The 223,469-nt window shown below is 40.8% G+C and overlaps 6 protein-coding genes across 28 annotated transcripts; 3 read left to right on the forward strand and 3 right to left on the reverse strand.

Annotated features, from left to right (window-relative positions):
- Positions 1-360: 360 nt before the first annotated feature.
- On the forward strand, positions 361-26,709 carry POPDC2 (popeye domain containing 2). Of its 2 annotated transcripts, none has more exons than XM_047876399.1 (4): positions 361-7,935; positions 12,495-12,603; positions 18,863-19,394; positions 25,761-26,709. In XM_047876399.1, the coding sequence occupies exons 1-3, from the start codon at positions 7,445-7,447 to the stop codon at positions 19,349-19,351; spliced, it is 1,089 nt and encodes a 362-aa protein (XP_047732355.1). In that variant the 5' UTR covers positions 361-7,444; the 3' UTR covers positions 19,352-19,394; positions 25,761-26,709. The 2 variants fall into 2 exon arrangements, with proteins under 2 accessions (XP_047732355.1, XP_047732356.1); XM_047876400.1 differs by having other exon boundaries at positions 18,863-19,253.
- A 12,801-nt stretch (positions 26,710-39,510) lies between these two features.
- LOC125175425 (ADP-ribosylhydrolase ARH1) lies at positions 39,511-83,055 on the reverse strand. Of its 12 annotated transcripts, none has more exons than XM_047875975.1 (15): positions 82,930-83,055; positions 81,980-82,079; positions 80,499-80,824; positions 78,924-79,284; positions 69,182-69,294; positions 64,439-64,640; positions 62,240-62,417; positions 61,631-61,739; positions 60,525-60,626; positions 57,372-57,461; positions 49,053-49,220; positions 47,619-47,708; positions 43,949-44,057; positions 40,544-40,708; positions 39,511-39,944 (listed from the first exon to the last, which is right to left on the reverse strand). In XM_047875975.1, the coding sequence occupies exons 3-15, from the start codon at positions 80,809-80,811 to the stop codon at positions 39,860-39,862; spliced, it is 2,085 nt and encodes a 694-aa protein (XP_047731931.1). In that variant the 5' UTR covers positions 80,812-80,824; positions 81,980-82,079; positions 82,930-83,055; the 3' UTR covers positions 39,511-39,859. The 12 variants fall into 12 exon arrangements, 9 of the variants coding, with proteins under 9 accessions (XP_047731931.1, XP_047731933.1, XP_047731930.1 ...); XM_047875977.1 differs by having other exon boundaries at positions 78,924-79,044; positions 82,720-83,055; XM_047875974.1 differs by having other exon boundaries at positions 82,720-83,054.
- On the forward strand, positions 83,025-126,198 carry CD80 (CD80 molecule). 11 transcript variants are annotated; one of them, XR_007155795.1, is made up of 8 exons: positions 83,025-83,345; positions 89,011-89,126; positions 93,344-93,414; positions 101,316-101,423; positions 110,658-110,975; positions 115,738-116,019; positions 120,961-122,007; positions 124,538-126,197. XR_007155795.1 is itself a non-coding variant. In XM_047875984.1 (7 exons), the coding sequence occupies exons 2-6, from the start codon at positions 101,324-101,326 to the stop codon at positions 121,968-121,970; spliced, it is 879 nt and encodes a 292-aa protein (XP_047731940.1). In that variant the 5' UTR covers positions 98,939-99,836; positions 101,316-101,323; the 3' UTR covers positions 121,971-122,007; positions 124,538-126,186. The 11 variants fall into 11 exon arrangements, 1 of the variants encoding a protein (XP_047731940.1); XR_007155794.1 differs by having other exon boundaries at positions 93,347-93,414; XR_007155792.1 differs by having other exon boundaries at positions 83,029-83,345; positions 93,312-93,414.
- A 612-nt stretch (positions 126,199-126,810) lies between these two features.
- Positions 126,811-152,619, reverse strand: TIMMDC1 (translocase of inner mitochondrial membrane domain containing 1). Its single transcript, XM_047875987.1, has 7 exons — positions 152,208-152,619; positions 149,402-149,567; positions 145,070-145,158; positions 144,573-144,640; positions 133,618-133,696; positions 130,125-130,235; positions 126,811-127,477 (listed from the first exon to the last, which is right to left on the reverse strand). The coding sequence occupies exons 1-7, from the start codon at positions 152,387-152,389 to the stop codon at positions 127,327-127,329; spliced, it is 846 nt and encodes a 281-aa protein (XP_047731943.1). The 5' UTR covers positions 152,390-152,619; the 3' UTR covers positions 126,811-127,326.
- A 5,472-nt stretch (positions 152,620-158,091) lies between these two features.
- On the reverse strand, positions 158,092-183,751 carry POGLUT1 (protein O-glucosyltransferase 1). The gene is made up of 11 exons (XM_047875983.1): positions 183,621-183,751; positions 182,745-182,835; positions 181,491-181,634; positions 172,622-172,757; positions 170,364-170,485; positions 165,042-165,101; positions 163,517-163,616; positions 161,642-161,700; positions 160,439-160,606; positions 159,236-159,292; positions 158,092-158,543 (listed from the first exon to the last, which is right to left on the reverse strand). Exons 1-11 carry the CDS (start codon positions 183,703-183,705, stop codon positions 158,387-158,389), a joined length of 1,179 nt encoding a protein of 392 aa, XP_047731939.1. The 5' UTR covers positions 183,706-183,751; the 3' UTR covers positions 158,092-158,386.
- Positions 183,752-187,729: 3,978 nt separating this feature from the next.
- Positions 187,730-218,657, forward strand: TMEM39A (transmembrane protein 39A). The gene is made up of 9 exons (XM_047875152.1): positions 187,730-188,054; positions 189,239-189,425; positions 194,401-194,623; positions 200,567-200,650; positions 204,441-204,595; positions 211,641-211,989; positions 212,770-212,957; positions 214,880-215,000; positions 218,178-218,657. The coding sequence occupies exons 2-9, from the start codon at positions 189,313-189,315 to the stop codon at positions 218,409-218,411; spliced, it is 1,467 nt and encodes a 488-aa protein (XP_047731108.1). The 5' UTR covers positions 187,730-188,054; positions 189,239-189,312; the 3' UTR covers positions 218,412-218,657.
- Positions 218,658-223,469: the final 4,812 nt, after the last annotated feature.

A 223,469-nucleotide genomic window follows, 5' to 3' on the forward strand; every position in this document is an offset into this window, starting at 1 on the left:
CTCTTTGGATCTGTTTCTCTCATCTGAAAGGGGCGTCTGGGTGGCTCAGTCAGTTAAGCATCTTCTTGGTTTCAGCTCAGGTCACGATCTCATGGTTCGTGAGATTGAGCCTTGCGTCAGCCTCTGCACTGACATCGCAGAGCCTGCTTGGGATTCCCTCTCTCCTCTCTCTCTTCCCCTCCCCCACTCATGTGCTCTTGCTCTCAAAATAAATAAACTTAAAAAAGTGTAGTAATAGGGGAGCCTGGGTGGCTCAGTCGGTTAAGCTTCCGACTTCAACTCAGGTCACGATCTCACGGTCCGTGAGTTCGAGCCCCGCGTCAGGCTCTGGGCTGATGGCTCAGAGCCTGGAGCCTGCTTCCGATTCTGTGTCTCCCTCTCTCTCTGCCCCTCCCTCATTCATGCTCTTTCTCTCTCTGTCCCCAAAATAAATAAACATTAAAAAAAAAAAAAATTAAAAAAAAAAAAGTGTAGTAATAATGTGCAAGATTGTGAGCACTAATTAAAATGGTGTATATAAAGCATTTGGCACAGTAGCATTTAGTGTTATTAACATTCTCTAATTTTTTGATTCTCTACTCATGTTTTCACCTGAATATTTGAATATAATACTTTTAGTAAGTACTTCATAGCTTGCAGAGCATTCTGCTAGGTGAAAAATAGAATCTTGGACTCCTAAGATAAAAATCAGCTTCCATCCAACACCAGTCCTTGGCAGATGGTCATCCAGATTCTGCTTGAATATGTCCTGAACTACAAAAAGGGAGAAAATACAGACTTACCATCCAGTGTTAATTTTTGCTGTATGCTCTTCCAGGCTTTTCCTAGGCATTTACACATTTTTTAAAATACAAAATTAGGTCATTTTTCTATGCTATTTACTTTTAATAAAATCATAATATTAGTTTCTTTTTCTCCTTGATAATTTTACCAGCCTGTAATATAGTCCTAAAATATGATTTGTATTGGCTATGTACGAATCCATTCTGAGTTTAGAATAATTTAACCAATTCCTATTGTTTGTGCATTCATTTATTAAACAAATGTTTTGTAGAATGCTTGCTAAATGTCCAATAGCATTCACGAAATTGAGCATCAGTGTTGAACAGGACCTAAACCTGATGCCTAAATTATTTGTTTTGTTTGTTTTTTCTTTTGTATTTTGTTTCATTGGTTGGTTTTATGGAAACATGTAAGGAAGAAAAGAAGAAATCACCTGAAATCCCACTAGTCTACAATAGGACTGTTTTTTAGTGACCTTGCCTTTCATCTCTTTCTGCATGTATATACTTTTTTTTTTTTTTTTTTTTTTGGCTGCTCCATAATATCATGCATTGGAAGTTTCCATAGGGAATCCTTTACAAATCCTTAAGCAATCACTTAGCTAAGGATAGACCAGAGGCTACACGTGTTTTCGTTTTGGATGAGTACTGCCTGCCCGATCTCTAGAAAGGTTATACCCATTTGCACCTTTGTATCTGAGGGTGCCCATTTCCCTAAGTTCTTAGCAAGGCTAATTTTTCCAGCTTTTGCCAGTTTGATATGCTCACACGATATGTAAAGGAACTAAAGCACTTCTTGACATCTACCACAGTTAGAAATCCATCTCACAAGACCTTCTGCCCATCCTTCCCTAATGCTTAAGCCTTCCCAAAGATTATGCACAGCATTTTGGTACTAATAAAAGAGATGTTACCACAGTAATTTGAAAAATGAAGCACTTCACTTCCTAGTAGGTGACCACAACATTCTGACATACATCTTTGCTAAGCCCCTGCTATTCACAGTAATTCCCAAACTCTTAATACAGACACAGTCACACCATTCTTTCTAATCATTTCTTTTTTTCTAACCTTAACATTTGACTGGAAGGTTGATGAGAATGGGACTATGACCCTAAGCAGGGCTTACCTTAGGATAACTATACCTTTCATTGGTGTGATGTAAGGCTGTTGGAAAAACCATAATCCCAATTTTACAAGTGAGTGAGATACTCCGTTTAAGGAAATTGCTGTGGTCAAACAGCTGGCGACCTGGGATGTGAGTCTTGGTGAGTAGAGGTCAAGCCCAATGTTCTCTCCTGTACCAACTAATATAAACCTATTCATAGTTATAAATTCATTTATTCATTCAGTACATATTTAGTGAAATTGTATTATATATAGGGAACTGCCCTAGATATTGAATACTCATGTGTGAATCAGACATATATTTTGTCCTCAAGGAGATGAGAGGCTATTTGACTCGACATTTATTGAGGACATAATAATATGCTAACTATGTGCTAAATAATGAACAAAGGTTAGTAAGACATGGTCCCCACTGTCAAAGAGTTATAATCTAGTAGATACATGTATATAAACTACAAATATATAAAGTTAAATAGTACTATGATGACTATTCCAAGAAGCTTTCCTAAAAAGAGTGCATGTGTGACTACCCAGGGTTTCTTTAGGTATCAAAAACTAGCTAGCTGGTAGTTCCATCTGTGTGCATCATGGTGATTTTGAAATCAAGTAATAGAAAATCCTCATCAAGGGAAACTCATATGACTAGAAGTCCAGAGTTAGGGCAAGCTCTAGATGAAACAATATCATAGGTTCAATGATACCATCCAAGACTCAAGTATTTTCATCTCAGAGCTTCCAGGACTGACAAAATCATGTGCTTTCTTATTCAAGTCCAGCAGAAGAAAGAAGCCATTCCCAAGGCATGATTTTTTTTTTTTTAAGTCCGAGCCAAGTTAGGTTATGTGCATTTTTATAGACTAATAATAGTTGCCAACAGAATGCCTTATGCTGATCGACTTAAACAGGATCCCTGCCCCACTCCCGCCCATGGATTCATGTATAATAATTAGATATCAGCACAAAACTGGAATTCTGTAACAAGGAGGAAGTGGTAAGTGGATTTTGAGTAGGCAACCAATTTTCCACTAAACCATCTTGTTCACTTAACCGAGTCATTCTGAATGGTCAAATTGAGTTTGAAGGAGCATTTCCTCTCATAGTTTACTCAAATTTTTGACAGAAAAGTATTAGTAGAACACAATAAGTTGTGTAATGTTCAGTTTTCATAGAATAAAAGAATCAGCAGATGTTCAGAGAACTTTCCTGAAAAGTAGTCCTTATGGAGATCTTAAGGGAGATCTGAATCTAAAAGCATTCAACTGCAGGTACCAAAACACCTAACTAAGCGCTTAAGCAGTAAGTGCAGTTTACTTCCTGTCATGAAGTCTGGAGGTTGAAAGTTCCAGATTTGAGATAGTGGCTCAGTCATACTTTTGAGAACTGGTTTATTCTATCTTTCAGCTCTTTGTCCTCATCCTTAAGTATATCATATCTCATGGCTATCATATCTCATGGTAGCTCCAAGCATTACATCACTGCACAAGTATATTCAAGCCAGGATAAAAGGTAGCAGGACTTCTTACTGTCTGTCAGGAAGTATACTTTTCCCCCAGAAGCTCCTACATGCTCTTCCTTTTATATCCCATTTGTCACATGCCTACACGTAAACCAGTTGCCATCAAGGGGAATGGGATATCGTCCTTGGCTTTGACCAGTCTTATTTCAAGCCCTGGCAAGTGGGAGAGAAGCCCACCTTTCTTTAACATATTGCCCAAGCAAGAGCACAGTTCCATAAACTAAGGAAAAATGGGGAATGGCTATCGGATAGACAATCGGTGGTGTCTGCCCAAGGTCGCGTTGGCAGTGTGTGTCTAAAGCCTACACCATGCCTGTGTTCTGTTTTAATATATATTAGGAAAATGTTAATTTCAAGCTCAGTGTTTTTCAAACTGTATGTGGTTTAATATTTTCCAATTAACAACCACTACTAAGGAGATGGAGGTGGGTGGCAATACACTTAAAAAACCCATACATTATGCAAGCCCAAAGTTTTTATTGAATTTAATGGCCATTTTCTCTGTCAAATTGCTATAAAAATGTCTAAATTCTCTCTGTTTCTGCCCTTATGTCATCATGGGACAGTAACCGTTCACACACCAGCCATGGTTCACTGCCACACTGGGAGGGACAGTTTAGCCAGCTGACTTCATAATCTGGCCCCAGCCTGCCTCTCCCACCTCGTGTTCTGCTGTTCCTTTTGATTCACCTAAAGCAGGCTATACTCTGTTACCAGAATATGCCATGTATTTTTGTTTTACTTCTGGACTTGACTTCACATTCTGTTCTCCCTTCCCGGAATGCCCTCCCCTAGTTGGGGAACACCTAGTCATCTTTTTAGACCAGCTTAAATGTCACCTTCCCTGTGATGTTTTTTCTGAATCCTTTCTCCCCAATCCTTTGGGTTTCCTTTGAACCCCAAATACACTTATTTTATTGGATTGCAGTTATTTCTGGGTCACTCTTCCTCATCATACCAAAAGTTCCCTGAAGGTGACAATTGTCTTGCTCATCTTTATATCCCCTGTGCTTGGTGTACATACTTTGCCCTAAATAAATGCTTATGGGATTGAATCAATACCATAAATGATGTGACTTCTGTTTGTTTCCTTTTATTCTCCCCCAATATTTTCTTCTGTGCTTCTACCCGCATATTTATGGATTTCCTTATAAGAACATACCATTTTGACACAAAATGTTTTCCCTCTTCAGTCATATGGATTTAAAAACAAACAAGACACAACTTTGCATTGTCGTATTCCCATCATAGGTTCCGTCCTTCAGCCAACAATATCACTATCGTGACAGCCTCTGGGGCTTATGTACCAGTGAGGCCACACCACCAGCAGTATGCTCAAATCCCCCATAGCATATAAATTCCCAAACGTACTTGGCAAGGTGGGACAACACAGAGAACATACAACTCAAATGACCTGCCCTGTAGTTCACATGCTAGCTCTTTGACCTTCCTTAACCTCTCGGAGTTTGTTTCTTCCATTTAAAAAAGAAAGGTGTCATGGCATGACATGAGGAAACAATGACTGCTTGATAGATGGTAGCATCCTCTGCTCAGATGAGCACGTATGTGGACTGACAAGGCAGGCTGAGAATAACAGTCAGTGGGTCCTTCTGTCCCTTTAAAGGGTCAGGGCCAGCCCATCGGTCAGGCATGCCGAGAAAGACGACCTGCTTTGAAATGTTATCTTGGGCAGGGCCCTGGTTGCTTCTTCTTTCCTGCTTCTGATTTCCTGGCTCATAGCTGGCAGGGACGGCAGCCCTGGCAGCTCTGGGTGCGTGACTAAGGTGGAGGGATGAGCAGCTGCTGCTTGCCGAAGTCAGTGGTTGGTTGGGAGGCAGGCAGGTGACATAAAAGCAGCGTATGGAAATCCCCACACTCTGCTGCTCAAATGACATCCAAGTCATCGCTGAGAGGAGGACTGGGGCAGGGCCTTTCCTTCTCCAGGCACTCTCTAGCTCTTTTCCTTTACCACTGATTTCCCCCCTCAACTTTAGAAAGAAGGGAGTAAGGTACACATTTGTTGGTCAAGCGATTTTAATTAAAAAAAAAAAAAGAAAGAAAAGAAAAAACGGGCTTCCTTTAACATGCCATGCATTTTCACAACTCCACGGCTCTACCTCTGCTGTTCTAACCTCTAGAGATGCTCTTCTCCCTCTACCTACCTGGTTAACTCAATGCCTGTGCCTCAAACCCAGCATTAGCTCGTATGTATTCCTTCCTGTACCCAATGTTTCCTTCTAGGCAGCCACCTCTCTTTAAACTTAACTCAGTTATTGTGCCCAACACTGAATTGCTGTTGTTTTTTCAAGTGTCTTTCTCTTGATTGAGTGAAAGCTCTTAGGAATCTGATTCTCTGAGTGCTTGGCTCATAGCAGGCGCCCAGTAAATATTTGTTGAGCTAAAAAGTTCCACTCCTCAGCATATTTGACAATTTCTAATTTCTCACTAATTTTGGTTTGGTTATCAGCAGTATAATAAAAGTCCCTGGGGATTGAGCACTCAAGTAGTTTTGGAAAGTTACTGGGTACCACACCCCCCAAAGTGTCTCAAGGGCAATAGAATGATAATAAATACTAAGTAGCAGCAAGGGAAAAAATCAAGGAGTCATTTGGAAGCCAGAGGGACATGTCTTAATGTTTGCATACTCCAGATTTATTTTTTGGGGACCCCAAATAGACCCCAGGTTCATCCAGAAGTTCCTTGGATGTCATCAGACTTCTGGCGGGTGGGGGAGGGTGCATGTGGGATTGGGAGTCATGGATCTAGTCTATTTCTACTTGCTGTGCAAACTGCTTGGCGCACAGCGCTGAGTCTGACTTGGGATCAGATCCTGGCTGGACCACTTACTGCCTATGGAACTTGTTACTTAGGTGAGCCTCAGTTTTTTTTAGATCTAGAAGGAAGATAATATTTATTTGGAGGGGTTGTATGATGACTAAATAGTATCTATGTAAAGTAACTAATTGAGGTCCAGCACCGGGTAGCCTGTTTAATGGGTGGTAGTTATTATAATTTGCAAATAATGGGTAGGGTGATGATCTGAGCACTGTAGTACCATTGTATTAACTATGCCTAAATCCAGATATATGCAGGAGAAAGTCAGCTTAGAATTCAAAGAACTGCTTTTTCGTAGCCATTTTTGTTTAATGGGTGTCAAATAAATGCCTAGAGATGTTTATACTGTGACTTAATAAAGACTTCTGAGGGGTTTTCCAGTTCTCACTGTTAGGATTTTTTCTTATAATAGTCCCCTACTTTCCTACTTGGCTATGCCCTCCCAGCTCAGGAGAGCCCCTAGCCCTCCCCACCGGAGCTCTGAGCAGTACCCAGCCTGCCTGCCGGTACTGTGGTAAATTCTCTGCTCACTTTTCCTTTGTTCTCCCCAGCCTGCCTCACTTGCCCAGAGGTCTTGTCCTCTGGGGAGATATGTTAAGTGCTCTGCCAGCCTGCCTGTGTGCCTGGCCTGTTTTTTCTCACTGCCAGTACCTCTTGGATTCCAATTCCAAACATGGTATCCATCTGGGGTCACCCTTTCTTCCGGTGCCAAGACAGACGCATTCCAAATGGAACACAAGTGTGCCTCCCGTGCTGGGCTCTCCTCATTCTGACTAGGGACAACAGAGAGCAGGATGTGGCCACTTTATCCCTCACCGCTAAAGTTTTCGATCCCATAGTCCTATCTTTACCTCGGGACAATTTAGATTTTTCTGCTAAGAGCCAAATGTGAAGTCTGCTCTAAGAAACCTAGAGCCCAGGAATCTTGCCAGAGCTCTGCAAAGAAGGCCAGAACCTTGCTGAAGGAAAACGAGAGGGAAAAAAGTTTTAAAATTCTCCATGAAGTATACTATGTTCTGCCATTTATTCCCAAGGCTACTGGAAGCATTCCTCTCAGGAAAGGCAGAGTTGGCGGTGAGAAGCCGGACCTGAGAAGACTCTGGGAAGACAGATTAGTTCATTTTTTGAATTCCCTATGTGAGGACAGTCTTCAAGCCCAGCAAGGCTTTAAGACGCCCTGAAGATGAGCGCTAACAGCAGCACAATGCGCCAGCTTCTCTGGCAGGACCCAGTGTGCAGTGGCTGGAAGCAGGATCTGGAAGGGGCTGTCTACCATCTGGCCAACTGCTTCTTGCTCCTGGGCTTCATGGGGGGCAGTGGGGTGTATGGATGCTTCTACCTCTTTGGCTTCCTGGGCACAGGCTATGTGTGCTGCGTGATGTGGGGCTGGTTTGATGCCTGCGGCCTGGACATCATCCTCTGGAGCTTCCTGCTGGCAACGGCCTGCCTGTTCCAGCTGGCACACCTGGTCTACCGCCTGCGTAAAAACACCCTCCCCGAGGAGTTCGATCTCCTCTACAAGACGCTGTGCCTACCCTTGCAGGTGCCTCTGCAGGTGTACAAGGAGATTGTTCACTGCTGTGAGGAGCAGGTCTTCACTCTGGCCACTGAGCAGACTTACGCTGTGGAGGGTGAGACACCCATCAACCGCTTGTCCCTGCTACTCTCTGGCCGGTAAGCTACTGGGTCGCTGCTCAACATTTCCTCCCTCTGCCCATGCTTCTCATTTCCCAGTGTGCCCCTTTGCATTCTGAGGCCCCTTCCATTGAGGGAAGGATATGGCAAGTCAAACAGACCAAAACAGATGTTTCTAAGCATGGGTTTGGTTCCTCTTTCTTAGCATTTTCCAAGAGGAAACAAGATCATGAGGCATCTTCTTGGTTGGCAGGAAGGACTGTGGGTGCGCTTGGTGTTGGGAGGTGTGGGGTGAGTGTTTCTTGAGCCTGGGTCTGAAATGACCACACACACACACACACAGTATACACACACTGGTGGATCATGCTTAAGCTGTCACAACATCTCTATAAGCTCTGGAAAAGTGAACATTTCAATAAGGTAGATTTGTTCCTTTCGTATGTATTCAGTATTTCCTAAGTGCTGACTGTATATACAGGGAACAGTGCCTGTTCCTTGCCAAGGGATCAAGGAAACAGCCCCAATTGTGTTGAGGATATCATATATAGGCTCTGTGGTAAAGCCATTTGGTATACAACCAGATGAGGAGGGGGAATGTTCCCTGTCCACTTTTCCATTCCCATTTGTTCTGAGATTCTTTTACAGACCAGTGAAGTACTATAAATCTAAGGACCACACAGTGAGGGAAGAGTAGTGATGCCCACACATATCTCATTGAGGATTTGGTGGAGATACCTTGGACTCCTTTTAGGAAGGGTGACAGTCAAAAATTAGCAGAAATGATTTTTTTTTTAGAGTTTATTTATTTATTTTGAGAGAGAGAGGGAGAGAGCATGTGTGCAAGTGGGTGGGGGAGGGGCAGAGAGAGAGAGAGAGAGAGAGAGAGGGAGAGAGAGAGAAAATTCCAAGCAGGCTCTCTGCTGCCAGTGCAGAACCCAACGTGGAGCTCCATCTCATGAACAGTGAGATCGAGACCCGAGCTGGTATCAAGAGTCAGACAACCAACTGAGTCACCCAAGCACCCCAGCAAAAATGATCTTAGTCAGGATCAGTGTATGGCCAATCATACCCTGTACATGTGTATTGGCCAATGGCTGATATTTTCAGAAGAAATACCATGGGGCTCTATGCTGTACATTTGGTAGGCATTTGTGGAATCTTTGAAATATTGCCCTAGAGGGACTTACTTGTGGGACTGAGCATCAAACAGTTAACTACTTAACATAGTATATACTTGGGCTGCCTCAGTGGAAAGCAAGCAAAGTATTTCAAAAGCTTTGTCCTCAGTTTCCTCCCTTGCTTTTTTGAAACCAGGAGAATGTGGTAGAAAAGATAAAGATAGTAATCTTATCAGAAGGCTTTAATTCCAAGGTGGGGGTGGGGAAGAAACCAGATAAGACTGTCAACCACACAGTGAAAAAGAAAAAAGTTTGAGGATGATAATGATGGTACCACAACTACTACTGGTAGTGCTAATATGCATTTATCTACTAATGTGTAGAAACAAAAGTGTTATGTATACATGTGATTATTTTTGGACTCAAAGTCTTGGGTTGAATAAGCTATGAGGTTTCGTGGGGAGACATTTCATTTCATTCACGAGTAAAGTGAAGTGTAAGCAAGTGGCATTATTTATAAACAAATATATGTGTAAATACAAATACAATATGACTATTTGTCCCCTACAGTTCCATGCTTAAAATAAAGACAATTTAGGAAACATTCTCATTCATGATCCAGGATATTATTTGCTCCTCATGGCTCATCTGTTCAAAGGAGGGAATTGAGACAGTGGGGAGAAAGGCCCTCTCCACTAGTATGATGCATGTGTATGGAAGTATATTAAGCTTATTGTATGGTTCAGCTATCTTTTATGTGATGAATTTAATATGAACTTATATAAGACCACTTCCCCGTGACAGGGAGAGGGGGACTTGCCCCTCAGTGTGCCTTTTCCTAGTATACTTAGCATCAAAAATCCAAATCAAAAATTAAACAGTTTTGGAGGCACCTGGCTGGCTCAGATTGTAGAACATGCAACTCTTGATCTTGGGGGTGTGAGCTCGAGCCCCATGTTGGGTGTGGAAACTACTTTAAAAAAAATAAATAAATGAAATATTTTTTTAAAAAAAAAATTAACAATTTTCCCCTTTGCTTTTCAAAGTTTGGAGTAAGAGTTTTACTTTAAAAAAATTTTTTTTAGATATTTATTTTTGAGAGAGACAGACAGACAGAGCATGAGCAGGGGATGGGCAGAGAGAGAGAGAGAGAGGGAGAAACAGAGAATCCCAAGCAGACTCCAGGCTCTGAGCTGTCAGCACATAGTCCAATGCGGGGCTTGAACCCATGAACCGTGAGATCATGACCTGAACCAAAGTTGGATGTTTAACCAACTGGGCCACCCAGGTGCCCCAAGAGTCTTATTTGTTATCTTTCAATGTCCTCCTGTCTCAAATTTGCTAAGTTAGAGCTGGGAGCCAAGGCTTCTAGTCTATGACCAGGCTCCAGTTTTAAAGGAGAATCATTGTACCTTGGGCTGGTTACAGTTAGGTACTGAACACCTTGAAGCTGTGAACAAGAACTCTATGCCAGGAAGTGGGGGCTTCTTGTACAGACCTCCCCATCTCTCATGCAGACTCTCATCTGGAGCCCTTTGCTGAAACCTCAGATGTCCTTTTTTTTTTTAATTTTAATATTTATAACCAGTCCCTTTTAAGACTCAGAAAAGCCAAGGGAATTCCCCAAAGTTTATCACCCTGTTAAGCTGTGCTTACTGTTGGTGAGTTTCTCTCATACAAAATTCTCTCATATGCACAGTCTCCTGAGTAGGCAACTAAGCTATTCATGTAGGAAGAAAACCTGTTGTCCAGGAGATCAAGAAGGAAGAAGAGGCTTAAATGACAAAGAGCATAATAGACCAATTGAAATGGCTTCAGGGAGCCATGCAGGCTTATTAGATGTCATAGTCTAAATAATGGCACTCCTAGTAGCTGGCTTGAGTGGCCAGAGCCCTTGCCTGAGGAGCTGGTAAGGTGTGGTGTATGCAGCAACAGGCTCATTCTCTCCTGTTGTCTTTCTTCCTGTATTTGAGAAGCTTTTCCTTGAGATGTTGGTCTGCTTTTTATGGTGACACAAGTGAGTTCATCTGTTCAATTGTTCCTTCCTTCTTTTCTTTCTCCCCCATTCCTATCTTCCCTTCTTACTTTTTCCCTTCCAAAATTATTTATGAAGAGTGCTAGGGGCTAAGGATCCAGTGTTAAAATATGAAAAATACTGTTCTTATCTCATGGAGCTATCAAGAAAATCAATAATTAATGTTTGACATAGTGATGAATAACAGACATAATATTTCCAAAGAGAAATGCAAAGTGCACTGAGAGCAGGTACCTGGTGTATCTAACTTTTCTGGGGAGGTCAGATGAAACTTCCTAGAAGAAGAAATGTTTAAGCTGAGATCTACAGAGAAGGTAGAAATTAGGAAGAGATCCAGTTGGAGGGTACAGAATCCATGGAGACTCTGAAGTAGGAGAGCATGGCACTTCATTTTCTCTTGAATCTACTTATTATTCAGGGAAGTTCTGCCTGGCTATCTCTATATATTACCTGGTTTTGTAAGAGCAAATGTGTTTCTTCCATTGGAGACTATAGGCTAACACCACATCCTTGGCTTGGTGTGAGAGCTATATCCCCTCTGTCTTCCGTCTTTAAGATGTCAGATAAAAGGCAACAGCTTATTAATTGGTGACGGTCTTTGGTAATCTATATGTAGACATATATATCTAGGCGTTCATTAGGAGCAAGATTTGGAGTGCTAATAATCCCATTTGGCCAGAATTTAATCATATGGCTGTATCTAGCTGCGTGGGAGGTAGGGAAATGCAGTCTAGTTGAGTCTAGACTCAACTAGCTGCGTTGGAGGTAGGGAAATGCAGTCTAGCCACAAGCCCAGCTAAAATTCTAGCATTGTGGGGGAAGGGAAAAAACAGATATTGGAAAACATACAACACATTGGACCCCAGTTCTCCATCTATTCCCATCCTGATCTGCTTTTCAACATCCTATTCATGTTTCAAAACTGAGCTCCAATGTCACCTTTTAGAAATCTGCCTCTTGAAGAGAATTAATTTCTCTCCTTCCTCTATTCTCCTGTTCCACAATAACACAGGTTGACCTACAGTCAGTTATTTATGCATCTGTGATTTCCACTAAATTGTGAAATTCTTAAAGGCAAGGATCAGATCATACCCTTCTCTGCATTTCCAGACCTCCAGGAACACAGGAGGTACTCCATGAATATTTATTTAACCAATAAAGCTCCAGAAAAAAAAAAAATGAAACAGTAGCTCCTTTCCAATGGACAGAATATACCTCAAAGATCTTTTTATCTTCCCCCTTTGTTTAATAGAGACACCTCCTTTCCTGGTATAACTCATGTTAGAGAGAGGTTGAAGCTGAAACTCTGAGTTTTCAGGGGGAAAGAGGAAAAAGCCGATATTGGATTCTCAACATTTTCCATTTTTAAATATGTAATGTAGACTGAAGAAGATTTGGGTAGTCGCTTTCCTTTTCCCACATGGTCTCTTCTCTCCCTTTGCCAGGGTTCGTGTGAGCCAGGATGGGCAATTTCTGCACTACATCTTTCCTTACCAGTTCATGGACTCTCCTGAGTGGGAATCGCTGCAGCCCTCCGAGGAGGGGGTGTTCCAGGTAATAGGGAGCCTGTGGCAGCACCATCCCACCCCATCCCACTGTGATCCAGTGATATGTCCCCCTCCATCTTTCCCTGCTTACATCTGTTCTCTGAACTACCGCCAATGTGATGCTAGACGTGGGAGCACTCTCCTTCTGTGGAAAGAGTGCGTGGGCTGCTGGCAGAGGTGGGTGGGGTGGGACAGGGAGGTCCTAACCCCTGATACGTGGGCCATGTCACTCCTATGCCTAAAACCCAGTGATCACAAAATAAAAACCTACACTCCTTAAGACCTTTTGTGATATCCAGCCACATCTCCAGCCCCTCTCTCCTTCCCACTTTTTGCTTATACGGGTCACACTGAATGACTAGTACTTCCCTAAACACATCCAATTGTTTTGCAACAGCCATGCTTGCCCCCCTCTGTACCTTCTGCCTGAAATGCATTTCCCCCCTCTAAATGAGGCTACGGCATCTTACTTCCTCTGAAGCCTGCCCAGACTGACCTCATCAGCTTCTATCCCAAAGCTTATTGTTCCTGTCTGTGTGCCTTTCTATTCTTTTTACTTCTGCTGACTGGTGCATATATTGCTCCCTGTTCTCATGATCTGGTTTCCTTTCTGTCTTTCCTTTCCAAACTCTTTGAGTAGAAATCTGGGCTTCCCCTTCTCTCTATTCTCGGGCTCCAAAGGACAGTACCATGAACACAGGAAGTGTTCAAGAAAGCTTTTCTGAACTGGGGCAGTTGGTGTCTCAGAACTCTGTGAGGCATCCACAGACATGTTCCAAGGTGGGGGCTGCCAACCCTTCAGACTTTAGTTCCCTTCTTTGCAGCTCTCACTTATTGAATGGCTAGTACATGGGAGGCGCCATATGTTATATTGCCTTATTGATTCTCGCAACAACCTTCTGAGTTGGATATTATTATTACCCCACTTAACATGAGGAAATTGAGGTTCCAAAACATCAAGCAATTTGCCCAAAGTCTTCGTCTCAAAAGTGGCAAAGTCAAGTTGCCTGGCTCTACTATTTCTGTTCTTTTTTTTTCTTTCACACTTTTATTCCCCCCCAAATCTCAAACTACATGAAAACAACCTCAGGGGTAATTACAGCATAAGCAAACCATGGTTGTATTAGCAGAGCTAGGAGAAGAAAAATGAAGAGGAAATTTGCACCCTTATAAATGCTTCTTTTTTTTCTCATTTCACCCATCTCCCCACCCACATCTCCTCTGTAAACCATCAGTTTGTTCTCTATAGTTAAGAGTATGTTTCTTGTTTTCTCTCATGCACTCTCTCTCTTTTCTTGCTTTTGTTTGTTTTGTTTCTTAAATTCAGCATGAGTGAAATCCTATGATATTTGTCTTCCTCTGATTGGCTTATTTCACTTAGCCTAATACCCTCTAGATCCATCCATGTTGTTGCAAACAAGATTTCATTCTTCTTTGTGGCTGAATAATATTCCATTGTACCTATACACCACATCTTGTTTATCCATTCATCTGTCAGTCAATGGACACTTGGGCTGCTTCCATGTCTTGGCTATTGTAAATGATACTGCTATAACAACAGCGTATGTGTATCCTGTTGAATTAGTGTTTTTGTATTCTTTGGGTAAATACCTAGTAGTGTGATTACTGGATCTTATGGTAGTTCTATTTTTAACTTTTGGAGGAACCTCCAAACTGTCGTGCTCCACCAGTGCATTGGCTCCACCAGTTTGCATTCCCACCAATAGTGCACGAGGGTGCCTTTTTCTCCACATCCTCACCAACATATGATCATATAGACCTTTTTAAAAAAATTTTATTTAAATCCAAGTTAGTTAACATATAGTGTAATAATGATTTCAGGAGTAGAATTTAGTGATTCATCACATACACCTAACATCCAGTACTCATCCCAACAAGTGCCCTCCTTAATGCCCATCGCCCATTTAGCCCATTCTCCCACCCAATATTTCTTTTCTTTTTAAAAATGAGCAGGTCACTAGTACAGTGGAATGAACACACACACACACACACACACACACACACACACACCTTATAAGGACTCCCCTGTCCAAATAGTTTGCTAGTACTGCGTTCCATGTTACTTCTATCACTTCTATTGGGGAGTCCCCCAAGCTAGCATTTGAGCTAACTCCAGAATAGATACATGCCAGGCAGTGGCCACTTGGCTGGGCCTGCTTCTGCCCCACCCTGACTTCTGACTCTGTGAGGACAGATCCTGAGAGACAGACAATCCCCATCCCACTGCCAGGGCACCAGCCATAGACCCCCACTAATCATGTTCCTCTTCCACCACACACACCCCTACCGTCTCCAACCAGCCCAGCAGTCTCCTGTGAGAACTCCTTTAGGGCCCTAAGAACCGGTCCTGAGCCAGATAGACCAGGCTCTGTTTCTGACATTGACACTGATGAACAGGTGGTGGATAAGCTGGGTGTCCTCCCCTAAGCTATGCTTGAAAGGAGGGGCTGTAACCCCAGATGGCCTCTCAGCCTGGAATGTAGCTACCGTCATATTCCTCCCATTTATATTTTTAGTGTGCACCTCCTCTGGGAGCAATAAGATCCACACGTTTGCTATTGGCTGTGTAAAGTCTCATTTCCTCTTTGTAAATGTCAGGTGTTGTCCTGAGTTATAGTTCATTCTGTCCTTGCCTTCTGCAATTATAGTCTTTGTGGACTAATAGGGCAATCTGTAGTGACTGTCTGAATCATAATTCTCATTGTGTTTACCACAAATGAATCAATGTTCCATCACACCTCTCAGCAATCCAATTAAATAAGAATTTATTGACTGTTTAGCACTGTGATCCTCTCATTCGTCACCAAGAACATAGCATAGGAGGTATCACACAGAAATCATAATTATTTCTCCAATTTACATTGTGTCTTACTAAACCCAAGTCCTCTTTACATATGTTTTTTCATTTGATTCATTTAATCAGCCTCTGAAGTGAGAACTAAAGAAAAAGATTGTTGAAACTTTGTTACAGACATATGCACATGCATGGGGGAACGAGGCAATAAACAAGTTTCCTGAAGACCTCTGAGGAAGGATTTTATACAGGACGTGCAAAAGTCACATTCGGTTGTTTTGCAGCGTATAAGATTTGTAGTCTTTACCTGATTCATTCAATCACTTCAGTAATGTATATGGAGCATTTATTGTATACTAGGCTCTGTTAAAGGTGTTTGCGATGTATCAGTGAACAACTAAGGAAGTTCCCTGCTTTCATGCCATTTGTACTCTCGTAGGGGAGATAAAAATAAAAAAATAAGCCACAGAGATAATGAGTAACTATGTAAGATGTTAAAAGATAATGAAAAAAATAGTGAAAAAAAATAGAGTGGCTTAAGAGAGTTACAGATGCAATTTTATGTAGGGTGGTCATAGAAATCTTTGTTGAGAAGGTGACATTTAAACAAAGACCTGAGGGAGGTGACAGTGAGCTCTGGGAAGCTGAGGGCAGAGCAAAGTAGATAGAAGGAAGAGCCAGTGCAAAGGCCCTGTGGTGGGAGGGACTAGCATGTTTGAACTACAGAAATGAGGCAGTGGTGGCTGGAACGGAGAGAGGAAGGGGAGAGAATAGTAGGAGAGGATCAAAGAGGGGATAAGGAACCACATCATGTGGGGCCAGAGCATGCATTTTCTAAACAGAGCCAAAAGAATTTCCTAATGCATCGCAGGTAGTGTGTGTGTGAGAAGGAGGATCAAAGAAGACTCTAAGGCTTTTGGTCTGAGCAGCTGGAAAGATGGAGCTACTATCAACTGAAATAAGGCAGGCTACAAGTAGAATTGGTTTTGGAGGAAAAGAGGAAGTTCAGTTTTGGATATATTAGATTTGTGTCATCTACGAACATTTAAATGGAGATGCTGCACAGGCAGTTGAATATTTGAGTCTAGAATTAAAGAATGAGGTCTGAGCCTGAGACACAAGTTGGGGAGTTTTGGGGAACACAGATGATATTCCAAGCCATTCGATTAGATGAGATCACTAAGTGAGTGAGTTTAGACAGAGAAAAGTTTAAGAATGGACCGACTCTGGGATACCCTAGTGTTTAGAAGCCGGGGAGAAAAAGGAAGCCTCAAAGGAGCGACGAGGAGGTTGTCCCAGGAGAGCGTGGCACCCTGTGAGCCGAGTAGAGAAAGCTCATTAAAGAGAAGGGACCATCAGCAAGGTTGACCAGGAAAACTGATGTCACACTGCAGCTTAGAGGCCACTGGTGACCTTACCAGGAACAGTGTGTGTGTGGACTGTGAGGGGTAAAACCTTGCTGGTTTCAGACAGAGTGAGAGGAGAGGAGCTGGAGACAGCAAGCACAGACAACCATTTTCCTGGAGTTTTGCTGAGAAGGGGAGTAAACTAATGAGGCCGTAGCTAGCCAAAGAAGAGAGGCTAGGGGGAAGAAAAAGGATTTTATTTTGGTTTATTTTAAGATGGAAGAAGTAAAATCACATTCATAAGCATGCCCATTGTCTTTGTGTTTGGCATCAAGGACACCATTTATGTCCAGAGTGGCTTTTCTTCACACCTGCTTCAGGGTCAGTACTCTGATTTCTTGTTTGGGAATTATTGGTAAGTACACCTATAAAGTATGGGCCTTGGCAGATAGTGACGACTCCTTGCTGAACTGCTAGGAATGGGCAGATTGTGAGTACTTCTTTCAGAATTTTTTTCTCATGAGGCACCATGCTTGGAGAGATTAAGGAATTTGTCTGATGTCACACAGCTGGTCAAAGGGTAAAGCTGAACTTGAAGCCAGCTCCTGGCCTTGATGAAGCAATTTAGAGGCCTGACTTCAGGGTTGATGATGGGAGGGGAGGGCGGGGAGAAGCAGAGGTGAGGAAATGAGTGAAGAAAGTAGAAGAGGTCTACTGCAGGAGGAAGGAAGAAAGAAGGGTAGTGGGAGCTCTGGTCCACAATGCAGGAATTAAAATCACTATAGAAAATCTCTAATAAAGGGTGTTTGGAAGTCAACCCTACCTTTAATAAGAAAATCCACACGAAGACTTGAACAAAATGCCTGGCTCACAGCCACCTCTAGGTAAAAGTTCGCTGCTATCATCATCACCATTATCTCCATTGTCTCCACAATTCTTCAACATGAGCCTTCTGGCCGCCTCACTTTTAAAGTATCGTGGCCAATCCAATTATAAAGAATTGTGTGATTCTACACCCTATTCCTTTACTCTCCTACTTACGTTTCTAGTTTAACCCCAGTTTTAGCACTTATCATTGTTAAAACAAGGATTTATCAAGCACCTGCTATGTGCCAGGCACCTTACCTACCCTGCAGGTGTAAATTTAGCTTTGCATTATGGGCCCATAGTAAGTGCTCAGAACTTCCTCGATGGCTAAATAAATGGAGAGTGGGGTGCCCTTTGTCTCTGTGCTCTTAAGAGTTCCTCTTCCTCAGGGTGCCTGGGTGGCTCAGTCGGTTAAGTGTCCAACTTCAGCTCAGGTCATGATCTCATGGTTCATGAGTTCGAGACCCATGTCAGGCCCTGGGCTGACAGCTCAGAGCCTGGAGCCTGCTTCGGATTCTGTGACTCCCTCTCTCTCTGCCCTTCCCCCATTCACAAAAATGAATAAATGTTCTCTGTGTCTCTCAAAAATGAATAAACGTTAAAAAAAAAAAAAAAGTTCCTCTCCTCTGTGCCCTTTTTCTGACTTTAGTCATCAGATCTCTTTGGTTACTTGTCATAGCCATGTCAAGAGCCGCTTCCTGGGCCTGAATTCCAGGCCAATGTTCTCCCACTGATGCAACTTGGCAGGCCTAATGAGAAGCTCTTCTCTAACTGAAATGTGTTCCAACCCTTCCTTAATCCTTACTGCAATATATTATCCTTCTTTATTCTTAAAACAAACTGTCATCAGCATGCCAGCCTTTTTCAGAGCAATGAGAGGCCCCATCTCTATCTTGAGATCACAATAGAGTCAGAACCTTCCACAGCCATGGGACCACAGAATATGACAGCTGAGGAAACTGGGTGTGGAAACTGAGGTTCCTGGAGGGGAGGGCCCAGTGGGTGAATGGCTGAATCCAGGGCTCCTGACAAGTACACCCCTCCATGTCAATGCACACAAGTAAAAGTCATTCACTGGCCCTCCTCCAGGCAAGGCCATGGGGGGCACCCATGGTGGGGGCTCCCACAGTTTCTTCAACAAAAGTGCAGCCTTTTGCCACGTAATTGTATGTTTCTCTGAGCTAAGCATGGACACAGTCTAATTTAAATCTTCACTCTCTTCTCCCGACCCCTTTCAGGTCACTCTGACTGCTGAGACTGCATGTAGCTACATCTCCTGGCCCCGGAAAAGTCTCCACCTTCTTTTGTCCAAAGAGCGATACATTTCCCGCCTCTTCTCAGCCCTGCTGGGCTATGACATCTCTGAGAAGCTCTACGCTCTCAACGATAAGCTCTTTGCCAAGTTTGGGCTGCGTTTCGACATCCGTCTCCCCAGCCTGTACCATGTCCTGGGTCCTGCTGCTCCAGATATAGGGCCAGAGTCTGAGAAGGATGATGAGGAAGTCCGTGAGTCAGCCATGCCCACATCTGCCCAGCAAACACCCCCTCACTCTCCTCTTCCAGCTGCCAGTGGCCCTCCAGCACCTCCCTCCCGGGCCAGGATGTCCAGGCCGGACAGCGGCGTGCTGGGTGAGGACTCCGCCAGTCTGGTGCTGGAGGATTTTGAGGAGGTGTCGGGATCAGAATCGTTCATGGATTATAGGAGTGATGGGGAGTACATGAGGTGAGGGAGAGCTAACACGGGCACAACCACCCGGCTCAGGATCCTGTGTAAGTACTCAGAAGGCAGCTCTTTGCCTTCCCGCCAACAGTTGGCCTTAACTCAGCTTGTAAGGGCAAAAAACCATTTCACGGAGTCTGTCCTCTCACAGGACTCCCAGAAAGTGGCATTAACCCAGCCTTGCAGTAGCAACTCACTCCAGGTGCATGCAAGGCGTCGGGGGATTTTCTTTGAACTCATTTTTTATTAAGGGTGATTGCGTCTTAGAAAGTGGGCTGCTTGACGTTTTGAGCAAGCAAACAATTGCTAAATTGTTTGCAAGTTTGTGTGAATAGTTGTTTTTTTTTAACGTTTATTTATTTTTGAGACAGAGAGAGACAGAGCATGAACAGGGGAGGGTCAGAGAGAGGGAGACACAGAATCTGAAACAGGCTCCAGGCTCTGAGCTGTCAGCACAGAGCCCGACACGGGGCTCGAACTCGCGGACCGTGAAATCATGACCTGAGCCGAAGTGGGCCGCTTAACCGACTGAGCCACCCAGGAGCTCCTGTGTGAATAGTTAAGGCCACAGATAGGGCTACCGGGGATTTTATTTATGGCATGCATTTTATTTATTTTTTATTATTATTTTTTTTTTAAACAGTTTGGCTGCTTCTTTTTTTAAATTTTTTTTTAACGTTTATTTATTTTTGAGACAGAGAGAGAAAGAGCATGAACAGGAGAGGGGCAGAGAGAGAGGGAGACACAGAATCTGAAACAGGCTCCAGGCTCTGAGCTGTCAGCACAGAGCCCGACGCGGGGCTCGAACTCGCGGACCGTGAGATCATGACCTGAGCCAAAGTCGGACGCTCAACCGACCAAGCCACCCAGGCGCCCCTATGGCATGCATTTTAAAGGGGAAAAAAAGCTAATTCCTATCGGTTCTTATTCCTATCGGTTTTTCCTAGCATAGAGGCAGCTCTGGAAAGCAGTTGCTATTTAGCTTGGATTGGGCAGCTATGTCTGTTAAAATCACATATTTCTTTTTTTTTTTAATTTTTTTTTCAACGTTTATTTATTTTTGGGACAGAGAGAGACAGAGCATGAACGGGGGAGGGGCAGAGAGAGAGGGAGACACAGAATCGGAAACAGGCTCCAGGCTCTGAGCCATCAGCCCAGAGCCTGACACGGGGCTCGAACTCCCGGACCGCGAGATTGTGACCTGGCTGAAGTCGGACGCTTAGCCGACTGCGCCACCCAGGCGCCCCTAAAATCACATATTTCAAAGAGGCTTGTGATATACGCTGATGACCCTGGGAGGAAAGCATCCCACCTTGCTGTTCTCTTGCCCGGTGGAGAGTGCGTTGCTTGTTCGGGCAGAGGACTGAGTGCTGCCCTGTTACTATGATCCTATGGGTGTAACAGCAGCCTGGCTTTCCCCACAAACCATACCTGGGTGAGATGGATGGGCACAAATCTGGGAGGACCTAACAGTAAGGGCAGGATTTCCCTCACACCTCAGGAGAATGGACAAGAAAGGCTGCACTGAGTAGTTCCAGGAAATCGCTTGCATATTCCCCCTTGTTGCTCTCACAGTGCTGTGACATTTTCCTCTGGGACTCCACCCAGCAGTGGTGGAGGCCTGGATTCTCCTAAGGAAAATCCCACGGTTCCCAGTTGGGAAAGCATTTCCAAGTGTGTGTGACACAGGTGCCCGAGGGACCCACCATCCTTTGGGAAGCACTGACAAATTTTTCAAGGAGCTAGCTCAGTAAGGAAGGTTTCCAGGGTACACATGGTGAATGAGTGAATGTTTATATATTTTATAACACAAGTTATGTAAATGATGAAAGAGGTAGGAGAGGCAAATGATAAGAGGTTAGAGTGTTGGTGTTAGAGATAGAGAATGTATCATCTCCTGTAGTACCAGTGTCCCTAGAACCATAGTTGGGCTGATTCTGGAGAATTCCATGGATCTATCCAGGACCCAAGATTACTTGTTGACTTCCTCCATTTACAGTGACCACTCTCATCACCCCTTTCCCATTGTGCTGATACTCACCTTCCTGCTTGTCCACCCCCATCCATGCATATGGGTTATGTCCCGTGGATCCCTCTCTTTGTCCAGCATGCCCACCCACCTATACACACTCCTAACTCATAGCAGCTCTTGGTGTTCTCGTTTTCTTCCTGGTTTTGTCCTTTTTTTGTAGTTCTATTTGCTCTTCTTTCTTCCCTCTTTCTGACTTCTGTTCAGTCCTTGGTTCCCTTCAGTTTGCTGCTCATAAGAAGAAAAAACAGGCCTTCTCTTCTTAGTTAATTTCTTCTCTCCTTTACATTTCCCCCATTTAATTGTTGATATATTTCTCCTCTATTACCTTCTTTTCCTTTCTTCCCCACTTCCCTGTCTTGCTCTATCTACTCTTCCTCTTAACCTGCCCTGCACCCCCATCTTGGTCTTTAATCCATACTCTTCCAAGATCAGTACCTCTCCCTCTGCCTGTAGATAAAACCATTCAGGTGAAGGGATGAAAATTCCCAGCTTTAGGTAGCTACACATTTCACGTATTAGTTTTCCCAGACATTAGGAGGCAACGTGATAAACGAGAGATAGCCAGAACTGGGAGCCTGAAGTGTCCTGGCTTCTACGTCTGGGTCTGCTACGTTTTGCAAACCACACAACCTCACTGAGCCTCACTTTCTTCATTTGAGTGTGTTGGATAAGATGGACCCCAAAGGCCTTCTTGGGTTTATGTCAAGAAGGCAAAGGATGAGTTGTTCAGAAGCAAAAAAGAGAAACAGTCAGCAGTGAAATGGACACAAGCCCCAGGACATCACAGTGTCTTTCAGCATGTTTCACTACACTTACTCTTATGACTTGGGACTGTCCTCCTCCTTGCTGAATGGTGGGTTCTGCTTGATTAGAAGTCCCGCCACGAGGCGCTTGGGTGGCTCAGTCAGTTAAACGTCCAACTTCAGCTCAGGTCATGATTTCACGACTCATGAGTTCGAGCCCCCGTGTTGGGCTCTGTGCTGACAGCTCAGAGCCTGGAGCCTGCCTAGGATTCTGTGTCTCCCCCTCTCTCTGCCCCTCCCCTACTTTTGCTCTGTCTGTCTCTCTCAAAAATAAATAAACATTAAGAAAATTTTTTAAAAAGCCCCCCCCCCCATTCTGTACCTGTGAAGACTCTATCACCTACTATGTGATGATAGTGCAGATGTTCTGTGTGAAAGGTCACCACTCAATCTCGAAGCTCCTCTGCCCTTGAGACTATCATATGAAATAGTCCTTTTCAAATCATCCTTTGGGAAGCAGCCTTTTCAGAACCTCAAGATGAGAAAGCTGCTACTACAACTCCCTTTCTAAAGTATTAGTATTGGCAATATAAAGAGAGTACATTTTTCAATGTTTCTTTGTTCAAGTAATAGAAAGGAAAAAACGTATTATTTACTTCCAAACCACAGAGTTTTCAGAACAACTTGAAAACCTGATCAAGTTGTATAAATTTCAGATGGCTTTCAGTTCAGTCTGTGATAATGGGATAATTTAAACCGGAGATCCTTCTCTGGAATTGTGTTTCGGGGGCTTGGTTTGACTTATTGTCATCAAATCCCTTCTAGGGTTATTACTTTAAACAATAGTCCCTTGTGATAGGTAGCAATTTACTATTGCTTCCTTTATAATGAGGGGAACAACTCACCATCTATTCCCCGGCTCTTCAGTTACCAGAATTGTAAGCTCAGTGCTGTTCATCCTGGCACAGCACTTACATAAGAAGCATGAAGCTGGCTGAGTTCTACATCATTGAGAAAGACACAGCTTCATCACACTGACACCCATGCTTGTCCTTCCCACCACGACCAGCTAAGAATAGCCAGCGCTTCCACTAGAGGTCTTTTTGAAAAACAGTACATCTTTTAGTCTGGGGTTGCCTGGAATTGAATGCTACTTCTTTGAATGGGCAAAACAGCCCTCCTGCATAATGCATTCATGGGGGGGGTCTTAGATTCAGACCTCGCATTAACCCAGCCTTCACTAGGAGTTTGAATTCTGTGGAGGACACTCTCCACAATGTCCCATTTGGTGTCTTACTTATAGGAGCTGCTCCATGAATGCAACTCTGGAGTGAGCAGTTAAGTCAGAGAGCAAGTCTATTAGCACAAATTATCACTAATCGAAAGCTGTTTGAAATGTGGCCAATTTTGATTATGTTTTCAAGTTATTCTGTGGTTTGAAAGTAGAAACCATATGTTGTTGCCTTTCTCCCTATTATGTATTTATTTATAAATGTTTATTTATAAATGTTTATCAATGTTTATTTATTTTCAGAGAGAGAGAGAGCAGGGGAGGAGCAGAGAGAGAGAGGGAAAGAGAGAATCCCAAGCAGGCTCTGCACTGTCAGTGCAGAGCCCCATACAGGATTCTATCTCATGAACCGTGAGATCATGGCTGAGCTGAAATCAAGAGTCAGAGGCTTAACCGACTGAGCCACCCTGATGCTCCTCCCTATTGTTTAAATAAACAAGCAAATGAGAAACAGATGACAACATGGAGACTAACTGTGGTAGGGGAAGGAGCACAGGACCAGGATAATAGTACCCAGGGCCAGAGAGCCAATTCAACAACTATTTGAGTATCTACTGTATATTTTAGGCACTGTGCCAGATAACTACGTCATGGATCATCATGAGTAACAGTTGAAAGAATTGAAGGTGTTTAATCTGGAGAGATGAGCAAGAGTGCTATCCTCAGATTTTGAAAAGAAGGGGAATTAGAATTTGCCTTAATTTGGGGGGGCGCCTTGGTGGCTCAGTCAGTTAAGCATCTGATTTTTGGTTTTGGCTCAGGTCATGATCTCACAGTTAATGATTTCAAGTCCTGCATCAGGCTCCATGCTGACAGTGTGGAGCTTGCTCGGGATTCTCTCTCTCCCTCTCTCTCTTTGCCCTTCCCCCACTCATGTTCTTTGTCTCTCAGAATAAATAAATAAGCTTAAAAAAGAATTTGCCTTAATTTGGTATTCTTGAGGACAGAAATGAGTTAAGGACTGAATATGATAAGAAGGAAGGGTTTTACTCAGTATTAATAATGGGTTGCCTCATAGAGTTAGTGAGTTACTCATCATTGGAAGAGTTCAGGTAGGAACCAGAAGAAATCTCAGAGATTTTATAAGGTGATGCAGGCTCTGAGAGAAGGATGCCTTAGGCTATTGCTATTAAGGTGTCTTCTAACTCTGATACTATGATTCTGTGATTCTAAGATCTGACTCTGGTCCTGTCACTTAACAACCATAAGGTGTGGTTTCTCATCTCCAGAACAGGACTAATAGTCTAATGGATAATAAAGACGTACTAATAGGTAGATAGGTAGCCTGTCTATCTCACCAGGTTGATGTGAGGAGTAACCGAGATAATGTATAGAAAGGTAGTTTGTCATTTGTAAAGCCCTAGTTAAATGTGTAAAGTATTTCAGTATCCCATTGTATACAGAATTGTTTAGCAACCCCCCTCCCTCTCTGTCAGAGGTACATGATTTCACCTCTTATTTCCCCCAGTCTGGCTTTCCAGGGAAGGTGGCAACTGGCAGAGGCCCCTGAGGACAAAGGCCCAGCAAAAAGGTGGAGACTCACACGATGGGCTCCTCAGCCCCTGACTCACCAATCACTTGCCAGACCTTCATCTCTTTTCCTTTATTGGCTCATGGGGAGACAGATCACCATCACACTCTCTTCACCCTCTTTTCATCACACTATATTTTTCTCTGCAGTGGCTGTAAGGTCCTTTTGGAGCTGTCAGTTTTGCTAAACAGACCTGGGGCAAAAAAATTGCCCCTAATGGTGGCACAGCAGGAGCGGCCCCCGGGCCTCAGGTTCTGAGTCTCTGGGTGGTAGCACCACTCTCTCTGCCAAGACCTCATGTTGGGTCAGCTCAGTTAAAGAGGAAGCAGCTCCCTCCCAGCCCTCTGGATCACAGCAGCCTGCAACCCACAACAGCCTGAACCTATTGTTCTCCTACTTGTATTTTACAGGCCTCTCTTTGTTTAAAAAAAAAAAAGAAAAAAAAGACAAAAAAGACAGGGGTCTTATAAGACTCATCATTTTGCCATACAGGTTTTTTTTTTTTCCTGGAAACTCATTCAGTAGTGCTAGATAGGAAGTAGAATTCTATAGATTCTTCATAGGAAGCACCAGGAGTTGATTTCTTGGTCTCGTCTCCTATAAAAATGAGACTGGGCTAAATAACTTCAGAGCTGGTTCATCCTAATACTCCAGAATGAGATGATTCAAAGATACGACCGCCCCTATCACATCAGGTATTGGGGAGAGCTAAAGCGTTGTGAATTAGTAGAAGAAAAATAAACTGAAAAGAACCTTGCGGTGTTAGGCAAGCCACCTGGAGCCACAGTGCTGAAATCCTTCCTCTTTTTCTTTCCACAGCTTCTAGAACTCCTCTCCACAGCTACTCTCAAGTTATGTCCAGGGGACAGGCCCCCTTGGCTCCAACCCACACTCCTGAACTTTAAGGATCAACAAGCTATCTTTTTCTCTGGCCGCACTAATCTTCACAGGAAGGTCACTTGAGTGCACACCGCGTCTCACCCCCTGGAAGGCTCACAGGCAAGGTCAGAGCAGACACAGAAGACGTCGCCCCGCTGCTAACATCAAGGGCTCCAGGCGACTTGTGCAAATTTACCCTCACCAGCCTTCCTTCCAGGAAAAGGCACCCAAAAGTGTGAAAGCACCGATCCCATCCTTCACTAACTGCAGAATCTTGGGCAAGTTACATAGGCTCTCTGAGCCTCATCTGTAGAGTGGGGATTCACAAAACCCATCTCCCAGGGTTGTGGTGAGCACTGAATGAGCTGACTTAGGTAGAGCCCCTCAGACATGTACATGGCATGACACCTAGTAAGCACTCCATAAATCACTCAGTTTTTTTCCCTTGTTGTTTTTCTGAACTGTTAAAAGGGTCACTGAAGTCAGCTAGCCAAGAAGTTTTCATGGTTTACTTGTTTGTTTTTCCAGTTAGATTCAATTTATAGAAGTAGAAATTTTTAAAAACCTAGTTTTCCCTTAAGCTTTTAAGTTCAACTTACAAATCTCTTGTTCTGTTTAGGACCCTAGTATTAAACAATAGTTTTCAGAGGGACTTTAAAAAACTTAGTTAATTAAATTTCCTTTCATAGTTTTAAGTGGGTTTATAAATTTAATATATTCTATTTTACTTTTCCCTAAATACTTCAACATATATTCTGGTTATCTATTGTCCTGTAACATTCATACCTAAAACAGTGACTTTTTTTAATGAATATAATTTATTGTCAAATTGGCTTATGTACAACACCCAGTGCTGATCCCAAGTGCCCTCATCAATGCCCATCACCCATTTTTCCCTCTCTCTCACCCACCCCATCCACCCTCAGTTTGTTCTCTGTATTTAAGAGTCTCTTGTGGTGTGCCTCCCTCCCTCTCTGTTTGTAACTATTTTTCCCCCTTCCCTTCCCCCATGGTCTTCTGTTAAGTTTCTCAAGATCCACACATGAGTGAAAATTCTAGCATATAGAAATATAATTGATGTTTTGTATCTTTAACTTTAATTCAGTGATCTTGATAAATTCACTTATCACTTCTAATAATTAATTCAGGGAGTCTTCAGGATTTTCCACAGATTCACATATATCATCCGTAAATAATGATGGTTTTATTTCTTCCTTCCTAACCTATACCTTCCCCCTCACTCCTCCTCCTCTTTCTCCTCCTTATTTTTCTTTTGATTCCTTGTTTTTCTGGGTAGGACCTATAGTACAGGGATGAATGGAAGGGATAATGAAGACATCCTTCTCTCATATCTGACTTTAAGGAAAATATTTTTAATATTTCATTATTAAGTATAATGTGTGCTATTAGATTTTTATATTGCCCCTATCAGATTAAAGAAGTTCTTTTCCTAATTTGCTGGGTTTTTTTAAATCAGGGATGAGTATTGAATTTCATTAAATGATTTTCTGCATTTATGGAGATTATTTTTCTCCCTTATTCTGTTAATGAATTACATCAATAGATACATGAATATTAAAACAACCATGCATTCTGGAGGAAATCCAATTTTATTATGTTGTATTTTCCTCTTTGTCTATATCTGAACTTAGTTTGCAAATATATATATATATATATATATATATATATATATCAGGACTTTTACAAATATGTATCTTGTAATATCATTGTCAGGTTTGATATCAGGGTTATGCTGACTTTGTAAAAGTAGTTAGGAAGTACTCTATCTTTCTTCTTTCCTATTCTTGGAAGAGATCTTTAAACCCAGAAAGCTTTATAACTCTTGGTTCCCACTCCACCCATGTTACCTTCTACTCTGTCTTCTTTTTCAGTCAGTTGCCCATGCCCAAAACCTTGGAGTCTTTCCATTTATCTTAGTTCTATTTTCAAAACATATCCTGAATTCAATTCACCACCTTCACTGCTACCACTGATTTCAAGCTATTATTTCATACCTGGATTAACCTCAATGGACTTACAACTGGTTCCCTATTTCTCCTGTCTCTCTTCCCCATAATCTATTGTACACACAGCATAGTGGTCATTTAAACATGTATATGATCTCATCACTCTCTCGCTCAAAATTTCAAATGGCTTTTATTATACTTAGAGTAAAATCCAAACTTCTTACCATGCGACATTAGTCAAGATGAGCTTATTATGACTTCATAGCACAAATGTTTATTTCTCTCTTAAAGTCTACTGCCAGTCTGCATGACTCATGAGGGCAACCATCTTCATGTTGCAACTCAGTGATTCAATCTACTCTGACCATCTGGCTCTGTCACTTGAAGAAAGAAACAGCTTGACATTCCTGTGCTAGCTTTTTGATGCTTTGGCCCAGAAAGGATACAAATCACTTCTGCCCATAGTCCATTGACTAGCAATAATCTCACGGACCCACTTAATAATCCACTTTGTGCTTTGGGTAAAGGGATTGGGAAATGTGGGGAAGCAAAAGCATGTTTGGTGAATCCTATTCTTCTGGAAACTTATAAGCCACAATGCCCTACCTGCCTGTCCTTCAACTGTATTTTATTCTGATCTCATTCTTATTTATCATGTTTCAACCACACTATTCTTTTTGGTATCTGTCAGGCATACCTAGCTTCTTTCTATATTCGGGCCTTTACACTTGCTGGCTTCTGGCCATTCAGTTCTCAGCTCCAATGTCACCATCCCAGCTAAGATACCCACTCACCTTACCATCATCTTCTGTCCCTTTTCCCTGCTTGGACTTTGTCTTCAGAGTCTTTTCTCTTTCCTCTCCTTTTAGGATTCCAATTACGTGCTTGATAGAACTGTTTATTGTGTCCCATATAGCTCTTACATCCTTTTCTCATTTTTTTTTCTGAAATTACACTGTTTATTTCCTTTCCTGTTTGATTTCTGTCTCTTCCCTATATATTTCACAATATATTTCTCCCCTGTCCACTCTGAGAAATTCAGTAGCTCTTTTGTCAACACTTGAGGGTGGTTGTGGAGAATAAATAAAGCAAAAAACAAACAGCAACAAAGTATGTACATGCTAAGTTGAGACTCAGCATTACCTGGATGTGGTGCCACCCCTCGAGCTAGAGATCTCCCTAAGCAGGGCTACTGTTACACACATGCAGTACATAACAGAGGTTCTGTACAATGGGAACTTCATTTAATGTGTGTGCGTTTGTTTTTAAAAGGATCAGACCTTCTACATCATAGAAGTTGTGTGGGAAAAGATATCTGGATTCCTACAAGGTTTTTTTTTTTTTTTAGATATATTTGTAGATTTTTAGAATCAACCACAATGGTATCTTTATGCATTTGAAATATAGCATTACATGTAGGTACAAAGCATTTTATTTACTCAGTCTATGGAAAATTCTTGACATGACATGGATTTGTGAACCTCCTGCAGTAACCCCACACTAGAGATCCACACATGTGAAAAGAAAATCTTGGGTTTATATCAAAATTTTAGCAATAAACCTGGCAAATAGTTAGATTTGCTCTCAGGAGACAACAATAAATATTCTTTTATCTCATGAATACTTATTAAATATTCACTTGCTGTCAAACATTATGCTGGACATCACAGGCTTTAAGAAGTGAACCTTCATGGTATCTGCCCTGAAGGAACTTGAGCTCTAGCAAAGGAGAGATATGAAGCATAAGCACACTGCCCCTCTCCCCACCAAGGCCTTGCTAAGTCAAGCTCCTTGGGCCTGGCTCCTCTGAGGATTAATTAATTAACTCTCCTCTGAGAGTCCTCAGTCCACGTGTAAATAGGTTTCTTGTGAACCATAAATAAATATACGTCAGATCCCTGACGTATATACAAATAAGCACTGTGTCAGTCCACTGTGGAAAGCATTACAAGAGTGGTTTAAACCACTATATGACCTACAGAAGTCCAGCAGAAGAGATCACTTCCTATTTCTGGTATTCGGAGGGTTCATGGAGAAACTGAGCTGTGCCTTCAAAGACAGAGTTAGGCAAGGCAGAAGCAATCCAGGAAAAAGAAATATGTGACTCAAAGACCCTACGCTGGAAGGTACAAGAAAAGCATGGCTGGAGGAGAACCAATGGCTCTTAGTGACTAACTGTGGAACCTAAGTAAGCTCTCATCAAAAGGTGATGGAAAGTGAGCAGGAAAATGGTGCACTCAGAGCAGTGCTGAGGGAGACTGCATTCAGTGCATACCACAGAGTCTGGCAGAGTTTAGTTGTCTCATAAATGTTCACATTCTGAGAGACCTGAGAGAACAAAGCCAGGAGAACAGTGTCAGCCATTGAAACAGTCAGAGGGATTGTGAGGTACCAAGGGCCAGAATATATGATGGTGATGGGAACAGAGAGGCAGACACCTGAGAGATAGCCTGGGGGGAATTGCTTGGGAGAGGAGGCAAATCCAACTTAGAGGTTCTCCATCTTCTTCCGCATATATTCCTGACACCCTGGTTTCCTGTAGACTCCCCCACAAGTCTCGATGATGGAAAAAATATGAGCAATGCTCTCAGTGGTTTCACTTCTAATTGTCATGGAATTCATACGTTGACACATGTCTCCCACTCAGAAATTTCCCTAGAGATCATGGGATTTTATTTCACTTTTGATTCACTTCTCTGACGTGATCCTTACCAAGAGCCCTCTTCTGCATAGCACATGATTGCCAACTGCCGATTGCCAACTGACGGTTGCTCAATGGCCTGGAATTGCCCTCTATACCCCCAACCCTCTGCTCTGAGTCCTAGTCATCCCTCAAGACTAGTACAAATGTCCCCTCCCATCCCACACTGTCCCTGACATCTACCCCACCTCTGTCAGCATTAATCTGTCCCCTCCAGGACTCTCAGAGTCCTCTTGGACCACCACCCTCAGCTCTCACCTCCCCCTAGACTTCCTCTCCAGGTGCTTGAGGGCTGGGCAGATTCTTATTGCCATAGTCCCAGCACCCCACATGGTGTCATGTGCCTGGCATTTAGTTGGTAATTGTTAGATCTTTGTTAAACTCAGCTGTCTAACATTTCAACATGGCCTAGATTAGGATTTTAGAAACTTCTAGTTCCACTTTCCACTGTTCTTTTGCTTCTGCCTCCTGTTGAAGTTAGAACACTTTGTCCTTGACTCATGCGTGACTCAGGAAGGAGGTCCTTTCTTCTGGTTTCTCCAGGCCCTGCTGAGGAGCTCCGGCCTGCTGTCCCCATCTCCTGTCTGTGGACAGCTCAGACTTCTTGCCTGTTCCTCTCTGAAGTGTGTGAGATGAAAATGTGGGTCGCTCCTAATTTCTCCAATGTGATTTCTTCTCTTTTCCCTGAATTTTGTTTCTTGTAATCTGATTCCTCGTCATTCACCACATGTCTTCTATTTCTCTTGTCTTTTGCAACCTCCAGTAGCTCTCATTATTTTAACACCTGTCATTTGTTCATCACAAACATAAATACACATATTTTTAAAACCCTCCTATTTACACTGTAATACTTCATCTGACCTAGTAAAATCTACTTTAATGCAACATGGCCAGACACCTTGCCATTGCTGGCAAACTTGTATTAAATTAAGTTTAAAAAACAAGGATATGGGGATAACATAAGTAGACATTGGGTTAGGATGCCTTATGAACATAATTTAGGGTTAAGAAAACAGAGCTCTGGAGTTGACCACTTGGATTCGAATTTTAGCACTGCCACATTCACGGTCTAGTTACATAACTGCTCTGTACCTCAGCTTGCTCATATGTAAAATGGCAATAAAAAAAGAAGAACCTATCTCATGTTGCTGTGAGAATTCAATGAAACATAAAACCATGCCTGTCACACAGTAAGCATTCAATACATTGTAGTTATTATTAAGAGGATTGCCATCAGAATAGTGCCTGGACATAGCAGGCTTACAATAAAGGTTTGCTGAATGAGTGAATGAATGAATGAATGAATGAGTGAACATTCTGGTTTTGTGATAGCTTGTCTTTAGTTTTACCATTTCCCCGTGCTCTCCATAGAAGAAGTATAGCAAAGGGCAGCTTCTGAAGTGAACCATGGGTTGAGAGTGAAAAAGGAACGATCTTGACTTTGGGGTGGACTGAGTTTCAAGTCCAAACCAGGAGGGCTGGGTGAGCACTTGGAGTTGTGAAGTTGCAGGGGCTGGTAACTTCAGGAGAGAAGGGGCATTTTCACTTGAGTCAGTCTGACCCCAAGAAGAGGGATGTTCACATATTGGGCTCTCCTTCTCTGGATATTTGCCTAGATCTCTTTCCACTTCTCCACCCTCCAGTTCTGTCCAAACTAAGAATCTGTCTATACTGGTATGGGCCTGGGTAAATGTTAAAGACCCAGAGCTTCAAGGTAGCAGCAGGAATTTACTTCCAGATAAACACTGCCCCTTGATAGTCTTCAAAAGCTATTAAAGCTGACATTTGCATTTATTGAAGAGTCACTTAGAGTTATTAAAATCCAATAGAAGTGCAGTCTGGTTTGGAAGTGCAGTAAAAATGGGAGAGTGGCTGTGTTTTTTCTCCGGTGGCTGTTTGACTTCAGGCAATTCCCTTAATCTTTCTGGGCTCTTCTTTCTTCCTCTGACACTCTGTGGCTTGATGACTAATAAACAAGGGTTGCTTAAGGAACCCAACAACAATAATGATAATAGATCAACCTCAGAGAATCTAAGATTTCTTTTGGAAAAGAATAAGAGAAATCAAGGAAGACAGATAAGGATTGAGGCATAGAAGTTCCTGAATTCTAGGTTAAGAAGTTAAGAAGCTCTTATTCTAAGGCCTTTGGGAAAATCCAGTGAAAAATTGGCAGCAGGAGAATAAGTTTAAAAACTTTGTAGGAGTTATCTGGCACAGGTAAATAGAGGGACTAGAGGGGAAAGAAGCTGGAGGAAGATACCAGTTCAGAGACTGGTGCCAAATCTAACGCCTTACCCCACGTCTGAGAAAACAGAAAGGAAGGGACAGATACCAGACACATTTTGAAGAAATTGAGAGACATAGTGTCTAAGTGTAAATCAGGTATTGGGAGGGAGGAAGAGGGGGTAATTACTTTTTTCTTTTTGAGCATTATAATGTCTTGAGCCAAAGATAACTCAGGCTTCAAGCCTGCTGTTGCATGCCAGTGTGGTGGCTATTGTCATTGAGGAGAGAGAAACAACTTTGGGGGAGATGTTGATTTTATTTTGGATAGTTTGAATTGGGGCTATTGTCAGGACACTGAAGGGCCCCATAAAGCAAATAGTTAACGTTTCATAAGTGAGTGAATACTGAGGATAGGGAGGATTTTAGGGCCTGGGACATAGAAGAACTCAGGCACAGGGATGGCCACATCACCTCCAGGCTCCTCTCTTAGGAGAAGAAGCCAACCTCCTCTGGGGTAAATGTGGGCTGTGATGGTCACCCCAAGGCCTGAGCATGCCGAAGAGTGAGGTCAGAAGTGTGTTTAAGGCTGGGGGCAGCAGTGTATGTCTCTCTGAGAAGGTCACTCAGGACCACTGAACAAGGAGATCAAGGGCTGGGTGAGATTTTAGCAATATGAGAAGATTTATGTTTCAGTATGATTCCTTTATACACCCACAGCTTCCTCCTGGAGATATATTTTTTTAAAGACTTTATTTTTAAGTAATCTTTATACCCAAAGTGGGTCTTGAACTTACAACCTCAAGATCAAGAGTCATATCGTCTACCAATTGAACCAGCCAAGAGCCCTGCATGGATACTGACTGAAATGACATACTGAAGGCCAGTCTTCCTGGAAGAGATAGAACTGGAAGTTCTATCTGAATGGCTGGTAGAACCTGAAGGGGATGGTGGGGGCAGCAGGTGCAAAGGCATGGAAGTGACATAGTCCACAGTATGCTTTAGGGGGATACTGGCTTCAGCACAAGGGGGACATGGCAGGTAACTTCAGTTAGGCAGAGTGGGGCCAGACTGAGGATGTTGCAAGTGCTAAAATCCAACTTGAGGAGGCCAGCCCGTATCACACAGTGGACAGAGCCCAGGTTCTAGAGGCACATGGCTTAGTGTGAATCCTGATTTCACCCATTGCCAGCTGTATGACCATGGACAAGTTGCTTAATTCCCTCTCCCTCCATGTTCTCTGATATAAAATGAGGTAGTACATGGAACTGCTGGGAGGATTAATAAGAGAATTTATATAAAGGGATTAGAACACTACCTGACACATATTATATGCTCAGGAAGTTTTAGTTTTTCACTTTCTCTTTCATAACTTTCTGTATTGACTGAAATTTTTTAAAGAGTTGAGTTTTATAGTCATAAATAAATAAGAGTTTATTTTTTTTTCCAGGTCTTTATAGCTCATCCCTTCTAATGATTTCACTGCTCAGAGACTATGGTGTCTGAATGAATGCCATTTTTCAAAAGTAATGAAATCTCAGGCCCCTATAGTTCTGAAGGAAAATGTCATTCCACTTTCACACATGGGTATGGATTGGCCAACTTGGAGCCAGTTGAACACCACGTGGTAACTCCAGAGGAGAAATTTGGGGGTTTGAGTAACTTATCTTAGGAAGACAAATGCTTGAATAAGTAATTGCAAGAAACCAGTTTCTTTGAACCACTGTCAGAGCGTATGTGAACTGGTATGCCATGTTTAGGAAGTAATCCAGCATTACTAATCTTTTGATATATCTGTTGACCTAGCAATTCTCACTGCAAAAATTTATCATACAGAAATGCAGGAGTCACAATATGAGATAGATGCACACAAATATTTATTGCAGCATCATTTGTAGTTGAAACAACCTCAATCCATCACAAAGAAAAAAGCTGACAAAATTATGGCATATCCAGACTGTGGAATATTACACATCCAGTGAGTAGATTAGACCTGTGTCTAATTGGAGGGATAGTCATGACATATTGTTAAGTGACTACAGAAAATTGCAGAGTGATAGGTGTACTATGATTTCATTTTTGTTAAAAAAACAACTTTGTGTGTATATATTTGTATTTACACAGAGAAATGGGTAGAAGGACATACATACGGCTATTAACATGGATTACCTCAGGGCCATGGTAGTCTATATATCTACAGTTTGACTTGTTAAAATGAACATTTATTGATTCTGTAGTTTGAAAAATATATATATAATAATGTATGGGAGGTTTTTTGTTTGGTTTGGTTTGGAAATTAATCTGAAGACCAAGATTGAGAAGCGATCACCCAACTGCTTTAAGTGAATTCTGGTACCCAGACCCTGAGTTACAATCTTGCCTTAGAAATACCTTGTAGGGTAACTGAGGTCTTTGGTGATCACTGAATAATCCCAAAGAAAAGAAGTTAGAAGATGGTAGATACATTTGCCCCAGTAGCCAAAAAGAAGTAAAGCAGAAATTCCTGAAAGTAGAGACTAGGAAGTTTGGTGTGTTCTCAGCAAAGTCCAGGGACAAATCACTAAAAACATCTCTTGTATGTATTTACAAAATTAAGTAGAAATTATCAGGAGCTCTTGGGAATGAAGTCATGCTAAAACTCAATCATATTATCTCTCTTTTCTCTCTCTCTCTCTCTCTCTCAAAGCAGGGGATCATTATAAATATAAAGTATTGAAACTTTTCTCATAATATATAAGTAGTCAAGATAAACATGAATTAGAAATCTATGCAAATGTTCAGACCCAGAGTATTGATTAATCTTAAGGAAGCTTCTAGAAGTTGGGCTTTGCCCTTGACTTTCTCCTCTCAAGTTCTTGGATACAGATATAAAAAGAAATCTATTTAAAAATGACATACACATTGGGACACCTGGGTGGCTCAGTCGGTTAAGCATCCGACTTCAGCTCAGGTCATGATCTCATGGTTTGTGGGTTTGAGCCCCACATCGGGCTCCGTGCTGACAGCTCAGAGCCTGGAGCCTGCTTCGGATTCTGTGTCTCCCTTTCTCTCTTCTCTTTCCCCTACTCATGCTCTGTCTCTCTCTTTCAAAAATAAATAAACACTAAAAAAAATAAAAATAAAAATGACATATATATGTGTATATATATATATATAATAAATATATAAAAATTACATAAAACTTGGAGGGAAAGCTAAATGTTCCTAAGGATAAAATCGGGATATAAGTAATTCCTGACAAGTTGAAAGATTACAACACTAACATGTAAAGGAATTGGGTTATATGGAAAGTTCATTCAGGTTAAAAAAATCAATTCCACGAGAAAGAAAGAAAGCAGAATCAGTAAGAATAATAGACTCGAAAAATTGAAGAGTTGAGGGGCACCTGGGTGGCTCAGTCAGTTAAGCATCTGACTTTGGCTCAGGTCATGATCTCACGGTTTGTGAATTCAATCCCCACATCGGGCTCTCTGCTGTCAGCATAAAGCCTGGAGCCTGCTTTGGATCTTCTGTTCCCCTCTCTCTCTGCCCTTCCCCCATTGGTTCTCTCTCTCTCTCTCTCTCTCTCTCTCTCAGAATAAATAAATAAACTTTAAAAAAGTTGAAGAGTTGCAGTTGAACCCTAAAGTGACTCTTGGGCTGAATTAATGGAGGATTATAATGAGGAACATGTAAAACTGTATACTTGGTGTGTTCTGTGGGAGGAAGATTGAAAACATTGAGCCCAGTCCTGGGATTATGGCACAAACAGAACATATTCAGGGTATCACGACCAGAGGGAGGGAGGGTCTGGAAACCATGTTTGCAGTGCCACTTAAGGGAAGGGGTGTACTATCAAAGGGAATTACTTCTGTAATTGTCTCTGCTCATGGTAAGATCTCAAAAGAGGTTGTGAGCAGCAGGGGGTGTGGAATGGATGCTCTTGCCCTGCCATCAGGCAGATTTTCTTGTTACCTCTCTCTTTTTTCAAATCTCACACATGTCCCACCTACTTAAAGCCAGGTTTCCCAAAGTGTGGGCCACTGGGCAGGATGGTTTAAGGTAGCACATAGACCCAGCATTAAATAACATTAAGTCTCCTGGTGAGATTGCTGTTTATGTTTTCATTTTCTTTCAAGTCACTGATTACATAAAGAAGAAAGTCTCTGGTGTTAATAAGGTTTTGTCATCTCATATTTACTAATCTTCCCTTTTTAATAAGGAAAGGACAGGCCTGAAGTGGAGAGCCTTCAGCAAGCCACATCTAGTTGGACTTTTAAACATTATTATGTTATCATTGTATTAATTTACAAGAAGGGAAACTGGCTTTTCTTTTTTCTTTTTTTAAGTTTTTTCTTTTTTCTTTTTTCTTTATTTTGAGAGAGACAGAGACAGCACGAGTAGGGGAGTCAGGGAGAGAAAGGGAGAGAGAGGATCCCAAGCAGGCTGTGTACCATCAGCATGGAGCCCAATACGGGGCTCGAACCCACAAAGCCATTAGATCATGACCTGAGCCAAAACCAAGAGTCAGAAGCTCAACCAACTGAGCCACTCAGGTGCCCCTGGAAAACTGGATTTTCATTTAGGGTAATGATCTAAAATTTCTGATGGGGAGGAAAATGAAATGTGAGAGAGTCTAATCATGCTTTAAAGTAAGAAGCTATTAGCAAAGAAGCACAGGGGTGTACTCAAAGGCAAAACTGGAAGTATGAGGACAGGGAAAAACAGGTCAGTGAAACACCAATCAGCATCACGTAACATCATTTTGATCATAGAAGCATAATTTACACACGCTTGGAAGCGATAAGCAGTGGGGAAAACCAAGGAAGAACTATGTGCTGAGCAGTGTCTCCCAGGATGGCAAATGTGTGACAAGGACATTAAGGTCAAGGAACAGTAGGCACAGCCCTAATATAGCTCCTGGGTAACACTGTCTCTAGCGAGGTCCTTGCCTGGAACCTGGGTGGAGTAAGGGAGGGAGTAAAGGAAAGAGGGGGTTTGGGTTTTGAAAAATAAAAATGAACCCCAAGCCTGCCCAATACTGGGGGGAGTTTCTGCACTCATGTTACGCTCCCACTGACTGTGGGGGACAGTGCAGAAAGTAAAGACCTACGTTAGTATTCACAATGCATCACCTGTCTTTTCATTGCATTTCTACAGCCTAGACAAAGGCCCAAACCCTGACTTCTGGTCAGCTGGGTGACTTGGCCCAGACGGACCAATTGCAGGCTATTGCTTATATCATCTTCCTGCCTTTACTGTGGACAGTGAACCAGCAAGTCAGCAGTTTCTTTCAAAGCACATTTATTTGAACAGATCTTTGTACACACGTGTTCAGAGCATCATTATTCAAACAGCCAAAAGGTGGAGTAACACAAGTGTCCGTGGATGGCTGAAGTGGTAAACAAAATGTGACATACGTATACCATGGAATACTATTCATCCTTAAGAAGAAAGGAAATTCTGACACATGCTATTACATGGGGGACTTTGAAAATGTCATGCGAAGTGAAATATGCCAGATACAAAAGGACACATATTGCGTGATTGTATGAGGTATTCTAGAAGAGTAGAAATCATAGTGACAGAAAGTAGAATAGTGGTTACCAGGGGCGGGGGCCGGGGGCCGATGGGGAATTGCTTAATGGGTTCAAAGCTTCGATTGGGGAAGATGAAAAAGTTCTGGAGATGGAAAGAGGTAATGGCTGTACAACACTATGAATGTACTTAATACTACTGGATTGTACACTTAAAAATGACTTAAAGGATTTTTTAAAGAAGCTAAAATGAGGGGCGCCTGGGTGGCTCAGTTGGTTGTGTCTGACTTTGGCTCAGGTCATGATCTTGTGGTTCGTGAGTTCAAGCCCCTCATTGGGCTCTGTGCTGACAGCTCGGAGCCTAGAGTCTGCTTTGGATTCTTTGTCTCCCTCTCTCTCTGCCCCTCCCCCACTTGTGCTCAATCTCTCTCTCAAAAATAAATAAACATTAAAAAAAAAGTGTTAAAATGATTAAGTATGGAAGATTCCAGGGAGTACCTGCTTGTGGAGAAAGTGTGATGATGTGTGCCATATCTCTCTGGGGTTCCTCACCCACACCCCAGGCATTCTCCACCCTTCTCTGTCCTGCTTTATGCCCTGGGTCACATCAACATGCTTCTTGCCTTCTGGCTTCTGCTTGGAGTCATTCATTGGGGAGCACTAGCAGGAGATGAGGGCAGAAAGAAGAGTGAGATTGGAGAATCTATTTCCTCAGTTCCCTCCCTACAGGATTGCTGTCCGGGTGACCATGTCCCTTGACTGAAGGTCTGGCAGCTCCTGTCAGTCTTGGGATTCCAGTGCTCTCTCCTCTTGCCTCTTCAGACCTAGGGCAGGATGAGCTAACTCAGCCCCTAGCCCGAGGGAACAGCACCATCCCTTCTGGTTTTCCCACTTCCTACTAAGACCTTTGTAAATAGTCCTTTTATTACATTCTCCTCAAATTACCCTGTTAGAGCAAATCATCTGTTTCTTGCTGGACTATGGCTGTATACAAGGTAACTTACAACAAAGTTCGGGAAACACTGACCCAAAGAAAATTCATCGATATTCCCCAAAGATCTCTCTGATTCCCCAAACCTTCCAGATATCAAGAGAAGGCAATGGTAAGGAATGGTGAATGGTGCCATCTTTTTCCCAGCCCTCCATCCCCTCTCCTGTTCCAAGCACTTCTTCTCAATTGCTATTTTAATACAGAGAATTCAGCGCCTATTGTTTTCTCCATCCTATAGAAAATCACATTTCTATACATCACAGAATTCCATTCCAATAAAACAATGAAATCATTCAGATATTCCATGGTGTTTTATTATTATTTTTTTTAAAAAAAAACATTGTTCCTGTGAATGTTTCCATTGAATCCTAGGCACAGATGTTCAAGGATATGGGGCAATTGCAGTTAATATGCAGTTAAGTAGGAATAGAAAAGCTGAAGCAGTATTTTTGTAAGGCTGTTCAAATTGGTAACAGAGACAAAGCTCTGATAGAATGAGTTATCTCTCCCCTCTAAGGTGGCTATTATGGGGAAAATAACCATGAGTTTTGCCTTCTTTCTAGTAGTAATGGCCTAGAGTAAGTTGAACATAGCTCCCCGACCTCTGAAATCCAGGGAGATGCATCCTGCCCAGGCTTATACTATACACACTTTAGTTTCAGGTCATGAGAAACGGTCACACTCGCTTGTAAGTTCACTGGCTCAGGTAAGCAGACGGTCTGTTTGCTGCAAAAGAAGAGCAACAAGAAGGTATGCGCTCAGGGCAGGTCCCCGATTGCTCAGGGAAGAGGGCTAGGAGTTGTGTGCTCTTGTGTTACCATGATGTCAGATGAAAGAAGCCTATAGCTGTCTATTATAGGAGTCTACTACTCCTGTCCTCCAAGTGCCCAGGGGTGCTAAGACTAATATAAATTTGTGCTAGAGGCACAGGTGGATCCACAGCTGTGAATGTGACCAGTGGAGACTAAGGAGGAGGAACTAGGCAATGAGAAGTCTTTGTTTCAATAAATCGTATGTAGAAACTGAATAAGGCATATATAAAATAGATTTTATATGTATATATAAAATTATTCAGCTGTATATCAGATAAAATGAAGTTTCTTATATTGAAGTGGGAATGGGAAATTGAAGCCTACCCTCTTTGGCTTTTGAACACCTCCAACCCAAGATGGCCCCATAGGAAATTCAAGAAAACCCTAGGTCTTTGTCATTTCTGTTGAAGAAGCTAATCTCTGTGATGAGACTGTACCTCAACAAATGTCACATCTCAGGTCAGGATTGGTCCTTGTGGGTATGTATGGGGCAGGTGTGGATTCTGGGCTTACTTGTCATTGACAGGCAAAGGAGCAGTGCAGAACTTTCCAGCAATGGTAGTCCGGTCTTTTTTCCAAACTAGGTTGGAAGAATGAAACTTGAATTTCACTTGGTTTATCTGGCACTGTGCGTTGGTGTGAGCTATGATTCCTCTCCCCTGGAGTTGCTGTCTAGGTCTGCAAGGGAAAGGGAAATTAAGTTATTGAAGCACTTTTGGCCTTTGCTTCCCCTTGGCTCCTATGGGGTTCCGCTGGTAGCACTGGTTAGCTTTCATGCACAAAAGAACTCCTTGAAGGTGGGGACCGTGATCCCTTGTATCACACTAACCAGTCCCTTTGCACATATACTCACAGCTTTGAACATGGCTCAGAAAATAGTTGTTGATTTTTAAAAATATTTTTTAATGTTTATTTATTCATTTTGAGAGAGAGAAAGAGAGAGAGAGCATGAGCTGGGGAGGGGCAGAGAGAGGGAGAGAGAGAATTCCAGCAGGTTCCACACTGTCTGTGCAGAGCCTAACTCAGGGCTTGAACTCATGAACCATGAGAGCATGACCTGAGCTGAAATCAAGAGCCAGAGGCTTAACCAACTGAGCCACCCAAACGCCCCTAGTTTTTTTTTTTTCTTTTGAGGAAGATTCTGTACAACTTTAAAAGCTGTTCCTTTTTTTTTTTTTAATTTTAGAAGTGTTTTGAAATACTTCAGAGGAAAAAAAATAAGGTTTTTCCCTTTAAGAAGCTGCATGAATGGAGGAGCTTGCAAACTAACAGGGTATGAAGGACGCTATGAGTAAGTGGCCGAAAGACCTGGTTTGGGTAAATTTTCTAATTAGAAGGAAACCTTGGGATTTCACAAAGCTATAGAAAGTAGACTCACACATAAACTCCCCCCAGCCCTGCCTTTTTCAATTTCTATTCTGCAAGAGAGAAAAAAACCAACAAACAAGGAACTGAAGATAACCATGTTCTGATAGTCTTCTTCAAAAGAGTAATGCAAATTGTTTTGGGGAGAAGGAAGAATCTGTAGATATCTATTCCAATCACTCAGGGAGGATTTAAAAGTGTAGTGGTTGAGGGGCGCCTGTGTGGCTCAGTCAGTTAAGAGTCCGGCTTCAGCTCAGCTCATGATCTCATGCTCCGTGAGTTCGAGTCCCACATCGGGCTCTATGCTAACAGCTCAGAATCTGGAGCCTGCCTTGGATTCTGTGTCTCCTTCTCTCTCTGTCCCTTCCCCACTCGTGCTGTGTCTCTATCTCTCAAAAATAAGTAAACATTAAAAAAAAAGTGTAGTGGTTGAGGCTATGCCCAGAGATTCTGCTGCAATTGGCCTGGGGCAGGGTTTGGGGGTCAGTGGTGTTTAATGCTTTCCAGGTGATTCTAATGAGTGGCCACTTATGTGTCATTGTCAGGACTCTTGCCAATGTTGGCTCATTTACCCATGCAACCAAGAGGCAATGAAAACACCTTGTGGAAATAATGTGACCTTGAACTGATGTAGTGAAAATTATTCAGCTATAATCTGCAAGACTAACGTGGGCACCTGAAAATCTGTGTTGGGGTCCTGATTGCCTGCGGGACTTCTCTCTGGCCTGTGTGAGCTGGAGCCCTGGCTGGTGGCAGGGTGTTTGGGAATCCAGAAATGTGCTCCTCTCAGTGGAAACTTGTCTTCCCTGGTAGTGCAATTAACCTCCAATACTGCAGCCTGAGAAATATTTCCAAACTCCAATCTGATCCGGTCACTCTCCTGCTTCAAATTCCCAGTGGCTCCCCAAACTGCTCTCAGGATAAAAATAAAAATCCCTAACCTGTCCTTCAATGCCTGGCACAGTCTGGCCCTCAGCTGCAACCCCTGCTCCTTCCTTCTCCAATGCCTTACCCCCTGCTCTCCACTCCCTGTGCCATATTCTCACTAACCCCTGGCCTGGGTAACTCCTGTGAATCACTACTCAAATGTCAATTCAAACACTCCTCAAACATCACCTTCTCACACTTGGTCAGGCTCTGTCTCAGTTGTCCTCATGGCACCTGCCACTGTGGACAATTGTACATTTCTGTGCACACGCACTGGTCATTTCCGTGTTTGTGCTTCATGCGTTCCCCTGCCAACCACACTTCTCAGGCTCCCCTGCCAGTAGGTTCCAGTGAGGTCTAACTTGCAGGAGGCACGCACAGTGGGGAGACAGCTTTGGACTGTGATTCCAGAGGGGATATATTTCCTGCCTGCTTCCAGATCCTGCTGGTATTCTACAAACACCTCCGGGCTTTCTTCCTCCAACCCCACAGGCGGAGTGGCCTCTGTTGCTGATCTCTGCAGTGCCTCATGCTCCTTTTGGGTTTCCAGCCCTCCCAACACATTTGTAATTAGTTCCCTGGGTTGAAGTCCCTCTGTTGGACTCCCAGCTTGGACTCTGGTTTCTGGACTGTACCCTGACCAAGACAGTTACTTCTCTGATTAGACTGGCTCCTGCTGGCTTGGGAGTAACTAACCAATTGCTTTTTTTTTGTTTTTAATGTTTATTTATTTATTTTGAGAGAGAGAGCATGCATGCAAGCATGAGCAGGGGAGGGAGAGAGAGAGAGAGAGAGAGAGAGAGAGAGAGAGGTGGAAAGAATCCCAAGCAGGCTCTGCTTTGTCAGCGTAGAGCCCAATGCAAGGCTCAATCCCATGAACTAGTGAAATCATGACCTGAGCCAAAATCAAGACCCGGAAGCTTAACCAACTGAGCCACCCAGGCACCCCTAACCAATTGCTTTTTAAAGAAACATGCACCACTGCTGCTGAGTTCCTGTCCCCTGCCAGGCCTGAGCCTTCCTATAGGTGAAGTTCTCTGTCTTCCCACCTCAAGTGTGGTCCTGCCAGCCGCTATGCCCAGATGTGACCTTATAAGGGAAGGAAATGCTCAGCCCAGTTCCAGAGATTGGCACCACCTGGCATCAAGCCCTGCTGGCCTCACCTTGTACTCATTTGCTAACTGACCCTCTGCCTGTGATTCAGTTCTACTAACTCACCTAGTACCGCCCCTACTTTCCAAGAGTAGGTGCTTCGCAGTCTCTGGCCAGCCCTCCCTGGGCTAGCGGCTGAGGTCCTCCTACTTGCTGACATCCCTGATGTGGCCTTCCTGGAGTCCTGACTACTGTTTCCTATCAGGGACCGAATTACTTTGTTCTCACCACTTTTTGAGACATCCCATGACTGCTGTCTGCCTGCTTCAGCTGCTGTTGTCTGAATACACTATCCTTGGACCCGATACTGATCCTGAACCTGGGACAGTTGCCCACCATGTGTCTGTGGGGTGCATCTGTAGTAGGTGCTGCCCTCACCCCCACCTCCAGCCCAGCGGGCTCAGGTCACCCATCAGTGATCGCACAGGGCCTGTTGTGGGAGATGTGTGCATGTAACGCGGGACACTTACGTACATGGTGATCTCGACCGAGGAAGTAACATTGCTGCTAAGGAAGGTGATGGAGATACAGGTATCCTTCTTTCTTGGCTCCTGCAAGTAAAACTCCACGAGGCTGTGATGCACTGGGAAACCAAAGCAGAGCAGATGCCTGGGCCAGAGGTCAGTGGGTGCAACATGCAAAAAGCCCCGGAGAGCAGCAGTGCAGAGATCTGAGATCTACCTCTTAACAGCCGTGTGACTAGCAGCAGATTATCTGTCATCCCAGTTCCTTAGCTTCCTCATTGTAAATTGGGGATAATAAAAATGGGTCTGAATGAGAGTTAAATGAGTTAATACAAAAGTCCTTAGACAGTGTCTGTGCCTAGGAAGCATTCAATACATGTTAGTTTTTATTATTACCTATAATGCTAGAATGTCCCACTCCTCTCTGCTTGATGACATTATCTCGGTGGTGTGATTTTAAAAGAACTGAAAAGATCTTTCTTATACTAAATAATTAACTCCTAAAATAACCCTCCATATGCACAGTGTCAGGGAGCCCACTTGTGTGTAGGAGATGACTATTTCCCTCTCTGTGGCAGCTGGGTGCCTGTATGGCATCTCCACCCTCCCAGGCAGCATCGATCCTGGGGCTCTCAAACTTGCGTCACTGACATAAACCAGACGAGGAGCCTGGCTCATGGTGATGCCCCTGCTGTCTCTCTGGCAAGAGAAGTTAAGAATTACAGCTTCCCTAACCTCCTATCCTTTCCTTATTAAGGGGGAGACCCATCTGGTGGCATTTTGCAGTATCTTTAGTCTTGGGGCATTTCCACAGACTTCTTTGGTGATCGGGACATAGCTGGACAGGCAATTCTTCACTTCTGCCCTACTTGTACTTTTTCATTTGTCATGTTTTAAAGGCAAATATTGGGGGGACATCAAATGGATTTTGGTAGACTCACCACTAAGCTGGAGGAGAGCTATGATCCATCTGGGCTAATGGAGTTGGTAACAAGACTCACTGACAGGTGCTAAGATGCCAAGAACCCACATGGAAGAAAAGAGAGCACCGTATGCTTCCTCTCCACAGAGGAACACATCCAATGCCATGCCCCTTCTGTCTCTTTCTCAGTTGTTTGCTAGAGGATGCAGACTGTTAAGATAATGGGCAAGAGCTAAATTGTAGTGGGTAACTGAAATCTGGAAAAAAAGCTAAATTACGTAAGCTTTAGGAATTGAATTCTCAGGGCTTACTTTTACATATTATACCACTTCTTCCTTTGCCAGCAGATCTCACTCATTAAGAAAGTTTCCTAAAGTTCTGCTTCTCTCTTTATATTATCTGGAAGCCCCAAGAGGGTCAGGTCTACTAACACTGGATGGGTGGGAATCAGTAGCGGAATCCAATCTCCGGTGCAGGAGTCAGACATGGGAGGCAGCAGACAGAGCCCTGGATGGTTGATCAGGAGATCTGGATCCAAGGCCTGGCCCCGCTGCTTACTCGCTGTTTCCTTTCCCTAAGTCACTGAACCTCTCTGTGTCTTGGCTCCTTCATCTACAACCCTCGATGTCACCTCACAGAACATTGGCAAGGATTAAATGAGGTAATGGAGAGAAAGCACTTTGTGTGAAACACTGTTCTATAAAGGGAAAAGTAATACTGTTAGAAAAACTATTTGGAGAAGGTTCTCTGCCCTGCTGGTGCATGTCTGGCAGGGGTCAAGGGCGACCACTGTCCTATTGAACTCCGCTGAGACCCAGGCAGGCCAAGTGGGGCAATGGGCACCCAGTGCGTGGGGCCTGGGAGTGGGTGACAGCGGGAACTGCAGGCCGTTGGTACTACCCAAACTACCAAGTGGATGGCTTATCCCTCCAGGTAGAGGAGACTCCTAGCTTCAGAGCTCAGAACAAAAAGCTCAGAATTGCAAGGCGCAGAGCATGCAGAAAAGCAGGTACTCAGGCTGGTTTATTTCTTTCTGTAGCTCTGTGAGGTTTTTGAACAGACAGGGCCATGCTTCTGGGGCATGGAGAGGGAGTCTCACAACAAATACGAAACAGTCAGAAAAATTATAGCTATGTGAGTCTGCCTCAGCAGGGACTTTGAAATGCCTCTAGCCTCAAGCGTGCCCCAGGCTCCCTGCCATGTGTGTCCCCGGCTGCGCAGACAGGAAGGAGCCAGTTCAGGTTGCTGTGAAGCTGTCCCAGAACTGGAAGTAAAACTGGACATCTGGTCCTGGCATCGCTGCCTCCACCACTGGACAAAGCATCCTCCCCCAGGCTGACCTCTGGAGGGGGTGGTGAGGACAGAAGAGGATCCAAGAAATATGGTTGTAAAGAGCAGATTCTCAGAAGCAGAGGCAAAGAAGCCAGTGTGGAGGCAGGTGGTGACATGGAAAGAATATAGATTTTGGAGTCAGAAGACCTGAGTTGAATTCTGCCTTTTCCACACCACTGTGTACCCTTGGGCACAAGGCTTAATCTCTCAGAACCTCCCCGTCCTCACAGCTAACTAGAGTGGGGTTGTCAAATGAGCAGATATATGTGAGAAGCCCACAGTCGACTCTTATAATCCACTTGTTCCTAAGAGGTAGCCATGAATTCTCTCTAGAATGATAAACACCCGCATCTAGTCTCCCCCAGTTCTCTGAATGATAAAAGGAAGGGAATTATTACTTATCAAGCTCTAGTCACTGTGCTAGCAACTTCCTGTATACTATTTTATTTTACCCTCACAATTGATTCTTTAAAGTAGATACTGTTGTTGTTCCCATTTTCTACATAAGGATGGAGAGTTCAGCCAGGTTAAGTAACTTGCTTCTGATGACACATCTGGTAGGTGGAGAAGCTGACATTCAAGTCCAAGTCTGCATGACCACAATCTGAACTTTGGGCTCCATATCACATGGCAACAGGAGTTCTGGTCCAAGGAAGGAATGGCCATAAAGAAAGATCCCTCCACCAACCAGACACAAGCTGATCAGAATATCAGAGTTAATTTGGATGTACAATTTATCATCCTAACCAGCATACTTTTATCCTATACACACAATAAACCAGACAAGATCCTATGATAACAAGCACTAAGGAAGTATAATCACTCTACTTAAGACGCAAACAGCATAGGATAAAATGATGCTTTAACCTGTAATATTTCATAGAATCTAAGACACATTTTTCTCTCACATTTAACATCTTTTACTGGTATCTTAGCTTCAGTGAAGCATAGTGGTTAGAAGCAATAGTAAATAGTTGGAGTATGTGTATGTAGGGGAAGTAGAGAGCAAGGTTCAACATTCCTTAGAGACCCTGACCTAACAGGGCTGCCAGGGTAGGAGACACATAAGATGGGCATCGAGGAGGGGGTGAAAAAAAGTATGTGGGAAGGATGAAGCCAGAGGGTGCTCCCAAAAACCACATTATAGAGAACCCACACTGAAGCGAGGTGGGGAGGAACTAGGATAAGTATATAGACAGCAAGATACCTGATAATCTGCAGTAGAGCATGGATTGGACTAGCTCTGAAAGTTTAGGGTCTAAGACCAGTAGCTGCTGCCCCTCACCCTTCCTATGACATCTTTGCCCCTGTCTTTCACCTCACGCCTGAGCTCCCATGCCATGCTAGACACAGCCCACGCCAGAGCCCTGGACTCTGCAGAACAGCACAGTAGCATACCTGAGCTACACACAAACCCCCCACTCACCACAGTACGGAGCCATGGAAGTGGTCCGGAGGTACACTTTCACTTCCTTGGGAAGCGGCTGTATCTTAACACCACTTTGTTCCATCAGCCCTGGAAATACAGAAGCAAAGACAAAAAACAAGACCCCTGAGGAGGCCATTTCAGTGTCCCATGGCACGCAACCACATATTGATTAATTCGCACACCCATTCATTCTACAAACAGCTACACTGTATGCTCATTATATGTCATGCCCTAAGGTGGGTCCCAGGATACATACAGTTCAGTCCAGTCAGAGATAAACACGCAAATACACAGGAAGCACATTTTTTAAAGATCATCTGGCCCATTCTCAGGAGGTATGTATCAGAAATTTGAAATTAGATCTCCAATTTGTAAAATAATCTATTAGACAGTTGTTTTAACGGCATTTATATCCTTCACAGACAAAGCACGGAAAGCGTTTGACCTGAAGAATAGTGGTTGACAAGTTAAGGAAGGGCATAACAAGCAGGGAGTACAGTTTGGACAAAGGCATACAGGGTGAGGAAACATGAAACATGAACATCCCTTGGGTGTTCAGTGCCAGGGAAAGTGTAGTGAGAGCTGAGGCTGGGGAAAGTGTGAGGTGGCTGGTCCATCACATTTGGGGGAAATTGTGGCATATGCACAATGAGTAGGAAGTAATGTTGATTTGCTTTATTGTGGGAAGCTACATCTACTTTAACATTTTGTCAAGCTGCGGTTCTGAGTAGCAGCTAGGGGTGGGAAGTGGGAGAATGAGGGCGAGAAAGGAACCATTTATACTCCCCCAGAGTTCTTCCTGAAACGCTTCATCTTGGAGAACCCTAGGATGTTCTCAGCAATGACCTGCACAGGGTGAATTGAGGTCAGATCCCTCAGCCTTTCCCCAGCCCCTCTCCCCAGACTAGCCTGGGTCATCCAGCAATGTGCCCAAGCCAGCCAGCAATTAGGCAGCCCTCCAGCTGGCACATGGTCACCACAGCCTCAAACCCCTAAAGGGGGCCATATGTGCCACTCATGGGGATTCCCCACAACACCTTGATTTAGAATCTATCAGGAATTGGAGAATGGCTGGCCTAGCTAGAAAGACCTATGGCAAGCATCTGGTCTGGGAGTGGGGGCAGCAGTTCTGAATTCTACCAATGTTTATAAAGTGTCCTTTGCCTGGACTTGCAGACAAGGGGCTGTGTGTGAAGGGTGTGTGCAGAGCAAGTAGAGTATCAGGCAACAGCATGGATGGCAAGAGGTGGGATGTGTAAGGCCAAATGCCATCCTCCAGGTGGGGACAGGCTGAACATTTCATTGGTGAATTTCCTTACTGTAGTTGGATAGACTTATTGACCACAGAAGAACAGGACTTAAAGAGGTGACAACTAGCAAGACTTGAACTTTCCCCAAATTGTCAAAGGAAGTCAAAGGGGTGGCATTTACCAATCCTTGGGCAGGAAAGCAGAAAGGGGTTAAAACAATCCAGACATTTTCCAGCAAGAAAGGCCTTGTAGTTGGCACAGGGAAAGGCCATCAATGGACAGGAATTCTCCAGGGCACTGATGTAGAGGTACACGGCCCTCATGTGATCACAGATCAGGTAACTGTAACCTTAACAGGGTAAAAAACACAACCAAGGTTTTAGTTTAAGACAAATGAAAATCCCTCCATGCTACTTATTATAACTCTATTGAATTTTATATTCCAGCAGGCTACAAATACATGGGATGTCTCTTGAGCCACATTTTTTAATGTTAATGGACATGGCTACTGCTTTCTTCCTTTTCCTTTTCCAGAGATACCTAAGCTTAATCTATCAAAAAAAAATTGTTTAATTTGAGACCCATTCTTCCATGATCATCAAACTCTCTTTCAGAAAATGGGAGCTTTCAGACAATTGGTGATCTTTACCCACTTCTCACAATGAATATCTGTCTACACATTTTACTTTCTTCATCAACACCCAACAAAATTTTTTATAACTTCATGATACTCATCCCAGCAATGAGACAACCAAGGGAGTCAGCTCTAGCGTTCTGAGGTCTTCAGAGTCCCCCTTCACCTTGGGACCCCCACTCTGGGACCAGTAACCACATCTGAGCTGTGTGTCAACTCTCTTTTTCCCATGGCTGGCACACTCTCTATGGGCAAGCTCCTTCCAGCTGCAACAGGGAGGTGGGGGGTACAAACTAAACCCTTTTCAAATTGTGTTATGAAGAAAAATAAAAAGTGGCCGCTGAAATGTCACAGAAATATTCAAAAGCCATTAAAACCAAACTATCCCATCTGGTAAAAAAAAAAAAAGTTGGAAAATCTACAAATTGTGAAAGGAAACATGTTTTTGGATAATCAATGAATTTAGTAAATTAGATTAGGGATTATTCAATAAAATTGTCAAAAGAATCCTTAAAGTGTCAAAAATTTGGTAAGGCAAGAAAAGACTAAAAACATAGTAATCAGAAATCAGGATAAAATTCCTGTAAGAAATGCTGATAGGTTGGCTATGTTCATAAGAAGAATGTGAGAAGATTAAACAACCCTTGGTCCTTAGCTTTTGACAAATTTAATATTATTTAAAATAATGCTAAGAAGAATGAATTCAAAAAGAACATTCTAGGGGCACCTGGGTGGCTCAGTCGGTTAAACGTCTGACTTTGGCTCAGGTCATGATCTCACAGTTTGTGAGTTCGAACCCCACGTCGGGCTCTGTACTGACAGCTCAGAGCCTGGAGCCAGCTTTGGATTCTGTGTCTCCTTCTCTCTCTGCCCCTCCCCAACTTGTGCTCTGTCTATGTCTCTCAAAAGATAAATAAATGTAAAAAAAAAATTAAAAAAAAAAAGAACATTCTAGAAGAATACATTGACCCTTGAACTTAATTATTAATAGCCTATTGTTGACCAGAACAATAACATGAACTAATAACATGAACAGTTGAGTTGCGGCAAGATGGCGGCTTAGGAGGACGCTGGGCTCACCGCACGTCCTGCTGATCACTTAGATTCCATCTACACCTGCCTAAATAACCCAGAAAACCGCCAGAGAATTAGCAGAACAGAGTCGCCGAGCCAAACGCAGACGAGAGGCCCACGGAAGAGGGTAGGAAGGGCGGCGAGGCGGTGCGCGCTCCACGGACTGGCGGGAGGGAGCCGGGGCGGATGGGCGGCTCGCCGGCCAAGCAGAGCCCCCGAGTCTGGCTTGCAAAAGCGGAGGGGCCGGGCGGACTGTGTTCCGACAGCAAGCGCGACTTAGCATCTGGGAGGTCATAAATTAACAGCTCTGCTCGGAAAGCGGGAAGGCTGGAGGACAAAGGGAGGGAGAGCTGCTGAGCCCCCTGACAACAGAGCTCAGTTTGGTGGGGAACAAAGGCGCTCGCCAGCGCCATCTCCCTTGCCCATCCCCCAGCCAAAATCCCAAAGGGAACCGGTTCCTGCCAGGGAACTTGCTCGCTCCGCGCAAACACCCAACTCTGCGCTTCGGCGGAGCCAAACCTCCTGCAGCGGATCTGACTCCCTCCTGCTGCCACAGGGCCCCTCCTGAAGTGGATCACCTAAGGAGAAGCGATCTAAGCCTGCCCCTCCTGCCCCCGAGCACCTTGCCTACCCACCCCAGCTAATACGCCAGATCCCCAGCATCACAAGCCTGGCAGGGTGCAAGTAGCCCAGACGAGCCACACCACCCCACAGTGAATCCCGCCCCTAGGAGAAGGGAGGAGAAGGCACACACCAGTCTGACTGTGGCCCCAGCGGCGGGCTGGGGGCAGACATCAGGTCTGACTGCGGCCCCGCCCACCAACTCCAGGTATACACCACAGCACAGGGGAAGTGCCCTGCAGGTCCTCACCACGCCAGGGACTATCCAAAATGACCAAGCGGAAGAATTCCCCTCAGAAGAATCTCCAGGAAATAACAACAGCTAATGAGCTGATCAAAAAGGATTTAAATAATATAACAGAAAGTGAATTTAGAATAATAGTCATAAAATTAATCGCTGGGCTTGAAAACAGTATACAGGACAGCAGAGAATCTCTTGCTACAGAGATCAAGGGACTAAGGAACAGTCATGAGGAGCTGAAAAACGCTTTAAACGAAATGCATAACAAAATGGAAACCACCACAGCTCAGCTTGAAGAGGCAGAGGAGAGAATAGGTGAACTAGAAGATAAAGTTATGGAAAAAGAGGAAGCTGAGAAAAAGAGAGATAAAAAAATCCAGGAGTATGAGGGGAAAATTAGAGAATTAAGTGATACACTAAAAAGAAATAATATACGCATAATTGGTATCCCAGAGGAGGAAGAGAGAGGGAAAGGTGCTGAAGGGGTACTTGAAGAAATCATAGCTGAGAACTTCCCTGAACTGGGGAAGGAAAAAGGCATTGAAATCCAAGAGGCACAGAGAACTCCCTTCAGACGTAACTTGAATCGATCTTCTGCACGACATATCATAGTGAAACTGGCAAAATACAAGGATAAAGAGAAAATTCTGAAAGCAGCAAGGGGTAAACGTGCCCTCACATATAAAGGGAGACCTATAAGACTCGTGACTGATCTCTCTTTTGAAACTTGGCAGGCCAGAAAGAATTGGCACGAGATTTTCAGGGTGCTAGACAGAAAAAATATGCAGCCAAGAATCCTTTATCCAGCAAGTCTGTCATTTAGAATAGAAGGAGAGATAAAGGTCTTCCCGAACAAACAAAAACTGAAGGAATTTGTCACCACTAAACCAGCCCTACAAGAGATCCTAAGGGGGACCCTGTGAGACAAAGTCCCAGAGACATCACTATAAGCATAAAACATACAAACATCACAATGACTCTAAACCCGTATCTTTCTATAATAACACTGAATGTAAATGGATTAAATGCGCCAACCAAAAGACATAGGGTATCAGAATGGATAAAAAAACAAGACCCATCTATTTGCTGTCTACAAGAGACTCATTTTAGACCTGAGGACACCTTTAGATTGAGAGTGAGGGGATGGAGAACTATTTATCATGCGACTGGAAGCCAAAAGAAAGCTGGAGTAGCCATACTTATATCAGACAAACTAGACTTTAAATTAAAGGCTGTAACAAGAGATGAAGAAGGACATTATATAATAGTTACAGGGTCTATCCATCAGGAAGAGCTAACAATTATAAATGTCTATGCACCGAATACCGGAGCCGCCAAATATATAAAACAATTACTCATAAACATAAGCAACCTCATTGATAAGAATGTGGTAATTTCAGGGGACTTTAATACACCACTTACAGAAATGGATAGATCATCTAGACACACGGTCAATAAAGAAACAAGGGCCCTGAATGAGACATTGGATCAGATGGACTTGACAGATATATTTAGAACTCTGCATCCCAAAGCAACAGAATATACTTTCTTCTCGAGTGCACATGGAACATTCTCCAAGATAGATCATATACTGGGTCACAAAACAGCCCTTCATAAGTTTACAAGAATTGAAATTATACCATGCTTACTTTCAGACCACAATGCTATGAAGCTTGAAATCAACCACAGAAAAAAGTCTGGAAAACCTCCAAAAGCATGGAGGTTAAAGAACACCCTACTAACGAATGAGTGGGTCAACCAGGCAATTAGAGAAGAAATTAAAAAATATATGGAAACAAACGAAAATGAAAATACAACAATCCAAACACTTTGGGACGCAGCAAAGGCAGTCCTGAGAGGAAAATACATTGCCATCCAGGCCTATCTCAAGAAACAAGAAAAATCCCAAATACAAAATCTAACAGCACACCTAAAGGAACTAGAAGCAGAGCAGCAAAGGCAGCCTAAGCCCAGCAGAAGAAGAGAAATAATAAAGATCAGAGCAGAAATAAACAATATAGAAACTAAAAAAACTGTAGAGCAGATCAACGAAACCAAGAGTTGGTTTTTTGAAAAAATAAACAAAATTGACAAACCTCTAGCCAGGCTTCTCAAAAAGAAAAGAGAGATGACCCAAATAGATAAAATCATGAATGAAAATGGAATTATTACAACCAATCCCTCAGAGATACAAACAATTATCAGGGAATACTATGAAAAATTATATGCCAACAAATTGGACAACCTGGAAGAAATGGACAAATTCCTGAACACCCACACTCTTCCAAAACTCAATCAGGAGGAAATAGAAAGCTTGAACAGACCCATAACCAGCGAAGAAATTGAATCGGTTATCAAAAATCTCCCAACAAATAAGAGTCCAGGACCAGATGGCTTCCCAGGGGAGTTCTACCAGACGTTTAAAGCAGAGATAATACCTATCCTTCTCAAGCTATTCCAAGAAATAGAAAGGGAAGGAAAACTTCCAGACTCATTCTATGAAGCCAGTATTACTTTGATTCCTAAACCAGACAGAGACCCAGTAAAAAAAGAGAACTACAGGCCAATATCCCTGATGAATATGGATGCAAAAATTCTCAATAAGATACTAGCAAATCGAATTCAACGGCATATAAAAAGAATTATTCACCATGATCAAGTGGGATTCATTCCTGGGATGCAGGGCTGGTTCAACATTCGCAAATCAATCAACGTGATACATCACATTAACAAAAAAAGAGAGAAGAACCATATGATCCTGTCAATCGATGCAGAAAAGGCCTTCGACAAAATCCAGCACCCTTTCTTAATAAAAACCCTTGAAAAAGTCGGGATAGAAGGAACATACTTAAAGATCATAAAAGCCATTTATGAAAAGCCCACAGCTAACATCATCCTCAACGGGGAAAAACTGAAAGCTTTTTCCCTGAGATCAGGAACACGACAAGGATGCCCACTCTCACCGCTGCTGTTTAACATAGTGCTGGAAGTTCTAGCATCAGCAATCAGACAACAAAAGGAAATCAAAGGCATCAAAATTGGCAAAGATGAAGTCAAGCTTTCGCTTTTTGCAGATGACATGATATTATACATGGAAAATCCGATAGACTCCACCAAAAGTCTGCTCGAACTGATACAGGAATTCAGCAAAGTTGCAGGATACAAAATCAATGTACAGAAATCAGTTGCATTCTTATACACTAACAATGAAGCAACAGAAAGACAAATAAAGAAACTGATCCCATTCACAATTGCACCAAGAAGCATAAAATACCTAGGAATAAATCTAACCAAAGATGTAAAGGATCTGTATGCTGAAAACTATAGGAAGCTTATGAAGGAAATTGAAGAAGATTTAAAGAAATGGAAAGACATTCCCTGCTCATGGATTGGAAAAATAAATATTGTCAAAATGTCAATACTACCCAAAGCTATCTACACATTCAATGCAATCCCAATCAAAATTGCACCAGCATTCTTCTCAAAACTAGAACAAGCAATCCTAAAATTCATATGGAACCACAAAAGGCCCCGAATAGCCAAAGGAATTTTGAAGAAGAAGACCAAAGCAGGAGGCATCACAATCCCAGACTTTAGCCTCTACTACAAAGCTGTCATCATCAAGACAGCATGGTATTGGCACCAAAACAGACACATAGACCAATGGAATAGAATAGAAACCCCAGAACTAGACCCACAAACGTATGGCCAACTCATCTTTGACAAAGCAGGAAAGAACATCCAATGGAAAAAAGACAGCCTCTTTAACAAATGGTGCTGGGAGAACTGGACAGCAACATGCAGAAGGTTGAAACTAGACCACTTTCTCACACCATTCACAAAAATAAACTCAAAATGGATAAAGGACCTAAATGTGAGACAGGAAACCATCAAAACCTTAGAGGAGAAAGCAGGAAAAGACCTCTCTGACCTCAGCCGTAGCAATCTCTTACTCGACACATCCCCAAAGGCAAGGGAATTAAAAGCAAAAGTGAATTACTGGGACCTTATGAAGATAAAAAGCTTCTGCACAGCAAAGGAAACAACCAACAAAACTAAAAGGCAACCAACGGAATGGGAAAAGATATTCGCAAATGACATATCGGACAAAGGGCTAGTATCCAAAATCTATAAAGAGCTCACCAAACTCCACACCCAAAAAACAAATAACCCAGTGAAGAAATGGGCAGAAAACATGGGTAGACACTTCTCTAAAGAAGACATCCGGATGGCCAACAGGCACATGAAAAGATGTTCAGCGTCGCTCCTTATCAGGGAAATACAAATCAAAACCACACTCAGGTATCACCTCACGCCAGTCAGAGTGGCCAAAATGAACAAATCAGGAGACTATAGATGCTGGAGAGGATGTGGAGAAACGGGAACCCTCTTGCACTGTTGGTGGGAATGCAAATTGGTGCAGCCGCTCTGGAAAGCAGTGTGGAGGTTCCTCAGAAAATTAAAAATAGACCTACCCTATGACCCAGCAATAGCACTGCTAGGAATTTACCCAAGGGATACAGGAGCACTGATGCATAGGGCCACTTGTACCCCAATGTTTATAGCAGCACTCTCAACAATAGCCAAATTATGGAAAGAGCCTAAATGTCCATCAACTGATGAATGGATAAAGAAATTGTGGTTTATATACACAATGGAATATTACGTGGCAATGAGAAAAAATGAAATATGGCCTTTTGTAGCAACGTGGATGGAACTGGAGAGTGTGATGCTAAGTGAAATAAGCCATACAGAGAAAGACAGATACCATATGGTTTCACTCTTATGTGGATCCTGAGAAACTTCACAGGAACCCATGGGGGAGGGGAAGGAAAAAAAAAAAAAGAGGTTAGAATGGGAAAGAGCCAAAGCATAAGAGACTGTTAAAAACTGAGAACAAACTGAGGGTTGATGGGGGGTGGGAGGGAGGAGAGGGTGGGTGATGGGTATTGAGGAGGGCACCTTTTGGGATGAGCACTGGGTGTTGTATGGAAACCAATTTGTCAATAAATTTCAGAAAAAAAAAAAAAAAAAATAACATGAACAGTTGATTAACACATATTTGGTGGAAGTGTAATACTGTATTCTTACAGTAAAGTAAGCTAGAGAAAAGAAAATGTTGAAAAAAATCACAAGGAAGAGAAAATACATTTACAGTACTGTACTGTATCAAAAAATCCATGTATAAGTGGACTTGTACAGTTCAAATTCACATTGTGCAAGCATCAATTGTGTATTTAGAAAAGAAACTGTACATTTTTTTATTAAGTTCATTTATTTTGAGAGGAAGAGAGGGCAAGGGAGGAGAGAGGGAGAGAGAGAATCCCAAGCAGGCTCTGCACTGCCAACGCAGAGCCCGACACAGGGCCTGAACTCACAAACTGTGAGATCATGACCCAAATCGAAAACAAGAGTCAGATGCTTAACTAACTGAGCCACCTGGGCACCCAAGAAATGTATATTTATTGAATGCACTCAAGATTATCTTAAAAACAATTTTGAGGAACTGTCAAATTTAGCAAGTCATCAGTGAATTGAACCTTCAGCTAGCCAGCTTTGGGCGTGTCGTTCTCCTTCTACCACAACTAAGCTCTGCAGAGGATGCAGCTAGTGTGGACCTGCCACAAATCAGGGCCCAGGAAAAATAGGGTTTATTGGCTTGAGTGATGATATATCACTGCAGGGCTTAAAAAGTGGGTAGGCCAGGAGAAGTATGGTGTACGCTTTTAATTTCGGGCACTCCTCCCCCAGAATTCCTGGGCTCCAAAGACATCTATTCAATAAGTTCTGGGAAAGGCATTATGGGGCATAACAAAGGACATGAGAAGGAAGACCCCCCTGTGTTCCACACTGGCTGACTCAACATATAGGCTACTGGTGAATTCCAGCCTCTGGGGCAGCCAAACCCCAACTCTCTCTGGCTTTCTGACCTGCATGAATGAAGGTGGGACAGCCAGGTTGGTCTTGGCCTCCATTGACGAAGTAGTCCACGTGTCCAACAGGAATCCGAATACCCGCATCTGGAAGGAGGAAGAATCTCATTACTTCTGATTGCAGGGGCTTATTTTCCAGGCCCCACAGCAGGGTCCACTGGCAGCAGAGCCTGAGCTCTGCCTTTGGGAGCGCATCCACTCTGTGTGCTCCTTGGGTGCCCACCTCACTCCTAAGTGCTGTGAAACTGAAGAACCTGCCATCAGTTTTCTAAAGGTGTTTTTATACACTGGAAGGAAGCAAAGAAGAATAAAGCCATAAGATACTCATATTTGTCTAATAAATTCGAGAAAAATATCCCTTAACATAAGTTTTTATAAATTTTTTTAAATGTTTATTTATTTTTGAGACAGAGAGAGACAGAACGTGAACGGGGGAGGGTCAGAGAGAGAGGGAGACACAGAATCTGAAACAGGCTCCAGGCTCCGAGCTGTCAGCACAGAGCCCGACGCGGGCCTCGAACTCATGGACCGCGAGATCATGACCTGAGCCAAAGTCAGACGCTCAACTGACTGAGCCACCCAGGCGCCCCTCCCTTCACATAAGTTTTTGTAAATCACTAAATATTACAAGCTTGGTGAATTTCCTTGTCAAACACGGTTTACTTTGTTTTGAGCAAGAGTTCACATATGTATGTGTGGGGCCACATTTCCACAGTCTCCCTCATATTTTTGTGCTTATCTGACTGAGCAGAAATAAGATCTGGCTAATTTGAAACACTTTAGCCCTCATCTCATCATTGTGACCACAGCTGACTCCTCAGATGGGGTCAGTGGCAGCTGCCAAAGACCCCAGTTTTCCCCTTCAAAACATCTTTCCCCTTCCCACATCTATCACTACTGTAAGTGATCGGTTGGTTGTTATTTGTTTACTGGCATCTATCCAGGGGTTAAGCAATGACCTGGAAGTTATCCTTGCTTCCTTTCTTTCTGTCACTCCCTACACTTAGCCCATCACTTGTCTAGTCAACTCTACCTCCAAAATACCTCTCAAATCTTTCTTTTTTCAGTTTTTTAAAAGACTTTTTTATGTTTATTTATTTTTGAGAGAGACAAAGAGTGAGAGAGAGTGAGGGGCAGAGAGAGAGGGGGACAGAAATCCAAAGGGGGCTCTGGGATGACAGCAGAGAGCCCAATGTGGGGCTTGAACTCACAAACTGTGAAATCATGACGTGGGCCGAGATCGGATGCTTAACCGATTAAGCCACCCTGGTTCCCCTTGAGTCTTTTTTTTTTTTTTTTAATTTTTTTAACGTTTATTTATTTTTGAGACAGAGAGACACAGAGCATGAAGGGGGGAGGGGCAGAGAGAGAAGGAGACACAGAATCGGAAGCAGGCTCCAGGCTCCGAGCCATCAGCCCAGAGCCTGACGTGGGGCTCGAACTCACGGACCGCGAGATCGTGACCTGAGCTGAAGTCGGACGCTTAACCGACTGCGCCACCCAGGCGCCCCATCCCCTTGAGTCTTTATATTTCTCTCTGTCTCTACTGCCCCCACCTCTGCACAAGCCACCACCATCTCTTGGCCTCTACTGTAAACACCTTCTAATGAGCCTCCAGGCTCCCCTTAGTGTCCTCTGCAACTTATTCTGTGCACAGCATCCACAATAATCTTTACAGGAAATCCTAATTGCCTCCCTGTTCTCACTGCCTGTAGAATAAAATGTAAACTCCTCACCATGGCCAGCCTGGTCCTCCTCCCTCTTCTCTAGCCTCACTCCCTGCCCTCTAATCACATGGTTTTCTTTCCTGTCCCCCACCCATGTCCAGGCTTTTGTTTGGCTGTTCTCTCCAACTTGAATGTTCTCCCAGCTTTTCCCAGGACTTGCTCATTCTCATCCGCAAATCTCACCTCCTGGGACAGACTTTCCTCAATAATCCTTCCTGAAGTAATCCGCCTCCCCACTCCACAAGTCACCCTCTGCCCCACATCCTCCATTACCACACTTATAGTGTGTAATAATGTCTGTTTACTTGCCTGGAAGCTCTACAACTTATAGCAGGGACTTGGCCTTTTTTCTGCTATATCCCTAATACCAGCACCGTACCTGTCACATGTGAGTACCTAATGTTTATTGAAGGAAGTAATGAATGAATGCCCTCTCAATTAGTCTGTATTTCCATGTGGGCAGGGACCTTCTTCAATGCCTTGTGTGTTGCATTCTTGGTGCTAACTACATAATTCAATGAAAATCGGTTAAACAAATGGAATGATTTTTTTTCCTCTGGTCACATTAGGAAGAGGCTCCAACTTTGAAGGAGACTGAGAGGCCGCCCTCTGATAAATAGGGACCTAACAAGTCACCTATTTAGCAAACTTAGAAACAGAAGTAGTTGACCTTGATAATTAATATGGTTAACCCAACAGCTAGGCAGAAGCCTGTGGTCTTTGCTTTCCTAACTGTGAGATGACAAAGGTGGAAAAGAGGGTTGAATTACATGACTGCATGGGTTTCTTCCAGAATTATGAGTCTGTGAGTGTTGGGTGCTAAGAAGAAGGCTTCTGAACAAAGGGAATGAGACATGGACACCTCTCACTTGAATAGCAGACTCTTCTGGTGAGGGATAGGCATGAATTGATCTCATACCCACCATCCTGAGCACAGGATCTGGCTAACTCCTGGGCATTCCATATCAAAGTAGAAATGAGGAGGAATGCCCATCCCCTTTTCCAGCTAGTCAGAATAGCTTAATTTGGTCACAATGGATTCAGAGTGGGGGGGGGGGGTAGGATTTCTCATTTTTCACTGGACTGAAGGGCTGGCTCCTCCCTGGGGAGGAGGAAGTCCTGACAGGCCTGAGTATCTGCCCCAGAAGTGGAATGTCCCAATCCCATGGGGCCAGGCACATTCACCCTGAAAAAAAGTAGTATGACTTTCCCCTATGCCAGCCAGGCAGCAGTGTCCTCCCCCACCCAGCCTTGTCACAAGATTTAGTGTTAACCAGAGATCAAGATGATGCTGGTAAACTCCTCACTGCAACAGAAGCTCAGAAGGGAGGGAATCTGCCCAGAGCTACACAGGTAGATGCCAGCCTCCTAGCCCCTGCCATGCTCATCCCCCCCCCATCCCAGGAGGGTCACCCCCACTCACTGTCAGTGTCTGTGTGGATGGCCTCCACAAAGAGGGCATCTCCAGGGTCCAGGCGCTCCTCCAGGCTGGCTCTGGTGTACTCTGGTCCAGCGGGGTCCAGGCCTGCTGGGACAGACTGATGTCAGGGGCCCCTTTCATCTCAGCTTCCAGAACCCTCATGGACCCATCACACACCTCTCCAGGCAGTCCTTCCTGGTCAGATCCTAGAGTCCCCCAGCAAGGATCCGAGGACAAGAGGACCAGCTCAGGGCCATTGTACCCAGGAAAACGCATGCTGTGTCTCTAACTCTCAATGACACAGCTTCTCTGGCTCTGAAGTGAGCCAGTTGGTAAGGGCTAATGTGAGTAATATTAATCCTCATGTACTCATAACAACAGCTATAATTTTTTGAGCAGTTACTATGTTCAAGGCCTTGTGCTAGTCTTCACAAGTAAAAATCACTGTCCCCAGGTGTTAGTTTGGGTCTGTTTTCCTCTCCCTCCCCCAAAGCAAACCCTGAGACAAGGATTTAAAGCATAAGTAGCTTTTTGGGAGTAGATCACAGAAAGCATAATGAAGGAGTGGAAAAAATGAATCAGAGCATGGGGGAAAAAAAAAGTATTGAATGGATTATCACTTTGGGCAACTTGGTCTCATTCCACTGGGACCCTTCTGAGAGGCTCTGTAGAACATGACTCATGACTGTGGGACAAGTTGTCCCACAGAAGAGCCAGAAAGCAGAGTATTTACCACATAACTCTGGTCTTTTATTGATTGAGGGTAGCTTCTAAAGCATAAAATCCCTAGTGTTTTGCAAGTATTTAGCATAATTGACTAAAGGTGATTTCCACAGTGGGCCAAGGAGATATGACCTATTATAACTCATTTCGCAGAAGTAGTAACTGAGGCTCAGAAAGAAATACATGGGCTCTTATACTGACATTAGAGATCACACAATAACAACACAGTACTGTTTTATGTAAATGGCCACAATAAGTAAAATTTAGTGGAAATAAATGACTTGGTCATAAGAACAAAGATCCTTCTGCTTGCCTCAATAGAGGGATTTCAAGGGCATTCTCTCTTTATCTCCAAACTTGGGGTGATGGGCAGAGAATAATGTTACCTGTGATCCGTCCTAACTGGCCTTCGTAGAAATATCCCACCACGCCCCCAACGTGGGCTCCCAGGCTAACACCAATGATGTGGATTGAGGACTTCGACACACCCAATACCTAGAATGGGTCATTTACAAGTGAGTTGCATTTGGGCCATGGCAACCTGGGCCTCACAGTGTCACACTTTTCCTTGAAGCTTCAGAATCCGAGGACCCCGGGCATGATGTACCCACCACACACACTTTGGGGGAAAAAGGCAGAATTTTCATTCCATTCATCACTCAACTTCTTCCTAGAAACCCCACCTTGATGATTGCCTCACTTTCTTTTTGGTGCTCGACGTGTGTGAGTAATGCCCATGGCCACTCCCTCTCGAGTGACTCCCTATCTAACATGCAGTGGCACATTTTACAGAGGAGGAGCGGGAGGCTCAGAGAGGGCCAACTACTTGCCCAGAGTCAGCACTGTAAGTGGTAAAGTTGAGATTAGAATCGAAGACCCACAAGCCACTAGGTAGCTCTGCTTCCGCCCTAAAGCTCCTCCTCATATGTTGATTCTTTCTGTTTCCTCTCCCCTAATAAGCAGGCAAAACTCCCCCAAAGCTCTTGTGTACCTACCAGTAGTTTCTTGAGGAAACGGGAGATCTCTAGGCCCAGCTTAACCACATTCTGCACGGCTGAGAAGTAGATACCCGTAGAGCCATAAACCCAGTCCACAGCAATCACATTAGCATTTGCTGCTTGAAGAAGGGCACCGATGAATTTATCAATCCAAGAAGGCTTTGTACCTAAAGCCCTAGACATGGGGCCAAAAAAGGATGGGAAAATTATCTGCCAAGCCAATATCCATTGTCATGGGAATTACAGTGACATTCTCTATTAACAGAATAAACCCGGGGGCGGGGGCGGGGGGGGGGGGGGACGATCAAAATGAATCAGGGGGATATATGGGCAATAAACCCTCTACCACTTTGAGCATAGGGAGGACATAATCCTATAGTCACCAGGGCTTCTGCCTGCATATATGGAGCCTTTGTGTAAATTATAAAAGAGTGCCTTTTGTTTTAGGTAGATGCAGCCTCATGCCTGGGCTCAGAACTCAGGTTGAATTCCAGCCCCACCAGCCCTCAGTCAGGTACCTTTGGGCAATGGATACCACACAAACCATATGTACTGACATTGCTTGTGTTATTTATAGAAAAAAAGAAGGTAGCTTTGTACATTAGAGTTAAGATTTGCAATCTTAATTCTCATTCTATAATATATGCAATTCCCTTGGGACGCCTGGGTGGCTCAGTTGGTTAAGCGTCTGACCTCGGCTCAGGTCATGACCTCATAGTTCATGAGTTCAAGCCCAGTGTCAGGCTCTGTGCTGACAGTTCAGAGCCTGGAGCCTGCTTCAGATTCTGTGTCTCCCTCTCTCTCTGCCTCTCCCCTGCTCACACTCTGTCTCTCTCCCTCTTTCAAAAATAAACATTAAAAATATATTTTAAAAATATGCACTTCCCTTGAAGAATGTTTTTATGTACTTGTTCTTTTGATCATACTTTCATTAATTCAATGGGTCAGTATTCCAGGTGCTTTGTGAGAAATAAAGAAAAATAAGATATAGTCTCTATTCTTCTGGAACTCATAGTATAAAAGCGCTTTTCTAGGAAAAGGAGAATGATAGAAAAAATTTCATAGAACTTTACCAAGAGTTTGGGATCTGGAGAAGTTTTCTCAGTGGCCCACAGTGAAGGAATGGTAAGAGCATACTCACGTAGGCAGAGGAGCACAAATTGGGTGTGTGCCATAGAAAGTGGATTTCAGGGGATCTAGGAGCAGACAGAGTGACAGCTGCTGAGCTCTCCAGCTCTGTTAGCTATCTCTTGGTTGGGGATACACATACAGCCTTAGATAGTGGCTAAATAGAAGATTTTCTGGAGAAGAGACTTTGGCATAAGAGTAAGGAAGTATATACCTAAGGAGGTATAGAGCCGGGTGCTCAGGGTCCAGGGATTTGAGAAGCAGAGAGAACCCAGAGGCCATGAAATGGTGATCCTTTGTGCAGTGCCTTTGCATCCACCTCTTCATTGGACACTCCCATCTCTAGTTGCTCTATACTGCTACTATTTTCACTGCATTTTCTCCCTCTTTCCTCCCACCAACCTTCTTCTGTTTTAGGCCTTGTCAGTGGGCTCTGGAGAGAAGACGTTGGAAGGAAGGATAGTGGTCGAATTGAGACTCAGTGACTACATATTATAACAAAATTTGGACGATAGGGCATCAAAGAAATCAAACCTGAGAAAGGTTAGTCTCAGGAGATGATGGAAGTAGCACCCGTGAGTGGAAGTTTCTTAAATCATAAAGCCAGAGAAGAAATAAAGAAGAGGAAATAAAACCCTGGATAAAAACACCATGCCCTTACTCTGATTACACACAGCCCATGACCTCACTGGCTGAGATGAGTCACATACCCCATGCTTCAGGAAGGAAAGATCAACTGGGACCATTTCTACAACTTCCCTTTTATTCAGATGTGGAAACCAAGGCTTCGTGTGCTGGGACAACTTGTCCGGGGTCATACATATTTACTGTTTGAGAGCATGTAGATAAGACCAAGCAGAGGACTAATATACATGACCAACAGGAATAAACAACATAATGTGTATTCATGTTGATATGAGAAACCTTCAAAGACAGCAGGAGGTGAGAGATAAAACATGTGACTGTCAGTAAATCCATCTCTCCCCTTGGTCCCCATTAACTTCCTGTGGCCTTATGGTCACTCTCTAGTTCTTAGTGAAGATGATCCTATTGGTTGATTACTCCCACCTGAATCCATGGATGATTAGTTTAGTTCCCAGAGAGGCATTGAACCCAGACTTTTGGATGTCACTACTTTCCTGCACTAGCTGACCACAGCTAGGATCCAAAGGGGTGAAGAGGAGAAACTGGACTTTGAGATTGGTGCCTTGGAGAAGATTAGCATTCTGGAAGTCAGTGCACTTTGTCTGTGGGATAGGAGGTGCATCTCCTGGAGGAAAAAACAAAAAGAAAAACAAGAAAGATTCAAGGTGAGGTCATCTATTCTTAGAAGGAAGACAATTGTTCTTGAGAGGAAGAGACAAACAGGGGCTTACCAGCATTTATTATAAATCAGCTAGTACAATATTCAGACTCACTTATTAAAGACATCACTTCTGTAACCAAAATCTGTGAATAGTTTCCATGTCTAAAGATACATTGCCAGAAAAGGATATGAATATTACTCAACTAGAGAAGATTAAAAGCCATGGTGAAGTGGATATTGTCATGAGATAAATTGAGTACCCCCCCCCCAACCATAAATCCATATGTTGAAGTCCTAACTCCCAGGACCTCAGAATGTGACTGTATTTGGAGATAGAGTCTTTATGTTAAATAAATAGAGGTATTTATGCTAAAATGAAGCCAATAGGGTGGGTCCTAATCCCATATGGCTGGTGTCCTTATAAGAATAAATTTGGACACAGACACAGAGGAAAGACAATGTGAAGACACATGAAGTAGAAGGTCAACTGCAAGCCAAAAAATAAGTCAAATAATGTCACACCTTTGTGCAAAAGAGGGCATTTCCCTCAGAATGAAACCTGAAGTCCTAACATTGGACTAAAGCCCCAAATGGTCTAAACCATGAGCTCCGGGAAAGCTTTGCCTGTCTCATTCTGGCCACGTGTCTTCCCAACTCTTCCTCACTCTACACAGGCCTAGACCACCTGAGGGTCTTTGCACCAGCCATCCCTTCTGCCTGGAGTGTCTTTTCCACAGACATCCACATGGCTAACACCCTCTTCTCTTCCGAGGCTTTGCTTGTCAAGTGTAACTACTTTAAATTGCCATCTGCCTGTGCTCCTCACCCCTGTTCTCTCAATTTTTGTCATCTTAATCTACTTCCTTTTATAGCAATCATCACCTTCTAATCTCCTATGGAATTTACTAGTTTATTATTAAATTTATTGCTTACTTATTTCCCTGTATTAGGATATACTTTCAAAGAAGGCAGAGATTTTTATCCATTTTGTTCACTCTACTGCCCAGAATAGGGTATGCCACACATAATAAACATGAAAAGCTACTTCTTTGAAAATAATAATAAACTAGTTGTACTTTTGATTGATAAGACAGAGTAAGACAAAAAGAGGGAAGTCACAAGTAAACAATATAGAGAATAAAAAGGGATATATAGTAGACTTTTTAAAAAAAAACTATTAAAGAGCATGTTTATACCCACCCAAAATTAAAATTACAGGTATTTGCCTAGAAAATAGACAATTTCCTAGAAAATATAACTTACTGAAACTTAGTCAAAAAGAAAAAATAGAAAGTCAAGTGTAAAACAGTAGCATGAGGGAATTGAAACAGTAGTTTTTGATTTATTCATCAAAAAACCTCTACCAGGCCAGACAGTTTTCCAGAAAAATTCTATCATTCCTTCAATTCCTATCACTGTTCCAGACAATAGAAAAGGGGGATAATCTAAATTCATTCTACAAAAATAACCAAGATATCCAAATTGGACAAGGATAGAAGGAGAAAAGAAAACAAAAGGCCAATTTCACTATTAAACACAGACATAAAGACCCTGGGTAAATTACCAGCAAATCTAAGCCCATCAAAGATAATATGCATAAAAAATACATCATGGCCAAGCAGGGTTTAATCCAAGATATGAAAAGATGGCTTAACAGTAGAAGATATATTAATGTACTTCACATATGAAAAATTAAAGAGAAAAACCCATATGCTCATCTCAATAGATGGAGAAGAAAGAAGCACAATAAAATTTAATATCCAACATTTCTTAACCTAAGAAAAAGCATTATCCAAGAGCCTATCTGATGACCATACTTATAGGCGAAACATTAGAAGCATTCCATTTGGAACTGGAAACAAATGAGAATGTCTGCTATCAGTGCTTCTATGAAATATTGTACTGGAAGTTCTAGTCCAAGCCAGGGAAACAAGACAATAAAATGGAATCAAAGTTACAAAGTTTGAAAAGGAGGAGAGAAAATTGACAATATTTGCAGATACATAATAAAACTTTCTATCATTCGAGAGTATGGAAGGTGGCACAGTGAATCATACTCCGATATCCCCTCTCCCTAACCACCTTTCCAACCAAAGACTAATCATAGATGAATATCAAAAGAGAAGAAAGACATAGATGATCTCAAATATAAAGATTATATCTCTGTGGGCAAGAACAAGAACAGAACTGCAATATGGTGCTGGGTTCCTGTTCTGGGAGAAGACAGTGGTTGTGAGGATTCAGCTCTGTGAGGTAAGGGGGGTCCAGTAGTGCTTTGTGTCAGTGCTTTGTGGAAGGTCAGCACCAGGCGAAGCTCTCCAACTCCATAAAGGAAGCTAAAAACAAAAGCAATACAACAAAAAAGTAGCTATTGACTTTTTACCTGGGGCTATAGGTTTATTTAGGAAGGCAGGATGGAAAGACAGGGCCTCACTAAGAAGAACTGAGACAACCCCCCTCCCCCCGCCAAATGGAGGAGAGAGTCTAAAGATGGGAAGGAATGGGGGTGGGGGGTAGAGGTGGGGAAGGCCATAAAAACAAACTTCTCATTGACACTGAAATAAAACTAACCTATTGTGTTAGAAGTCAAGATAATAGTTATCTTTGGGGTGGTAGTGATTAAGAGGGGATATGTGGAATGGGTTTTAAGAACCTGGTAATGTTTTATTTCTTGATTTGGATGATGGTTACACAGGTGAGTGAATTCACTGTGAAAATTCATTAATCTGTGTATTAATAATCTGTGCGCTTGTCTGTATATATGTTGTACTTCAATAGCGAGTTTTCTTTAAAAAAAAAGCCTGCAAACAAAATATCTAAATTTATACAGAAATCAAATGTTTACAAAGATAGTCAATAAAGCCAATAAGTGGATCATGAATTCATTCCAGGTGAAATAAGTTTTTAAAAGCCTTTGACATAGACTTTTAAATAAATATGCTGAGAACCCACAAGGATAAAAATAAAGACAGAGCATATAAAATTATGAAATAAAAACACAAATAAATAATAAAATAAGATTTATAGAAAAAACCTGGTTAGGAAATTAGAAATGAAAAAGATAACAATTGAAATAAAAAGGGAATCAATACTGTAATGTTTAGGACAGAAGTAAAAGAAAATTTTAGAAAGAAAAAGAAAATTTAGAAAAAGTACAGACAATAGATGGAAAGATTCTATTTTTATCTCGTAGCTGTTCTCTAAAGGAAGTGAATGGGAGAAGAAGCACTAGTTTGAAAAGATAATTATTTAGAATTTTCCACAACTAAAGATATGATTTCTCCAATCAAAACTTGTACTCAGGGTAATGAGCGAGATAAAAAAATTAAATCTACACTAGGCACATTATAGTATAACACCAGAATGTCAAGGATAAAAAGATATTTTTTAAAATTCCCAAATGCATTGGACAACTTAGAAGAAATAGATAATTTTCTAGAAAAATCCAATTTAGTGAAACTGACTCAAGAATAGTAAGCCCAAATAAAACTAGCATCAAAACATTAAATTGGTAATCAAGAGTTTTTCTGACTCTAAAGTATACTAGAGCTAGATGGTTTTATCTGAGAACTGCACTGCTTCAAAGTACAAATAGTCTTTATCTTATATAAACTGTTTATAGAATAGACACTTATTTCATGAGGTTATAATAATCTTAGTATTAACTGGACAAGGGTAATGCAAGAAAAGAAAATGATAGGTAAATTTTCTATGGACATATAATCAAAATAATATATAAATATATACAAAAGTAAAAATAAATTTTGGCAAAATAAAATTCAGTATTATATTTAAAAATACACCACGATTAAAGGATTTGTCCCTAGTGATCTTAGTCTGATTGGGCTAGCCATTAGGGCTTAGAAGAAAATATGAAAAATTGCCTTTATAGTATGATTGCTTAAACAAGACACTGGAAGCACAAATCATAATAAGAAATAAGAATTAAGACAACAATGTAATACTATTTTTTCCATCAGGTTGACAATATGAAAAATGTTTGATACTGTGAAGTATTGGCAGAGAGGTGGGGAACCAGCCATGCTCACATATTAATAAATAGTTGTAACTTCTTTGCAGGCAACATTTCCCACATCTATCAAAAAAGTTGGGTAGTGGATTAGCAAGGACATCCACCATTCTCAGTGGCAAAATCTTGGTTAGTCTGGAAATTTTTAATTTAAAATTAAATATATCTTGGTACAGTGGATATTTATAGGGTGAATGTAAGTCATATTTTGGAACTGATGCAATATTATTTTCTTACAGTCTTGTGCCGGGTGAAAGGATTAATGCAGCTTTTAGGGGACTTGAGAAAGTATCCTGGTCGTTACCAGTCCCTTTATGATTGTAGGTTTTTTTCCCTCCCTCTTCTAAATTCATCTCAAGAGAAGAGAAGGCTTTTAGGGGACCCTCCAAATGTTAGCACTATATAAATAGTTGGTTTGAGAAATAGAAGCACTGACTGAAAGAAATTCCACCTAAGGCCCGAGCCCCCGAATTACCTGCACTTCCAATGCTGAGCCACAAAAGGAGTCCCCACGAACAGAAGCTTCTGTCCCCTAGGCCGGGGGGCATTGCTGAGCTGGAGGTCTCAGAGCTGGAGTGAAGCTGACCCCTAATGCCAAAAGAGATCACAGAAGCCCGTCTCTCAAAGTTTTGGATACCCAACACTCACTTGAGTCTCGCTGATTATTAACTGGCCTCATGACCTGTTAGAGAAAAATAAACTCTCCCTATTTGTCTAACCTCCACAGTTTTTTGGTTTCTTCTTCCCAATGAAAATAAATACACTTCGTTTTTTAGGCAGGGGACATTGAAACACATTGTCCTTCCTCTCTGAGCCAAACATCATCAGGAAATGATTTCCTGCCCCTCTCCCACTTCCTATTATAAAATGTTAGTAAAAACCCAGGCAGAAGTCTTTTATCTCTAGGTGATGACAAAACCCACAGAATCATCGTGGACATGTTTATCTCCCTAGGAAGACTCTGAGCAACTTGAGGTCAAAGACCTTCTCCTTTCATTTTGAATCCCCAGGGCCTAGAATAGAACTGGACCAATAATATGTGTTTAGTGTATATTTAACAGAAAGAGTGGAAAATATGAAGTTTGCCTCTGACAGTACCTTCCTTTCAAAGAGACGTTCATCTTTTTACAAATAAAGAATGAAGAAACTGAACAGTAGACAAAGAAAGTGACCCGTTGCAACCCTGTTGTTAGACGTGGCTGCGCTGGCCTGTAACCAGGGCGTTTCCAGCACACCACATGGCCTCTTCACCCAAAAGAGTGGCAGAAACCACAGAGAGCTAGTTCTGGGCAGGTCAGGGGAATGGGGAAGGCAAGGTACTTGCCCAGCACTCCTTAAACTGCAGCGTACCGCTACGAGGTGGAACCTGCCAGTAGGGCACTATCACACTTTCTGGACAATAGCTCTGTGAGGTGTGTACAGCCTTAGAGCATAGAGAGGCTAAGTAACTTGCACAAGGTCATGTAGAGTTGGGACGAACTAATCCCAGAGGCCATGCTCCGCACCTGTGCACCAGAAAGTAACAGTCCCCAAGGAAGCCTTGGCGCTGTGTCATCATGGCTGTGCCAGGTCTGCCCAAGATGAGGATAAAATGATTTTGGAGGGAAGCCCTTGCTTCCCCTGGTGCACATGATCCCACTACTCGAGCACTGCTGCCACCAGGAAGGAGAGGAGCGATAAATAGGGCACTACTGAAGGCTGCTCTGGTGTCACCGACCACGCCAGGTGTGGTAGTCTGGCTCCTCGGAGAAGAGACACCAAGATGGGGCTAGATGGGCAAGAGATTTACCGGAGATAACACCTGTGAGGAATAAGGGAAGCTGAAGAAGGCAGAGACAGTCTTTAGACCATGATGCAAGTTTGACACCTGTGAAGAGGGGAAAGGAAATGGATGACATAGGAAAAGTCTTGGACTGCCTCCCAGTTCCTGGAATGTTCTGGCAAGGGCAATGGGGAATGTTCAAGCCGAAGTTGTTGTTGTTGTTGTTGTTGTTTTTAAGGATTTTTTTTCTTAAGTTTATTCATTTATTTTGAGAGAGAGAAAGCATGAGCAGGGAGGGGCAGAGAAAGAGGGAGAGGGGAAGAACCCGAGGCAGGCTCTGCAACGTCAGCACAAAGCCGGAGGTGGGGCTTGAACCGCAAGATCATGACCTGAGCCAAACCCAGAGTCGGACACTTAACCGCTTAACCGACCCGAACCATCCTGGGGCCCCAAGCTGAAGTTTCTTATTAACGAAGCCCTGTCTTACAGTAATGAACCTGATTAGCATCTCCACCCTGCTCAGTCACTAGCTGGGGTCAGTCTCAGCACAAAGATGAGGATAGATCCAGAAAGGCCGCAACTGGGACCGTGAATCAATCAGGGTCCCTGGGGCCAGAGATTGAGGGCTGCATTTTCATAGCCGCTCACACCACAGCCAGAGCTGGCACACCAAGCTAGCTACTCCAGTCATTCTAGCACAGTATTCCTTGTGGGTGGCATTAATACAGCTGACACTTAGAGAGCACCTTCCCTTTCCCCTTCGTCATCTAGTACAGTACTCTTCAAGTAGTTCTGCTGGAGTTCTCCTGTGTGCAGGACCACCTGCCTCAGCATCATCCAGGGAAACTGGAGTCCATGGGCTCCAGGCCCAGAGACCCTGAGAGACAGCACTTGCCGGACAACACCCAGCTGCTATAGATGATGACACTGAGACCAAAAAAAAAAGGGAAGTAGGAACCTTAAATGGGACGGGTGCAACCAAGCACAATGTAGAGAGAGGAGTCCCAGTCACAGCCCAGGCATTGGATGGGGTCTCCTTGGTGTCAGAGGAAGAGGAGGCTCTCTGGGGAGGGCAGGGAAGCTTAGGGGAGAGTGAAGACTCTGTCCATTTCACAGTCTGACCTGAGCTCTGCTCTGCCCCTCCCTACCCCTGCACCCAAATGTGGATCAAGCCTCAACGAGCTTTCTCCCTGACTTCCCCTCATAGTTGTGAGAAGGTGAAGAGAGGGCACAGGCTTCTGACATCACCATGTAACTCTTGGGTTCCATTTTGGCCTTGTCTAAGGCAAACTTTCTAACTACAGCTAACAGTTGCAGTATGATAGGATTGGAGACACGTGGCTTGGGTTTAAACCCCGGCTCCTTCTCACCCTAGACATGTGACTTTGGACAGATGGAAGCTTCTCTGAGCCCAATTTCTTCATCTGCTAATGGGCTGTAATAAACTACTTGACACTTGGTAACTTTTTCTTCCTCCTTTTCTTTTTCCTTCTCCAAATGGATACCCTAGGTGTCACTTCTCCTAACCCCCAAACTCCCAAAATGGAAAATGATGGGAAGGCTCCCCACTATGCCCTATCTTGTTGACCCCTGGATCCCTAACCAGATACCAGCAGCCATCCCATGAGGAGCTGATCCAGTAGGCTGGTTAGTTGTGAAATCATCAGAATCTCTATTCCTTCCCCCTCACTCTCAGTAGCTCTGTGGCTGTTTAAAAAACAAAACAAAACAAAACAAAAAGCACATTTACTTGCCCTGGAGAGGTATAGAGGGGAGTAAATGGAGAATATGGTGGCTGAAGAAGCCTGGAGGAGGGTGGATGTGGCCAATGCTAATTTTGCAGCTCTTACAAAAAATACTGCCAAGACTTCTAGATAACATCTAGCAATCTTAGGTAACAAAGCAAATGAAGCACCATTATATAGCAGGTCAAAAATATATAATTAATCCCTGTAATGTTACACGTTTTTTTCTCTTTTTTAGTACACACATATTAATTTGATAAGCCTAATAAATTCATACTGTGTGCTAGATCATTTTTTTAGAGAGAGACAGAAAGAGCATGCAAGTGGGGAAGGGGTGGAGGGAGAGGGAGAGAGAATCCCAAGCAGGTTCCACACCCCACATGGGGCTCCAGCTCACGAACTGTGAGATCATGACCTGAGCCGAAATCAAGAGTCGGACGCTTAACTGACTGAGCCGCCCAGGCGCCCCTCAGATCATTTTTTTTAATTTACTGCAACATCATGCATATAATTACGTTATCTCTTTCCTCTATTCTCCTCCTCCCTTCTTCTACACACACACACACACACACACACACACACACACACACACACACACTGGCACCTGGCATTCACAGTAGGAGCAAAGATAGACACCCTGAGCCAGATGCAGGTGGTGGGCAGAGGTGGTGAGGGGAGTGTGTAATTGTTCTCTGGTTGCTTCTCTTTTCTCAGAGAAATAGCAAGCAAGGTTGCCAGTTGAGAGTAAAGTTTGAAGAGATTTTGAGGTTTGAGAAGAAAGTATGAAAGTCTGAACTCTTTTTGAAGTGCGCCTGTGATGAAGACAGATTGTCTCAAACAAACATAGCAGGATCTCTAAAGTCTTTCTCTGCTGTCTCCAGTTGTGGCTGAAGTCCTACCTGGGGAATAACAAATGCTAAGTCCTCGCCCTCCTACCCCTCTCCCCCAGCTCTTCCACTGTATCCTAAAGGGACTGGAAGGACTTGGAAAGACAAATCCCAGTAGGATATAGGAGAAGGTAACAGAACTGCTGTTATCAGACCTCTCTTCCCACCTCCCCTCCACTGGAAGCCAGTGATTTGAATGGAAAATAGAGAGTCAAGTTCTGTGGGGGTTCTCTCTTACCTTCTTGAAAGAGGAGGGGAGGTGGTGCTCTTTCTTACCCTCCACAACCAGTGAGAGCCTACCAGTTGAAATTGAAGGTGACCATATCAAGGGGGCATGGGTATCTATTTCCAAGTTGGATCTCTCAAGGCCTATTTAAGAGGGATGGGTGAAATGTAAGACAGCAACAGGTGGGAAGCCTGCACTCCCACTGCTGGACAGGAGCAGGAAGGACGAGTTTCCCTTGGGCTGAGGGGACTCCTCAGAAGACAGCTGTCTTGAGCCTTTCCTACCAGTGCTCCACCAATAAGAATGGTCTCAGGGCAACATCTAAGAGGAGCAAGGAGCCTCAGAAGAGACAGGGGAAGAATGTCCCCTTTTCTCCTCCAAGTCCCTTGGGCCCAGGGCTGATGGAGGTGGGGAGCATGGAGGGCATGACACGGAAGTTTTAGAATTGATTAAACTGGGCTGGGATTCCCACTTCTGGGTATAAATCTAAAGGAAATGAAAACAGGGTCCCAAAGGGTCTGCACTCCCGTGTCACTGCAGCATTATCCACGATAGCCAAGATATGAAAACAACCTAAGTGTCCATCAACAGAAGAATGGATAAAGAAGATGGAGTATATGCATACATACAATGGGATATCATTCAACCATGAGAAAGAAGGAAATCCAGCCATTTGTGATAACAGGGATGGGCTTCATTTACGGCATTATGCTAAGCCAAACAGAAAAGACAAATACTGCACGGTATCACTTATATGTGGAATCTTTAAAAAAGGTCATACTCCTAGAAACAGAGTAGGAAAGTGGTTGCCAGAGGCTGGGAGGTGGGGAAATAGAGAGAGGTTGGTAAAAAGGTACAAACTTTCAGCTGTAAGATGAAGCAGGTCTGAAGATATGAGGTGAAACATGGTGACTACGGTGGATAACACTGTATAGTATACTTGAAATTTGCTAAGAAAGTAGATCTTAAATGTTCTCACCACCCACTCCACCCCCAAATATAAATATGTGCAATGATAGGTGTGTTAATTAACTAGATGGGAGGAATCCTTTCACAATTTAAATGTGTATCAAATCACCACAATGTACACTTTAAATATCTTACAATCTTTTATGTCAATTATGCCTCAATAAAGTTGAAATTAAAAAAAAATACTGGACTGGTTTTGTTTTTTTTAAGTTTATTTATTTATTTTGAGAGAGAGAGCGAGCGAGCGAGCTGGGGAGGGGCAGAGAGAGGGAGAGAGAGACTCCCAAGCAGGCTCCACGCTGTCAGCTCACAAACTGTGAGATCATGAACTAAGCCAAAATCATGAGCTAGAAGCTTAACTGATTAAGCCACCCAGGCACCCCTGGACTGGGTTTTTAATACACTCCCCACCCCCACCCCCAACAAAGGACCAAAAACAATGTGATATTCTAAGGGACAGGAAAAGCAGCTTCCACACAGTACTGTAAAGGCAGTAGTTGGAGAAAAATAAAATCATGTTTGCTTCTTACTAAATTCAGGTGACTTACCAAACTAGCTACAGAGATAAAACAGGTCATGCCTCAGATTCCACTTGTTAAAATGCTCTTCTGCTCTTTTCTATACTGTAAGATTTAAGCAGGTCTACTGTTTGGCCAGTGCTAATAGAACTCTAGTGTTCTGTCTATTCTAGGCTCCTAACTACTGGAAAAAGACACTTCAGAACAACCAGAAATGTTTCCTCTTGTCTTACATCTGCAGAAAGGCACACACTATTCTGTGCTATAAAGTCAGTTCTTACCAACTGGGAAATTGAAAGCAGTCATGAGGGTCACCTTAATATTCTGCTCAGGAATCTTGTATAAATGTTGTATGTCTTGTATAAATCTTGTATGTGTTTTCTATTATTCTAAAACTGTGCTCAGAATATTTATACAAAGGAGTCTTTTAAGACATCTGAATTTAAGATGTATGACAGTGTTCTGTGAATTGTAGCCCAGCATGCTTGAACGTCTGCAACTCCAATTGCTTGTCTTACCAAAGAACCTGTTTTTGCTTTTGTAATATATAAAACGTGTTTGTTTTCTGAAATATATAAATGTGTGTGAGAGTTTTTTGAGACAGAAAATGAACTTAGGAATTTCCTTCTCCCTTTATGTATAAAAGAATAATAAATTCCATGTCCTTGCTTGAGTCCTGCTTCAAATACAGAGCTGTGTAGGTCAGCACATGTGCATGGTTAAAGCATCAGACTCTCCGTCTCTCACAGTGCATCACAGGTCACTCTGGGCAACCGTGAAGTAGCAGGTGTCTGAACAGATGTGTCTGAAACAGATGTGGAACCGCATGTTGAAAGCATTCACATCAACACAATTTGATGAACCTCCTATTTATTGAATGTCTCTCATGGGCCAGCAGACAGGCCACAAAGAGAATAAGATAATTCCTCACAAGGAACCTGAGTTTGTCCTCAGAAGACACCCAATCACCACTCAACAGGACCAGTGTGGTGATAAGCCTGGAGACAAGGCTGTGGGTATATGAGGAGAAAGTGGCCAAGTGCCCAAATAATCACAGCGAGTTTCACCCAGAAGGTTCTACCTGAGCTGGGGCTTGAAGGATGAGTAAGCATCTACCAGGTGGAAAAGGAGAGGGAAGAGCATTAAGAAATGGAGAAAGGGGGTGAGTATTCATTGGAACATGATTAGAAGTTCAGCATGACTGATTTGTAAAGATAACTCTGGAGGGCAAGGAGGAAGGCAAGACTGGAATTAAGGGACCAGACAGGAGGTGATTAACAACATTCATTTAATATATACTGATCAAGTACCTCCCATGTTCCCAGGCACTTTGCTAGGTTGTGTCTAGATGAAAATAAAGACAAGCCAAGAGAAAACAACAAAACTGGAAATTCGTTAAGTGTCATGGCCAGCAAAGTACAGAGTACAGCTTGGAGCAGCATCTCCCCAGACTTGAGTACCCTGGACTGCAGAAATCCAACTGAAAAATACTGGTGCAAGAAGGTAAAAGAGTAACAGATGTGAAGGACATTTAGGAGGCAGACCATCTGGCAGATGCTATTGGGACCCCACATACCTCCTTCACTCTTCCCATGCACTGTACAGCTTGCCACTGCAAGCACCTCTGAGTCTTTGCCTGAAGACATTTGTGTCTGGCTTGCACAAAAGACAGGCCAAGAAGTACCAGGGAGTTAGCGTCCCTAGGAGTGGTCCTCAACCAATGCCAAATGGAAGGTGACGGATGGACACCCCAGGTTTGCTTGCCCCTTGGGTGGGACAACTCTTGAGGAGTGCCTTACAGAGAACCCAGATGGACTAGTCCCAACTGGCCAGAGTGCTGACCTGCTCATCACACCTTGTGCTGGCTTCCCTCCCCTCTCCTCCCTGTCTCACTTCCCATTTTCCTACCAGGGCTTCCTGGAATCACCTCCCAAATAAACTACTTGTTATTGAATCTTTGTCTCCAAGTCCACTTTTGGAGAACTCAACCTGAAACACACAGAAAAAACTTAGTGAAAGATTAGATGATGAAAATGAAGACTCAAATATGGGGCCATGAGACTTCTAGCTTGGGGAGATACTGACTTCTATCAACTGAGATAAAGGACAGAAAGAGGGACAGAGTCAGGGGGGACAGGATGAATTTGGAAAGACAAGCTTCAGGTGCTCAAGGGACATGTTACCTCAAAATTCCTGGAGTACAAGGTTAAAACTCTTGACTTTGGAAAAAATGAAAAGAAACTGGACTACATAAGAGGAGAAACCATGAGAAATGATGTCACATCTCTCTAAAGGGTAACTACAGTATCTTCCTTTGACCCAAGAGAATACAAAGCCCTGGCTGTCTTTTCCAGCCGGTTTCTGTATTCTAGTTTCTCATAGTTGGAGGGACTCACTCCTTTAAAACCATACATAACTCCCCACCAGCAGCCAGCAATAGCAGCTGTAGAATCACTGTCTCCACCATGGAAAAAGGCTCGATGGGCAAGCTCCTTCCAGGAGTCTCCTGCAGCCAGGATGGCATCATAAGCAATCATGGGGGCATCGTGTCCACTGCTGCCACCCCAGCCAGAGTAGCTCACGGAGGTATAGAACTGATCCCTCTCCTTCACATCAAAGGGCTTGGGGAAGGTAGGGGCTGATTTGCCATCCAAAATCCCTCTAAGTTTTAGGTATTTTTCCCATTGGTCTTGGAAGTAGGACCTGTAGGAAGGAAAAATTCTACAGTCAATTGAAAAAATAAATTTGAAAACCATAAGGAAAGGTAGCAGATAAATGTATGAATAGAGAAAATTCCAAGATGACTTCAACTTCTTGTACTAATATCAAAATTGTATTAAATAATCAAAATGAGGGATGCCTGGGTGGCTCAGTCAGTTAAGGGTCCGACTCTTCGTTTTGGCTCAGGTCATGATCTCATGGTTCCGTGAGTTCAGGCTCCACACTGGGCTCTGCACTAATGGTGTAGAGCCTGCTTGGGATTCTCTCTTTCCCTCTCTCTCTCAAAAGAAATAAACTTTTAAAGAAATGCTTTAAAAAATCAAAGGAGGGGCACTTGGATGGCTCAGTCAGTTGAGCCTTGATTTTGGCTCAGGTCATAATCTCATGGTTTGTGAGACTGAGTCCCACATCAAGATTCTCTCTCCTCTCTCTCTCCCCTCCCCCAACTCTCTCTCTTTCTCTCTCAGTCTCAAAATACATAAATAAACATTTTTAAAAAATAAAAATGCGCTCTAAGTGGCATTCATTCAATAAATTTTTGCCAAGGATTAATATAAACAAGGCATTGATAGCTGTTGCTGAATAAAGAAGATATATAGCAAGGTAAAGGTGAGAAATAAAGGTCTATTTTTCCTGAATTGAGAATAATGTCAAGTGTCACCTTTCAAGGGTGGAACTTATTTATTTTACTTTATTTTCTTAAGAAATCTTGTATATATTTAAAGTATACAACATGATGATTTAATATACTGATACACAGTGAAAAGACTATAGTCAAGCTAATTAACACATCATTTCCTTACATACTTCTATTGTGTTTTTTTTTTTTTTAAGATAGAACTTTGGAACATCATGACCATTAAGTGATTTCAGCAGAAAGTTTCTGGATATTTTTATTCTAAGAAAGGTGATGTGACATGAACTCACAAAAAAGGGAAATTGTGGCTTACCCCTTATTAATTAGCTGGTGAAAAAAGCCTATCTCTTGGGCACTCTAACCAAAAATTTCAAAATATTGCGTGTCAAGACAACACTGAATAAACAAGTTCCAGGAAATAAGCAGGGAAGTTCATAGCAGTATAGGATAGCCAAAAAACTATAGAAAGGTGGAATACAAAATAGGATCCCTATACAACAGGGAAGCACCACAGGTGTTAACTACTCATTGAGGTCTTCACCTGGCTACTTGGTGGCAACCACTGCTGGCACTGAACTTGAAATCCTTAGCAGGTGGGCTGGAGTTGGGGGTGCTGAACCCAGCAGACAGCAAAACTAGATGGTGAGAACCACGATGGTGCTTTGATCTATGAATTCTAGGCACATGTGTGCATACCTGTGCACACACAGATGCAATCATTTTCTAGCAGGAGCGGGCGCCTACCAACTCACCAGTGTTGAAGATTCTTCTCCAAAAAGTAGCCTGATTGGATAATGTACTTTTTAGCTTCTGGTAGCACCTCCATCATTTCTTTTCCCCACTGCCTGGGAGGCTTGTTGTTCACAGCATAGGCTGTAAAAAGAGCAGAAACAAGAGCTCCCAGGTAGCCTGTAGGGTGGTGATGGGTCATCCTGCCACTCTCGATGCTCACCTGGATCAGCGTGTCCAGCTGTCCATGGTGGGGGAACCTGAGACCGATGCACATAGCACGCATGGCAGCCCCGCAGCCGCCCTCGTGCTTGTTAAAGGGAATCCTCCAGCCATTGGCCTTGTCTGGCTCCAGTAGCATGGCATTCTGCACTGAAGCACCCCCTGAGAAGAGTTAGGTAGAGCAGAGGGTCAGTGTAACCAAAGCAAAGGCCCTGGCAGGAAGACAGAACCAAGATCAGTCTCTAAGTTTCTTTGATGGAAAGGGAAAGCCAAAAAAGTATGATGATGAACGCTCCCAAACTCCAAACTCTTGGAGTCTTTATCAGTTATTACTGAGACATCACAATAACTCAAAAAGGTAGGTTTAACATATTATTCTCTTGTTTAAATTAATAAGCAAAGGGATCGCCTAGGTGGCTCAGTCGGTTAAGCATCTAATTCTTGATTTCAGCTCAGGCCATGATCTCACGGTTCGTTACATTGAGCCCTGTGTCGGGCTCTGCTCTGCCAGCATGGAGCCTACTTGGGATTCTCTCTCTCTCTCTCTCTCTCTCTCTCTGCTCCTCCCCAGCTTGCACATGTACATGTGCTCTCTTTCTCTCTCTCTCAAAATAAATTAATATTTTAAAAAAATGAATAAATAAGCTGAGGCTCAGAGCTTGATTAGGAACCTTGCTCAAAATCACATAACCAGCTAATCAGTGGCCCCATCAAAACCATCAGACTCCGGGGCGCCTGGGTGGCGCAGTCGGTTAAGCGTTCGACTTCAGCCAGGTCACGATCTCGCGGTCCGTGAGTTCGAGCCCCGCGTCAGGCTCTGGGCTGATGGCTCAGAGCCTGGAGCCTGTTTCCCATTCTGTGTCTCCCTCTCTCTCTGCCCCTCCCCCGCTCATGCTCTGTCTCTCTCTGTCCCAAAAATAAATAAAAATGTTGAAAAAAAAATTTAATAAAAAAAACCCATCAGACTCCAAGCCCAAGCCTTTAAAGAACCCAATGAGAACCTGAGGATTAGAGATCCTGAATGTCAGAAAGAGGCTGTGTATTCTAGAGTGAGGAGCACCAAGCCTCGGAAAAGGAGCAATGGGCCCAGAGCAACAATGAGCCTTTGGATGCCCTATGTGTTTTGTAATCCTTTTTTTCTTTTTAAACTTAATATATCTTTCCATATCAGTAAATATTTATCTGCATTATTTTAAAAGGCTGTGAATGTGTCACTACAGATAAATAAATTAAAGAACATCTGGGTTGTTTCTATCTTTGTCACAACTACAAAATATAACTGTCTCCTTGATGTTTACATCTCAATCAACATTTTAAATGACTGCCTTGGGGCTGCTTTATTCTCCACCGCCAGGACCTCCAGTGCCTGCACTCACCAGGTGCTCGGCCATCCATGTCTCCCATGCAGTCTTGGTAATGCTTAGCAAGTAGGGAATACAGGTGAGCCAAATCCAAGATTTTCCCAGCTTCCACAAGAGCTTCTGCCGTGGCCAGGTGCATTACTGTGTCATCGCTGACTCTCCACCTCTCCACATCTATGGTGTCCAACCCACCAAGCTGGGCCAGCTGCTGGTGAATCTTTTCTCCATCCCGAAGAAACTCCCACTTCCCATTGAAGTACCCTAAGGCATCTCCAGCTGCGCTCAGCACCATGGCAGCCACATACCTCTCCATCAGTCCCTCACACATGATGAGGCGGTGTCTGGGGGAATATTAAGATATACAGAGGATGAGGAAAAAGAATTGGAAAAAATAATGGGCCCCTCTACATTGTATTGAGCACTTACTAATTGTAGGCATTGTATTAAGTGCATCTCATGTAATACAACTGCTCTATGAGGAAAGTATTAGACCCATTTTATACGTGAGTAAACTGAGGATCATCAAGATAACACAGTATCAGAAATGTTATGTGCCTTGTCTTAGGTCACAAAGCTAATAGGTGGCAGGACTGGGATTCCAGCTTAGGTCCATCTGACTCCACAGCCAACAATTTTAACTGATTCCATCTTTGCCTCTCTTTGAGTGGCAAGCCCATTAAATTCTGCAAGTCGAACCAAGCTTGCCATTTTCTTTTTAGTTGGGATTTGGCCTTGGAAGTGCATCCCTCCTTTATTAAATAATGGTACTTTCCACTGGCATCACAATGCACAGTTTGCAAAGCACCTGCATATTCTCTACCTCAGTAGTAGGCAGGGATTAGTGTATATATTTCACAGATAAGAAAACTGAGGCTCAGAGATGGTAAATTGACACAACCAGTGAATGGAGGCACTGAGACCCAAATCTTCTGGTTCCAGGCCACTCTGCCTCAACACAGATCTACTTACCTTGGGCAACCTTTTTGTGCCTCAGCCTCCACATCTCTAAAATGGTGACAAAAATAGTAACAACCTCACCAGTTTATTGTGAGAAGTAAATAAATTTTTGTAAAGCACCTACAACAGTGTTTACCACCTACTAAGCACCATTTTTATTATTCGTATGCAACCAGGGGAAAAGATTTTTCTGTTATTCAACTAGAATACTTTCTCCCCACCACGTTCCTTTCAACAGCAATATTTTAATTTTGTCTTCCTGCTAAACAATTTGACTTAAACAGTCTTGGGATCTCAGATTCCCTCCATGGATCTAATCCCTGGTGAAGTGCTGGTTTCCCTGTAGCTGCATTTCCAATTTCTGGTTGTATCGTATCGCCTGCAGCATTCATTTTCAAAGCCCTTCACCATCTGCCCCTACTCTACTCGAATAGGCCAGGCACTTTTAAACGTGCCTAGCTGCAGTTGGGCTTGCTAACTTCCCCCTCAGTTCAAGCTCTTTCCTGGAACCCACCACGCCCTTCCTCCCCTCCACTTACCTAAAACCTTTTACTCAGGGTTATGTTCAAGTCCTAGTACTTCCAGGAGTCCCCTTTCAGTTGCACTGCTGTGGGCCAGGGAATGCAGGCTGGCAAGCACCTGGAGAAGAGTAAATAATGAAGATGGGTTGAGCATACCAAAACCGAGTTACGGATCTTGCTGAGTTTCTCAACTCACAAAGGGTATTTATAAAATGTTATTTACATATTTTATTATTTATAAACGATGCCTAGGAACTGGAGTTCAGGCTCCTGGATCTGGCTCTGCCAAGAATCAGGTGCATCACTCTGGACAAACCACCCACTCTGGACCTCAACTTTCCCATCAGTAAATAGGAGAGTGGAGGGTCCCATCTTGCGCTGAGACCTTCAGAGACTAAGCTTAGTTGGCTTTTGAGGACCAAATTTGAATGCCCGGTATGCTCTCAGCTTCTTTTCTGCAATTCCTTCTAGCTCCACCCGAATGTATGTTTTTTGTGAATGTGTGTTTTTGTGCGTTGCAAGCTGGGGGGCGGGGGGATCGATGACCATCTCTTTCCTTGGAAATGTTAACATGTACATGTACATGTTAACATTTACATGTCACACTCCTGCTTTCAGAACACAGTTATTCCTTAAACTCTTCTGCCATTTACATTCTTCACCCCCAAACTATAAATTCGAATAAATTCAAAACTACGGTCTGTGCACATCTTCTTCCTGGCAGTCTTCCCCTTTTTGATTTCGTTTTATTTACTTACTTTGGTGGGGAGGAGGGTGGGAAACGCCCAGGCAGGGGGGCGGGGTGGGCACCTGCTCACCGCCGGAAAGGCGAGCGCTCTTGGAACGCTGGGCTGGACTTGCGGGTCCTCGTCCCCGAGGACGAGTTGGAGGACCCAGGGCAGGCAGGCCCGGGCACTGCCAGGAGGAGGGCGCCGGCTGAGGTGCTGGAGGACGGCGGGGAGGAGTACCTGATCGCCGAGTACTGAAACGCGCGCGGGACCAGGGAGGGGCCGAGCGCCGAAAGTTCAGGGTGCGCGGAGGGCCTGGCTGCATCCGGTGTGTGGTGACTCACTGCCCACCCGGAGCGGAGCGCCCAGCTCAAGGGCGGAGCCGCGCAGCCGCGCTAGGGAACCGCGCGCAGGTTCAACAGACCGTGGACAACTGCTCCTCGCCTTCCCCGCAGCGCTGTGGTCTTCTGCGCCCGAACAGGGGCAACGGGACCTGCGTCACTGGCTACCTGGGCTGGGGACAGGGCTGGGTAGAGCCTGACATTTCGGAATGTCAGGGCTCAGGGAGCCAGACTCTCAATCCGAGTGTCCATAACTCACCTGTAGCCCATTAATGACGCTTCGGCCTTTCCTCTGACCAGCTCTTCTGGGTTCTGGTGAGCCAGTGTGTGACCAAGTACTGGGGAAAGGGTACGGAGTGCAAGGCTTTTGTCGGGGTTCTGAGCCCATCGCATAAAACAGGAAAATAATAGCATCTACTTCTTATGGTGGTTGTAAGGATTAATTTTATTTTTATATTTTTTATAATTTTTTAGATTTTTTTTTTTTTGAGAAAGCGCAACAGGGGGAAGGGCAGAGAGAAAGGGGACAGCGGATCCCAAGCAGTCTCTGAGCAGTGGGCTGTGGGGTTTGAACTCATGAACCCAACTGTGAGATCATGACCTGAGCCAAAGTCAGATAGATGCTCAAGGTACTGAGCGACGCAGGTGCCCCAGGATTAAGTTAATGTAAATTCATCATTTATTTGGTAGTTTAGAAGTTTTGAATCCTGATAGTAAATAAAAGCAAAGAAAAACTAACAGTATTTTTGTTTGAATAAATTAATGCCACTTTTGAAAAGAATTAGAATCACCATATGTATGAAGTCTATACACCAAAATTTTAATTTGCTATGTCTTTAATTTTCTATGCTATATCTTTCTGGCTATAACTACCCAGACTAAGTCTGAGAGTTTTTGTTTTTGTTTTCAACTGAGATACAATTTACATGTAGTGAAATGCACTTATTTGGTGTGCTGTTCAATGAGTTTATATTTATAATCATAATCAAGATACAAAATACTTTCATTACTCCAGAGAGTCCCCTTGTGCCCTTTTCCAGTCAAACCCCCACCTCTACCTCCACCGTTAGCCAAAGTGACTTTTTGATCCTTTACAAAAATCAACTCACTCAACCTCTGAAGATGTAGTCAGAGAAAGTTTCCTAGTGAGGGACATTTTTAATAAGCATCCCTATCAAACTCATAACTATTTCAGTTTAAGATGTCTGTTCATAAATATTCTGCATATTACACAGTGCTCTTTCTGTAAAAATCCATGAAAAAGTGTGTCTTTGGCTTGAATATAAATAACTGGTGGTGTTCTTAGCCATTAGTTTCCTTTTACTTTATGATGCCTGTGGACCTTGCTATCACTTAGATAGACTACTGACTCATTCATGCTACTGAATGGCTGCAGGTGGAGGTTTGTGCAGGACCTCTGAGGCATAGTGTTGTCATCCTTCACCACCCTGTTGTTACCAATCCCCATACTTTATTAGCTCCATCCCTGCTGAAATTGCATTTTTTTTTTTTTACTGTGGTTGATTTATGTAGTGCCTTCTTTAGCATCCCAGTGAATTAGGCCAGCTAGTATCTGTGCCTTACTTGGGAAGAACAACAATATTGAAACCTCTTCTTCCTTTTTTAAAAAACCTTTTATTTAAATCTAAGTTAGTTAGCATATAATGTAGTAATGGTTTCAGGAGGAGAATTTAGTGATTCATCACTGACGTATAACACCCAGAACTCATCCTAACAATTGCCCTTCTTAATACCTGTCACCCGTTTAGCCCACCACCCCACAAAACACCCCTCCAGCAATCCTCAGTTTGTTCTCTGTAAGAGTCTTTTAAGGTTTGCCTTCCTGTTTTTTATTTTATTTTTCCTTTCCTTATCCTACATTCATCTATTTTGTCTCTTAAATTCCACATATGAGTGAGATCATACGGTATTTATCTTTCTCTGATTGACTTATTTCGCTTAGCATAATACACTCTAGTTCCATTCACATTGTTGCAAATGGCAAGATTTCATTCTTTTTGATCACCAAGTAATATTCCACTGTGTGTGTATGTATATATATACATGTGTATAGACATGTGTAGGTATATATCTATCTATCTATAGATAGATAGATATATACCACATCTTCTTTATCCATTTGTCATTCAATGGACTTTTGGGCTCCTTCCATAATTTGGCTGTTGTTGATAGTGCTGCTATAAACATTGCCCCTTTGAATCAGCATTTTTATATCCTTTGGATAAATACCTACCAGTGCAATTGCTGGGTCTTAGGGTAGCTCTATTTTTAATTTTTTGAGGAGCCTCCATACTGTTTTCCAGAGTGGTTGTACTAGTTTGCATTCCCACCAGCAGTGCAAAAGGGTTCCCCTTTGTCCACATCCTTGCCAACATCTGTTGTGTCCTTGGTTGTTAATTTTAGCCATTCTGACAGGTGTGAGATTGTGCCCTGATGATGAGTGATGTTGAGCATATTTTCATGTGAAACGTCTTCCTTTTGACAAACCTTAAAGGCTGATCTAGATGACCTAAAATTTCCTGGAGGTTATGCCCTATTACAATAGGTAGATGACTTGCTTCTCTGATCCTTGCTCAAGCCTCTTCACAGGTGGACAGCATCCATTTGTTAAAGCTTTTGGCCTTAAAGGGACATAAAGTCTCCAAGAAGAAATTGTCGTTTGTTCAAACTCAGGTTTGATATATAGGGCACCTGATTTTGGAATAAGGACTACATTTAGATCCAAATAGGCTTCATGTCATCTTGAACTTAACCAAAAACCAAAAACCGAATACCAACAATGAGATTTTTGGAGATAGTTAGCGACTGACTGTAGAAATTGTCCAGACTTCTCTCTTGTGGCCCATCCCTGTAAGTTTTACTAAAATCTATAAACCTGACCGTATTATTTAAGAAGACTAAGATGACTTAAAGTCTTAGGAAAGCTTAATAAATCCCTCTTCCCTTGGACATCCCAATTATCAACTTCTCTTCTATGTTAAAAGGAAGGGAATGCTCTTATGGTACTCACCCAAAAACATGGGGCCCACCGTTGACCCAAACAGTATTATAGCCAACAGCTAGACCCTATGGTACAAGGGTACCTCTCCTTGTCTCAGCCATTTCTGCCACAGTCCTTTCAGTCAAGGCCACTGAAGAAATAATCATGAGATTCCTCCCCTACAACTATTCTTGTACTCCACGTGGTAGAAGCTTTCTAAATTCTCACCATACTCAACACCTTTCATCTAGTCACCTTACCTCCTGTAAAATCTTTTTGCTAACCACTTCTCCCAAGATTCTTCCTCACTGTAATAACCTTAACCCTGCTATTTCATCTCCCTTCTTCCACTGACGAAACCTGTCACGACTGCTTAATACCGACAAATCGCCTTCTGACCCCCACGGTGACCTACAAGAAACTGCTCTGAATAATGCTAACCTTTCACGGTTTACTGATGCTTCTTTTTAAAAGGTGAAAATGATACACATTGTGCTAGCTATACAACTGCAACTCCTTTTGAAGTTATTTGGGTAGCACCATTGCCTTTGGCTACCTCAGCCCAGCAGGCCGAATTGTACTCTAACTGAGGCCTACATTTAGCCAAGGGCAAACTGCAAATATTTATACTGACAGTAGATATGCCTTTGGGGTGGCTCATGAATTTGGACTGCTACAGAAACAGTGAGGCTTATTATGTGCCATACAATTATTAGATGCTATACTTTTAATAGCTGCTTTCACTGTCATTCAGGTCCCTGGGCATTCCAAACCACCTTGCTGATGTTTCCACCAAGAACACTGCTCTAGGGGCTCCTGAGTGTCAGTTGGTTAAGCGTCTGACTTTGGCTCAGGTCATGATCTTGCAGTTTGTGAGCTCAAGCCCCACATTACGTGCTCTGCTGTCAGCACAGAGCCTGCTTCAGATCCTCTGTCCCCCTCTCTGACTCTCTCCCACTCAAACACTCTCTGTCTCTCAAAAATAAACATTAAATACATACATACATACATACATACATACATACATACATACATACATAAAAGAACACTGCTCTCAAAAGAATCAACAACCAAGCCTCTGTCATGGTCCAAAAGGATGTTCCCCCAATGATAATCTAGAAAAAATGGCTAGAGAGGCTCAACAATTGTCCCCAGAAATGCAAAAACAAAATTAGAAATCTAATAACTTTTGGTTCAATAAAAAGAGAAGTTTGGTTTGGCCCAAATAGAAACCCAGTCCTACCAGAGGCCTTAAAATTCCCATTTCTGACTACTGTACATGCTTTGAATCATTGGTCCACTGATAAAATTATAACTTTTATGAACCCATACTGGTGGGAAAATACCTATAGAGCTGCAAAAAGTGCTTATTTTGCTTGCTCCACCTGCCCCAGATACAACCTAGAGAAATACAAAATACAGCTGCTGCTGGAAACTTTAAATTCCCCAATGGGCCATTCGAGGTTTGGCAAATGGATGCCATTCAGCTTTTTCCACCTCAGGGATAAAATTATGTTTTAGTCATGGTTTGTATGTTTTCTCACTGGACATATGTTTTCTCTCCTTTTAGGCAAGTTACTGCCCCTTCTGTGGCTAAAATCCTATTAGAAAAGATTATGTCTAGCTGGGGAACCCCCCTCGAACTGCATAGTGACTGGGTAACTCACTTCATTGGTCAAGTGCATCAGAAGGTCTGTGCTACTTGGACACTTGTACAACACTTTGTGCTTACCACCCTCAATCCTCACATCTAGTTAAATGTACCAATAGCATCATTAAGACTCAGTTGGCAAAAATTGTAGAGACTCCTCAAAACCCTGTGGCCAAAGGCAATGCCATCAGTCCTTCTAAGTCTTAGGTCCACACCTTCCGGAACTCATACACTTGCACCCTTTTTGATAATCACAGGGCACCCAATGCACCTGGCTCCTGTGTCCTTTGATATACAGCTGATTAAAGGAAGATCTACTTCAATAGTATAAAGACCTAATTGCTTTTGTTGAAAATAACCATGCTTTAGTAGAACCATCTTTCCATAGTACACTCCCAGGAGGTGAATACCTCAAGCATTACTCCTTATAACCCAGAGGTTTTTTCTCTTGGAAAAGACAGACTAGACTCTCTTCAACTTCATTGCAACAACCCCTAGCAGGGGCTGTTTACAAACCCCAATTCTGCCAATCTCTAGGGAATAACCCTTGGATCCATGTGTCACATCTAAAGAACACACCAAACCCCAACTGGGCCTGCACATCAACTGGTGACCTGAAAGTAAAGATTTCCAGGAGTTGAAGCAGATGGAAGCTGAAGGAGACAGCTTTCCTAAGATAACCAGCCAAGGCCTATAAACCTTCTTTCCCTTGCTCATTTTCACCCTTTCTTCAATCTCTCTTTCATTGTATGCATTTGCCAATCCCATGTAAAAGGGGGAAACTGCTCCAATTGTTAGATTTGCCATCAGAAAACACATTATAGCAGTGACTCCTTAGTTCAACCTGTAATGAATTTTGCTGAAATCCCAGATGCCACTGTATGCCCAATTGTTCCACAGGTCCTTTTTATAAAGTTAGAATACTAAATCCATATGCCTGTGTTCCTTACCTCAATTTAACCCAACCCTGCAGTGGGAGAATGAGATCCATTAAAAAATACATAAAAGATACTGCACAGCATTTAGCATAAATCAGACTATTTGTAGGCTTGCTTTCAAACCCATGTATTCGGGTGGTCTTTCAATATGTAATAATAACACTTTCAATATGTAATAATAATGGTAACACTCCATTACCAACCAAAGGGTCCATAAATACTAATACTTGTGAGAGAGCCCTATGTACTCCACTTGGCTACTCCTCATATGAGGAGGTTTTGGCAATGGCCCCTATACTTGGGCAGCTCACTGTCATGATGGCTGGAGGATCAAAGGACAATATGCTCTTCCTGTATTTACTGTTCTGTTTTCTCTTCATAACAAACCAGAAGCCTACCACTGGTCTACCCCACTAAGCCTCCACAGCCATCTTAAACAGGAATTTCCAGAAGGCATTCAGGACTTTGGGTTTGCTGGAGGAAAAGACTTTCTCCCTTGGACCAGAGTAAGTACCAATGAACACATGACCAGAAATCTGTCCCTGATATTGGGAGAGTTAACCAACCATAACAAAGACAATAGGGGCCCAAACACAGTCACGTGACTCGCTGCCTAAAGTAGTTTTGGATAGTTGAATGGCCCTCAATCATCTACGTGCTGAACAAGGAAGGGTTTGAATAGGCAAGACCACCTGTTGCACATGGATAAATTCTTCTAGGGAAGTAGATGCCCAACTGCATAAAACTAGGGAATAAGCACATTGGCTATAATAAATTTCATGTAATGATCCATGGTCTTTGGCTTCTGGTTACCTTCAGGTTGGGGTTCCCAGTTTAGAACCATCTCACAAACTGGATTTGTCACATTGCTTTTAATTCTGTTTTGTATAATAATTTTTAAGCTTTGTACCCGTTACCTGTCAAACCTTTGTAGAAGCAACATACCAAATAGGGTGATGCTACTCACCCTCAACTCAACATTTCAAGATGATCTCCAATGGTTATTTATGACCCTGATAAGATATAAACTTTAGATGGGAAATGCCTGAGAGTTCTTCCCCCTACCCTTCCTTGTTACTCAAATGTGACCTCAATGTTTTCTCCAACCTGTGCATTTTCCCTCTGACATGGGACATGACAACCAGGAAAGGCCCTTCCCGGTACCAAGGGACAAAATCACTACATGCAGAAAAACTGACTCTTGATCAGTGATGCTTTCAAGGAAATGTCTTGAACAAAAGGGGGAAATGTGAAGATGAATAAAAGAAAGCCTCATTCAAAATGGAGTCAGGCCACCCTGAAGAGGAAAGCTCGTATGCATATACCATGCATTACAGTTTATTTTATATACAGCTTCCTTTACTACCCCAACTAGAGGGATGAAGATTTTCTTCTTGCCCAGCAACAACCCAGCCAGTGAGAAACTGCCACATCTCAACCATTGCGAAGTAGCCACAACCCTGAACTCTGGCTCTCCTCTAATAAACTTTCATTCAAAACCACCCCTCCCAACTTTCTCCATTCCTCTATAAAAGCAAGGCCCTCTCATTTGTTCTCTGGATCTTGACTATGTTTTACCAGAGTTTGCATGTCCCAAATTGCAATTCCTCTATTCCTGCATAAACTCATTTTGCTGGTAAAATAACTGGCTATTTTATTTTTAAGGTTGACAACATCTACTGACCTTTTTTCTTCTTGGTCAAACATTGGAAAATGTTTCTCATCAAGGACATCAAGGACATGGTCAGGAAAACCAAAAGAACAATCTGTCAGTTGGCTCCAAATAACTGCAATAACCATTACACTCTTCTATACCCCCCCAACACTCCCCATACTCACCAGGCTTAAATAATAAAGACACTTATTATCTTATATAACAAAATGTCTACACATATCTAGATTATCTTAATACATATATATATCTCAGATATATATATATCTATATCTGATATATATATCAGAAATCCCCAGGGTTAATTATTTGTTATCAAGTATCCAGTTCCTTTCATCTCTCTGCCCCACTAGTCTCACTGTGTTAGCTTTGTCCCCAAGCTGACATCTCTGACAGATATAAAGTCCAATTACAATAACAGACAATGTCCAATGGGAAAAGACAGCATGTCTTCTTTTAAGGATGAAGAAACTGTTAAGAAAGCCTCCTCCTGTGCTCCCCTCCAAGACTAAACCAATCACTGTTAGATTATGAGGGTTTTTTTGATCAAGGATAAAACATCTTCCCTGAGAGATGGATACTTATACAAAAATCAAGATTTTGTTCATAAAGGAAAGAGTGAATGCTAATCTGCCAAGAACTAATATTTATCTGGCATTTTACTAGTGCTAGACATTAGTGTAGATACTGGAAAGACAGAGACATTGAAGATTTAGTTCCCCACCCCCAGTTTTATTGAGGAAGACATATTGCAAGTATCTTCATTAGTCACCAATTCAGTATTATTTGCCATTTTGAGGCTTTTGCTGAGAAACAAACTTGAGGGACTCAAATCTAATCTCTGAGATGTTTCATCTGTAAGGTGGAAATAATGGTAATTTTCTTAAAGAGTTGTTAACAATGTCCAGGAGTGATCTTTATATATCCTACAGACATTAAAGACCAACTGTTACCAGGTATATGCTCTGACATAGGACCCTCTCTCATGGAGTGAACCCAGCCATGTGATCTCATTTTAGGCTGCTGACTCATGATATTTAAAAAAAATTTTTTAATACAATGTTTACATTTTTTAATGATAAAAGTAATGCATACTTTCAGCAGAAATGTTGGGAAAGCTTCTAAAAATCTTTCCAAAAGAAGTACCCACACTTGTTCATGAAGATAAGTGTTCCTGAATGTTCTTTGCAGAATTGTTTCTAATAGCTGAAAGTTGGAAATAACCTCAATATCTGTTTACAGGGAAGTAAGTTTGTGTTACATTTTCCTAAATCATGGCATAATTATGGAACTGTTTAAAATCATGAGGCGGATATTTAAGTCAGTAGACTTTGGGTAAATAATCAAGCTCACATGGAAAGAACTTAGAGATATTTTGTTAAGTAAAAATATCAAATTTGAGAATGAAGAATATATATGGTCTTATGTAAAAAAAAAGTGTGTGTGTGTGTGTGTGTGTGTGTATAAAATGACTGAAAGGATACACATCAAGTTGTTAATAATGATTATGATTACCTCTCAAGAGGATAATGGGAGAGTTTGCCAGGAGAAGTTTAAGGGGAAACTTTTAATCTTTCACAATTAGAATTTTTACATATTATACGTGTAAAGAAATTTTGGAAAACACAGAAAAAACATAATCACTCACATTTCATCACTCATACTGTATATACTTAAAATCTTTATTTTTTTCACATGTGTTTGAAAAAAATGTGGATCCTTTTGTATATACAATTTTTTATCCTATTTTTAACCACTAAGCTTTACATTGTAAGCATTTCTGTCATTAGTGATAGTATTTTTAGCATAATTGATTCCAAATGCTCAGATAAGGTAATGCCTCTAGCATAAACTCCCTTTCATATTGATACAAAGAAAATGAGGCCCTGAAGTTCAGTTGCTCTCCAACCGCAGTATTGTCAAAACTGGTTCATTTGAAGGGAAACAGAAGGACAGATAACTGAAAAACAGGTTATTAAACAAGTCTTTGCCACTTCGTGTCTTCATTGTGTAATACCACACCTAGTTAAAGCATGAGAGCTAAAAAAAAAAAAAAAAAAAGAGATTGAGAGAGCGCTAACAGGAAATGGTTAATAGGCAGGGCCCCTTGAACTCTTGCAGACGCAAAATAACTAAAAGATTCAAAGGTAAACATACCACAGAATAGGATTTCAATATACATTTGTTAAAATGAATTAAAGTTGGGGGAAGGGGGATGAAGTAAAGGCTTTTTAGAAGAAACCAGAAAAAAGCTAGTACAGGAGACATTGGAAGCCCAAAGCAGCTGTCCACATATCAATTCAATTCAGAAGACTTGGTGAACATATTCACTTGGGCTAGGCAATAATACCCAGATATTCAGTCAAACATTTTTCTAGATGTTTCTGTGAAAGTATTTTTTAGATGAGACGAGCATTGAAATCAGTAGATACTGAGTAAAGCCGATGATATTCCATGACAGAATCGGGCCTGACCAATTCAGTATGGAGGCCTTAATAGAAAAAAGACTGACCTCCAGCAAGGAAGTAGGAAGTCTGACAGCAGACTGTCTTCTGACTTGATAAAGGAAGTTTTCAACTTTTAATGTTTGTGGGCCAGGCTCCCATGCTTCTAGGGAAGCTGTACTTTAACATTTACCAAGTCAAATTGATTCGGCAAAACCTCAAAGCATGGGCTCTATTTCTGCCCAGGGTACACATTGTACATCTGCTTCATTGAAGAAAATAACCAAAGAGGTGCATTCTGAGCATAAAAGATAAGAAAAAGTAAGAAATTTCCCTGCTCCCACATGATTAAAGTCAGATAGCCCCTTGCATATACTAGAAAATTAGGACAAGGCCTACAACTTACTGAAATGTTCTTCATCTAATTATTTGTAACTTTTTGTGTGAATAAATGTATATAACCCTACACCAAATGTTCCCTTACTGGAGCACTCTCTTCTTTGTGAAGACTGTGTATCTCAGGCAGCTGTCCTAACTTGAGCTTGAATAAAACTCTCTTCCTTTTTCTTTTTTAGAAATTCTAAAAGGTTCATTCATTTTGTGTCAGTAGACTCGAGCTGCAGCATCTGCTCTTTCCTGGGTCCCCAGAGATTTGGACTTGCCAGCCTTCACAATCAGGTGGGTCACTTCCTCAGAATAAATCTCTTTCTCTCCATACATATACATATTGACTCTGTGTCTTTGGAGAACCCTTACTTATACAGCACATAAAATGTGTCAGGTGCTTTGCCAGGTGCTCCCCAAAGTTACAGAGGTAAGGCAAAAATCATGCTACTAGAGGAGACTTGGTAAAGTATAATGACATTAGGCCATGAGGACTGTGACAAGGGGGAATGTTCAAGATACAAGGTCAGCAGATATGAGAGAGACATTACCGTCTTAGAGTGTTCAGAGAAGGCGTCCAGAAAAAATAACACCTGGGCTGATTTTTGAAGCATAATTAAGAAGACAATTTAAAATTGCCAGAAGCCCAGTGATAACCCAAACAGCCAGCACGCGGGAGAAGCAAAAAAAAAAAAAAAAAAAAAAAAAAAAAAAAAAAAAAGGAGGAGAAGGAGAAGAAAGAGGAGAAGGAGAAGTAGTAGTAGTGAAAGTGAAGATGCAGGTTTAGGTTGGCATATTCTCCCGAGCTGAGGCACAGTTGCTCATCCCCAGAGCAACTAGCTAAATATGCATCTGCAGTATGATGAAAATGCCAACAAAATATTTGTGGAAATATGTGGAAATTGTGGCAATAATGAGTGGAAGTATGACATACCACGGCCAGGAATCACCTCTGTGGATTCTTTCTAAATGAGCCCAGTTAACTACATGTAGAAAATGGATCCAGAGAAAAGTAACAGGCAACAACAGAAAGGATGCTAAACTGGGTAACTCAGAAAGAAAGCAATGGAAAGCCGAGGTTTTGTTTCACACAGGCTGAGTGGTTTTGAGGAGCTTGGTAATGATGCTCTATTGCCCTGAAGTGTTTCTGTTTATTTGTTTCGGGCTTATAATGGACACAAATGCTCCCCACTTCTGTGGATGACTGAATGAGAGAAAATCATCTTAAATTAAAGCAGGAGATAGTTTGGTTGTGTTTAGGGAAGTTTTTTTTTTTTTTTTTTTTCCTGACTAAACTGGTAAGGGCTTCCTTCAAAGGACATTGCAGCATGTTACTGCGTGATCCTTTGAGAAAAGAAGAGACAAGTACTGTGTCCAGGAGAATCGAGGCTTCTGTGCCTGAGGGTAGGGACCTGCTCTGGAATCTTGGCCAGTCCAGGATTTGGGGGAATTAAGAGTCACTACAGCCGTTGGCTGCCCCTCCCCCTACCCACACTGTCCACCAGAGCTGTTAACAAATTTACAAAAGCCACTCTTTTCAGTTTTCTATTTTATTTTCCTTGTCTCCTGAGAAACATAGAAAGGAGCCAATCACCAGGCAGGAGAAAGAGAAACTAGAAATGATCTTGGTGCTTTCACAACGGGACTGTATAGTGCCGTGAAAGCAAACTTCAATGAATTAAAGGTCATGTGAATTAAAGATTTTAACAGTAGGGTGTTATTTACTGTTTAAGCCCTCTATGCTACTTATGCACCCCTAAAATGGAGTAATCAACCTCCTTTACTTTCCTCCTTCTTCCCCCTTCTTCTTCCTCTTCCTCCTTCTCCTCTCCTTCCCTTCCTCCCCCTTCTCCCCTTTCTTCCTTGAATATTTTTCTGAAAAGTGAAGTAATAGTTGCCATTTGTTTCTTATTGACAATGTAATATAAACTGAAGGGGAAAACCAAAAGGCCAAAACAAAAGGTCACAGTGTCCAGACTTCAAAAAGGCAGATGGGGAGTAGTAGTTGAACTCTATTCATAAAATTAAAGAGAAATCGCATGGCTTGATTAGAAAGGGGAATTTATCTCTCAGCAGGTCTTCCCAGAAACAGCACCATTTAAAGCACACCTTGCATAGATATTTAGCTGTTGTTTGAATATGAGAAGGAATTTGAGGAATTGAAGCCTCTGCAGAAGAGCAAGTACCCACCATAAAGGCAGAATTTGATGAAGAGCTTTTAAAACATTTTTTTAAATGTTTGTTCATTTTTGAGAGAGAGACAGAGTGACAGAGATAGGGCACAAGCAGAGGAGGGGCAGAGAGAGGAAGACACAGAATCCGAAGCAGGCTCCAGGCTCTGAGCTGTCAGCACAGAGCCCAACAGGGGGCTCAAACCCACAAACTGTGAGATCATGACCTGAGCCGAAGTCAGACACTTAACCGACTGAGTCACCCAGACACTTAACTGACTGAGCCACCAAGGTGCCCCCAGTGAAGAGCTTTAACAGTGCTCTCAGACTAAATCCCTTCAGCTTTGGACTGATTTCTCTGGTGGCCACGGGAGGAGGTTGAGGGACTCTCTAGGGCCTGACACCACTAGGAAACCTGCCTAAACCGGCTGCCATTGTGAAGTCATTGGTTTCACTCTTTAGATTCTCTACCCCAGGCTTCACCATAGGAGTGGCTACTTTCCATTTCCTGGAGGCTGTATTTTTACTCACTGAGAGCCAGCCCAGTGAGCAGTCAAGTCTGTTAGGAGTACCAGAGGCCCATTGCAAACCCTAGGAGGGGATCGTGGGGATCCAGCTGGCCAGCTGAGCTTCTGTCCCTGTGGGAGGGAAATCCCAATAGGATTGGGAGAAGCAGAGAGGCTGATGACCATCTGGTAGAAAGTGAACCAAAGGTTTCAAAATCTACTGGTGGATGGATCTCCCAATCCAAGGGTGGGAAATCATGACTTACAGAAGTGAACTACTGCCCTGGAGGAGGTATGGGACTCCTATTCTGCAGGCCCCTATTCAGCTGATTGCTCTGGTCCTTTTCTCTGCTATCTCTTGCTTCTTTTGCTTAGGGCCCCTCTACCTTGTTCTTATTTCTCCCATTCTGTTCCCTTTTGCATCTCTATTGCTTGACACAGTTCCAGGTTCACAGTACAAACTCCATACATTTGAGGGGAATTGGCTTGACATGCCAAAGGAGTGGTACATACATTAGAAGCAAAGAGAAAGGGAAGAGCAGATGGGGATTAGAAGAATCAATGACAACTTCTTGAGGAAAAGGCATTTGGTCTGGTCCTTTCAGGAAGGAAGATGTTTGGATGGGCAGAGAGACAGGGAAAGGCACCTAGAAAGTTAAGGAACAGTCAAGGTTTTCAGGCAGAGAGAATGTAATGCCAAATGCAGGCAGAAGAGGAGCAGTGGGCATTGGGGATAGAGCTCTTAATTTAGACAAGGTTTAACTCTGAATTTCCACTGTTCTTTTCATTTTAAGAATTCCAGTGCTGGGGCGCCTGGGTGGCGCAGTCGGTTAAGCGTCCGACTTCAGCCAGGTCACGATCTCGCGGTCCGTGAGTTCGAGCCCCGCGTCAGGCTCTGGGCTGATGGCTCGGAGTCTGGAGCCTGTTTCCGATTCTGTGTCTCCCTCTCTCTCTGCCCCTCCCCCGTTCATGCTCTGTCTCTCTCTGTCCCAAAAATAAATAAACGTTGAAAAAAAAAAAATTAAAAAAAAAAAAAAGAATTCCAGTGATTTCCATTTCAGAGAACCAGAAGGAGTGTGACAGCATTCAGAGAGGAAGAGATGACCACTCTTACATTGATAACATTTCTACCAGCTTTAGCAGACTATGGCACCACTTGGGAGGACCATGGTCTTAAAGCCTAGATCTTGCCACCCCATGCTGGTTATAAATAGGGTGCAGGTTATAAACAACTTTGAATGAAGCAGGGGAAGGAGCCAGAGGAGCATTTCAGCCCCTCCACTGAGAGGCTGAAGGTCACTGCAACTGTAAAGTGGAAGTTGTTCACATCCTTCCTCATCATTATTCGAAATATGCAGCTGAGGCTCAGACCAAGACACAGATGAATGAAAATGCTCACCAAGCTTTTTTTTTTTTTTTTTTTTTTTTTTAACAGAGAAGATGAAAATGCAGTGGGCCCCTGTCATATAAAGTCTTACCGGCATGCTTTGTAGAACTTGAATATTCTAAGAGCAGTCAGCCACTGAACCCTGGCACAAACTTATCACTGGTGTGGAGCAAGGTGCCTCTGCCTCCCCCATTTCTTACCCACACTCTCTTTGCTCTTTCTGGCTGCTTTCAGAGAGATGGTGCCTTTGCCAATTGACAAGAAGTAGAAGAGGCAATGTTTATTAAATAGAAGCTGCTGCCTCTCCTGCCACGCCAACTCTACAATACATCTGTTTCTACTGCCACGTTTCTACCTCTACAGAAACATGGCCAAGATGGGAGGGACATGAAACCCCCCTACCTTGGGCTGATATTGTCTTGATGTAAGAAGGCAATATTGATTAAAACACCAGTATTTCAAATTGTCTCTTTATTTGGCACCCTGAAGTTTTTTCACCTTCTAGAACACTGTATCATAGTGACATTAAAGTTGAGTCAGAGGTGACCTTTTCTTCTCTAACAGGGAGAAAGACAAGGTCCTTCTCACCGCAGGTAAGTTTTATGAAAGAGTCCATAAAGAAACTGAAAACCTGGAAATGGATTGTCTTAAAATTACCAGTGCCTGCATACCCTTTGAAAACCTGCAGGCAACTTTGGGGGTAGAGGTATCTCAGTTTGAAGACCCTCCCTTCAACCCAAACAGCTCCATCTCCCGGCAGAGAGGCACTAACGCTGTGGATGCTACCAGGAGAGATACTATACAAGTGGACCTATCACATCACATTGTATTAGCTGCTACTCACTCGTGTGCATAAGACTTGTCTCAAAGGCAGTCAGCAATTATCTGAGGCTAGGGCATTAGCTGAGCATTGGGACACATTCCCCCAGGTGAGGTCCAGGCCTGGGGAGAGCCTGAGCACAGTCATGAAGTGGCAGAGACTTTATTCTTTCCTTCTCTTCCCTCATGATGATTGTCACTCCTCCCCACCCTGCGGACACCCAAAGGGTGTCATCCTTCCATATCAGCTTTTAGTATGAAGGGATTTCAGTGCCTTCCTTAACACTGAAAAATATTAGGATAGATGGCAGCTTAAACTGTGATTTTTTTTCCAGGGAAGTTTACTTTCTAATAGCCTGAAGTCAATATTTCAGACATTTCTATACCATATTCACAAGGTTTACCATATTCATGTATCATATTTACTGTCTTTTTTTTTTCCTCTAAATTGACTCACATTTCTACAAATTTAGATAGAAAACTATTGTATCTCTACCATATCCCTGCACTGGCAGTGCAGAGCCTGCTTGGAATTCTCTCTCTCTGCTTTTCCCCTGCTCGCTCCCCCCCCCGCCAAAGAAAGAAAGAAAGAAAGAAAGAAAGAAAGAAAGAAAGAAAAGAAAAGAAAGAGTATCCCTCCTGCCTTACCCTAGATTCTGCAGAAAGCAAAGCTGGAAAAAAAAGGCCTAGTTTATTGGGAATGTAGTCCAGTGGTATAGGACAGGGGGATTGAGACAGGAAAGAAAGAAAAGCCAGTACAAGGGTGCTTTACCAGGTTGGCTTTTGCTGCAGGCAACTGGTACTCAACCCCACTGGGACCTTCTGGAGAACCTCGTGAAATGTCTCCTAGAACTCTCCACCTGGAAACTGTCAGCTTCCAACCCCCTCTGGTCAAGAAGTAGCCCCACGGGCACTAACTACCCCCAAATTCCCAGGCTGCACATGTTCAAGCACAAAACTCCCCATGCCAAAGCAACAGAGAAGCTCCAGGGGCAGAAGCAAACTGTGAAATGTGCAAAACAGGTCAGCTGCACCAGCATGAGTCAGCTGTTTACCTACAGAATGCTCCAGAATTCTATACAGGGGTAGAAGGCTGATTGAAACAGAAGGGGTGGGTGAGTACTAAAACCTTCTTCATCCTATGCCTTGGTTCTATCACTGTGCTCACCTGAGGTGCCCTCAACCATGGCTACAGTAACTGCAATCCTGTCCAGCATGGCTGCCGGAAGTCTCTTCTGTGAAGGTAGCTGAGGTGGAGGGGTGGGAGTGCTGTTAAGGGTGGCCTGTTGAGCCCAGCACTCTCCAAAAAGTGGCCACTATATATGAGGTAGATGGCCCACTCCTGCAGTGGCAGGGCCATGAGTAGAGAGGGGTAACTCTGGGTGCTAAAACAAAACTTGAGACCGACACAGAAACAACTGGCCCACAAAGCTCACAGTCTGTCTACCGCCAAAGCCAATGGCTCCCCCAGGCTGCCCAATGCAGTCTTCTCTCCCCTTGAGACTACTGGTTTGTGTGAGGTAGTGAGGGAGGGGCTGTGTGGTTGGTCTAGGCCACACCCTCTGAGGAGATGCTGATAAAAAGGGAAAGCTGAGCAAGCTTCCTCAAATCATACGTAACACCCTACCCATCCCTTGCTTTGACTTAAACATTTCTGGTGAAGAACATCAGATCTTCTAGGGAGTAAAAGGAAGTTGGAAGATATATCACCCAAAGAAAAACTGAGAAACTTGCCATTATTTTGGAGACAGCAAGAAAAGAACATCTCAGAACTGGGGCCTCATCCTTTGATTTTTTTAACACAAGAGAAAAAGAACAATTGTTCTTCAGCAGGTAAGTACATTTAATATTATCTTAATGTGGGATAGCTTGGTAGGAATAGTTACCAATAACATGACTGCTTTTTTTTTTTTCTTAAGTTTACTTATTTATTTTGAGAGAGGGAGCAGGAAAGAGAGAATCCCAAGCAGGTTCCGCACTGCCAGTGCAGAGCCTGATGCAGGATTTGAACTCACAAACTGTGAGGTCATGACCTGAGCCCAAACCAAGAGTCAGACCGTTAACCAGCTGAACCACCCAGGCACCCCAATCTGACTGCTTTTTAAACAAACATACCATCACTCCTATCTCCAAGATGCATACCTATTTCCAAAGGAGCCTACCGGGGTCTCATTCCCATAGGAGGCTGAGGCTTCCCAGCATAGTTGGAGAATCATCACCAGAATTATGGCTTATAAAATTCTGATGAATAAATGAATCCAAGCTAATCCTGTTTAAAATGGAGCGTGGCTAATAAAACAAACAATTAAGGGTGGCTGGAAAATGACCTCTGGGGTGGTTCCCAAAGAGGAGGCTCAAATGTCCTCTGGGTAGCATTGGACTATGTCTGTGGTGGCAACCTCAGAAGATCACATTGAAGCACAGCATTCTATTTCAGTTCTAAGTTTTGATACATTTACTGAAAAAACTCAGCTTACTCACATTATAGTACATAATATAACTAAGTAATATTTGCAATATGTCTTTTCCCTTTCTACTGATAGATTTTTCTATCTGAATCTGTTTTCTATCTGAATCTGTTGATTCAGATCCTCTACCCCTTTAAGACATGTCTTTGTTTTTATATATACATATATATATATATATATACACAGATATATATATATATATATATATATGTATATCTGTGTATATATATGTATATGTATATGTTAATGTATTGAGAAGGAAGTACTTTCGTAACTTAAGTACTGCCTTGGACAAACTATGCCCTCACCAATATTTTGTGTTTCTTGGTATGTTTTGAAGAACACCAGAACTTTGGCTAACCGATATTGACTGCCCTTGTAGTTCTCTGTGCTTTTACCCAAAGTCTTAATCATCTCCATAAACAGAGCCATTCTATGGGAGAGCTGTGATTAGTTTGGGGAACATGTACAAGGCAGGGTTACCTCCTTGGAGTTCCCCCAACCTTTGCTTTTCCCACAAGATTGTCTGCTTTAGAAGTTTCTCAGATTAAGATCGCCGACTCATTTCAGGCAGGCAACTAGGGAGTTTTACAACCCATACTAGGCCGACCTTCCTTCCTGGGTGACTCTTTTTCCTTTCCAGGTTGTGAAAATAAACCCACAACCTTTTATATTCAGGAGTTTGGAGACCCAGGTACACCATTCATGGTGTGTTTTTGCAAATGTCACAGGAGAACCCTCTGTATGAGATGATTGAATTGTCTTCTGTTCCTGCCTTGTGCTTGCTGGGAATTACCCATGTCTAACTTGGTTTGAAATTGTTTTCATTCTCTGCCCTACGCAGCAAAAGCCATGGATCACGCAGCTAAGTGGAAAACACCACTACTGAAGCACCCATATCCCAAGCTCTTTCCGCTCTTGATGCTAGCTAGTCTTTTTTACTTCTGTTCAGGTAAGGAACTTTCAGGAACTTGACTGAGTTTGCTGCTTCAAAGTTTAGGTGGTGGTGTTTTCTGTGCTGCCCCCTTCTGTCACCCTGCAAGCTAACCTTCGGGGGCTGGATTTGGGAGGCTGTTGAGAAGAGCAGGGCTCATCCTGCTGAAGGATGGTTCTGACTTTATTTTTAAAATCCAAACAAAATATCTTCTTTCTGCTGAACAGCATACTACCTGGTTTCCCCAAAGTAAAGAGAAGAATCTGGCTTCAGCATGGTTTGCCGGTTTGCAAAGAGCCTGACATCAAAGGTCCTTAAAAGGTCTTAAAAGCTGCTAACTTAAAGCATGTCTGCACTGCAGGCATCACCCAGAATATCTAAGTGTGAGGGAAGGAGGCAGGTGGATGGGGAGAGGAGTTTGGGCACATGGATTACTGGCCCACAGTGGTGGTCGTCATATATTTTCTGTCCTGGGCTGGAAATTTTGCTATTTCACATGGTTGCTGAATCCAGAGAACTGTGACTTAAGTTTCACAATTTATGCATCAGATATTATATATATTTGGCAGTTATATGACCTTTCCAACAGTTACAGTTTTCTTCTGGTAAGTTAGGGGAGCACCTTCAAGTCTCCTGGGGAGTCTAAAGAGTTTAAAAATACTTAGAAGGAAACTTATACAGGCTTCCTGGAAATATGTGTGTGTGTGGGAACCAATGAAAAGGAGAATATAAAATTAAAACCAGAGTTTTAGCAATTATAACAGGAAAATTAGAGGCAAGTGGAAGGAGATGATCTTTGAGCTAAAGAAAAATATTTAGGAAAGCACTTTGTCCTATAGCTACAGCCAGATTTCTTTGTTGCTGTACTGAGTCAACAAACAAATCCATGAACTTCTCATGCTTGAACACCTACTATGTACTTAAAAACTGTGCCTGGGAATCCTGTCCTCTAAGAGATTTGAGTGTGTTAGTTGGAGAAGGCAAAAGTAACCCACAGGCAAGTAAAGAGCAGTGAAGGGCCTGGTTCTGACTGTAAGAGCCTAAGACCGGGGCGGGCTGGGGCAGCTGGGCAGGCTTCTGGTGGAGGATGGGCGATGATGAGAGAATTCTGAGTAGGACAACAGCACAGACAAAGGCACAAAGGTAAGGATGAGTCTGGCACAAGCGGTCTTCCTTTTGTTTACTCATTTATTAATTCAACAAATGTTGAGCATCTCCTATGTACAGGAGACTTTTCTTGGTCCCGGGGACAAGTTGCGAGCAAAATTGGTGTGGCTGTTGTCTTCATGGAAGTTATAGTCATTAGGAAGAACGTGAAAATCAATCAAAGAATCACTCAAATGAATGTATGAGCAACAAGCAATGTCTTCCTCTGCCAGGAGAGAGTGGTGAGGGAGATCTGGGTGAAGGTGGGAGAGCAGCATGTGGAGGAAACAAAGGAGCAGGAAAGTGAAAGCGGCTGGTGTTGGGGCAGGCGGAGGCAGGGACCAGATTCCATGGGGCTTGAAGGCCATGGTCAGGAATCTGAATGTTATTTAGAGCGTACTGGGAAGCCATGGAAGTGTTTTAAGGAGTTGTGACATGGTCTATACTAGTGCTGCTCACACCTCGATGATACATATCAATCACCCGGGGGCCTTGTCAAAAGCAGGAGATTTTTAGGGCAGTGAAAAGACTCAGTATGATACTGTAATGGTGGATACATGTCGTTTTACGTTTGTCAAAACCCATAGGATGTATAGTGTCAAGAATGATCCCTAAAGTAAAGTGCAGACTTTGGTGATAATGTGTTAATGTGGGTTCATCGATTGTCACAAATGTACCCTCTGGCATAGGATGTTGATGGTAGGGGAAGCTGTGTGCATGGACAAGATGGAGTATATAGGAACTCTCTGTACTTTCTATTCATTTTGCTATGAACCTAAAACTGCTCTAAAATAAAGCCTGTATATTTTTTGAAAAATACAGTTTCTGCCTAGGTGGGTCAGGGAGGGGCCTGAGATTCTGCATTCTTTAACAAGCAGTCGGGTGATGCCGACACTGTTGGGCCACAGCCCTTCAGTTTGAGTAGTAAAGTTCTGAAATGACGTTACAAAAAAAAAAAAAAAAAGGTGTCGCTAGAGCAGAAAGAATGGCTTGTAGGGCTGACAGAGCGATTGTGTGAAACCTGTCAGGAGGCTGTTATAGACAGCTTTGATGAAGAGACTGGAGTCAGAGGGAGATGGGGGAATCAGAGGGTGTGTGTGATGTAGAATCGGGGAGAGTTTGCCAGACTGGGTACAGCTAGGAGCTGAGCATGTCCTGTGGGAGGCAAGACTGGGTGAGATTATGGAGGCCTTTGCTTCAGGGAAAGGGATTTGGCACACACCTTCCTCTCCTGGTCTCCACTTCTGGTTTGGTCTGTGGAGGCAAAACTAAAAACTCATGTACTCCAGAAACTGGTATGTATGTATGTATTTATTTATTTTTAAATTTTTTAAATGTTTGTTTTATTTCTGAGAGAGAGACAGAGTGCAAGCAGGGGAGGGACAGAGAGAGAGGCAGACACAGAATCCAAAGCAGGCTCCAGACTCTGAGTTGTCAGCACAGAGCCTGACGCAGGACTCAAACCCACAAACCGTGAGATCATGACCTGAGCCGAAGTCAAATGCTTAACTAACTGAGAAGTTGGCACCCCCAGTTTCTGGCACCCCCAGAAACTGGTATTTATAAGGCAGAGGATCTAACACGGTCGCTTTCAGAGGGGCTGACCTTGTCAGGTAGCTTTCTCTGAGGTGGGATATCTTCAGGTAAGCACAGCTCTAAGGGGAGTGGAGAGGCCTTTGGTAGGAGTGGGCCAGGGACATAAGAAAGGTGTTGCCCGTAAGTTTATGGCATGAGGAAAACTGAGCCACAGGGAAAAGAAGGCCCTCAATGAACCACAGACACTCTTCCTGTCATGTATTGTCTGAGCGCTGCTGGCCAAGGGTCCTAGAAGTCACAGTTCTTGCTGTGAGAACTCTGATATTCAATGTCCCTGAGCTTTTTAAAGATTTAAGTACTGTTTAGAGACACAAAAGGGTCAGACTTTATACAGAGTGCATAGGCTGGGTCTCAAGAGAAGAGAAAGTCAGGAGCAATGGAAAAAATCAGGTAACAAGTCTGAAATCTGTTAGCTGCTGGAGAGCAGATACTTCTCCCCCTTGTGTTCCCAGCACCAAGCCCAAGGCCAACAGGAGCCCCAGGTGTGCTGGTTCCCTTCATGAAAAGTACTTACAAGTGTCCCCAAAGGTCACTTCCATTGGAAAGATATACACAGACCATTAGCAGTAAATCTCTAGATGGTGGGGTTATATCTATAACTTTTAGGTGTTTCTATATTTTCCATTCTTTCTAAATTTAGTGTGTTTCCTTTAGAATTAGGGAACATCTTTACTTAAAAAGCACTCTCAAGTCCCAGTGAGCTAACATAGAGCCCAACACATGGGGATTTAATCTGTTCTGCCCAACTGTGGGCACTTGGCTCAGTCCGGATGTCAGCCAGTTACCACAGTGATTCTGGCCTGTCCTGGGTGTGATTCAATAAATCACATGCTGCACATGACAGGAAAGTTAATTAAGGAAATGAGAGAAAATTAAGTTTAAAATTTCTGTATAGTGTGTTACAATTAACTTAGCACTTTTACATCTGGGTATTATATGATTTACATCATATAATCCCCGTGATAATTATGTAAAGTTTTAGTAGAGAATGTATTATGCCCCTTTTGTAGAGATTCCCAAGGAACCAATTTGTCCGAGGTTATGATTCTAATGTGCAAAAACCGATGGAGGCAGATCTCATCTCCTGATGCCTAGTCATGCATTCAGTAAATATTTATTGAGTGCCTACTTTGGGCCAGTCCCTGTTCTAGATTCTGTGGATATAATGATAAACTAAACAGATATAGCCCCCCCGCCCCCCTCGTTCCCATAGCCTCAGAAGTAACTGCTGCTGAAGATAAACTTGAAGAGAAGTAAATCAGGGCAAGGGACTAATGAGGAGCAGCATGGATGAGGTCTGGGAGGAGGGCACTGGTTAAAGAGAGTCAAAGAAGGGCTCCCTGACAAAGGGAAATGAGGAACTGGGCTGTGTGGATGTCTGGGGAAGGCAATGGTACACCTGTCATATGCCCACAACTGCAGAGGTATCTTCTGTGTGTTACCTCACAGAATCCTCATGCCCGCTTTGTTAGGTAAGTGTTGTTGTGCCCATCTGTAAAATAGTGAAGCAAGGTCAAAATTCAACTAGGTTTTAGGTAGTAATACTCAGATTTCAGGGACCTGACTCTCCCCTCCAGAGCCACTGAAGCACACAAAACACTTCAGAGACCTTTTAATTGTCTGCGTGTAGCAGCCCTGAGTATGGAAGCTGGGTCCCGGTGGAATTTCCAAATTGCCCAGAAGATTTTTGGTTCCTCTTTTCAGTCTGGTTCTTCTTCAGCATGAGTGTGTGGTGAGAGGAGTTCACATAGGAACATTAAGGATCCCATTGATGGTTACTGACCTTTAGAGAGACACCCACACTTCTCCTCAGATGGCTGGACAAAAACTCCTTAAGAGTCATCATTGAAGGGGTGCTTGCCTGGCTCAGTCAATAGAGCACATGACTCTTGATCTCAGGGTTGTGAGTTCAAGCCCCACATTGGGCGTGGAGCCTACTTAATTAACAACCAAAAAAAACCTTTTTTTAATTAAAAAAAAAGTCATTAGTCAAAGTATCTCATTTTCAGTTAAGATTCCTCTTTTTTTCATTTTTGTTATTTTTATTTTTTTATTTTAGAGAGAGGAAGAGTGAGCAAGGGAAAGGGGTAGAGGGAGAGAAAGAGAGAATCTTAAGCAGGCTCCACACTGAAGGGCTCAATCCCACGACCCTGGGATTGAACTGGGACCTGAACTGAAATCAAGAGTCAGACACTCAACTGACTGAGCCATCTATGTGCCCCTGAGATTCCTCTTTTGCTAATGTCACCACATGTAAAAATTACTTAGAAATCCTGGATTCTTTTCGGGTGGGAACAAACAGATCATAGGGAAAGACCCTATTTAGAATCTCAGATGAATGAGCTGCTTTCTGTCGTGGTATCTGTAATGGCCAATAGCAAGACCAGAATCCTGTGTATCTGATGTAACCCCTGAGTGAAATGAAAGGACCACAGGGTAGAAGTTGGGAGCAAGAGTTGGGGAAGGAAAGGAAAAGTCTTATAGAAGACCTGCCATGTACTAGGGACTTTTCCATTTATATCATTTAATTGAATTTAATTTTACAGTGATTCTGAGAGGTAGGTATTACATACTTTTTACTGATGAGGAATTGGATTAATCAGCAAGTGGCTGAGCTGGGACTAGAATCCAAGTCAGTAGGAATCCGTAGTTGATGCTCCTACATATCAGTTTGCTTCTGCTGTATTTTTTTAATATAAAGTTTATTTATTTATTTTGAGAGACAGAAAGAGAGAGAGTGTGCGTGCATGCATGCGGGGGAGGGGCAGAGGGAGAGAGACAGAATCCCAAGCAGTCTCTGCACTGTCAGCACAGAGCCCAAAGCGGACCTTGAACTCACAAAGCATTGTCATGACCTGAGCCCAAACCAAAAGCCAACAGACCCTTAACTGACTGAGCCACCCAGGTGCCCTCTGCTGTATCTTTCTCAAAAGAGCTCAGGTTGGGGCACCCGGGTGGCTCAGTCGGTTGACCGTCCAGCTTTTGATCTCCACTCAGGTCATGATCTCACGATTTTGGGGGTTAGAGCCCTACATCGGGCTCTGTGCTGACAGCCTGAAGCTTGCCTGGGATTTTCTCTCTCTGCCCCACCCCCACTCATGCTGCGCACCCCCTCCCCCAAATAAATAAACATTAGACAATAAACATTAGACAAAAAAAGAACTCAGGTTATTTATCTATTATGTGCTCCTCTGAAGTATATCTTTTCATTTCTTCACTTTCTCAGTTATGCTCCCTAAAGCTGGGGGTGGCAGTGTTCTGTGCAATTGCCAAAAGGGGTGCCTGAGATCATTGGGAGTTTCCTCACACTGCTCTGAAGATACCCGCCATTAAAAAACTTACTTCCTAATGCTGTGGGGGGCCCATGTCCAATCTGATGAAGGCCTAAAGAACAGCTGTTGAGGTAGAGAGGTGCTCGTGCTCCATGATCATGCTATCTAAGAAGAGAGAGGGACTGGAGACTGGATCCTTTGATAGGGGATGCCATGTGGCTCTGGGGGATATGGGACATGATAGCATTGGTGGGGGAGGGAGTGGCTAGTGAAAGAGCTTGGGCTTGGGGGACTCTGCTTGTAGGTCAAGCAGAGCATAGGAAGAACGGCCACGCCTTCTGAACCAAAAAAATCAGAAAATATAGTCTGCCAGGGGAGTTTGGTGCTACTGATAAACGCTTAGGAGCTAACAAAAAGGTGGAGTTTGGATACTGAAATGTTGGTATTTCTGGAATATACTGATGGGAAAATGGGCAGAATGTTTTAAATGGGACCCTCTAATAGGGTAACTGTCACATGGATTGCAGATAGCTGAAAAGATAAGGACCGGATATAGATCCATTTAGCATTGCTGAAAAGGATAAAAATAGTCTGGGGGGGAGGGGGGAGGTGCACACTAAACCTTGTCTGGTGGAGATGAGGGGAGTAAATTCAGCCTGAAGTCATGAGTTCATTCCAGGCCTGGAACAAAAACGACCGTGCTTCTCAAAGCAAAAATGTTCAATGGTGGGGTCTGGCTGGGGGTGTGGGCAGTGCTGGCCTACTTAATCCTGGAACCGGGGCCTAAAGTTGGGGAAAACAATAAACAAGGAGAGTGGCCTGAAAGGTCTGGGCCAGAAAGTGTAAAACAGGGGCAGCTTCCTCTTCTGGGCTTAGTTTTCTCACCTATAAATAAGACAACCAAAATGAACTGACATGGAAGTCCTTTTAAGATCTCACAGTCCAATGATTTCCATATTCCTCATCGGGCTGAGTACATTGTGTACCCATACTTAGCATTCATATGCTAGGTTGCCTAAAGTCCTCCTTTTCCTGGGACTAGTGGACCTTCTCCCTCACTGTCCATCGACAGATGAATGGAAAAGAAAATGGAGTATATACATATGATGGAATATTATCATTACCTTATTATTCCTTAAAAAGGGAAGAGATTCTGGTACATGCTAAAACATGTATGAAACTTGAGGACACTATGCTAAGTGAAATATGCCAGTTACAAAAAGAAAATACTATATGATTCCAGTTATATGCAGTATCTAAAGTAGTCAAATTCATAGAAACAGAACATTAAGTGGTGGTTACCAAGAGGTAAAAAAAAAAAAAAAAAGAAATGCATACAGAGTTCCAGATTTGCAAGATGAAAAGTTCTGGAGATCTGTTTCACAACAATGTGAATATACATAATACTACTAAACTGTACACTTAAAAATGGTTAAGATGGTATAGTTTACATTATTTTATTTTTTTAGAATGTATTTATTTTTTAATTTACATCCAAGTTAGTTAGCATATGGTACAACAATAATTTCAGGAGTAGATTCCTTAAACCCCTTACCCATTTAGCCCATGCCCCCTCCGACAACCCCTCCAGTAACCCTCTGTTTGTTCTCTATATTTAAAAGTCTCTTATGTTTTGCCCCCCTCCCTGTTTTTATATTATTTTTGCTTTCCTTCCTTTATGTTCATCTGTTTTGTATCTTAAATTCCTCATATGAGTGAAGTCATATGATATTTGTCTTTATCTGACTGGCTAATTTCACTTAGCATAATACCTTCTAGTTCCATCCACAAAGTTGCAAATGGCAAGATTTCATTCTTTTTGATTGCTAAGTAATACTCCATTGTATATATAAACCACATCTTCTTTATCCATTCATCCCTCGATGGACATTTGGGCTCTTTCCATACTTTGGCTATTGTCGATAGTGCTGCTATAAACATTGGGGTGCTTGTGCCCCTTCAAAGCAGCACACCTGTATTCCTTGGTAAATACCTAGAAGTGCAGTTGCTGGGTCATAGGGTAGTTCTAGTTTTAATTTTTTGAGGAACCTCCATACTGTTTTCCAGAGTGGCTGCATCAGTTTGCGTTCCCACCAGCAGTGCAAAAGAGATCCTTTTTCTCCGCATCCTCACCAACATCTGTTGTTGCCTGAGTTGTTAATGTTAGCCATTCTGACAGGTGTGAGGTGGTATCTCATTGTGGTTTTGATTTGTATTTCCCTGATGATGAGTGATGTTGAGCATTTTTTCATGTGTCGGTTGGCCATCTGGATGTCTTCTTTGGAGAAGTGTCTATTCATGTCTTTTGCCCATTTCTTCACTGGATTGTTTTTTGGGTGTTGAGTTTGAGAAGTTCTTTGTAGATTTTGGATACTAACCCTTTATCTGATATGTCATTTGCAAATATCTTCTCCCATTCTGTCGGTCACCTTTTAGTTTTGCTGATTGTTTCCTTCACTGTGCAGAAGCTTTTTATTTTGATGAGGTCCCAGTAGTTAATTTTTGCTTTTGTTTCCCTTGCCTCCGGAGACATGTTGAGTAAGAAGTTGCTGAGGCCAAGGTCAGAGAGGTTTTTGCCTGCTTTCTCCTTGAGGATTTTGATGGCTTCCTGTCTTATGTTTAGGTCTCTTATCCATTTTGAGTTTATTTTTGTGTATGGTGTAAGAATGTGGTCCAGGTTCATTTTTCTGCATGTTGCTGTCCAGTTTTCCCAGCACCACTTGCTGAAGAGACTGTCTTTATTCCATTGGATATTCTTTCCTGCTTTGTCAGAGATTAATTGGCCATATGTTTGTGGGTCCATTTCTGGGTTCTCTATTCTATTCCATTGATCTAAGTGTCTGTTTTTGTGTCAGTACCATACTGTCTTGATGATTACAGCTTTGTAGTAGAGGCTAAAGTCTGGGATTGTGATGCCTCCAGCTTTAGTCTTCTTCTTCAATATTACTTTGGCTATTCAGGGTCTTTTGTGGTTCCATACACATTTTAGAATTCTTTATTCTAGCTCTGTGAAGAATACTGGTGTTATTTTGATGGGGATTGCTATTTTACATTTTTAAACCACAATAAAAAAAATAGCTCTGGGGACCAAAATGATCAAAATCAAACTGAGTTCTCTGATCATGCTTAGTCACTAGGTACAACACCTTGAGTTTTGTTATTGACAACTCTGAATTCCTGCTTGTGTAGGAGTCCAAATTTAATAAATACAAAATCTTTTCTTTCTGCCTCTCCTTAGGTATCATCCAGGTGAACAAGACAGTGGAAGAAGTAGCAGTACTATCCTGTGATTACAACATTTCCACCAAAGAACTGACGGAAATTCGAATCTATTGGCAAAAGGATGATGAAATGGTGTTGGCTGTCATGTCTGGCAAAGTACAAGTGTGGCCCAAGTACAAGAACCGCACATTCACTGACGTCACCGATAACCACTCCATTGTGATCATGGCTCTGCGCCTGTCAGACAATGGCAAATACACCTGTATCATTCAAAAGATTGAAAAAGGGTCTTACAAAGTGAAACACCTGACTTCAGTGATGTTATTGGTCAGAGGTCAGTGGGATTTTTCTGATTTACTATAAACTGGCAGACTGCTGATGCCCTTAAAGACATACTCCTATTGATTTAGGAGTATTGAAACATTGAAAATGTTACCAGGGAGGGATGTATCTGCATTTAGGGTTAAGTAAGTCTGTAATGTTACAATAAACCCTAAGTGATCTCTCAAGACATTCTAGAAATATTGATTAGTGTGTATTTCTTGCATTTTGACAGTCCAAATTCATGGCAGTCATCCTGAAGTGCCTTCTGAATCATAAGGGGACACATTTGATTTGATGTAGCTGTACTATTAACTGCTCTTGCTCCAGTAATATATTCTTGTGAAAGTATATTGAAAGGCATAAGAACAATGCAGGCATAAATATTTTTCAAATAGTATTTGAATGCCTATTACTATGGCTACTATATTATTTATATTTATTATTATATTTGAGGCTCACATCTAATGGTTATTCCTACAAAGTTAGACATTAGAGGATTGGATACATAATTTATGTAGCCGGGAAGAAAATTCATAAATCAAAGTCCTACTTATACGTCTATCGTGAAGGCAAGCATTTCTTGGATAGGAAGGAATCTTGCGTTTATCACAGGTGGTAGTTCTAGAGGATACTAACATAGCCTGAGCCCCTTGCTGAGAAATTACAGCCCTTGACCATTCCCTCATACTTGAAATTCAAACACATTTCTTTTTCTTCCTGGACACTTGGGCCTTTAGTGGAAACTAAACCTATTACTTAATGAAAGATAATCATTAACCTTGATAACAGATCATGTAAGTGGATCCTTGGCAAATTCTTCACTATTCTTCTCTGCAGTCTGCAGCTATTTTGAATCTTTCACTTTAGCATCCAAATCACAGTTAAAGCTTAGGAAGTGAGCCAGTTGTATAGAATTATCTTAAACCTCACTCTGTACTCCCTACTCATGAAGACAGCAATAATTATATAGGGGTGTGATTTTAGGTGTTCTTCAAAGCCCACCTTCTCCAAAATTCTAACCTGCATTGATTCTGAGAATCCCCACCATTATTGCTGCTCCTGCTTAGTTTCAGCACTTTTCCCCCTATGAGATCTCTGTTAAAAATGAAAATGTTTTACCTGGGGAGGAGGTAGCACCACAAACATATTAACCTGTATTAGTTAACGCATTGGCTATAGTCCTTCCTCTAATGGAATACCTAATGGGAAGTTGACTTAGGACTATGTACATTTAAAAAATTTTTTTTTCAATATATGAAATTTATTGTCAAATTGGTTTCCATACAACACCCAGTGCTCATCCCAAAAGGTGCATTTTGATAGAAGGATGAAGAATAAAACCCAAGAGGGAAAAGAGTCGGAGTCTCAGGGAGTGCAAGACTACAGCAGGAGACCAAGGTCAGCCAAGAAGGCAACACGAGAGTGCTAGGGGCCTCAAAAGGGCCGGGAGGGGGTGCCGTGGTAGGCACAAAAGTCAGAAAGGGGAAGACAAAAAGGGAAGCTTCACTTGCTTCATTTGACTCAGAACCAATCAATTCTGATTTTTCCATCTCAGTCAGTTAGAGCAGTGCTTCTCAAATGTTAAGGTTCCTATGAATCACTTGGAGATCTTATTAAAACGCAGAGTCAAATTCAGTAGGTCTGGGGTTGGATCTTCAATTCTGTGCCAACAGACTACCAAGTGATGCCTATATGGCTACTGTATGGTACGGTATGGCACAGTGATGCCTGTATGGTATGGACCACAGTTTGAGAAACAAGAAATTAAATAATCACTTGTTTGACAAGGGTGATCACTGTCCCACTTTGCCTAAGACTGAGAATTTTCCTCAAGTGAGAGGTTTTCAGTGCCAAACCTGGGAAAATCTCAGGCTAACCAGGACAAGTTGGTTTTTCTACATTTGCCTAAGATTACAAAATGATATTATATCAGCATAGCAGTATATAAAAGCCTCCATTAACCAGCATTTGGAGGAAATAGCTATACTAGTTAACAGATTAACTAGGATAACAGATTTTTAGCTTTCTAACATATGTGCACCTCTTCTTCCAGTAAGATATTTTTACCCTACCCATTAAGATTGGTGAAAACATGGGTTAATTCATTAAAATGAGATACAAAGGAGTAATTCTTTGATAGTTCACAGTCTTGCAAGGCCTTAAGTACTATTACTTGATATGGATCACCTCCCTGAAGCGATAGGAGATAGCTGAGGCTGTTCTAAGCCTAGCGAGACCTTGCAAAGATGGTTTTTAATAGGTAGAATACTTTTAATATTCTTGTGGTTAAGTATCTCTCAGAAAAGCAGCATGCAGAAATGAACATGAATCATAATTTAGGATATGAGTTACTTGGATTTGTTATTCCAGGTTAAAACACATAACAATGATGTTATAAGAAATAAAGGGAATATTCTTTTTTTTTTTTTTAAGATTTTAAGTAACCTCTACACCCAACTTGGGCCTTGAACTTACAACCTCAAGATCAAGAGTTGCATGCTCCACAGACTGAGCCACCCATGTGCCCTACAAAGGGAATATTCTTGATGTCAGCTACCATTGTAATGATCTCATCTTATAAGATAAATTTAAGAAGTAGAAATGTCAAACTAAAAATGGTTCAGGAAAATGTCAAACTTAATTTAGAGACAGAGTTGATTCAAAAAAGGTGACTTCACCTCCAACCAAATGCAAGCTTTTCTTTTTCCTGGCAATTCTAATCACTTGACATAACTTCCCCTTTCTCTTATTATTCACAGTTCTGCCAGGCGGTTTGGGAAGTTTTCCCCTGAGCAACTTGATATAAACAAGGGAGCTCATCTAAGAGGGCGAATTTGAGACCCACCTAAGTCAGTCTATTAACTGATTTCCTGTGTGTCAGGCTCTGTGCTTTATGATTTATATTAATGATGTCATTTAATGCTTACAACCCTGGAAGGCAAGTGTTATTATCCCCATCTTACAGATGAGCAAAGTAAAACCGAAAGTGGTTAAGCGATTGGCCCAGTGTTAAAGGGCAAAACTGGTTTTAAAGCTTGCTGTTGGATCTTGGCCAGTCTGTGCCTTAAAGGAATCTTTAGTAATCATGTATGGTTCACAGATGGTCTTTTCAAAAACCCCAACTTTCTGGAAAAGCACAGTCCTCATGAGTGGCTTCAGTTTTGCATTGTTTGTCTTGTATTAAAAGAAAATCCAAGTGGCACAATTTGTTTACATTGTGATACTTTTTTTTTTTTTTTAAGTAGGCGTCACACCCAGCACAGAGCCCAATGCCCATGCGGAGCTTGAAATCATGACCCTGAGATCAAGACCTGAGCTGAGATCAAGAGTCGGACGCTTAATCGACTGAGCCACCCAGGCATCCCAATGATACTTTCTAAATAAACTCTTAAAAAAAAAAAACAAAAAACCTGCTGTTGATTACTATTATGCTATACTACACCTCTTTGTGGAACTCCAAATTGTGAAAAGAAAACTAACTGTATGGATGGGATGAAGTATCTGGGGCTTGGTTCCCCACATTCAGGCTGAGAAGTATAAATTTCTTTAGGCCTAAGAATAAGGAAGAAAACGGGTAAAGGAGCTTTCTCCCATGTTCTCTGCAGTCATTTCACCATGCTTTGTTTTGTATATGCTTTCGTATCTCATTGGGAGTCAAATATACAAATGAAAGAGTGCCTCAAGTATCTCAGAGGAATGCTAGGAAGTCTCTTCTGTCCTTGTAACACATATCAGAACAGCAAGGGAGTCAGCAAAGTATAGTGGTTGAGATCACAGGCTCAGTGTTGTACAATTTGGACAGAGGTTTATCTTATTAAAGACTACTTTTGAAAAAGTAAGAGCATGCTAAAGAAAATTTAGAGTAGTGGTTATCTCAAGTGTGGGAAATAGGGAGACAACAAAGGCGTGACCATACAACTAGATTTGCATAAGTTACAGTCAATGTGCTGGCTTTCAAGTTGGATGTGCTGGCTTTCGTGGGTGTTTTTTACAGTACTAATTAATAAATAGATCAATAAAAGCCATTTTATCTACCTCAAATATTAGGAAGAAAGGGAAGAAAAGAAAGGCAGGAAAGGAAAAGAGAAGAAAAAGCAGGCAAGAGAAGAGAAGAGGAAGAAAAGGAAGGTTCTGGTATCAGAAAAATTTGAATTGATACCCCAGTTTTGCCACTTACTCATGATTTCTCTCAACCTCAATCTGATTATAAAATGTAAATTAGGTTAAATCATATGAAATTGCTGATACTTGGTCTTTCTTGATGTATACCTGCCTCCTAGGGTTGTTGTAGAGATGAAATGAAATAGTGTCCAGACCTAAAAAACATTAAGAGTTCAATAAATGTTGTCTATTATTTTTCTCTTCACTGCTTACAAACGCAAATACTATGTCTATATCTATTCATATAAATCTACTTCTTTCTATAAGTGGTCTCCTACCTCCATCAAAAGTGATGAAGAATTGGGGTGCCTGGCTGGTTCAGTCGGAAGAGCATGTGGCTCTTGATCTCAGGGTCATGAGTTCGAGTACCACATGGGGTGTAGAGATCTTTAAAAAAAAAGTGATGAAGAATTGTTATACCCAATTCAAACCAAAGTTAATCTTTGGATCATACAGAAGTATTAATGATTTGTGGGAAGTTGTAAATTATATCTCATTTTATTATTCTTATTAAACCCAGATAATTTATTTAAAAAAAAAAACAACCTCACTTCTCCCACCCCACCCCCAATACATAACAATATGTACTTACATCCTTGTTCTTTCTTTAGCTGACTTCCCTGTCCCTAGTATAACTGATCTTGGAAATCCATCTCATAACATCAAAAGGATAATGTGCTTAACTTCTGGAGGTTTTCCAAAGCCTCACCTCTCCTGGTTGGAAAATGAAGAAGAATTAAATGCCATCAACACAACAGTTTCCCAAGATCCTGAAACTGAGCTCTACACTATTAGCAGTGAACTGGATTTCAATATGACAAACAACCATAGCTTCCTGTGTCTTATCAAGTATGGAAACTTAATAGTATCACAGATCTTCAACTGGCAAAAATGTAAGTAACATTGTTCTGGGGAGTTTCTACTATGTAAAATCTAAAAAGAAAATAACTCAGCCAGATACATTGTAGAATTATGCATACTGACTTTGATAGCATTTCCTGTAGTATTTTTAGACCCACAAATGTTATGGTGACTTAAGGTCACTGTATAACGTGTGACCATAATGTTACTAGACTAATTGTTTTTAAAATAAACTTTCTAAAATTGAGACATCCAAATATCAAGTGGCCAGCTTAGGAAGTCATTGTAACAATAGTGTTGATATCGAAAGCACTAAAATTTGTCCTTCTTTGGACTTGCCATTAGGGCTTTGGTGCTTTCTTTTTGGGTACCTCCTTCCCATTGTCCCATGGTGTCAAATAATTGTCTTTTGTGGGTGAATGTGCCTTTTAAGAACTACTGGTTCATTCAGAACCAAGTCTGGTAAAGAAGGTAAATGACAAGGTACTTGAGGACAATGCCTGAAAAGAAGGTCATTTTTGCCGAAACACCATGACCAAATACTTTACCCTTCAGGTAGTAAACATACAGAATTTTCTGTCCCCAAGAGGTGAAATCATTTGAAAATGTAAAATGGGAAAAGCTGGGCTTGTATCAATTTATGCATGTTAAACCCTTAGTAGGTTATTACAGAACTCAGATACTTGAAATAAGTGTCTAACTTCTATGGCTGATTATATGGAAGACCAGCAGGCCTCTCCCTCACCCCCTGAGCCCACTCCTAATGACATGTTTTGTGGATGCATAGTAATAAACAATATACTGAATCTGATATACACTGAGTGGCACATGGATACATAGTATAATATATAATGTATAGCGTGTCTTCCTCTTATCTTGTAATAGAGGAGATATTTTAGATGGTCTAGTAGCTCATTCTAGCTAATGAGCTAGATTTACTGTAGATCTTTCCTTCTTGAGGTGAACTCATTCATTATTTTTCCTCAATAGGTAATGAGATAAAATTTCCTGGGAAAATTAGTTCAAATGCAAACACAGTTTTGACATGTTTTTATTAATAGTCCAAGCTCATTTCTTTCAATCATCTTTTATGTGTTCTAAAAAATTTATATGGGGCGCCTGGGTGGCGCAGTCGGCTGAGCGTCCGACTTCAGCCAGGTCACGATCTCGCGGTCTGTGAGTTCAAGCCCCGCGTCGGGCTCTGGGCTGATGGCTCAGAGCCTGGAGCCTGTTTCCGATTCTGTGTCTCCCTCTCTCTCTGCCCCTCCCCTGTTCATGCTCTGTCTCTCTCTGTCCCAAAAATAAATAAACGTTGAAAAAAAAAATTAAAAAAAAAAATTTATAAAAATGAGGTTTGAATCATATAGCTTATTAATTCAGCATTACTTTTCACTTTATTAATATATCATTATTTAATCAATTTTAGATTATTGTGATTAAGGCAGGGAGTAAGTAGTCCACAGAAGGGTAATAGCTTCAGTTATCTTATTTTGGACATTATATTTGGACTTTGAATGTATATGATATTTTAGGACAGTAATTGGCAAATATTTTCAGAAAAGTAATATTTCAGTAAATATTTTAGTCTTTGTAGGTCATATGGTCTCTGGCTGGCACCAACTCAATTTTGCTCAATTTTACAGCATGGAAGCTGCCATAGACAAGACATAAATGAAGGCTATGGCTGTGTTCAAACAAAGTTTATTCTAAAAAAGAGGGAGTAGGCCAGGTTTGGCCTGTAATTTGCTAACTTACAGGAAACAGAATGTAGCCCATTCAAATAAAAGGATGGAGCTGCTATTTAAAGATGATTTAGACCACCCAGCTTTATCATCTTTTCCCTAATATGCCTTCTCTCAATTCTTCCCTCAAGCTAAGGATGAACAGTATCCCTTTTCTGTCTAATGAAAAATACTAGCTCTTTACCCACTTTGGTCTACAGTTACAACAATTAATGGAAAGATGATTAAGTACATGTGTTTGTTCATTTCTTTGTTCATTCAATCTTTATTAAGTAGTTATCAGCTATTAAGCATCTTGATAGATACTAGCCTTGATGGTCAGAGAGCTTTAGTATATCAATACTTTAAATCTCATTTATTGAACTATAGTCATCATTAAGAGTCAAAAGCAAATAATGCATTTGTGGCTGGTCAAGGGCTGACTGCATAAACAAACAAAAATTAGGCATCCAGTTCATAGAAATATTATAAGTCAATGTAAGTGAAGCTTTACTATGTAAGTACCCACTCAAAAAAAATACACCCAGGGGCACCTGGGTAGCTTAGTCAGTTGAGTGTCTAACTCTTGACTTTGGCTTAGGTCATGATCCCAGGGTCATAGGTTTGAGGACGCATGTCATGCTTAACACTTAGCATGGAGCCTGCTTAAGATTCTCTCTTTCTCCCTCTGCCCCTCTCCCCTGCTCGCAAGCTCGCTCTCTCTCTAAAATAAAAAAATAAAATAAAAGTTAGTTAATTTATTAGTTAAAATTTATTTATTAAATAAATTAAAATTTATTTAATAAATAAATTAAAATTTATTTATTAAATAAAAATTTATTTATTAAATAAATTAAAATTTATTTATTACATAAATTAAAATTTATTTATTAAATAAATTAAAATTTATTTATTAAATAAATTAATTTATTAATGAAAAACACATTTTTTTTTTTAAATTTTTTTTCAACGTTTATTTATTTTTTTTGGGACAGAGAGAGACAGAGCATGAACGGGGGAGGGGCAGAGAGAGAGGGAGACACAGAATCGGAAACAGGCTCCAGTCTCTGAGCCATCAGCCCAGAGCCTGACGCGGGGCTCGAACTCACGGACCGCGAGATCGTGACCTGGCTGAAGTCGGACGCTCAACCGACTGCGCCACCCAGGCGCCCCATACACACATATTTATTAATGAAACAGATTGGGTCCATGATTCTTTGAGTCTGGATCTGCCAAATTGGTTAACCCTTGATACAGTGGAAGGCACATAGGTTTGTGGAAGGGGGTAAATCAGGGCATCCCACTCATGGTGTGTCTGATAAGCACAGGTGGATGTCTCACATAACTCTGCAGTTAGGGTTCTGAGTCTGCTCTGTGGCACATGTACTAGGTTCCTAACTGGCATCATGACAGAGCCAGTTTGCTGCGACTAGTTCCTCCTTTTTTCTCTCAAACATCCTCTTTCTAGGCTGCCTGAGGCTTGAGGATGGATGGGAAGTGGCCTTCCTTCTGAGTGGAAGCCAGGAGTGAGTCGGAATCTGAAACTTTTAGACTCCCAGGATAATAACCAGAGCCCCCTTGTCATTCTGGTCGTTTGAGGCCAATCCTGGTAATCACGCACCTTCATGCAATCTAAAGAAAACCAAAGTTCCCTAGTGTCTAAGTGGCAGGAGCACTATAATCAAATGTGCATTTTAGAATGATTACTGAGGCAGAATGTGTAGTTATTATTAGAGCCTAGGAAACCAGAGGCAAAGAGACCAAATGTAGACTACTAAGGTGGGCAAGAAGAAAAACCTGAACTAAAGCAGTTGCTGCATGAGATTTTGGGGAAAGGAACCAATTGCAGAGGTACCCTGAATACAGAATAGAAAGTCCATGGGGACCTGCTGGGAAGTGAGCACAAAAAGAAGCCTTTACTCTTATTTAGGTAACTAATGGTGTTGCTGTTCACTGAGATGGGTGAATATAGGTGGAAGATACTCTTTGGAAAGAATATATTGAGTTCAGTTTAAATCAGGTGGAACTGCTAGCATCCAGCCACCTAGTTGGCAGCTGGAAATTCAAATCTGGAGTTCAGAAATGAGATCAGAAATATGATATGCAGATTTACAAATCAGATAATATTTTAAATCTTGGGTGTGGATGAGATCACCCAGGAAGACTGGGGCCAGAGAATGGGACCACAGATGGAACCATGAGAGCAACGGTATTTGAAGAACAAGAGGAGGAAGAGCCTACGAAGGAAACGGAGTCGGAACAAACAGAAGGAGAAGAAGGTGGTGTCATAGAAGTCCAAGGAGGAGGAGGCTTCAACTGGGCCACATGCTGATGAGAATAAGCTAAAGACCAACATTTACCCTCTCATTTTCATCAGAAAAATGAAAAAGCAAAAAGTTAGCAAATGTTCAATATTGATTAGTAAACTATTCCAGAGAAGTCAGAAGATGAGCTGCTAATATTTCTTTTGTGTCCCTGTCCTTTCTCTAGATGCCATTCTAACTACTAAAGAATAAACAATGTAGCTACTGCTCCTGATCAGCAGGGACAGACAGCAGTCCCACATCCCTGTCTCCTCTCCACCCACATTGTTCCCTGTGTCCCTCTGTTCTCTCTGTTCTGTGTTCTACAGCTGCTAGGTGGTTTGCAGAGCTCCCCTCCAGGATGACCCCACCTAATACCAAACCACAGCTACTCTTAGTTCTTTGCTATGCCTCTTCTATCCTTCCAGAAGCTCTAGGCTGGACGGTGAAAATTAAATGTGTATCTGAAAACAAATGCAAAAGAACTCCTGTAGCTTTAGGCAGCCACTGTGAGGTGTGTGTGTGTGTGTGTTAAGAGAATGTGCTAAGAGAAAGGGAAAAGGCATGACAGATCTAGAAAAAGAAAAATAAGGCATATCTAGAACATAATGTCAAATAATTATTAATAACACAGTTATATCAGCTATAAAAATGAGATATAAAGACAAGAATGCTGTTAAAGTATCTCCTTAGAATCTTTTTCATGTCAATTTAACTCAGTAAATGCAACTTCCAAAATGTCTTTTTCACATTTAATATCTGACATCTGGATATTAGTTGCCCACAAATATGTGTCTGATCGAAGAGTTACGCAAGAAAAATGCTAGCAGCTGCACAGTGGATGAGCAGAGAAAGCAGTGAAATACTCTATAGTTGTGTCAACATAACAGGCATAGAATATGGCAGGTGGAAACACATGAGAGCTGACACTCTTCTTTTCCCTCCACAGCAGAGCCACAGCCTTCTAATAATCAGCTCTGGATCATTATCCTGAGCTCAGTAGTAAGTGGGATTGTTGTGATCACTGCACTTACCTTAAGATGCCTAGTCCACAGTAAGTACTATCGTACTATCATTCTGACCTTGATTCCTGGAAGCCCAAACTCCATCAGTATGGGTCAGCGTCTCTCTGAGGTTTTAGCCTCGGTTATAGCCTCCTCCCGTTTTATGGAAACTTTAGTGTCTCATTTATGTGTCTCACCAAGTTCTGTTCATCCACTGGACAGACGTTTCTCGGACACCTACTATGTGCCCCGTTCTCTACTAGGCACTGGAGTTACAAGTATGAGCAATCACTCCCCTCAAGACACATTCTAGTTTAGTCCTTTTATTTCCCCCCCTAACTTTATATTTTCTTGGAGATGCTGAGGCCTGCTAACTAATTTGAAGACATTTCTGATGCAAAGTGATATTCTAATCTTTGATTTTCAATTGGAGAAAGTCAGAATGCCAAGGTTTGGGGCTAAGACTCATCCCACAGGTAGGATAAAAAGGTCTGGTGGGCTCAAGGATGATTTTGATACAGACTGCCCAGCCTTACCCCTCTAGTTCAGGATTTCCCATTCTTAATACTACTGACATTTGGGGCCAGATAATTCTTTGTTTTAGGGTTCTGTTCTGTGCATTGTAGCATATTTAGCAGCATCTCTAGGCTCTACTCACTATATGCCAGTAGCATCCCTGCCCCAGTTGTGACAACCAAAAATGTCCCTATTACATTACAAATGTTCCAGGGAAGGTGTGGGGGGAGGGGGTGGTTAGAAATCTCCCTGGTTTAAGAACCACTGACCTAGTTCTAACCCAGCAAAGGCTTGCTGAGATATATGGGCACCATTTAAGGGAAACTAACCTATCTAAATCTTTATTGTTTGTGCTTGTTTTCAAGGACCTGCTGCAAGGTGGAGACAAAGAGAAATGGGGAGAGTGTGGAAATGGAAAAGATCTCACCTGTCTACATAGATTCTGCAGAACCACTGTATGAGCAGAGCATCTAGAGGTAGCCTCTTTAGCTCTTCTCTACTAGGGTGGAATATATGAGATACATGGATTATGAGGCACAGCGCCTTCTTCCTCTCAGCACCAAATTTAAGCTCTTTCACCTACTACTACTAACCTGAATTAAAAACCTAATTCAGGTTACTCTAAACAGGTGATTGGCATCTCTTCTCCCCACATACGACTTGCTTATTGTATAACTTCTTTCTCTGCTGTTCTTTCTCTGCCATGTTGAAATGTCTCCCTCTTGTCAGTCAACTCAGTGTCTTTCATTACCTATAAAACACTACTTTAAATGTATCTTGAATATTCCTGGCCCAACTCCTTGTGCTGATCATTCCTTTTCCCCTGTATCCTTCACTGATGGACACTGATTGGGGTTACTTACTGGTCACTCTGTACCACCTCAGTAACATCCTCTTTGGTCTCCCTGCCTCTTATAGAGCCATCCTACTAACCCAGTAACAGAGCTAAATTTCATAATCACTTCTCCATGTCATTTTTCCCACTTAAAAACTCAGAAGAGACCCCCCCCCCCATGCCTTGAAAAGTTTGAAGACTTTGAACTTTCCACATTTCAGTTGATCTCTTTAGTATAAACATTCTCAGTTCTTTCAACTGTTCTCCATGTAGTAGTTCCAGAAGCTTCATGTGAATACACTAAATGTCAACAAATGGAGTCCAGGACTTTAGATATGGTCTAATTCTACATATAATGAGAAAATTACTATCTGGGATCTGAAATGTTCTTTATGTTAAGGAAGCCTAACACAACATCAGCTTTTTTTGAGTCACAGTATTAACTTACATCAATTTTGTATTATCCTAAACTACCCAGTTCTTTTCAGTAAGAGAAACATTAGAATCCAAGAGACTGATACCAGATCCAGGGTGGTTGATAGCCTCCATAAACAGTTCCGTTTTGACTTACGAAGTTAGGGTGAAAAAGTATAAGAAATGCGAGTCTCTCTGCTGAATCATTAACTGTGAACTCGCAGGAAATATGGCAGATAAAAAAAACATGTTGAAGACACCATGAAGATAGAGTCAGCCAAATCCAGGATGTGAGAAATTATAAGACAAATGACCCAATTTCTTCAACAAGTAAATGGCATAGAAAGGGGTGTTATAGATCAAAAGAAACCTGAGACATATGAATGAAAAGTAACATTTGTTTCTTGTTTACTCTGTGATTCAAACAAGCCAATTGTCAAAATACATTTTTTAGGTAATTGGAGAAAATTGAACACCATCTGTATGTTAGATGTTAATGAATTGTTTATTAATCTTGTTAGATATGATAATGCTGTAATTATGCTAACATAAGCATCACCTATGAGAAATACATACATACTCAAGCATCTGCACATAAAATGATGTGCTACCTAGGATTTAAAATTATCTGAAGAAATTAAAATTTGGGTAGGCATAGGGAAAGATGAAACAAGAATAGCAGAAAATGCATAGTTGTAAGCTAGTGAGGAGGCCCATGAATTCACTGAATCTAGTCTTCTATGCAATGTATGAACCTCTCTGAAATAGGCTGGTGCCTTTGGGCTATTAGTATGAATGTAACTTTCTATAGTGTTACTATCATTGAAGAAATAAAGATGTTTTCACAGGGGGAAAAAAAAAGAAACGAGTCTATGGAGTTACCTTTACAAAACAAAAGGAAATTAAACACAACACCTGAGATTTATGTAATAGATTTTGTTTTACAAAAGCATTATTTCATTTTAGTCTTATAAAAATCTCTATGAGCAAGTTCTTTACATCCATTTTATAGGAAAGAAACCTGAGGCACCCTCCCACAGGCTGAGTGATTTTCCCAAGGTCGGGCAGGCAAGGAGCAAAGCCAGAACTCAAACTGGGCATTAAGCTCCGGTTCCTTTCACACCATAGCAGCCTATACACATTTCCCCACAATAGTCTCTCAGTTTCCTATCCTGTTTTCTTTACAACTTCCTTCGGATGCTCTGTCCAGGATGTCCCCCTCAGTTCTGTGATTACCTAGAGCTTCCCTGACTTCCCTTATTAACAGTCTTCTGCTCAGTTGGCTGATACCTCATATTGAAGCCATGGGTCCAGTCTTCTACATGGCCATCTTGTCCAGTTCAAGCAACAATGCCTTTGAACTGCTGTAGCAGTGCTATCTTGAGCACATCACATTCCATCCCGGGTTTATTTTCACATGCTGTGTCTTATATTCTTTACTAAATTGTAGGCTTATTGAGAACAACCATGCCTGATATGTCTGTTTGCCTCATAGGTAGAAGAGTATTGCCTTGATCAATAGTTTGGTTGATAACTGGTGCTTAATATTTGTCTGACATTTCATGTATCAGAAATTGTCAGACTTGTCCTAAATTCTCCCATAATTCAGACTTCCCTTTATATTCTTTAGCCATCAAGATTAATATCTACAATGCCCCCTCAATTTGGGAGCACCTATGTGATACAAAATATAAAATTTTAAAATGTTTTCTTCCTTTGGGGATTTAGGGTTTAAAGTATTTTGTTTGTTTCCTCAGGTCCCACCTCCATCTTAGATTGACCTCTTTGAATTTCCTCAGATGGCCAGGATTATCCCACCTTGTACTTCATGTATCTGTTTCCTAGGAGCCTCTTCATTTCAGTGGCTCTGCAGAAAGTGACTAGTGGAATACAGTGGGAACATTAGTAGCTCTGGTAGGCTTGGTCAAAGAATTTAGAAACACAGAATTGGTTGAGCCTGGAAGAGACATTTGAAAATACTTGTTAATGACAAGGACATCAAGGCCCAGGAGGTGACCTGAATGATCAAGGCCAGAGCCAGAACCCAGATTTCCTGTGTCTGGTGCTCTTTTCCATCATCAGTCTGGGTCTGTGGTATTAACTGGTGTATATATACATACACACCAGTCACAACGTTTCTGGAAAAAGAATTTGTCCAATGTCAGGCCAACTTTATGGACTTGATCTGATGCAACACTGAAGGACTTTATGTTGTAAAAAGCAATCTGATGCTAATGTGTGGGTAGTATGCTGGTATGTATACCAATATGAGGATGATGGAACATTGTCTATGTGTAGCCAGTATTTCATTTTTCTTTGTGCTCTCCTCTGTTGCTCTCCCACTTCTCTATCAGGTTCTGGAGAAAGACCTATCCAAAACTAATATCCTCTAACATGTAAGATGAATGACTTATACACTTCAAAACAATAGCCAGGTTGGAGAGGGATAGTCACATCCTACTGGTTCATATTGGACTGATAATCTCCTTAAATGGCTTCATGTTGTTTAACCTCATTTATAAAATATTTATGAGAAAGTTCTCATTTAAAATGAGATAGGTTTTTATTGTGTATTACTAAACAGTAAGCTATCTTTAGAAATTGAGGTAATGAAAGTAGCATTCCATAGGGCTTCCTCAGATCACTGAAGTGGCTTTTCCTCCTTGGCATTTCTGATCCTTCTGAGATCAGCAGAGAATTGAAAAGTGGCAAACTGCTACTCCTGTGTTACTTACTCATGACTCCCCTTTCTCTGACGTTGCCTTCCACAACTCAGTGGACCAGGAAGTGGTCCTTGGTCCTAACTTAAGCTGGAGGAATCAGATATTCTCATTTGAAAATTTGAAGTTGGATAGCAAGTTGACCAAGTATCTCAAATATGGCTAGATTTAAAACATTTAATTTTGGTAGCTATAAGAGGACTGAATTATGCTATATAGTCTAAGAAACAGAAGTACACTTTTAAATGGTTGCTCTCAGAACAAAATCATGGAAGAAATAAAAGTAGGAGACTGACAAAAACTTTAAGAAACAAAAAAAAGGGAGTTGCTGCATTTGGTTAAGATTAGTAATCTTTAGACATGATCAAAAGGAGACCTCAAGAAGTAGTCACAAAACAGAAGACACCTAAAAGAGCTTATTTATATTTAAAATAAGTTATATTGTTACTTATTACATTTGATAAATGTGTCAGTACTATTTTTTTCAAAAAGTGGTATTTTACCTTCATTCTGGTATTTTTGTGATATTAAAAAAATATTTTAAAAACCAACCACTAGTTTTATAATTTCTAGTTGGGAGAATTTAATCTATATGTGTATATGAATAAAGCAATAAAGAGATTAACTGCCAATTTGTCAGCAATTTATGAATAGGATAATTAAGAAAAACAGGTTTTACGGAATGTGGTGAGAACATGTAAATCGTGGTAAAAATATACTTGTGCACAGGTTCTTCTAGCCTTATAACTACTACTATTTGTTTTTCTATCATCCCCTGTGGGCCAGGGCATTGTGTTACGCTCTACATGCATCATTTCATTTAATACCCATTGTGATATGGATACTGTTTCATTTGATACAGGGGAAAACTGAGACTTAAAGTAGAATGGCTTTGCTTTGGTCACATGGCTACAAAGCCATAGGTGCCAAGCCAGCGATTTGCCTCCAGAGCCCATGGTTTCAGCCATTACACCACGTGGCTACACAAACCTGGCTCCTGAAAATGGTTATTTTCAGGGCAGGAACTAAAAACAAAGAGGCCCAACATGAAAACAAAGCACTAGATGTACACTTAGTGCATTGCTCCCCCCTCATTTAGTAAAAGTTTCAGTCTGCATGAGAGCTTCCTTCTAAAGAAGCTCCTGCAATGTACAGACTGAATATCTATGCTAAGTATCTTCTGCATATTATAGCATAGACATTTTGTCAGCAACACTAAGAAGAAAAAAAGATGGGCTCCTTTTTTTTTTTTTTGTAATAATGCTTATCTACTTCATTTTTGTTAAATTTATATCTTATTTCAAATGACATAGGAATTATCTTTTTTATTAAAACAAAACCAAACCCCACTACACACTTAGGCCCACAATGTTTCTAGAATCCAAAGGCACAAGGATTTCATCACAGACCCATTTGCCTTACCTAGTGATACCTCCTCCTTCTAGTGACTAAGTATCTTTTTAAAAGGCTGCAAGAATAAACATACAACCCACAGATTTCAACTCCAATTTTGGGAAATTTTTAATTTACTATTGTAAAATTCAGGGCAAAGAAATATGTATTGATTGACCAGTACAGATACAATGCCAAATATATAGATCAATCAGGAAAGACTATGTATTTAAATTTAAGGATAAGTAAAGTGAGTGTACAACTGCCCAATTCTTGGTGAAAACAAAAGATAAGAGCAAGTCACTGCCACTAGAGGTGCCAGCACTTATATCTGTCAGCAGGCTGGCCAAGGAGAAGACTAGCCTTTGGCATTCAATGGACAGGGCAACATAGATCCCTTCAATTTGCCAATGAATTTTAAGTCCAGAACATTTTCAGTCTTTGTCTTGTTTAGTTGTTGATGAAGGGTTTCTAGGAAGATTTAGTAGTGCTTCAATTTTCTTAACATCATCTTTGGATCGATTTTTCTGTAAGCTACTTTCAATTTCTTCAGGGAGGAGTTCAGTAAATTGCAGTCTGGCTTTACTGTAATAAAAGAATGAAAAGGATATATCAAGTACTGCTCCATTTCTTTAGTTCTTAGATTTTTATTTTAGCTTATTTTTCTCTTAGAGAGCGAGTGTGTGCGCAAGTGGGGGAGCAGGGCAGAGGAAGACAGAGAGAATCTCAAGCAGGCTCCATGCTCAGCATGGAGTCAAACACAGGGCTCAATCCCACAACCCTGGGATATGCATGACCTAAGCCAAAATCAAGAGTTGGACGCTCAACCGACTAAGCCACCCAGGCGTCCTGATTTTTTTAAAAGATAGTATTTGTCGTCTTCTCCCTGTGACTTATGAGCAAACATTGCTCCCTGCACTTTAAATATAATGGACCTTCTTCGCTCTACTAACCTGTTCCACTCACATGCTGACTACGATTCTCATATCACCAAAATGGACACTGCTGTGGCGGCAGCTCTGATCCTTACGATATTCCAGAGTTCATACAGAGGTATCGTGCAGGAGCTGAAACACCCTGAGCTGAAGTGTGAGCCTTGCAACCTGGCTGTCCTGTTGCCCTCAGGGCTGGGGGGCATGTGACTGCCCTGCCACTTCATTAACTCTCTATTGCCAGACCTTGTGGGAACTGCACAATGGTAAACTCAAGATGGAAACGTCAGATGGGACAACACTATAGATGTGTATTTACAAGGAATTAAAATCTAATTTCCAAATAACAGATCAGTTCTTTTTCTAAATCTAGTATTAGTGTCTTCCTTGAAGTGATTATCAAGGTCATCTATGACTTTCTTCTCAACTCTTCACAACCAGGTTTGACCATTTCTTCTTCCATATCTCTATAGCCAGTTTTCTATATTTTCTTTTTTTTTTCTAAAATTTTATATGTTTTTTTAAATTTATTTTTGAGAGAGAGACACAGCATGAGCAGGGAAGGGGCACAGAGAGAGAGAGAGAGAGAGAGAGAGAGAGAGAGAGAGAGAGAAGAGACATAGACTCTGAAGCAAGCTCCAGGCTCCAAGCTGACAGCAAAGAGCCCAACACAGGGTTCAAATTCATAAACTGTGAGATCATGACCTGAGCTGAAATCAGATACTTAATCGACTGAACCACCTAGGTGCCCTGACCAGGCTTCTACATTTTCAGCTCACTAAGGCAATGTTTTATGTTCTCCCTTTAACTTCTCTATGATTATTTTCAAGCAAAGAAGCAGGCATATAAGTTCTTAACTATTATTACTCTTCTCAGGAATATCATATATATACATATATATATATATATATATATATACATATATGTACATCTACACACACACACATAAATTTTTGACACTATTTCCTTTTGCCAAAGTATTTTTGCATTACTGTAATTCAATTCAAGTTATTGCTTTTAGCCATTCTTGAGGTTTTCTATCTCTGGTTTCCCTTTTTTATTGAAATACAATTAATATCTGTTCATATTTTTCCAAATGTTAATTCTTCTGCAACTTTCTATATCAAATTCAAATACCAATATACTTTCCCTACCTTTCCAATTTCTTAAAGTTTCATTTAAAAAAAAAAAACAAAAAAAAAAGAAAAAGAAAAAGCTTCTGGGGCGCTGTGGCTCAGTTAAGTGTCCAACTTCGGCTCAAGTCATGATCTCACAGTTCATGGGTTTGAGCCCTGCATCAGGCTCTGTGCTGACAGCTCAGAGCCTGGAGCCTGCTTCAGATTCTGTGTGTTCTGCTTTCTCTGTCCCTCCCCAACACATACTCTGTTCCTCTCTCTCTCTCTCAAAAGTAAATAAACATTAAAAAAAAAAAAAAGCCTCTTATGACATCTAAAGAACTAGAAATAAGCTAACAACACTTTCATGCTTTTAATTCTCCACACCAGATTTTATACTGGCATTATAATTTTAAATGCTTTATCCCAGAACTTAGAAAACTACATATCTCACATACCCTCTTACAATGGAGAAGAGGAGTGAATGAAACAAATATGTATTGGGCATTGTGGTGTGATTCTGCCTATAGAATGGCTGAGAAAACTGAGGGCTTGAAATTAAGGAAACTAGGGTCACAGAACTAATTAATAGCCTAGCTGGGATTTAAGCTCTGTTTTCAAGGTTTAATTGGCTACAAAATCAATGCTTTTTCTCATATAGAACCTAAGTCCTTGGACAACTGATCTACAGATATTAAGAATTTCCATGTGTGGGGGCGCCTAGGTGGCTCAGTCGGTTGAGCGTCCAACTTCAGCTCAGGTCATGATCTCAAAGCTCGTGAGTTCGAGCCCTGCGTCGGGCTCTGTGCTGAGAGCTCAGAGCCTGAAGCCTGCTTTGGATTCTGTGTCTCCCTCTCTCTCTGCCCCTAACCCACTCACATTCTGTCTCTGTCTCTCTCAAAAATAAATAAACATTAAAAAAAACAAAAAATTTCCATGTGTGTATGTGTTTTTAGCACAAATCAAAGTTTTAAGTAAAAACATGGAAAAAACCAGACTGCTTATCTATTCAACATGGGGCCTGAACTCACAACCCTGAGATCAAGAGTCGCATGCGCCACCAACTGAGCCAGCCGGGTGCCCCAGAAACTCTTTGAATTGAGTGGTGGTTTAGAGTACCTGGGTTAAGGAGAACACCACAATGGCTAGGAAAGTCAGGTACCTTTATCTTCACCTGCTCCTTACCTCTCTTCCAATTTCAGCTCATGGAGTGCTTTGCGATCCTTCTGTGTTCTCTCTTGGACAGTCTCCCCGTAGAACTTCTGAAATGCCATCAACAGACTTCCTACAGGAGTGCTGAGGGGGAAGCAGAGAGAAAGCTTAGGAAAAAGCAGCCATTAGACCACACACCATGTGAGTGTCTGCTAAGGCAGGAGCAACACCGACTGAGCCACTTATTCCGTGACAGGTACAGGAACTCTGACAAAGTGTCCTTGTCAAATGAAGAAAAAATTATTAAGGCAATTTCCTTCCTGGTCTTCTAAACAGTAGAGAAAAACAATCACTGCAACTTCCCAAAATTAACTGGTATAAAAACAACAGGCCTATAAATTGGCTGTTTTATCATGAATGATAAACTGGGAAAATATATACTTGTGACAAGTTCTAGTAAGTAGCTTTATACTGAAGATTTCTCAGAAATGAAATTGTAACAGGAATGGTACCAAAACCTGCAGAAGGCAGGAACTGTGGAGGGCGTATTTGGTTGGAGGAAGGATACCACTGGCTTCTGGGGATGGAAGCACCAAAACATCCTAAAGTTCAAAAGTCTGGCACAACAGTCTCACCCACACTGTCAATAGTTACCCATTCAGAAACTGATTTAGATAACAATTATTACAGTAAGTTAAGGGTTTGGTTCTTATGTTCTCAAAGAAAAGGAGTTTTTGACTCTGAGATAAGTTCCCTCTGGCTACAACATAAGTAAGCTCATTTGAAAAATTACTGTAGCTAAGTGGCAAAGTCCATTGACAGACGGATAAAGAAAATGTGGTATCTACAGCCTTTAAAAAGATCCTGTCACATGCTACAACATAGATTAACCTTGAGGATGTTATGCTAAGTAAAATTAAGCCAGTTACAAAAGGACAAATAATATATGATTCCATTCATATGAAGTATCTAAAGTAGTCAAAATCAGGGCGCCAGGGTGGCACAGTTGGTTGAGCATCCCACTCTTGATTTCAGCTCAGGTCATGATCTCATGGTTCATGAGTTTGAGCCCTGTGTCGAGCTCCATGCTGACATGTGGAGCCTGCTTGGGATTCTCTCTCTCTCTCTCTCTGCCCTTATCCCACTTACACACTCTCTCTCTTTAAATAAACAAACTTAAAAAATAGTAAAGTAGTCAAAATCATAGAAACAAAGTAAAAATGTGGTTGCCAAAGGCTGGGGGACAAGGGGAAGGGAGAATTAATGTTTAATGGGTACAGAGTTTTCAATTTTGCAAGATGACAAAGTTCTAGAGATCTTTTGTACAATAATGTGAATATAAAAACACTACTAAACTACACACTTAAAAATGGTCAGGCTGATAAATTTTATGTTATGTGTTTTTAATGACAATGAAAAAGAAATTATTTTTGCTGCTAATTTCAACAATTTTTCCCTTCAAGCCAAGATGGTATATTAACAATATAACAAGTGGTGCCTGGCTGGGTCAGTCAGTAGAGCATGTGACCCTTGCTCTTGGGGTCCTGAGTTCAAGCCCCACGTTGAGGGTAGAATTTACTAAAAAACAAACAAAACACAATATAACAAAAATCATGTCAGCGATAGATTATGACATGCTGAATTTTTTAAAAATAATTTAAAAAAGGAATCCATAAGTCTAGTGTAACTTCCTCCTAAAAAGGGCGTAGAAAAAGGGAGAGGGTAGGTGGAGGCGAAGGGAGAACTCAGGTGAATGCCAACTAATAAAAACAGAAGAAAAGATAGAACTAACAAATCATTTTACAACCATCAGTAATAACTGATTATGGCAACAATTATAATAGATCATTAAAACCACTAGAAAAAAGATAGCTGGAGAACATGCTATTCACATAGTCTTACCCAAGATTATTTACTAATCACAATGAGAATAACAGAAGCCTTTCAGTGGAGAAATTTAAGTCAATACTAAATATGGTAGGCAGAATTCTACAATAGCCCCCCAAATTGTCCTGCCCTAATTCCTCAACTATAAATTATACCCATGATTCTGTTACATAGCAAAATTTTACAGATGTAATTAAGGTTAGTAATCCGTTGAATTTGAGTCAATCAAAAAGGAAATTATCTGGATGAACCCTTTAAAAGCAGAGAGTTTTCTCTGGTGGCAGAGAGAAGTCAGAGAGATTCAAAGTATGAGAAGGATTCAACATACCAGTTGCTGGTCTGAACACAGAGGGGGCACTGTGGCAAGGAATATGTATGCCTCTAGGAACACTGGTGTCTGGCTGACAACCATGCAGGGAACAATAACTTCAGCCCTACAGCCACAAGGATTCTGTAAACAACCTAAATGGTGTAGGAGCAGATTCTTCCCTAGTCCAATAAGAGCCTGCCTCATCCATACTTTGATTTTGGCCTTGTAAAACTCTGAACAAAGAGAGCCCATCAGCCTCCTCAGCCTTCTGACCTACAGAATTGTGATATAATAACGGGTGGTTTCCAGCCACAAGTTTGTGGTAGTTTGTTACACAGCAATAGAAAAGTACTGCACCAAGTAATTAACATCACTTACAATAGGTGAAGACAATATGTATCTTGATGTGATACACTGAGAAGGACTAACTTCACCTACACTGTATTCCTGACGAAAACATTTAACCTAAATCTACTCATGAAGGGATAATGAAAAGAAATTGGGAAATTTTCTGGGGGAAAAAGAGCAGTGGATCTATTCTAGCTTAAAGGAATCAAAACTGTAAATGCAATATGCAATTGGATCCTGAATTAAATATATATATGTATGGCATTATTGTAATAATTGAAAATTTTTGAATATGGACCATATCTTAGATAGCTATATTGAATCAATGCTAAATTATTTACTGTGATGATTATACTGTGGTATCATTGGTGAATGTTCTTCATTTCATCCTGGGAGATATCAGCTAATGTATTCAGAGGTGAAGAATTATGAGGTCTCTAACAGTTTAGCCAAAAGAAAAAAGGAGAAAGAAAAAGAAATTTACACACATTCCACACATATACAGAGACATACAACAAATATGACAAAATGTTAACTGGTGAACATAAGTGAAAAGAGTATATGGGTGTTTGATGTACTAATTCATTCAACTTTTCTGTAGGTTCAAATTTTTTCAAATTAACAAGCTGGAGAAGAAAAATTTTTTAATTTATTAAACAAACAAAATCAAACAAAAAAAATTTTTAACAGAATGTGCTTGTTAATTGTTTCTTATTATTTTCCTGCTCCTTGTAAAATACCATTGTTCAAATTACAAATAGGTTCAGGTGTTAGTGATATCTAAGCAGTGATAATTGGAAGTAAAATCAACAACTGGGGTAAGATTAGAATTTGACAGTCAAAGCAACAGCCAATACAAAACTGAAGGCCTTTTATAGGCTGTAAGATTTAAATTTATTCTTTAGAAATGCATGAGATTTTTAACAGTAAGGCATTAATGAAAGTTGTGTTAATTTAGTATCAAACCATATTAACACTTACCCTAGCAAGGCTCCAATTATGCCACCAGCCACCAGACCACGCAGGCCTAAGTTTATTCTAAAAAGGCTTCCTGTGACAGCTATTTTAAAACAAACAAACAAACAAACAAACAAAAAACCCAATATTAAATTATCTTTAAGTACTAGAATCCATTTAAAAAATTTTTCTTCTATAAAAAGAACATAAACCGCTAAGTAAGTTTTCAGAACCCAGTATCAATAATACATCACCACAACCTAGATTTCCTGAATCTACAATGCCAAGGGCGCCCGGGTGGCTCAGTCGGTTGAACGGCCGACTTCAGCTCAGGTCATATCTTGTGGTCCGTGAGTTTGAGCCCCGCATCAGGCTCTGTGCTGACAGCTCAGAGCCTGGAGCCTGTTTCAGATTCTGTGTCTCTTTCTCTCTGACCCTCCCCCATTCATGCTCTGTCTCTCTCTGTCTCAAAAATAAATAAATAAACGTTAAAAAAAAAATAATAATAAATAAATAAATAAAATGCCAACACAGCTAGTTTCTCTTCCACACTGCAGGTTCAAAGGAAGAAACATCCCTTTTACAAACCTAATTTTTGTATATCTGTTCTACGGGTCCAACCTCTTCTCATTCTGCTTCATTTTTGCCCACCTCCCCTTAAAAATCTGTAATTTCTTGGGGCGCCTGGGTGGCGCAGTTGGTTAAGCGTCCGACTTCAGCCAGGTCACGATCTCGCGGTCCGTGAGTTCGAGCCCCGCGTCAGGCTCTGGGCTGATGGCTCAGAGACTGGAGCCTGTTTCCGATTCTGTGTCTCCCTCTCTCTCTGCCCCTCCCCCGTTCATGCTCTGTCTCTCTCTGTCCCAAAAAAATAAATAAACGTTGAAAAAAAAAAAAATTAAAAAAAAAAAATCTGTAATTTCTTCACTCCCATCTCTTGTTTCATCCTTCTTCAAGAAAAGCTTTCCCCAAAGAACAAAAACCCCTGCAGTTTGTACCTTGCTCCAGTCTCACCCTTTCTGTCCTGCTACACACCCCTCAGGCAGGCCTGCAAGTGGGCATTTGGTCCACAGTGCCACCAGGTGGTCAGTGCACAGGCTCCCTTTCCTTCCCACTGGTCTGGTATATCCAGGACGTCATTCATTTTCCTCCCTCACTATGCACAACACAACTAATGCATCTCATGTAGTAACATTTTTAAAAAAACAATTGAGACTTATGTGTCTTAAGTACTATTTGTTTTTTTTAATTTTCTAAATTTTAAAATTAACAAGAAAAAAAATCACCTTTAATTAACATTACCCAGAGATGGTAATAAATTTGGTCTTTTTTTCAAGTCTTCTTTTCCAAAGAAAGCATTTTTTAAAAAATAAAATATTGGGGAGGAGGGGTGCCTAGGTAGTTCAGTTGGCTAAGCAACTGATTCTTGGTTTTGGATCAGCTCATGATTTCAGGGTTCATGATTTCGAGCCCCTTGTAGGGCTCCATGCTGTTGAGCTTGCTTGGGATTCTCTCTCTCACCCTCTCTCTCTGCCCCTCCCCTGCTCACTCTGTCTCTCTCAAAATAAATAAACTTAAACATGTGTGTGTGTGTGTGTGTGTGTGTGTGTGTGTGTGTGTGTGTATTTTTTTTCTTTCTTTTTTTGTAGGGGTGCCTGGGTGGCTCAGTTAAGCAGCTGACTCTTGATTTCGGCTCAGGTCATGATCTCACAGTAGTGAGATGGAGCCCCGCATAGGACTCGGCGCTGGGTGTGGACCCTGCTTAAGATTCTTCTCCCCCTCTTCCTCTGCCCCTCCCTCACTCATTCTCTCCCTCTCTCTCTCTCCCCCCCCCCCCAAAAAAAAAAAAAAAAAGAATAAAAAATAAAAATAAATATTTTTTAAAAAGCTCTCAGAATAGCCAAAATCTAGAAGACTGACAACATTAAATGGTGGCAAGGATGTAGAGCAAAAGAAACTCTCATTCATTGCTGGTTGGAACACAAAATAGTACAGTCACTTTAAAGACAGTCTGGCAGTTTCTTACAAAAATGAACATATTCTTACCATATGATCCAGCAATCATGCTCCCTGGTATTTACCCAAAGGAGCTAAAAACTTGTGTCCACACCAAAACCTGCACACATTTATAGCAGCTTTGTTTGTAACTGCCAATACTCGGAAGCAACCAAGATGTCCTTCAGTAGGCAATGGATAAATAAACTGGTATATTCAGACAATGAAATATTATTTAGCACTAAAAAGAAATGAGCTATCAACTCATGAAGAGACTGGAGGAAACTTAAATGCATATTGTTAAGTGAAAGATGTAAATCTGAAAATGTTATATAATATATAACTTTCTAGAAAAAGGCAAAACTATTGAAACAGTAAAAAAAGATCACCGTTTATCAGGGGTTGGTGGGCAGGACACATAGGTGGAACAGACTTTTAGGGCAATGAAAATGCTCTTTATGATACCACAACGATGGATACATGTCATCATACATTTGTCCAAACCCACAGAATGTACACTAAGAGTGATACCTAAGGGAAGCTATGGACTTTGGGGGATAATGATGCATCAGTATAGGTTCTTCAACTGTAACTAGTATCCCACCCTGGGGTAAAATGTTAATAGTGGGGAGGCTATGTTTAAGTGTGTATGTTGGGGCGGGGGGAGGAATACAGTAAAACTTTGGATTGCAATTTACTTGTTCTGCGAATGTTTCACAAGATAAGCAATTATTTCTAGTAAATTTCAACTTGATAAACGAGCAAAGACTTGCAATATAAGTAGCACCTGACACTGAATGTCACATGATCACAACTGAGCCAATAGTTCTCTCTCTTTCTCCCTCTCTGGGAGATTGTGGGTGATCATCTCCCATGCTCGTATGCTCAGTTTCAGGCTTTTCAGAGCATGGGAAATCAGTGATTTTTCAGAACATTGGAAGGTGCCCACAACTGGCACTAGTGTATTTTTTGTCACTTCAAAGCACCTGTGGACAGTCCTTTGCTTTTCCATACAAGAGTAAGCTTAGGAATGCTTTGCTTCATTCTAGGTCAGGCTGCCTGCAGATATAGACCCTTCCCTCTGTTGTCTTATGCTGAATACATTAAATACAGTATATGACAAGAGTTTATTAATACTGTACTGTAATCAACATCCGTTAGTAATAGTTAGTTGTCCTACACAATAATCCTCCTCTCTCGTCTCCCTCAAACCAGCCACAAAGATTTTCAAAGGTAAGTGCAGGTTAATCTATTTTTCTTTATATTTTGTACTTTCCTTATTCATTTGTATTATATTACAGTATTGTAATCATTTTTATATGAATATTTGTGAGTTGTGAAACAAATCATCTGAGTTTCCATCATTTCTTATGAGGAAATTTGTTTTGATATACAAGTGCTTTGGATTACAAGCATGTTTCCGGAATGAATTATGCTCCCAAACCAAAGTTTTATTGTATATGCAAAATCTTTGTATCTTCTGCCCAATTTTACTGTGAATTTAAAACTATTCTAAAAAACAAAGTCAGGGGGCGCCTGGGTGGCGCAGTCGGTTAAGCGTCCGACTTCAGCCAGGTCACGATCTCGCGGTCTGTGAGTTCGAGCCCCGCGTCGGGCTCTGGGCTGATGGCTCAGAGCCTGGAGCCTGTTTCCGATTCTTGTCTCCCTCTCTCTCTGCCCCTCCCCTGTTCATGCTCTGTCTCTCTCTGTCCCAAAAATAAATAAACGTTGAAAAAAAAAATTAAAAAAATAAATAAATAAATAAAGTCAGTTAAAAAGGGGGGAGGGAGTAGTGAGGCTTATAAGCTATCAGCAGCCAAACATCAGTCAGACTCTTTATTACACAAACTCTTTATTACCATGTGTTCTGTAAATAGTTTACTTTTTTTTTTCGACCTTAGTGTTTATTTCTTTTTCTTGCCTGAATGCACTGGTTAAAGTCTCCAGTATAATGCTGAATACAACTGTATTCATCTCAAGTATACACCTTAATTACAAGTGTATACAGCTTTCCCATGTTCTCAGTCTTAGGGGAAAATCATTGTCTTTCACCATTAAATACGATGTTTGCTGTAGATTTTTTAATGGATGATAGATGACCTTCACTGGGTTAAAGAAGCTCCCTTCTATTCCTAGTTTGTTGAGAGTTTTTATCATGAATGTTGGATTTTTGTCAAATACTTTTCTAAGCTAACCTTAAATTCCTTGGATAAATTCTACTTGGTTATAGAATATAATCCTTGGTTGTTGCTGGATTTGGTTTACTAATATTTTGTAAAGGATTTTTGTGTACATACTTTTCTTTTTAAAGTAATCTCTGTACCACCTCACACTGGTCAGAGTGGCTAAAATAAAATGAACAAATCAGGAGACTGCAGATACTGGAGAGGATGTGGAGAAACTGGAACCCTCTTGCACTGTTGGTGGGAATGTAAACTGGTGCAGCCACTCTGAAAAACAGTGTGGAGGTTCCTCAAAAAATTAAAAATAGATCTACCCTATGACCCAGCAATAGCACTACGAGGAATTTACCCAAGGGATAGAGGAGTGCTGATGCATAGGGGCACTTGTACCCCAATGTTTATAGCAGCACTTTCAACAACAGCCAAATTATGGAAAGAGCCTAAATGTCCATCAACTGACAAATGGATAAAGAAGATGTGATTTATATATACAACGGAATACTACTTGGCAATGAGAAAGAATGAAATCTGGCCATTTGTAGCAATGTGGATAGAACTGGAGAGTATTATGCTAAGTGAATAAGTCAGGGAGAGAAAGACAAATATCATGTTTTCAATCATATGTGGATCCGGAGAAACTTAATAGAAGACCAGAGGGGAGGGGAAGGGGGAAAAAAAAAGTTACAGAGAGGGAAGGAGGCAAACCATAAGAGACTCTTAAATACTGAGAACAAACTGAGGGTTGATGGGGATGGGGGAGAGGGGAAACTGGGTGATGGGCACTGAGGAGGGCACCTGTTGGGATGAGCACTGGGTGTTGTATGGAAACTAATTTGACTATATATATATATATATATATATATATATATATATATAAAATATTATATATATATAGTATTATATATATAATAAAAAATATTTTTAAAAAAACAACAAAAAAAATAAATAAATAAAATAATCTCTGTACCCAACATGGGGCTCAAACCCACAACCCTGAAATCAAGACTCACATGCTCCACTGACTGAGCCACCCAGGTGCCCCTGTGTATATACTCTTGAGTGATAGTGATCTGTAGTTCTCTGTGCTATCTTCATCTTCTTCATTTGGCTTTGGTATCAAGGATAATACTAGTCCAAAGGAATAAGTTTGAAAGTGTTCCTTCTTCCTCTATTTTATGGAAGAGTTTGTGAAAGAAACTTCCCAAATAGCCACTGAAGCCATCTGGTCTTGGGCTTTCTTTGTGAAAAGATTTTTAACTAACAACTTAGTTTATTAACTTGTTGTAGGGCTATCCAAATTTTCTATTTCTTCTTGAGTAGATTTTGGTAATTTGTGTCTATTTTCTTTTTCTTGGTCAGTCTTCCTAAAGTTGTCTGTTATCTTGTCATTTTAAAAAAATTTTTTAATGCTTATTTATTTTTTGAGAGAGAGAGAGAGCATGAGTGGGGGAAGAGTCAGAGAGAAAGACAAAGAATCCAAAGCAGGCTCCAGGCTCTGAGCCATCAGCACTGAGCCCGACGTGGGGCTTGAACTCCTGATATGTTATTGTCTATTTCACAATCTGTTATTGTCTATTCTCCTCTCAATTCAGTGTTTCTTTTTATGTATTTATGAGCTCTGTTGTTAGTTTATATGTTTATATGTTTATAAATGTTATATCTTCTTGATGGATTGGTCCTTTAAATATTATAAAATGAGGGTGCCTAGATGGCTCAGCTGGTTAAGCATCCGACTTTGGCTCAGGTCATGCTCTCAGTTTGTGAGTTCGAGTCCTGCATCAGCCTCTCCATTGACAGTGCAGAGCCCACTTTGGACCTTCTGTCCCCTTCTCTCTCTGCCCATCCACTGTTCACTTTCTCTCTCAAAAATAAACATAAAAAAAAATTATAAAATGTCCTTTGTCTCTAGCATTTTTTAAAAAGTTTATTGATTGATTGATGAGAATGTGTGTGCACGAGCAAGGGAGAAGCAGAAAGAGGGAGAGAGAGAATCCCAGGCAGGCTCTGCACTGTCAGCACAAAGCCAGATGTGGGGCTTCAACTCACAAACCGTGAGATCATGACCTGAGCCAAGATCAAGAGTCAGCTGCTTAACCAACTTAGCCACTTAGTTGGATACTGTTATTTTTTTTAATTAAAAAAAAAAGTTTATTTTTGAAAGAAAGAGCATGCAAGAATGTGAGCACATGCAAGTGAGGGAAGGACAGAGGGAGTGACAGAGGATATGAAATGGGCTCCCTGCTGACGGCAGAAAGCCTGATGTGAAGCTCTAACTCACAAACCGGGAGATCATGACCTTAGCCACAGTCGGATACTTAACTGACTGAAACACCCAGGCACTCCCTCAAATACTAGTTTTATTTTTTTTAATTTTTTAATGTTTATTTATTTTTGAAGGAGAAACAGAGCATGAGTGGGGGAGGGGCAGAGAGAGAGGGAGGCACAGAATCTGAAGCAGGCTCCAGGCCCTGAGCTGTCAGCACAGAGCCTGACGTGGGGCTCGAACTCACAAACTGTGAGATCATGACATGACTGAAGTCAGACGCCCAACCGACTGAGCCACCCAGGAGTCCTTCAAATACTATTTTTAAATTAAGGAAAAACAGTTAAAAGAAAGGAAAACAATAGGTTTATAGAGCATTTTATATTAACTTACATATTAACCATTTCTAGTACTTTTCATTTCTTCCTGTCAAGTTACTGTTTGGTGTCATCTCCTTGCTCCAACATACCTCCATTCCTTCCCTCTCATTTGTGCTATTAATGCCATATACAACTTTAAATATGCTGTATGTCTAACACTGCAATTTTGTTATTATTTTACATAATTGTCTTTTAGATTAGTTATGAGAAAAAATATTTATACAGCCTTTAATAATAACTTTTATAATTATCTTTATCAACGCTCTTTAATACTTCTCATAGATTCAAGTTACCATCTGGTTTATTACATCCTTTTAGCGTGAAGAATTTCCTATAGTATTTTTGTTAAGGCAGATCTGCTAGTAACAATTTTTCTTTGTTTGTTTATCTGCCAATGTCTTTATTTTTGCCTTCAATTTTGAAGAGTGGTTTGTTAGAAACAGAATTCCTGGTTGACAACTTATGCTTTTCAGGCCTTTGAATGCATTCTACTGCCTTCTGGTTTCCATCATTCTGATGAGCAATAAGCTGTTAATCCTCTTTGGTGTTCCTCATGGGAGTTATTTTTTTCTTGCTGCTTTTAAGATTTTTCTTTCAACAGTGTAACTATTATGTGCTTAGGTGTGAATCTCCTCATGTTTGTTCTTCTTGGAGTTTGTTGAACCTTTTGGATGTGTGGATTAATGTTTTTCATCAAATTTGGGAAGTTAAGGACCATTATTTCTTAAAATACTTTTTTCTAACCCTTTCTCTCTTTTCTACCTAACATTCCCTTCACATATCTATTGGTATTTTTGATGGTGTCCTATAGGTTGCTCAGGCTCAGTTCATTTCTCTTCATTTTAAAAATTCTGTTCTTCACAAAAAATCATCTATATTGATCCCTCTTCAAATTCACGAATTCTCTTTTGCTATCTCAAGACTGGTGTTGAGCTTCTCCTCTCCAGTGAAATTTTAATTTCTATTGCTGTATCAACTTTCAACTTTTCATTTGATTTTTTTTTTTTATAATTTCTGTCTTTATTGATATTCTCTATTTGGTAAGTCACTATCATCATACTTTTATATTTCTTTAAAATGGTTTGAAGCCTTGTCTTCTATGTTCAATGGATGGATCCAGTCAGAGACATTCCCAGTGAGTGCTTTTTTAATCCCCTGGTTTTACATGTCATATGATTTTTTTGTTGTTGAAAACTGGACATTTTAGGTAATAAATTACAGCAACTCTGGAGTTAACACCCCCCACACAGGGGGGATGACTGTAATTCTTTGTCTATGTAGTGACTTGCCCGGACTAGTTCTGTGGAGTCTTTTTCCTGCAGAGTACAGCCACTAATGTCGTTGCTCAGTTTTTATTTGTATGCGTGGTTTCCTAGGCATCACACTGGCTTAAGTAGTCAGCCAATGATTTGTCAGAAATTATGCTTAAGCATCCCAAGCTAGTAACGCTCCTATCCTTTACCAACGTATCTGTGGTTGAAGAATGCATTCAAAGTTTAGACATTTTAAAATCTCTTCTGGCTTTTTCTTTTGGTGTTCACAATTAACCCTCACAACTAACCAAAGATAAGTAGGGGCCTTGCCAGTCTCTCCATAGTGTGCATGAATACACACTTACACATGTGTGCAACTTTCCAGAATTCTAGGGATACATAGAATCTTATTAAAACCCCCTGTGGCTGTCTTGTTCCCTAGATATTCCTGTTAAGATTCTGCCTCATCTGCCAGTCTATTCCTTACCCCAAATAGTATCAAAACCTCAGATTAGCTGTGTGATATTATCCTTCCCTGTTGCAATTGTTTTCAGCAACACCCCTTGGCTTGGAATTTTCTGTTTTCTGCTCCAAATAAAGTCAGCACCCTCAAGCAGCAGAAAGCCAGTCCTCCAGCCTGTCCTTATGAAACTTCTGCATCACAGAGCTGTGGGCTAGGGGGGCAGGAGGAGCCCTAGGCTGAAACACCACAGACTCCCAATGTTCTTACTGAAACTCAGTAGAAATTCTTGGATAAGTGCTTACTGATTTGTTGTGTGCCTGTGGTCAATTTCCAGCATCTTTAAATGGTTGTTTTTGATAATTATGTCCAATTCTATTGTTGCTTTTTGTGAAAGGATTTGCCAAGCTCCTCACTCAGTCATTCCAGATGTCAAATATACATTTATAAATGTCCAGATGAATGCCATATAATAATGAGGGGAGACATTCTTGACGTGATTTTGACTTCAGGGGAAATTACTTCAGTGTTATACCATTAAATTCAATGGTGGTTGCTGGTTTGAGATAAAAACTTATCTTGTATCATGTTTATTTTTTTACTAATTTTTACACTCAATTTACATTCAAGGAACATTTATTCTACTCTACTATGTGTCAAATAGTTGTGATATAAAAGGCGAAGACTTTCTCTGATATCAAGTAAGTCATCTAGTGGAGAAGCAAAACAAGTTAACAGGTACAACATAGAGTCGTAAGTGCTTTGATTAAAATATTTATGGTTAATTATGGGAATATTGGGGAAAGACACCTGAAGACTCAAAAATAAGAAAATAGGGACTAGGAAACTAAAGCTGACAGATAAGCTGAACCTTGAAAGACAGGTTCAATAAAAGCTGAATAAAATTATTTGCAGGAGTGGGAAGGCATGCTCAAGATAAGGGACCAATACATGTAAAGCAAAATTATGATGGGTTTGGGAAATCAAGAGTAGAGTCATAGGGTGGAGCAAGAGTGGTACATGAGGACCAGATCAAGAATCAACATTAGAATGATGGGAAACTATGAAAGAAGCTCAAGCAGAAGAGTGTTATACTCACATTCATATTTCCAAAAAGTAACTAAGGTAACAGTGGAAGTGGAGGAAACCAAGACTAGAAACAGGGAAGACCAGATAGCAGCAGTGGGAAGAAAGAGGAGGTGAGAGTCCCTACATATTAAAGGAATCTAATTAAAGGACTAGAACTTTGCAAAGAGGGGGATAAAAGGCAGAACCATATCATTATCTGGTTTCTAGGTTTTTTGTTTATTTGTTTAACATGGTAAATTATAAAGAACCTAACAACAGGAGCAAGTATGGAAGTTGGGGGAGGAAAACAGAGTTTGGTTTGGACATAGGCATTTGAGCCTACAGAATACCCATGGAAAAATGGTGGCAAGTTAAAAAAGGGCAAGTTCCAGCTGCTCCAGTGCTATTAATGCCTATTTCTAGTTTTATATTTTAAAATGTTTCCATTAAATTGTTAAGTTCAAATTATGTGTACATGTGTTTGCCTGTGTGTATATATACATATACACAGAGAAAGAGAGCATGCACTCAGAAGAGAGAACAAGTCAAGAAGCAAATGGGCTAAAATGTAAACAACTGAATCTCTGTATATAAAGGTTATATGGTGTTCCTTGTATTACTTTTATTTTTAAAACTTTTTGTAAGCTTGAAATTATTTCCAAATTAAAAAAATTTTTAAATGTTTTATGAATTATATGTACCTTTTTGCATGTGAGAGAATTACATGAGGTAGTGAGTGTTTGAGTATATGTGGCACTTCACATTTACATTTCTGGAAATAATACTTCAATACTTATTTTTTAATGTTCATTTTAAAGAGGTCACATTTACCAGAGGCATAAAGCTTTAAAATAAAATCCAAACTTAGTATGAAAAATCTGGTCCCTTTCTACGTAATTTCACCAAACTTATCTCAAGCCACTCTTCCCCTTACTGACTATGTTCCAGCCTTATTATCCTGCTTTTGAGGAACTTTCTTGCCTTGGAGACTTCACCCTCAATGTTCCTTCTGCATAAGCTACTCTTCTTCACACTTTTCAGGTATCAGCTTAAATGTCACCTCCCCATAAAGGCCTTCTCTACTCACCCTGATCATCCCATTGCTTCACCTGTTTGCTATTTTCTATCACAGCAGCCTTTTTCTCCCCCAACCACATTAGACTATAAAACTCCATGAAAGCAAAGACCTTTTCTGTTTTGTTCACCAAGTATACCAAGGGCCAAGCATAATGCTCTCCATACATTTTGCATGAATGTTGAATGAGATGTGATGAGAAGTCAACCAAAGAATTCAGTAGTTCTGATTTATAAGTCCTTAAATATTTCCCAAACCATATTTGAGAAGACTGAAAAACATAAACAAGAACAAAAATGTCTTACCTCCCGCAATGACAAAATGGCTTAGGGCATTTTTATTTCGGTACACATTTAGACCAGTATTCACTGTGCTGGGAAGAAAGAAAACATAAAATTTAAAGCATATCCCCCTTACTTTCTCGACCACAATTTTCACTAAAGTGATAGGTATTAGAAATGCCTACTAAGTCAATTCCTGGTCTTAGTCTAGGTCCCGTCAATGTGTTCCTGACTACCAATATTCCCTAGGTTTTCTAGGTGGACCTTCTGTTGAAGAATGAACCAAAGAATTTCTCTTACTTAGAAACCTTGTCTCTACTTTGATAATAGGTGGAAGATCTCCATCCATGGATGCAAACCTATATCTGGACCAATCTTTTACATAGATAAAAGTTCTTGGGGAAAAAGGTATTATGAATCACTTTCATGTGGGTGTTTAGTTTTTAAAAATCTCACTTGCTCAAAAGATGTGCTCCCAAAATAATACTAAGACCTTTTGTCACAACTCAGAGAGAACTTACTTGAATATAGTCACAAACACTGTAGTTCTCCAACTCCAGCGCCAGCCATACCGGATGAAGCCTCGTGTGGCAGCACGATGTGCAGATTGCTAAAGTTAATGAAAAGGCTGTGAGGTTCCAAGACCCCTTAATACCTTCTTTATTCTAAAACTGTGGTAGAAGGATGGCTATGGATTAGGCAGGGACACCTAAACAGAAACATTATTAAGATCTCTAGAAATACCGTTTACTGAAACTTAAGCAAAGGTCCCATGTGCATCCTATTCTATCGGGAGATAGAAAAGGAACTAAGAATTGCCAGTGTCAACCAAGCAATCTATCAATGAGGCATAAACAGAGAATCTATGTGGCAAATGCCATGGCAAATATAAAGTCAGTATTAGACATGCTTTTTATATCCAAGAAATCTTGGAAAAAAGAAACCATAAAATAAAAAAGAAACAAAGAAATGGTAAATAAAAGGGTAAGGATGATAGTAATACAGAGAAAAGAGCAAAGAAAAGAGAACTGATATTTACTGCCCACGTTCTATGTAAAAGTTGTGTTAACATATTACCTCATTTAATCTTTACAACTTTTCTTTTAGGCAGGTGTTTCAGATTTAACTAAAGCACAGAGAGGAAGTTTCTAACCAAGATCACTCAGCCAAGAAGGAGTAAGTCAGAATTGGAAGACAGGTTGTCTGTCTCCACATCACCATGGAGCAAGTCTGGTACAATATCCTGAGGATATAGTCTAGATTTTGAGAGAATCCCTAAGTGGATCCTTAACTACTACAAGATACTGGGCAAGTCAAAACCTCTCTGAAGAGTATCAGTATGGACTCGTGGCTTTTAACAAATAGGCAGATAAATAAATAGATACAGATGTGTGTATGAATATGTGTACATAAGTATATATGAGCACACACACATTTCCTAGGGCTTATAGAAGCCATGATATCCCTGTAAGTGAGCATATGTAGCATCAAATCTTTGTTTTTTTAATGTTTTTATTTCATTTTTGAGAGACAGAGTGCAAGCGGAGAGACAGGGAGAGAGATACACACAGAACCCGAAGTAGGCTCCAGACTCTGAGCTGTCAGCACAGAGCCCGACGCAGGGCTCGAACTCATGAACTGTGAGGTCATGACCTGAGCTGAAGTCGGACGCTTAACCAACTCAGCCACCCAGGTGCCCCTCAAATCTTAGTTTTATATATAATTTTTCCACTAAAAGAAACTAGAACTCCTTGGTGATGACTAACTCTGGGGCTGGTACTGGAAAAGTAAAAGATGAGCCAGGAACATCTTGCTATGCCAAAAAATAAAGATATGCTCAAAGAACGATGGGGACATATAAAAAGAACAAAGGAGCTAGTTTAAAGGGCTCCAACTGTCCAAATCTAGGCCAATTTCAGCATCAAGATAAATAATGATAAGAATGGATTATAAACTACAGAGTAAAACAAGAATCCACGAGTCCACATTGATCGAAATAAATTATAAAAAGACAAATACAGGAGAAGGGAAAGCTCTTCCTTAAAGCTGAATATGAAGCAATAAATGTAGGAAAGATGGGATTAGAAAATAACCATTTCGCAACCACCACAGTATTAACTCTTTCAGGTAAGAGTCATCATCGAATACTAAAACTAAAGCATGGAAATTTGATGAAAAATAGGATATTTACATAGTCTCAAAGTATCTCCTAAGTATCCATAAGATATTCACTAATTACATTTACTAATTATCTTGATTTCAGCTCAGGTCATAATCTCAGTCCTGAGATCAAGTCCCACCTGGGCTTGCACTGGGTGTGGAGCCTGCTTGAGATTCTCTCTCGCTTTCCCTCTGTCCTTCCCCTGCTTGCACGTGTGCTCTTTCAAAAAAAAAATTTTTAATAAAAAATAAAAAAATTACAAAGGGAGAAAAATAGTAATTTTACAGTTGATAAACCTGGCAGAGACCATCTTAACCAAGTGCCAAAGTAAACATCATCAGTAAAGGGACAATAGATATCATGTGTTCCTGATATAATGTACTAAGTAAGAAGTACATTAAGTACATCTAAGTAAGAAGTAAGGAGTACTAATACCCCAATCTAGGGTATTCCTGCTAAAACACATAGCTGGAATCTAATCATGAGAAAACATTAAACAAATCCAAATTGAAGAACATTCTACAAAATAAATAGCCCACATGGGAATGCAAGCTGGTGCAGCCACTCTGGAAAATAGTATGGAGGTTCCTCAAAAAACTAAAAATAGAACTACCCTACGACCCAGCAATTGCACTACTAGGCATTTATCCAAGGGATACAGGTGTGCTGTTTCGAAGGGACACATGCACCCCCATGTTTCTAGCAGCACTATCAATAATAGCCAAGGTATGGAAAGAGACTATATGTCCATAGATGGATGAATATATAAAGAAGATGTGATGTGCATATATATGTGCATATATATATGTATATATATATATATACATATACATATATACATATACATACACACAATGGAGTATTACTTGGGAATCAAAAAGAATGAAATCTTGCCATTTGCAACTACGTGGATAGAACTGGAGGGTATTATGTTAATCGAAATTAGTCAGAGAAAGACAAATATCATATGACTTCATTCATATGAGGACTTTAAGAGACAAAACAGATGAACATAAGAGAAGGGAAACAAAAATAATATAAAAACAGGGAGGGGGACAAAACAGAAGAGACTTATAAATATGGAGAACTGAGGGTTACTGGAGGGGTTGTGGGAGGGCAGATGGGCTAAATGGGTAAGGGGCACTAAGGAGTCTACTCCTGAAATTATTATTGCACCATATGCTAACTAATTTGGATGTAAATTAAAAAAAATAAAAAATAAAAATAAAATAAAATAATAAATAAATAGCCCCAATCTTCAAAAATGTCACAATCAAGAAAGTTAAAGAAAGAGAAACTGTTCTATATTAAAAGAGACTAAAGAGGGGCCCCTGGGTGGCTCAGTAGGTTGGGCGTTCGACTTTGGCTCAGGTCATGATCTCACAGTTCGTGGGTTCGAGCCCTGCATCGGGCTCTGTGCTGACAGCTCAGAGCCTGGAGCCTGCTTTGAATTCTGTGTCTCCCTCTTTCTCTGCCCCTTCCATACTCCTACTCTGTCCCTTAAAAATAAACATTGAAAAAAAAAATTAAAAAAAAAAAAGAGAGACTAAAGAGGCATGAAAGGCAAATTCAACATCTGATCCAGTATTAGATGCTGGACCTGGAAAAAAAATTATTTTTATTTACTTTTAAAATAGGGGTGCCTGGGTGGCTCAGTCGGTTGAGTGTCTGACTCTTGGTTTTGGCTCTGGTCATGATCTCATGCTTCATGAGACTGAGCCCTACACTGGGCTCTGCACTGACAGCGTGGAGCCTGGCACAGAACCTGACTGGGATTCTCTCTTTCTCCCTCTCTCTCTGCTCCTCCCCCACTTCAGCTCCCTCTGAACACTCTCTGTCAAAATAAATGAATAAACTTAAATAAATAAATAATATTGGAGAGACGACTAGCAAAATTTACATAAAGTCTGAAAATAAGACAACAGTACTATATCAGTGATAATTTCCTGATCTGGATAATTATATAGTGGTTATATAAAAGAATGTCCTTGTTTTCAGGGAAATACATGCTGAAGTATTTATCATGACTATAACTTACTCTTTAGCAGTCACAAAAAATAATAATATGCATTATACAGAGAGAGAATGCTATAGTAAATGTGATAAAAAGTTAACATTTGGAGAATTTGGGTGATAGGTATATAGGAATTCTTTGTACTACTTTTACAACTTTTAAGGCTGACAGAATTTAAAAAAACAAAACAAAACCCAAACAACTAACTCTCTGAGCTGTAACTTCCTCACTTATACAACAGAGTTGATGTACAGATCTAACAAAAGAGTTAGCACTCTATAAACTGTAGAGTTATAAATGCTAATTGTTGTTTTAGTGTCCTCCAAGGAGACCCTGTGAATGGGGTTAATATGCTCTACAGCTAAGCCTTGATGATTTAGCTAGGGATTAGAAATATATTTCAGATACTATACTTGATCTTAGCCAAAAGACTGAGAAGTGATAGAAATATATTTCAGAAAGTAGAGCCATGGTAGTAATCCCTCTGAAGATAAGAAAAGTGGTCTGACAAACCATGTGTATGCTCTTTAGCATTAATACGTCTACTGTTAAGTGCAGGTTTTGTTTCTTTACTCTGACATGTTAACCCTTCCAACCCTACCACCTAACTGAATAGCTAAGTGTAAAGTGAATTACTAAACTAATATGCCCTCAAATACTTTGAGTGTCAGTACTTACCACAGCATCAAACCGGCTATGATAAACTTCTGCTTGGCTCTGCTCAACATAGTGCTGTTTAGCATGGATAAAAGCTGGTATTCCTCCATATGCCCAGCCAATGATGCCTGCTGAAATAGCCGCCTTATAAATATTCTCAAGTTCCTTTGAAGTTCTCTGCTGTTCACTAAGACATCAAAAAGACAATGTTGTTTGGGATTAGTTTATGGATACTGCTCTCCAAAAGACAGTACATTCAAAATGACCCCAATACTAACACTACCACATTTTTCATCATGGGCAGAATCTCCGGATTAATAAAATCTCCTGATGAATTAAATACCACAGTTATATCACAAGTAGCTCAAATCTCAGCCAAAATTAACCTATGCTGTTAGAAATCAAGCTATTGGTTGATTACCCTTAGGAAGATAGTGACTAGAAGGGGCACAAAGGGGAGCTTCTGAAATGCTGCTAACAGTTTCTCGGTGTTGGTTACACAGCTATGTTTAGCTTGTGAAAATTTGTTGATCAATATACTTATGTGTAAATAGATGCATATTATACTCCAATGTTTTTTTTTCTTTTTTTTTTTTTTTTAATTTTTTTTTCAACGTTTATTTATTTTTGGGACAGAGAGAGACAGAGCATGAACGGGGGAGGGGCAGAGAGAGGGAGACACAGAATCGGAAACAGGCTCCAGGCTCTGAGCCATCGGCCCAGAGCCCGACGCGGGGCTCGAACTCACGGACCGCGAGATCGTGACCTGGCTGAAGTCGGACGCTTAACCGACTGCGCCACCCAGGCGCCCCTCCAATGTTTTTTTTTCGAAGGTGGTTTTATTTGATGACTATTACAAGTCCACTACATCTCTGGAATCAGGAAGAATCTGTAAAAGCTGGATGCAAGGATCAAGATTTCCCTTTTTGAATTTTAAGCTAACTTTTGGAAATGACACAAACTTACGGATTTTAGGACAATGTATTCAAGAACAAAATCCTAGATTAAAAAAAAAAAATCAAAACCTGTCTTTCTGAATTCACTTTTATGCCATGCTCAGATTGGGCCTGTATGATAAAAAGCAACAAATGAGAAATCTCACTGTGCAATGGACACCACAGACCAACCTAACATAAGGAAAAACCACTGTTTACTTCAATTTGTTACTCTCAAAAGAAGAAATTAGAACTGATGATAAAGCTTTGAAGATGTTTCTAGAAGCTCTAATGAATAGCTAAGTTTTTAAGTATTATGTTACTATAAATGGCCCTCTAAATACTAAATGTTATTTACATTACTAAATCACTTTCTTCGGAGACTATAAGGTGTTTATCTAATTCTAATTATCAATAACCACATCTCTGAAATCAGAATCAGTGAGTCTTTACAGCTCCTGCATCTACAAGAGAAATCTAAATAAAATTTCTCAGAAAACTGTAATTCTTATACTTACTTAGGCCAATAGGAAAAAACTGCTATAATTTGAACCCTGTACTTTTCTTGTATAGTGAATAAGATCAAAAACATTTACCTAAAAGTTGGCCTATGACAGAACTCAGAAAAGAGAAAATGTAAAAGCTTAAAATTTAACAAGCCAGATGAATATGCTTTGCCTCCTTTTCACTCTGAAAAATTCCATGCCATAGGTGATATTTATCTCCATTTCATTTATTTGGCTCTAAGAAGTCCTATGGTTGGCCCAAACAGCTAATAAATGGTGAAGAAATAGCACAGTGGTGGAAAAGACCTAAACTACAAGTGACAACAGGGTTGTGGTTCTGGTTCTGTCACCCACTGTTAAGTGACCTGCAGCCAGATCACAATCTATGAACTTTAGTTTCCTCATCTATGATGGAGGGGAACATAGAAGTTAACCTAGATTACCTTCAAGTTTCTTTCAGCTCCAACATTCTGTGGTTTCCAAAGCTGATCAAAATAACACCCTTCTGTTATATACTATATAGGATCTTTCACAAGTATCTCAAGTAAATATTGACTGGAAGGATTGATTGGAAGGACCAATGCTGCCTCATTATCTTTAAAATAAAGATGATATTTCAATAAAGCAATTAAACACGATTCTGCCAACTCCTTGTCCCAACAATCTCAGCAACATAATAAAGCTTCAAAGTTAATTTAACCACCTGGTAACAGTGTAGTATTGTAAAGTATTTCATGAAAGGGCCATTTTTCCACCAATAATTGATAAATGATGAAATAAATGAATAAATGAAATGAGTTTTCCATTAAAGTGAATTCAGTTTGAAGTTAATTTTGTATTCTGAAATAACCTTATTTGTTGATCTAGCTCTTTTATAAAAATAAGACAATACTTGCTATTATTTTTTATATATTCATTATCTGACAGAATAAACATTTTACAGCTCTCTCTGCCGTTTCTCCAATCTCCATTTTTTTGGAGAGAAGGGGGAGCTATGGTCATGAAATACCAAAGTTTGGAATAAAGTGAAATGCGAAAAAAAATACTGGAGCGTAATCTCGCTGATGTGGATTCCAGGGTCAATTCTGACACTAATTAGCTCGGTCCAATTCTTCTAATGTGTAAAATCGGGGGATTACACTAAGACTATATTCTCTAAAAATGCTCCGACTTATGAGTTTCACCCCTACCATTTGTAAACTGTCCTGTCAATCAACAGAACTACTAAATGGCAATGTGAGGACACAAACTTGGGATACAAACATTACAACACCAAATCTTATTCAAAAACAAACCACGTCACTCAGGGGTCCTTCACCCCAGGATGACCCAGGTTGCAGGACAGCTCTTTGCAGTCCCCTCCCCACAGACTCTAGGCACTTTTACTCTTTGACAAACAGGTCCCGGAGGCGGTCCCATCCGGATTCCAGGTAATCAGGCTCTGGGACGTAGGAAGACAGCTTCTGGTTCTCCGAATCGGCAGCCACAGCTCTCGCAGCAAAAACCCGAGGGAAAGGACACAGCGCCCGGCAGAAGTAGCTCTGTGGCGCTGGCGGCCGCACCTCCATGGCCCTCACGGAACCTGCGGGCACACGCTTGGGTTCTCAGGGCTCCAAGGCCTCTGGGAGACGCCGTGGGAGGACAGTAAGGATAACGGCAGTAATAAATAGGTGAGTACCCTTCTACCAGGCCCAGCTAATTTGCTGCCAGGCTCGCCACCACATTCTAGACACCCTCCTCCCCAAGGCCGGCACTGACTTATGAAGACCTTGGATACACGAGACAGGAAGTCCCACCTTCAACGGGGCAAAGGCCAATAGGCGGGGCGACGGCGTAGCCGTAGCCAAGCACTTCCGCCTAGAGGCGGGACGAACCCAGTGTGCCTGGCCCGCCCCCCGGAAGTGAGTTGGCTCGGAGTAGCGTGGCCCCGTCGCCGGCCGGTTTCTTTGCCTGTCTTTGGGCTTTCTGGGCCACGTAAACCGGGTCTTCGTCAGTTTCCGGGAGGCAAGATGTTGTCACAGGCTGAAGTAGTTTAGCGTGTTTAAAACGCCAGAAATTCCACATAGATGAAAAAGAAAGTGGAGTGGGGAAAGGGGAAGACAATTCGCACAAATAGAAGCCCTACCTACTTTCACTTACGTAGTGAAGCCTCCGAGCTGGGCCGGGATTCAGTTTTGGTTTCAGAAAAAAACAGATGTCTTGGTGCCTGATAGACCGAGATTTCCAGAAAGCTCATTTGAAGAATCAGCTTTGGATAGTTCTTAACAAGGTGGGTTTTACCCTCCCCCTCTTTTCATATGCTTACTCTTCCTCAAAAGGCAAGACAACTGGAATTTCTTTGATATTCCAGCAATAATTTCCCTTCAGTACAGCCTGCGCTAACATATGCTTTGAGGTATTGTTTTTATTTTATTATTTTATTTTTTTAAAGGTTGCTTTATTTTTTTTTAAATCTTTTTTAATGTTTATTTCTTTTTGAGACAGAGACAGAGCATGAACGGGGGAGGGCCAGAGAGAGAGGGAGACACAGAATCCTAAGCAGGCTCCAGGCTCTGAGCTGTCAGCACAGAGCCCGACGCAGGGCCCGAACTCATGAACAGTGAGATCATGACCCGAGCCAAAGTCGGAGGCTCAACCATCTGAGCCACCCAGGCGCCCCAGGTATTGTTTTTATTGAAACACACGCATTTGAAGGTTGCGTGGGTGGCTCAGTCAGGTAAGCGAGGGACTTCAGCTGAGGTCATGATCTCATGGTTTGAGTTCCAGCCCCACATTGGGTTTGCTGCGGCCAGCACGGAGCCTGCTTGGGATCCTCTGCCCCCCCTCCCCCCCCCCCCCCCCGCTATTCCCACGACTTGTGTTCTCTCTCTCCCCCAACCCCCACCCCCCGCCAAATAAATAAACTTTAAAAACACGCATTTGAAATATTCCCAAATGGTTTGTGGAATTTCATTTTACTGGCAACCAAATATAGTCCCTTATTTTTTGCCAATCCTTACCCCTCCTTTATTCCCTTCTAGATGTAATTCAAAACTGCTACACTCTTTTAGTAGAATACAGTGAATAGAATTTCGGAATTTGATAGCTGGAATTCTAAAGAAAAGGCCCAGAGTAATTGACTACAGTCACCACCTGAATTAGTGACAGTCATCTGGGAGACAGGATTAGGTTAGCTCCCATCATAGCACTTACTATACTGCATCACAACTTCCTATTTGCTGATGTGTCTCAACAGACTAACTCTGAGGTCAGAGACCAGGTATATACATCTCTATATCCAGGACCTAGCATGGTGTCTAGCATATAGGTTGTTGAATGAAGAATTCAGATTCCCTGACTCCTGGCTTTGACTCCAGGTTGTTGTTTATCCCATATGGATAGGAGTGGGGACCAGGACAAAGTCTCAAGTCCTGAAAGCCCAAGAAAATGGCTGTGAAGTCTGTCATCTACATGTAGGAAAAGTTAAATGCTTGTGATGATTCCAGAATCATTCTGGGGTGCGGGAGGACTTTCAATAGTGGAGCAGGGATGTTGGGAAGTTACTAATGAAGTCATTTATGTACAACTCAAATGTCCCCAGAACTCACTAACCTGTAGGTACAAATGATGTCTTTAATGGGCAAATTTCACTAACTCCATAGCTACTTTCTTTGGGTAACTTTGTAAGGTTCCCTTTGCCACTTCAAGAAGTCCCCAGACCTTTGGTGACTGCTCACACTGTTCCTGCTATTCCATCTTAGCTTCTCAGATTCTACCTTCTGTCACACTCCCACACTCCTGTTTCTCCAAGCCCCGAGATCTTACTTTTTTTTTTATCACTGCAGAAATATTCCCCTTCCTCTGTTGTGTGCCCTTTTTGAGGGGTCTCAGAGCAATGCTAAGCCAAAAGGTGTTATGAGGTTTATTTGGACTACTCTGTTTCAGTACAGCTTTCTCCTCCCTAGCATGTGCCCTTGCCACTAGAGTAAAGGCATCAAGGAAGGATTTCAGTAGTCACCACACTACCCGGAACCACCATTTGCCTATCCTCAGCCCTTGTTGCTGAGTTCTACTCCTAGAACTCAATAGCTTCTTCTCCCATTGTGAGTTTCTCTTAGGGGTCAGAAGTTTTCCCTTTCCCTGCTAGGTTCTCACCAGATACTGCCCTTGCTACATATATTACAGTTTATTGTATTACATATGACAAACTGTTTTCACGGATAGAAAGAATGAATTTTGAGAATTCCCAAGGATTCCATTTACTTCATTTATTTGCCCCTCAAAGCATAACCCAATTTTTACCTCCATGAAGATTCCCCGTTATACTAGATGGAAATTTCTTCCTCCTCTGAACTCCAAATTCACATTGTATGAAAAATTGGCCTTATGATTAAGGCCTATGTCACCTTAGTCACCTTCTGCCTGTGATATCTCTCATATTGTTATTTACTTTATCATCTCAACCACAGAGCCCCTTGAGGATAGGAAGCCTGTTGTAAACATTTTCTTATTTCCCACTGTTTATGCACAGTAGATGCCAAGCAGTATTTGATAAATATTAATTTGTAGTTGTAGCCCTCTGCCTTACCCATAGCACCTTACATCTGGATGCAGTAGGATTATCTTAAGTGATGGCATAAATGGATGCATGGGAAGATGGATATTTATATACTTGTGTGTGTCCTTGTTTGTAGTCAGTGTAGGGGTCAAGGGTAGGGAAGTATCTTCTTTGGAGCTGAACCAAAGGAGCCCATTAAATTTTTTTCTCTTGGGAATTTCAGGCTGCAAGACAGAGCCTGGCAGTCTCTTGAACTGCATACAGTAGCACTCTAGAACAGTCCAAAACTCTTGCTGATGTTCCTGGAGTTTCCCTGCTTTCTTTCTTTCTAACTGCTATGAAATTTGTTTAGATTCTTTGAGATGCCCTCATAGTCTTCCAAATAAGTTCTTTTGCTTAAAGTAGCTAGAAGTTTCTGTTCTTGGCAATGAGGAGAACCTGACCTGCCACAGTAGAATAAGGCGTGACACTGACAACATCACACAGAGGATGCTCTCCAGATAAAGAAGAGCATGACTGTGTTATCCATGTATGCCACTTCATTCAAAAAAACTATTCTCTCTCTCTCTTTTTTTTTTTTCTAAGAAAAGTATGGCCTTTAGCCCTCTGAGGAGGAAAGGGTAAGTTTGGGTCCTACGTAATGTTAACAACAAACAACACAACCTTTACAAATTATGGGGATAAAAATTATTTTCAAAAACATACATTTTTCATATTGTTACACACCATCCTCATATCACCTATACTGAGGTAAACAGATAAGTATAAAATCTGAATAACATTTGCTGAATTTAAATACAAAGATTCCCTTATTGACTATTCAAAGGGCAGGTGAGAATCTGCATTGATCCAACTCTTACAGTCTTATCCAGTTCCCCTTAGGAGCAAATGGCTAGTCAATCTGTAAATAGGATCTAGTTAAGTCAACTGTCTCCATCCATCCATCCATTCTTCCTTTCAATGATTCTTTAGTATCTACTGTGTGAGGCACTGTACTGGATAATGGAGACCTCAAGATGAATAAAACATGATTCCCACCCATCAAGAAGCCTACAGAACAGTAGCAGAAATAGTCAAATAACCACAGTGTAATGTGATATATAACACAGGCACGAGCAAAGTTTTATCATAGCCCCTAACTGCCTAATGGAATGAAAGAAAGGATCCAGAGACAGGATGCTTGAGCTGGAACTTGAAGCAAAATGGGAAATTCACAGGGAAATGCAGAAAGCTCTTCATTCAAAGAAGAGAAAATTCTGTTTCTAGTTTAGTGACAGGAAAATTAAAACAGAGAAAGATAACATCTACTGGGACTTCATACTGACAAGGCAACACCACTGTACAACACAGAAATCCAGACTGCTTATCGTTAGACTTCTAGCACCTAAGGACATGGTCCCCATGAATTTTTAATGCTCAGAAACAAAACATCTAACTTTCAATGTCTGCCTTATTCTATGCAATGATCTTACCAAGGATATTCAACTCCTCCTCTAAGAAGGTCCTTAGACTTAAACATTTATGGAAGGGAGTTTAAAAAGCCAAATACTTGCGGCACCTGGGTGGCTCAGTTGGTTAAGCATCCAACTTCGGCTCAGGTCATGATCTCGTGGTTTGTGAGTTTGAGCCCCGTGTCAAGCTCTGTGCTGACAGCGCAGAGCCTGGAGCCTGCTTTAGATTTTGTGTCTCCCCCTCTCTCTGCCCCTCCCCTGCTCATGCTCTGTGTCTGTCTCTCAATAATAAATAAATGTTAAAAAAAATTATTTTAAAAAAGCCAAATACTTTCCTCACTAATGGAATAAAATCCCTGATTTTATATGACTGAACCTCACATTTACTAATTTTGAAACAAACTAATATATGGAACAGTTCTTAAGAAGCAAAGGAAAAGAGCAGATTTAATGTGGAAAAGTTGGGCCAAAGGGACAGAATGGTTCTGAGTCATCAAACTCTATGGGTTTTCATCTAAAAATTTTTCTTCACTTTTGACTATAAAAGGGAGAGCATCCTGAGAGATTAAACCACTATCCAAATGTGTTTTTCAAAAAGGGAAAAAAGGGAAAAAGAGGCACTCCAACATGGATTTGCACTGAAATATTTCCTACATGAGTAAGTGCTCAACTTGGATGATCTAAACCCCAATAACATTTCATAGATGAAGACACCTTGAGGTCCCTGCATGCCCTTGCGGCTGTGGACACTGCTGCCAATTTAAAGAGGAAAAATATTAAGGGTGTGTAAGGAGTGAGGAAAATTTGCTGTTTTGTGCACAGTTCCTTTAAAGAGTGAGGACTACTTTCTAAATTTATTAAGAGGTTTTTGTCTTTTTTTAAAATAGAGACCATAAAAAGAAGTAGTGTGTGAAGGCACAAAAAAGGGGAACTTGAAATCCAATTGCAATAATTACTCATGCAATTGGCCCCTTTCTCTGTGGCATTATAGAAACCTCCTGAGTACCAAAAAGCTTATGCTTTTACAAAAGAGAACTGCCACATCATTGCATGGCACAACTACTGCTTCCTTAGACCTTTCAGGAAATGATCCCCAAGTGGTTTTCACTAGCCCCATAGGGCTTCCTACATTAAAATACAGTGACCAAGATTAGCCTAGAATAACTGAACTGCAGAGATGAGTTATACTAGTTCCAAATGATTAGTTTTCTGCTCCAAATGATGGGACAAAGTATCCTCTGACGGACATAGTTGATTTCACAGTGATGGACATACATGTATGGATGATCTGAGGCACAAGCTGTGATTGGTCTTAAGAAAATGAAAGGTGGAATTGGGTTCAACACCCAAATCTCATGATTTCTGGTCCTTATTCAGCCAAAGCGTTGAGCTGCTCCGAGTCCATATTATACACATTTCTGATCTTTCTCAGTTGTCTGGGTGCAGCATGATAAGGAAAACCAGGTATTTGGCTTGATAACAGTATTCAAGGTAGAGGTGCCACGCTCATGGTAAGCTTCTCACCACAGGATATCTGAGAGCTGCTGCCAGAGAGGACTGTGGTCCAATGATGATGCCTAGAGTTCAGTTTTCAAAATTTTAGGAATAATCTGATCATAGCCTTTCCTTCTTGTTACATTATAGGACAGGAATTTAGAGTATTCAGTCAACAGGTTCTCCCAGTAACAGGTGATGTCATCCATCTGCAAGTGGTTCATAATAAACTGGCTTCCCCTAGAGACGAGATTAATAAGAACACTTAAAGCACAGCATTTAATAATACTAATAGCTTACATCTAAGTGCTTACCTTGTGCCAAGTCCTATTCAGATGCTTTATATGAATTAACTCTTTTGATCTGCAGAGCCAACCCTATAGCCATCATATCCACACACATGCACTTAGCAATAGAACTTAACTTTTTTTCTTAAAAATAAACATATAAAGAGTGAATTCTCAGAAATTTTGTACTTGTTTAATTACCTGAAAGATTTCAGTCTACTTCTATAAAGGATGGGCTTGGGACATATGTGAATGTGTGTGTTCCCTCTGGAAAGTTGTTTTTTTTTTTAATTTTTTTTTTTTAACGGTTACTTATTTTTGAGAGACTGAGAGAGACAGAGTGTGAGCAGGGGAGGGGCAGAGAGAAAGGGAGACACAGAATCCAAAGCAAGCTCCAGGCTCTGAGCTGTCAGCACAGAGACCGATGCAGGACTTGACCTCACAAACTGTGAGATCCTGACCCAAGCCAAAGTCAGATGCTCAACTGACTGAGCCACCCAGGCGCCCGCCCCCCAGTAAGTTTTAATTCTGATTATCTCTGTAGAATGAGAACGAAATCCAGATATCACCATGATAACAATAGTCATGTGACTTTAGTTGGGGATGATAAAGTAAAATAGATAAGGAAAAATGAATAGAACTTACCTTTCAGCAATTTCTTGAGCCATGTCATCATTTGCTTTTACAAAATGCAACAGCTCCCTAAAATGGAAAGAATCATTAGTCTCTAAAATATACACTGAGCTAAGAAAGACCACAGACTGAGGTCTATGGTTAATCTCTAGATAGGTGGATAATTGGTTATTTCTTTTTTATTTTACCTCATTTTTTAAAATGTTTTATTTATTTTTGAGAGCATACATGTAGGGGAGGGGCAGAGAGAGGAGGACAGAGGATCTGAAGCGGGCTCTGCACTGACAGCAGCAAGCCCAATGTGGGGCTCAAACTCACAAACCACCACATCACGACCTGAACCAAAGTTGAACTCTCAACCAACTGAGCCTCCCAGGTGTCCCTGTTTCTTTTCTAAAGCAAAGACATTTGGGTCCTTACAGGACAAAAACAACAACAACAACAAAAGCCCCCACACAGGCTAAAGGCAACCTGTTGTAGATTTGGGACATACTTGAGAAAATAGAGAAATATTCAATGATACACATCAAAAATCAATAGTGAAAAAAAATTACCCTCCTGTGTCTTGCTGTAGCCCCTAGAAGAGGGCCCTGGTCTCATGTTTCTGGGCCCTTTCCATATCTCTTCCTCGTTCCTCCCATCATGTGAGAAAATTGGCCTCAGCTTCAGTGGGGTCCTCACGTATCTGAAAGTCTCTTTGATAATATAACAACATCTAATATCCCTATCTTTAGTCTTTGAGAGATAAGCACTTTTCTACTGTGGACTGCCTGAACATTACATTTCAAACTAGCATTAGAGCGCTTTTTCAGATTAAATCTCACATATAGCCTAGTTGACTGGTAGCACTGTATATACAAACCACATAGAAAAAAAAGCTTTCAGGGCTCCTGGGTGGCTTAGTGAGTTAAGCATCTGCCTTCAGCTCAGGTCACGATCTCACGGTCTGTGAGTTCGAGCCCCTTGTCGGGCTCTGTGCTGACAGCTCAGAACTGGGAGCTTACTTCGGATTCTGTGTCTCCCTCTCTCTCTGCCCATCCTTTGCTTGCTCTCTGTCTCTCAGTCTCTCTCTCAAAAGTAAATAAACATTGAAAAATTTATATAAAAAAAAACTTTCAAGGGAAAAAGTCATCAGTAGTAAATGCCTTAAATGGCTGGGGACTTAGAGGCAGATTGGGGAGTCATTAGGCACTCTGCTTGGGGAGAGCCACTCACTGGACATTGGAGAGATCTGTTTTGACTGGGATATAGTGAACCCATGGCTTCAGTTGTGGATAGAAGAATTCAAGCCACTCATCACCAACATGGAAAACAAGGGAACCACACAGGAAGAGGTGTTTGAACCGGAAACTTGCGGCTACACCTCGAAAATTAAACAGATACCTGGGAAAGAAAGAGCAAAATATATTCAATACTATACACCTGCTACCACAAATAGGATCTTTTTCTTCTTATTCCCTCCTCCCCATCTCTCCTTTTATGACCCCTCTCCCTGCCCTTCCTATTTTCAGGTTTCAAGGACACATCTGCATGTCCCTGTGGGTTTCCAGGGGCTACTGGCTGTTTCAGGGAATGTCAGGTGGGGGAGAAAAGAGGATTCTTTCTCCAGACAGACCTAGAGAGGGCCACAAACTGGGTCTAGATAGAGAGATGTAAGGCTCAGATGGAGAGAGTACCTTACCCTTTCCTATGAGCTTTCCTGGGCCTAATGTCTCTAGTGAGTCATGGCTCCCCAAAGCCTTGTTTTTCCCCTGGGGTACCCCACCAAAAGCACCTGCTGTTCCCCTTCTGAACAGAATTCCTCTTCTGAATTCTGGAGAAGAAAACCAGGTATACCTAATCAATCTTCAAAGAAATGCCCCCTGGAAAAAAGCTATCTTAGAAAAGAACATGGTCTTTTCAGCATTTCTCACGCATGCACCCCTGTCTCCAACTAGAGTTGCTTCTACCCTAGAGTTCCCACTATGCAGTGTAATCAGCATTCACCTCTCTGAATCCCCCTACTTCCTCCTCCTGACCTGGTTTTACTTGTTCACCTAATCCTTAGTCCTGGCATTGAATTCTAACATTTTAGTTACATATGCTTTATTCATTTTGAAATGTAAACTTTTATTAATCTGATAAATACTTTAACTTTACCTATTGGTTGGATGGGGTGTAGAGAGAAGGAATCCCATCACTTTGGTTGCTAGCAGAAAGGTCTATGGAGGCAGGGACCATTTTTTAGGGTCTCTGCAGTTCCCACAGAACTCAGGTGAGAACCCTGTACACACAGCATGTTCTCATTAAACAACAACCAGATGAATTAATAGGACTTTCATAAACCCCAGTTGGACCTAGTATTAAAGTTCTCTCCCAAAGTGAAGCTATTCCAAATGTAATAGGGAAACCAAGAGTCAGGAGTCTTAGAAGTCTTACTTGTATTTGCAGTGATCCACAAGATGGACATCCTTAGCAGCTGGCTTCCCCAAGGTGTCCTTTAAGCGAAAAGGAAGTTATTAGTATTGAGAGTGGTAGTATTTATTGAAAAGCAGTATGCAGCAAACATAGTTAAGCATTCCATCAACACGACCTCATTTCATTGTCCTGAATAAACACATTCAGAGGAATTATTATCCCATTTTATACATGAAGAAGCCATGGTCTCGAAAAGTTGAGACTTGCTCAGGGTCACGTGGCCCTATGTAGAGGAGCAAGGGTTTTAACCTGGGCCTGTCTGATTTTAGAGTTTAAGCTCCCAGAGCCATGTGGATCCTTCTCTGAACTCAGAGATCCTAACCTACAGCACATTTCACTCTGTGTAAAGTATACATATACGAAGGTACAGGTGGTGGCTGGTGGGCTCAGAGGTAAAACCCACACACAGATTTTGTTGGGGACGGAAAGTATTTAAAAATAAAAATTCAAACCATTGCCAACATTTACAGGTGGTAAGATATTTCTTCCAAAAACCCCGATTTCCAACTTTTCTTGTAAAACATAAAAGGAAGGTCTGGTAAACTGAGCTCCTATTCCCTTGGCGGTGTTGACCAGACCTTTAGCTCTCTCTCCTGCTCACTCCTGTGGCCTCCTGGGGCATCTGAGTTTGAGACCCCCATTTATATCCCAGCTACCTTAGAAGATGGCAAACACTTTGATGAGGGAAACAAGTCTTGTTTGCTTTTGCAGCATCCCACAGTAGAGGCTGTGCTGAATGGATACACTTTTCATATTTTTCTTTTCTTTTTTTTTTTTTAAATTTTTAAATGTTTATTTTTTATTTTTGAGACAGAGAGAGACAGAGCATGAACGGGGGAGGGGCAGAGAGAGAGGGAGACACAGAATCTGAAACAGGCTCCAGGCTCTGAGCCGTCAGCACAGAGCCCAACGCGGGGCTCCAACTCACGGACCGTGAAATCATGACCTGAGCCGAAGTCGGACACTTAACCGACTGAGCCACCCAGGCGCCCCCATATTTTTATTTTTCAACAAAGTTTGTTAGACTTCATTTGCTCCTGTTTGATTACAACTATCACATATTACATCTCAGATGCACTTAGTTTTCCCACAAGAAGTTTAAAACTTCTTTTCATATCATCCTCATATGGCATTTGAAAATTTCAAATGAGGACATTTAGGGCTTAAAGTTCTTTGAATAAGGCAAGAAGTCATAGAAGACAGAGATGAACTCCAGCCTGAAGGAGCCAGTCATTGCTGGCATTGCCTTAGAATCACTTGGAGAGTTGTAAATAAATTAAGAATATCTTTACATTTCAATTAAGGATATCTTTACGTTTCAAATGCTTGAAAAATACCCAAAGAAGAGTATTTATGACATGTGAAAATTACATGAAATTCAAATTTCCATGCCATAAATAAAGTTTTACTAGAACACAGCCAGGCTCATTCATTTACATATTGTCTGTGGCTGCTTTCACACTGTGATGGCAGAGTTGAGTAACTACAACAAGACCATACAATCCACAAAGCCTAAAATATTTACCATTTGGCCCTTTCCATAAAAAGTTTGTGTCCTCTGGTTTAAACCTTAAAAGTAGTAAAAAAACAAAACAAAACAACAACAACAACAACAAAACAACAAAACAAAACAAAAACTACTACTCATAATATGGCCCAGAAAAGCAATGTGAGTTTGAAAGAATAATTTACATATATGCTAATACTAGTTTGTGGATCTTTCTCTACATTCATCTATCACTAAGAGGAAACCTGATCTGGAATTCTACCCAGGTGACAATGTTCTTTGAGTGAGAATGTTCACTGCTATGGTTCTATTCAGACAATTGTGATTACTTTCATAGATTTCCAGGCTTGGTTTTTGGTGTATTCTGCATCAACAAGTTTTGGGTTTTTCCGAGATAGAAGAATGAGAGGATCCCGTTCTGGACTTGTCCTATAAAAGAAGCATATGACATAAAACATGTGTCCTCCACCATAATACTGTTCCCAATCTCTAAAAAGTAAGCTGTAATTGGACCCAATGCAATGACTGTACACATAGATAGATAACTTACTGGTTACAGCAGAGGTGGGGGTGGGGGTGGGGGGGTACTGGGCCCTGTGCATATAGGTGTTCCTGCCTGTTTTCCTGGCTGTTTACCCTTCAGAGATGGGGAGTATTGGGCCCTTCTTTGCTTACATCTAGTCTTTAAGAGGATGTTGTTCTGAACTCTACAGGCATATCCCAGGGAATGAGTTCCCTTTTAGGATGGCTCATGTAGCGTCTATAATCACTAGTACTTACAGCTGTGTGACTAGGTAATCACCCCTCACCAAAATAGCTACATGACCTTTGTTGTGTGTATTTCGTAAAGTCCAGTGTAATATTTAAATTAAAAAGAAAAGGGCTAAAACCTGTAGAAAAAGTCCTAGTTATGGTCCAAGTAGGAGATGGTCCTGACATTTGAGAGGTCCTGGACACCTCTCCCACCCCCCCCCCCCCCCCGACCTGCCATGGACCCACTCTCTAGAAAAGCGGACATATCCCTATATAATTTATAGGAAGTCCTAGAACTCTTCAAGTCCACACATGGATCCCAAGTTAAGAAGCTGTGATCTCAAGATCTGAGAATCAAGAGAAGTTGATAAGGACCAGTAAGCAGTGCCTACTGGGCCTATCTACATTCTCAAGTTCACTGCCTCAATAGAGGGTATGATCTCCAACAAGGACTCACCAGGAAAATGACAAGACCCTTCTCCTTTCACGGTCCCTGTTCTGTTCATCTATACAACAGATGGTCTTCATGTATCTACATGGCAGGTACTGTTCTTGGCACTGGGGATGTGGGTCTGAGTAACATGGAGAGGGTCCTTGACCAACATTTCCCTTTCCCTCCTCCCTTTCTTCCCTGCTTCCCTTTCCATTTTCATCAGTCTCAGTCTGTGGTCTCCACCATTATTTGGCAGCCACATGGCCTCATGGAAAAAGGAGTCAGGAGATCTGGTGATGGTTCCTGATCCACCATTCACTAGCACAGTGACTAGAAGAGGTCCAGGTCAGAAGCTACCCATAGGACACTATAATCTCTTAGGCAAGAGGACAACTCAGCTGTTCTCTTCAACATACACTCAATGCCTAATATACTCATGGCACTCTAAATACCTATTCAATGAATAAATGAATGAACCTTACTTCTTTCAGTTCCAATTCAACTAAGAGTGATTTGGGCAAAAAATTTAAATTCTCTGTCTAAAATTCTGTGCTTCTACATTTATTTCTTAGTTATCTTAGTTTTCTCTTTGAACTAGAGATCTTCACACCCTCAAAATTGCTTATATTTTACAAATTTCTTTGTAAAATGCCAGAAAATATAGTCACCTTGATCCTCGGAAATATGCTGTAGAGTTTTTCTTCTTCCATGGCCACTGTGCTGCTGACCTAAAAATAGATTTCAGTTAGTTTCTATGTTTTTCTCTTAACCAAATGAGGACGTGTTTTAACCACTTCTGAAGATTAGTTCAGAGCTTTACATTTTTCATTAAGTCTGACTGAGGCTTTCAAAAGAAAGAGCCCTCAATGACATTGCATTTCCCTTTGTTGTTGCTTCATTCCTTTGGAAATGCTAGCCAATAATATCTACAATCTGTTCCTCCGTTAATAAGTTAACAACATTGAAAGAAAAGTTCCCAGCCCCTAAATGACATGTTTAGAGCTATTTAATGCATACAATCAGGATTTCTTCTCTGCTTTATGTAGAGTGGTGCTATTGATAAACTTAATAGGCAAAGAGACCTGCAGAAAATATCAGAAATTGAATTAAGGGCAAGAAAACAAATCACTTCTTGACCTCGTGTTTTGGATGCATAGGCAGCATCTTTAGAAACGTGTCTGATATTGCAAAGCACCCTGTATTCTTGAAACTGTCCTAAGTGCTCCATGAAACAAAGTCCCTGAAACTCAGGTCTCAGTACATACTACCATGACCAGCTTTTCTTGCTGAAGCTGCTAGTTCACAGATGCAGCATTTTTAACTTCCTTTGTAGGGGCCCTGCACAGGGTTGCATGGTGTCTTCCTCTGAGAAATGAGGGGGACAGCTGAATTGGAGTTAATGAGGGATTGCTGGACTATTTACCATAATGGAGAGACTTAGGATATAAACTTTTTAGGTAGAAATACTTTTAAAGACATAAATGTCACATTACTCAGCTTCTCTCAGCTGAGAGCATTGCTCATTTTCATGGCCTATCTCATAGGTTTTCCTTGCTATACCATCTTTTCCTGATTCTACAATCCAAAGCCAAAACTATCTCTCATTGTGCCCCATACTCCCTCCCACCGAAACATAAATGCTATACCACTGGGTTATTTTTGTTTACTGGGTTTTTGTTTTTTACTGGAAATATGGTATATGCTCATTATATAAAATTCTTTTTTAAGTTTATTTTATTTATTTTGGGGGGGGATGTGAGTAGAGGAGGAGCAGAGAGAGAGAGAGAGAGAGAGAGAGAGAGAGAGAATCCCAAGTGGGCTCTGCACTGTTAGCAGAGGTTTGATCCCATGAACCATGAGATCATGACCTGAGCTGAAACCAAGAGTTGGACCCTTACCGACTGAGCCACCCAGGAGCCCCTATATAAAATTCTAATGGAAAAGCATAAAATAAAAGTAGAAAAATCATCTGGAACCCTCCTGCCCGTAGATAACCATTTTTACCAATTTAACGTCTCAGTGAAGAATTTCCTTCCAATCAAGTCTCCATATCAGTGGTTCTCAATTGGTGACTTTGCCCCGTTCCCCAGAAGACATTTGGCCATGACTATAGACATTTTTGATTGTCACTACTGGGGGAGTGCTACTGGCATTTAGTGTCATTAAGACACTAATGGGGTGCTGCTAACTATCCTGCAAGGACAGGATAGTTATGCACAGGACAGACCCCTGCAACAAAGAATGATCCTATCCAAAATGTCAATACTACCAATATTGAGAAACCTTGCTCTATATAACGCAGTTATTTTATATATATTATATATTATATATTATATATTATATATTATATATTATATATATACCCATTCTCACAATGCTTGAGGTGGTTTTGTTATCCCTAATTTACAGCTGAGGCTCTTGAGAGGGTAAGCAGTTTGCCCAGAGTCACACAGCTGATAAGAGCCAGAGTATAAACCCAGAGTCCCTGTTTTTAAGCCCTATGCTACCTTTACTTTGCATTCAGGCACAACATTCTGTTTTATAGCCATGCCATAATTCACTTCATTACTTATTCATGGGCTTTTAGGTAGTGTCTAACTCTTTGCTTTAAGAAACAATACTGTAGTGAATATCTTTGTGTACCTACCTTTACATACTTGTCCAATTAACTCTTTGGGATAAATTCTAGAAGTGAAATGGCTGGGTCAAAGATATATACATTTTATATTTTGATATACGTTGCCAAACCACCCAACTAAAAAAGTATCAATTTATACTGAAATTCTGAGTATAAATTTCCTTGGTCCCTGGGAAAACTGTATTTAATATACACAGACTTGTACCATCTCTGTTTTCTCTCTCCCTCATTCTTTCTACCCACCTACTTACCCTCAAAAGACCTATGTTAGGACTTTTTTCCCCAGGCAAGTGCTAAAAGTAGCCAACACAGCCTAGGGCTGCCCCAGACCTCTTTTATAACCATCCTCCCTACCTCCTATGACAGTAGAGACATAAATCTTTAAAATACAGAAACAGTGAATTCTTCTACGGAGTGAAAAGTAAGTCAATAGGGACAAACTCCCAAAAGATTAGAAAAAATAGCAGGCAGACATCAATGCAGATAAACAAGGAGATTTTTAAAGTTTCAAAGTAAGAAGTGAAATCACATAGCTAGAGCTTTTGAATGGAAGGCTCTAAAATATAAAATTATAATTCTGGGGGCACCTGGGCAGCTCAGTCGGTTAAGCGTCTGACTTTGGCTCAGGTCATGATCTCACGGTTTGTGAGTTCGAGCCCCACATCGGGCTCTGTGCTGACAGCTCAAAGCCTGAAGCCTGCTTCGGATTCTGTGTCTCCTTCTCTCTCTGCCCCTCCCCCACTTGTGCTCTGTCTCTCTCTATCAAAAATAAATAGATGTATTAAAAAATCTTTTTTTAAATTACAATTCTGCAATCATGAATAAATTCACCTGAAGAATAAGAGGGGATGATATCAAAAGAAAAATATGTTCTTGTAAGTTTAGATTTTAAAACATAATCAATCTCCCTAAAATAAGCTTAGTGGTTTTCAAGGGAGGAAAAAGAGTACGTAGTGGAGGAACTGGTAACAGCTTGACTAGGTGATCAAAATTAATATCTCTAAAGAGTTAAGGATGGGGGCACCTGGGTGGCTCAGTTGGTTAAGCATCCGCCTCTGGATTTCAGCTCAGGTCATGATCTCACAGTTTGTGAGACTGAGCTCTGTCAGCACAGAGCCCAGATTCTCTTTCCCTTTCTCTCAGCCCCTCCCCTACACACTCTGCCTCTCTCAAAATAAATAAATAAACATTAAAAAAAAAAAAGAGTTATAGATGGATGCAAAAATCACTTAGGTAAGTATTAAGGCCAGCAATGCATAAGCTGAATCTAATCATGAGGAATAGACAAAACTAAACTGAAGAACATTCTATAATGTATGTGGCCTGTATTCTTCGAAATGTCAGTGTTATGAAAGAGAAAGACAGACTGAAGAGCTGTTCCAGATTACAGGAGACTAAACAGAAATAATAACTAAATGCAACACATGAGACTGGATTGTATCCTGTACTGGAGGTAGAATGTGCCATACAGGATATTATTGGGATAATTAAGTGTTGTACCAATATTGTTTCCTGAATTTGATAATTGCAGCATGGGTATAAAGGAGAATATCCTTGCTATTAGGAAATACACACTAAAGTATTAGGATGTACAGGGTCATAAGGTATGCAACTTACTCTCAAATAGTCCAGAAAACAAGAAATTATGCATATATTACACATAGCCTAAAAGTCTATCATAGAAAATAATGAGGTAAATTATTATCCATGCAATGGAATACCATGTAACTAATAAAAATAATGAGGTAGTTTCATATGTACTGACATGGAAAGATCCCTAAAACACACTAAGAAGTGGGGGGAAAAGATGCCGATGTTAGACATACTTCTTTATTTTTATGAGCATATATAGGTTTCATAATCAGAAAAAAAGGTTGTTTTTAAAGATTTAAAAAACAAAGTAGGGTGCCTGGATGGCTCAGTTGATTAAGTGTCCGACTCAATTTTGGCTCAAGTCATGATCTCACAGTTGTAAGATCGAGCCCTGCATGGGGCTCTACACTGAGCATGGAGCCTCCTTGAGATTCTCTCTCTCCTTCTCACTCAGCCCCTTCCCTGCTTGTTCTCTCTCTCTCTGTCTCTAGAAAGAAAGAAAGAAAGAAAGAAAGAAAGAAAGAAAGAGAAAGAAAGAAAGAAGAAAGAAAGAAAGAAAGAAAGGAAAGAAAAGAAAGAAAGGAAGGAAGAAAAGAGAAAAAACAAAGTAGATGGATAGCAGGTAGAAAAAGAGCTACAAAAAAGATGAGTGTAAAAAGTGTATTTGCAAGTACCTGAAAAAAAAAAAAAAGGATTAGATAACTAAAGCCAAGAATAACTTGAAGAAAAACAGGTTAAAAAACTTGTTATTTTTCCCTCTGGAGAGGATGGGTAAGGTTAATTGGTAATGTGGAGAAGATAATGCACTTGGATACCAGGACTTCAGGCCTAGATTGGTTCCTGACATTGACCAAGTCACTCAACCCCTGAAATAAAGAGTTGGAAAGGACAATTTCCAGTTCTAGTTCTGTGAAGTATGAGACCAAGGTATTTTACAAAATCATTTTCAAAGTACACCTACCAGATAACAGACTCATTTTTTACCTGGTGGCTTTAACCGCCATTGAGGACTTCAGCCCTATGTGTTTCTTTAGAAAAGGGACATTCTTTTCACCCCCTTTGAATCTCCAGCCACACATGGTACAGGTGATAGATATTTGTGGAAATGAAGTTAAATTAAATTTTTGCTTCCTCAATGGACCTGAGAGAGGACCTATAAAGACTGTATTTCTTCTAGAAGTTTTCTAATTAGGTATCAATGTTGTTTAAATAATAAATGCAAAATGTAGCTAGGTAAGAAATACCTATAGCTTGGATGACATGGACAATCTAAATTCTGAAATGACATCAGATAGACTCAACAGCCCAAGCATGTCTCAGTCATGAATCAGGAGAATCTGGAATAAGTTTGTACTTGAGATAATTATGGGACAATATGTCCTCCCCATCTCCACCTTAAGGACTTAGATCTAAGTTATAAAGTACATTTATGTTCCTCCTAGTAATTTTCTATTCTCCCCCACAACATGGTCATTCACTTTTTTCAAATTATGAAAGTAATTCACTCTTATTTGGAGAATCTTAAAAATACAGAAAAATTTAAAGAAGAAAAGAAAAGGCTCCTATACTCCTTTCCCCAAAGGCATTACTGATACTTTAGGGTAGGCTCTGCTCTTTTCCTATGGATGGGTAAATATTTTATACACACACAAAATTGCTTATGCTATAGTTTTCCTTTTGTTTTTAACTTAAACAAACATTAGTTTATTTCAAGAAGACCTACAAAGAAGGACAAATAAAACCTCTCTAAAGGACCTACCTTACCAGATCTTCTCTGAAGAGGTCCCACCGTCCAAGACCTGTAGGATAAATTGGCCAAACAGCAGGCCCCCCTTCCCAAAATGTCCAAGCAGGATACATGATATCATGGTACTCTGATGTCTTCAACAGAAACAGAAAGGTTGTTCTACATCAGTCTCAGAACAGAGAGAGAAGAATTAAACTACAGTCATGCCACAGTATCTGGAAAAAAGTCTTGCTCTAGTATTAAATTGCCAAAAATATATTTTCTGTTGTCTGCAAAGTCTGGACTCTAGACATTAAAAGAGAAAAATGACCGTGGGTTAAAAATCATGGGCTCACTGAATCCCAGAATTTAAAATCTCATTAAAGGTCAACTTTTCCAGTTACCCAAAGTTCTATTTGTTAGGGTTTTTAGTTTAAGGAAACAAAATACCTAACTCTGAATCATCACACAGCTCTCTTATCTTTTAACTGCTATTACATTTGGAGTATATACTGTCTTACCAGTTCCTGATTATTTCCTAGATGGATCTTTTGAGAGCAAGAATCACAATTAAATGGTTAAAATGGTAAGGGCTCTTGAAACAGATCATCTGGGTTTGAATGCTGACTCAAAATGCTGACTCTACTTCTTTCCAACTCTAGGCAAGTTACTTAATTTTTCTATGCCTGCTTTATCTTTATGAAGGGAGAAATAATACCAATAATGTTACCTATCTAATGGGCTTACTAAATGAGTTAGTACATGTGAAAAACTTAGACCAGTGTTTGGTACATAGTAAGTACTCAGTAAGTGTTCATTAGTGTTATCTAATACTGTGGTACTGTTGAGCTCGCCCTGGTTGGTCAATAAATTATTATTTGTTGATCAGGACCAGAAGTGCTGATGGGCAGAATGGGAGAAAGGGATATTATCCCACATCTTTTGAAAAAAGTTTTAAATCATTTGTTCTCTTTTTATGATTACTTCTGTTAAAACTCTGGCCTGATAAACCTCTAACTCTTCAGTAGTTTCACTGGAATTACACATGCAATATGCTGTTTGCCTTTCTCAAATACTTTTGAAAAATGGTATGTGATTCATAAAGCAGCTCAGACATAACAGCTGCTCAATAGAAGCTGTACAATTACTATAAAGTTGAAAGACTAAAAGCTTTCTCTTGGGAATTAGAAGTCACTGGCTTAGAAACAAAAAGAGAAGATGAAAAGAAAGTATACATACACAGAAACAACAAATAGATAACAAGCATAAAGTCGTTACTGACTTACATGGGAGCTTCTATCTGTTCTTCTGGGAGGGTTTCATGACAAACAAGAAAACCAAGCACTTTTGAGAAATGAGGCTAAATCATGGGAAATGCAACACAAATGTGGCCTCAGCCCATCTGCAACACAGTAAATACACAAGTCTACAGAGAAAGTAAACTGTGATAAAGAAAAAGTGGGGATAAAAGGTCCCTCTTTGGAGAAACCACATCCGAGATGGTGCTCCTTTTCTCAAAGTCCATCGGGTTTTCCTAAACCCTCCCTTCCCCCATAGAATCTTCCACCCATTCTCTTCTAGCCCTCCCACCCCACCCCTAAATGTGGCCATACCTAGTCTCAAGGGAACCAAGGCCCATGCCTTCCAATACACATTTGCAACAACCTGGGCACTGAGAAGATATTAACTATCTCAAATTCTTCAAGTCCACAGGTGTGAACTAGTACTCCTATTCCTCCATAGCTAGACTCAAAGCTCACCCTCTCACATATTCCTCTTGGATATCCCAGACCTATCCCCTCAATGTACTGCTTCAGCACAAACTGTGTGGAGTTATCCACCACCTTCAGCTTCACTGTTAGCCATGCTGGGCCCCTGGGATACACTGACAGATAGGACTACACACACACACACACACATATGGGAGTTCAACAAATAGTTTTTGAATGAAGGTGTTCTCTAACTCCAAGCCCATGAGCTATTTTGAGCCACTCTCTCCCTATGTTCTGTAGGATCTCTAAACCTTTCCTTCAATGTCCTATCAGTTCTTTAGGTGTCCATTATTCTCTCCCCTTCATCCCTAGACCTATAGACACTTAAGCAATCTTTTTACCCATTTCCTCAGTCTTATTGCTCAGCCACTGTGAAGCTAAGAGGGACACAGTCCAATTCCTGGACCTCAGGCGTCACCCTCACCATTACCCAGCAGATTCTGTCATAGGACAATCATCTCCTACTCATACTCTAGAGGAACACCTCCCATCTCCCCATACATCTCTCCCTATACTTACCTTACTGAAGGAGAAGACTGGAATGGCAGGCTCCATCCATTTAGGAACCTGAGGATAATCTCGTACATTGATCACCATTTCCATGTCAGGGAGGCGTCCGATAACTTCCAAAATAAAGTGTTCAACACCACTACACCTGTCAACCAGAAATACCACATATTCACCAGATCAGTGCCTACTATAGGACAAGACATGGTCCCATTCACACTTTGAAAGCCCATGTTCAGATCGTCAGCCTTCTGCAAAGTTTCCTGAAAGCAATGCTTCTAAAAGGACTTTTCTACTCTCTTATATTGTGCAAGGCATCTTTCCTAGCTAAACTGCTCCAGCTTACAACACTTCATGAAGTTTTCCAGTTAGATCATAAGTCTGAAAGATGTATTATTGCTACTCCTACCACTTTTCCTCTATTCATCCCTAGTTTTTAAAAATTTCCTCTTTAGTTTAATTAGGAAGCAAGATACAAATTTTGATAGTAACCAGAAAAAGCTAATTCTCTAAGTGTGTCCCTAGGGCTTTGCCTCTCACAAAGACATTATATTTATATCCACCATAATTAAGTTTCATAACTTAGGAGGAAAGATAGGAAAACTTTTATTGCCTTTGAGTTGAATACTTCAGAACACTATCAAAATCAGTTTTGCAAGCCAGAAAGAATGTTATGTACACAATCACAAAGACTGTAATACAGGCATACTTGAGAGATACTGTAGGTTTGGTTCCAGACCATCACAATAAAGCAAATATGGCAATAACACAAGTCAAGAGAATTTTGGGGTTCCCAAGTACAATAAAAGTTACGTTTATACTATACTGTGGTCTATTAAGTGTGCAATAATAGTATTATGTCTAAGAAAACAATGTGCATATCTTAATGAAAGACACTTTATTGATAAAAAATGCTAAGAATCATCTGAGCTTTCAGCAAGTTGTGATTACTGATCACAAATCACCATAACAAATATAATAATAATAAAGTTTGAAACATTGAGAAAATTGTTCCAAAATATGACCCAGAGATGTAAAGTGAGCAAATGCTGTTAGAAAAATGGCACCAATAAACTTGTTAGATGCAGGGTTGCCACAAACCTTCAATTTATTAAAAAAATGCAGTATCTGCAAAAGGCAATAAAGTGAAGCCAAATAAAACAAGGTTTGCCTGTATACTTTTCTGGCTGGACTCCCCAGGAACCCTCAGAGGAACTCTGGAAAGAGAGGATACACTGGCAGATTAGCTTTTCTGCCCCATCCCTTGAGGTCCTGACCACCACTATCCTGGAGGGAACATTACAAGGTTTGACCAAAATTTTCCAGTAGCATATAAATGACTGATTCATAAAATTGATTTATATAGAGAGAGGTAACTGCAAAAAATATCAATGATTCATAAACGAAAGAAAAGATGCTCAACTGTATTAAAGAATGTCCCAGAAGCGCCTGGGTGGCTCAGTTGGTTAAGCGTCCAACTCTTGATTTTGGCTCAGGTCATGATCTCATGGTTCATGAGATTGAGCCCTACATTGAGCTCCATGCTGTGTGTGGAGCCTTTAAGATTCTCTCTCTCTCCCTCCCTCTGCCCCTCCCTTGCTCCCCAAAACCCAAACTTGTAAAAACAGAGAATGAAATGGTGGTCACCAAGGGATGGGGGGAACAGGACAGATGCTGCTTAAGGGTACAAACTTACAACAAGTAGTGAATATGCCCTAGAGATCTAATGCACAGTATAGTGAATATAGACAACAATACTGTATTATAATCAAACTTGCTAAAAAACCAAAATTTAATTATTCCAACTACTAAAACGAAAGGATAATTATGTAATTAGTGCTACAATGGCAATCATATATTATATAAATGTGTCAGATTAACATGTTGTGTACCTTAAATGTATATATTATATGTCAAATATATTTCAATTAAAAATTTATTTATTTTTTTAAATTTGTTTTTAATGTTTTATTTATTTTTGAGACAGAGAGAGACAGAGCATGAACGGGGGAGGGTCAGAGAGAGAGGGAGACACAGAATCTGAAGCAGGCTGCAGACTCTGAGCTGTCAGCACAGAGCCCAATGTGGGGCTCGAACTCATGGACCATGAGATTGTGACCTGAGCTGAAGTCGGATGCTTAACTGACTGAGCCACCGAGGTGCCCCTCAATTAAAAATTTAAAAACAAAGTATCACTATGACAAAAAAAAAAAAGTGCTGTTGAAGCTAGGTGCTAGTCTTCACCAATCAGACTGACAAAGATCAGAGTCCAATAATACACAGAATTGATGAAAGTATGAGGTCTATTGTGAGCATGTAATACAAGGGTGGTGGAAGTGAAAATAGGCACAACTTTGGGATGGCTGGCTGGCTCACTGGGTGTCATGGGTTCAAGCCCCATGTTGGGTGTAGAGATTACTTACAAAACAAAAAAGAAAAAGTATATAAAGAAGAAAATAGGCACAACTCCTTTGGAAGACAGTCTGCTTCTATTCATCAAGATTTAAAAAACACATTAGTTGGCCTACTAATCCTACTTGTAGGAATTGAGCCTGCAGATATAATTACATGAGTACTCAAAGGTTTAAGTTCACTACAGCATTGTTTACATGTGTTGAAATTCAAAGGGGAATGGTGGAGAATAATTTAAATGTCCTTTGATAGAGGGCTGAATAAAGAAATCCACACAATGGATCAGTATGGAGCCATGGAATAGTGAGATATACTCTATGTACTCATAAGGAACAATTTAAAAATATGTTATATGAAAAAGAAAAGTAAGTTGCAGAACAGAAGATACACATGTTCTATTTTGTTGATGAGTCTAGACAACTGTATATGCATAAACTATTTCTAGAAGGATATACAAGAAACTTGTAATCGTGGTTGTCTTTTGAGAGGAGGACTCAGGGACTAGAGGTTTGGGGGTTGAAGGTAGTAGAGAAACTTCCATTTCCTTGTTCATATTTTCAGGTTATCTAAATATTTTACCATGTGCAAGGAACAGTCCTTTGATGATAAAATAAACAAATAGAACTAGTTAGAAGTTTAAAAAATATAATGTTGCTATACATTTACATTTAACAGCTAAAACATTTTGTTTTCTTTCATGTTCAGCTTTTAAAATAGCACTCTTTCACAAACTGTATAATGCCGTTTATGATTCCTTTTATATAAAACTCTAGGAAATGATCTATAATGACAGAAGGCAGATCAGTGGATGCCTGAGAATAGGGGTAAAAGGACAGCATGGCAGGGAGGGGTAGGAGAGAATGATTGCAAAGAGGCACAAAGAAATTTTTGGGAGTGACAGATACATTCATTATCTTGGTGTATACATACAGCAAAACTTATCAAATTATAATTGTATTAAAAAGAATAAAATACCAAAAAAAGGAATAAAATATCTAGTCATAAATTTAACTAATGAGATAGAAGACCTGTACTCTGAAAACTGTAAGACATTGATGGAAGAAATTTAAGATGACACAAATCAATGGAAAAATATACCAGGCTCATTGATTGGAAAAATTAATATTGATAAAATATCCATGCTACCCAAATCTACAGATTCAATGCCACTATCAAAATACCAATATCATTTTTCACAGAACGAGGACAGATAATCCTAACATTTGTATGGAACCACAAAAGACCCTTAATAGCCAAAGCAATCTTGAGAAGGAAGAACAAAGTTGGAGGTATCACAAGCCCAGGTTTCAAACTATACTACAAAGCAATAATAATCAAAACAGTATGGTACTGGCACAAAAATAGGCACACAGATCACCAGAACAGAATAGAAAGCCTAGAAATAAACCCATGCTTGTATGGTCACTTAATCTTTAACAGAGGAGACAAGAATATACAATGGAGAAAAAAATAACCTCTTCAATAAATGGTGTTGGGAAAACTGGACAGCTACACACAAAAGAATAAAACTGGACCACCTTCTTACACCATATACAAAAACAAACTCAAAATGGATTAAAGACCTAGGTGCAAGGCCTGAAACCATGAAACTCCTGAAAGAAAACATAGGCAGTAAACTCTTGGACACTGGTTTTAGCAATATTTTTTTAGATCTGTCTCCTCAGGCAAGGGCAACAAATGCAAAAATAAGCAATTAGGACTACATCAAACTAAAAAGCTTTTTCACAGTGAAGGACACCATCAACAAAACAAAAAGCAACATACTGAATGGGAGAAGATATTTGCAAAATATCTGGTAAAGGGTAAATATCAAAAATATATAAAGAACTCATTCAACTCAACACCAAAAGACAAATAATCCAATGAAACAATGGGCATAGACATGAATAGACATTTTCCAAAGAAGATGTACAGATGTCCAACAGACACATGAAAAGATACTCAACATTACTAATCATCAGGGAAATGCAAATCAGAACCATAGTGAGATATCATCACCAGTCAGAATGGCTATTATCAAAAAGATAAGAAATATTAGGGGCATCTGGGTGGCTCAGTTGGTTAAGCATCCAACTTTGGCTCAGGTCATGATCTCACAATTTGTGGGTTGAAGCCCTGTGCCGGGCTCTGTGCTGACAGCTCAGAGCTTTGAGCCTGCTTCAGATTCTGTGTCCCCCTCTCTCTCTTGCCCTCCGCTACTTGTGCTCTGTCTCTTTGTCTCTCAAAAATAAATAAACATAAAAAAAATTTCTGGGGCACCTGGGTGGCCCAGTTGGTTGAGCATCCAACTTCGGCTCAGATCATGATCTCACTGCTTGTGAGTTCAAGCCCTTCATCGGGCTCTGTGCTGACAGCTCAGAGCCTGGAGCCTGCTTTGGGTTCTGTGTTTCCCTCTCTGCCCCTCTCCTGTTTGTGCTCTGTCTCTCTTATGTTTTATTTTGTGTAAAATAAAACATAAAAAAATAAAATAAAAATAATTTAAAAAACATTAAAAAAATTTTTTAAGTATTAAAAAAATAAATAATAATTGTTGGAAAGAAACGATACGAAGAGAACCCTCATGCACTGTTGGTGGGAATGCAAACTGGTGTAGCCACTGTGGAAAACATTATGGAGGTTCCTCAAAAAATTAAAAATGGAAATACCTATGATTTGGTAATTTCACTTCTGAGTATTTACCCAAGGAAAACAAAAATACCAATTTGAAAAGATATATACACTCTTGTGTTTACTGCAGCATTATTTATAATACTACATATGGAAGCAACTTAAGTGTCCATTGATAGATGACTCGATAAGATATAATACATATATACATATATATATAATACATATATCTACATGTATATAATGGAGTGAATATATATAATGGAATGAATATATATATGTACATATATATATAATGGAATGAATGAATATATATGTAATAAAATGAATGAATACATATGTGTGTGTGTGTATATATATACATATATATATATATATATATATAATGGAATATTACTCAGCCATAAAAAAGAATGAGATCTTGCCATTTGAAACAACATGGATGGACCTAGAAGTTATTATGCTAAATGAAATAAGTCAGACAGAGAAAGCCAAATACCATATATAAAAAACCTTAATAAATAAAAATAAATAAAACCTTATGATTTCACTTACATGTGGAATCTAAAAAAAAAAACACATGAATAAACAAACAAAAAGCAGAAACAGACCCATAAATACAGAGAACAAACTGATGGTTGCCAAAGCAGAAAGATGTGAGGGGATGGGCAGAATGGATGAAGGTGGGTAGGAGATACAGGCTTCCAACTATGGAATAAATAAGTCATGAGGATAAAAGGTACAGCATAGGAAATACAGTCAATGGTATTGTAATAGTGTTGTATGGTTACAGATAGCAACTACACTTGTAGCAAGCATAGCATAGCATATAGAATTGTCCAGAATCACTATGTTATTCACCTGTTACTAACGTAACATTGTGTGTCAACTGTACTTCAATAAAAAAAGTCAGGAAGATGAAAAGTATAGCATAGGGAATATAGTCAGTAATATTGTAATAACATTGTATGGTGACAGGTGGTACCTACATATATTATGGTAAGCATTTTACGATGAATATACATGTTGAATCACTATGTTGTACACTTGAAATTAATATAATATTGTATGTCAACTATACTTCAATTAAAAATTAATTTTTTAAAAAGATAATGAACACAAAAAACTTACCAAGTTGTATACTTTAAATATGTGCAGTTTAGGGAAACCAAAGCAAAAATAAACTATTGGGACCTCATCAAAATAAAAACCTTCTGCACAGTGAAGGAAACAATCAGCAAAACTAAAAGGCAACTGACAGAATGGGAGAAGATATTTGCAAATGACACATCAGATAAAGGGTTAGTATCCAAAATCTATAGAGAACTTACCAAACCCAACACCCAAAAAACAAATAATCCAGTGAAGAAATGGACAAAAGACATGAATAGACACTTCTCCAAAGAAGACATCCAGATGGCCAACCGACACATGAAAAAATGCTCAACATCACTCATTATCTGGGAAATACAAATCAAAACCACAATGAAATACCACCTCACACCTGTCAGAATGGCTAACATTAACAACTCAGGCAACAACAGATGTTGGCGAGGATGTGGAGAAAGAGGATCTCTTTTGCACTCCTGGTGGGAATGCAAACTGGTGCAGCCACTCTGGAAAACAGTATGGAGGTTCCTCAAAAAATTAAAACTAGAACTACCCTACAACCCAGGAACTACAGTACTAGGTATTTATCCAAGGGATACAGGTATGCTGTTTCAAAGGGACACATGCACCCCAATGTTTATAGCAACACTATCAACAATAGCCAAAGTATGGAAAGAGCCCAAATGTCCATTGATGGATGAATGGATAAAGAAGATATGGTATATATATACAGCAGAGTATTACTTGGCAATCAAAAAGAATGAAATCTTGCCATTTGCAACTATGTGGATGGAAATAGAGGGTAAGTGAAATTAGTCAGATAAATATCATATGACTTCACTCATATGAGGACTTTAAGATACAAAACAGATGAACATAAAGAAAGGGAAGCAAAAATAGTATAAAACAGGGAGGGGGATAAAACATAAGAGACTCTTAAATATAGAGAACAGAGGGTTGCTGGAGGGGTTGTGGGAGGGGGGATGGGCTAAATGGGTAAGGGGTTTAAGGAATCTACTCCTGAAATCATTGTTGTACCATGTGCTAATTTGAATGTAAATTATAAAAAAATAAATTATAGAAAAAAAAATATGTGCAGCTTATATCAGCCACACTTCACTAAAACTATTATTTAAAAAATATCATTATTCTCCATCTTTGAAATGACATGTCTCCAGTCATTTAATTAGATGGTGCTCTGGTTCCTCAGCAAAATCTCTCAGCTCATCCTTGAAATGCTGAGTTTATATTTTACTTTGTTCACAATAAAGTTTTTTAAATGCAATCTGGGCTTCTCCAACTGGGTGATTTAAAATTATCCAGACCTAGAAAGATACTGTTTTTGGCTAGATGGGAATCAAAGATATTATTCAACTGTATCCATTTCATTAAGGACACTGGTTCTGAATATTTCATTTTGTTTCTTCTTTGCCCAACTCTCTTTTCTTAGTTGTGTATGTAGTTGAGACAGGGAACTTTCCATGCATTAGAAATATAACTATTTTATTGTCAATGAAAGGTCCTGTGCTCCCTTAGGAACATTTCTAACAGCTCATGATTCTTACCAAAATGTTCTGAGGTCTGGAATGAGAGGTATGTGCCTTTCAGAAACTTTGAGAGTATTTTATTTCATTTGGAAATTGCTCATCTATTAAACATTAGTTAAGCCTTCAAAGTCTAATAATGTCTATATTCATATTTTCTTTCTCATTTGTAGAAATTAGAAATTCTTCTATACTCATAATTTGTAAAGTTGAAACAAATGTCTGTTTAAAATACTTCAATAATTTTCCCCATTACCAGCTTATTTACCCCTAACACTTGATAACAAAAGTGTAATTGTGATTACTTCACGGTAATGGGATTTTAAGTGATCTTTATTTTCTTTTTTGTTGTTGTTTTTACATATTTTTGACAATTAAAATGCAGTAATTTGTAATAAAGTTGTTATTAAGAATAATTCCTTATGTCCACACGGATGCACGTTATTTGCAATACTGCTCATATACTTTCCTTTTAATGACAGAATAGAGATTGTTTAGAAAGATCTTAAGCTGAGAATACCATGGCCGCTGATTTTTGTACTTTGTAATTTTATAAAGATTTGAGTTAAAAAAAAAAAAAAGACTCCTAAAAGGGAGGTTTCTTATTTGTTGTATAAACATGTAATGCTACCTAAGTCCAACTTCCAGGCTTAGTCCATGACCCTCCCTGCTCATCCCCAGCCCTCAGCCCACTGATATGTTACCTCAACCACCACACCTGAATTCCTGGCTAGTGTAGCCTGTGTATCCGCAGCCTCAGTTATTCTTGACTTTCCACCACCTTTCTTCAAATACTCAGTATCTAGAACAATACTTGACCCATGAAAAACACTCAATCCTTCTCCTTCTTCAGCCCAGCTCAATCCTGCTAGGTCTCATCAGCCTGTGCCCTGCAGCATCCATATCTGGTGGATGATGAGAAGGGTAGAACCATAGCCAGTACAACCAGTGATTGTGCCCAAGCCTCAAGAAGAGAGAGGAGACAGACTTTAATATAGGAGAAAGGGGGGCAGGAGTTGGAAAGAAAAATCCTCAGGCAGGAAGAGTTTGTCACTATTTTGCAGTCCCTCTGAAATATGAGGAGAGATTCACCTGTGGGGCCCTCTAATTAACTCCTCTCTAAGAACAGTATCAAATAAGCCCATATATAAGAAGGTCAGAAGATATATTTACCTCATAGCTCTTACCTCGAGGGGAACATGCAGTCATTTTCTCTGTATAATCTGTTCTTAATAATCTGATAGTGGGTCCCCAGTTTCCGTCTGACTACCTCTGCCATCATCTTCCTGGAGATACCTCCTCGAAAAGGAGTTAGATCCTCTTCTATGACACTGAAAGAATGTGAATCGTCAAGGACAGCAGGTCAAAAAGTGGTACCATTCCACCTACTTCCTATCTATGGGTTTAGGTTTAGTATTAGAAAATACAGTAAGCCAGGGAAAGAATGGAGGACAGGAATGAGCAACCTTTCCGTAGGTAATCTAAAGCAAAACAACAAAGAGGAGAAAGCAAGTCAATTTCTCTTCTTCCTCTCTGGATCTGGATCGCCCCTTCCTTACTTGATGCACATTCACCTTTAATAGGCACACAACACCTGTGTCCTCCCAGTGACTGCAGTCCCACTGACCTCCCCTTCTCCAAATCCTGCAGAACATAGGATTTATGCCTTACAGTCTGACACTGTCTGATGCCCTTGGTCTCAGACTGACTGCCTTGTTCTGTCTGGCACCCATTCACCACACATACTCTAGCAGCCTGACAGCAGTGACCGGAAAGTACAGTATTTTGTATCCCTTTTAAAGTTCAATACATAGATTTTAATAAGTATCATAAGCATCAGGTTAATTTTTTGAGGAGTCATGGAATAACAAAACGAGGAGGTAAAGGACCCTGTTTTTTTAGCTGATGAGGAATCTGACACCCAGAGAAGTTAAGTGACTTGCCACAGAGATAATTAGTGGGAAATCTGTGACTAGAACCAAAGACTGCTTTTAAAGTAATCTGTCTACCATACTACCCTCTCAGCCATAATTTTTACACTTTAAAAAAAACCAACAGGAAACTTGATGATTAGCCTCATTTATAAATATGTTCATTCCTCCGACAATATTTATTGAGTACTTATTGAGGGCCAGCACCAGGGATGCAACACTGAGTAAGACATTGGCCTTGACCTCAAGAAGCTTTCAGTCCAATGGGGAACACAGACAACTATGTGTGCTAACTCCAAGGAGTAAGTAGCATTGCTGAGACCACCTGGGCTTCTCCTATCCCAGGGCCTTTTTGTTCCCTAGAAATAGGAAACCCACCACAGGAACATTGCCTTTTATCAAGGCGTATTTGGCTCTCTGATTACTGTAATCCAGGTCTCTTGGGGATATTAGGGGAATTCTTGTGACAAGTACTAAACTCTCAAAGACACATCAAAGAAAAGAACTCACCCATGGTAGCAGCTGCAGTTTTGACTTGAACATGGTTCATAATTCTCCAAAGACCTGTTAATTTGGTCAATAAATACTTTCCATTTTGAACCTTCAAGAAGTGAAGTAAATGAAAGTTAACAAAATATCCTGATCATTCTCATTTGCTACCGGCAGGCATGCCGAACCAACTTCTGACACCCCTTCCCATTCCACTGGTGAAAAGGAAACGCCAGGAAGGATTCATTCTATAACTCTCCAGCACTCATGTCAAGTCTGCTCCTCTACTTGAGCTGTCAGGTGTACAAGAAATTGGAAAATGTCCAAGCTCAACGCCTGGCACTCAGATAGCTATGAATAAACTAGGAACACGTATTCTCACCTTTTACTAATCAAAGTGAACCCTATAAAGAGGATTAATTAAAAGCCAAATACATTAATTAATTCTCCCTTCATCTCTCCGTCAATTCACTAAGAAACACACACACACACACACACACACACACACACACACACACACACACGCAGAGAGAGAGAGAGAGATGAATTATTTCCCAGTGTGTTTTAGGGAGGAACAGTGTAGCCAAGCGCGGGCGACACTGGCTGTAAGTGAACAGGAGAACTCCCTCTCCACCTCGCTATCCTAATTCCGAAAAACAGGTTACTCTCCAGGGTCCTGGGCAGTAGAAGCAGCGCCAGACACCCAGAAGTTCTCACTCTCCGTTCCAAGGCGCCCCCGTGCCCTCTGCCCAGCTAAGCGCTCCAGCGGCCACAGCATCAGCCGGCCTCCGGCCGCCTCAGGGAACCGGGGGGGGGGGGGGGGGGGGCGGGAAAGCACCTCTGGACCGCGCCAGACCCCGAGCCTCAGCGGCAGGCTCGGCCCCGCCCGGAGCCCACCTGACTCCTTCTGGCGACCCAGCACTGGGGGCAGTAATAGCAACAGCAGCCACAGCAGGAGCTGCGGGCGCGCCCACCGCTCCATCACCCGCAGCCCACTGCAGAGTCCCAGCCGCGGCGCCGGCGGAAGCACGGCCCCGCACAAAGATGGCCGTGGGTGCCGCACCACGTGGGCGGAGGGCCGCCCCGCACAGAGATGGCCGCGCACCACTCCGCCTTCCCGCCCCCAAGTCCCGGCCTGCGGCAGAGTTTCTTAGGGAGCACCGCTCTGGGACTTGAGCCGAGTGCTGTGGTGGAGGCGTGTGCATAGTCCCGCCTCGTTTGTTCCGAGCCAAGCTGTATAGTTAGCAGATGCTTCCTGTCGCCGGGTGTAGTGAAAGTTTCAAAATGTATCTTTCTCTCCCTTTCTCTCTTTCTCACTTTTTCTCATACAATCGAAGCCCAGGAGAGAATGAATAAATGGCATCCCCTGGGAAAATAAGTCTAATAATGGTAATTCCTTACATTCTGTAGCATATTTAAAACACCTTATTCTCTGCAGCCAGAAAACTGAAGATCAGAGATCAGCTTCATAGTTAGTGGTACAACATAGGCTAGAAGTTTTTGCATGAGATCAAACTCTTTTTTTTTTTTTTTTTTTTTTTTTTTGAGAGAGAGCAAGAAAAAGCGCGAGAGTCCAGGTGAGGGAAAGGGAAAGGGGCAGGAGAGAGAGAATCTTAGGCTCCATGCAGAGCTGGGTCTCACAACTGTGAGATCATGACCTGAGCTGAAATTGAGTTGGAGGCTGACCACCCAGGTGTCCCTCAAACTGCCTCTTATTAAATAGTATAGATTTGTTGAGTACCTGAATATGTACAGCACTTTTAGAACTCAAGGGTTGGAAAATAGTATAGAACAAATCTCTTTGTAATAGGAATTTTTATCTTATAACAATTGAAGTGACTTAAACATGGGGAAAATCTGTGGGTAACATTATACGGGACAGTATATATGTGTATAGTTATACATAGGTATATATAATAATCATACAAGTATTTATTCACTGTCTAAAATGTACAAGGCAACATTCTAGGCTCTGGAAATACATGAAAGTATGAGAGATGAGATCTGTGTCCTTGAGTTTAGAACTGGTGGGAAGACAAATACACTTCCCCAGAGATTGTTTATAACGTAAGGCAATATGTAATTGCTATTGGCTTCAGTAGAGAGAAAGAAAGATCAATGTGAGATGGAAATTTGGAAAAGGGCAGGGGTATATTGAAATGAAAAGGAAATATTACAGTTAAGGAATAGTGTGCTGGAGACACTAAAAATGGGGAGCCATAATTTGCAGAAGGTCAGGGTAGAACATAGATTGATAGTAGTAGAGATGGTAGTAGGACGCACATTGAAAAGTTGTGGAAGATAAAATAATGTTAATTAGTTAGGACTGGGTTATATCACTCACTTCGGGGGAGTGAGTAGGCAAGAAGAGAAAATGGATCCTCAACACTATATTATACAAGACTTCTTCAGGGATCCAAATGAAACCTTGAAATTTGTTGCTTCTACTTTAGGAAGACGTGTAGTACGTCAAAATCAATGGTTCATCAAAAGCACATAACTAGGGCACCTGGGTGTCTCAGTTGGTTAAGCATCTGACTCTTGATTTCAGTTCAGGTCATGATCTCACAGTTCATGGGCTCGAGCCCCACATCAGGCTCTCTGCTGATGGTGCAGAACCTGCTTGTGCTCTCTCTCTCTCTCTTTCTCAAAATAAATAAATAAATGTTTAAAAAGCACATAACTAAAACAATGTGTTATGTAGACAAACACCACAGTAACCTCTTCAAAGGTAGTCTAAAATGAATATAGTGGAGAATAATTTTTAAAACTTTAATAAGAGTTTTTATTTTCCATAATTTCAGTTTTCTGTCAGACGAAAATGGAAATAACCTTCTATTATAATGTCTTTAAAACGAGAATAAATCAATATTTTCTGCAACTTTACAATGTTTATGTGGAAGAGCATCAAGAGTTTGGGAGATAGGCTGCATGTGAACCCCCAGAAATAATTGTCTCATTTTCCTAACAGATGAGATAGTTTATTCCAGTGGTTCCCATATGTAAATAAGCAGAAACCTAGAGCTATGAAAATCACAGATTTCTGAGTCCTGTGCCCGCCACTAATTTAAGATGTAAAAAATTTGGTTTGAAAGACCCTCCATGTTCAAGCTCTTCCTGCTCTTCAAATTCAAGTCATGCCACATTCTCCTTTGCTCACCATGACCTAGCTATACAGCTTTGTGTTGTTTCTCAAACATGCCAAGCTCTAACACACCTTAGAATTTCTGCATAAGTTTTGTTTTCTATCTTGACTGCTTTTCCCTCCCATCTTTGCCTCTAGTTCCTTCCCAACATTCAGGCTTCTACTGAAATACCATTCCCTCAAACACATATCCCCTCAAAATGCCACCTTCCTTATTTTCTACCTTAGCCCCTGTTTGTCTCCATAATACTAATAACGTATTTTATTTATTAAATGCTTCCTGCACTAGAATATAAGTCCAGGAGGTCAGGAACATATCTGTCTTGTTCACTAAGACAATGCCTGGTACACAGTAGGTGCTAAATAAATACTTGCTGAATGAATGGAGGATGCTGGGGAGCCAACAGAAAAGTGGCAAAGGAATTTCAATGTAGCAAGCCAGGAAGCAGTTAACAGAGCAAATATAAAATAAATGTACAAAATTATGAAAATATGTAATAATCTATGTTGAGTTTTACATATTCATGAATGAAAGTTCTGTAGTACCTTAGGACAGTAAGAATATTTGGAATATTACTAACTTTAATGGTTTTGATATTGGTCATTCTGGCTCTAAATTCTGGCTTTGCCACTTATTAGTGCGGTTATTTTCAACAAGTTATTTAACTTCTCTTAAAACTTGTTTCCTCTGTAAAATAGGAACAATGATAGCATCAAAGCAATATGAGATTTAAATGAAATATGTAAAGGCACTAGTCTAGTGCCTGGCACCGCAACGACTCTCAGTAAAGGTTAACTAATCATGTACTCCACAGAGAGGGCTTTCTCTTAAGGTGCTTAACATCTCTGGAGCGCGAGATCTCATATACCTACTCTTTTTGACACTTTTACTCTTTTTCTAATAGTAAACTACTGGCAGTTTCTGATTCATCATATTACCCACCATTTTACTTTTTTATGTCACTTCCTTTACTAAAAGCTAGCCTTTCATGAAAACCTATTCATTCTTGCAGTTTTCCCTTTAAACCCCAAGCTTGCTGTGTCTTTCTTGGTAAATGCGCCAACACCATCGCCCAGAATTTATTACACTTAATTGCATGCTAATATCTGGACTTTGGGCATACTTTTAAAAAATGGTTTTTTTTTAATGTTTATTTTTGAGAGCGACAGAGAGAGCATGAGCAGGAGGGGGAGGGGTAGAGAGAGACACACACACACACACAGAATCTGAAGCAGACTCCAGGCTCTGAGATGTCAACACAGAGCCTGACGGGGAGGGGGAGGGAGGGAGGCTCGAACCCACAAACCGCGAGATCTTGACCTGAGCCGAACTAGGAGGCTCAACCAACTGAGCCACCCAGGCACCCCTGGGCATACTTTTAATGCTGCATTTACTGTAATTGTAATGACTGTGTTTTCCTGGTGTCTCGCCTCTTTCAATAGACTGAGCAATCTGTAGTATTAACTCCAGCATCCATCCAGTCCTTTAATTCACATACAATAGACGCAGACTGGATGATGAAGCAGGACATCGCGACTTGAACTCCTTTATCTGGCGGTGACGGGACAGTGGGTGACGGCTCCGAATCTCCTCCGTCTGTAAAACTGGGACGATAACTTGTACGTAGCTATTAAGGAGAGTCCAAGAGACACAATAAGGACCCCTAGCATGGTGCCAACGCATCGTAGAAGTCCAGGAAGGAAATACTTCGGCCAGCGTTGGCTGGGTAGGTTGGACCACAAGCCAATGAAGAAGGAGAGTCCCACTGCGCAGGTGCATGCAGGAGTGGGTGGGGTGCTGGCTCTTCATACTGCAAGAGCAGTTCCGGGGGCCAGCTAGACGCTGGGGCAGCGGGCGGTCGCGGAGCTGACGTCATTGCCGTGCGCTGCCACGTCTGCTCAGCTCCGCGGTAATGGAGGCTGAGGTTGAGTGCTGACGGGGCCGGGCGCTTCCTTTAGCTTTAGCTCTGGCTCTGACTCTGGCACTGACCTGGGGCTGGGGCGGGGGCTGGCAGCCCGAAGCCTGGACACCTTTTCTCAACTTTCCGGGCGGGGACGTCCTGCGGACAAGCAGCTCGTTTGGAGCTCTTCAACGCGGGGAGGGAATTCTCTTGCCTGGGTTCCAGCCTGTAAAGCCGCCGCCTCCTCCCAGGGATCCCGCCCCACTGGCTGGGCCTCCTCCATGCGTGAGTATTCCCGCATGTACAGTATGCGCTGTCCGACTGCCCGGCGTGCTTCGGTCCTCTGGGTTGCGCCGCGGGAACCTCTTTGTCGTTTGTCCCCTCTTAGGGGCCAGTCTGTTGAAGTTTGTAGTCTCTTGCCATTTGCCTTGCTTCACCTCATCCCCTCGCCTATTCTATCCCAGTTTTTTGCTTCACACTTTTCTTTCCCTCGTTAACTGAGCAAGGACCAGCAGTCCCTACATCTAGCGGTTTGAATAATGTTTTGTCTTACCTGGGGTTTCTTAGTCTACCGCCGAAGGCTGTTAGGAATAAGGAATATCGGATCAATCTGCTGTAACGTTTGAAAACAAGGGTTTTTTCCAAGATGTCGTTTTTAAGTTGTATTATTTAGAAAGTAGATTTTGGTGTACGTATTGGCAGAGCCATGTTTTTGCCGTAAATGGATCAAGATACAGTTTCTTTTCGATTGGGGGCGGGCGGTCTTTATCTGTTATTTGCCTTTTAATCCTGCAGTTTCAGTAATTTTTAAATGATTTCACACCAGCATAGTGGCCATCCACTATAGCTCTTTCTAATATTTACACTCTAACATATGGAGTTACAACTTGAACAATTCTTTTAAAGACTTAAAAGGCCAACTGGTGTACTTTCATCCATCTTTGTCGGTCCTGACAATCACCTCTGTAGGACAAGGAACACTTTTGGAGAAACAAACTCAGAGGTAAAGTGACTCAGTTACAGTCAGATAATATGTGGCACATCTGATCTCAGAACCCAGATCCCTTGATAACAAAGCACAACATTTCGGACAGTGGTGATTCTCCTGTATTTCAGGTAGTTCACTGTGAAATATCTGTAATATTAAATTGGAAATGTGTTTGTTAGGTGTTTCTTGTTAACTTCTACCTGATTGTAATATTTTTCATATGACACAAGTCAGCTGACAAAAGACACAAATTGTGACTTACCTAATGCTGACCAGAGCTTAGATCACAACTTAGGCTTCTGACCCATTAGAGTTTGCGTAGTCCTTTCATCAAAGTAAAGTAGGTAATAGACCCTGGGGGAGCATTTATTTGAAAATCTAGCTTTACAAGGCCTACTCATTCAGTTTTTCTGGTTGTTTTGTTACCTTGACTAGTTTAAAAATAGTAAACTGATGTTTAAATGTCTTTTCTTTTGTTCAGAGTTGAAACAGGTTGACAGCCATTAACCTGGATTGCAACTACAGGTGGCACTGGAAGCAGATTGGTTCCCGGACATGCCCGGTGGAAGGAGGGGCCCTAGTCGGCAGCAGCTAAGCCGTACAGCTTTACCTTCTTTACAGACTTTGGTTGGTGGGGGCTGTGGCAATGGAACAGGCCTGAGGAACAGGTAAAGAAGAAATAAGACTATGCATAATTTGTAATATCCTATGATCAGTATGACAGCAGTCATCATGCTATTATGGTAATTTGCTTATCAAGATTATTTGTAGCAATCCTGCCCTTGAAGATTGAAAGCTCAGTATTTCAGAGTACTTTGGAGTGGAAAGTTGTGATATGGGGCCCACAAAGTGAAAGTAGTCCTGTTCTTACAGCTGATAATTCAAATTCTAGTCATCACCTTTTTTAGCCATTAAAAGAAGGGAGAAGTGAATTTAAAGTATAAGACAAATGTGGTTGTTTAACTACTTACTAACATTCTTTTTTTGGACAGGGGAGGACAAATTAAAACTGACAGTTAATGTGAAATTCTAAAACTGTAAGTCATATTCTATCAAGGATCTTACAAATTATTTTCTTCAAAAAATTGTTTGAAATGAATAAACTATCAGTTGTAACCCAAACATTGTAAGACTTATCTCATGTTGTATGAGAGTAAAGAATTTGGCCTTTTTAATGGAAATTTATCTTTGTTCCTAATTTTCAGAAGTTAGGATGGATTATTTCTTATCCTATCCAGGGTAACTCACTTCATGAGTTTCAGTCATATAGCAGTGGAAAGAGATGGCTTTTACTTTATCAAGTGTTTGATCAAGATAACTTTTGTCATGTAATTTCTGCTTCCTTTCTAAATAGAGTTTTCTCTTGCTTGGATTCTAGTTTTCAGTATTACTAGCAATCTGGACTCTTGTTGCCTTTTCAGCCTTCCTGATGTTTTTTGTGCACTTCTCTCTTCCTGGCACTTTTTATGGCTTGAAAAGTCACTAAAACTATTATTGAATTATGTTGTGACACTTTTACCTACAGAAGTTATTTTGGAAGGTGGTTCTGTATTTGTTTCTTGATGGGAAAGAAGCAGCCTAGAATAGGTTATTACATACCACCTAGAAAGGATTATAAGAAATATGGATAATAGCAGTGGTAGGTGGCCTAGAAAATAGTTTTAAGAAGAATGTGTACAAAGTAAGACAGAATCCAGACTAGAGAACTCTCTGGAGTGTCTGTAGAGTACTAATAGATAATTGCTTAAGTGTGATATAATTTTGGATGATATATTTGATTCTGCAAGATACAGGTCAGCTGGAGAAGAGAACATTTGCCTGTATTTGGTAGGTGTTTGTGGCCTGATTGGTGAAGTTAACTTGAGAATGTCAAAGAGCTAGTTGAGTGACACAATCAAGATTGAAATCCAGGGGCGCTTGGGTAGCTCAGTTGGTTAAGCATTAGACTTCAGCTCATCATGATCCCATGGTCTCATGGTTCATGAGTTCGAGCCCCACATCAGGCTCTGCAATAGCGCAGAGCCCTACTGTGTCTCCATCCCTTTCTCTCTCTGCCCCTGCCCTACTTGTGCATGTGCGCTTTCTCTCTCTCTCTCTCTCTCTCTCTCTCTCTCTCTCAAAAATGAACGTTAAAAAAAAGTAAAGGTTGAATTCTGTAGTTCCCTGTCCTCCTTTTTTCTTATGGGGAGCAGGAATTTGTTCATAGGAAAAGTGCTTCAATGACTGCCTTCAAAGGAAGAAGGATATGCTGTGAATTTCTGAGTTTCCTGGAGAGCTTTTAGTTGAAGGAGAATCTTATTTGAGAAAGACTAAGAGTGATTTTTTTCTTTGTTTTATCCTTGCTTATACTTTGTTATGTCCAAATGATCACTGCTTTCTCCATCCCTTCTAATTCTTCTTTATTCCTTGGAATCTTTCTTGCTGTATCCATATGCTTAGCTAAAACCTTGGTAAAAACCTTGGGTGTTAAGTCTCTAATGAGCCTTCCTGATAGACAGCATTTCACATGTGTTGTCACAGGTAGTTGCTCAAGGATTTAAGTGGGTCCTAAATGACTCCACTGAAAAGGACTCTTGGAAGTTTGCACATGGTTTCCTCCAAACTTTACCCCATATACCTATTCCCTCTGCTGATTTTGATTTGTATCCTTTTGTTGTAATAAATCTTAGCTGTGAACATAACTATATGCCAAGCCCTTTGAATTTTCCTGTGAACTTCAAGCCTGGGCATGATTTAGGGACCTGTAGCATAATTTGAAAGAGAATATTCTATGTTAACATTGAAAATAATTCTTTAAAGAGAATCTATTCTAACTCTTGTATTACAGGTGAAGAAACTGAGGCTCAAGAATATAAAGTTACTTTCTCAAAGACTACAGCTGGTCTGTTTAGACTAGGACTACCCACATTGTATCTCAGACATTTGTGTTATTTTGCTTTTTTCGCATCTATTTTTATATCCTGTTACAAAAATAATACTTTTATTATTATTTAATAATACTATTTATAATACTATTATTTAATAATACTATTATTTTATTACTCTGACTAATTTTTTGAGATGTATAGACAAAGTCTGTTTATTTTAGCTGCCTTTTTTTAAGAACTTTGATCTTACCTCCTCATAAGTTTTCAAATTAGAATAAAACTCTTTTTCCCCTCAGATGCTCTATATCACTTTATTTGACCTTTGTCTCTTTGTTTTTTGAAGTATAATAGCCAAGGCTGTATAGAATATCACAAGTGTAGATCTTCTGCACTTTGTTTTGAATATTTCTTGAAGCCCAGCATTTTACTGAATTTGTTAACTGCAGAAGCACATTTGTCTTCTTTACTTGGGAAAAACTGTCAGAACCTTTTTAACCTTTAAATAATAGCAAATAATTTAGCATGCTTTCTCCTTTCATGTATTTTTGACTGAAGAAGAATAAGAATTTTCAGCATGTTCTAGAGTAGAGGCTCTTAACCTTGTAACTTCTCATCAGAATTTATTTCCTTATCTCATTGATTATTAACTGGGGAGAGGGAATGGCTTGGCTGTTGGCATTAATCCCCTTCATTGAAGTCCACCAACTTGTACAACTGCACACCTTTCACATTTTATTCTGTGTGAGTGCACCTCTTAGAATTGTGCAGTGGCGCATGTCCCATAACACACCGGAGGGCTATGGTATGATAATTATGGGTTTATGATTGAGCAGGTAAGGTTATGAGACCTACTGGTAATTCACAACCTACTCATTGGTAAGCTTGTTCTATTGGAGTATGCTCTGGGAATGAGAGGAAGAAACTTTTACAGTTTTTACCTACCCTCCCCCCATTCCTGTTCTTCCCTTCTAGCTCTTCTGAGATTCTGCCATGGTATTCTTAACTGTTGAGAATGAGCACAGTTCATATTCCCATGAGTCACTTAAAGTACTGTAAATGTCACATACTAATGCTACAATTCTATATTTGGAAATCTTAGAGTAGAACGGCAATGCTGATATTGTTCCCTCTCTAGAATATTCTTTGGAAATATCTGAACCGAGCCTCTTTCCCTTGGTGTGTAAACAAAAGTAGACCTTAAATCTCTGTAACTATTCCCAGGCATATAAACAATTGAAAAGTTTATTCCTTACCCCCCCCCCTCGGCCCCATCTTATCATTTTAGATAGCCCAGCTATTTCTGACCTATAAAAAATCCGGGAGGAAAGAACAGCAAGAAGATGGGGATTAAAATCTCCATATTTTAATTTGTGTTTTAAAAGATACCTCTTTTGTGACTATATATTAGTCTGCTGTCTTCTCAACATAAAGGTATATATGTGCAGTGAACTAGGAAAAGTACAGTCTCTGTTCTTAAGATTATGATTTAATAGACAAAGCATAGATGTATACAAAAATAACGTAGCAGTAATGGAAAGTACAATAATAAAGGCATAATTTAGGTATAATGGTGGCACAGAGGTGAGGTGAATTAGTTTTGACTGAGTGACTCATAGTAAGCTGCACGGAGGATATGCTTGATCATTTAAAGAAAGTCCTGAAGGGGGCGCCTGGGTAGCTCAGTCGGTTGACCTCTGACTTCAGCTTAGGTCATGATCTCGCAGTTGACGAGTTCGAGCCCCGTGTCATGATCTCATGGTTTGTGGGTTTTAGCCCCATGTCAGGCTCTGTGCTGACAGCTCAGAGCCTGGAGCCTGCTTCAGATTCTGTGTCTCCCTCTCTGCCCCTCCCCTGCTCATGCTTTGTCTCTCTCCGTCTCAAAAATAAATAAACATTTAAAAAAATAAAAAAAAAAAGTCTTGAAGCATTTTGTCAGTAAATGTGTAAGTGAGAGGTTAAGGAAGGTGGTTTTGAATGGTATTGCTGGTGAAAGGAATAGCATGTACAAAAGAATAGCATGTATATTCACAGACAGCAAATAGCATGGGTATTCTATAGGTTGCATATGGAGGCATGATAAGAGATGAGGCTAATCTGTTAAGTAGAGAGCCTCATAGGACATACTGAAAATTTCTGGATATTATCCTGTTGGCAGTAGAGAGCCATTAAAGAGTTTTAGACAAGACAGTAACACTATCAATTTCACTTTAGAAAGATCTCTGAAGGCAGGTTGGAGAATTTAATAGAGTTAATTTTAAGGAGATTACTTCAATAGTTTAGGTAAAAAATGGTAACTGCTTGAACTAAGGCATTGGGTTTAGAGAGGAGGGTACAGTGTAGAAAAAGTTTTACAAAGTGGAATATATAAGATTTAGAGAGTGATTAGGTATGGAGAGGCAGAGGAAAGTTCTAATATGACTCCCAAGTTTCTGATTTTGGCAGCTACTGAGTGGGCCATGAACTAGGATCAAGACTATAGGAGGAAGAACACAGCAATGTCCAGTAGATAGCATGATAACGTGGGTTTGAAACTCAGCGGTGAGCTCTATGGAGAAAAATTTTAGTTTTCAGCACATTGGAGATCATGGAAGCTGTGGCCACATGTTAGATCACTGAGAGAGTGTGCATAGAGGGAGAGACAAGTAGGACATCCTAGGAGAGAGTTTGGGGGAAGGCCAACAGCTAAAAGGTTAATGGGGAAGGAAGCAGGGTCCTTTTATGCTCTATAACTCTGAAAGCTGTCACCATTTGAGTTAACCGTAGTTTTCTTTTTCAGGAATGGTAGTGCTATTGGCCTTCCGGTCCCACCTATCACAGCCTTAATCACCCCAGGTCCTGTTCGTCATTGCCAAATTCCTGATTTGCCTGTGGATGGGAGCCTGCTCTTTGAATTTCTCTTTTTCATCTACCTGCTGGTTGCTCTGTTCATCCAATATATCAATATCTATAAAACAGTGTGGTGGTATCCTTACAATCATCCTGCTTCTTGTACTTCACTGGTAAGTCTTAATAGGCCTTTATGTGACTTAACCAAGAAACTAGTGGAAAGCCTATGTGTACAAATTACTTGTCTTCATAATTTTTCTTTCAATAAAATGTTTTTCTGTTAAACCACAGATTACTTTAAAAACTAATCTCATAAGATTGTTAAAATATAAATATCTGTCTTTGGTCCTTGACCAGACAAAGTAAAAATATAAATGAAATATAAATGAAAATACAAAAAACATTTAAATAATTTGTTACAGTAATATCAAGAAAGAGTTTTGATACTTAGCTTTCTTTACACTGTCTTAAATTTGTTGGATATTTAAGGTGCCAATATGATTAAATTCTAGGAAATTTATCTTTTTAATGGCTATTTTAGGATAATGGCTGCTTCTATAACAGATAAACCTAAAATTGTATAATGCTTCAAACACGTAATATCTGAGGCAGTTGTTTTGGTTCACAGGATTAGCACGCTTCCATGTGGTCAGTCAGGGGACCCAGATGGAGACTCTTCTGTCTTCCAGTATGTGGCTTCCAAGGTGGCTGTGGTCCATCTCCGTCAGCCAGAAAGGGGAAAGAGCATAGGGAAGTATGAAGGAGAGTTTCTTGTGGGCCAGGCTCACATCATTGTCACATGCTTCCACTCCTAACTGCAAGGAGGCTAGAAATTATAATCCTTTCATAGGTTTTATTGTTATGATGAATAAAATTGGGCGCTGTTACAAAAATAAAATGGAGACAAAGACTATCTTTGCTGAAGTATGTCAGAATATATTGTAGGTTTCTTCTGTGATCTTTCCATTTCTTTAGGAGAGCTGGGACAATCTCAGTGCAGAGAAGGTTCTCCATAGATGGGTATATAAAGTAACAAGTAAGGGTGCTTAGGTTACTTGATAGGTAAGTGGTTGGCAGTGGCAGATTTGGGTGGGTAGTGGAGATACACTCTAGGAGAAAGAAGACTATTGTGCTGGGTAGTTTATGTATCTGGGACTTATCAAGATTAGAAAACTTCCTTGGCGTGGTAAACATAGGACTCAAATGTGGACCAAAATCTTCAAAATGATATGGGAAGGGAATAAACATTAAACAAAACAAAACAAAACTTATATCATTTGGTTGTTCCTGGAATTAACTATTAAGAATTTTCTTTCCAGGGACTCTGGGTGGCTCAGTTGGTTAAGTGACTGACTCTTGGTTTCAGCTTAGGTCATAATCTCATGGTTTGTGAATTTGAGCCCTGCATGAGGCTCCACACTGAAGCCCTGCTTGGGATTCTCTCTCTCTCTCTCTCTCTGTCTCTCTCTCTCTCTTGGGATTCTCTCTCTCTCTCTGTCTCTCTCTCTCTCTCTCTGTGTCTCTCTCCCTCTCCCTCTTCCTCTCCACCCCCCCCCCCCCATCTTTCTCTCTTTACTCCTTCCCCACTCATCCTCGCTGTCTCTCAAAATAAGTAAACTTTAAAAAAAAGAATTTTCGGGTCACCTGGGTAGCTCGGTTGGTTAACCATCCAAGTTCGACTCAGGTCATTATCTCCCGGTTCATGGGTTTAAGCCCTATGTTGGGCTCTTCGCTGATAGCTCAGAGCCTGGATCCTGCTTTGGATTCTATGTCTCCTCTCTTCTCTCCTGTCTGTCTGTCTGTGTGTGTGGCTCTCTCTCTCAAAAATAAACAAATATTAAAAAAAAATTTCTTTGCATATTGATGATACACCTACTTAATACCAAGTAAGAGAATTTTGGTTTATTTAAGAATTGTAACGATTTGGCACAGCTCTCGTGAGCTCACTTGCTCTTACATATCAAGAGTGTACTTTGTGGTTTAATAAACTTTCCTGCTTGTGTTATTCCAAAAAAAAAAACAAAACAAAACTTGTAATGATTCAGTGCCAAATTGTGTGCTTTTTTTTTTTTAATAGCCTTTTCTCCTGGATTATGAATTTATTGAGTGCAGGAACTGTACTTTACCCTTCTTTGGCCATATTGTTGTAAAATGAAGAGGTTGGATTAGATGATCTTTAAGGCTTCTTCCAGCTATGTAGCTCTTTAAGTAAATTCCTCACTATCTTAACGATGACATTGACAAACATTCATTGCTTACTATTCTTTGCAAGTATTATCTTATTTACTCCTTCTAAAAACAGGTACTACTTTCTGGTTCCCATTTTATAAATGAGAAATATGAGATCTAAAGATTGCAAAGCTGGCTCAAAATCACAGTAGTGACAGAGTGAGTGCTCACTCAATGCTATGCTTTACTTTTTGTATTTATTCTGTATTTACTCCATAAGTACTTGCTGGGTAGTTCATTATTCAGTTTTCACTTTGCCATTCCATGGAAACTTCTCAGTTGTTAAATTCGTAAGCTGATCAAAGAACTCTTCTCTCAGTCAAATGTTTCTGGCAAGAGTTCTTTTAAAAGTCCCCTACAAATGTTGCCTTGCAACAAAGGGAGCCAGTGCTCCTGTCATAATCAGGAAGCTACTACTATAGCTGCTGAGTCCAGAATTATGCTTCTTTTGCTCTGACTCATAACAACAAAAATGAGTGCCTTTTACCCTGCCCCATTTCACTCAGTTCTGAATTCAGATTTTATGTAATGCTTATGGTTGGCAGAAACTAAGTCAAATCTAGAACTTCAGTTGTAAGAAAGTCTGGAAATGTAGTTTTTAGCTTTCTGGTCTGTGCAGTAGAGGAAAGCACACTTAAAACAGGTTATTCTGTGGATTGGCTCACTTATCTGCCATATATGGTCCTAGCTCACACAAAATTTAAAGTTCACTTGTGAAGCAAAGAATAACATCTGTGGAACAGCAAGTAAGATTTTAGCCCATCCATCTGAGAGGGGCCTGATTCAGTGAGCTGTTCAAAGATGAATGGGCTCCAGAGACCTAGTTACTTCCTGTGACTGAAGGTATTCAAACATAGCAGATGGCTATGTGACTGGGATGCTCTAGAAGGGACTTAGATCTCAACTAGTGGTCTTATTTTATTATGTGTGTCTGACTCAGAAATTTGTCAGACTTATATATTAGGTTTTTCTTTTTCCATTTCAAAATCTTAATAATTATCTAAAAGAAAATGTAGACCCCCTGAATAAGTAAAGTATTGTTCTAGCTATCAAGACATTAGCTGAGTAAATTTTAACCCTAAGAAACATAAAAGCTAGAAGTAGCACAGTAAACTATTCAGAATAGTCAGGAGTGAAGGGTGATTAATCAGATATTCTGGTTTACAGAATTACCAGTTTTCGGTGTTTCAGAATATAACAAAATTTGCTTAACAATATGATACATTAGGCACTTAAATCTTGTGATACAAAAATGTCTTAGATGGACTGGTGATAGTCCATAAATAAGACCATAAATAAGACCCTCAAACATTAGGTAGGGGGTGTAGTAAATTTGTTTGCATTATTTTGGAGGAGTGGGGTGAGCAAGAAGAAGTCTCAAAGCTAAGAGGGTATAGGGGTACCTGGGTGGCTCAGTCGGTTAGATGTCCAACTCTGATTTTGGCTCAGGTTGTAATCTCAAGGTTCATGGGATCAAGCCCTGTGTCTGGCTCTGCGCTTATAGTGCAGAGCCTGCTTGGGATTCTCTCTCCCTCTCTCTGTGCCTGTGTGTGTGCTCTCTCTCTCAAAAATAAATAAATGTTAAAAAAAAAAAAAAAAAAAAAAAAAAAAGCTAAGGGGCGCCCGGGTGGCCCAGTTGGCTGGACATCCAGCTTCGGCTCAGGTCATGATCATATGACTTGTAGGTTCGGGCCCTGTGTTGTGCTCTGTGCTGTTGGCTCAGAGCCTGGATCCTGCTTCAGATTTTGAGTTTCCATCTCTCTCTGCCCCTCTCCCACTCACATTCTGTCTCTCTCTCTCAAACGTTAAAACATTTTTAAATATGGGAGACCTGGGTGGCTCAGTCGGTTGAGCGTCCGACTTCAGCTCGAGTCATGATCTCACAGTTCGTGAGTTCCAACTGTGAGTTCAAGCCCAGCATCAGGCTCTATGCTGACAGTGCAGAGCCTGAAACCTGCTTCAGATTCTGTGTCTCCCTCTCTCTCTCTGCCCCTTGCCTGCTCACACTCTGTCTCTCTGTCCCTCAAAAAAAACAAACATTAAAAAAATTTTTTTAAATAATATATGTAAACTCAATCTTTTGTTGCTCATTACCTCATTCCAGCCCTCTTGCTGATTTTCGGACCCATCAGGCATATATATTCCTGTCTTAGGGCTTCTGTGATTGCTTTTCCCTCTTCCTGGTGCTCTCTGCCCTCAGCTCTTGTCGTGGGTGATGCTTTTTTGTCATTCAGCTCCCAATCCAAATGCCACAGTCTCAGAGATGTCCTCCCTAACCAAGAATTTAAGTTGACTCTGCACCTCTCATCCCAGTTATTATTTATCACGGTCTTATTTCTTGGGACCAGTTATAACTGTCTAAAATGCTTTTGCTTGTTAGCTTGTCATTGCCCTTACACTTAAACAAATTTATGAAAGATACGGCTTTAGCTGCTGTAACAGGGTGGCTAAAGCAGAAAAGAACTTTATTTCCTTATGAAATAAGAATTAAGCAGGTGAGGGGCATCTGGGTGGTTCAGTCAGTAGAGCGTCAGCTCTTGGTTTTGGCTCAGGTTACAATCTCACAGTTTGTGCGATCAAGCCCCACATTGGGCTCTGCACTGACAGAGCAGAGCCTACTTGGGATTCTCTCTCTCTCTCTGCCCCTCCCCTGCTTGTGATCTCTCATGCTCTCTTTCTCAAAATAAATTAAAAAAAAAAAAAATTAAGTAGGTGATATGCCAGTGTGGCACCTCTTTGTTTCTATTGCTCTGCCAGCTCCAACATGCTTCTTCCAAATCATAGTCCAAGATAGCTATTCTGACTCCTGTCAGCACATATGGCCAGCAGGAAGGAGGAAAGGAGAAAGACAGCTCTTTCCTTTAAGGGCATGGCTTGGAAGTTATATATATCGCTTCGTTCACATCCCTTAGCTATAAGTAGTTTTTGCAAGGGAGGCATGGAAATAAACCTGTAGTTAGCTAGGAGTCAGTGCCCACTTAAATTTGACTATGATGGCAGAAGAGACAACTAGTAATCTCTGCTATCCCCTTTGCCTCTCACAGCACAATAAAAAGTAAGATCCAGGAGAGCAGGAACCTTGTCTGTCATTCTTCAGCAGTGTATCGTCAGTATCAAGAAGAGTACTTGGAGCACATTGTGGGTGCCCAGAACATATTTACTGACTGAATTAAGAAATTCAGCTTTTGAAGAAGGACTGTGGAAAGCTATTGACCTTTTGACCATCAAGATGAAAATACATCCCAGTTTTGTTTGTTGCTAATGATTTTTCATTTTGCTTATTATTTATATAGGCTTAGAATTAGAAGGAACCATATGCAACATCTAGATAATGCTGTAATTTCTTAGGAAGAAGAGATCAAATAGAGGACACGTTGTTAAATCAAGTTAAAGAGAAAGACCAAAGTGAATATAATTGATATATCAGCCAGGAGGGAGTTTAGGTTAGTAGATGCCCAATTAGATTAACATAAGCTTGCATAGAGAGACCAAAAATATTAACTCCTGAACGCTAAGAGTTCCATCTCATCCATTACATTTGACACTTACTATAAATATGGCATTTTAAATAAGTTATTCTTGCTATAATTCTGCAAGTTATCACTTTTTAACTCAAAGCTATAGTCTTTTCCTTTCAACACAGTAAACTTTCAAAGAAAGGAGAGGAATACATTCCAGATAGTTTAAAATAGTGTTTGTAAAGTTAAAGCAGTTTTTCATGAAAGGAGAAATAGAAGGTAGGTAGTCTCTTCAAGAGCTTTTAAATTCTTGTGGTCTGTATATGTAAGGTGATGTAAGGAGGATCTTTTGAGGGGGCAAACATTTTGGTGTAATATTTGCAGCCAGATACACATATTTCTGATGCAGTGATTTGTTTCTCTTAACAGAATTTTCATCTCATTGATTACCACCTGGCAGCATTCATCACAGTGATGCTTGCAAGGAGGCTTGTATGGGCCCTCATCTCAGAGGTAACAGCTCTATAACACTATATTTTATCACTTGGAGCTAGATTAGTTATTAAGATGGATTCAAGCTGAATATGTGATGTGTCCAAATATAATTGACTACAATTACAAATTAATTTCTTTACTTCCACATGAGTTGTGCTAGTTATTTTTAAAAGGTTTTCCTACAATATGTTTAAAATTCAGTGTCCTATGTTCAAGAGAACGGTTATAAATCTCATTTGTTTGATAGGAGCTTATTTATAGTTTCCAACTTCTTCGATATAACCTTTCTTATTTTAGTAGTTATAGTAAAAATAGGATGAATTTTAAATAACTATTGATACGAAGAGTTATATATAAATGAACAGTTGCATCTAAAACTTTGTTTTAGGTAACATTTACTTGAAGTTATATACCATTTGTGGAGTTGCTAGCAAGAGATACTTGTTTGAGTTTATTAAAACTTGGAATTTTAAAATGACAACATCCAAATTTGCATAAGACTAATATTAAAGATTAGAATCTTAATGGACAATAGAGGAAAGACTTGGGACGTTAATGTCTTTTTTAAATTACATGTTGTTGATATAAATGGCCATTGGTAATTATTCTTTAATATATTTGTAAACTCCAGTGAAGGAGGTAAAATGTGTTCTCTTAAGATTTTGTTATCTTATGCCCTATAAATGATTATGAAAACAAAAACAAAAAATCTTAGCTGAAGTGACTAAGAATTTTAATTTTGGAGTTTATAATTTAATGTATAGTTTTAAGTAAATAGTTACTATAATTACAGATAACTGAGAGTCAACTTTTTTCCTTCCAAAACATGCATGTTTTGTCTTTGTGTCTATAAACTCTAATTTTCAGGAACCTTATTTCTTGTGAGCACAGAGTAAGTGCAGATGTTAAGTCATAACCTGAAAGGCATTTGAAATTAACCAAAAGTAGGATTCCCTGTTTTTTCACAGCGGGAAAGCCTGTCTAAAACCTTTTCTCCCAGGTTCGTTATTTAGATCATGAAAATAGATGCTTGCCTTTGGATATATTAAAATCTGTTCTTTCTTTAGAGGAACTCAGTGGAGTTTTATGCTTTTATCTGTGAAAACTGGCAGGATTTTGTTTCATCTCTTCAATTACTTAGAAATGGTACTTGTTTATGCCAAATTAGTATGTCCAGCTAATGTGTTAATTCCTTTATGACTGAGGTTTCTACCTTGGAGCTCCGAGGGCTATAACTTGACCTACTCTGTTGTTTCTTTTGCTAATGGCTTAACAGTAGCTTAACAATTTTTGCATGATCTTAGTTGGAAAGTATTTAGCTGTTTTCTAAAGAAACCTGCAATTCTTACAGAGATCAAAATACTTAAATTTAAAAAGATTTCTGGTCAAAGACTTAAATCTGTAAGTTAAAGTCCATGAGAAAGAATTAAAGAATGTTTAAATAGTTGTGGGATATGTACATAATGGAATAGCACACAGCCATTAAAAAGATGAAAATGTACTGACCACTAAGATATTAAGTGAAAAAAACAAAGTACAGAACAGTGTTTAAAATAAGGCAGGTGGAAGGAACAAAATACACCCGCTTATATATGAATAAATTATCTGTAGAAGGGCATACAAACTAATAATGGACTGCCTAGTTATGTCTGGGAACAAGACCATTAGGAGGGAAATTTCACTATAAACACTATTACACATTTTGTATTTTGAGCACTGACTATATTACCTATTCAGAAATTAAAAATAAGAGCTGTATAGTGATTCTTTTCCTTAAAAAAAGCTAAATTAGATAAGAACCATCATCATCTCTCCTTCCTTCCATTAAAATGTTTACATTCTTTTTTCTTTTCTTTTTTTTTGCTTAAATCAGAAAGTATCCCTACCTTGAGAAAGACCATTTTTAAGGAGAGGCTGGAGGTAATTAATTCAGAAAGCTAAATACTATTCTCGGAGGAATACCTCCCAACTAGATAAGACTGTTCATTCACCTCCAGGCCAATTCTACTTCTCTATTTGCTCCACAAGACCAAAAGTTATTCAGCTATTCTTCTACCAACCTGAGGCAACTCCCTTTTTAAAAAATTATTTTTCTAAATAGGAAAGTAGCACATTTTACTGAAAAAAATTGGAAAACACTAAAATATAAAGCAGGAAAAAATGGTAACTTACAACCTCATTATTGAGAAGACCATATTTTCGTATATTTCCTAATCTTTATTTGTATATATACTGTACTTCTCAATTAACATAATATTAGGAATATTTTTCTACTCTTTACCTGGCTTGTTTTTGCTTATTCTTTAGATCTCAGCTGAAATATCACTTCCTCAGAAAGCTTTCCCAATGATTAGGGGTCTCTTGTTATTTGCTCTCCTTAACAGCCTACTGTTTTCCTGTAGCACTTATACCACAATTATAAAAATAATTATTTTGTGTAAATATTAATTGTCTTTTTTATATCGGCAGCCTCATAAAGACAGAAGTCTTATTTGTCTTGGTTATTACTGTGTCCCTAGGGCCTGATACAGTATCTGTCATACATAACATAGTGGTTAAGAGCTTGGACTTTGGAATAAGGCAAAAATGATAAATACATCCAAGCTCTGCTACTCTGGTGACATTGCTCAGAAACAGCCTTTAAATTTTGAAAATGGAGGCAATGGCATAATTCCAGCAGCTTTGACACGTGAGGTACATTGGCATGAGGTATATATCAGGGTAGTAATACACAATTATTTGCCCTGCTGTGACTGAGAACAGTTTGAACCTTCTCCATAGTTTGAGGCTTAGGGTATTAATTCACCTGCTTCTTTGCATTTATAAGTAACTATATAAATATTATATATTGCATGTATATTATATATGCTATATAGTATGTTGGGTAAACTAAGAAACGGATATATGAAGGACCTGAAAGTCTCTTTATTCCCTCCCATTGCTATTGACCCCACATAATTTTTTTCTTCTTTCTGTATTCTGACACTGCTGTTTTGAGGTTGTAGGAATCTACCATTTTCCCCTGCATTTTGCTTATTCTCTTCTTACTAGCTCATTGTAAAAGAAAATAACATTGTAAAACTTCATGTTTAGATAAGTATGCTTTCTTACTGTATTTAATCAGTTTTTAAAATGTGAGATTAAGAACAAATATTTGAATAGCTGTGATATAAAGAAGTGGAAGTGATTGTACATTATTTCCATGTTTGCAAAAGTCAAAAAAGAAAGTTTTATTTACATAAGGATTTGTCAGAGAAGGTCTGATTATTTTCTGAATCTTCAGTAATTTATTACACATTAATTCAGCAAATAGATTGGGGGGAAGATTGCAAGAAAAATGGAAGTGTTGTTACTCCTGTTGAGGTCATCACAGTTTAATCTGAAGTCAGATAAATTAATGGTTCAATATCTTTATGTACATAAAAATCACCTGGTAGATTATTAAAATACAGGTTCCTTCACTTACAGCTTTGTTCTCTATCTGTAAGGAAAGGCAGTAGGAATTTGCAAGTTCAGTAAGTAGCCTAAGTAACTCTGATGAATGTGGCTCTCATACTTTGAGAAGCCCTAATATAAACAAATTAGACAATGTCATAAGAACTTAAAGAACCAAGAAATTTCCTGGAGAGGTCTGAATCTTTAAAAATGAGGAAGGTAAGTGGGATGAGACAGTTTTTCTCCCGCCACCACCCCCCCCTTTTTTTGGTCACTGATTTCCACTAAATCTACTAATTTCCTTACTTGAGTCATATTGCTTTTGAATAAGGCCATTTATAAAATGTTCCTTTTGGTGGTTCCAAACTTCCAGGCCACTAAGGCGGGTGCGGCATCTATGATTCACTACATGGTTCTGATATCAGCTCGTTTGGTGCTACTTACTTTATGTGGATGGGTACTTTGTTGGACCCTCGTCAATCTCTTCCGAAGCCATTCAGTGCTCAATCTCCTTTTCCTTGGCTACCCGTGAGTACTCCAGTTTTACCATTGTATTAGTAAGTTTTTAAAGAAATAATTTGGATCAAGCAAACAGTAGTATAAAAGTGAGGAAAAGGAAATTCTTCAAATATAAACCAAAAGTTTAGAAAATTGGAAAGATGAGTGGATAGGGTGACGATACAATTTATTTTCTACACTAGGACACAATTGGAACAATAGGCTTAAACCAGGACTGTCCCAAGAGACTTGAGAGGTATGCTATTCTACCAGTGGAGAATATTTTAATTGGCTCTCTTCACCAAATAAAGGGACCTGGTACAGCCTGTATTGACACAAATGATGGGTAGTGTTAGTTGAATGGACTGGCTCAACCAGTCTTACTCTTTTGGTCAAAGTACTTTGATATTTGGCTTCATGTAACAAATATGCTGTACTCATGCCCTATAGACTTACCTTTTTTGACCAGCATTTTATTATGGAAACTTAAATTTTTTTTTAATGTTTGTTTATTTTTGAGAGAGAGACAGACAGAGCATGAGCTGGGGAGGGGCAGAGAGAGAGGGAGACACAGAATCCAAAGCAGGCTCCAGGCTCTGAGCTGTCAGCACAGAGCCAGATGTTGTGGGGCTCAAACTCACGAACTGCGAGATCATGACCTGAGCCGAAGTCGGACACTTAACTGACTGAACCACCCAGGTGCCCCGTGGAAATTTTAAACACGTGAGATTGAAAGAATTTTTCAGCAAACACCTGTGCAACTGCATCTAAATTTCACCCATTAATGTTTTACTATCATTGCATAACACATAACTGTCCAACCATTCCTCTGTCCATCTATCAGTCCACCTTATTTTTGATGCATTTCAAAGTTAAGTTGCAGACCTCAGTTCACTTCTTCCAAAATATGTCAGCCTATGCGTATCAGTCACTAGAGTTTGATATTTGTTTACAGTTTTTCTTTTGAGGTAAAATTAATACATAAAATTCACAAATCTTGTGTACATTTGCTGAGTTTTGATAAATGCATACACTTACAAGTCAAATCTGTGTCCCAATATAGTACATGACCATTATTCTAGAGGTTCCTTCATGCCTCTTTCCAAACACCACCAACCACTTCCCAGAGGTAATCACTGTTTTAATTTTCTTTCCACCATAGATTAGTTTGCCTGTTCTAGAATTTCGTATAAATGGAATTATACTGGATATACACTTTTGTGTAAAGCTTCTCTCAGCATATTGTTTTTGAGATTTATCCAGGTGGTTACATATATCAGTAACACTTCATTGTATGAATATACTACAGTTTGTTTATTCTCCTACTATTGAATATTTGGATTGTTTCCAGTTTGGGGATATTACTAAGAATAAAACTGTTAGGTACATTCTTACACAAGCCTTTTTTGTGAAGAAATGTTTTCATTCTCTTGAGAGGAATATCTAAGAGGCCTTGCTAGGCCATAAGGTAGGAGTATGTTTAGTTTTATAAGAATCTACCAGACCTCTTCGCAAAGATGTTGTATCCTTTTACCCCCCACCAATTCTATAAGAATTCTAGTTGCGCCACACGTTTGTCAGCATTTGATGTTTTCTGTTTTTTATTTTTAAAGTTTATTTCTTTATTTTGAGTGAGAGAGAGAGAGCGTTCATGTGTGCATGAGCAGGGGAGGGGCAGAGAGGAAGAGAGAGAATCCCAAGCAGGCTTCATGCTGTCAGCATGGAGCTAGATGCAGGGCTTGATCCCAGTAACCGTGAGATCATGACCTGAGTGAAAGTCAAGAGTTGTACACCCGACCAACTAAGCCACCCAGGCATCCCTGGTGTTTTTAAAATTTTAGCCATTCTGATCAATGTATAGTTGCAGCTTACTGTACATGTTGGCTTTTTAAATTGTTTTGCATAGTTTAACTTTTATGCCTTGGGCCAATACTTTCTTCATTGGATGTTAATGGATAGCTGTCATTCTTTGAGCTGTTCTGTGCTAAGTGCTAGGCTAGGTGTTTATAAACATCACCTCATGAAATCATACCATAACTCAGGAGGCAGTGTATTTAGTCCGCCATAACGGATGCAAAGTATTTGGGGCTTTAAAAAGTTAGAAGTTTATTTCTGTACAGTATGTGTGTAAATCATATTGGATAGCTGTGGCAGCTAGCTCCATGGTGTTGGGACCTAAGCTCCTGCTATCTTTTTTACTCCACACTCCCTAGCAGGATAGATTGTAAAGGATTTTGGAAATTTGCAGCTGTATCTGATCTAAAAATTCTATTGCAGTGGAAGAACAGGAGCACAGTGGCTGTTGGCAGACAGCAGGGTTTGCCACAGGTAAAGACAGATTGAGTCTAAAATAAACTTACCCATGGTCAGACAGTTAGTGAGAAAGACTCTGGCCTTTTTGATTTCAGAGCCCTTGTCTGCACCATTACTCTGTAATCAGTAGTTCTCAAAGTGTGGTTTCCAGAACAGCAGCATTAGCATCAGCTGGAAAGTTTTTAGAAATAGAAATTCTCAAAATCTGCCCCAAATCTACTGAAACAGAAACTTCGGAAAGTAGGACCCAGCAATTTGTCTTTTAACAAGCCCTCCAGATGATTCTGATGCTTGCTCAAGTTTGAGAATCATTGTTTTATATAACCATTTATGGTACTGAAGTGTAAGCATGAATTTAACAGTTACATAGCATAAAATCAAGATATAATCAAAGATTGTATGAACAGGGATGATAGGAAGTCTATTGGTATACTATGGTAGGCCTGATTATACTGTTTAAGGCAGTCATCAACTCAGTTTATTAGTATTAACCTTTTTGCCTGTAAAATGAATTTTCTATGTTACAAACATTTTGCATGATTCATATTTCTTATAAGGTATAATATTTTACATCAATTGTTTCTTTATTTCTAGATTAACATTTCAGTTGCTTCAACCGAAATGATTTCGTTATTCTATTTATCAACAACAGCTGGTTGAATCCATTAGAAGGTTTTTTGGGTTTTTAAATTTTTTTTTTTTTAAAGTTTATTTTTGAGACAGAGCATGAGGAGGGGAGGGACAGAGAGAGAGAAGGAGACACAGAATCTGAAGTAGGCTGCAGGCTCTGAGCTGTCAGCACAGAGCCTGACACGGGGCTCAGACCCAAAAACCAGGAGATCATGACCTGAGCCAAAGTCGGATGGCCAACCGACTGAGCCACTCAGGTGCCCCATTGTTTTTTTTTTTTAATGTTTGTTTATTTTTGAGAGAGAGACAGAGAGAGCACAAGTGGGGAGGGGCAGAGAGAGAGGAAGACACAGAATCCGAAGCATGCTCCAGGCTCTGAGCTGTCAGCACAGAGCCAGATGGGCTCGAACCCACAAACTGTGAGATCATGACCCAAGCCGAAGTCAGATGCTTAACCAACTGAGTCACCCAGGTACCCCTGAATCCATTAGAAGGTTAACCCTATTTGATTTGAAAAGCTAATTATGGATATATCAAGGAATATTTTGGCTAAGTTTAAAAGGATTACCATATCAAAATGGCTAGCAAACTTTTTAGGAATAGAAAGAAGCTTATTAATTTTTGAAGGCTCTCCACACTCCTGCAACAGAGTGAAATAAGCGTGTAATTTAAACAGTTTATATTTAAATATATTTACTTTCTTCAATTTTTAAAAGTTGTATAATCTTTTATTTAACTTCAATTTAAAAATTAAGTATGCGATGGGGCGCCTGGGTGGCGCAGTCGGTTAAGTGTCCGACTTCAGCCAGGTCACGATCTCGCGGTCCGTGAGTTCGAGCCCCGCGTCGGGCTCTGGGCTGATGGCTCAGAGCCTGGAGCCTGTTTCCGATTCTGTGTCTCCCTCTCTCTCTCTGCCCCTCCCCCGTTCATGCTCTGTCTCTCTCTGTCCCAAAAATAAATAAACGTTGAAAAAAAAAAATTAAAAAAAAAAAAAGTATGCGAAATATAAAATACTAGATAATGGCAATAATCACATCTTTATTTTCTTGTTTATTCATAGATTAAAAAAGAAAGGGACTCTTTTCTGCCCCCTTTTTTTTTTTTTTTTGAAATATGATTCTCAGCTAGTTTCTCAGTTTAGGGTAAGTTAGTCCAATGACTAACAGTTGTAGCTCTTACATTTATTTTAAATCTATCCAGGGGGATGGGGGAGAGGGGAAAATGGATGATAGGCATTGAGGAGGGCACTTGTTGGGATGAGCACTGGGTGTTGTATGTAAGCAATGAATCACAGGAATCTACCCCTAAAACGAAGAGCACACTGTATGTTAGCCAACTTGACAATAAATTATATTTAAAAAATAATAATAAAATTTTAAAAAAATTAAAAATTAAAAAAAAAAAGAATCTGTCCACTGCTCCCTGTAACCTCTGCTATTATATTCTAAACCTCCATCTGGTCTTCTGGTAATCCATTCTTGCCCTCCTCCTTTCCATTTTTCACTGTAGCTATAATGATTTTCAAAATGAAAGTTGAATCATGTTATAACCTTCTTTAAAATTCTTTAATAAATCATTTCCTTTACCCCCTTTACCTTACAGAGAGCCCTCCATAGTCTAAGCTTTTGATGTTACCTTTCTCTCATCCTATGAGTTTCTCTCATTCTACCCTGGATCAGTTATCTATTGCCATATAATGCTGTAACAAACAACTGCAAAACCATGGTAGCATACCACAGTATATATTGATCGTGCATGAGTTGGGGTCATCCGGAAGTCTGGAAGCTGTCCTGATCTTAGCTATGTTTAGTCACATTTGTTGGATTGACTGGCTGTCAGTTTAAGTAACTAGGACAACTCAGTTTTGCTCCATGGGTCTCTCATGCTCTGGCAGGCTAGACATGGACACATGAAATTGATCAGATCCATTTCAAGCTTCTGATCACAGCATGTCTACTGACATTCCTTGGGCCAGAACAGATCACATTGTTGAGCCCATTGTGGGTATAGGGCAGGATCACTTCACACACAGAGGGCTATGTGGTGAGACTACAAAGAAGGGTTAAGAAATGGGGCCATCACTGCAGTCTGCCTTGCACCGTAGCCTCTTATCCCATCTTTACATGTGCAGTTTGTTTTGGCAGTATTGAACTTACAGGCTTCTCTGGCCTTCACAGTTTTGCACGTGTGAGTTCTGTTACTTCTGCATTTATTCCTTCCCACAGGGCATATACACAGTGGATCCCGGAGTTGTTAACCATCTTCTTACTTAGTAACAAGCTCATTTTTTTTCCCACTGTAGAAAACTATGAACAGGTGAATTTGTTAATTTTTTATAAAATACATAACTAAATAGGATATCTTTTTATTTGCTATTTTCCATATCTGAACTTATGCCAGCAAATTGAGTATTTTATTTACAATGCATAAGTCACAATGTGGACGTTACTTAATAAAGACTGGGGAAAGAATTTTTTTAAGTTTTAAAGAGCCAAGGGTGAAATAACTATAAGAAGTTATGAAAAGTCTCAAAATATTCAGGCTTTAATCAGGTTACTCTACTTGTAGAGATTTATTTATTGTATTTATAGAATTTTTTTTCATTAATCCATTAGATACTTACTGAGTTCCTAGTATATTTCAGTCACTTTTCTACACATCAAGGATATAGTAGTGAATTAAGCAGACCAAAATCGCCAGTTCATGGAACTTACATTGTAGTGAGGGAGATAGACCAAGAGAAAAAATAACAAATAAAAAACCTAATACACATGTAAAATAGATGGAGTAGAAAGATCTGTGAAGAAAAATAACCAGGCAAGGGGACCTAGGAGTGCCTGTAGGATCAGGATGGGTGATATAGTCAGGAGGCAGGGAGCCCCTCACTAAGAAGGGGAAGTTTGAGGGGTACCTGGGTGGCTCAGTCAGTTAAGTGTCTGACTTTGGCTCAGGTCATGATCTCATGGTTCATGAGTTCGAGCCCCACATCGGGCTCTGTGCTGACAGCTCAGAGCCTGGAGTCTGCTTGAAATTCTGTCTGCCTTTCTCTCTCTGCCTCTCTTCTGCTCGCACTCTGTCTGGCTGTCTCTCTCTCTCTCCCTCTCTCTCAAAAATAAATAAACATTTTAAAAAAGCGGGGGTAGTTTGGAGTGAACAGTCTGCAATTTGGCACCTGGGTGGCTCAGTCGGTTGAGCATCTGACTTCAGCTCAGGTCATGATCTCATGGTTTTTGAGTTCGAGCCCCACATCAGGCTCTGTGCTGATAGCTCAGAGCTTGGAGTGTGCTTCAGTTTCTGTGTCTCCCTCTCTCTCTGCCCCTCTCCCGCTCTCGTGCTCGCTCGCTCTCTCTCAAAAATAAATAAACATTAAAAAAAGAAAAAAAATTACCAGGTACACAAAGATCATGTAGGAAAGTGCTTATCCATATATTGATATTTATGGTAATGCAAAATAAGAAACAGCCTAAGTTTCCAACAAGAAATAGGTAAATTATGGTACATCTGTATGAGAACACTATAGTTATCTTTAAAAATTGTTGTAGAAAAAATATTAATTACATGGAAAAATGCTCAAAAAAGACACTCACACATAATCACCCACTCAGTTAAAACAAGATACAGGGGCATCTAGGTGGCTAAGTCACTAAATCACTAAATCTGATTTCGGCTCAGGTAATTTCTTTTCATGGTTCATGTGTTCAAGCCCTGCATTGGCGTGGAGCCTGCTTGGGATTCTTTCTCTCGCCCTTTCTCTCTCTGCCCCTCCCCTGCTCACATGCTAATAAATAAATAAACTTAAAAATATATATATACAAAAGTTTTTGCTGTATGAGGCTTAACATAAAAAAAGCAAGCATGAAGTCTGTGCACCCAGTTGTAAAAATTATAAAACCGATTATTTTTTAGGTGTTTTGTATTTTGTCGTGATTTTCTGTAGTCTTCTGTTACTCTACAATGAATGTATATTGCCTTTATGGGAAGAAATTAAAGGACTTCCCCAGTAATGAATTTACCACAGCAAAGTCCCTGTTACATTCACACTGGTGAATCATGACTATTTTACTAGCATAGTTATCAGATTTGATCTTAGGGGCATCTGTGGTCCTTTTTTCATATTTACCTTTTTCTACAGGTTTGGTGTTTATGTTCCTCTCTGCTGTTTCCACCAAGATAGTAGAGCTCATCTTCTTCTCACAGACTATAACTACATGGTTCAGCACCAGGCGGTAGAAGAGAGTGCCTCAACTGTGGGTGGCTTGGCCAAATCCAAAGACTTTCTCTCCTTATTGCTGGAGTCTCTAAAAGAACAGTTTAATAATGCCACGCCCATCCCCACCCACAGCTGCCCCCTATCTCCAGACCTCATTCGCAATGAAGTAGAGTGTCTGAAAGCCGATTTCAACCACAGAATCAAGGAAGTTCTCTTCAACTCCCTCTTCAGTGCCTACTATGTCGCATTTCTACCCCTGTGTTTTGTGAAGGTAAGTGGTTACTTTTGTATGCCTCCTGGATTTGTGTGTGAATGACATAAACTGGGTATTTCTTATTTAATCCCCCTTTTCTCTGTCTCCCCTTTGGCAGCCTGGATTGGTGGAGTTCGGCTGCATCTGGAGTGCACTAATACCGCTCCTGGTTGGCGGATAGGTATTTCCATATATGTGATGCACCCGTGGTGGTCCCCTCTTTTTTTCTTTCTTTTTTAAAGTGTTTTTTTTTTTTTTTTTTTTTTTTCAGTTTCTGGGGAGAATAAAACTTGTGTTTATAATAGAATCAGTATGTAGTAGTTTAAGAGGACTGAGGTTTCAGCCTATTGTAGTTGATCTTAACATGGTTAATCAGGAGTTTCCTTGAACTTAATCTAACCTTTATCTAAACTTCAATTTACTTCAGTAGAAAAGAAAAATGGTCTGGATGTCACTTGGGCCCAAAATCTTTTGGGACATTTTAGTGCCCTTTCTTTACCCTTTGAGAAGCACATCTGCAGCTGGATGGTCATTCACAGAGAGCACTCACCTCTTCTAGAAAGAAAGCACTTAAAATATAATTGCCTCTCCCTCCCAACCCTAATTCATACAGCCAGAAAGTCAGGTTGAAGGATTTTGGAGGACTCTGCTCTTGAACTTTCTGCACGGACAGCAGGACAACCAATGCATGTGTGACTCAGTGTGGCATTTGTCTGCAGGGCGTATGTACACGCACCCATCCTTACCTTCTTGCTTACCAGTGCATGGATCATTTCTCCCTCTTCTGATCTCTTCCAGAGTACCCAGTACTATGACATGCGCTGGTCATGTGAGCACCTCATTATGGTGTGGATCAATGCTTTTGTCATGCTCACCACACAACTTCTGCCATCCAAATACTGTGATTTGCTACATAAATCAGCTGCTCACCTGGGCAAGTGGCAGAAGCTCGAACATGGGTCCTACAGCAATGCTCCACAGCACATGTGAGTAGCCTGAGGGTAAAGCCATATCACACCTTTCTACATGCTGCTGATCATGTTTACTTGCTTTGTGTGTCATTCTTGTTCTTGGCTTTGAACATTTGAGGGTTTTTTTGTTTGTTTGTCTGTCAACATGGATGCTTGTCATCACTCTAAACTGAACACAGGGGACATTAACTCATTCCCACCACCACCCCCCCAGACCCTCCTTAAATGCCTCCTACCTTTCAACTGCCCAGTCACTCTAGAGTTTGTAATTTGTTTCCCAAGCTGTAATATTGGAGTTTTCTTTCAGTCTTAACCCTTTGCCCAAATTCACAGAGTCATGATATATTTTTAATTCTCTTTGGAAGACTGTAAGATTCATCTTCTCATCTTCATTGCCACAGCTAAATAGCTGCTAGCTAATCATCTCACACACCGGCAGCTAAAATTTGCTTCTCTCATCTTTTCTTCCTAATAAATGCAAATTTGTTCTAGTAATTTTCCTTGCTTCCTTTTTTTATTTTTTCCCCCTAAACTCACTAATGAATGTCTCTGCTTTTCCCATATTTAAATGAAAACTGTCCCTAATTGAGTTCTCTGTAAGCATTTCTCTCATTGTGTTCCCTTATCAGTCATTTCTCTGCATGGTCCCTGTGATCCAAAATGCCTAACTTTGGAACCCTTTGGTTCTCTCACTTCTGAGCCCTCACCATACCTTCCTCTCAGACCTGGACCATCTTCATCTTCTTCCCTTTTATAATTGGAACATTTCACAAATTTCATCATCTAGAAATTCTTTCCTAATTAAGTGGGACAGATTGAGGGGACCTTCCCTTCCCCTCTCCCCCTCAGAGTCCTCCCTTCAATTATCTGCCTTGATGTCTGATACAGATTAGCACAGGCCTTCAAGCCCAGGAACTGAAAGAGATTGGGCCAGGCTGAAAAGAAACCCGACTGTGGGCAAAGGACAGATTTCAATAAAAATTGAAAATACAATCCACAGTACTAGTACTGTACATCTTCAGGCTCCTGATGGCACATGGCCATGAGGTGTATCATCACTTTAATGCTGGTAAGTGTGAGTAAGGCTGATGGAACATTTTCTGAACTGGGAAAGCTTCAGGGTGCTAGACGTTTTTTTTGTTTTTTAACATATCTAAAATGCTGTCCCAGTTCTTACCCTAGGAAACTAACATTTCCAAAATCAGCAAGAGATGAATTAACTTAGATTTTTTAAAAAGCTTAACCTGAAGATCCCCATCCCCACCCCAACTCCATTACATTGGTGCTGGAAAGAATGAAGCTTCTTCCATAACTTCTTTTTCCTAGAGAAACTTCTATAAAAATAAACCAAGAAAGTGGTAAAAAGAAAAGTCTGTGTGTCAGTACCTTGTGTGTCTCTGTGTTCTGTATAGCTTCACACATATATGAGGCATTTGAAGTATGTGACAAATAAACTGATATTCTATAGCTTTTGGGGATGTAATTCTGCAGTAAATGTCATGCTAATTCGACAGTATGTTCATTTTCCACTACTCTTACTACCATCCGCTCTCTCTTCTTGTTGGTTCTCTCCAGCATTTCCATCCATAGATTTTGCTCACTTGGGATTGAGATGACCATCCACCTGCTTACATTCGATTTTCTGGCTCATAGATGCCTTACACATTTATTTTGGCTCATTCTCCTAAGCCTCTTAAGTCCCTTGACACTGAGTTAACTGTATCACTTGGTAACATCTCTACTCTATAGCAGTGAAGTTATGATAACAAATACTTTCTACTCTTTCCAGTTTGACTGTGCAATTACTGTATTCTCAGAATTCAGGCAGATGAAGCCTTGAATACTTAATCCCTTCCATAGAAATGTAGTTGCCCTTGCCAGACACTGTCTTAGCTGTTATTGCCAATATGCTAACATTGCATTTCTTTCTCCCTTAGTTGGTCAGAAAATACAATATGGCCTCAAGGGGTGCTGGTGCGACACAGCAGATGTTTATATAGAGCCATGGGGCCTTACAACGTGGCAGTGCCTTCAGACGTATCCCATGCCCGCTTTTATGCAAGTACCACTTATTTCTTTTCAAACGTAAACTTAGTGGTAAGCATTAGGAGGCCTCTCTGTGCGTAAGCACCTAGCACAGTGTGTAGCACATACGGAAGTTAATGCATGGTAATTATCACTACTAGTATAATAGTCCCTGTCTTTTGGAAGTGTATTCTGAAAGGCAGTTTTAAGGTCAAATACCATTATTCCAGCTTCAGCAGCTTGAAGTTACACTGGAATTTGTTGAGTCTAGTATTACTTGAAACAAGTAGGCAATTATTTAAGACTTCCTTGTTTCATCTTACAATATTTATTTGTAATAGTTTGGTTTAGTGGTATCTTTATTATATTGTATTGTGTATCCTTAAGTGACATTTGATGTAGTAATGTAATGTTTTTGTTTTGTTTTTTGTATTTGTCATACATATCACCTCCTTAAAGTACCTTGACTTCCCTTATCAAAGTAAGACAAATGCCATGATCTCTGGCCTTTTACTTTTTCTGGGTTAAAAGGGGAAAGGGGGGCGCCTGGGTGGCTCAGTCGGTTGAGCTTCCGACTTCGGCTCAGGTCACGATCTCGCGGTCCGTGAGTTCGAGCCCCACGTCGGGCTCTGTGCTGACAGCTCAGAGCCTGGAGCCTGCTTCCGATCCTGTGTCTCCCACTCTCTCTGACCCTCCCCCGTTCATGCTCTGTCTTTCTCTGTCTCAAAAATAAATAAACATTAAAAAAAAAATTAAAAAAAAATAATAAAATAAAAGGGTAAAAGGTTTATAAGTTAAAAAGGAAGAAGCCGTAGACATCCACTAGACATCTAACTAGACATCCCAGCTTCTGTCCCATTTGAATTTATACCTTGGATTATGTTCTATTTGATCTTTTCAGTGTCCAGGAAATTCTGACTCTAGGAGGCAACAGTATTAACTTATAAGAGAAAAGCCAGCTGATCAGTGGCAGTGGGAAAAAGAAGGTGCATACAGAGGACTGTTTCATACAGAGGACTGTTCATAGTGCAGGGCATTGCCTTTGAATGAAGATTATATTCTAAGAAAGAATTGGAGGACTTTTGGGGGGATACTTGAATCTCTTCCTCCCTCCCAGTTCTGTGGGAGTGTACATGGGCTTTTTGGTTCAGTAGGCGTTCGCTACTAAGGCCTTTCAATTAAATACTGGGAACTCTATATCAGGGCTGGATGCTTGTAAATACCATTTTGGAGGGTGGGGCTGGGTGGGGGCTGGGAGGAGCACGGAGAAGGTGAAAGGCCCTTGAATGAGGAAACTACCAGCAACTCCTTCTAGACTCCTATGGGGTTGCCTTAAGATGGAAGAGTAGACTTAAGTCACAGCTGCATAATCATTTGGTTTCTACACAGAATATTTAATTCAGTCAGTTGACTTCCACAGGCCATTAATGACTTCTGTTGGCCTGGGCAGTCCCCTTGAAACCTATAATGACCAGGTATTCTACTGGAGTTTTCTGCTTGAAAAATAAGTGTTTTCCTTGCTAGTGTGTTGAACAGCTGAAGAATTGGGCAAAATCCAAAGAATAAGGATTAGGGAAGTTAACTTATTACGTGACTTTGCATGACCAAACAGGTAAATCAGTACTTCTCAAAGCGGTCCTTGAGCCACTTGCATGTAAATCACCTGGCCCACTCCTTAAAGTGATTCAGGACCCCTACCCCAGACTTCTGAATCGGAGTCTCTGAAGGATTCCAGGAGTTTGCAGCATTTACAGATTTCGAAATGATTCTTAGGAACACTGAAGTTTGAGAACGCTCATTTAAAATATGCCTACTACCTGTAACTGTTAGAATTTAAAGCCTTTCCTCACCATTCTACTCATTCAGTTTATAGCTTAGTGGCACATTTAATTTTAATTGCTAGAATTGCCACAGAAACTCCAATTGCCTGGGTCCTTTTAGAGCCATTTTTGTACATTCTGTTACTAAATATCATATACTAGAACCCAGGGTAAACAGTTTCTTTCTCCCAAAGAAGGACCCTAAGAACCTGGCTACCTTTCATGATAATTAGGCTTTATTCTCAGATTTGTGCCTTGAGGTCCAAAATTAGTTTATTTAGATATGATATACCACCATTGCTACAGTTTGCACCCTGTGACCTCTATCTTTCTATTCATAATGCATTTTTATTAGTAAACCAGGATTTAGCCACTTAAAAAATTTGGTAGCGGGGCGCCTGGGTGGCTCAGTCGGTTAGGCGTCCGACTTCGGCTCAGGTCACGATCTTGCGGTCTGTGAGTTCGAGCCCCGCGTTGGGTTCTGTGCTGACTGCTCAGAGCCTGGAGCCTGTTTCAGATTCTGTGTCTCCCTCTCTCTCTGACCCTCCCCCGTTCATGCTCTGTCTCTCTCTGTCTCAAAGTAGACACAGTAACGTTTAAATAAACGTTAAAAAAAATTAAAAAAAATAAAAAAATAAATAAAAAATTTGGTAGAAGTGAATACAGCAGCCCTGTTTTTAGCCAAACTCTAATTCTGACTGAATTTTCCTTCTTTCCTCATCGTCCTGTATGTGCACCCTATTTCTCAATATCCAGAAAAAAAAATCCAGCAGAAATATATGGTGTAGAGGATTTGAGTCAGTGATGATGGTGGGTACACAGTTTAAGGGAAAATTAAGAAATTATTGTATTGATATTTCAGCTTGTAAGACCTCCCCTCTCCCCAGACTTGTCTAGCGTAGGTGTTTATGTCTCAGACCAGCCCACAACTAACAATGATTTTTCCATTTTTAAATGGTTTACATTTTAAACGGTTGTAAACACCGATATAATATCTTCAATTTTTGCCTCTTGACTTGCAAAGTCTAAAATATTTCCCATTCGGTCCTTTATCCAGCCCTGTCTTAGATAAATATACTTTGGATTATCTCAAATAGAATATATACCCAAGATATAATTTAAGAAAAATGTTTAGAGGCAGAGTTCTTTTGGGTATAATCCTTTTTAATGTCTCAGGGCATTGAAATAAAATTTATTTCATTATTCCTTGAGCAAAATGGGAAAGGTTTGGGTCTCTACAGCAAGAAATAGCCTGATTGATGTTCAGTAAGCAGATCTATATATTATTGCACATAGGAACCTGTAAATATGAAATTATCTTAGGAGAAAATGTGAGAAGACTACAGTATTTTTCTGTGACATAACGTTTTGTTTTTTAATGTCTTTACAGTTCCTATTTCATCGTCCATTAAGGCTGTTAAATCTGCTTATCCTTATTGAGGGCAGTGTCGTCTTCTACCAGCTCTATTCCTTGCTGCGGTCAGAGAAGTGGAACCACACACTTTCCATGGCTCTCATCCTCTTCTGCAACTACTATGTTTTATTTAAGCTTCTCCGGGACAGAATAGTATTAGGCAGGGCATACTCCTACCCACTCAACAGTTATGAACTCAAGGCAAATTAAGCTGCCTCTCAACAATGAGGGAGAACTCAGATAAAAATATTTTCATACGTTCTATTTTTTTCTTGCGATTTTTATAAATATTTAAGATATTTTATATTTTGTATACTATTATGTTTTGAAAGGTGGGAAGGGTAAGGGATATTAAATGTATCCATAAACAAGGTGATGTGATCTTTCATGTGTTAGTACATTTGAATAATACACAGGACGAGAGGTGTGCCTCTGCAGTAAAGAGATTGATTTGTTTGTGTGGCTCTGGAATAACTCATTCATTTATGAACACATCTCATATATCACTTGACACCATACCTTTGGTGTGTCTACGCTGCTTCCAGTCCGAATTATCTTTAGTCCTCGGTTGGCCCGACTGCTACAGAAAGGGAAGTCAGTGGAGTCGCCTGACAGTACCCAGTCTGTTTCTCTTTGGCTGGCTAACTGTATTGGAGTACATGGAATAAAGATTGGGTTATAGTCCTGGGTGGGGTTCTCTTTGTTGCCAACTGGGAGGAAGCATTTCTGAGATAGGAACTCAGTATTTTGTTCTGTTCAATGACATTTAAAAATACTTACAGATAAGCTACTATCCTGAAACTCAGGATTTTGCGGTCATTTTCCCTGTTCTTTCACTTCTTTTGCCTCTTAGATTTTCCTTTTATTATTAGCTATTTGCAATAATATTTTTTAAGACAGTCTTTAGAACGAAAGACCATATCATGAAGGAGATGGTGTATGGCTGGACCAGTGGGAGAAGATGAGTGTAAAGCCATGTGGGCTGGCATATAGGCAGGCAGAAGATACCAAGTAACTGGAAGAATGGGCAAGTTCTCAGCTAAACAATCTTGGATGCAGTCTGGACAGCAGCCCACAGCATGTTTGGAGTTATAAGCAGAAGTGAAATAGAAGAAGTTACCTCTTTGTCCTCAGATAATTTGATCTATGCCTAAAATGTGTTTTTAATTTCAAATTCCAGAACCTCTATGTTTGGGAGCATTAACCTTTTTTGGTCCATGTCCATATTCTCAAGAGGTGAACTACTTAGTCAATTGATGTCACTAGTCATCTAAACTTCTGAGGCCTTGTCTTGAGAGCCTGAAATGTATTCTCATATGTTTTCTGTGCTTTGGCTTTTTTACACTGTGAAGTTTTTGGTGAAACACAGTATGACCTATGAAGTAAAAAGACCAATCATGTAATTCATAAACTGGCTCTGAAAACAATTCTTGCAGAAGAGTTCCCAACAGGTTTTCAGCAAAGGCAGCATTATGAGGAGTATGTGTCCACATACAGTTATCCAAGGTGACTGCTAAGTTTAACCATTTTCCCCTTAAATATTTTGACATGTATACTTTTTGTTGTTTTTAAGATACATTATTTGGCAGTCTGAGTCCATGCAGCTATTCAACAAATACATATTGACCACCAGACACAATATTAGGCACTGGGAAAATAACAGTGAAAAAGGAATGCAAAGTTCCTACCCTCATAGAACTTACAATATGGAGGTGCAAAATGTGCCGTAAATAAATTCATGTGTATTGTCTCCTGGTAGTAATAAGTAAGTGTGGTAAAGAGAAAATAAATCAGGGCAAAGAAATAGTGCCAGGAGTGGCATTGCTAGAAGACGTCTTTGAGAAGATGATTTCTGAGCAAAGAGCAGAGCAAAGAAGCAAGACCGAGCCATCTAAATAATTTGGGGAGCATTCAGTAATACCAAAGGTAATACCTGAGGTGGGAACAATTTTGGTATATTGGAAAAATAGCAGGTAACCACAGTGTATTGGCTGCTTTTGTAAAGTGGCTCAACCTAAATAAGGTGGTTCTTGGAGTGGAGGGAGGCCATCTCAATATTCTTTCCTTAGATAGGGTTTCTTTTGACCCATAAACATTTTGAAGAGATTACTTGACAGCTCAGAGCAAAATGGGTGGTCTTGGCACATCAAAATGGCTCCAACTTGGTTCTATCAGCTCAGATAGATTAGATCTGATTAAAGAGAACAAACTGGCTCTCCTAAGCTGATCCCCTACACTCCTGCCTGCCCCTTCTGGTTTGACCTGTCTTGGCCATATCCTAAATGAGTCCTAAATCAGGAGGACCAGATGCCAGGCTGGCTAAACAAATGAGTGAATATAAGAAATAAAAATTAGTTTGGGCTGGGGCGCCAGGGTGGCTCAGTCGGTTGAGTGTCTGACTTCGGCTCAGGTCATGATCTCACAGCTCGTGAGTTCGAGCCCCACATAGGGCTCTGTGCTGACAGCTTGGAGCCTGTAGCCTGCTTCGGATTCTGTGTCTCACCCTCTCTCTGCCCCTCCTCCGCTCATGCTCTGTCTCTGTCTCTCTGTCTCTCTCTCTGTCAAAAATAAACATTCAAAAAAAAGAATTAAAAAAAAATTAAGTTTGGGCTAATGAAATTTCAAAGTGCCCCTCCCCCCTTGCAGATATGACAGCATCAGGGAGATAAAAGCCTCCAGTGCAACATGCTCCTACGTATTTCAGCTGTCCTTTGTAGGTGCCACATTCAGATGTAGTTCCCTGTGTATCCCTTTACTTACGCGTCATGTGAAAGAAAGTACATCATCTTTGCTTGGTGATTAGGAGATGCATACTCAGTAAAGAATTGCCTTTTGGTGACTGTTTATATACTGGGAAATTAAGCGGAAAAAAAATGGCATAGCAAAAGATCAGTTGGGTGAACTTTGGATACAGGAAAAGGAGAAAGATGCTTGGCCAGTTTGGGTGGTTTAAGGTGGGTAAGTAGAGGAAAGCAGTTCATAGGCATGAGCATGATGGGAATGTTCCTCAATATCCTATTTACTCTGATTCCGTGTTATATTCCTTAAGCTTCTTTCCCCTCCCTATCAGTCATCACCACCAACCCTCCCCCATTTCTATTTACTGAGCAATTATTACATATCAGACACTGCTGGGTGCCAGAGATAGTGATGTTGAGCGTTCATTAATAGAAGACAGATAAGTAATTATAACACAAAGGTGTTCAGAAAGGTACAGAAAGGTACAGAGGTGATGCAGAGAAGAGATTTATCAACTTTGCTTGAAAGCTGCAGTGTCATGAAGACTTCACTGCAACAGTAACACATAAGGAGCATTTTAAAGGAGGACTGGGAGTTGACCACTTAGATGAGGGAAAGAAGGTTCATGTGGTACGAACAGGACATACAAAAATCCAAGGCACGGACTTGGGCTAGTTTAGTGGGTTTCTAAAAAAGTTTTTATGTATTTTGAAAGAGAGAAAGCATGAGTCGGAGGGGCAGAGAGGGAGGGGGGGGGGGGGGAGAGATTCCAAGCAGGCTCCGCACTGTCAGTACAGAGCCCAATGCGGGGCTCAAACTCACGAACCGTGAGATCATGACCTGAGCCAAAGTTGGAAGCTTAACCAACTGAGCCACCCAGCATGCCATGGACTTGGACTAGTTTTTAAATAACCAGTTCAATAATGCTAGCAAGATAGGCAAAGGATAGATTATAGAAAGACTTGAATTCTACATAGGTCACAGGTTCTCAAAGGTGTGATCCTTGGATACTACATCAGATCTAAGTCGGAATCAAGAGTGAAGCCCAAAAATGTGCCCCTTTCACAAGCACTTCAAGTAATTCTTAGAAGTCTAGGAACTGAAGGCAGCTAATGGAAGATTTTAAACTTAGGAGTTAGGACCCAGAGAGTTCTCAAAATGTAATCTCTGGGTCTGCAGCAGCAGCATCACCTAACTGGGAACTGCTTAGAAATGGAAAATTTTGAGCCCTACCCAAAACCTACTAAGTCAGAAACTCTGGATAGAGCCCAGAAATCTGTTTTAACACACTCAAGGTGATTTCGATGAGATCCACCATCCTTAGACAACTTTGGCAGCAGTATGTACAATCTGGAGAATGGACAGATGTCAATGAGACTTAAAGCAGGGAGATCAGTTAGCCAACCATTTAAAAAGTTCATGTACGAGAAGGTGAGAGGGGGTGGGGTGAGGTGTCAAAGTTGTGTGGGTGATAGAAACAGTGGGGTGAAAGGGAAGGACAATTCTGGTGAATAAAAACATTTTAGACCAGAGAGGAAGAGGAAGCTTTCAAGTGAACCAGACTAAGGAAATGGAGGTCTAAGAGACAAGGTGAACTAGTGTTTCAAGGAAGAAATGATCAACAGTATCAAATATGAGAGAAGAAGGAAGTCAAGAGACAGAATTGACTGTTGATGTGATTGGATCATTGGTGACTTTAGCCAAGAGAAATTTTAATGGAGCAATGGGGGTGGAGGTCAGGTTGCAGTTGGTCCAGAGCAGTGAATTGGAATGAAGAAGTTGTGAATTAGAAGGTGTTCTTGGGAGTCCTTGGGAAGAGGAATAGCAATTCCTGTGAGCTAGAAGGAAGTTCAAGTACATACATATATGGATGAGAAGGTGCTGGTGGGGGGCAGGGGTATTGAAGAAACATCTGACAGCATAAACTTGTGAAGTAAGGGGCAAATTGGGGGGATGGGGGGGATGGATCAACCTAGGAGGGGGCTTAGAATAGTGAAATATCTTTTGTGAGTTTCTGGAATGAGGGTACTGATGAGGTGGTAAACCATAAATTTTCAAAGGCTCTCCTGCCACGGTTTTAAATTTTTCTCTGGTCTAATTCAACAATAAGTAAAAGAGTGGAGAAGATGGGTGGTAAGAGTCCTGGTCCTAGTTTGGAGGTTTGCAAAGCAGGTATGGCTGAAGTACTAGTGGTCAAGGGAGTTAGTAGTGCTGGTGGGAGTAGTTGAGATGCTATTCCTTGAGGTCTGGAAAGGCTAGGGAAGGAAGAATGAAGTCTGGTTGGGAGTACTGTCTCTCAGAGTAGGTGTAAGCCAGGCGTTAGTAATCTTGAGCAAGTAGAAGGGATACAGGAGCAAGGATAGGAGAAATTCTGAGAATGGAATATGAGAGTTTAGGATCACAGAGTTGTGGGTTGTGAAACAGCATAATGTGAAACTCTGGAGGCAAATGGCCCGAACTAAAGAGAAGTAAAAGCTGTGAGCAACTGTGCCAAGAGTGTGGGGTGGGTTTTCCTCAGGAACACTGAAA

The sequence above is a fragment of the Prionailurus viverrinus genome, chromosome C2 (genome assembly GCF_022837055.1).
Source record: "Prionailurus viverrinus isolate Anna chromosome C2, UM_Priviv_1.0, whole genome shotgun sequence".
In the NCBI taxonomy this organism is placed as follows: domain Eukaryota; kingdom Metazoa; phylum Chordata; class Mammalia; order Carnivora; family Felidae; genus Prionailurus; species Prionailurus viverrinus.

Bases quoted from the DNA above. Each gene is read 5' to 3' on its own strand.
- POPDC2 (XM_047876399.1), top strand. From the start codon at position 7,445: ATGAGCGCTAACAGCAGCACAATGCGCCAGCTTCTCTGGCAGGACCCA. The intron at 7,936-12,494 runs GTAAGCTACTGG...TCCCTTTGCCAG, and splicing joins TCCCTGCTACTCTCTGGCCG to GGTTCGTGTGAGCCAGGATG. The intron at 12,604-18,862 runs GTAATAGGGAGC...GACCCCTTTCAG, and splicing joins CCGAGGAGGGGGTGTTCCAG to GTCACTCTGACTGCTGAGAC.
- LOC125175425 (XM_047875975.1), bottom strand. From the start codon at position 80,811: ATGTGTGAGGGACTGATGGAGAGGTATGTGGCTGCCATGGTGCTGAGC. The intron at 79,285-80,498 runs GTGAGTGCAGGC...AACTCTTCTCAG, and splicing joins CATGGATGGCCGAGCACCTG to GGGGTGCTTCAGTGCAGAAT. The intron at 44,058-47,618 runs GTGAGTGGGGGG...TTGGTTTCCCAG, and splicing joins TTCCATGGCTCCGTACTGTG to TGCATCACAGCCTCGTGGAG.
- CD80 (XM_047875984.1), top strand. From the start codon at position 101,324: ATGGATCACGCAGCTAAGTGGAAAACACCACTACTGAAGCACCCATAT. The intron at 110,976-115,737 runs GTCAGTGGGATT...TTCTTTCTTTAG, and splicing joins AGTGATGTTATTGGTCAGAG to CTGACTTCCCTGTCCCTAGT. The intron at 121,066-121,896 runs GTAAGTACTATC...CTTGTTTTCAAG, and splicing joins CTTAAGATGCCTAGTCCACA to GACCTGCTGCAAGGTGGAGA.
- TIMMDC1 (XM_047875987.1), bottom strand. From the start codon at position 152,389: ATGGAGGTGCGGCCGCCAGCGCCACAGAGCTACTTCTGCCGGGCGCTG. The intron at 145,159-149,401 runs GTAAGTACTGAC...CATTAACTTTAG, and splicing joins ATAGCCGGTTTGATGCTGTG to CAATCTGCACATCGTGCTGC. The intron at 144,641-145,069 runs GTAAGTTCTCTC...CTTTCTTCCCAG, and splicing joins GTGTTTGTGACTATATTCAA to CACAGTGAATACTGGTCTAA.
- POGLUT1 (XM_047875983.1), bottom strand. From the start codon at position 183,705: ATGGAGCGGTGGGCGCGCCCGCAGCTCCTGCTGTGGCTGCTGTTGCTA. The intron at 172,758-181,490 runs GTAAGAGCTATG...TCTGGTTGACAG, and splicing joins GACTGCATGTTCCCCTCGAG to GTGTAGTGGTGTTGAACACT. The intron at 159,293-160,438 runs GTGAGTGGCTCT...TTTCCATTTTAG, and splicing joins ACAGATCTCTCCAATGTCCA to GGAGCTGTTGCATTTTGTAA.
- TMEM39A (XM_047875152.1), top strand. From the start codon at position 189,313: ATGCCCGGTGGAAGGAGGGGCCCTAGTCGGCAGCAGCTAAGCCGTACA. The intron at 200,651-204,440 runs GTAACAGCTCTA...CCAAACTTCCAG, and splicing joins TATGGGCCCTCATCTCAGAG to GCCACTAAGGCGGGTGCGGC. The intron at 204,596-211,640 runs GTGAGTACTCCA...CTTTTTCTACAG, and splicing joins CTCCTTTTCCTTGGCTACCC to GTTTGGTGTTTATGTTCCTC.